This window comes from Homo sapiens, chromosome 6, assembly GCF_000001405.40.
Source record: "Homo sapiens chromosome 6, GRCh38.p14 Primary Assembly".
Lineage (NCBI taxonomy): Eukaryota > Metazoa > Chordata > Mammalia > Primates > Hominidae > Homo > Homo sapiens.
In genome coordinates, this window is record NC_000006.12 from 33241014 (window position 1) to 33477608 (window position 236595).

The window sequence follows — 236595 nt, forward strand, 5'->3', positions numbered from 1 at the left end:
CTGGCCAACGTGGTAAAACCCCGTCTCTACTAAAAACACAAAAATTAGCCTGGCGTGGTGGTGTGTGCCTGTAATGCCAGCTACCTGGGAGGCTGAGGCAGGAGAATCACTGGAACCCGGGAGGCAGAGGCTGCAGTGAGCCAAGATGGTGCCACTGCACTCCAGCCTGGGCCAAAGAGTCAGACTCCATCTCAAAAAAAAAAAAAAAAAAAAAGTTGGTTTTAGAATTATTTTTAAATTCTCCACAGACAATACACCTTCTTATTACCTGCACCTGGAACAACCATCCCCACTCCCTGCCCATGGTAAGCTGCAGCCTGTGTGTCCTATGTGGGTAAACAGTCCAGCTCTACCAGATTGTAAATGGGGTTGGGGGGTCGGGGTAGAGGGCATGGCGAGTAAGGATTATTTTTCGCATAATAACAGTTTTATGCAGCATGGTTTTGTACAAGAGAAGTGTTTTCTAAATATTTGGCAAATAAATGAATAATTGAATTTGAGTAATAATGAAGAAAATATAAGCAGGAATTTTACAAGAAGACCTTTAGTTTAAACAAGAAGAAAGCAAGCCAGGCACGGTGGCTCATGCCTGTAATCCCAGCACTTTGGGAGGCTGAGGTGGGTGGATCACCTGATGTCAGGAGTTCAAGACCAGCCTGGCCAACATGGTGAAACCCCATCTCTACTAAATATACAAAAAAATAGCTGGGCATGGTGGTGGATGCCTGCAATCCCACCTACTTGGGAGGCTGAGGCAGGAGAATCACTTGAACCCGGGAGGCAGAGGTTGCAGTGAGCCAAGATTGTGCCACTGCACTCCAGCCTGGGTGACAGGGCAAGACTCCGTCTCAAAAAAAAAAAAAAAAAAAGAAGAAGAAGAAGGCATTCCTAATTACCCTGGTTGTAAGATAATACAAAACAGGAAATGACAGCATCATTAGAGATTTAAGGTTTCTTAACTTTTTACGTCTAGGACAGGTTTTGGAAGTCTGGTGAAGTCTGTGGAGTGTCAGAATAATCTTCAACTGCATAAAGTAAAATAAATGGGATTACAAAGGAAAACAATCATATTGAAGTACAGTTGTCAAAATGAAACAAAATGTGTAAGAAGAAGATCTAGTGGTGAGTCTAACCACTACCACTAACTACAAAGTAACCGTGAGCATACATGACATTTTGAAATTTCTGCAACTACTGGAAGATGACACAAATGTGTAAATTCTATTAACAACAGTCACATGTACTACAAATACCGGTGTAGGTTTATTGCCTACATTTATCATTGGAGAAAATGCTAAATTTCAGTTAGAGATTAGTGAAAATGAAATGTAATTTTCTCCTATTTTTGTTTGCCCTTTGGGATCCTGGATGAAGAGCCCTGCATTACACTGGGCACAGTGGCTCATGCCTGCAATCCCAGCTACTAAGGAGGCTGAGGTAGGAGGATCGCTGGAGCCTAGGAAGTTGAGGCTACAGTGAGCCGTGATCGTGCCACTCACTGCACTCCAGCCTCGGCAATAGAGCGAAACCCAGAAAGAAGAAAGAAAAGAAAAGAGAGAGAGAAGGAAGGAAGGAGAAAGAAAGAGAAGAAAGAAGAAAGGAGGGAGGGAGGGAAGGAGGGAGGAAGGAAGGAAGGAAAGAAGGAAAGAAGGAAGGAAGGAAAGAAGGAAAGAAGGAAAGAAAAGAATGAAAGGCCAGGCACGGCAGCTTACTCCTGTAATCCCAGCACTTTGGGAGGCCAAGGCAGGTGGATCACCTGAGGTTGGGAGTTTGAGACGAGCCTGACCAACAAGGAGAAACCCCATCTCTACTAAAAATACAAAATTAGCTGGGCATGGTGGCACATGCCTGTAATCCCAGCTACTCGGGAGGCTGAGGCACGAGAATTGCTTGGCCCAGGGAGGTGGCAGTTGTGGTGAGCTGAGATCGTGCCGTTGCACTCTAGCCTGGGCAACAAGAGTGAAACTCCGTCTCAAAAAAAAAAAGAAAGAAAGAAAAGAAAAGAAAAGAAAGAAAGAAAGAAAGAAAGAAAGAAAGAAAGAAAGAAAGAAAGAAAGAAAGAAGAAAGAAAGAAAGAAAGAAAGAAAGAAGGAAAATAGCTCTGCATGAGAGCCAGTGATGTCTCAGAGTGGGAAGGAAGCCAGGTCAACATGTTGCCCCTACCAACAAGCCCTTAGGTTGACAGGAGGTGCCTCTCCCAGCTTTACATTCAGAGCCAACCTCCCCAGGAGGCTCTTTTCCATCCTAAGCCTTGTTTCAGGGATCAGGGAGTGGCAACTCTCCACATGCCTGCATGCTTCCATCTGAACCAATGTTGAAGGCTCTTCTACTATTCAAAGCCCCTAAGGATGTAACATTTGGAGAAAATATGCTAAAAAGACCTGGTACTCAGAGACAATTTTCTCCAAATGTTTGAATGGGAGCATCAAATGAGTCCCCAGCCTTGAAGGTTGGGTTGGTCTGGGGAGGAAAACTAATTGTCCTTTCAGCTCAGCTATATCATCAGTCCCAAGGCAGACGTTCAGAAGATTCTTTTCTAGTTCATAGGGAAAATGACACTTAATCCTATGAGAGCCCCAAAGGCAGAGGACATGGGATGTGGTATCAGGAACCTGGAAGACATGCTTTTGCAATGGGGTACACAGCACTTAAGTGAGGGAAACCACCAGGAAGTGGCACTGGCCCTGGAATTCCCTTCATGTCACACAGGGACAGAGAGGAAACTAACATTTTCTAAGGACTTATTCCATACCAGGGGCTGCACATTCTGTGTCTTATATCTATTACAAACTGTTTCTTCATAAGGCAGGTGATTTGTTTTTCTTTTCTTCTTTTCTTTCTTTTTTTTTTTTTTTTTTGAGACAGGGTCTCCCTCTGTCACCTGGGCTGGAGTCTAGTGGTGCCATCTCGGCTCACTGCAACCTCTGCCTCCCCAAGCAATCCTCCTGCCTCTCAGCCTCCGGAGTAGCTGGGATTACTGGCATGCACCACCACACCCAGCTAATTTTTGTATTTTTGGTAGAGACAGAGTTTCGCCATGTTGCTCAGGCTAGTCTCGAACTCCTGTGCTCAAGTGATCTGCCCACCTCAGCCTCCCAAAGTGCTAGGATTACAGGCGTGGACCACCATGCCCTGCCTGTTTTGTGATCTGCCCGCCTCGGCCTCCCAAAGTGCTGGGATTACAGGCATGAGCCACCACGCCTGGCTAGTGCCTGTATGTGTGTATGTGTGTGTGTATGTATGTATATATATATATATATATATATATATATATATATATATATATATATATATTTTTTTTTTTTTTTTTTTTTTTTTTTTTTGAGACAGAATCTTGCTCTTTTGCCCAGACTGGAGTGAAATGGTGTGATCTTGGCTCACTGCCAACTTCTGCCCCCTGAGTTCAAGCAATTCTCCTGCCTCAGCCTCCCAAGTAGTTGGGATTACAGGCACCTGCCACCATGCCTGGCTAATTTTTGTATTTTTAGTAGGGACAGGGTTTTGCCATGTTGGCCAGGCTGGTCTCAAATTCCTGACCTCAGGTGATCCACCTGCCTCAGCCTCCCAAGTAGTTGGGATTACAGGCGCCTGCCACCATGCCTGGCTAATTTTTTTATTTTTAGTAGAGACACGGTTTTGCCATGTTGGCCAGGCTGGTCTCAAATTCCTGACCTCAGGTGATCCACCTGCCTCAGCCTCCCAAAGTGTTAGGATTACAGGCGTGAGCCACCGCACCCAGCCTTTTCATATATATATATATATATATATACTTTTTTTTTTGAGACAGAGTTTCGCTCTTGTTGCCCAGGCTGGAGTGCAATGGCGCAATCTTGGCTCACCACAACCTCCTCTGGGTTAGGGCAATTCTCCTGCCTCAGCCTCTCGAGTAGCTGAGATTACAGGTATGTGCCACCATGCCTAGCTGATTTTTTATATTTTTAGTAGAGATGGGGTTTCTCCATGTTGGTCAGGCTGGTCTTGAACTCCAAAACCGCAGGTGATCCGCCCACCTCAGCCTCCCAAAGTGCTGGGATTACAGGCGTGAGCCACCGCGCAGGGCCTCTTTTCATATATTTTTAACTAAATTAATAAAACAGCTGGGGCAGTGGCTCATGCCTGTAATTCCAACACTTTGGGAGGCCGAGGTAGGAGATCACTTGAGCTCAGGAGTTCAAGACCAGCCTGGGCAACATGGTGAAACCTCGTTTACCAAAAAATACAAAAATTAGCCAGGTGTGGTGGCACATGACTGTAGTCCCAGCTATCCCAGAGGCTGAGGTGGGAGGATTGCTTAAATCCATGAGGTCGAGGCTGCAGTAAACTGTGATCATGCCACTGCATTCCAGCCTGGGTAACTGAGCAAGACTCTGTCTCAAAAAACTAAAAACTAGGCAGGCGTGGTGGCTCATGCCTGTAATCCCAGCACTTTGGGAGGCCGAGGCAGGCAGATCACATGAGGCCAGGAGTTTGAGACCAGCCCAGCCAACATGGCAAACATGTATTTCAGTGTCTACTGAAAATACAAAAATTAGCTGGATGTGGTGGTGCGTGCCAGTAATCCCAGCTACTCAGTAGGCTAAGCCAGGGGAATCGCTTGAACCCGGGAGGCAGAGGTTGCAGTGAGCCGAGATGGTGCCTCTGCACTCCAGCCTGGGCAACAGAGCGAGACCCTGTCTCAAAAACACAAACAAATAAAGAAAACTCCAAAAAACTGAAAAGTAAATAAATAAATAAAACAAAACAAAATGTGGAAGCAATAGCAAAGGCTTGACCTTGCTCCAAAATCACAGGTTTTTTTTAAGCTGTGTTCTTATAAACTTCCAAATGAGATGAAGATAAACTTCTGCTGAGAGGGGCATGGTCATGACTTACAGTTTGGGCAGGACAAAGTATTTTCCATCACACACACACACACACACACACACACACACACACACACACTCACCTTCACACATACGGTGTTATTTCTACTAAGTTGTACTTGATTCTTCTCCAGTGGCTCTGTCTGGAGTTTATTTAATGTTACTAGTTTGCCAATGAATAGACTAAGACAATAAGCAATTTTGCTTTTATTTCTTTATTTTAAAAAACTGCTTGTTAGTCTTATGAGAAAACAAAGTGAAGAATAAAGGTAACTACTGCATGTACCACAGTAGCGAGAGAAAAAAGAGTGTCAATTAATCTAATTGATAGTCAGAGGATTGCATGGCTATTAGTGATGGAGTCGGGATTTGGGCACGTGTACATTTGTTGGATTTTGCAGCCTGGCATCTATATCCCATTTGTCTGGTGGCAAGATCCCATTTTTGCGTTGGGGCCATTATCCTCCAACATTGGGTAGTCTATGGTACTATTCCTCAAGGGACCCTCCCCTTCCTCAGATGAGTGTGAGCACCTGACCCACCCTAAGCCTATTGGAGTTCTCTCTTTTTGATCCAAAGTAGAAGCACTGACCATTGGTGTCTGCTGCCTGGATGCTGGAACTATCCTGGCTTCTGTCCTTTCCAAAGACCGCCTGTTCAGCTTTTCCTTCAGTTCTGTAAATATTTTTTCAATAATTTACTATTACTTATTAATCTGTTGCTTCTCTACAACCGGCTGCCTCCTCAGCTCCATGACTCCCAGCCTGGAGTCATAGAACAAAAGCTGAATGTGGGCACAGAAGGTTCAGCCACTGAGTGCCTATATGGTTTTGAACTCATTATTTGAAATTCAAGCTCATTACCTGAAACAGGAAGAACACCTCCTCATAAGGCTGGTATGTGAATTCAATTAGATGAAATATGTGCTCTCCGAGATCAAGGACTTTGATTTAGTCTCTGCTGAATCCGCAGTGCCTATCACAGAACACAGAGAAGAGCTTCAATAAATGTGTTGGTTTAATGACAACTGCTTCTGAAAACACTTTGTTAACGCTAGTACGTAACATGAATAGCTGTGTCCATTATGTCCAGGGTGAAGTCAGCCAATTTCGATTCTCCTCTCCTTAAAGTTTTGTCTTGCTTTCTCTTTCTTTCCTTGAATCTTCACACTAAATCTACTTTGTTTTTTAATTTTTTAAAAAGAGATAGGGTCTCACTCTGTCACCCAGGCTGGAGTGCAGTAGTGCAATCATAGCTCACTGCAATCTCTAACTCCTGTTCTCAAGCAATCCTCCTGCCTCAGCCTCACAACTAGCTGGGACCACAGGCATGGGCCACCATGCTTGGCTTTTTGCTTTTTTTTTTTTTTTTTTTTGGTAGAGATGGGTCTCCCTATGTTGCCCAGGCTAGTCTCAAACTCCTGTGCTCAAGATCCTCTGGCCTCTGCCTTCCAAAAGGATTACAGGCATGAGTCACCACCCTGGGCCTCTGACTACTTTATTTTAAAGCCCAGCCAATTTATATCTTTTTATTATTATTATTATTATTATTTTTGAGACAGAGTCTCACTGTCACCCAGGCTGGAGTGCAGTGGCCATCTCGGCTCATTACAACCTCCGCCTCCCAGGTTCAAGCGACTCTCCTGACTCAGCCACCCTAGTAGCTGGGATTATAGGCAGGCACCACCACGCCAGGCTAATTTTTGTATTTTTAGTAGAGATGGGTTTTCGCCATATTGGCCAGGCTGGTCTAGAACTCCTGGCCTTAAGGGATCTTCCCGCCTCGGCTTCCCAAAGTTCTGGGATCCCAGGTGTCAGCCACCTCGCCAGGCTGCTTGATATCTTAAAATCAGAAAAGCCACCCATCTTAAGTGGAGGGTGGGTGGGTCCATATTTACAGGAATGGAAGAAAGGAGGATGTTCCCTCTCTTTTGTCCACGTTCAGCAGCTCTGAAATTAATGCCAAGGCGAGCAAACGCCCGCCCCCCACCCCCTGCCGCCCTCGCCTTATGCCGAGACTTTGCTGTTGAACACGAAGTAAACGTTTCCCAGAAAGCCCAGTTTAAGAAACAATTCAGGGCGAGGTGAGGGCACAAAGGTAGAGAAATAAGGGGAAATGATATTTCTTTAAAGAACAGAGATCCCTGAATAGCACCGGGGGCCGTTACAGCCCATGAGGACATCTCCGAGTCCTTCTATATGACACTAGGGACCCCCGTGCCATATACAGACACTGTTCTCAGAGATTAGGAGGGGGAAAGAGGATATTGCCACAGTTCTGTCCTTCGAAATGACTCCAGATGCTTCTGAGTCTGTGAGGCCCCTGTGTCCGTCATCAGCAAAACAAGTGAGGGAGAAGTTTGAGGAGTGATGACCCTAGCAGTTATGGGTTTAAGCCTGGGAATCTTAAGCCACAGAGCAGAGGATTTGGGGGCTGAAGAAAAAGACCCTCCGCAGCTTCAGCGCGAAGAGGGCGGCGGGGACCGGGGTGGTGGGGGTGGAACCTCGCCGCCTTCCGAAGCAGGAGTAAGCTGCAGAGGCTGCGCGGGGGTTTGAGCGGAGCGAGAACAGCTCCTTCCCTTGATCATGCTGCCCTCCGGAGGTCAGTTTAGGTATCGCCGCTCCCTTTCACGCTGTTTTGTCTCTTCACCGTCTGTTCTGGATCATCCTGTCCAGAGAGACCGTTGGGTCAGAGGGTTCCTGTGGACCCCTGGGGCGAGCTTAATGTCCCCGAAAACTGCGTGCTCCAGTATCACTTGAATGCCCACCGGGTTCCGGAATCACGAGTCTCCAGAGCTGTCCCTTCGCCCCACGGCTCACATTCCAGGTCTGCCCCTCAGTGACTTCTGCAACAACACGCGCTTCTCGATCAGCTCTGAGGATTTGGGTTCTGCGACGGACAGGGGAAGGAAAGAAGGAAGGCTGTGAAGAACCGTGGTGCCTGCCTGCACAGCCCTCCTCGCGTGCGAGCATTAGTTGGCTAAAGTCGCCTGTCTCGACAGTCTCCCCTGCGGGGTATCTGGGGACCCTTTCTTTGGGAATCCACGCTCTTTGTCAGAGTAGCCAATGCCTCTCCTGTCCAAAATCTCATACCCTTGGCCCTTCTCCCGTCCTCGCGCTGAGGCTGGAGTCAGGTCAAATGTCAGAACATCTGGATGTCCCAAGAGTGACACCTGGGAGTGGGTGGGCAAGAAACCAGTAGCGGGAAGGGAAAGTGGAGGAGCAGAGGATTCCCGGGGCCGGCGTCTGGGGTGAGCTCGCGGCCCCTCAGAGCCTGGCACATCGCCGCCTGGCATCCGGCAGGCGTGAGGGAACGCATAGCGCAGCGAGTCAGGCGGGGTAAACCCGGAGCAACGCGGAGGCGGTGATCTGGGCAAGGGCGAGGTCAGTTAAGGACGCAGTTCTGGCCCCGCCCTCAAGGCACGCCTGGCCAATCAGGAATCGCTGATTCACCAAGCCTCTCCTCCTGCGCTCGCCCTCTTCTGCACTTCGGTCTCAGGCGCAAACACGTTCAAAGTCGCTAGGCCAAAGCGCTGAGATACGGTTTCCCAAGCCAATTAGAGAGCGGCTCTCGGATATGGGGCGGAACCCTGAAAAGGCGAGAGCTGAGATGCCGCTCCGTTCTGCCTTACCACGCCGCCCCCCAGCGTCCGCCAATTAGGAGAGCCCGGAGCCGGATCCACTCTCAGCCTCAGGAAGCAGCAGCCTCCGCTCCGCGGCGGGTGTGCTCGGCAGTCACAGACCCACTCAGGACACCTCCCGTTGCCGACGGGCTAGACCTGCATCCGAAGGGCCTAAGCGGGGAGGAACCGCTTTCCACCACTCTCCAGGGACCTGGGGAGGGAATGTTTAGGCCGTAGGGGTGGAGGACACAGGAAACGTAACATTTTTCCTTAACTGCGCCTCTCTTCTTAGGCCTTAAAGGGGTCCCCGTGTCTCTCCAGTCTAGAGCCTAAGTTCAAACGAGGCGTATAGGCGAGGACAGCAGGAAGGCTCCAAGTCAAACAAACGGATGGTACGAATTTCGCCTGGTCTAGCCCTGCCCCAACGGTGTGGGTGTGGGTTGGGTGCTGCAGCCCCCGAGCAAGGGGCTGTCACAGCCACAACCAGAGGAGCTATGGAGCTGCTACGGAGGAGGGATTCCAGAGTCAGCTTGGGCTTGTCCCAAGGGAGCCCTTGGGACAGTGTCTGGGGCTGCGCGGCCTGGTTCTCATCCCTTGCAGCATCTGCTATTTTAGCCAGGGGCCACCTTCCTCCAATGGCCTGGGAGTAGCTAGAGGTTAGAGGTTACACCCACCAGAAGGGATGTAAGCCCAGGAAGTAGTCAGAAAGGAAAGGTCATTCTAGAGATGGGGCCACCTGAAAAACCTTCAGGAGGAAGGAGAAAGGAAATGGGATAAGTGTCATGTCATACTAAATATTTATTTTCTGCAGACTGACTTCGGAGTAATTCTTGAGCCAGGAGGGGAGAGGTTAGTGTTCAAATTGCTGAGATCTTAGGTCAAAAAGCTACAGAAAAGAAATCACTTTGAAAAACACAATGACTCAGAGGCAGTCACCCCTTGCCAGCAATTCCAAGAGCTGAGGAGGCTTCATGCCTCAGGACATGGTGACTAGTTGAGTGAACCAGAGATTGAGGCAGTGGTTTTTACAGGGGAAGAAACAAGCCTTGGGTGTATGGGAGCAGGAAAGGAGGGTGACAGACTGGAGAAATGATAAAGGCCATTTTGGAAGCCCACAGGGAAGTGGTCTTGGGAAACCTGAAGACACTGGGATATTCAGAAGGCCAAGGGGATCCAGCTTATCCTGTTGGGCAAGGTGCTGGGAGTGAAGGCAGGTAAGCCATGTCAAGGGCCTGGGAAGCAAGGGGAAAACTGGAAGGGGTACCCCAGGTGAAGAAGGGTATGGAATGGGGTGCAGAAGTCCATGGAGATGACCGGCAGATCTCAGGGCGGTTTCTGGCACATCAGAAGTTGGGCTTATGCTTCTTGAGCTCCACCATAAGGTGGTGAATGTTGATGAGCTCAGCCCGGGCAGGGAGGGCTCGGAGCTGCGGCTGGGACAGCACCCGGTGGAAGCGATGATAGAGCTGGATCAGCTGGGTCAGCGCTCCCTGGTCAAAGAAAGTCATTGAGGGATCAAACCGTAAAATGGTGCTAATAGTGATGATTAAGAATCAGGTTAGGCGGCCAGGCGCAGTGGCTCACACTTGTAATCCCAGCACTGTGGGAGGCCATGGCGGGCAGATCACGAGGTCAGGAATTCGAGACCAGCCTGGCCAACACAGTGAAACCCCATCTCTACTACAAATACGAAAATTAGCTGGTTGTGGTGGCAGGCACCTGTAATCCCAGCTACTTGGGAGGCTGAGGCAGGAAAATCACTTGAACCTGGGAGGCAGAGGTTGCAGTGAGCCGAGACTGTGCCACTGCACTCCAGCCTGGACAACAGAGCTAGACTCTGTCTCAAAAAAAAAACAAAACAAACAAAAAAAAAAGAATCAGGTTAGGGCTCATACAGAACTTTGGGCACAGCTAGTAACTGAAGACCAAGGGTCACTTAGATGATGCTGAGCCCAGCAAAAAGATGGGGAAAATAATTAATGATGGGGGATCTGAGTGGGGCCTGGGACTTGCAGGTCACCTGAATGATACTGGTGCCATTTCTGAAGTTGGTGAAACTCCGCATTACATCCTGACTCAGAGATTCCACTGATGATTTCCAGGAACTACCAAAGCCACGGATCAGCTGAGTTACCCGGGCTAATAGCAGGAGGAAACAGTGTCAGAGAGGGATCTGGCTGATCTTCAACTCCACTAAGTTCTCCCCAAGGTATAGCCATCCTTATCATCAAACCCTCTTTTCTGGTATTCTCTCAATCCAGTCTTTCATACTCTATTCCCCCACCATGTAATCTGCATCCTTTCATTTTTCTTTTCCACTTCCCTTACCACTGATCCCATCATTACCATATTTTCCTCATACCTTCTTCCCCTCGAAGTCGCTCAGCCTGTCCACGCTCAATCAAAGCCTCAGCCTCCTTCACAAATGCCACTAAACCCCCAAAAGGGGGAGACAGCAACTCTTCAATGAATTCCTGGAAAGACACAAACACATATACACAGGTGTCCTGGTGTCAGCAGATTTGCCCAATTCTGGCATCATGACTAATGTAGATCCATCTGAATGGCATCTTTCAGCTGCTGCAAAAGTTAAGGAAAATCCTCTATGGAGAAAAATATCCTCAATCCTAATTTTGGCCCATACAGTTCCCCTGGTTAAGATCAAACAATGAACTCAAAGATCACTAGACACAAAAGAAGGGCAGCTACCAAGAGAGTCAGCAGACACAATAAGCAATAGCTGCTGACCTTAAGAACTATCCGATACGGATAGCAGTTGTACTGTGTGCAATGTCTAAAGTTAAGGATAGGCCGGGCACAGTGGCTCACGCCTGTAATCCCAGCACTTTGGGAGGCTGAGGTGGGCAGATCACCTGAGGTCAGGAGTTCAAGACCAGCCTGGCCAACATGATGAAACCCCATCTCTACTAAAAATACAAAAATTAGCTGGGCATGATGGTGGATGCCTATAATCCCAGCTACTCGGGAGACTGAGGCAAGAGAATCACTTGAACTTGGGAGGCGGAGGTTGCAGTGAGCAGAGATCATGCCACTGCACTCCAGCCTGGATGACAGAGCAAGACTCCGTCTCAAAAAAAAAAAAAAAAAAAAAGGATGTAAAAATGACCAATTAGTAAGAACTATGAGGAATGAACAGACTTGAAAAAAGGAAATTTTTTTAGATATGAAAAGCCAGTTTTAGAAAGTCAACAGATTAACAAGAATTATACAATGAATTAGAATTTATAACTGAAGAAAGGACTCAGAATGTAGCACAGACAGAAGATGGAAAATTTTGAGATAGTAGGAGATACAGAAATCTAATTAATGTATCTAGGCACTGAAATTGATGGCTACTAACATCACAAAGAGAGCCAAGAAGACATTATGTGCTTCCTGATGGAAATACATACCACTACCTCTCAAATATCCCTGTAGAAAAAAAAAAACTAATTTAAATCTGACCAAGCCTTTCCATCTAATTACACACTTATGAGAAATACACCAGACAGAGGAAGTTTGGCCACACCATGGAATGCAGTCAGCAAAATCTAAACTGTACATCATTCTAGATGACAAATGACTCAATAACTCAGTTTCTTCCAAAAATAAATTGCAGAGGAGATGGAAGGGAAATCTATAGACTAAAAAAAGACACATATATGGACTTTATATGGATCCTGATTTGAACCATAAAAATCATTTATGAAGGCCAGGCACAGTGGCTCATGCCTGTAATCCCAGCATTTTGGGAGGCTGAGGCGGGTAGATCACCTGAGGTCAGGAGTTTGAGACCAGCCTGGCCAACATGGTGAAATCCTGTCTCTACTAAAAATACAAAAATTAGCTGGGCGTGGTGGTGGGTGTCTATAATCCCAGCTACTCAGGAGACTGAGGCAGGAGAATTGCTTGAACCCGGGAGGCAGATGTTGGAGTGTGCCAAGATCGGGCCATTGCACTCCAGCCTGGAGGCAACAAGAGTGAAACTGTGTCTCAAAAAAAAAAAAAAAAAAATCACTTATGAAATAACTGGGAAAATCTGAATAGTTATTTTAGATAAGATAATTTTTTTAAGTGTGATAATGTATTGTAGTTTTTAAAACCATCTGTTACCAGGTGTGGTGGCACACACCTGTAGTCCCAGTTACTTAGGAGGCTGAGGTGGGAGGATCACTTGAGCCCAGGAGTTCGAGGCTGCAGGGAGTTATATCATGCTACTACACTCCAGCCTGGGCACTACAGCAAGGCCCTATCTCAAAAATAATTTTCTTAATAAAAATAACATTCTGATACAGATGAAGTGATAATATTCATCTGTATATGTATAAGATTTAATTCAAAGTAACTGGGGGACACAGAAGGAGGATAAGCAATAGGTGTTGGTATAGATGAAACAAAACTGTCCGTGAACTGCTATACACCGAATATCACTGATGATGCCTGGGGGTTCACTATGCTTTTCTAATAGCATAGTGAAATTTCCCATAATAAAATGTTAATTTTTGTTTAATGTAAAAGGGAGATTCAAACAAAAAAACTCATAAAAGCAAACAACCCAGACAGAAAGATCTGGTAAGAAGAAAGTGAAATTATTATTCCATTTAAAAATAAATTATTAATACTAAAATTAGCCAGGTGTGGTGGTGCATGCCTGTAACCCCAGCTACTCAGGGAGACTGAAGCAGAAGAATCACTTGAACCGGGAGGCAGAGGTTGTAGTGAGCCAAGATCATGTCACTGCACTCCAGCCTGGGCGACAGAGCAGCAACTTGTCTCAGTAAATAAATAAATAAATAAATAAATAAAAATTGTATCTTTTCTATTCTTCCCTCAAAATATTCACTTATATCCACTGAGGGTGTCAAATAACTAATATGCTGCAAGGAAGGATCTTTCTATAATCAAGGCATCTTTGTGATGTGATTTTGGACAGAGATTAAATAACCAAATTCAACCTATTACAGTTGCCTAAATGCAGTCTCACACACACATATACAAACAATAATGTAGCAGTGTACGGTGGGGCACAGGGAGTAGACTTGCCAAAGAAAAGTTGAACTAACAGTGATGACCCCTGCTAGGCAGGAGCCATAAATTATATAATGTGTTGTAAGCATGATATATACACCTGATTTTGAAGACTTCATCTTAGAATAAATTTTAAGTATATCTTTTTTTTCTTTTTTTTTTTCGGAAACAGGGTCTTGCTCCATCACCCACGCTGGAGTGCAGTGGCACAATCACAGCTCACTACAACCTCAACTTTCCTGGCTCAGTGATTATCCCACCTCAGCCTCCTGAGTAGCTGGGACTAACAGGCATGTGCCAACATGTCCCACTCATTTTTTTTTTATTTTTTGTAGAGATGGGGTTTCACCATGTTGTCCAGGCTGGTCTCAAACTCCTGGGCTCAAGCGATCCTCCCTGCCTTGGCCTGTGCTGGGATTACAGGTGTGAGCCACCGTGCTGGCCTCAGTACTATTTTTTATTGATTATATGTTGAAATAATAATATTTTGGATGTAGTGGTTTAAAAAATTATTTCATCTGTTTCTCCTTACTTTTTAATGTAGCTTCTAGAAAATTTAAAATTATTTAAGTGGCTCACATTTGTGGCATGCATTATATTCCTATAGGAGTACTGGTCTGGACTTAGATGAACTTTAAGCTTTCTATAACGCAAAAGAGAACACCTTGATAGCAGAGGAGTGACCAGAGGAAACAGTGCACTGGGCTTTAACAATCTTTCCTACGTAGTATGAAGCAGCAGCTGACCAAAAAGGACCAGAAGCATTGATGGCAGCTGGCGAGTCTCTATACCTGGCAAATCCAGTGACAAATCCCAGCTGCTCTCAGCAGAAACAACTGGTTTAAGTGCATCTTTGTGGGTGCCTTAATCTCCTGCAATGATCCCGCCTCAGCCTCCCAAGCAGCTAGAACTACAAATGCATGCCACTACGCCTGGCTTTTTTTTTTTTTTTTTTTTTTTTTTAAAGAAATGGGGTCTTAGCCGGGCATGGTGGCTAACACCTGTAATCCCAGCACTTTGGGAGGCCAAGGCGGGCAGATGACGAGGTCAGATCAAGACCATCCTGGCTAACATGGTGAAACCCCCCGTCTCTACTAAAAATACAAAATACAAAAAAAATACCGGGCATGGTGCTGGGCACCTGTAGTCTCAGCTACTCGGGAGGCTGAGGCAGGAAGAATGGCATGAACCCGGGAGGCGGAGCTTGCAGTGAGCTGAGATTGCACCACTGCACCACTCCAGCCTGGGAGACAGAGGGAGACTCTGTCTAAAAAAAAAAAAAAAAAAAAGAAATGGAGTCTCACTATGTTGCCCAGGCAGATCCCCTCAAACTCTCAAACTCCTGGGCTCAAGAGATTCTCCCATCTCAGCATCCCAAAGTGCTGGGATTACAGGCATGAGCCACAGCACCAGCAACAATTCTTTCAAAATCAGGAATATGAAAAGGGTTCTCACTATCACCTTTCTGTTCAACTTCTAAACATCATCCTGGGAGTGTTAGCCAGTAGAATAAGAAATCAAAAACATAAGATGTTAAAGACAAAAAACTAGAAAAGATTTATTTATTCCTAGTAGAACTAAACATACGTATTATACCCACCTAAAAATATGGCAAACGACTTACAGTGTCTTTGTGCTGAAAATTTAAAAAGGTTATCAAAAGACATTAAAAGACTCTCTTAAAAATTGGAGGAGGAGGCCAGGTGGAGTGGCTCACATCTGTAATCCCAGTTTAGTGAGACACTACAAAAAATTAAATTTTTAAATTTTGTATTCTCTACAGAAAAAAAAAAGCCAAGTGTGGTGCTGTGTGCCTCTAGTCCTAGCTACTCGGGAGGCTGAGACAAGAGAAGCACTTGAACCCAGGAATTCAAGGCTGCAGTGAGCTATGATTGTGCCACTGCACTCCAACCTGAGTGACAGAGCAAAACCTGTCTCAAAAAAAAAAAAAAAAAAAAAAAAAAAAAAAAAAAAAAAAGGATAGGGAGCCCATGATCATGATCATGGATAGGAAGTTTCAATATCATAAAGTATCAATTCTTCCAAATTAGTCTATAGACAATGTAATTCTAATCAAAATCCTTAAAGACTTTTTAAAATGTGAAAACTTTTCGAGACCAGCCTAGCCAACACGGTGAAACCCCATCTCTACTAAAAATACAAAAATTAGCTGGGTGTGGTGGCACATGCCTGTAATCCTAGCTACTCAGGAGGCTGAGGCAGGAGAATCACTTGAACCCAGGAGGCAGAGGTTGCAGTGCGCTGAGATTGTGGCCCTGCACTCCAGCCTGGGTGACAAGAGTGAGACTCTGTCTAAAAAAAAAAAAAAAGAAAAGAAAAAAAAAGAAAAGAAAAAGATTTTCTATAAATGGTTCTGGGCCAACCATCCACATAAAAAAAAGAAATAGATCCCTACCTCACATCACACACAAAAATTAATTCCAAGTAAATTTGAGACTTAAAGGTAACAAAAAAATTCTCTCTATATATTTGTTTATTCTTTAATTTTATTATTATTTTTTGAGACAGGGTCTCACTCTGTTGCCCAGGCTGGAGTGCAGCAGCACAAACAGGGCTCACTGCAGCCTCGACCTCCCAGGCTCAAGTGATCCTCCCACCTCAGCTACCTGAGTAGCAGAGACTACAGGTGTGTGCCACTATGCTTGGCTAATATATTTTTTTAATTTTTTGTAGAGATGAGGTCTCACTATACTGCCTAGGCTGGTCTCAAACTCCTGGCTTCAAGCAATCTTCCTGCCTTGGCCTCCCAAAGTGCTGGGATTACAGGCTTTAGCCACTGCACCTGGCCAAAATTCTACAATATTAAGAAGAAAATGTAGCATAATATTTTTCTGGCCTTGGAGTAATAAGGAATTTCATTTTTTTTTTTTTTAAACGGAGTCTCACTCTATCACCAGTCTGGAGTGCAGTGGCACGATCTTGGCTCACTGCATCCTCCACCTCCCTGGTTCAAGTGATTCTCCTGCCTCAGCCTCATGAGTAGCTAGGACTACAGGTACGCATCACCACGCCCAGCTAATTTTTTTGTATTTTTAGTAGAGACGAGGTTTCACCATGTTGGCCAGGATGGTCTCGATCCCGTGACCTCGTAATCCACCCGCCTCAGCCTCCCAAAGTACTGGGATTACAGGCGTGAGCCACCACACCCAGCCCAGGAATTTCTTAAACAGGACAAAAATAGTCAGGCGTGGTAGATGGTGGCTGTAAGCCCAGCACTTTGGGAGGCTGATGCGGGAGGATCACTTGAGGCCAGGAGTTTGAGACCAGCCTGGGCAACATAGTGAGACTCTGTCTCTACAAAACAACAACAACAACAAAAATTAGCTGGGCATATGGCACACACCTGTAGTCCTAGTTACTTGGGAGGCTGAGGGAGGAGGGTTGCCTGAGCCCAGGAGGTTGAGGCTACAGTGAGCCATGATCACACTACTGCATTCCAGCTTGGGTGACAGAGCAAGACTGTTACTAAAAACAAAGACATAAAAATGAAGGACAGATAAATTCAATCATATTAAAATTACAAATTTCTTTAATCAAAAAGCAACATTAAAAAAACAAAGGCTGGACGCGGTGGCTCATGCCTGTAATCCCAGCATTTTGGGAGGCTGAGGCGGATGGATCACCTGAGGTCAGGCGTTCAAGACTGGCCTGGCCAACATGGCAAAACCCATCTCTACTAAATATACAAAAATTAGCCGGGCGTGGTAGCACACGCCTGTAATCCCAGCTACTCAGGAGGCTGAGAAAGGATAAGTGCTTGAACCCGGGAGGCAGAGGTGCAGTGAGCTGAGATCACACCATTGCACTCCAGCCTCGGCAACATGAGTGAAACTCCATCTCAAAAAAAAAAAAAAAAAGGTGCAAGGATTTCTTGAGCCCAGGAGCCTGGGCAACACAGAAAGACCCTCATCTCACCAAAAAAAAAAAAAAAAGTAAAAAGATACATACTAAAAGATAATCTGTAACCTACGTATAATCAACAAGATTAGTATGTAGATGATGCAAAGAACTCTTATAAATAAAAAATACTAGCAGACTTATTTTTTTCTTTATTTTTTGAGAGAGTCACGCTCTGTAACTGAGGCTGGAGTGCAGTGGCATAATCTTGGCTCACTGCAACCTCCGCCTCCCAGGTTCAGCGCCCCTGAGGAGCTGGGACTACAGGCATGCGCCACTATGCCTGGTTAATTTTTGTACTTCTAGTAGAGACAGGGTTCTGCCATGCTGGCCAGGCTGGTCTTGAATTACTGGCCTCAACTGATCCATCCGCCTCAGCCTCCCAAAGTGCTGGGATTACAGGTGTACACCCTGCCCAGCCACAAGCCGATTTTTAAAAGGTCAAATGCTATGACAGCCATTTTACAGGAAAAAAAAAAATTGTATAGTTGTGGTGACGCTCCTCACACAGAGCACCAGCTTCAGGGAGTCTGTCCCTTGCAGACCCCTGACCCGGCAACGGATGAATGAGGTACACTGACACACAGATACTCTGCTTTGCCAGTCCAGCTGAGTGTGTCCAGGCTGTTTACAGACTCCCTGAAGAGTACTGTAAACAGTTGCAATGGCGGCCCTGACCAGCTAGTGAGACTCGCATTTATTCAGTAAAGATTAATTGACAAAGACTTGAGTCAACACCACTACGGGGTAACTGACATTGTGGACTTCCTGAGTAGAAAGCAGTTAAGCACCTGCGGTACATCAAAGATTAGTCTTAAGACCATATGAGTAAACAAGCTACCTAGATAACTTCCCCACATTCCTTTGTTATTACTCTAATTTATTTAACTAAAGGTAAAGATCAGGTCGCCTTCAACCATATCTATTACTGAAGTTATGCAAACTCTTAGGCCTTCCAAGAGGGTTTGTGGCTATCATCACTAATATTTTTCCCACCAGCCTGACTGAACCCCTACATATAGTTACTAAACATTTGAAATGATGCTCAATGTTATTAGTAATCAGAAAATTACAAATAAAACCCACTGAAATACAGGTTGAGTATCCCTAATCCAATAATCTGAAATCCAAAATGCTCCAAAATCCGGAAGTTTTTGAGTATCAACATGATGCTCAAAGGTAATGCTCTTTGGAGCATTTCAGATTTCAGATTTTCAGACTACAGATGCTAACCAGTAAAAATAATGCAAGGAATCCAAAATCCGAAAAAAATCAAAATCTGAAACATTTCTGATCCCGAGCATCTTTAGCAGCATCCTTGGTCTCTAAAAAAAAAAAGAAAAAAAATGGCAAAGACCTGATAATACCACATGTTGGAGAAAATGTGGCTCAGTAGGAATTCTTACATATTGCTGGTGAGAAGGAACTACTTAGGAAAACAATTTATCATTGTCTCATAAAGACTAATACTGCATATCTTATTAGCAGCAAGACTACTGTCCTAGGTTTATACCCAAGAGAAACTTTTGATGAAGATAATCAATATCTATGTGTGCTAAAAGACATGATTATTCATAAAACAATGCTCACAGAAGCAAGAAACTGGAAACAATCCATTTATAGAATATGTTTAATCACACAAGTCATATATGGCAGTGAAAAGGAATGAGCTATAGCCATATGCAATAACATGACAATATTAGAAAAATTATGCATGAAAAAAATCCTGTGATTCTGGGGTTTTTTGTTTTGTTTTGCTGTTTGAGACAGGGTCTTGCTGTGTTGCCAAGGGTAGACTACAATGTCATGATCATGGCTCGCTGTAATCTCGAACTCCTGGATTTCAAAGTGGTCCTCTCGCCTTTGTCTCCCAAATAGCTAGAACTACAGGTGCATACCACCATGCCTGGCTTTTTTTTTTTTCTTTTTTGCCTTGCTGTTTTCTTGCCTTGTCTCATCAGTGTTTATATCATTAAAAAATAAAACAACCCAGTGCAGTGGCTGTTTTGTTTTTTAATGATATAAACACTCACAAACACACCACACAATCCAAGTAGCAGCAGCTTGGCAAAAGTCACCATCAAACTATGAAATCCTACTGAAACCATCCCTGTGCTTCTCGTGCACAGGTACTCGTTGATCTAAATGTTGCATTTATTGTGTTCTTGCTTTTTTCCCCCTTTTTTTGTGTGTGTTCTTGCTTTTAAAAGTAAAGCTATATATATGCCAAAACAAAAATTCGTTGTTTTCCAGTGTCATTAAAAACAGAATCTAGGCCGGGTGCAGTGACTCATGCCTATAATCCCAGCACTTTGGGAGGCTGAGGCGGGTGAATCACCTGAGGTCAGGAGTTTTAAGACCAGCTGGGCCAACATGGTGAAACCCCATCTCTACTAAAAATACAAAAATTAGCTGGACATGGTGGCACGTGCCTGCAGTCCCAGCTACTCAGAGGCTGAGGCAGGAGAATCACTTAACCTGGGAGGCGGACGTTGCAGTGAGCTGACATCGTATCGCTGCACTCCAGTGTGGGAGTCAGAGTGAGACTCCGTCTTTAAAAAAAAAAAAGAATCATAAGATTTTTCACTTGAGGGCAGTAATTCAAGACCAGCCCAGGCAACAGTTGTCTTTTGTAAAGACAACTGTCTTTACAAAATTAAAAAATTAGCTGGCACACACCTACAGTAAACTCATTTTTGGTAAAAGTGCCAAGAACATACACTGGGGAAAAGATAGTCTCTTGGTCAGGCACGGTAGCTCACGCCTGTAATCCCAGCACTTGGGAGGCCCAGGTGGGAGGATCACTTGAAGTCAGGAGTTCAAGACAAGCCTGGCTAACATGGTGAAATCCCGTCTCTACTAAAAACACAAAAACTAGCCCGGCGTGGTGGCAGGCATCAGTAATCCCAACTATTCAGGAGGCTGAGGCAGGAGAATCACTTGAACCAAGGAGGCAGAGGTTGCAGTGAGCCAATACTGCACCACTGCACTCCAGCCTAGGTGACAGAGCAAGACTCCGTCTGAAAAAAAAAAAAAGAGAGATAGTCTCTTCAATAATGGTGCTGGGAAAACTGGCTATCCATTACACAGAAGAATGAAACTATACCCCTATCTCTCGCCACATATGAAAACCAAATCAAATGGATTAAAGACTTAAATCTAAGACCAAATTATGAAACTACTACAAGAAAACACTGGGGAAAATCTCCAAGACACGGGTCTGGGCAAAAATTTCTTGAGCCATACCCCACAAGCACAGGCAACCAAAGCAAAAATGGCCAAATGGGATCACGTCAAGTTACAAAGCTTCTGCACAGCTGGGCACGGTGGCTCACGCCTGTAATCCCAGCACTTTGGGAGACAGAGCTGGGCAGATCACCTGAGGTCAGGAGTTTGAGACCAGCCTGACCAACATGGTGAAACCCCATCTCTACTAAAAATACAAAATTAGCCAGGCATGGTGGCACATGCCTGTAATCACAGCTACTCAGGAGGCTGAGGCAGGAAAATTGCTTGAACCTGGGAGGCGGAGGTTGCGGTGAGCTGAGATCGCACCATCGCACTCCAGCCTGGACAACAAGAACAAAACTCCATCTCAAAAAAAAAAAAAAAAAAAAAAAAAGCTTCTGCACAGCTAAAGAAACAATAAAGTGAAGAGACAAAGAATATTTGCACATCCCATCTGCCAAGGGATTAATAACCAGAATATATAAGGGGCTCAAACAACTCTACATGACAGTCTAATAATCCTATTAAAAAATGGGCAAAAGATTTGAATAGATATTTTTCAAAAGAATACAAATGGCAAACAGACATATATGAAAAGGGGCTCACCATCACTATTATCAGAGAAATACAAATCAAAACTACAATGAGATCTCATCTCACTCCAGTCAGAATGGCTTTTATCCAAAAGACAGGCAATAGCAATGCTGGCAAGGATGTGGAGAAAAGGGAACCCTTATACACTGTTGGTGGGAATGTAGATTAGTACAAACACTTTGGAGAACAGTTTGAAGGTTGCTCAAAAAACTAAAAGTAGAGCTACCATATGATTCAGCAATCCCACTGCTGGGTATATACCCAAAAGAAAGGAAATCAGTACATTGAAGAGATATTTGCACTCCCATGTTTGTTGCAGTATTGTTCACAATAGCTAAGATTTGGAAGCAACCTAAGTGTCCATCAACAGATGAATGGGTAAAGAAAATGTGGGATATATACACAATGGAGTACTACTCAGCCATAAAAAAGAATGAGACTCAGTCATTTGCAACAACATGCATAGAATTGGAAATTATTATATTAAGTGAAATAAGCCAGGCACAGAAAGACAAACGTCATGTGTTCTCACTGATTCGTGGAATCTAAAAATCAAAACAATTGAACTCATGTACTCATGTACGAAGAGAGTAGAAGGATGGCTACCAGAGGCTGGGAAGGCTAGTGGAAGGCTGGGGAGAAGGTGGGGATGATTAATGGGTACAAACAAAAATAGGAAGAATAAATAAGACCTACTATTTGACAGCACAACAGGGTGACTATAGTCAATTATAACTTAATTGTACATTTTAAAATAACTTAGTGTAATCGGATTGTTTATAACACAAAGGATAAATGCTTGAGAGGATAGATAAAGAAAAAAATAAAATTCATTCTAAAAATAAAAAATTAGCTAGGCATGGTGGCTCGCACCTGTGGTCCCAGCTACCCAGGGGGCTAAGGTAGAAGGATCACTTAAGCCCAGGCTGTTGAGGCTGCAGTGAGCCATGTTCATGCCACTGCACTCCAGCCTGGGTGACAGAGTGACACTTTGCCTCAAAAAAAAAAAAAAAAAAAAACCAAAGACAAAATAAAATAAAATAGACCAATAATGACAGTATGTTGTGAATCAAGAGTTACAGTAATTCCGCATACCTGAGATCCATTATGCCACTCCCTACACACACACACACACACACACACACACACAGAGAGAGAGAGAGAGAGAGCTGAAAACAGCACAGAAGGCTGTCTCTTCCCTTTTCCCCACACCCCTACCTGTGTCCGAGCATTGAGCAGCTGCTGGAAGCTCTCAACCTCTTTGCTGTCATCTGCAGCCCGCTCCTAAGGGAAGACAAAGGGAAATGTCTAGTTTGGGGAAAGCAGTCCTTCACTTCAGGATGTCCCCTTCATTCCACACTTATTGTACTAAGCTGGACACTGTGCCAGACTCCAAGAGTAAAACACTGAACAAGACAGGCATCATCTCTGCCCTCACAGAGCTAACAGCAGTGGGGGAAACCGAATTTTCTGGGTAGGAAGGCAAGGAGAAGGAGCACCTATTACCATCAGCACACCCAGCATCATGTCATAGTTGTTGATCAGAAACACAAGCTGCTCCTTCCTTGAGGAGAACTCAGCTGCCACTCGGAGGACAAAATTCTCCACCTCCACCTGAAAAGGCAGAGAGGAAGAGGTGACACCAGAAAGCAAGGTCATCTGGGCCCCATCTGGCTCCTCCTCAGACTCCACCCACTGGAAGCAGCCCTGCTGCTGGGAAGTGTCTCCTGTCCGACCCTCACCTGCAGCTGTCCCAGCAATTGCATGGTCCGTTCATTAGGAATTGTCTGGTTGATACTGACAAGAGCGGAGGAGAACTCTGCATAGCGGCGTGTGATCTAGGAGAGAGTGGGAAGGAAAATCACACCCACCTCCTGGCCCAACCAACACAACCTCCCAACTTCCTTAGCCAACCCACCTCCATGTGATGTGACTCTACCTTCAGTCCCTCCTACCCACAGTGCACCACTCACCATGAGTTTCACCACCCTCCCAGAACACCTGCTCATAGCGTGGCCCATGACACAACTGTGACCTTGGCCAACCCCCACAATGATGCTTAGAGCCCTGCCTTTCAAGAACCCTTTGTTACCCTTGCCCTCCCTCACATAGTGGGGCCGAGTATCCAACCCCCCTAGGCGCTGGGGGTCAGTGCTTCGGACGCTCTGAACATTCATCTCCAGGATCAGTTCAAACCGTGGCCATAGCAAGGCAAGCACCTGTTCCCAGTACCTGTGGGCTTAATCAGAATCAGAGGTCAGCCAGCAAGGAATGTTGGAGGGGGATGGGAGGGAGTGGGGCATCATTCAGTTTAATGGTCAATAGCTAGTTGTGGGGGTTGGGGGGCAGTGGTTGGAGAAAGGTGAGTCAAAAAGCAGCACTACTGCCTCCGGAGCAAATGAATGGGAATAAAGGTTGATGATACCAGGTCAGTAGGAGTCTAAGGTCAGGGCAGAGTCATGCAAGACCAAGAGAGTTCGTGGCCTGTTGGGCATCAAGGACCAGAATTCAGTGACCTGTCCAGGGCAGGAACATCCCTCTTTGCTGCAATGTTACGGAACCGGAGAACAATGTGGATACAGAGAAAAACAGCAATGGCATCGTAGCAGTCAGCTAGATAAGAATCCAGGTGTTTCTGTGTGATTGGGGAACAAACAGAGGATTAAAAGAGAATGTCAGTTTGTTGTCCTCAGTGACTATGAACAAACGCATTTGTTTCTTTGGGGATGATGCACTGGACAGGACAGAAGGGAGAGACGTAAAATGGAACTGCCCCCTGCTTTCCTGTCCAGGATCTATGTTTTTGGCTTTTTTTTTGTTTTTTGAGATAGAGTTTCACTCTTGCCACCCAAGCTGGAATGCAGTGGCACAATCTCGGCTCACTGCAACCTCCGCCTGCCTCCCAGGTTCAAGCAATTCTCCTGCCTCAGCCTCCTGAGTAGCTGGAATTATAGGCGCCTGCCACCACGCCCGACTAATTTTTGTATTTTAGTAGAGATGGGGTTTCATCATGTTGGTCAAGCTGGTCTCGAACTCCTGACCTCAGGCGATCCGCCCACCTCAGCCTCCTAAAGTGCTGGGATTACAGGTGTGAGCCACTGCACCCGGTGTTTTCGGCTTTAGAGACAGGTTGTTTTGTCACCTAGGCTGGATTGTAATGGTACAATCATAGTTCACTGCAGCCTCAAACATCTGGGCTCAAGTGATGTTCCCACCTCAGCCTGCCAAGCAACTGGGACCATGGGTGTGTACCACCATGCCTGGTTAAGTTTATTTTTAAATTTTTTGTAGAGACAAGGTCTTGCCGCATTGCCCAGGCTGGTCTCGAACTCCTGGCCTCAAGCAACCTTCCTGCCTTGGTCTCCCAAAGTACTGGGATTGCAGGCATAAGCCACTGCACCTGGCCACACCAGGATCTATGATCACAAGCCTATCACAGCAGAGTTCAGGGCTGAGCTTGGGTCAGGGGTTTGAGCACCAAGATTTGGGGGACCCTCAGTTTTCACGTGCTATTGCCTGATTGTGGGTCAGCAGTAGGGGTAGTCTCAGGGACCCTACGCACTGAGGATTTCATGGGGGAGTAACACTGTGACAAGTCTAAGTAACAAGTTTTTTTTTTGAGATGGAGTCTCGCTCTGTCACCCAGGCTGGAGTGCAATGGCGCAATCTTGGCTCACTGCAATCTCCTCCTCCCAGGTTCAAGCAATCCTCCTGCCTCAGCCTCCCGAGTAGCTGGGATTACAGGCCGCGCACACCTGGCTAATTTTTGTACTGTTAGTAGAGACAGGGTTTCATCATGTTGGTCAGGCTGGTCTCAAACTCCTGACCTTGTGATCCTCCCGCCTCAGCCTCCCAAAGTGCTGGGATTACAGGCGTAAGCCACTGCACCTGGCTATTTTTTTTTTTTTTTTTTTTTGAGACAGGTCTCACTCTGGAGTGCATGGCTCACTGCAGCCTTGACCTCCTGGGCTCAAGCAATCCTTCCACCTCAGCATCTTTAGTAGCTGTGACCACAGGCACACATCAACACACACCCGGCTAATTTTTCATTTTTTGTAGAGATGAGGTTGTTGCCCAGGCTGGTCTCAAACTCCTGAGCTCAGGCAATCCTACTGCCTTGGACTCCCAAAGTGCTGGGATTATGGGTGTGCACTACCACGCCCAGCCAAGGCTTAGACATTTTAGAATGAGGCGATCCTGATTTCAGTTCTACCAGAGTCATGACCCCACTATGCTGCTGATGAAGACTGGGGACAAAGGTGTTGAATGGTACAGGAAACAGGAGTCTTACCAGGGTCATGCTGAGTGTACGGCCCATGACAGCATGGAACAGGTCGTGTGCAGCTGGGCCAGACACAACAAAAAATTCACAGATGAAAAGGTATTCGCGGCAGGAATTGTCTAGGAGGGCGTAGTGCTGGCTGCGGAAGAGGGCCTCAAATGGATACTGGGAGAGGAGGAGTAAAGAAGAAAAACAGAAGGGATGGACCCCAACACTGACTTCCCATGGATATGGCTGGAAAATCAGTAAACCTGAGTAATAAGAGCTAGGCAGACCCTTCGCATCTATCTAGGTCCGGGCTGTCTAAGAGCAAGCTGAATGGGCACTGAAAAGGTGGGGGAACATAGGGGTACAAAAAGGGCCTACACCCACCTGCTGTTGCTACTCCTGCATCCACCTCAACACCTGCCTCTGACTGTCATTCCCCTCATCCAGTCTCTCCCCTCTGCATGCCCTTAAGTCAATGGTTCCCAGCTCTTTTCACATCACAGCAGGCTGGAGTGATTGGAGAAGGCCACTCCCAAGTCTAAGGGGATTAAGACAGGGCCTGCAGGTTGGGAAGCTCTGCCCTGAGGTCTGGCCTTCCCTCCCCACCGTGCTCAGAGCCTCTTTCGTGACTGAAGCTTGTTCCTCCTCATACCCTCTGCTCTCCGCGCTGCGCTGTGTGAGGCACCAGGATGGGGGCCTCAAGTTCAGTGGGGGAGATGACAGAGCCGCGGGTTCCTAGGGTGAAAATGGTGTTCCTGCTGCGGAGCGATGGCTTTGAGAAGAATCGTAAGATGGGTCAGAGTCAGGGAAAACAATGAGACCATAACTGGGCCCAAAGACTCACTATCTGTGGGGACCCCAGACAGGCAGACGTGGCCTAGCCAGCCCTCTTTCCCAGTACTAGGGCCCCACGTGCTGACATCTGTGAATGGGCTTCAGGGTGTCTCTCCCTCCCTTGCAATCATATGCAAAACTATGTGTCAAAATAATGTGTGCATCTTTCTGGGGAGGGAGGCTATAGCTTTCATCACATTCTAAAAGGTTTCAGTCCCATAGGAAAAGGTAAGGAGCAGTGCATTGGTGGCTGGAGTCGAAAGTCCTCCCACTCTCAAGGCCTGGCATGAGGGTTCCCCAGTACTAGGATATCTTTCTTTGCTGTATCTTCCACACCCATTAGATCATCTTTCTCAGCGACTTCCTCATACTAAGGAAAGAGAAAAGAGAACTGATAACCGTCTCTTCCCACAACACAATAAAATATTCCTTGCCCAGGGATGTCCCCTCCTCCCAGTCCATGTGCCCAGGAATACCTCTCCCTCCTGACCTTACCTGCACCTTCATGAGCCGCCCCAGGTAAGAGCGGTAGTAAGACAGGTAAATCTTGCTCAGCGTCTCCACATATTCATCCCTGATCTCCTTTGCTGTTGCTCGTTCATTGCCCAGCAGAAACTGATAGAAGAACCTAGGGGGTCAGGAACATGTCAGTCTACCTGTCTCCCAAGAAACCAGATGCCCACACTAGGCCGCTCAAAAACTCAAAGGCCATCCCATGCACTTCCTTGGGGTTGTGACCTGTACTTCAGCAGGGCCGTCTGGGGGATCTGATAGTTGGTCATGGGTTTCCTGAAGGAATAAATCTTCTGGAGGATAAACTCTCGGATCTTCGTCACTGCCTAGATGTGGGGAACCAAACACAGGGCATGAAGCTGCAACCCTTTTGCTGTATGAGAGGAACTGGGGGAAGCAACAAATGGTAAACATAGGCAGAAGGGTGGTGAATATCTCTTTGGTATTTCTCAAGATTTTCAGGGAAACCCAGAGAGACAAGAATGGGGCTGCCCAGAAAAGGCAGGGTGAAGTCCCTGGAGACAGGCTACAGTGAGCTCTGCCAAGGAAATCCATAGTGAAGATCTTGGGAAGGCTGCTTCCAGTAGCCTCCAGGGTATCCATCCCTACTTCCCACCTTGACCCGGAGCCGATCGAGCACGCCTCTGACATCTGCGCAGGCTGCTGTGCCTCTAGCTTCCTGCTCTCTGACTGCGGCTGCCTTGGCATCCAGCTCCTGTAGCTGCTCCAAGAACCTGGGCTCTGTCACTGGAGCCTCCAGAATTGCCCTGGTTAGCAGGGAGGGGTGGGATGAGTTACAAGGGAGACCCAGACATCCCTAAACCAGACCCAGACCACACTCCTTACCTCCAGCCCCTGTCATCTCTACCACCTTGCATTGTACCATATAGTCAGGACACATGTACAAAGTTTTCTATTCCTGGACCTCCCCACTATACACCTGATCTTACATCATTCTTAATCTTAATCTTTGATGCCTAATGCATACCTAAAGAAATGGTGGTTAACCTGGCTACTAATTTCTAAAAAGCACTTAACCTGGAGCCAGGAGACCCATATGGTAAATAGGGTGGGTCACCCCAGCCCATCCACCTGCTATGGACATTATAACCCTTCAAACTGGTAACTCACGTGACCAGAGCAGAAGGCACCACCAGACCATCAACAAGCTCCCCAAGTTTCCCCCGAACTGCCTGGCGATTTCGAAGTCGAATGTTCATGGCTCCTGACTGTTCCTGCAGTGTCCGGATCTCAGAGCTGATGGAGCTGAGGTCACTCTGAAAAGCTCCCAACATCTGCTCCATTCGCTGTAGGGAGGGTAGATGTTGCCGGAGTGCTATAGGGTTTGTAGGGGATAAGTGGGCCACCAAAGACTCTTTGTGAAGTCTTCAGTATTTATCAGTCCTTGAGGGTGGCAGATGATGAGACACCCCAGATTATCAGGAAATAACATTAAATATGGCAGTAATAACAAAAAAGGCTCCTGAAGTCATCTTGAAAATGACCCTAACCTGTCCCCATCTTGAGGCTGATGACCTAAAAATGGCACCAGAGTCCATGATCTGGTTCAGAGTAGCTATTAGGGGTCACAGGTCATGATTACTAACCTCCAGGACAGCATCACAGGCTGTGATCTGGTTGTGTAGAGATGCTATATTCTCACTCTCTTGAATATCTGATCCACAAAAAGTCAAGGGGCCTCATGGTGAAGATGGGAGATCCTCAGATTTGTAGTACCTCTCCAATTTCTCTTTGAAGTGATAGAAACCTCAGAGATGTTGACCCCAGCTGGGACATCTGTACCACACGCCACAAAATCCCCATGTCAATAGCACCACCCCTTCCCTCTGCTGGAGGATACAATCCCGAATGGATTTCTGTTCAATCTGCTGTAGCTCCAGCTCAACTTGCTTTGAATAGTGACGGAGATCTACACCCTGGGAGAACATAAAGATGACAGGTCAGAAGGAAGTCTCAGTAAAGGGACACTGTAACAGAATCAGTGAAGGACTAAAGGGTCAGATACCAGGCTGATACAACAAAAGCAAGAGACTGTTGTTTTTCCTTTTGGGGTAGAATAGATAGAAGGGCAGATTAGTACAGGGGAAAGCCTCACCGTTTTAAGAGCTTCCTTTACTAACTCATCCTCCAGATTTGCCTGAATGTGAACTGGAAATAGAAGTTTATCATAAGGGTCCAGCTCCACAGCTCCCTCTCCCCACATTGAGTATCTGCACACCAATCCCTACCTTATTCCTTCCAGCCCCCATGCCTCTCAGATTACAGGTACTGCACCCACCCCATGCCATCGCTTACCATCCACTTCATCCAGGATGAATTCATCAGAAGTGATATCCAACTCCCCAAGTTGCAGTGGTTCCTGGAGCCCAGGACCACCCGCCTGGAAAGGGATAAGTTAATGGGAGTAGGGTACGGTGAAAGACAGAAAGAAAAAATATAATTGGATATCCCCAGTCCTTCAAGTGAGAAGGAGCTGCTTTTACTGGGAGCCACAGGTACTGCTTTGAAAAATTCTAAGAGTCTCACGTTGTACCCACTCTCCTATTTTGTGCTGATGGGTAAGGAATACGACAAGGAGTGAGACGATCCAGTGAGACAGTGGAGGTAGCCCAGCATGGTGGTGGGCTCCTTGTAGTCCCAACTACTTAGAAGCTGAGACGGGAAGATTGTTTGAGGAGATCAGGAGTTCAAGGTCAACCTGGGTAACACAGGGAAACCCGTCTAAAGAAAACAAAAAAAGGTAAAAGACAAGACAGTGCAGTGGAGGCCGGACGCAGTGGCTCACGCCTGTAATCCCAGCACTTTGGGAGGCCGAGGTGGGAAGATCACGAGGTCAGGAGATCGAGACCATCCTGGCTAACACAGTGAAACCCCGTCTCTACTAAAAAATACAAAAAATTAGCCGGGCGCGGTGGCGGGCGCCTGTAGTCCCAGCTACTTGGGAGGTTGAGGCAGGAGAATGGCGTGAACCCGGAAGGTGGAGCTTGCAGTGAGCCAAGATCGCGCCACTGCACTCCAGCCTGGGCGACAGAGCAAGACTCCGTCTCAAAAAAAAAAAAAAAAAAAAAAAAGTGCAGTGGAGATGACCGAATGAGGAAAGCTAGGAATTGCAGAGGATAGAGCAGAACTTGCACTTAAATTTAAGACCCTCAGACTCCTGCCATCTTGGGTGTTCTATCACACCTCTGGGGAACCCCAGGCTTTCTAGAAATGTCAAAACACATAGTGTTTACCTGCATGCCAGGTGCAATCTTACACATATTCATCTAATCCTAACGACGATGTATACAATAGGTTCTATCTTCCTCACCTTAAAGGTGTGAGAAATGATGGCACAGAGAAGCTGGTTAACTTGCCCAAGGGCACACAGCGTGTAAGTGGCAGAGATAGAACTCAGGCAGTCTGGCTTCAGAGGCCATGTTCTTAACCTTTACACTATACTACTTCGTGACTCTACCCCAAAATGTGGAGTGAAGTTGAAATTTTGTGCCCCAGAACATGAGTTTCAGCCACTAGGGTCCCGCTCAGGGTCGGGTCTGATCACAGGGAAGGGTACGGGGAGCCAAACAGGTAATATCACGGGTAGCAGCCAAGTTCCCACCCTTGTGCCTAAACCCAGCTCAGGTCTTTCTGAAGCTAGGAGCACCGGAACTACGGAGGAGAAACAGCTCCGCGCTCTCACCAGCGGGCCCTCTTCCTCCTCCATATCTGAGGTCCCAGCCCGCAACACCAGTTCCCGGGCCGCAGCCGCCATGGTCGCAGCGGCGGCCATTCCCCGCAGCCTCACTTCCGGCAACTGTCAGTCCCGGCGAGTCCGTTCCCCGGAGTGGAGCTACAAGTCCCAAAGGGTCTTCCTCAGCGCGAAATCGTTCCCAGATATTTGAGTTAAGTTGTTTGACTCCAGCTGTCCCCTTTCAGCTCTAACCACTTCACCCAACTGCAAATGGAAATATGGAAGTCTGAAACACAAACTAGCCCCGGAACCTTCGCTGTTCTCTTACCTATGAACCTTACGAACTGTAAAGAAAGGCGCACCGGAAGTTGTGGTACCCAAGCCATACTCTCATAAATCCAGCCAGGTCGCGCTGAAACAGTTTCCGGAAGCACTTCTCCTAGATCGCACCGCCTCTTCCTCCTGGAAGCTATATAATGATATCGCGTCACTTCCGCTCTCTCTTCCACAGGAGGCCTACACGCCGCCGCTTGTGCTGCAGCCATGGTAAGACTGGAATCCGTGCCGTGATCCAGCGGCATCGCAGCTCGGGCAAGGAAAGCCGGCTGTCAGGGTTCTGGAAACGTCCTGCCCTGAGGGCCTGCGACTTTCTGTATGGAGCCTTGGATCGCGTCCCTGGAAAGGGACACCAAAGATTTCCAATTCCGGAGAGCGGGCCCGAGGAAGGGTCACTGCTCGGGCGCACGAAAGCTGTCTAAGGCTTGGGCGTATATGGGGAACTCTGGCTTTTGCCACGCACTTTTGGGAATGGGCAGGAGACCTGCTTCCTCTCTCCAGAGGTTGCATTTTCCCAAGCTTGAACGCTTCATGTGCCTACTCTGCAGGACTGAGGAGTTTGCTCTGTGGTGTGAAAACCTAAGGAATGGGGGGCGGGTGTCTTGCCACTTGTGTGACAGGCTTAACCTTTTTGTATGAAGTTCGTTTGCCTTATCGGCCTTACTGTTTGATAGTTTACTGTGTCTGATTTCTTCCCCCGTACTTTTTCAACTAGTCTCTAGTGATCCCTGAAAAGTTCCAGCATATTTTGCGAGTACTCAACACCAACATCGATGGGCGGCGGAAAATAGCCTTTGCCATCACTGCCATTAAGGTAAGTGAAGTAGGGTAAGGAATAGGGAATGTAAATGAGAATTGGGTTGTGAAGACATAAGCAAAAATGAAGCAAGGCTGGGGAGACTTGAGTCTCATCCAGATCACCTTGACTGCTGGATTAAGAAAAGAAAGTGGTTTAGGGAGAGACTGACCCCTTTAGCATTTACCACAGAAAATAAGTGATTAAAGCCAAGATAGTGGTCTAAGGTCAAGCCAAAACATTTCACCTGGGGAAGTGGGGAGGAGGTATGGTTGCTCACCCGAATTCGCTAAGATTTTCCTGAACCACGAGCTTGTGAGATTTCTTCTAGATTCGGTTTCTTTACCCATCCCACCATCATAACAGCAACCCTTCCTGCGAAATTTATATTCCCTGAGAATTGGAGGATTATTGGGCATCTTGAGGGATAAGTAGAAATACCAACAGATAAAAAGTGTGAAGAAGCCTGTAGATGGAGGGTGGAAGAAGTCTGAGTGGGACATTTACTCAGATGAGCCATAATTGACACTCCTTTCCTGTCGAAGTGTGAAGGAGTACATCCATCTTTCTTTGGCTTTTAAGAATCGAATCAATGAATGCAAGAATATTATTTCACTTGAGTATTTCTCTCCACAAACCTAATGAATTCTTGGCTTTCTAGATACATAACGTTCTTTTTTTTTCCCTTAAGTCAGAATGTGTAGTTAGTTGTGGAAATAGCCTACCAGTATGTGTCCATGCGTGCAGGGCTAGGCCTGTCTTCTTGGCTTCTGTTGCATGGTAGGTACTTAGGCGACGTTAGGGAATGGATAGTAGTAGGGATACTGTTGGCTCTGTTGAGGAATTTGTAGAGGGAAATTCCTTCTGTTGGGTGCTCTGTGAAACTAATAAGGCAGTGTGAAATACTGTACTTATTTCAGAGACCGGCTGTGAGGCTTAAGTAGAGGTGCAGCATTCATAAGTGTAATAGAGAATAACCTTCATGGATGTATCTAACTAAAAATTAGAAATCTTATTTCATCTATATCTCTTCCCACACCCATTTTGAAGTAAATCTTTTCACTTGTAAACATATAATTAAATTTGAGGCTTAGTGCAGTGGCTCACTCGGAGGCTGAAGTGGGCGGATCCCCTGAGGTCAGGAGTTCGAGACCAGCCTGGTCAACATGGTGAAACCTCGTCATTTAATTAATAAATTTGAAAGACCCTGCTCTCTTCTGAATCAACCTAATAATTTGACCCTTGGTCATGTTTATTTATTTATCCCGAGACAGAGTCTCACCCCGTCACCCAGGCCGGAGTGCAATGGTGCAATCTTATCTCACTGCAACCTCAGCCTCCCAAGTAGCTGAGATTACAGGCACACGCCCAGCTAATTTTTGTATTTTTAGAAGAGATGGGGTTTCACCATGTTGGTCAAACTGGTCTTAAACTTCTGACCTCAGGTGATCCACCCACCTCAGCCTCCCAAAGTGCTGGGATTATAGGCGTGAGCCACTGCACCCAGCCACATTTATTTTTTGAGACTGTCGCCCAGGCTGGAGTGGCGGAATCACTCTTCACTGCAGCCTCGACCTCCAGGGCTCAAGTCAATCCTCCTACCTCAACTTTCCAAGTAGTTGGGGCTACAGGTGTGCACCACCACATCTGGCTAATCTGGATCTTGCTGTGTTGTCCAGGCTGGTCTTGAACTCCTGGGCTCAGTGATCCTCCAGCCTCAGCCTCCTAAAGTGCTGGGATTACAGGCATATAGGCATGAGCCACGGTGAAGCCAACCCTTGATCTCTTTCTTGCAGATAGGAACTGCCATTTGTTTTAGTTTCCTGGAGCCTACTGTAACAAGTTCATATAAACTAAGCAGAAAATTACTCTTGGCGCTGGAGGCACTTAAGAATCCTACCTTGCCTCTTCCTGTCTTCTGGTGGTTGTCAGTAATCCTTAGTGTTCCTTGGCTTGTAGCTGCATTACTCCAATCTGTTGCTGTCATCTCATGGTCCTCTTCGTGTCTCTCTCATGATTTGTCATTGGATCTAGAGCCCACCCTAATCAAATATAACGTCATTTTACCTAATTATTTCCGTAACGACCTTATTTCCAAATAGGGCCACATTCTGATGTTCTAGTTGGACAAAATGAGGGGCAGGGCTCAGTATTCAGTTCCTCCTTCACTCTCCAAATCACTTTGGTTCATGAGTTCAGATGGCATGGGTGCTAGTGCTGGTGTTGATGTGATGCTACCAATGTAAGCATTAGTTTCTTTTTATAATAACTTGGGCAGTCAGTTCTGGGCACTGACAAAATTGAGTTTGTGATCTTGGAATACTTTGATTATGGGGATACAGTGATTTGCCTAAATAATTGTGACCCTTAGAGATTCTGAGGAACTGACAGCCCAATACCTTAATCAAAGCCTGTAACTCATAAGACCCTGGTTTACTGCATCAGCTTGGAGTGGCAGGCCCCTTGTTCTCCTAAATGCAAGAATCAGAAGGCACTTAGTGACAACTACATATGCTGAGCAATGGGGGAAAAAAAAGATACTGCCTGCTTTCAAAGGGTTGTCTGTAATACTAAATTCTGTGTTCATGATTCAGTCATACCCCTGAACAAAGTTACTTTTTTCTTTTTTTGAGACGGGGTCTCACTGTCGCCCAGGTTAGAGTGTGGTTGCGTGATCTTGGCTTGCTGCAACCTCCACCTCCTAGGTTCAAGCTATTCTGCTGCAGCCTCCCAAGTAGCTGGGATTACAGGCACCTGCCACCATGCTCAGCAACTTTTCTTGTATTTTTAGTAGAGACAGGGTTTCACCATGTTGGCCAGGCTGGTTTTGAACTCCTGCCCTCAATGTCATCTGCCCACTTGGGCCTCCCAAAGTGCTGGGATTACAGGCGTGAGCCACTGCGACCGGCCCAAAGTTAACCTTCTGTCGAACGGTTTATATCTGGAAAGGTGGGTGAGGAAAGGGTGACCTAGGGGATTGCAAAATAGATTATTGCAGATCCTACCTTTGTGAGCTTTTTGAATGAGGCTATAAAGGAATTTAAAAATCAGATTCAACACTAATTCCGAAACCCCTCACTTCATTCAGGGTGTGGGCCGAAGATATGCTCATGTGGTGTTGAGGAAAGCAGACATTGACCTCACCAAGAGGGCGGGAGAACTCACTGAGGATGAGGTGAGGACAAGGAAGGGGGCTGGGGGTGGGGTCAGCCTCAGAAAGGGGTCCATCTAGATCTGACCTTGGTCTGCCTGCCAGGTGGAACGTGTGATCACCATTATGCAGAATCCACGCCAGTACAAGATCCCAGACTGGTTCTTGAACAGACAGAAGGATGTAAAGGATGGAAAATACAGCCAGGTGTGTACTGAAATGAGGGCAGGATTAGAGGAAGGGTGGAGGGTCCTAACAGAATTGGGCATAGGAGGTCAGGGGATAAAACATCCCTTGCCCCCTCCTCTGAATCCAGGTCCTAGCCAATGGTCTGGACAACAAGCTCCGTGAAGACCTGGAGCGACTGAAGAAGATTCGGGCCCATAGAGGGCTGCGTCACTTCTGGGGGTGAGTGGGGGGTCTCATCTCCCTGCCTACCTCGACTCAGCATTCCTCCTACTCGCTCTTCTTTTTCCCCAACCTTTTGTTTCTGCTGTGCATGACCTGTGACTCTTCTCTTTTTACCTGCAGCCTTCGTGTCCGAGGCCAGCACACCAAGACCACTGGCCGCCGTGGCCGCACCGTGGGTGTGTCCAAGAAGAAATAAGTCTGTAGGCCTTGTCTGTTAATAAATAGTTTATATACCTATGGCTTCCTGTCCTTTCTGTCCATTCTAATAGGGAATGTTAAAGTGCTGGGTCCTTTTTCCATTTAGAGCTGCCCTACTCAGTTGCCCACACAGTGCTATTAGTTTTAGCAGTGGTGATGCTGCAGACCCCCCAGTCTCCCTATATGTAGCTAGTGATGTCCCTCTCTGTAAAGAGAAATGTGAGGGTAAAACAGTTCAGCCTTGAGGGGCTGACCCAGACCAGTTTAGAGACCAACACCCTGGGGTTGGTGTGCAGCATCATTGTGGAGTGGGTTAGCTGAGCCTAGCCAGTTGCAGTTAAGGTGAGTTTGCAGGTCTTGGTCACTCTGGGTTTTTTTGTTTTTGTTTTTGTTTTCTTTTAAGGGGTCATCTAGTCATAAGGGAAAATCCTTCGGGCTGTGACCGAAGCAACAAAGGCAAAAACGCGGACGTTGGTTATGAAGGGTGTGGTCTCCCTGGTGGAGTACGTCGGTGGGTTGGGATGGGGAGCGGCTGGACAGACCGGTCTCACTCCGTTTGGTGCCACTCCACCCGCCCGGGTTTCCGCGCCCTGCCGCGCTGCTCCGACGCCGCTTCCGGCGGGGATGGGAGCGCGCAACGCGGAAGCGGGCGGCAGACCGGCCGCCGGGGCGAGGCGGGGGAGGGGCCGTGAGTGCCGCAGTCGGCCAGCCATGGAGCGGAGCTTGCTGGCGGCGAGGCCGCGGCGACAAGGTAGCCACCCCCGCAGCATGCCTCGACCGCGGTCCGCAGCTGCACCGCCTCTCCCCGCCCCCCAGGGTGCGCTGGTCCCGGTCGCGCGCTCAGACCTCCGCATCCCGGGCGTGGTCGGTTAAGTCCCCGGCCGTGACCCAGGCCCGGGGAGCTAGTCTCCGCCCTTCGCTCTTACGGATCCCCTCGGAGTACGCCGCACCATGCAGCTCAGGCTCTTCCGGCGCCTCCTTCTCGCCGCTTTGCTGCTGGTGATCGTCTGGACCCTCTTCGGGCCTTCGGGGTTGGGGGAGGAGCTGCTGAGCCTCTCACTAGCCTCCCTGCTCCCAGCCCCCGCCTCACCGGGGCCGCCCCTGGCCCTGCCCCGCCTCTTGATCCCCAACCAGGAAGCTTGCAGTGGTCCCGGGGCCCCTCCCTTCCTGCTCATCCTGGTGTGCACGGCTCCGGAGAACCTGAACCAGAGAAACGCCATTCGGGCTTCGTGGGGCGGGCTGCGCGAGGCCCGGGGGCTCAGGGTACAGACGCTATTCTTGCTGGGAGAGCCGAACGCACAGCACCCCGTGTGGGGTTCCCAGGGGAGTGACCTGGCCTCGGAGTCAGCAGCCCAGGGGGATATCTTGCAGGCCGCCTTCCAGGACTCCTACCGCAACCTCACCCTAAAGACCCTCAGCGGGCTGAACTGGGCTGAGAAACACTGCCCCATGGCCCGATACGTCCTCAAGACGGACGATGATGTGTATGTCAACGTCCCTGAACTGGTATCAGAGCTGGTCTTGCGAGGGGGCCGTTGGGGGCAATGGGAGAGAAGCACGGAACCCCAGAGAGAGGCTGAGCAGGAAGGAGGCCAGGTTTTGCACAGCGAGGAAGTGCCTCTTCTGTACTTGGGCCGGGTGCACTGGCGCGTGAACCCCTCTCGGACACCGGGGGGCAGGCACCGCGTATCAGAGGAGCAGTGGCCTCACACCTGGGGCCCCTTTCCACCCTATGCCTCAGGCACGGGGTATGTGCTGTCAGCGTCTGCTGTGCAGCTCATTCTCAAGGTGGCCAGCCGGGCACCCCTTCTCCCATTAGAGGATGTCTTTGTGGGGGTAAGTGCCCGACGAGGAGGCCTCGCCCCAACACAGTGTGTCAAGCTGGCTGGTGCCACCCACTACCCGCTAGACCGGTGCTGCTATGGGAAATTCCTGCTGACGTCCCACAGGCTGGACCCCTGGAAGATGCAGGAAGCCTGGAAGCTGGTGGGTGGCTCTGACGGGGAAAGGACTGCGCCCTTTTGCTCCTGGTTCCAGGGAGTCCTGGGCATCCTGCGGTGTCGAGCAATAGCCTGGCTTCAGAGCTGAGAGTGCCTGGGGCCACAGGAAAGGCAGGAACAGGACCTTCTCTCTCCCAGGCCCAACGCAGGGGCCCTCACTGGCTGCAGCTGATCTGTTTCCTTATACCAGATCCTCAGTCTCACTAAAGACAGCGATATGGGAGACACCCAGGGGCCTGGCCCGCCAGCCCAAAAGATGGTCATCGGGAAGAGAAAAAGAAAAAAATGCTGCAGTTGTTCTCTCAAGCTAGGGCAGAAGAGGGGTGTCAAGCTCCTCAATAAACTTGTCTCCACTTCTTCGAGTGCAGTGTGGTCTTCACCAGGACCCCCAGAACACCACAAACCTGGAGAGCCCAGAGGCTGCCAGACCCTGCTGCATGGGAAGGACATCTCCAGGGACATGGGAGAGAGGACAGCCTCTCTGAGGAGGAAGGCCCCTAAAAGGCAAAGCTAAGGCCACAGCAGCCACAAGGTATGGGGTGGGGGTAGAGGCAGGACACTGACCCCTCCGATCCTAGAATGGCCTCATGCTTGGCAAGGGGGAGGGGAACAGGTCCACAAGATGATCCAGACACATTATCCAAAAAATCGCTTTCCTCTTTAATACCAACCCACCCCAGGAGACAGCTGTCCACCCCCAGTTGGGGAAGGGGCCACACTGCCCCCACCTCCTTGTTCCAGGGAACACTCATTTCCCTACAGGTGATCTTGGGGAGAGACTGTTCCCAGGCAACCCTGGAGTCTGGCTCAGCGCACAAATCTGTCCAGGGCAGATGGCCGGGCCCCCGTGGGCTTGGCCTTCGCCTCCTTATGATGCTGCTGCTGAAGGCTCTGCCGGACCTTGTCCTGGGGACCGGAGACGGGGAGGACACAGGCACAGAGTGAGAAGTGGCAGGCTGACAAGGGCAGAGGCACAAGCAGGAGGGTGCAGCCTGTGGAAGGCCCGGCCCATGCCAATGCTCATTTACCCTGTGTTCCTCATCCATGACCTTCCTCTTCCTCTTCACCAGGCTTGCCGTGGAGCTGCGGCCCTTCTGCTTTGGCTTTGGCTGGAAGGGAGCCTTAGCCTGCGGGTCATAGCCCTGAGGGAGGGGACAGGAGTGATATCTGTTACAGCCTCGGAGTCAGGGAACTGGCAGCACCCACCTGCTGGCCGCACTTCTGGGGACAAGCCATGGTGGGGAGAGGATGTGGGGGAGAAGACGGGCCTGGGCATTCAGGGGCCTGCTCCATACCAGCCTCTCTATCTGCTCCTTCTTTCCCTGCTCCAGGGAGATGACATCCACCTCGGCCAGGGCTCGTGGGTCCAGACAAATAAGCTCTGCAGGTACCTGGGGGTGTCACAGAGGGACAGGACTCAGCAAGGAGCCACAGGAGGGTAGCACCAAAAAGAGAAGCCAGGGAGGCTGCTGAACCCCTCTACCCAAGACCCCCAGCATGAGACATCAGGAGAGCTTTCTCTACCTCCAACCCCAAACCACACCTTCCCCAGCAGCAGGGGCCTCACTCTCTGCAGCAGGGGAACCTCACCTCCAACAGGGGCAATCTCACCCTCTCCAGCAGGGGGGAACCTGACCCTCTCCAGGAGAGGGAATTTCACCCTCTCCAGCAGAGGGAAACCTGACCCTCTCCAGCAGGGGGAATCTCACCCTCTCCAGCAGAGGGAAACCTGACCCCGTCCAGGAGAGGGGAATCTCACCCTCTCCAGGAAGAGGAAACCTTACCTTCTCCAGCAGGGGGGAACCTGACCTTCTCCAGCAGTGGGGAACCTGACCTTCTCCAGCAGGGGGGAACCTGACCTTCTCCAGGAAGGAGGAACCTCACCCTCTCCAGGACGGGGGAACCTGACCCTCTCCAGCAATGGGGGGGATCTCACCCTCTCCAGCAGGGGAGCCTCACCTTCTCTAGCAGGGCCTTCACCTCCCACTCCTGGCGCTGCTTCCGGCTTCTGTATGGATTACTCTCCAGGCCATCGAAGTTGGGCTCACCGGCCCCTGAAGGGAGGGAGGGAGAAGCATGGAGCCATAAGGAAGAACCTCAGTCCAACAGCTCCAGCCCAACTAAGCCCCCAGTTCCTGGATGTCTCTGGCCCAAACTTCCACCCAGAGTTCATTCACTTCAAGCCCCATCCCCTGGCCCACTCACCAGGGACCAGCATGCTGGTGATGCCCCCAGTGTGCCCCACCCCCAGCACATCTTCAAAGGGGCAGAACTGAAGGCCATGCACAGGGCCTGAGAGCCGGTGGGTGAGGTAGGGCTGTTCAAGGGAGGGTGGGCTGGCCTTGCCCTGCCCTGCCCAGATGTTGACAACGTCACCCATTCCCGCCACCAGCAGTCCCCTCTGGGAGAAGGCCAGGTGCCCTGCTCCATGGGGCAGGGTCCGAGTGCTCAGAGGCTGGTACGTCCCTCGCAAGTCAAAGATCTTCAGCTGGTGGTCTAGGCCAGAGGTGGCCATGTACCTGGTGAGAGAAGAGGGATCAATTAATATGTCAGTAAATGGGTTTACCAAGCAAGCTGTGGCCAAGTCCAGGCATCAAGTCTGGCTGGGGAGAAAAAGATTAATAGTAATAACCACTGCCATCACCCTGAACACTCCACAGGCATCCTCTCAGTTAAGCTGCACACAACTCATACTATTTTTATTTCCCTTTAAGAGGTGAGGAAACTGAAGCTCAGGGAAAGGAAAGCTAGGTCAGTGAATGGTCAGGCCTGTCTCTTTAGCATCTGCCTCTAACCTGCTAACACCACACAGCCCTCTCAAGACACGGGCGTCAAAAGGAACGCCCACACGACAGGCTGCACCCAAATGTGATGTCCCCCTGTACACACATGCAGCACACAGCCCAGCAAGGGGAAGGAGCATGTGCAGTGGTCAGAAAGGCTTCATGGGAAAGGTGGGATTTGAGCCATTCTAGATAATTCTCAAAAAATTACAGGAAGTAGATACACAGCAGGTTCAAATGCATTAACACCAGAGTGTTGAGACTGAGAGGGAAGCAGAGGTTTGTTAGGATTGGTGGGAAACATGGTCAGGAAAATCAGGAGCAGACAATTTGTGAGGTTTCTTTAAAGTCAGACTGAGGACCCACAGCTCATGATCCCAACATTGCTCTCTGGCAGTGACAAATCACAAAGTGAAGGCTCCAAGGACTTGAGAAGACCTACTCAGGGAAGTGGTGAAGTAATGCACTGGAGGCCCTTGCCCTGCCCCTCTGTGTGCTTTCCCTGGAAGGAAGGAGGGAAGGTTGGTGACCAAATCCTCTCCAGGAATCATGTACTGCATAAGTTGTTTACTTTCAGAAGTTGGAGTTCCTTTTCTTTTTTTGAGACAGGGTCTCTCTGTTGCCCAAGCTGGAGTGCAGTGGCATGACCCTGGCTCACTGCAGCCTCTGCCTCCCTGGTTCAAGTGATTCTCGTGCCTCAGCCTCCCAAGTAGCTGGGATTACAGGCATGCGCCACCACCGCTAATTTTTAGTAGAGCCAGGGTTTCGCCATGTTGACCACGCTGGTCTTGAACTCCTGGCCTCAAATGACCTGCCCACCTTGGCCTCCCAGAGTGCTGGGATTACAGGTGAGGTTGGAGTTTCTATGTTCAAGTTGTTCCTTAGAGAGGGAAGCTGAAGGGGGACCAGCCAGGTAGGGGATGTATGTTTGCCAAGAGGCCAAGGAGTCTCTTTTTTGCCTTGGCTGTGAACCCAGGAGAAGGGAACTGAAGAGTTCTTATGAGCAGAGACTTGCACAGTGATGGAGCCCAAGAGAGGACCAGCTGGATACTTCCGACAAGATAATCAGCGCCCTGACTTTACCAAAGAGAAAGGCCATCAGTGCAAACCAGGAATTACCGAGCGCTCGTGGAACACAGGGTCACATCCTTTGGTGAACTAACAACTCAAGGATGCATGCTGGCTCTTCTCCCCTCCACACACCCATCTATGGGACCCCTGGGTAAAGACCAGCCCAGTGCCAAATGGGAGTCTACTGTACTACTAGTAAGCAGCAGTTCGGCTTTGAGAAGTCAACGCAATCCAATCATAATACAAGCTACCAGAACACCTCTTAAGAAAGATGGTCAGCCTCATCACTGGAGCCCCCGTGGCCTGACAAGCTCCTGAGGAGGACCAGAGAAAAGCAGGGATGGGCTGAAGATCACAAGGACCAGAGCTGTTTAGCCTCAAGGTGTTGATTAAACTTCAGGCCTCAGCGAACTAGTGATTAAGCCCTAAGCACAGGAGTGGCTGACCCAGGTAGCCCACGGAGGGCAAGCTACAGCTTTGGCCCAGTGGCCCAGAGAGGGCAGAAACCCTTGGGCAGGCCTTCTGACTCTCCTAGAGCCAGGCTGGTATAAATATGGAGTAAAAAGGGCAGAACCAAATCACTCATTCACAAAGATACAATTACAAAGGCCAGACACGGTGGCTCACGCCTATAATCCCAGCACTTTGGGAGGACAGGCGGGTGGATCACAAGGTCAGGAGTTCAAGACCAGCCTGGCCAACATGGTGAAATTCCATCTGTACTACAAATACAAAAATTAGCCGGGTGTGGTGGCACACACCTGTAGTCCCAGCTTCTCAGGAGGCTGAGGCAGGAGAATCGCTTGAACCCAGGAGGTGGAGGTTGCAGTGAGCCGAGACCACACCATTGCACTCCAGCCTGGGTGACAGAGTGAGACTCCGTCTCAAAAAAAAAAGATACAATTATGCAAAAACAGGGAGCGGGTGGTGGGGGGGGTGGTCCCAGCATCCTGGAGACTTTGAATAAGCTGGTGGCCAAGCTGGATGTGGTGGCTCACAGTAATTACTCTGTAATCCCAGTACTTTGGGAGGTTGAGGTAGGAGGACCGCTTGAGCCCAGGAGTTCAAGACAGAGACCAGCCTGGGCTACATGGTGAAACCCCATCTCTACAAAAAATAGAAAAATTATCCAGGTGTGGTGGTGTGTACCTGAGTCAAATTCTGGGTGACAGGAAAATTCTGGGAGATGAGAGCAGGTCAAGAGAAACTTTAGGAGGCGGTGACCTATCCAGTGATGGACACATTGAGTCTGGGATGACAGAGGATAACTGTGTAGAAACTAATGGCATCACCTGAGCTAGGCGTGGTGGCTCATGCCTGTAATCCCAGCACTTTGGGAGGCCGAGGTGGGTGGATCACCTGAGGTCAGGAGTTTGAGACCAGCCAAGCCAACATGGCAAAACCCCATCTCTACTAAAAATACAAAAATTAGCGCATGCAGTGGCATGCACTTGTACTCCCAGCTACTTGGAGGCTGAGGCAGAACAATCACTTGAGCCTAGGAGGCGGAGGTTGTAATGAACCGAGATCGCGCCACTGCACTCCAGCCTGGGTGATAGATCAAGACTCCGTCTCGAAAAATAGTAATAAAATAAATAAATGCATCACCTGGCCAATCATTCTCAAAAACCATAGCCATGGCCGGGTGCAGTGGCTCACGCCTGTAATCCCAACACTTGCACTTTGGGAGGCCGAAGCAGGTGGATCACGATGTCAGGAGTTCAAGATCAGCCTGGCCAAGATGGTGAAACCCCATCTCTACTAAACATTAAAAAATTAACTGGGCGTGGTTCGTGGGCGCCTGTAATCCCAGCTACTCAGGAGGCTGAGGCAGGAGAATCGCTTGAACCCCGGGGGGCAGAGGTTGTGGTGAGCTGAGATTGTGCCACTGCACTCCAGCCTGGGTGACAGATCAAGACTCTGTCTCAAAAAAAAAAAAAAAATAGCCACAAGTTTTTATACCTAAAGGATAACGGGAGCACCACACCAGGGCAGGCTCAACGATTCATCCTTTTGTCTCCAGAACCTCAGCGCAGAGCCCTGCCCACAGCAGGTGCCCAGTGAATACCTGATGACAAAAGGAATCAGAGGAAAATACAAATCAGACAGAAAAGCTGTGGAAAATGCAGATACTCCCTCAGGAACAGCAGAAATCCAAAGCAGACACCACCTCCACCCCTCACATCAGCCAGACCTGGAGAGAACGATCATCTTGAATGACAATGATGAACACAGCGCTCCCTATTTTGCTAAGCGCTGTGCTAAACTATATGCCTTAACTCATCTTAATGTCTACAACAGCTTATATGAGGGCTTTAAACCAAGGCTTGGTAAACTACTGCCCATGGGCCAAACCTGGCCCATCATCTAGTTCTGTATAGCCCACAAGCCAAGAATGGTTTTTACATTTTTAAGTGGTTGAAAAAAAATCAAAAGAATATTTTGAGACTGTGAAAACCGTATGAAATTCAAATTCCAATATCCAACAAATAAAGTTTTATTGGAACGGGGCCACACTATTTACTTAATACTGTGGCTGCTTTTGCTCTACAACACACAGCCGAGTGGTCACGACAGCGACTACAGCATCCTGATTTGCACTGCTGCTTTGTACACTACAAGTCACAGTGACACAGTCGTAAGTGCTTCACAGCATTTCAAGCACCTCACATATCACCTATCATTACCTGTGTGAAAAGATGTTTTCAAAGATGAAATACTTGCAATCTCTACAGATCAGCATGAACATGAATATCTACAGTCAAATTTGACCATCTGGAACACTAACTTTGTACATCAATTAGGCAAAATGTTAACCTCAAAAAGAGAAATTCAGTTCTTCCCATTAGTAGATCTGTATTACACAAATATATTTGATTATTATTATTTTTTTTTTCTGAGACCGGGTCTCACTCTGTTGCCCATGCTAGAGTGCAGTGGCATGATCACAGCTCACTGCAGCCTTAACCTCCTGGGCTGAGGTGGGAGGATCACCTCAGCCTCCTGAGTAGCTGGGACTACAGGCATGCACCACCACACCCGGCTAATTTTTCTATCTTCTGTAGAGACAGAGTTTTGCCATGTCATGGGTGACATGGCTTGTTTCGAACTTCTGGGCTCAAGTGATCTGCCCACCTCAGCCTACCAAACTGTTAAGATTACAGGCATGAGCCACTGTGTCCAGTCTCATATTATGTTTTGTTTGTTTGTTTGTTTTTGAGACGGAGTTTTGCTCTTGTTGCCCAGGTTGGAGTGCAATGGCACAGTCTTGGCTCACTGCAACCCCTGCCTCCCAGGTTCAAGCAATTCTCCTGCCTCAGCCTCCCAAGTTGCCGGAATTACAGGCCCCCGCCACGACACCCGGCTAATTTTGTGAATTTTTAGTAGAGACAGAGTTTCGCCATGTTGGCCAGGCTGGTCTCAAACTCCTGACCTCAGGCGATCCACCCGCCTTGGCCTCCAAAGTGCTGGGATTACAGGCGTGAGCCACCGCACCTGGCCATATTACGTTTAATTTTATAACCTAAAAATGTGTGGGCCAGGCGCAGTGGCTCACGCCTGTAATCCCAACACTTTGGGAGGCCGAGGCGGGCAGATCATCTGAGGTCAGGAGTTCAAGACCAGCCTGGCCAACACAGTAAAACCCCGTCTCTACAAAAAAATACAAAATTAGCTGGGCATGATGGCAGGTGCCTGTAATCCCAGCTACTTGGGAGACTGAGGCAGGAGAATCGCTTGAATCTGGGAGGCGGAGGTTGCAGTGAGCCGAGATCACGCCACTGCACTCCAACCTGGGAGACAGAGCAAGACTACGTCTCTCTCAAAAGATTTAAAAAAAAAAAGGTCAGGCGCAGTGGCTCACGCCTATAATCCCAGCACTTTGGGAGGCTGAGGCGGGCAGATCACTTGAGGTCAGGAATTCGAGACCAGCCTGAACAACATGCTGAAACCCTGTCTCTACTAAAAATACAAAAATTAGCCAGGTGTTGTAGCAGGCGCCTGTAGTCCCAGATACTCGAGAGGCCAAGGCAGGAGAATCACTTGAACCTGAGAGGTGGAGGTTGCAGTGAGCTGAGATTGCGCCATTGCACTCCAGCCTGGGTGTCAGAGCGAGACTCCATCTCAAAAAAAAAAGTTGTGATAATTTGTTTTCTCTTGGTATTTAAATGCCTACATGGTACCCTTTGATTTTACCTCTTATCAGCAAATCATAAAATATTTACTATCTGACTCTTTACAGAAAAAGTTTGTGGACCCTTGAAATGGACACTCATATTTCCATTTTCGGGGTCAGGAAACTGTGGCACACAGAGGTTATGAAATATGCCTATACTTGCAAGGCCCATCCGTGGTAACACTGCGATTTAAACCTGGGCATCCTGGCTTTAGACTCTGTGCTCCTAAAGCACACTGCCTTCCACACCTTTCTGCCCACCTATGACTCCTAACACCTCACCCCACCAGTGACTTACGTGCCTGTAGAATCTACTGCCACAGCCCGGACCCCACCACGATGACAGAGAATCTTTGCCAGTGGCTCCTTCATAGCTGGACTCCATAAAGACACAGTACCTGGAAGAGAAGAAGAACCAAAGTTGCTAATACACACCTAAGCCTGAGGTTACTAAACATGGGAAAGATGGGAACTCAAGACCAAGAGATAACAAAAAAGGGAAATAAAAGGGTAACTTTAAGGGACTCATGAAGTACAAATATAGAAGAAAAGCAAGTCAGGATGGTCAGAGTCAAAACTAAGCCAGGTACTGACCATTGCTGTGTCCGAGATGGATGACGGCATTGTAAGGGTTCTGACTCATAACATCGAGCCGCCCAGCTCGAGCATTCAGAGCTGCCACAATCTTCCCCACTGACACATCCAGGTAGGTTAGAAACCCTGTTTCTGACTGAGAGAGAAAGACAGAGAGAATGACCCAGTCCTGATTGCCCTCTGTATTCCCTCTGCTGGGGTCCTAAAGGAGAGGTGGTCATCCCAAGGGCTTCCAACCAGTTCCTGAGCTCCATGGCCACTCACAGCTGTAGCCAGGAGGAAGTGGAAGGGCAGGAACTCAAGCCGTGTTACTCGGTCACAGCGGCGGATACAGTGGAGCTCAATGCCCTGATTGTCATAGATGTGGAGCCAGCGGTTCTGAGCAACAGCAAGCAGTGCCTCAGAATGGAGAAACCTGGGGGAGAGGAAGAGTGGTTCAATTGGGAAATGAGGTCACAGGCTATCATTCAATCAGGAATGGACTATCTCACCCCAACTGACCGCTGACAGTGAGGCCACTGACCGGATGTCCCGCACCGCCTCCATGACGTTGATCTCGCACATAAGCTTCTTTGTTACCCAATCAAGGGCAGCCACATGACCTCGGCGCCCTCCAAAAGCCAGGTGTCTGTTGGAGGTGAGGGGCAGGCAGGGTGTTAAGGCAGGGGACCACCGACTCAGACAACTTGAGGTCTGCCCCACGCCAGCCCCATCTCTCCAGGCGGGCAGACACATGTTGCTGTAGGTGCTTACCCTCACACCCAAGCAAATCGAAGGACCCTCCCCTCATCAGCAACCCAAACATACACTGGGAATGGCTGAAGTGGTTAAGGAAACACATCTTAGTTCAAGAGTCACTAGAATTCAACCTTACCTTCCAGTTCGAGAGTAGTTTAGTCTGTAGGGTCCAAACTGCCGCAGATTCAAGTCAAAGTGCTGGGAAAGAGAAGAGTGAAAAAAAAGAGTGCCCTGCAGTAACGCCTTCTTCTAGCCCCCATTCCTCTATTGTCCTGCACCACCAATCAATCCCTTGGCTCCTTTACCTCCTCAGGCTCACCTTGGCTGCACTTGCAATGTCCACAGCCTCCACAATGTCAGCCTGGCATATCTTTGCTGTGTCTTCCCCATCCTCCCCTTCCAGAAACCTGAAAGCAAGGGTTAGGATGGCAGTAAAGCTTCCCAATATGAAGCAAGTATACCAACATAAAAACGAGAAAAGACAGTCCCAAAAGGCAGGGAATGGGGGTCCAGATTAGGGCTCACTCACCCAGGTTCTTCAGCAAGCAGCAGCTCAGAACGAGCAGCTTTGATACTTGTTTCCTCTTCCTCAGCTTCAGCCACCTCAAGTCGGCTTCGAGTTTTGGCTTTAGAATGTGGTAGCTGTAACATTGTTGGTGGGGAGGAGTGGCAGAAGAACCACAGGATAAGTGGGGTCACAGGAGAGCTACCTGTCCCAGCCTCCATCCAACTCACCCAGACACTCCCTGCCTCCAGCACTTCCCAACTCTCCGGCTGGACCTCACCTTTCGGGATTTGTCAATGCGACAGAACTTCTGGACCACTTCCACAGGGACGGGGGCGGGGCCTGGGAATGGATCTTGGGTCTAGGGGAAAGGAGGACGCAATTAGCAGACAGCCTTGGATTGACCCCAACCCTCTCACTCTCAAGGAACGAGGCGGCCTGCCTCGCCACCCATCAGGTCCCACGCTCACCCCGGACAAGCCGCGCTGGGACTCCGGGTTCTTCCATTCTCGGGGTTTCTTCGGGACCTGAGGCTTCTTAGAGATCCGAGACTTCTTTAAGATGTAAGCATTTTTTGGTCTCTGAGGACGGAGCTCCCGATTCTTCTTGTTACGAGGAGGCCCTGGAGAGGCTCCGGCTGTGGTCGGAACGGTCTCTTCCTCCCAGTATCGCCGCGGTTTCTACAGGCACATCAGGAACTCCGCACTCACGCCCCGCCCCCCGACCCCACAGCTAAAAACTTCGTTTCCCACCCAGGGAGGCCTCTACCTTTCTCTTGGTCTGAAGTTTGTCTTTCTTGGGCGGGACATCCTTGCCCGGCTTGGGGGCTGTCTCCATCTCGCCCACCCGAACGGCGATCCACGTGCAAAACTCCTCTCAGCTGCCACACAGTCGGCTTGAAAACTCCCGGAAGCCCTCTGTCCTTCATCCAATCAGCAGCGTACCAGGTATGAAGCTCTCTAGGTGCCATCTTGAGTGAGGGCACGCTCTCCTTAGAGGGGCGGAACAGTTTTTGGCACCTTATCGCGAGCGGCAGCTTATGCAAGAGTGATTTAAAAAAGAAAGGCAGGTCCGGAGCCAGGGGCTAAGTAGCGGTGCGGTTTCTTTTTCTGGATTAGTTTCCCCATCTTGCCTAAAAATGTCCTAGTCTAGTCTTTTTAGCAGAACTCCACTCCCTAAACATGTCAGAACTACACTTCCCATCAAGGGTCAGAAAGAAACTTCCGGCACAGTCTTTTCCCAGCATTCCTTGTTTACTTCCGGGTTTATTACTACTGAAGGAAGAACGTGAGTAGGTTAGGATTTCGGTTGAGAGGCTTGGGGTCTTGCGTTTCGCCCACCATCTCCTGGGGACAGGGTGGAGTCGATATCCGGGACGGGGGGGAGGTTGCGGTGCCCCTCAGGGCTACCTCTCAAGAGTGCTATCATTTCCGCAGGCCAGATCAGAAAAGGGAGCTCAGGTACCTTCCAGAGAGTGAGACCCAGCGCCCTTGTCTCGCACCCAGTAGGCTTTCATCCCCGCCATGGCGGAGCTGATCCAGAAGAAGCTACAGGGAGAAGTGGAGAAATATCAACAGCTACAGAAGGGTAAGGGAACAGGGTCGGTATGGTCTCGCCCAATGCACTTACAACCCAAAGCCATTACCGAGATAAGGTTTGTTGCCCCATCTGGGCCCTCGCGTGCAGAGACTTCCCCGCCTCAGTCTCAGTACTCTTCCCTGTTCACTCACCCGCTGCCCCCATCCTTTTCTGCTTCCTCAGATCCATATCCACCTGACTAGGATTGTGGGGATAGGTGGCACATTTGATGTTTCTAAATTGCCTTTCCTCTCATCCCCAGACTTAAGTAAATCCATGTCGGGGAGGCAGAAACTTGAAGCACAACTAACAGAAAATAATATCGTGAAAGAGGTGAGGGACTGGGATTTGTGGGGCGAGGAGGGACCTGTACTAGCCATGGTTCTGATCACATATGTCCCATCCCTCCATCAGGAACTGGCCCTGCTGGATGGGTCCAACGTGGTCTTTAAACTTCTGGGTCCGGTGCTAGTCAAACAGGAGCTGGGGGAGGCTCGGGCCACAGTAGGGAAGAGGCTGGACTATATCACAGCTGAAATGTGAGTTTTTATTCCACCACCGTGTGCTGCACCCTGTGATGCAAGTGAACCATTGGAGTAGAGGTGTTGAACCATTGCAGAACAGCTCTCCATAGTGGCCCCTAGTCCTCCAGTTCCTCCAACCCTTTCCTTCCCTTTTAACCCCCCTTCTTCTCCCTCCCCTGGATCTCAAGTTTTCCACCTATCTCTTTCTTGCGTTTAGCACTCTCCATAGTGAGTCCTACTAATTTCTCCCTTTCTGCTTGTCTCCCTTGTCTCTCCTTAGTAAGCGATACGAATCCCAGCTTCGGGATCTTGAGCGGCAGTCAGAGCAACAGAGGGAGACCCTTGCTCAGCTGCAGCAGGAGTTCCAGCGGGCCCAGGCAGCAAAGGCAGGGGCTCCTGGCAAGGCCTGACCCCATGGTGGGGGGAGGGGAGGGGAGGGGAGGGAATGAGGCAGCTCTAGGATCTATACTGTAGCTAATAAAATGTAAAAACACCTGGCTCTGTTTCCTGACCAGGCACTTCTGTCATATCCCCACAGCCCCTTCCACCTTAACACACACCACCTGTATTACCCCCTCAGGTTCAAACTCTTGCACTTGGAATCTCTTTGTGGCACAGTGTTCTTTCTTGAAAGTGAAATCCTAAATGTCTTCAAACCTACTTCTTGCCTGTATATACAACCCTTAACTCTCCCTCATCTTGGTTGGCATGATTCTTTTGGAAGGGCATTTGCAACATACCATATTGCTAGGAATGTCGGTTTAATTGAAAAAGAATACACAGTTCTCTAACCTGAGGCCCCAGGATGAAATGTGGTTACCCTCCTTGCCAACAGCCCTGGCATCTCTATTAGTACTTTTCAGCCTCTGTCTTCCTAGAATTTGCTTGAATGTAGCTTTAAACTGACTTAAAATCCCAGCATGTAATGCTTTATGGTATTATAAGTCCTCCCAAGTTTATATGTTGTCCATAAAGTTGTTCTGCCATTTCCTTGTCCTAAAATTGTTTTATACACATTTGCAGCAAGGGACCAGTGGTAGAGAGGTTACTGGAGAGAAACTGTTCTGAGGAAACTTTTTTCACCAATACCTCACTTTTTGCTCTGTTCATGGGGACAGAAAACATTGTGCCCCTTCCTGTTCCATGGCATCTACCTTCAGCCAATTCCCCACCCCCACTCATAGCAGCCAGTTCATATGTACTGCAAGGACAGGGGAGTAGAATTCAGGTAGTGTTTTGGTTTATTATCTTAGTGTTGTCACAGTGATAGAAACCCCCAGAGTGGGAAGAAGAGCTCCTGCGAGGACCTACATTTTGCCATTCCCCTCTGCCCTGGGGCTCAGAGCCTTGAAGCCTTTGCTTGGCCCTTGCATGTTAGGATATGGCCAAGAATCAGAAACTGATGCGTTTTTCCAGCACTACCTGTGTGCTGCACTCATGGAAGGTGGGAAGCTATACACAGGTATCCAACTTGGTTATAAGACACCAGTTCCCACAGGGCTGGATTTCTCAGCTGTCTGGTAAACCAGTGGCACTTCACTGCCCCAGGGTGGCTGGCTCCCTTTCTGAATTTCTGTCTCAATGTGATATAATTGCCACCATTCAGGATGGCTACCCACATCTGGTATGAACACCATGACTTCTGTAAGCCAACGGGGCTTCCTCCTCAGAACAGTGCCCGTGCAATCTTCCTCCCTGTGGCCTTGATCCTGGGAAAGGAGCCCCCTCCTCCCTCACTCGGAGGAGTTCCTGAGGCAGACGGGCCACTGGTGACGCCAGGTGTAGCAGTAGAGGACCTTCGCCGCTGCCGCAGGAGGAAATCGTGTGAAGCTCCATCCATGGCGTAGAATACATTAGCCGAGGCTGGGATAGTCAGCTCTGAAGGTTCAGGGGATGGATGTAAAGCACACACACAGTTGTTCCCCCCACAGCCGCCCAGATGTGGAAGTACTCCACTCTCCTCCCGAGTCTGCCTTTCCCTCATGGCCTCTGACCTCGCTCCCCTGGTAGCAGCTGTACCAGCTCATACTCTGAAGCCACTGCAGAGTCACGATTGTTTTTCTTAAGGACACGACTGATGACACTTGGAGCCTTGTCCTGGCTTGTCACCTGGCAGAACAGGAGACCAAAAGAGCAATCAATCAGCCATGATTTCCCATCCTTCTACCCTCAGCCACTGAACCCAACCACAAAATGTTACTTGTGTCCAAGGCTTTAAAATGAACAGGAAAACCCAATATGGTGGCTTCCTATACCCCATAAGCCAGCCCACATGGTGCCCAGTGAAACAGAGCTGCTTCCCTGTGGGGAAACTGCTGTTGATTCTGAAATTTTAACACGGCGACCAAAAGTTTAAGGTGTAGCAACTAATGCAAAATAGCCATCAAAATAAAACAAATTTCAGCTTCTATTGAAGACTAGAGTTTAGAAGATAAAATTAAAAATAAAACATAACTGCCAAAACCAAAGGTCAAAATTAAAACTACATTCAATTCCATTTGGCTGCCCAAACCTCAGACAACATTTATAGTCCAACAAGACACCATCCTTCACCCCAACTCCATCCCAAGGCTCCCTCACCAAAATGCTCTTATAGACACTGCCATCTTCCCCCAACTCCATCTGGACTCGGATGATACGGCAATCAGAGGCCCCTGGCCCAGATCCCTCTCCCCCATATCCAGTCCCCCCGGAGGCCTCTTCTGCACCCCCACTCAGCGGGGAGCCACAGGAGGCTGAGCGGCGGTGACCTCGAGAAGGCCTAGGGGAGGAGGCTGGTGGGGAGAGGTGGCTGGGGTCAGCTGGACTGTGCAGGGATGGACTGCTTTCCAAGGCAGAGTCTAGTGACGAGACAGATGGCCACTTCATGTGCTAGGAACAAACAACATGGGACTGGCATGAAGGCAGGGAGGTTTAAGGAAGAAACATTTACAGAGTGAGGGTCAGCGTCAAGGTCAGAGTCAGGAGCAGAGCTCACCTGGGCCAGCCGAGTCAGCAGAGGAGCAGGAGTTGTAGGCGCCTCATCTCCCCCAGTACTGGGCCGGTCACAGGACACAAGCGGGGTAGGGACCCCAACAGAGCCCAAAACCCTGCAGTGGCAGGAGATTGGGAGGATCAGAGAAAAGTGGAAGTCCCAAGAAACCACCCCCCAGCCAGTGAATCTCTCACTCTGTCCACTGCGAGATGACCAATGTTGGCCGAAGCACCCGTGGGGCAGGAGGGTCACTGGAACCAGGTGGCTCCACCTCACAGGATACACGATGGCTGGGTTAGGGGGGCAATAGGCAGAGCTCAGGACATGACACCAATCCCCCACACCTGGCCAGAACCCTGGAGTCCCAACCTCACCCGCCAGTCACCTCTGAGCCTCTGTCAGTGGCCGGAGCCCCTGTAGCCACCTCTGGATATCATGGTCAGGTTGGAGGTTATAGCCACGACATTCATTCTGGAGCCGTCGCAACTCAGAAAGGACTGCAAACTCCTGGGAAGGAGCCCTCAAACTGCAGGAGCCAAAACTCAGGGACCCCTGACTTTTCCCCCTCCCCTTCCTGGAACATGGATAGGGAAGTCCAGCATCCAGCCCAGACACTCCGCTCACCTTCCTCCGCTTGTCAAAATTGATGTATCCATTCTGCGAGGAAAATGGGGATGGGGTGAAAGTTCCAACCCTACCTTCCGGCCACAGAGAGAGAATATCCCCTCTCTTAAACACACACAGCCACATCCAACTCACAACCACTTCCCTCCAGCCTCTCTGACTCTTCGATCCCTCCCTGCCTTCCTCCTCAATCTATCATGGCCTAAGCACTCCACTTGACCCTTTAAATTGAATTTCTCAGGTAGACAACGAGTCTGCTTTGCAGATGAGAGGACTGGATAGTATCCAATTCGACAGGATTCCTTATCCAGAGAGGATAAGGAACTTGTCCAAGGTCTCAGTATTTGTTTATTTAACAAACTCTAGCAATAGAGCAGGAGCCCATCACAAAACCTAGATGTGCTTACGTTTCAGGCACGTTCTAAGCACTTGACAAATACAAATTCATTTAACCCTTATAACAGATCAATGTAGATGCTATTTCTAGTTTCCCATTTACAGATCACTGAGGCGACTTGGCACAGAAACAGATCTGGCTCTGTCCCACACTCAGCTATTTGTGCCTTACAGCCCCTTGCAAGGGGCGGGGGGGTCTGTCCGACCCTGCAGCCCACTTGTTACATCATTGCAATGACACACACACACACCACTGACCTCCAACTCATCCTTGGAGGCTGCATCCAGCATCACAAGGTCCTTCAGGAAGGTGCCAAGGTATGGGACCACACCCTGAAGTCAGGGGTCAGGGTCAGAAGTGCCTGCCATTGACGTGAGGGCCCTCCATCCCTCCGCACTTGCCCTCCTCATTGCCTCAGAGAACAGATTTCATTCTCCTCACCCCTCTGTGCCTCCCTTACCCATCCTTCAGGCTGCTCCCCCAAAACATACTCCTCACCCCTTCATAATCACCACCCCCACGCCCACCACCCCGCTAGTCACTCACCCCACCCCGGGAGCCAGACCTCGGGGCCTTCTTGGAGTGTGGCTCCAGAGGAGACTGCAGCTTCACCTCCTGGTGGTGACAAAATAAAAGAGACATGGGGGAGCAGTAGGGAACAAGGAGAGGTGGGAATGCCACAAACCAGGCTCTCACCTGCACGAGCAGCTCCCGACTCTGGGAATAATTATCCTCCTCGGAGAAAATCTGGCAGAGGCTGGAAAAGACTCTGAGGCTGTCCCTGGGGAAGGGAGAAAAGTGGCCCTGAGGACAGGCCTGGCTCTGTCACCCCCTCTTCCCCGCCTTCTGAGGAACCCCCACCCCAGTCCAATGCCTCAGCCTCCGCACCTGGTTGCTTCCCCCCAGGCTGCCCGAAGCCTGTGGATGGGGCTGGACTGCAGGGCTGACACCACGGCATAAACTGAAGAGAAGTTTCGGAGCAGCCGGCACTCCTGTGGGGGTCAAAGAAGAGAGCTAAGGCTATGGGAGGCCTCTCCATTCCATGGCCACAAACCGTAGGGCAATCTTCTCTCTCACCTCTGCCACGCGGATCCACTTCTCCAGGAGCCGGGCCCTCTGTGGGGGACGGAGTGGCCGTATGGTCACCTCCCCAGGTCCCTCTCCAGTGGAAGTAGCCCCCAGGACAGAACTAACCACTGCCCCTGCCACCTTGTTAAACTGTGTGACAGTAGCTCGGACAGATGGGCAGAGGTGAGAATGTCCTGGCCGGTCTCTGTGACCCCACAGGCCTCCCAGGCACTGAGAGGGGATCAAATTGAGAAAAAGTTCCTGCAGGGTAGAGGTCAGAGGTTAAAGTTCATAGTCAAGTGAGGTCAGCCTTCCAATATCAGGGATCTGAGGATCTCAGGTGGCCAAGGAACCAGAGGGGCACAGGGTTTGAAGGGTAACGACCAAAGGGAAAAGGGGAGAATCAAAATGGTAGGTGGAGGAGGCTAGGAGCTGGATCAGGAAGGGGTGGAAGCAAGGAAAGGATCTGGAGTCAAGGAGAGGTTAGTAAGGGGTCAGGGGGCATAGGGGCCAGAGGTCAGGGTCTCACCGCATCTAGCAGGGTCAGCTGTTCGGCCAAGTGGTCAGCGAGGAACACCAGGACATCCGTGGGGTCAGCAGGGGGATCGCCGGGGAGGGCCAGGGGCTTAGGAAGGTCGGGGGCCTGGGGGTCCACCCGGGACCGGAGATTGCGGATGAGGTCAGCGCTGCCCCCCCCAACACCCTTCCCTGCTGCATACCCTGTCTGAAGTAAGAAGCTCTCAAGCCGGTCAAGCTGACCCTTGGCCTCAGAGCCAAAATCCTCAGGGTGAGAGGCCAGCCAGGTTGACAGTACAGAGATGGCTACCCTGGGAGAAGGGAATCAGCCAAGGGTGAGAGGTAAAGCTGCAGCCTGGGCAGAGGGGACTGTGAGATTAAGAACCAGGGGTCACTCACTCTGTTGTCCTCTCTAGTTCGTCGGTAGGATGAGATTCAAGGGCTTCCAGCCTGAGGGGGAGAAGAGGATCTATCTGTCCATTTTTCCCAAACCCTCAGTGGCTTTGACTATTTTGGTGGGATGTTGCGGCTTTAGGAAATCCGGGCAGATACTCCACTACCCTGCGTCCCTTATGACTCTGACCTGTCAGCCATAAGCCCTAGCAAGGCAGGCGTGGAGGTGAAGGCCCGGTGGGTAGCCAGGAAGGCTGACATGAAGCTCACATCAGTCCCTGATGTCCGGGTATCCAGTAGGTGTCTGACCAGGGCCTCCAGAGTGCCAGCTCGGAGCCGTCGGGAGGAACGTGGGGGAGGCATAGGGACCTGGAGAACACAGAGAGATGATCGCTAACCCTTTCTCCCACTCTGCACCTAGATTTCTGAGGACAATCCCAGACCCAGGAGATGTTCCAGACTCATTTTTCTGATATTCAGAGAGGGCAAGAGTCTTGGCCTATGTCACACAGCAGAGTCCAGGACTCCAGAACTCCAACCTAGCACTCTGGCCAGAAAGTCAGCCAGAGGAAGGAAAACTGGGAATGAAGAGTCAGAGGTGAGAAGCTAAAGTCATGATCTCACCAAGGGATCAAGAGGTCGATATTGGCGGCTTGTGACGGTAAACACGGCACCATCCTCCTCCTCATCCCAGACGGACACAGGGGCCTGGAGGAGCAAGGAAGGGGAAGTCAGACAGTTCCACACCACCCCCCATTGCCCTCAGCCTTCACCCCAGGCCCTGCTCCTCCCTCTGTACCCCTCACCTGTGGTGGCAGGGCATAGTACCAGCGAGTGCGAGGAAGGGTTGGGGGAGCTGGTGACCCCAGGTCTCCCCCACTGGGGCCCAGACAGCCCCACCCCAGCCGCCTCAGGGCCCCGGTGGAGTCGAAGGGGCTGCAGTGGAGGCGTGGATGGAGTACAGGAATTCTGATCCTGGAGACCCCCAAAGCCCCTTCTCCCCAGAGCTGAACCCACACACGACAGAGAAGCAGGGTACAAAGGGCAGGAGAGGGAAGCGAGAGGCAGCAAGCCAGAGGCAGCGACTAGGGGTAGCTGAAACCTCAGTCCAGGCACTGCCGCATGCCCCGCCCCTCCCGGCCAAGGACTATACCAGCCCAGAGAATTAGTCTTTTTCAGGACCCCTTTCACCCTGGTCCCTCGGGTAGCGCCTCCACTATCTCAGCCCTAAGGGACCCCCGAAGGTAGCAGCTCCAATCCCAGTACAGGAAGGAAAAGGGGAAGTGGGATGATAGGGGGTTGGGGGCGGTAGACTCAGAGAGTCACGTGGCCCCAGCCCCTCCCCCGACCGATCCCGAAAAACCAGCCCTGCCAGTCAACCTGCCCTCACCTAGGATCTGGACCTAGGAGTTTAGGGCCTCGGGGCCCCAAATCCAAATTCTGGCCCCTCCTGAGGCCCGAAATCCTGCTCCTGGCCACCACCATTAATCCCTAATGAAAACAGATGACCACTCTCTACCCACCCTAGGATCTTTCCTCCAGGTCCCAGAACCGTGGCTTCCCGGCCTCTACCCAGGACCGGGGCGGGGCGGGGGGGCGGGGGGAAGGGGGAGAGAGGGAAGGAGGGGTCACGAAATCTGAGGGTTCCCTCCCCAATCCCAGAGTCAGAGGAGCTGGTTACTGTGGAAACAAACCCCTCCCCGCCAAACAAAAACAAGGAGGGAGACAGGGACCAAGACACGACTGCTCAGAGAGGTAGGCACACTCAGGCAGGCAGAGGTGGAGGGCCAAAGACCCGCAGGGACAGGACAGCCAGCCAGAAGTTCCAGGCAGGAACAGGGCAGGTTCCTGCGGGCAGGTCCTGAGTCACACTGACAGAGAACCACGGAGACGCCAGGACTCCCCGCAGCAGAGAAACGGGCCGACACCCAGGGAGGCGCGAGAATAACTGAGGCAAGGAGGAGGAGATGTAGGGACCCAGAGACAAGAGAAAAGTGGAGACTTCAGAAATACATACGCCCCCTACCTCCCACCACCCGCGTCTCACCTCTTCTTCTTCCTCCTCCTCTTCCTCCTGCCCCCCGCCCACGACCAGGCCACCTGGGCCCCCACCCTCTTCGGGGTCCCGGCTTCGGAAGCTGCTCAGTACGACTCCCCCGGGGGGGCTCGTGTCCAAAAGCAGCCGCAGGGGCCGCGGGAGCATGGCCGAGTGAAGGAATCAGCGGGGTCGGGCCATGGGGGCGCCTGGGGAGAGACGGGGTGGGGTGGGGGTGGAGAGTCAGGCAGGCGCGGGGGAACCGGGCAGGGAAGGGACGTGGGTGGGTGTCAAGAAGACCGGAAGGGAGTTCTGCAGGAAGGTTGGGGGAGGGGGCAACAGAAGGGTGGAATAGGGGGGCCCTTGGTGCTGTTGGGGAAGGAGGAGGTCACGAGTACGGGGACGCGCAGGGTGCTCAGGCTCTGACCTGCTCGGGAGGGGTGGGGGCAGCGTGGGTCCTGAGCCGCTGTTGCCGTCGGTCTCCGGCCCCGGACCGAGTCCCCTCCCCGGCTTTTCCGTACCCCCTTGAACCCCCCCGCCGGGCTCCTGGGCCCTCCCGCCCTTTCCGCTCCCCCCCGCGTCCGCCCGCTCCGAGAGCAGGAGCCAAAAGGGGAAGGAAGTGAGGACAGGAGCCAGGGCCGCGGACTAGGGGAGCGCTGGACGCTCAGGGACCAGGACCCAGGCGCCCGAGTCCCCAGCTCCACTGTCCTCCGCCTCTACACTCGGGGATTCTGGAGACCACGTCGACCCGCAATGAACTGGAATAAAGATTCCAGTCTCCAGCCCCTGGGGGAAGGCAGGAGCAGAATTTGACATTCCCTTCCCCAACAATAACACGGCTAAAACTCCCGCGGGAAGCGTTTCAGGCGGAGAGAGAGCCGGTCACTCCATCCCCACGGGATTACCCTCCCTACCACAACCCACGAATGTAGCTGACCGAAATCCCGGCCGGGTTTTCCGAAGGGCCCTCGATTCCCGCCCCCTCGGCAGGGGGCGGGGCAGGAAGCAGCCACATCCGGTTCCAGATTCGGCTCTCAGAGGCTTCCGGCGCCGAGACCGAGATCCCCGTCGGCTCGGTGTATCCTCGCTGGTGGAGTACCCTCTGCTTGAGCGCATCTCATGCGCCAGTAGTGGCGCCCGCCCCGAACGGTGTCGACGGGGCGTTCTCTGAGCGGTTCAGGGTCACTGGAAGGGACCAGAGGTGATTGGAATATTCATTGAGCTTGGAAAGGGGTTGGAATGAGAGAACCGTTTGGAAGCACTGGAATACAGCTTTATTCCTACACGATTAGACCCGTTACCCCGTGGGTCTGGCCGACCGTCCTGACTCGGAGATCCCTGAGCTGCGCCGCCGCTTCCTTCGTCAACATCCAGCAGCTACTTGATGAGCGCCCTCCAGTGGGCCTTAGGTCCCTATGCCGGCGCGGGGTTACAGCAGTGGACAGACAGGCCAGTCCCTGTCCTCGAGGAGCCCATGATCCGCGGGGAGACAGGCATTTAACGACGACTCACACGATCACTTAAATACAACTGTGGTGAACCGCACAAGAGGGACGCGCGGCGGTCTGCGGGGAATGACGAGGCCGACCTCGTCTGCGACCCAGGGAGGGCAAGGGTGGACCAGGCAAAGGGAACAGAGGACTGGGACCTGGAGGTGGGCGGGAGGCGTTTGGTTCATTGGAGGAAAGGAATAGCCCTGTGTGTGATGAGCATTGAGAGGAGGTCTGGCGAGCACCATCTAGGGCTGAAGAACTAGGCAGTGGCTCCAGCGCGGGGCGGTGGGGGGGACAAGTGAGCCAGGGCAAGAAGAATGGATTTGGCCCTAGAGTACGGGTTCTCCAAATGTAACCTCGGCCCTACAGATCTCTGAGACTATGTCAGGGGGTTTGTGAGATTTTATAACAAAATTAAGATGTTAGTACAATATCGTGTTTCGCCGCCGGGCGCGGTGGCTCACGCCTGTAATCCCAGCACTTTGGGAGGCCGAGGCGGGCAGATCACAAGGTCAGGAGATCGAGACCATCCTGGCTAACACGGTGAAACCCCGTCTCTACTAAAAACACAAAAAGTTAGCCGGGCGTGGTGGCGGGCCCCTGTAGTCCCAGCTACTCGGGAAGCTGAGGCAGGAGAATGGCGTGAACCCGGGAGGCGGAGCGTGCCGTGAGCCGAGATCGTGCCACTGCACTCCAGCCTGGGCAACAGAGCGAGACTCTGTCTCAGAAAAAAAGAAAGATTATTTGCAGCCGGGCGCGGTGGCTCACGCGGGTAATCCCAATACTTTGGGAGGCCGAGGCGGGCGGATCACCAGGTTAGGAGATCGAGACCATCCTGGCTAACACGGTGAAACCCCGTCTCTACTAAAAAATACAAAATATTAGCCAGGCATGGTGGAGGACGCCTGTAGTCCGAGCTACTTGGGAGGCTGAGGCAGGAGAATGGCGTGAACCCGAGAGGCGGAGCTTGCAGTGAGCCGAGATCGCGCCACTGCACTCCAGCCTGGGCGACAGAGCGAGACTCCGTCTCAAAAAAAAAAAAAAAAAAGTTTTTTGCCTTCTTCATTCTATAAGTGTACAGTGGAGTTTTTCAGAAGCTACATGATATGTATTGACACCATGGTTCCCACGATGAATAGAATGTGTGCCTATGTATTCTCGTGTTTTAAATTTTTCTCACTTTTAAGTTCTAGTACCATAAATATTGATAGCTATAACCCACATACCCAAAAGCTTTTTGGGGTCCTTGATGATTTTTAAGAGGTCCTGAGAGAAAAAAATTTTGAGAACCACTGTCCTAGAGCTCCAAGAAGGTGAATGCCATAAGATGTGTGTTTTTTAAAAAAGCATTTCTCGGGCCTGGTGTGGTGGCTCACGCCTGTAATCCCAGCACTTTGGGAGGCTGAGGTGGGCAGATCACCTGAGGTCAGGAATTCAAGACCAGCCTGGCCAACATGGTGAAACCCCGTCTCTACTAAAAATACAAAAATTCACTGGGTGTGGTGGCATGTGCCTGTAATCCCAGCTACTCCGGAGGCTGAAGCCACAGAATTGCTTGAACCCAGGAGGCGGAGGTTGCAGTAAGCCAAGATCATGCCACTGCACTGCAGCCTGGGCGGAAGAGTGAGACTCCGTCTCAAAAAAAAAAAAAAAAGAAAAATTATCCCTTATATAAGTGAAAGAAAAAAAAAAAAGCATTCCAGCCACTCAGTGGAGAGAGATTGGAGGGATTAGGAGCAGATGATAGGGTATTATTTTAGGGAGCTACTACAGAAGCTTGGGCCAGAGATGATGGTGGCTTCCACAGGATGGCAGTGAGTGCCCTCACTCTGCTTTCTGGAAGAGAGGAAGGTGGTGAGGAATTCAGGATATTAAAAGGCAGTTGAGGTGTACATGGTCAGTTTAGAGACATATAAACTATCATGGGCACAGATGATGGGAGAAGGATGAGGCTAATATTTTCTGCCCTCCAGACACTGCTGAGTGCTGTATCTCCTGCATCTTCTTAAGGAGATACACTGTCTTCCTTAATCCTCCTAAAAGTCCTCTCAGGCTCCGCTGTCCAATATGACAGCCACCACCCACATTAGGCTATTGAGCATTTGATATGTGGCTAGTCCGAATTGAGATGTGCTGACTATTTAAAATAAACACCTGTGTTTGAATACTTAAGGTGAGAAAAGGGCTGCAATTTATTTTCTTTTCTTTCTTTTTTTTTTTTTTTTTTTGAGACAGGGTCTCACTTTGTCACCCAGGCTGGAGTACAGTGGGACAACCTTAGCTCATTGCAGCCTCACCCTCCCAGATTCAAGCGATCCTTCTGCCACAGCTCCCCAAGTAGCTGGGACTATAGCTGTGTGCCACCATGCCCAGCTAATTTGTTTTGTTTTGTTTTGTTTTGTTTTTTGAGACAGAGCCTCACTCTGTTGCCCAGGCTGGAGTGCAGTGGTGCGATCTCGGCTCACTGCAACCTCCACCTCCCAGGTTCAAGCAATTCTCCTGCCTCAGCCTCCTGAGTAGCTGAGATTACAGGTGTGCACCACCATGCCCGGCTAATTTTTCTGTATTTTTAGTAGAGACGGGGTTTCACCATGTTGGCCAGGCTGGTCTTGAACTCCTGACCTCAGGTGATCCGCCCTCCTCAGCCTCCCAAAGTGCTAGGATTACAGGCGTGAACCAACGCACCTGGCCAAGACTGTAATTTCTTTTTCTTTTTTTTTTGTTGTTGAGACGAAGTTTTCCTTTTGTCACCCAGGCTGGAGTGCAATGGTGTGATCTCAGCTCACTGCAACCTCTGCCTCCCAGGTTCAAGCGATTCTCCTGCCCCAGTCTCCCGAGTAGCTGGGATTACAGGTGCCGTCACATCTGGCTAATTTTTTGTATTTTTAGTAGAGATGGGGTTTCATCATGTTGGCTAAGCTGGTCTTGAACTCCTGACCTCAGGTGATCCTCCCGCCTCGGCCTCCCAAAGTGCAGGGATTACAGGCATGAGCCATCGCACCCGGCCTGTAATTTCTTATATTGTTTACATGTTGCAATAATATTTTGGATGTACAGGTTGAGCATCGCCGATCCAAAACTCTAAAATCTGAAATGTTCCAAAACCTGAAATTTTTTTAGTGCCAACATGATGCCACAAGTGGAAAATCCCACAGCTGCCCTCATGTGATGGGTCACATATATTATTAAAAATATTGTGGTCGGGTGCAGCGGTTCACACCTGTAATCCCAACGCTTTGGGAGGCCAAGGCAGCGGGCGGATCACCTGAGGTCGGGAGTTCGAGACCAGCCTGACCAACATGGTGAAACCCCGTCTCTACTAAAAATACAAAAATTAGCCAGGCGTGGTGGTGGGTGCCTGTAATCCCAACTACTCGGGAGGCTAAGGCAGGAGAATCGCTTGAACCTGGGAGGTGGAGGTTGCAGTGAGCCGAGATCGCACCATTGCACCCCAGCCTGGGCGACAGAGACTCTGTCTCAAAAAAAAAGAGAAGGAAAAAAATCTTCAGGCCATGTGTATAAGGTGTATAGGAAACATAAATGATTTCTGTGTTTAGATTTGGGTCTGATCCCAAAGATATTAAATATATGCAAATATTCCAAAGTCTGAAAAAATCCAACATCCAAAAACACTTCTGACCCAAGCATTTCAGATAAGGGACCAGAATTATTAGATTAAATAAGGTATATTATTAAGTTAATTTTACCTGTTTCTGCTTATTTTTTTAATGTGAGTACTAGAGTATTTAAATTTACATATGTGGCTTGCATTATCTTTCTATTGGACAGCACTGCCTAAGTAACTTTTTAAAATCCCTACACCCAAGGAAACATATAGATTAAGTAGCATGCTCAAAGAGTCCTACAGTTAGGATATAGTGCCAGGTTTTAACCCAGATCAGTGTGAATTCCAAGCCTAGGTTCTGCCTACCACACCAGCAGCCTCCCTCCATGGGTTTTGAGATAGGATGAGGAGATAAAGTGACAAGGGAAAGATACAGAGAGGTGGAGCACTGTACCTTCTTTGAATCCTTGCAGGTGGACAGGTAGACAGCTGTGGGGAAAGATTGAGAAGGGATGGGATGCTGGAGTGGTAGAGGTGGAGGGCAGAGGGATGGGTGTCAGGCTCTTGGGAGTAGGTGGGGAAAGTCCACCAACCTCAGGTCATGGTCAGGGTAGGGCTGACACTTACCAGCCCAGCCCAGTGCCTTGAAGAGCCCAAGCAGAAGAAAGGCAGACAGGAAAAGGCCTACGCTGTCCTCAAGGGAGGGCCCTGAAAGACCTGGCAGGCAGAAGGGGTGAGAGTGAGCTCCTGTCTTCCTGGGTGCTGGCTCAGATTCCGCAGAGCTCCCAGCTCTTACCTGCTACCTCCAGGGTGACCTCAGCGCTGCGCCCCGAGGCAGGCAGGCTGGGATGGTGAATTCGACAGGCATAGCGTGCCCCATGCTGCTCAGTGGTGACTGGGGGCGGCTGCAAGTGCCCAGAGAGGCTGACAGAGCCATCGGAATGGTGGCGCAGGGCCGAGAGCCACCTCTGCCCCTCGGCCTTCTGAGAGCGGCCCCCTGGGCCACCCCGGAGTTCCCACTCCACCTCCAGGCCCCCAGAAGGGTAGAAGTGGGACACAAGGCAGAGCAATTCCGGGGGTGCCTCCCCTGGGGCGGCCCGTGCAAGGGTTGCTGGCATCAGGGACACTTTGGGGGGTTCTGGGGAAAGAGGACGAAATGAGCATAGGGAAATCAGTCCATACTGTCCTCCCTAAGAGACCCTCAGTTTGCCTGCTGGCTTCCTCAGAACTAAAGAAGGTTAGGTTTCTTCTCCTGAAATAGGGAACCCACTGTCTCTCCATTGGTGCGTCACAGAAATACCCATGTCAAAGCCCCTCAAATTTCCAGGAAACTTCTAGCCTCCCATTACCCCTCTAACTCCCAGGAACCTCTTTCTATCTCTACTTACTTGCCCAGGCACCCTCTTATCCATCATCCCTCCCCCTATTACGGTCCCCACAATCCAGTGCCCACCCTCTACCCCTGGAGACCTCTGTCCCCCAACTCACTGTACACAGCAAGCTCCAGGGTGACCTGTCCTTGCAGGTATGGCAGGTGTATGGTGGCCAGATAGGTGCCCTCCTGAAAGGGTTGAACTGTAGGCAGCCAGAAGGTCCCATTTCCGGTCCATGGGCCCCATGGCTCATCATCATCCCAAGCAGCAAATGCCACGGCCCCTTCTTGGGCTGCTGGCATCTGGCCATTCAGCCCAGGAGTTGCAGCCAGGAGCAGATGTCCCTTACCCAGGTGCTGGCGTCGCCACTCTAGCCCAAAGGGAGGGGGACCCGGAGCCAGAGATGAGGCGGCCTCGGAGGTGGGGGGCATGTAGGCAAAGCTCAAGTCCAGCAGAGCATCTTGTCCCAGTCTCACTCGAGGGGCAGGGGTGTGGGTGAGGACAGTCAGTACCACTGAGGAAGACAGGGAGATGAGGGGTTGGGAGGGGCATGAGGGAGAGAAAGAAGGAGAAAAAAATAGAGAAATGCAGTTATTGGGGAGGGCTAAACTGCAGTTTACCCACCCCTCAGAGGACACCTTTTCTGATACTCACCATTTCCTAGCCCTCCCTGCAAACTCCTTTTGCTCTGCGACTGGGTGGCACCTAGTGTGGCTGAGGGTGAGCAGAGAGGTCTAGGGGTGGTGAGTAGGGGCAATGAGGGGGTATGGCCTTTGAAGCCTACTCTGAACACATAGCACACTCTAGCTCGGGGGACTGCAGAATCCGAGGCCACTTCTGACACAACCTGAACCACTCTATCTCCAAGCACCACCCTTGAGGAACCAGGCCTTTCTTGATTACAGGCGAAGACAATGATTGAGCCATGACTGTCAGTCTTGTGGTGCTGTACAGAATATTTACTGACTCTAGAAGGTTCCAGCTCTAGCCTAGACCTGAGCACAGACCTCTATGCTCTACTGAAGCAGTACAGTGCAGTGGCTAAGTGCCTGGAGCCTGGCTGACCGGGTTCAAATCCCCTCTGCAGCTTATTTATATGGCCTTGGGCCACTTCCTTTTTCCATGGCTCAGCTTCCTAATCTCTAAAATTAAAAGTTGATGATAATAATAGTACCTACTTCATGAGGTTGTTGTGATGGTTAAATCATTAATACCTCTTGCTACTCAAGTCTATTCAGTTCCCAATTTTAGATAACAGAGACACCTACCCATGAAGGGTGCTTACAACACTGTCTGGAACACAGTAAGTCTACACGTGTTTGCTATAGTTACACCTAACTTAGCATACCCCAAGTCAACAGCATCTCTGCAACATTCCCCACCCTGCTCCAATGCCCATCTTCCCTGTCTTTGATGAATGATCACCAAGCCCGCCAGACACTAAAAGCAAACCCTTGGAGTTACTCAGACTCATTTATTCATTCAGCAACTATTGAGCACTGAAGATGTTCAAGGTATCCTGGTAGAAGACAGAATGGTGAACAAGACAAGCAGTCCCTGCTCTCAAATTGCCTATAGTCCAATGACAGACAAGCAAATTGTCAAAAATAATGTGCTATGTGCTATCCCCACCAGGACCTAACAGATCTCACATCTGTTTCCAATTTAGGTTCTCATCAATGTACGTTTAGACAATTACAACAGCCCTCCTGTCTGGTCTCCCTATTCTCAGTCTCTCCTTCAACTCCTTCTTCACACTGTAGCCAAACAAAGTGACTACAAGTCTGATCCCATCACCTACCTGTTTAAAAATCCCAAATATGGGCCAGACGCAGTGGTTCATGCCTATAATCCCAGCACTTTGGGAGGACGAGGCGGGTGGATCACCTGAGTTCGGGAGTTTGAAACCAGCCTGACCAACATGGTGAAACCCCGTCTCTACTAAAAATACAAAATTAGCCTGGTGTGGTGGCACATGCCTGTAATCCCAGCTACTCGGGAGACCGAGGCAGTAGAATTGCTTGAACCCGGGAAGCAGAGGTTGCGGTGAGCCGAGATTGTGCCATTGCACTCCAGCCTGGGCAATAAGAGGGAAACCCCGTTTCAAAAAAAAAAAAAAAAATCCCAAATACGGCCAGGCGTGGTGGCTCACACCTGTAATCCCAACACTTTGGTAGCCTGAGGCGGGTGGATTACCTGAGGTCAGGAGTTCAAGACCAGCCTGGCCAACATGGCAAAACCCTGTCTCTACTAAAAATACAAAAATTAGCCAGGTGTGGGGGCAGGCACCTGTAGTCCTAGCTACTTGGGAGGCTGAGGCAGAAGAATCACTTGAACCTGGGAGGTAGAGGTTGCCGTAAGCTGAAATCATGCCACTACACTCCAGCCTGGGCAACAGAGTGAGACTCCGTCTCAAAACTAAATAAATAAATAAAATAAAAATCCCAAATACCTAGGAAGTCAGCTGATAAAGGCATAGGCTGAAGCTATATGGCCTGGGTTCAATTTCTAGCCCTGCTTCTTTTTTTTTTTTTTTTTTTTTTTTTTGAGATAGAGTTTTGCTCGTCACCTAGGCTAGAGTATAGTGGTGTGATCTTGGCTCACTGCAACCTCTGCCTCCCAGGTTCAAGTGAGTCTCCTGCCTCAGCCTCCTGAGTAGCTGGGATTACAGGCGTCCACAACCGTGCCCAGCTAATTTTTGTATTTTTGGTAGAGATGGGGTTTCACCATGTTGCCCAGGCTGGTCTTGAACTCCCGACCTCAGGTGATCCACCTGCTTTGGTCTCCCAAAGTGCTGGGATTACAGGCATGAGCCACCACGCCTGGCCTCTAGCTCTGCTTCTTACACACTGTGTGTCCTTGGGCAAATTATTTAACTGGTTTGTGTCCTATATTTATCCATATGCAATACAGGGATAATATTAAAACCTACAACCTATGGTTGTTGAGAGGAATAAGTGAGATTATGCATATAAAGTGCTTAGAACAGGGCCTGGCATATAGAAAATACTTGATAAATGTTAGCTGTTACTATTTTCATTACCTTCATCACTATCATGGACTTGCTGGTTAACTTGGAAAAATCATTTAACCTGTATTTTCCTCACTAGTCCAAAGATCTGACCTTTGCCTATCTTTTAAAAGAATCAAGTAAAATAACAGGCTTTTTCCGGGCATGGTGGCTAACACATGTAATCCCAGCACTTTGGGAGGCTGAGGCGAGTGGATTACCTGAGGTCAGGAGTTCGAGAGCAGCCTGGCCAACATGGTGAAACCCCATCTCTACTAAAAATACAAAAAAAAAAAAAAAAAAAATTAGCGGGGCGTGGTTGTGGGTGCCTGTGATCCCATCAACTTGGGAGGCTGAGGCAGGAGAATTGCTTGAACCCAGGAGGCAGAGGTTGCAGTGAGCCAAGATCACCCCATTGCACTCCAGCATGGGTGACAAGAGTGAAACTCCGTCTCAAAAAATAAATATGTACATAATAAAAACAGGCTTTTTAGAATAACACGCCCTCCAAAAGAACTTCTGATGGTTCGCTCTCACCTACAGAACAAAGCCCAGCTTTCAAGGTATTTGAACATTCAGCCCCTAACCCACCCTTCCAGGCTTCTCCTGCACCCTACAAACCAGCCACATAGAACCCCTTTCTTGTGCCTAGTAGAAGTGGTCATCATTGGTCATCTCTTTGCTTTGGTCATGAGGTCCCTTCAGTTTACATTGTCTTTCCCATTTTCTCCCAAACATCTATCAAGCTTGTCCAACCTCCAGCCCAGGGACCACATGCAGCCAAGGACGGCTTGGAATACAGCCCGACACAAATTCATAAACTTTCTTAAAACATTATGAGATTTTTTCACATTTTTTTTTTTTAGCTTATCAGCCATCGTTAGTGTTCGTATATTTTATGCATGGCCCAAGACAATTCTTCTCCCAGTGTGGCTCAGGGAAGCCAAAAGATTGGAGACCCCTGATCTAAATACTCCATGTACATGAAGGTCACTTTCACTGCTGTTTCTTCCCAGAAATGTCTAGGTCCTTCAGGTAGAAGTAATCTTTTTCTTCTTGTAATTATTTTTATGTTCTTTTTAATCCTAGCTTCTGAGGCCTATAAGGTTAAACTGTTCTCATCTTCATGGAATTGTTCAGTAGAGTAAAAACAGTATGCAATTTCACTTAGTTTGTCAAAATCCAGAAACATACTTTTGAATTGTTAAAAAAAAAAAAAAAGATCCACAGGCTGGGCACAGTGGCTCACGCCTGTAATCCCAGCACTTTGGGAGGCCGAGGCCGGTGGATCACCTGAGGTTGGGAGTTTGAGACCAGACTGGAGAAACCCCGTCTCTACTAAAAATACAGAATTATCCGGGCATGGTGGCACACGCCTGTAATCACAGCTGCTTGGGAAGCTGAGGCAGGAGAATCACTTGAACCTGGGAGGCGGAGGTTGTGGTGAGCCGAGATCATGCCATTGCCCTCCAGACTGGGCAACAAGAGCAAAACTTGATCTCAAAAAAAAAAATCCATAGAATTAATAAACAAAACCTGGCTGGGCAGGGTGGCTCAGACTTGTAATCCCAGTACCTTGGGAGGCTGAGGTGGGAGGATCACTTGAACCCAGCAGTTTGAGACCAGCCTGGGCAACATAGCAAGACCCCATCTCTATTTAAAAGAAAAAATTTAAAAAAATAATAAACAAGACCTAAAGGTTTTACAGTTTAACTCTTTTTTTTTTTTTTTTTTTTTTGGAGACAGGGTCTCACTCTGTCACCCATCAAAGGTGCAATCCTCCCAACACAGCCTCCCGAGTAGCTGGGACCATAGGTACATGCCACGACACCCAACCTTTTTTTTTTTTTTTTTTTTTTTGAGACAGTTTCACGCTTGTTGCCCAGGCTGGAGTGCAGTGGCATGATCTTGGCTCACTGCAACCTCCGCCTCCCAGGTTCAAGCAATTCTCTTGCCTCAGCCTTCCGAGTAGCTGGGATTACAGGCATGCACCACCATGCCTGGCTAATTTTGTATTTTTAGTACAGACGGGGTTTCTCCATGTTGGTCAGGCTGGTCTTGAACTTTCGACCTCAGGTGATCTGCCCACCTCGGCCTCCCAAAGTGCTGGGATTACAGGCATGAGCCACTGCGCCCAGCATTTTTTTAATTTTTAGTAGAGACAAGGTCTGGTTATGTTGCCCAGGCTGGTCTTGAACTCCTGAGTGCAAATGATCCTCCCACCTAGACCTCCCAAAGTGCTGGAAGTACAGGCGTGAGTCACCTCACCTGACTCCATAATATTTTAAAAGAATGGTGAGAATTAAACACTATACACACAAAGTATATTAAGAAAGTATAGGCCTGGCGTGGTGGCTCACGCCTGTAATCCCAGCAATTTGGGAGGCTGAGGTGGGTGGATCACCTGAGGTCAGGAGTTCAAGACCAGCCTGGCTAACATGACCAAACCCTGTCTCCACTAAAAATACAAAAATTAGCTGGGCCTGGTGGTGGGCGCCTGTAGTCTCAGCTACTTGGGAGGCTGAGACAGGAGAATTACTTGAACTCAGGAGGCAGAAGTTGAAATGAGCAGAGATCACACCATTGCACTCCAGCCTGGGCAACAGGGTGAGACTCTGTCTCAAAAAAAAAAAAAAAAAAAAAAAAGTATATTTGGGGCCAGGCAGCTCACACGTGTAATCCCAGCAGTTTCGGAGGCCAAGGTGGGCAGATCAATTGAGCCCAGGAGTCCAAGACCAGCCTGGGCAACCTGACAAAAACCCATCTCCACAAAAAAAATACAAAAATTAGCTGGGCATGGTGGCACATGCCTGTGGTCTCAGCTACTCAGGAGACTGAGGCACGAGGATCACTTGAGCCACGGAGGTGGAGGTTGCAGTGAGCTGAGATCATGCCACTGCTCTCCAGCCTGCACTGCACTCCAGCCTGGGCGACAGAGGGAGACCCTGTCTCAAATAAATAAATAAATAAGCATATTTGTCAATAAACATTTAAAAATATTTGATAAGACAAGTATAAATGTATATTAGCAAAATCATGAATGATCTTGGACCCTGGAGAGATTTCATTTCTAATTTTACATCAGTACAACAGCTTTCATTTTCTTAAATCCCTGATCAAGCAGAAATGCTTGAAAAGAAAGAGCACAGCAGGCCGGGCGTGGTGGCTCATGCCTGTAATCCCAGCACTTTGGAAGGCCAAGGTGGGTGGATCACCTTAGGTCAGGAGTTCAAGACCATCCTGGCCAACATGGTGAAACCTGTCTCCAATAAAAATACAAAAATTAGGTGGGCGTGGTGGCACAAGCCTGTAATCCCAGCTACTGGGGAGGCTAAGGCACAAGAATTGCTTGAACATGGGAGACGGAGGTTGCAGTGAGCCAAGATCATGCCACTGCAACTGCACTCTAGCCTGGGCAATAAGAGGGAGACTCCGTCTCAAAAATAAATAAATAAATAAATAGCAGGCAGGCGCAGTGGCTCACGCTTGTAATCCCAGCACTTCGGGAGGCGAGGTGGGAGGATCACCTGAAGTTGGGAGTTCGAGACCAGCCTTACCAACATGGAGAAACCTCATCTCTACTAAAAATACAAAATTAGCTGGGTGTGGTGGCAGGCACCTGTAATCCCAGCTACTCGGGAGGCTGAGGCAGGAGAATTGCTTGAACCAGGGAGGCGGAGGTTCCGGTGAGCGTGAGATCACGCCATTGCACTCCAGCCTGGGCAACAAGAGCAAAACTCTGTCTCAAAAATAAATAAATAAATAAAATAAAAATAAATAAATAGCACAGCACCTTGCTTTGACCCCAGTTGTTTGTGAAATACAGACAATCTTACCACCCGGGCACTTCCAGGGCTCCCTGTCTGCATGTCCTTCACTTTCTACTTTACATTAGGATTATCCGTGGCAAATACGCCCAGAACCTCCTGGAGAGCAGAGTCTACATCAGATCATCTTTGTGACCCTTAAGGGCACCCAGGGCCACCCCAGAGATTCTGATTTAATCGGCCAAGCTAAGCATGGGATTGAATCAGGTTTCAGTATATTTTAGAAACCTCCAACAGTGTGGACTGAGAACTGCTGAGTCCTAACTCATTCTTGGTGCTAAAAAGTATTTATTGAATCAATGGATAAATTAACACAGTGCCATCTCTTGATAGTCACAACAAGAAAAGCAGCTGGGAAATAGTATCCACATTTTACAGTTGGAAAAACAAACTCAGAAAGCAAAGACCATTCTCATCATCACCTCGGTGGAGCCAGTAGCCCTAGGAAATATTCCACCCCACCAGAGAGAGCTACTGTCTACACAAGAGCAGTGTTCCTCAGCTTCTGCCAGGGTGGGGGCTTGAGACTAAGAATGGAGGTATAGGCAGAGGTGAGGGTTTCAGCGTGGGTTTCAAGTCTGTCTCCCTGGTTCTGTGGGTAATTCTCAGGAGGGTGGAGGGAAGGGAGGGTGCAGGGATTGGTTGGGGTTGCCCTGTCCATCGGGCTGTGTCGCTGACATAAAATCCAGATAGAAAAGCTAAGAACTCTACCGGTATTCTACCCCGGAATACCCCGCCTCCGCTGCCAGGAGGGAGAGCTCCCAGATATCCAGGTCAGACTCTCCTCATTCTTGAATTATCTGCACAGTCCCTCCCACGTCCCAGCCTAGAAAAGCTTCTGACTCCTGGGCCTCAAACTGCAATGCACCTTTCAGTGCAATAGGAGCTATCCAATCTCCAGCCGCGTCCATCCGCCCACTCGAGCCCACCTGTTTGCGGACCACAGAGCGGCAGCACATCCCTACACGGGGCTGTCAGGCAAGGTCAACGCGCTAGAGTGCAAGAGCCTTTGCTTTGCGGATTGCCGCAGCGCCGGGTGTGGGCGCAGGTGGGGATAGAGTGCTGGGTTTTGAAAGAGTGACCCGCAAAGCTGAGGGTGCAGAGCAAGACACAGATCTGGGAAGAGCAGAGAAAAAACGCTCCTGCTTCTGAACCCCTCCCACCTCGCATCACCTGACAAGTCTCTCAAGGTCTGGTGTCGGGAAACCCCACCTCTTCAAAGCCCCGCCCTTCGAAACACCAGAAAGTAACCCCCCTGCCCGGCCCTGCTTTCCCCCTACCCCCTGCCAAGCTGCAGTTTTTTTTTTGTTTTTTTTTTTTAACTGGGTGAGGGCTAGAAGGAGCGGTAGAGATTGATTCATTCTAGCCAAACCACCTCTCTTAACAAAAAAAGGAAACTGAACCCCGATTGGCGAAATGTCTTGCTCAAGTCCATAAAGCGAGACCACCGGCTGATCTGGACCCTTAGAATCTACCCACCCTTCTCCACCTCCCCTCCCCAGCTACCTGTTGCCATGGTGATGAGAACAGGCTCCTGCTGAGGCTCTGGCTGTGGTCGCAAGAGGCTGGAGAGGCTGAGGACTGGGCTGGATATGCTGACCATCAGCCAAGCCCCATCCAGGGCCCGCGGGCAGTTCTGCGCGGGGGTCAGGCCGCTGGCCCATTTCGCAGAGGCGGGGAGAGGCACGAAGCGGCTCATCTCGCAGTGTGGTGCGGGGGCGCCCCGGGGATACCGCCTGAAGGCAGCCTGGAGGGCGCCCGCGGGGTCTGAGTGTAGAGAAGGAAGTTGCAGCTGTAGAGTCACCGCCGGGAAAGGGGCTGGAAGGGCAGCGTTCGGGGAACTTCAAATGCACAGACTACCCCGTAGTGAGACTCACTTTACAAAGGGGAAGCTGAGGCCTGAGGTCACTGCCGGATCTAAAGAGGAGGGGGTTTCGGTGGAGGCGACAGAGGTAGGGGGGCGGCGAGTCCCTAGAGACTCACCGTGTACACTGAGATAGAGCTCAGGGTCGAGGTCCGGCCGGGGCGGCGGTTCCCCCGGTCCCTGGCGCAACAGCAGTGCACCGGGTCTCTTGGCCAGGCCCTTTCCGCTCGCATCCTCCACGAACCAACACTCGATCACCGCGGGTCCTGCTGAGACGGCGGTCGCCAGGCCTGGCGTATAGGGACGCGAGTGAGGAGCGGTTTGTATGTCTGGTGACCTGCCCCACTCCCACCCTGGCATCGGCTCCAGTGGGGCCACCTCCCTCCGCTTCCCTCTAGTTCTTGGGCGATGAGTCGCGGGGTTCGCTCACCCAAAGCCACAGCGAGGAGCAGAGACAGGGACTTCATGGCGCTGCGACCTCCTCAGCCATGAAGCCTCCTCTTCCTCCTTTCACTTTCACTTTCCTCCAAAGGGCGGCATGAGGGGCGGTGGAAATCCCCGCTCTGGTTAGGTGAAGGTGCCTGGGGGACCGGTGTTTCCCCACTGGCCAGGCAGGGACCCGGGTAGATCCTCTCCAGTTCTCACCAGGACACCCCAGCCTTACCGCGCCCTCCTGGACTACCCAGCAGCCCCGAGTTCGAGCCCTCCCCAACCCCAGGCCCTCCCCCGCCCCCCAACTCCTGTGTGTGCTCTCCAACATCCACTTGCCCGAAAACCATTACTCCGGCTTCCCCCTATCTGTGCCGCGTCCCCAGCAAACACACGGGTTATCGGGAAGCCAAGTAAATGACCAATAAATATTTTAATCACTGTTAAAAAAAATAAAAACCTTGTACTCCTACGACTTACTCCCTCCTTGTCTCCACCCACTCCTCCATGAGAACCGAGTTGGGAATTTCCACGGGAAGTCGGGGGTGGCGGGGAGAGACAGGGTAGAAATAAAGAGCGCATCCTTGAGAGGGGGTAGGTTCTAGGACAAGGGTGGGGCTCAAAGGCCTTGTCTCCACGACAACACAAACACAGACTTCAGGCACAGACTACAACCACCTGACCCCTGACCCTGTGACTGCAGGATGTTCAACACGCCCCCTCTCCCTCCCTCCATGTGCAATCTACTCTGTGGAGCAGGGGCTTCAGTGTACCCATCAGAGGGAAAGGAAGGGTTTAGTTCTGGAAATACCTTGGGGGGGAGGGGTTGAGTAGTAGAATGGGCGGGCGATGGTGAAACTGTGGTTCCCCTTCCAGAATATATACAAGTCCACAGAGATAAAGGAAGACAGTAAGTGTGGTGGGAGATCACCCGGGGGCCACAGCGCCCTTGCATCGTGCTCCTTATTCCCTTTCCCGAAAGCTACCCCACCCCAGTAGCCTGCCCCTTCAGTTTGCTCCTCCACCTCCACCGAAGCCCATCTCCACCTTGTGGACTCTGGGTGGGGACCAGACACGTCTGCTGGACGGGGGCGTGGCCGCACTCGCTTCGTCGCCGCTGCCCCCGCCCACTCCGGGAGACTCTCTCTTGGACGGCAAGGATGGCCCCGTGGGAGTCCCAGGCCCAGGTACGGCCCCGACCCCGCCCAGGCGGTGCCGGCGCTCACAGTGTCCTCGGTGGCGCATGAAGCTGTCTCGCCACATGAACTTCTTGGCGCAGACTCCGCACTCGTAGGGCTTGAGACCTGTGTGCGTCTTCATGTGCTCAGTCAGATGGTGCTTCATCTTGAACTTTTTGTTGCACACGGGGCAGTCAAACGGCCGCAGATTGAGGTGCATGTTCACGTGCCGGTCCCGCATGCTCTTGTGGGAGAAGGCCTTCCCACAATGGCACAGAAAGATCTTATTCCCGTCCCCACTGCCAGTCCCTCCAGGGACCCCACCAACGCTACCCGGCACACCCAGGCTCCCCACCGACGTGCCCCCCACGGTCACTGCCCCGTGTTCTGCTTGGTTCCCTGGTGGTTGGCCAGGAGCCTGTGAGGATGAGGATGAAGACGACGACGGGAAGACCAGGATCTGGTTGCCCTGCATGTCCAAGGGAAGGAGCGGTCGAGGAGGGTGGGAGGGGGCATAGGAAGAGGGAGTTGGCCCCCCTGAGTCATCAAGACCTGCCACAGGACCCCCACCCTCATATGGGCCAAAGTCATTGGAGGACTCACAGAAGTTGACCTGCTCCTCCCCCTTGTCTGGGGGCTCACTCAGGGTACGGACATCACTTATGCTGAGGGTAGCCTCAGGCCCTCCCCCCACTGGAACCCTGGAGCTACCCCCTAGTTCTTCATCTTCATCATCCTCACAGGTCAACACCAGATCTTCCTCCTCCTCTTCCTCCTCCAGATCTGGGTCTTGGGGAACCAGGGGTGTTGGCGCTGGGCAATTACCACCTCGCTTCACGTATACCCAGTGTTTCTGTGGCATGATGCTAGGGGGTGTGTAGGTGGGTCTCCGGAGCCCAGCCCCAGGAACCACTGCCCCCCTCCCATCCCCACCATCATCGCACAGCTCATCTGCCTCCAGCAGCAGCTTTCCAGATGTGGCCCCTCCACTGCCAACGACAGGGGCTGGGAATACAGGGCCACCTCCTCGACGCTCCCCACTGCCCACTGCAGAAGCTGCAAATGCCTCTTGGGAGGAAGATGAGAAATCAGTGGACTCCCTGGGGCTGAAGTAGTTGCTGCTGCTGGGAGATTGATTCTCACTGGCCCGGCTGGAGGCATGGGAGCGCGCAGAGCCCATGGTAGCAGGGGCCACAGTGCCCCCACTCCCGGATGGCACCCCAGCACCAGGGACAGTGACAGAGGTGGCTGCAGCAGTAGTGATGGTGGTGGTAGCTGAGGCCCGGCCTTCTCGGAGTAGTTCAGTGCACTTGTCCACAATGTGCCACATTTGGAGCACAGACCCCACTGTAAGGAAGTTGACAATGTCAGCAGCAGCCATGCTGAGGCGGCCAGTGTAAGCGGAGGCTAGGACAGTCTCAAAGGCGCCTGGGTCCATGACACTGGGCAGCGAGATGGAGGTCATGCCTTTGAGTAGGACCTGATCATGGAAGTAAGGGGAGGAGGCAGCCAGGACAGCCCGATGAGCCCGGAACTCCCGGCCCTGCACTCTGATAGATACATCGCAGAGCTGGCCCTGCAGACGCTGCTGATTGAGGGACTCCAAGAGGGCACTGGTCACCTCAGGGAAGGACACATGTACCACTGCAGCTGCTGGCAGGGGTAGTGGGGGCGGAGCCAGCGACAGCGGCAGGGGAAGTGCTGCCCCACTGGGAGACAGAGGAGATGGCTCCATGTTGTGGAGGGAGGGGATACCCCCCCAGCCACAGGAACAAAGAAAGGAGGAGGGCGGCCGGGGGGGTCTCTGGGAAGAAAAAGAGAAAAGAATAATGATAACATCTCATAACGACACAGCCCGTTACAACTCAAAAATATGTTCACGCTCATTATCTGTGTAACTCCCCACAACAGTGAGGTAGGTATTCCTCTCAACCCCATTTGACAGATGAGGAAACTAAAGCTCAGAAAGATTAAGAGATTATCCAAGGTCACACAGCAAGTGGCAGCGCCAGCAAACACAGGTATCTGACAAATCTTGTGCCCTTTCCTTGGAGGTTAGAGAAATAAGGTGCTCTTAGGGGCTGGAGTGGCTTCCTTCGGAATTATACCCTATTTCCGACTTACCTGAGAGCCTGACATTCCAAAATCTACCTTTTTGGTGTTTTGCACCCACTTTTTGGGAGGGGGCAGGGCAGCTCTGCTACTGAAAACCAACGCTTGCTCCATCTCCCCTCAGGCTATGCCCCCCAAGCTCTCTCGCCGACCACGCCCCCTTTCGCCCCAGCTTCTCTAGCCCCGCCCCTTTCCAGGCCCACCCCCCCGTGCCCCGCCCACTATCGGGCCTTTCGACCCCGCCCCTTGTCTACCTCCGCCCACAACGGACCCCGCCCCCCCCCGCTCCGCCCCAAGCGCTACCTCGGCCTCTTCTCCCACCCGGAAGGCGCCCCCCAACCTCGCGCGTCCCCGCTTACCGGGCCGCGCGCCCCCGGGCCCCCCCCGCCCCTCACTCGGCGGCCAGAGCAGCAACCTGGGCCCCTCCCGCCGCCATCTTGCGCCGACTCCCTCCGCCCTCCGCCTCCGCTCCGCCTCCCGCCCCTCCGCCTTTAAAGGCACAGCCGGGCACCCCGCCCGTGCCGCTGGGCAATACTCGGCCGACTCGGCCACTTTGCCTTTAAAGAAACATCGCCACATTCCACCTTAAAAGATCAGGTCCCCTCCTCCGCTGGGAGCTCAGGACTTGGTTCGGCCGAAGCATTTATTCCCCTTTAAAGCTATAAGCCTGCCTTTTCCCATTGGCGATGGGTCCAGGTATCGTTCCCCAGGCTCCGCCTCTGAGCTGTGACCATTAGCTGGTTGGTGGGATCTAATCGCCCTCTTCCTAGCTCCTTACAGTCCCACTGAAGCCCCGCCCCCTTTCTCCGGGCCTGGATTGGCTAAATAACCTTGAGTCGGCCCCTCATTGGCTTTCTCACTCCTACTGCACGAAGTGAAAAAGTAAAGTGCGTTAAGGCGGCTGAAGCACTTAAAAAAAAAAAAAAGTACTGCCTGAACAACGTGGCGAAACCCCGTCTCTACAAAAAATACAAACAACAAAAACAAAAATTAGCCAGGCATGGTGGCACGCGCCTGTAGTCCCGGCTACTCGGGAGGCTGAGGCATTATCGCTTGAGACTGGGAGGTCCAGGCTGCAGTGAGCTGTGATCTCACCACTGCACCCTGGCCTGGGCGACACAGCGAGACAAAAAAAAAAAAAAAAAAAAAAAGGCCAGGCTAGAAAGGACAGAGCGGGACTACCCCGGGGATACTGGGCTAACCCTGAGCAAGGGGACAGCTAATGCCAATCTGTAACAGTAGAAGGACAAGAAAAAGACAGTGATACAGTAAGAAAAGAACTTTATTGTTTATTAATGTTTCTGTGTAAAACTTAAGCTTTTTTTTTTTTTTAAAGAAACACCACCAAAAGGGGATTAGCTTAGTCCATCCCTTCCTCAGTCATCTGCTTCCCACCTTCCTCCAAATGTTATCCCAGAACATTCTGGAGGCAGGGAGAAGGGGAGGCAGCTAATCAGAGTCTGAGAGCACGATGATCTCTTCTGGATCGCATTGTGTGGCCACACTTGTCTGCAGGGAAGTGAGAGACAAAGAGTCAAAGAGATCTGGAGTACAGGAGAAAAGAAACAGGAGGATTTAGAGGATAAAATGGGTGGGAAAAAGGAAGAGACAGGATGTGGCACGTGGAATATTCAGACAGAGCAGCTGAAACAGCCAATGAAAGAGAACAAATTGTCAGAGGAAACACGCCCTCCCCTTCTTACCTTGCAAGTACCAGGCCGAGGAGGCTGTGAATGGGGGGTTTGGGACAGCCGGGCTGGAGAAGGGATGCAGAGGGAGCTGGTCACCAGGCCATGGCTGGGAGAGTCCACCCTCGTGGAGGAATCAGCAACTGGGGCCAAGGAAGCCAAGGGGGAAGGTGGGCTGGGCAGGGTACATATCTTTTTCCCATTCTTCTCATGCACTGACCTTTGCCTTTCCACATAGCTAGAAACAGAAACATAAATATGTGGAGGGGTACGGGAAGACTGAGGCTGGAGGGGGGCAGTCCAGTCTCTCCCAGCAGACTCAGTTCCCCAGTATTGCTCTCCGAAAGTCCCCTGCAATCCCTCCTTGGCTTCCCTCTTCCTCCTCCTCTTGTTATTACCTGTTTCCTAATGGCCCTGATCCTGTTTGCTTCTTCTCCTTCCGAGATTTTTTGCAGGGGGGACCAGAATCTCCCCAGTTGTGAGGAGAGACGCCTCCATTGAAGGAAGTAGAAGAGACCATGCCTGCTCCATTCTCTAAGACAGTGGTGAAGGGCTCCTCTGATTGCTTCCTGGAAGAGGAAATGTCCGTCTCCACAGAGGAAGGGGTATCCAGGGGCAAAGCTTCAATCTCTAGCTCAAAGAGCTGAGACACAGGGCTTTCTTCCTCCAGGGTCAGCTCCTCAGGCTGTTCTCCATTGCTTTCAGCATCTATGCTGGAGGGGGCCAGGGGTTCTTCTGACAGTAACGATGGTGACACTATGCGTCCTTTGTTTTGCTGCTCCCCTGAAGATCTGCTGATCTGTTTGCCAGGTTCCAGGTTCTTTTCATTGGAGATCTGTAGTGAGGACATGGGGCTCTTGTCTCCATCTTTACCTGGAAAAGAAGAAAAGGGGAGAGGGTAGCCTGAGAATGAGGGGGAAAAAATACTGCTGAGAGGACACTAGGAGGAGGAAGGGAAAGGTTTCAAACAGGTGGCTCATGCCTAACAAAACAGAAATGACAGGTGAGGAGAATGTTCCCTTGACATACCTGCTGCTGCTTCTTCCTCTTCGTCCTCCTCTTCATCATCCTCCTGACCCTCCTGCATCTGTTCCAGATCCTCCTCCTCTTCAGAATCTGTGGCCTCCTCCTCTTCTTCTTCCTCCTCCTCCTCCTCTTCCTCATCACTCTCCTCATCGTCTTCGTCATCTGTCTCAGCTCTGGAGGCAGAAGGGCACCCCTGGGATGCCATTCCACTAGGGCCCTGGGAGACAAAGAAGTTTCTCTAAGGAATCCCTTGCCCCAGAGGGTTTGGTTCTTGCTTTCCTTCTCATGCTCCCCCATCAGTCAACCTGGACTCCCTGGTGGCCAGTGCAGGGGAAGGACAATGTCTCTCTGAAGGCTGTACCCCATCCACACCTCACCAGAATCCAAGGAGGCTTCGGGGGTGTCTGCAGAGTGGGAAGAGGTGCCTTGGAGCCGAGCTCTTCTCTTTTTTCTCTCGCCCTCCTCACTTTTGTCTTGCAACATTGCATATTTGGAGATGACCTCATCCAGCCGACTCATGGCCAAACTCCGGTTTTCCCGAAGGCGCCGGGCCAACACAGGATCTGATAGTGCAGGGTCAACGCCTACGTGGGAAGACATAAAGTCAGAGCACTCAGCCCTTGAAGGGACTAGAAGAGTAAAAACCCTAGAAAGGACTAGAGAGATGCCCCATCCGCCTCATACCTGACATATAAGGGTCACTGAGAGGCATCCCACCAACCCCCTACCTGGCCTATAGTCATCTGTGAGGTGGCAGCCAAAGTTGTAGATGAGATCGAGGTGACGTCGCTCCTGTAACCTGATGCCCACATCTCGGAAGGCATCCTGAGCCATGAGCTGGAGCTGCTGTCGGGGGAGGCCAAGGCTGTGTCGGGCAGCTGCCTTCTCTACAGCCCGAAGCACATCCCCATAGTCAGGGAAGGTATCAGGCCCTGGCTTGTTGATGAGCCGCTCAATGCGCCTGTTAACCTCTGGGTAGCGGGTGCCACGGTAGGGGATGCGCTGCTCTATGACACGGCCGGTCAGTGAAGAGCAGTCTTTCAGCTCACATAGTCGCCCAAAGAGGCGGATCAGCTTACGCTTCAACCGTGCCTCCTGCAGGTATGCGGAGTCTGGGTCATCCAATTCTGAGAGATCCAACTCCTTTTCCTGCAGCCGCCGGATCTCTGCCACATAGAGCGCCAGCAGCTGCTCCAAACGCTGGATCTGCCGCCGGGAACCACGGGTCCTTGGAGACTGAGAGGCAGTGTTTTCAGCATTTGTGGGGTCCAAGGAGAGGTGTGTGGGAGGGTTATTCCCAGAGGGCTCATTGGAGGTGGTGGCGGCAGGGGCCAAGTTCAGCTTCTTTTTGGCTGAGTGGGCCTTGAGAACAGTGCAGAGCTCATTGATGTAGACATAGAGCTTGGCTGGCCGGCTCCGGGCCCGAGACAGGACCCTAGAGAGGATGTTGCAGAACTCCGCCGAGGCCAAAAACAGAGAGTGGGCACGTTGCTGCCGGTTATAGAGGAATGGGACCACCTCAGGGTGGTCTGCTGTCTGCATCTTACAAAGTTCAAGGAACTAGAAGGTTCAGGGGAAGAAGGAAGGGGAAGAGAGACAAGGGAGGGGGTTGAGAGAAAGGGGAGGTGGGGTTAGTGGGAAAGAAAGGACAGGAGAACCAGTCAGCCATCCCCCTCCCTGGGGTACAACAATCTTCCCCGCTAAAGCTCACCTCTTCGAACAGCTTCTCATTCTCCAGCTTGTAGCATTTCTTGCCGCCCGAACTACTGCTTCCTCTGGCCCCATGAGGCTCAGAGGAGCTAGGGGCTTCTGCCCCAGGTGAGGCCGCATTGGGGAGTGGGTGGGAGGGCCCTGGCTGAGCAGCTGCTTCATCTTCGTCATCATCATCCAGCACGATGATGCTGTTAGCGGTGGCCATAGGGGATCAAATCCCCCGGAGGGAGGAAGTGGTGGGGATTTCAGAATTCCTGCTGGAAGGGGATGGGGCCTCAGAATGAGCCCCTCCAGCATAGCCCCATCCCTTCACCTCACACATTTTCTGAACTCCTTGGGTTTCAGTAACATCCAGCCCTGACCAACACTGTCTTCACCACCTGATTTCAATAACCATTAGTTCTATATGCTTTTTGGGGCCCTTCAAGTGGTGTGGGGGGGGGGCAAACCACCCCCACACCTTAAGTTGCCACCTTCTGCTCCACCCCTCACGTCGATTTCCGGTCTTTCTGTTGCATTTCCCCCCTATTTCTTAGAGTTGGCAAGTTGATTCTTCCTCCCACACTGCACCCCAAATCGTCCTGACACCCCCTTGCACAGACAACACACTCCTGTGGGCGCCACCTCATGTGTTTGCCCCCTCTGCTCTCAAACAAGTCAACCCCACACCCACCCTATCCTGAATGATCACCCCAACTCCTAGACTCTCTGAGGTGAAAGAGGTTCCCTCCCAACAGTCCGTTCTCTTTTCTCCTCCTTGAATTATCTCCATATTTCACCCTCCGATGAGTCTCCTCAAACTGGGGCTTTAGGTTGAAGATATTTTACCCAAGTCCCCTCCCTTTCACCCCACCCTAATTTTCCCCATTCTCTCGGTGACCCGTAACTGATCAAAAGTCCCCCCGCACCGCGCTACGCTCTCGCGATTCCTCTTAGATCCCAACCGTGGGTCCGGCCGGTCCGCTAGATGCGCTTCCCGCCAAATCCCCCTCCCCCAGTTCAGCCCCCGGCCGCTCCACTCCCTTTCAGGGACAGGAAGGTACCACAGCTTTCCCCTCAGACTCAGCGCCCAGCTCTCCCCAATACCTCTCCCTCTATATCCCCGCCCCCGCCTCTGATCCCCGCACCGTCCGGCCCCCACCTCAGAAACCGTCTCTCGAGGCGACCCTCGCCGCAATTCTCAGAACCTCGCATGGTTCCCTCCGCCTTCCTTCCCACTCCCACCGCAGGCCCCACTACGGACCGGAAGTCACAGAGTTTCCGCCTTCATGCAACTAAGCGCCGCCATATTGTCGTACGGAACACAGGCTTCCTGTGGCCGGAGGTGACAGTAGGCCCGCCCCGCGAACACCTCCAGTGCGGCCCACATAGTCAGCGGTCTCTTCCAGGTCGGAGTTTGTCTCCCCGAACCCAGGCGTCCCAAAGCAGCTGGGGGCCGCCATTTTGCCGTACGGCACTGGCTACGCCCGGACTCCGGTGCGCAGCCAGTGGAGCTCTTTTCACCCGGTGCTTCTACGACTCCGCCAATCAGAAACTTCCTGCCTGGGGCCCAACCGCCGGAGAGTAGCGCGTAGGGAGGACCGAGCCTCGTTTCCAAGGAGGGGCAGGGGAACCGAACAGGGTGGATTAGGAATTGGGCTTTCCAAAGCTGTGCAGAGTTTCAGGGAAGGGCAGAAGTCTCTTAAAAGGGAAGTAAAACCTTTTCTTTCAGTTGGGCTATTGGCAAGCTATCTGGCCCTGCTTTCCTGTCCCCCAGGTTCCCATTTCCACGGCTTATTCGGCTGACCCAGCCCCTTCCCCTGCAAGGGCGGCGCGCTCCTTGCCGCTGTCCAGCAGCTGTTTCTACTGCCAGGTGCTGCGTCCCGCGATCGTTATAACACATGCGTACAAATGAGCACAACGCGCCATAAAAGTGTTATTGTTATTACTATTGTTGCTGATTTGCTTTTCAAGCTTCACCACAGAACTAATGACCAGCCAGACCGTTGGGACCTGAATGGTTCTTCTCCAGAGGGGGTCCTCGAAGGGCCGTCTGTGCTGACCAGGTGGCCGTGCTTTGTCGTGGGAGGCCTAGGGTCTGCGGATGGGCGATGATGGGGTGGGGCTTGGAGGAGAGTTTGTGCAAATTGCCGCTGCGAGGGCTGCTGTGAGGCGAAATGAGGCTCATAAAATACTTTGGGTCTCCTCCTCCTCCTCTTCGGGGAGAGGGGAAAAAAGAATGAAGGATGAAGAAACAGATTTGATACCCACCTCGTTGTGTTTAGGGAGGCTGGAGGGACTCGTGGAGGCAAGGCTGGGTCCAGAGGTGAGCTTATGAGGAAACCAGAAAGATTAACAGGGTCCCAATCGCTAAGATTCCCATTTCCACAAGTGGTGGGCATCTTGCCACTTAACTAGGGTCACAGAGCTTATTAGATCCCTAACGCTGAGTCCTAGAATCGCAAACACCCGTCCGTTGAACAATCCCACATCACTTCTCTCCAGTCGTCAAAGTCTACAGCTTTCAAAATGGGGAACATAAAAACTCTCCGCGAGGACTGGGACTTGGAAGATGTAAGGGATTTAATTTCAAGAACCTCAACTTTCCCAAAATTGGTCTTCCTAAGGAAACACCTGCAGTACAGGTTCTCATTCTTCACTTCTCCTTTTACAATAGAGTCACCCTCTTAAGAAAAAAAAAAAAAAGAATAGTTCTCTTTTTTCCCCTCCCCCCTCAAAAGTATAGTTCTCAACCATGAAATCTCCTGGGGGTAATCTTACCTGTTTAAAATAAAGGGAAATGTACCCTGTTTCTTTCACCAAGGCACCATGAATACCACCTTTTCTTTTTTTTTTTTTTTTTTTTCCTTTCTTTTGTCTTTTTTTTTTTTAAATGCAGGGTCGGCCGGGCGCGATGGTTCACGCCTGTAATCCCAGCACTTTGGGGGTCCGAGGTGGGCGTATCATGGGGTCAAGAGATCGAGACCATCCTGGCCAACATGGTGAAACCCCGTCTCTACTAAAAATACAAAAAAATTAGCTGGGCGTGGTGGCAGGCGCCTGTAGCTCCAGCTACTCAGGAGGCTGAGGCAGGAGAACCGCTCGAATCCGGGAGGCGGAGGTTGCAGTAAGCCGAGATCGCGTCATTGCACTCCAGCCTGGGCGACAGAGCGAGATTATCTCAAAAAAAAAAAAAAAAAAAAAAAAAAAAAAGGAAAAAAAAAGGGTCTTGTTCTATCACCCAGGCTGGAATGCGGTGGTACGGTCATAGCTCACTGTAACCTCAAATTCCTGGGCTCAAGCCATCCTCCCACCTCAAGTAGCTAGGACTACAGGCGCACACCACCTCACCTGGCTAATTTTTTTAAAAAAAGTTTTTTGTGGAGGCTGGGCGCGGTGGCTCATGCCTGTAATCCCAGAACTTTGGGAGGCCGAGGCGGGCGGATCACCTGAGGTCGGAAGTTTGAGACCAGCCTGGCCAACATGGTGAAACCCCGTCTCTACTAAAAACACAAAAATTATCTGGGCTTGGTGGCACGCGCCTGTAGTCCCAGCTACTCGGGAGGCTGAGGCAGGAGAATCGCTTGAACCCGGGAGGCGGAGGTCGCAGTGAGCTGAGATCAGCCACTGCACTCCAGCCTGGCGACAGAGCAAGACTCTGTCTCAAAAAAAAAAAAAAAAAGGTTTTTTATAGCGACAGGGTCTTACTGTGTTGCCCAGATGGATCTTGAGCTCCTTGCCTCAAGCAATCTTCCCACCTCAGCGTCTCAAAGTGCTGGGATTATGGGCGTGAACCGCCACTCCCAGACTACTATCTTATTAAATATTTCTTTTTAACAGTTATAAAAATGTTTACGATCGGCCAGGCACGGTGGCTCACGCCTGTAATCCCAGCACTTTGGGAGGCCGAGGCAGGAGGATCACGAGGGCAGGAAATCGAGACCACCCTGGCTAACACGGTGAAACCCTGTCTCTACTAAAAATACCAAAAAAAAAAAAAAAAAAAAATTAGCTGGGCGTGGTGGTGGGCGCCTTGTAGACCCAGCTACTCCGGAGGCTGAGGCAGGAGAATGGCGTGAACCCGGGAGGCGGAGCTTGCAGTGAGCCGAGATCGCGCCACTGCCCTCCAGCCTGGGCGACAGAGCGAGACTCCGTCTTAAAAAAAAAAAAAAAAGTGTACGATCACATGTTTATAAGAACATTCTGTTCTTATAATAATTGTAACAGTAACTCCTCCAGAATAATTTTTAACAACTAGAGTCTTACAATCACAAGAAAGATATTTTTCATCTCAATTAATATACATGTATATGCAGGAAGATGTAAAAGATTGGTCAATAAAGGACTTTCAAGTATAAAAGCATAAAGTTTGTGGGGAAGTGGAGTAGTAGTAGGAGCTCAAGGAAAAAAGAGGTGATGAAAGAAAAAAGGAATGATTCCCAACTGGTAAGAACTAATTTATACTTTTTTTTTTTTTTTGAGATGGAGTCTTGCTCTGTCGCCCAGGCTGGAGTTCAATGGCACAATCTCTGCTTACTGCAACCTCCCACTCCCGGGTTTAAGCGATTCTCCTGCCTCAACCTCCTGAGCAGCTGGGATTACAGGCACACAACACCATGCCCAGCTAATTTTTTGTATTTTTTGTATTTTTTTTTTTTAGTGGATATGGGTTTTTGGCATGTTGGCCAGGCTGGTCTCAAACTCCTGACCTCGTGATCCACCCAACTCAGCCTCCCAAAGTGCTGGGATTACAGGCGTGAAGCACCGTGCCCGGCCATCACTATGATATTTCAATTCCACTGGACAATAAATGGTGATCTAATTGTTTTATTTTAAAATGTGGGGCCAGGCATGGTGACTCATGCCTGTAATCCTACCACTTTGGGAGGCCGAGGCGGGCAGATCACTTGAGGTCAGGAGTTCGAGACCAGCCTGACCAACATGAGGAAACCTCGTCTCTACTAGAGATACAAAAAATAGCCAGGCGTGGTCGTGGGCGCCTGTAATCCCAGCTATTTGGGAGCTGAGGCAGGGGAATCCCTTGAATTTGGGAGGCAAAAGTTGCAGTGAGCCAAGATCACGCCACTGCACTCCAGCCTGGGCGATAGAGCAAGACTCTGTCTCAAAAAATAAAAAAATAGGCCGGGCGTGGTGGCTCAAACCTGTAATCCCAGCACTTTGGGAGGCCGAGGCAGGCAGATCACCTGAGGTCAGGAGTTCGAGACCAGCCTGCCCAACATGATGAAACCCCGTCTCTACTAAAATTACAAAAAAATTAGCTGGGTGTAGTGGCGGGCGCCTGTAGTCCCAGCTATTTGGGAGGCTGAGGCAGGAGAATCGCTTGAACCCGGGAGGCAGAGGTTGCCGGAAGCCAAGATCGCACCACTACACTCCAGCATGGGCAACACAGAGAGACTGTGTCTCAAAAAAATAAATAAATAGGCCAGGTGCAGTGGCTCATGCTGTAATTCCAGCACTTTGGGAGGCCGAGGCAGGCAGATCACGAAGTCTAGGAGTTCGAGACCAGCCTGGCCAATATGGTGACACCCCCGTCTCTACTAAAAATACAAAAATTAGCTGGGCGTGGTGGCTCGCGCCTTTAGTCCCAGCTACTTGGGAAGCTGAGGCAGAAGAATCGCTTGAACCCAGGAGGCGGAGATTTCAGTGAGCCAAGATGGTGCCACTGCACTCCAGCCTGGGTGACAGAGCAAGACTCTGTCTCAAAAAATAAATAAATAAAATAAAATGTGGCCAGCTGTGGCTCACCGCCTATAATCCTAGCACTTTGGGAAGTTGAGGTGGGTGGATTGCTTGATCTCAGGATTACAGACCAGCCTAGGCAACATAGTGAGACCTCATCTCAATAAATCAATAAATAGGCTGGGCGCAGTGGCTCATGCCTGTAATCCCAGCACTTTGGGAGGCTGAGGTGGGCGGATCACTTGAGGTCAGGAGTTCCAGACCAGCCTTGCCAACATGATGAAACCTTGTCTCTACTAAAAATACAAAAATTAGCTGGGCACGGTGGCACACACCTGTAGTCCCAGCTATTTGGGGGCCTGAGGCAGGAGAATCGCTAGAATCTGGGAAGTGGAGGCAGGCTGCAGTGAGCAGAGATCACTGCCACTGCACTCCAGCCTGGGCAACAGGAGACTCTGTCACAAAAAAAAAAAAAAAAAAAGAGTTCAAGACCAGCGTGGCCAACATGGTGAAATCCCCATCTCTACTAAAAATATAAAAATTAGGGGTGCTGGTGCACACCTGTGGTCCCAGCTACTCAGGAGGCTGTGGCAGGAGAATTGCTTGAACCCCAGAGGCAGAGGTTGCAGTGAGCCGAGATTGCACCACTGCACTGCAGCCTGGGCGACAGAGCAAGACTCCATCTCAAAAAAAAAATAAAAATTAAAAAATAAATAAAATGTGAATATTTTCAATATGCCAGAATTACATCCTTGAAACAATTTTTATTTATTTATTTTTATTTTTATTTATTTATTTATTTATTTTTGGAAGGAGTCTCGCTCTGTCACCCAGGCCGGAGTGCAATGGTGCGATCTCGGCTCACTGCAACTGCCTCCCGGGTTCAAGCAATTCTCCTGCCTCAGCCTCTGAGTAGCTGAGGCAGAGAATCAGGTGCCCACCAACTTTCCCGGCTAATTTTTGTATTTTTAGTAGACATGGGGTTTCACCATATTTGCCAGACTGGTCTTGAACTCCTGACTTTAGGTGATCCCCCTGCCTTGGCCTCCCAAATTTCTGGGATTACAGGCATGAGCCACTGTGCCCGGCCACAATTTTAATTTATGATGAAAATTTTTAGATACCTACTTAAAGATATATGAAGGAGTATATACTTCTTCAAAATTATTTCCCTGAGTATAGGTGCAGAATTTAAGACTGCTGCCCTGGCCGGGCGCAGTGGCTCACACCTGTAATCCCAGCGCTTTGGGAGGCCAAGGCAGGCAGATACCTGAGGTCGGAGTTGGAGACCTGCCTGACTAACATGGAGAAACCTTGTCTCTACTAAAAATACAAAATTAGCAGGGGGCGGTGGCGCATGCCTGTAATCCCAGCTACTCAGGAGGCTGAGGCAGGAGAATCCCTTGAACCCTGGAGGCAGAGGTTGCAGTGAGCCAAGATTGTGCCATTGCACTCCAGCCTAGGTAACAAGAGCAAAACTCCATCTCAAAAAAAAAAAAAAAAAAAAAAAGACTGCTGCCCTAAGCTATCCAAGCATCTCCTCCATAGCCCCCAACACTCCCATTTCCCTCCTGTCTCCCCTCTCACCTCCTTGGTGGGGAAAGAAGATGTTTATAGGAAAGGTGGTCACAATTCCAGCTCCTCCTCCTTCTGAGGTGTCCCCAGGAGCCAGTCCCCTAACTTTGCCCATAGTAGTAACCACAGCAGCTTATAAGCAGCCTCCAGCATCAGCAGTGTCAGGAAGAGGGCCAGGAAGATAAAGAAAGCCTTGTCCAAGGCACGTCGCACGGGACCCCTGGGAGGGGAGGGACCCTGGGCAAATGCCAGGAACACATCCGCCTCGTCCACATCACCTTCCTCTGCCATCCTGACTCACAGTCAGACAGCTGGCTGGATCAGGGGGCTGGGATGCAAGGCCTTGCTCAGCACTGCCAGGATTAAGGAGCATGGCTGTGGCAAGTCCTGCACCTGCCAGTCCTGACCTTAATTCCCACACCTAAGAGAAAAGAGAAAGGACCCTATGAGCCTTCAGATCAATTATTTAAACATCCAGTGTGATGTGAAAGGTCTGGACTAAATGATCCATGAACTCTATTCAGCTTTTTCATAGTATAATTCTGTGATTTGGAAACTGAAGGCCCAACATGAAGGCATAAGCTAGAACTGCCTGTCACTCTGGGTCTCAAGTCTCAAAGACTCAAGGCTCAAAATCTTGGGCCCCAACTGATAGAGAGTGAGGAAATGGACCTACCATGCATCTGTGAGCCATGGTCAGTCAAGGATCTAAAGCCCCTTCTGGCTGGATGGTAGGGGGTGAGATGGTCTATCCTAACCAAGGCGGGTAGGAACAAGCAGAGGGGACTTGAGTTCTCACAGGAGTAGTTCTCCCCACTGGGTCTGCAGGCAGCTAAGTTTGAGATGGTATAACCCAGAACACTCTCTTCCTAACTTTTGGTCTCTGCAGTACCAAGGGAGGATTATCATTGACTGCATGAGCCCAAGGGGAGGCTTATAAAAAGACAAAGACCGTGATGGATCAGCAGGGCAAGGGTATGTGATTGGGACTTGGCTGTTGGGTTGGGGTTATTTTACTTTACTTTACTTATTTATTTACAGACGGAGTCTCGCTCTGTCTCCCAGGCTGGAGTGCAGTGGCACGATTTCGGCTCACTGCAACCTCTGTCTCCTGGGTTCAAGAAATTCTCCTTCCTCAACCTCCCAAGTAGCTGGGACTACAGGCATGTGCCACCATGTCCGGCTAATTTTTTTGTATTTTTAGTAGAGACGGGGTTTCACCATGTTGGTCAAGCTGGTCTGGAACTCCTGACCTCAAATGATCCACCCACCTTGGCCTCCCAAAGTGCTGAGATTACAGGTGTGAGCCACTGCACCCAGCCAGGGTAATTTTAAAGAAGAGTGAAGTTTTGCCATCGATGGTCCAGGTCTCAGAGGCTACCAGTGGAGGATGTGGTTGAGGAGGTTGTAGGAGCAAGGACTGAAGACCTTTTCTTTTCTTTCTTTTTTTTTTTTTTTTTTGACTGATTGAAGACCTTTTCTTAGGCCAGGCGTGGTGGCTCACGCCTGTAATTCCAGCACTTTGGGAGCCCGAGGCGGATGGATCAATTGAGGTCAGGAGATCAAGACCAGCCTGGCCAACATGGTGAAACACTGTTTCTACCTAAAATACAAAAATTATCCGGGAGTGGTGGCGCATGCCTGTAATCCCAGCTACTCGGGAAGCTGATGCAGGAGAATCTCTTGAAACTGGGAGGCGGAGGTTGCCATGAGCTAAGATCATGCCACTGCAACTGCACTCCAACCTGGGTGACAGAGTGAGACTCCGTCTCAAAAAAATAAAAATAAAAAAAGAAGATGTTTTATTGACCCTGTTCCCCAGGCATTGGCCTGAAGGTTGGGTAATGAAATTGAAGCCCATCTGGAAACAAGGGATTCGCCCAAGTGAGGCTGAGGGAGGGGAGGGGGAACGGTGGAGGAAGCAGTGTGTGTAGTAGTGAACCTTATACTGGGAACCTTTGGAGCCTCCTACCTAAACTATTTCATTTTCATTTTCACCTCAATAGGAAGATCTTGTTCCTTTTTTTTTTTTTTTTAACCGGATCTTTTTTTTTTTTGAGATGGAGTCTCGCCCTGTCCCCCGGGCTGGGGTGCAATGGCACGATCTCGGCTCACTGCAACCTCCGCCTCCCGGGTTCAAACCATTCTCCTGCCTCAGCCTCCCAAGTCGCTGGAATTACAGGTACGTGCCACCACGCCTGGCTAATTTTTTGTACCTTTAGTAGAGACGGGGTTTCACAGTGTAGGCCAGGCTGGTCTCGAACTCCTGACCTCGTGATCCACCCACCTCAGCCTCCCAAAGTGCTGGGATTACAGGCATAAGCCACCGCACCCGGGCTACAGGATCTTGCTCTGTCACCCAGGCTGGAGTGTAGTGGCTCAAACGTGGCCCACTGCAGCCTTGATCTCCCCAGCTCAAGCAATCCTCCCATCTTAGCCTCCTGAGTAGTTGGGACCACAGGTGTGTGTCACCACGCCTGGCTCATTTTTGAATTTTGTAGAGACAGGGTCTTTCTATGTTACCCAGGCTGGTTTTTAACTCCTGAGCTTATTAAACAATCCTTCCACCTCAGCCTCCCATCATTCTGGAATTACAAGCATAAGCCACCATGCCTAAGAATACCTTCTTTACTTGGGAAGTCAGGTCACCCCCCAAAAGAGCAGAAATGATGTTATAATGTTGTTTTGAGGGCTGGGCGCGGTGGCTCACGCCTGTAATCCCAGCACTTTGGGAGGCCGAGGTGGGCGGATCACAAGGTCAGGAGATTGAGGCCATCCTGGCAAACACGGTGAAACCCCGTCTCTACTAAAAATACAAAAAATTAGGCCAGGCGCGGTGGCTCACGCCTGTAATCCCAGCACTTTGGGAGGCCGAGGCGGACAGATCACGAGGTCAGGAGATCGAGACCATCCTGGCTAACACGGTGAAACCCCGTCTCTACTAAAAATACAAAAAATTAGCCAGGTGTGATGGCGGGTGCCTGTAGTCCCAGCCACTTGGGAGGCTGAGGCAGGAGAATCACTTGAACCCGGGAGGCAGAGTTTGCAGTGAGCCAAGATCATGCCACTGCACTCCAGATTGGGCGATACAGTGAGACTCCGTCTCAAAAAAAAAAAAAAAATACAAAAAATTAGCCGGCTGTGGTGGCGGGAGCCTGTAGTCCTAACTACTCGGGAGGCTGAGGCAGGAGAATGGCATGAACCCCAGAGGCGGAGCTTGCAGTGAGCCGAGATTGCTCCACTGCACTCCAGCCTGGGCGACAGAGCGAGACTCTGTCTCAAAAAAAAAATGTTGTTTCAAGTCATGCCGCATTGTCTTTTGCTGCAGCTGCAAAGGAGTCTCGAAAAAGTGAAAAAACCCTGGACTAGAATTTAAACTGATCACTTAGTTGTGTGAAGCTGTGGACAAGTCACATGACCTTTCTTTAGTGTTTTGTTTTGTAATAAAATCAGAAAAAGCTCTTGCCTCCCAGAATTATTCTGAGAGATAAATGAAATAAAGGTTTTTTGATGTTGTTGGTTTTTTGTAAATTATAAAGCACTATGTAAATGTAACATATTAATCTGATACCCTCACTTACATCCCAGGCAAGTGTGCAATAAGGCCACACAAACACCTTTATTGTCTCTTTACATGGTAGGTTCAGCACCAACATCTTGTGTAATAAATAAACCTAGCATCTTGTTGGAATTTTTTTAATTTTGAAATAATTTTCAGCTTACAGAAAAATTTAAGAACAGTTCCAAGAACTTTGGCATGTACCTCTTTCACTCAGATTTTCCATTTGTCAACACTTGGCTGTATTTGTTCCATCTCGCTCTCAACCCCAGTATAACCATGTGTTACAGGTTGAATTGTGTCTCCTAAAAATTCATATGTTGTGCAGCCATAAAAATGAATAAGGGCTGGGCTGGGCGCAGTGTCTCATGCCTGTAATCCCAGCACTTTGGGAGACCGAGGCGGGCAGATCACAAGTTCAAGAGATCGAGACCATCCTGGTTAACACACTGAAAGCCCATCTCTACTAAAAATACAAAAAACTAGCCGGGTGTGGTGGTGGGCGCCTGTAGTCCTAGCTACTCAGGAGGCTGAGGCAGGGGAATGGCTTGAACCCGGGAGGCGGAGGTTGTGGAGAGCTGAGATCGCACCACTGCACTCCAGTCTGGCAACAGAGTGAGTTGTTGCCAAAAAAAAAAAGAAAAAAGAACAAGATCAGGCCAGGCGCGGTGGCTTATGCCTGTAATCCCAGAACTTTGAGAGGCCAAGGTGGGCAGATCACAAGGTCAGGAGTTTGAGACTAGCCTGGCCAACATGGCAAAAACCCATATCTACTAAAAATACAAAAATTAGCTGGGCATGGTGGCAGGCCCCTATAATTCCAGCTAGTGACATGGGAGGCTGAGGCAGGAGAATCACTTGAACCCAGGGGGCCGAGGTTGCAGTAAGCTGTGATCTCACCATTGCACTCCAGCCCCACTGACAGTACGAGACTCCTCTCAAAAAAAAAAAAAAAAAAAAAAAGGTGAAGAATTCATTTGTTCGCATGTTCTCACTTACAAGTGATGATGAGAATACACGGACACACGGTGGGAAACAACACAACTGGGTCCTGTCTGGGGGAGTGGGGGAAGGAAGGGCACCAGGAAGAATAGCTAATGGATGCTGGGCTTAATACCTGGGTGATGGGATGATCTGTGCAGCAAATCACCATTGCACACGTTTACCTATGTAACAAACCTACACATCGCACACATGTACCCCTGAACTTAAAATAAAAGTCGAAGGAAAAAAATAAAATTTATATAATGAAGTCCTAACTCCCAGTTCCTCAGAATGTAACCTTATTTGGAAATAAGGTTGTTGCATATGTAATTGGTTCAATGAGGTCATACTGGAGTTGAGTGGGCCTCTCACCCCCTTTATAAGAAAGGAAGTTTGGACATAGGCTTGCGGATAGAGAGAATGACATGTGACCATGAAGGCAGAGATCAGGTTGATATGTCAAAGATTGCCAGCAGGCCAGGCACCATGGCTTATGCCTGTAATCCCAGCACTTTGGGAGGCCAACACAGGTGGATCACCTGAGGTCAGGAGTTCGAGACCAGCCTGGCCAACATAGTGAAATCCCATCTCTACTAAAAATACAAAAAATTGGCCGAGCACAATGGCTCACGCCTGTAATCCCAGCACTTTGGGAGGCTGAGGCGGGCAGATCACGAGGTCAGGAGTTCAAGACCAGCCTGGTCAACATGGTGAAACCCTGCCTCTACTAAAAATACAAAAATTGGCAGGGCATGGTCATGGGCACCTGTAATTCCAGCTATTCTGGAGGCAGGAGAATTGCTTGAACCTGGAGGCGGAGGTTGCAGTGAGCTGAGATCGTGTCACTGCACTCCAGCCTGGGCGACAGAGCGAGACTCTGTTTCAGAAAAAAAAAAAAAAAAAAATACAAAATGTTAGCCGGGCGTGGTCGTGGGTGCCTGTAATCCCAGCTACTCAATCGGGAGGCTGAGGCAGGAAAATTGCTTGAACCTGGGAGGCAGAGGTTGCACTGAGCCGAGATCTTGCCATTGCACTCCAGCCTGGGTGACAGAGCAAGATTCCGTCTCAAAACACACACACACACACACACACACACACAAAAGACTGCCAGCAAACCACCGGAAACTAGTAGAAAGGCCTGGAACAGATTCTCCCTTACACCCCTCAGAAAGAACCAACCCTGCCTACACCTTGATCTCAGACTTCCAGCCTCCAGAACTGTAAGGCAATACATTTCTGCTGTTTAAGTCTCCCAGTTTGTGATACTTTGTTATGGCAGCCCTAGCAAACTAAAACACCATTCTAATCAGGAAATCAATATCACTCTTCAATTCATAGATCCCATTCAGATTTCACCAGCTGTCCCAGTAATGACCGCCTCTTCTTTTTTAAATTATCTTTTTTTTTTTTTTTTTTTTGGAGACAGGTCTGTCACCCAGGCTGGAGTGCAGTGGTGCGATCTCGGTGCACTACAACCTCCACCTTCCGGGTTCAAACAATTCTCCTGCCTCAGCCTCCCAAGTAGCTGGGACTATAGGCACACGCCGCCACAGCCAGCTAATTTTTTGTATTTTAGCAGAGACGGGGTTTCGCCATGTTGTTCAGGCTGGTCTTGAACTCCTGAGCTCAGGCAATCCACCCGCCTAGGCCTCCCAAAGTGCAATTATCTTTTCTTTTAACAGCTGTTTTTTTCTTTTTCTTTTTTTTTTTTTTTGAGATGAGGTCTCACTCTGTTGCCCAGGCCAAAGTGCAGTGGTGCTATCAAGAGCTCACTGCAGCCTCAAACTCCTGGGCTCAAGTGATCCTCCCACCTGAGCCTTCCAAAGTGCTGGGACTACAGATGCGTGCCACCATACTTGGCCTATCTGTCCTTTCTAGTCCAGGATCACATACTGCATTTGACTGTCACATATCTATCTGTAGTCTCCTTCAATCTGGGAAGTTCTCAGTCTTTCCTTGTCTCTCATGAATTTGACAGTTTTGAAGAGGTCTTTCATTTCTTTCTTTTTTTTCTTTTCTTTTCTTTTTTTTTTTAAACAGGTTCTTGCTCTGTCGCCCAGGCTAGAGTGCAGTAGCAGGATCATAGCTCACTGCAGCCTCAAATTCCTCGGCTCAAGCAATCCTCCCACCTCAGCATTCTGAGTAGCTGCGGCTACAGGTGTGTGCCAGCACATCCGGGGAATTTAAACATTATTTGTAGGCTGGGCACAGTGGCTCATGCCTGTAATCCCAGCACTTTGGGATGCCGAGGCAGGCAGATCACAAGGTCAGGAGTTTGAGACCAGCCTGGCCAGCGTGGTGAAACCCCATCTCTACTAAAACTCCAAAAAATTAGCCAGGCATGGTGGCACATGCCTGTAATCCCAGCTAGCTACACAGGAGGCTGAGGCAGGAGAATTGCGTGAAACCGGGAGGCAGAGGTCACAGTGAGCCGAGATTGTGCCAATATGCTCCACCCTGGGAGTCAGAGCAAAACTCCATCACAAGAAAAAAAAAAAAAAAGACAGGACTTTCTACTTGCTAGCCTCTCTATTGCTGGCTTTGATGATGTAAGATGCCATATTGGAGAAACCCACATGGCAAGAAACTAGGTGTGGTCTCCAAACACTAACCAACAGGGAACTGAGACCCTCAGTCAAAAAACCCTTTAGAAACTGAATCCTGCAAACAGCTATGTGAGTGAGCTTAGAAGCAGAACCTTCCCCAGTTAAGCTTTATTTTTATTTTTATTTTTATTTTTATTTTTTTTGAGACAGAGTCTTGCTCCGTCACCCAGGCTAGAGTGCAATGTGCTATCTCGCCTCATTGCAACCTCCACCTCCCAGGTTCAATCGATTCTCCTGCCTCAGCCTCCCAAGTAGCTGGGATTACAGGTGCCCGCCACAACACCCAGCTAATTTCTGTATTTTTAGTAGAAACCGGGTTTCACCAGGTGGGCCAGGCTGGTCTGGAACTCCTGACCTCAGGTGATGCACCTGCCTCAGCCTTCCAAAGTGCTGGGATTACATGCATGAGCCACTGAGCCCGGCCCTGAGCTTTCAGATGAGATCACAGGCAACTCATAGACTGCAGTCTTATGAGAGCCTCCGAAGCAGAGGATCCAGCTAAGCTGTTCCCAGATTTCTCCCCCACAGAAGCCATCAGATAACAGTGTGTTGTTTTGAGCCACCGGGTTTTGGGGTAATTTGTTACACAGCAATAGATAACTCATACACTGTGCTAGAATTGAGCACCAGATCTTCAGTAACAGATACACCCATATATTCCTTCCAAATTTATTCTTTTAACATTTATGATATGTGGGGCCTTCTGAAATGTGGGGCTCCAGGCAGGATCTCCTCTTGCTTGGATATAAGAGCAGCACTAGAATTAGTCTATCAGTCTTCACATTTTCTTGCTTGCATGCTCCTTAAAAACATTTTGGAAAATTATGTGCCATTTTGTATATATTTTTATTTGGCATCTAATTTTTTTCCTTGTTGATTTAAATAACTGCAAAGAGTATAACAAATCGGCTTGGTGCAATGGCTCACACCTGTAATCCCAGTACTTTGGGAGGCCGAGGCAGGTGGATAACGAGGTCAGGAGTTCAAGACCAGCCTGGCTAACATAGTGAAACCCTGTCTGTACTAAAAATACAAAAATTAGCTGGGCATGGTGGCGTATGCCTGTAATCCCAGCTACTCGGGAGGCTGAAGCACAAGAATTGCTTGAACCTGGGAGGCGGTGGTTGCAGTGAGCCGATATCATACCACTGCATTCCAGCCTGGGCAACAGAGCGAGACTCCATCTCAGAAAAAAAAAAAGAGTGTAACAGATCTTGTGTCTTATATAAATATTGACATTGTAAAATAAAACTGTCAACTGGGCACGGTGGCTCACGCCTGTAATTCTAGCACTTTGGGAGGCCGAGGCAGGCGGATCACGAGGTCAAGGGATCGAGACCAGCCTGGCCAACATGGTGAAACCCCATCTCTACTAAAAATACAAAAATTAGCTGGGCGTGGTGGCACGCGCCTGTAGTCCCAGCTAATGAGGAGGCTGAGGCAGGAGAATAGCTTGAACCCAGGAGGAGGAGGTTGCAGTGAGCTAAGATCACACCACTGCACTCCAGCCTGGCTGACAGAGCCAAACTCCATCTCAAAAAAACAAAAACAGGCTGGGTGCGGTGGCTCACGCTTGTAATCACAGCACTATGGGAGGCCGAGACAGGCGGATCACGAGGTCAGGAGATCGAGACAATCCTGACTAACACGGTGAAACCCCGTCTCTACTAAAAATACAAAAAAATTAGCCGGGCATAGTGGCGGGCGCCTGTAGTCCCAGCTACTCGGGAGGCTGAGGCAGAATGGCGTGAACCTGGGAGGCGGAGCTTGCAGTGAGCCAAGATCGCGCCACTGCACTCCAGCCTGGGCAACAGAGCCAGGCTCCATCTCAAAAAAACAAACAAAACAAAAACAACAAAAAAAAACAAAAAACTGTCTGGCTGGGTGCAGTGGCTCACGCCTGTAATCCTAGCACTTTGGGAGGCTGAGGTGAGTGGATCACCTGAGGTCAGGAGTTCAGACCAATCTGGCCAACATAGTGAAACCTTGTCTCTACCAAAAATACAAAAATTAGCCAGGCATGGTGGCACATGCCTGTAATCCCAGCTACTCCCGGGTTCAAGCAATTCTTGTGCCTCAGCCTCCCAAGTAGATGGGATTACAGGTGTGCACCACCACACACCTGGCTAATATTTTTGTATTTTTAGTAGAGATGGGGTTTCACCATGTTGGCTAGGCTGGTCTGGAACTCCTGACCTCAGGTAATCTGCTCGCCTCAGCCTCCCAAAATGCTGGGATTACAGGCATGAGCCACCACACCTGGCCACAAAATAAATAAGGAAATAAATAAATATATATATGTAAAATATATATATGTAATATATGTAAAATATATATGTTATATATGTAAATATATATATATATACACACATATAGTTTGTTTGTTTTTGAGATGGAGTTTTGCTCTTGTTGCCCAGGCTGGAGTGCAATGGCACGATCTTGGCTCACTGCAACCTCCGCCTCCCGGGTTCAAGCGATTCTCCTGCCTCAGCCTCCTGAGTAGCTGGGAATACAGGCATGCACCACCACGCCTGGATAATTTTTTATTTTTAGTAGAGATTGGGTTTCTCCATATTGGTCAGGCTGGTCTCGAACTCCTGACCTCAGGTGATCCACCCACCTCGGCCTCCCAAAGTGCTGAGATTATAGGTGTGAGCCACTGCACCCAGCCCGCTCTGTCTTAAATATGAGTGCCCAGTTAAGGAACACCAGATATTTGAGGAAGACTTCAGACATGAGCAAAAACCCAAAATTAAAAGTAAAAACGACACAGCATTGTGCTCTTCGCCTTCCCTCATCGTCTGGCGCAGGGCAGCCCACTTCTGGTGTTTGGCGCTGGAATTAAACAACCACCATGTGGAGCAAAAAGGCAAGACCAAGACCACCAAAAAGCTCCCTCAGCGCACAACATCCAACGTGTTTGCCATGTTTGACCAGTCACAGATTCAGGAGTTCAAAGAGGCCTTCAACATGATTGATCAGAACAGAGATGGTTTCATCAACAAAGAAGATTTGCATGATATGCTTGTTTCCCTAGGGAAGAATCCCACCGATGCATACCTTGATGCCATAATGAATGAGGCACCAGGGCCCATCGATTTCACCATGTTCCTCACCATATTTGGTGAGAAGTTAAATGGCACAGATCCTGAAGATGTCATTGGAAATGCTTTTGCTTGCTTTGATGAAGAAGCAACAGGCATTATTCAGGAAGATTACCTGAGAGAGCTGCTGATAACCATGTGGGATCGGTTTACGGATGAGGAAGTGGATGAGCTGTACAGAGAAGCGCCTATTAACAAAAAGGGGAATTTCAATTACATCGAGTTCACATGCATCCTGAAACATGGAGCAAAAGACAAAGACGACTGAAAAGAACTTTAGCTAAAACCTTCCAACTACATTGTCTTACTCTGTTTTATTTCTCAGACACTTCCCCCATCCTCATAGAACCTGTTGCATGCAACTTAGTTTCACAGCTTTGCCTCTTTTTTTTTTTTATGTATTTATTCCAGACCTTTCTGTCACACAGCACTTGTATAATCAGACTGAAAATGGGGATGAGGGTGTAAATTGTATTGAAAAAGAGATCATGGCCGGGCGCAGTGGCTCACGCCTGTAATCCCAGCAACTTGGGAGGCCGAGGCGGGTGGATAACCTGAGGTCAGGCGTTCAAGACCACGCTGACCAACATGGTGAAACCCCGTCTCTACTAAAAATACAAAAAGTTAGTTGGGCGTGGTGGCGGGCACCTGTAATCCCAGCTACTCAGGAGGCTGAGGCAGGAGAATCGCTTGAACCCAGGAGGCAGAAGTTGCAGTGAACCAAGATCACACCGTTGCACCCCAGCCTGGGCAACAAGAGCAAAATTCAGTCAAAAAAAAAAAAAAGAAAGAAAGAAAAGAAAAGAAGGCCAGGCACGGTGGCTCACGCCTGTAATCCCAGCACTTTGGGAGGCTGAGGCGGGTGGATCACGAGGTCAGGAGATCGAGACCATCCTGGCTAACACGGTGAAACCCCGTCTCTACTAAAAATACAAAAACATTAGTCAGGCATGGTGGTGGGCTCCTGTTGTCCCAGCTACTCGGGAGGCTGAGGCAGGAGAATGGCATGAAGCCAGGAGGCAGAGCTTGCAGTGAGCCGAGATTGAGCCACTGCACTCCGGCCTGGGCGACAGAGTGAGACTCCGTCTCAAAAAAAAAAAAAAAGAAAAGAAGAAAAAGAAAAAGTGATAGCAAATAAAAATCAACAAATGTGAAAAAAAAAAAGTAAAAACAAACATGGAGGAAAGAGACAGAAGAGGAAAACTTCATATAAACTATAATAAATTTCCACACTGATGAGAGAAAATGAGTATCAGAAGAAGAAGAAGAGTTGTAAGATCAACAGGATATGAGAAATGAAAACTTGAGCCAGGTGCAGTGGCTCACACCTGTAATCCCAGCACTTTGGGAGGCTGAGGCAGCCAGATCACTTGAGGTCAGGAGTTCAAGACCAGCCTGGCCAACATGGTGAAACCCTGTCTCTACTAAAAACACGAAAATTAGTCGGGTGTGGTCATGGGTGCCTGTAATCCCAGCTATGCAGGAGGCTGAGGCAGGAGAATCGCTTGAGCCTGGGAGGCGGTGGTTGCAGTGAGCCGAGATCGCACCACTGCACTCTAGCCTGGGTGACAGAGTGAGACTCCATCTCAAAAAAAAAAAAGAAGAAAAAAGAAAAAAAAACTTGAACCCAATTATAAGATCTAGATTTTGGCCAGGTGCGGTAGCTCATGCCTGTAATCTCAACACTTAAGAGGCTGAGGTAGGAGGATTGCTTGAGCCCAGACATTTGAGACCAACCTGGGTAACATAGGGAGACTTGTCTCTACAAATAATTTAAAAATTAACAGGCAGGGCGCAGTGGCTCATGCCTGTAATCCCAGCACTTTGGGAGGCCAGGGCAGGCAGATCATGTGAGGTCAGGAGTTCGAGACCAGCATGACCAAAATGGTGAAACCCCATCTCTACTAAAAATACAAAAAAAAATTAGCGGGGCATGGTGGCTCGCACCTGTAATCCCAGCTACTTGGGAGGCTGAGACAGGGGAATTATTTGAACCCAGCAGGTGGAAGTTGCAGTGAGCCAAGATCGCACCATTGCATTCCAGCCTGTGTGACAGAAAGACTCTGTCTCAAGAGGAAAAAAAAAAACATTAGCCAGGGCCGGTCGCGGTGGTTCATGCCTGTATTCCCAGCACTTTGGGATCCCAAGGTGGGCAGATCACTTGAGGTTAGGAATTCGAGACCAGCCTGACCAACATGATGAAACCCCGTCCCTACTAAAAATACAAAAAAATTAGCTGGGTGTGGTGGTGCATGCCTGTAATCCCAGTTACTCGTGAGGCTAAGGCAGGAGAATTGCTTGAACTTCGGAGATTTTGCAGTGAGCCAAGATTGGGCCACTTGCACTCCAGCCTGGGTGACAAAGCAAGACTTCCTCTCAAAAAAAAGAAATCCATGGCCGGGCGCAGTGGCTCACGCCTGTAATCCCAGCACTTTGGGAGGCCGAGATGGGTGGATCACGAGGTCAGGAGATCTAGACCATCCCGGCTAACATGGTGAAACCCCATTTCCACTAAAAATACAAAAAATTAGCCAGGCATGGTGGCGGGCACCTCTAGTCCCAGCTACTTGGGAGGCTGAGGCAAGAGAATGGTGTGAATCCGGGAGGCGGAGCTTGCAGTGAGCCGAGATTGTGCCACTGCACTCCAGCCTGGACAACAGGGAGAGACTCTGTCAAAAAAAAAAAAAAAAAAAGAAATCTCAAAAAAGAAAGAAAAATGGCCAGGCACAGTGGCTCATGCCTGTAATCCCAGCAGTTTGGGAGGCTGAGGTGGGCACATCAACTTAGGTCAGGAGTTCGAGACTAGCATGATCAACATGGTGAACTCTGTCTCTACTAAAAATACAAAATTAGCCTGATGTAGTGGCACATGCCTCTAGTCCCAGCTACTCAGGAGGCTGAGACAGGAGAATCACTTGACAGGAGGCAGAGGTTCTGGTGAGCTGAGATCACACCATTGCACTCCAACCTGGGCAACAAGAGTGAAACCCCAGTTTAAAAAAAAAAGGAAAAAAAAAGAAAAAAAAAAAACCACGGTAGCGTGCACCTGTGTTTCCAGCTATTCAGGAGGCTGAGGCAGGAGGATCATCTGACCTGGAGGTCAAGGCTGCAGTGAGCCATGATCACACCACTGCACTCCAGCTTGGGCAACATAGTGAGACTCTGTCACGAAGCCTGCAGTGCAGTGACGAGATCTTGGCTCACTGCAATCTCTGCATCTCAGGTTCAAATGATTCTCTGCCTCAGCCTCCCAAGTAGCTGGGATTTACTGGCATTTGCCACCATGCCTGGCTAGTTTTTGAATTTTTTTAGTAGAGACAGTGTTTTGCCATGTTGGCCAGGCTGGTCTGTACCTAATTTTGTATTTATACTTTTGGTTTTTTTTTTTTTTTTGAGACGGAGTCTCGTTCTGTTGCCCTGGCTGGAGTGCAGTGGCGTGATCTCAGCTCACTGCAACCTCCGCCTCCTGGGTTCAAGCGATTCTCCTGCCTCAGCCTCCTGAGTAACTGGGATTATAGGCACTCACCACCGTGCCTGGCTAATTTTTATATTTTTTTTTAGTAAAGATGGGGTTTGGCCATGTTGGCCAAGCTGGTCTCAAACTCCTGACTTCAGGTGATCTGCCCACCTCGGCCTCCCAAAGTGCTGGGATACTTTTGGTATTCTTTCTCTTAAAACAGGTATCCAAAATTGTACACGTGTCAGCCTCCCACCAACCTACATCTGCTGCACTTGCAGAGATAGAGTCTATATATATAAGCATGTATTAATATATATAAGTGTATATGTATAAATGTATACATACATATAAATACATGATCACTACTCTTTTCCTTGCTTTTCCTCACTTAATACCTTGAAATCAAACAGAGAGGTGCTTCCTTCTTTTTTTTTTTCGGAGTCGGAGTCTTGTTCTGTTGCCCAGGCTGGAGTGCAGTGGCCCAATCTCGGCTCACTGCAACCTTCACCTCACAGGTTTAAGTTTTTCTTCTGCCTCAGCCTCCCAAGTAACTTGGACTACAGGCGCACACCACCATGCCTGGCTAATTTTTGTATTTTTAGTAGAGATGGGGTTTCACCATATTGGCCAGGCTGGTCTCGAACTCCTGACCTCATGATCCTTCTGACTTGGCCTCCCAAAGTGCTGAGATTACAGGCTTGAGCCACCACGCCCAGCCTCTTTTTTTTTTTTTTTTTTTAAATTTAATTTAATGGAGATGAGTTCTCTCAATATGTTACCCAGAGTAGTCTCAAATTCTTGGGCTCAAGTGATCCACCTACCTTGGCCTCCCAAAGTGCTGGGATTATAGGAGTGAGCCACCGCACCCGACCCCTTGTTTGTTATAGTGCTCCCTTGACTCTCAAAAATGTCCAGTGTAGGCCAGGCGTGGTGGTTCACACCTATAATCCCAGCACTTTGGGAGGCCAAGGCAGGTGGATCACTTGAGGTCAGGAGTTTAAGACTTGCCGGGCTAACATGGTAAAACCCTGTCTACAAAAAATACAAAAATTAGCTGTGCGTGGTGGTGCGCACCTGTAATCCCAGCTACTCAGGAGGCTGACTGAGGCAGGAAGACTGCTTGAACCTGGGAGGCAGAGGCGGAGGTTGTAGTGAGCTGAGATTGTGCCACCGCACTCTAGAGCAAGACTCCATCTCAAAAAAAAAATGTCTAGTGTAAATGTATGTTCTTTGAAGTAGAATTGCTAGGTCAAAGAATACGTAAATACTTGATTTGGGTAGATATTTTTAAAATGCTTTCTGTAGAAGCCGCACCAGTGTACCTTCCTTCCTGTCGGCAATGTGTGACAGTACCAGTTTCCTTTCCCCACCCCATCAGCTGAGTGTGTTATCAAACTTTTTTTTTTTTTTTTTTTTTGAGACAGAGTCTCTCTCCATCGCTCAGCCTGGAGTGCAGTGGCATGATCTCGGCTCAATGCAACCTCCACCTCCTAGGTTCAAGCCATTCTCATGCCTCAGCCAATAGCTGTGATTACAGGTGCATGCCACCACCGGCTGATTTCTGTATTTTTAGTAGAGACAGGGTTTTGCCATGTTTTTTTGTTTGTTTTGAGACAGGATCTTTCTCTGTTGCCCAGGCTAGAGTGCAGTGGCATGAACATGGATGGTTCACTGCAGCCTCGACCTCCTGGGTTCAAGTGATCCTTTTGTCTCAGCCTCCCAAGTAGCTGGGATTCCAGGTGGGAGCCACCATGCCCTCCTAAACTCTACCTTTTGGTGAGAGTGACTAGCCACCAAGGCACACTGTAAAGGCCTCAGATAACAGGAAGTGGTAGAGAACTGCAGCCAATCTAACACCTAGACAAATTCAAGGTGGGACCTATCAGGTACTATGCTTGTTACTTGGGTGATTAAATTACCTGTACACCAAAGCCCCATGACACACACTTTACCTATATAAGGAACCTACACATGTACCCCTGAACCTAAAGTAAAAGTTAAAAAATAAAATAATATAATTCAAAGTTTGGGCTACAGAGTATAAGTGAGAGATATTCAGCTACTGGGAGTTTATAAAAGACACACAAACATCGCACAAGAGCAAAAGTCAATTTGAACATCCACCACAGCCAGAGGAAACCAAAACCACTTCCAGTGTATGGCCGTCAGGTAAAGCATTTTGTCCCCCTCACCTCCTCTGCTTCTGGCTGTGAGGGAGAGGGTGGAGAGTCAGACACAGGAAGGCAAGAAAGAAATTCTTGAGGAAGCCAGCCACTCTGCCAGTTTCACACTGGCAGCTTCCCATGTCAAACCACTCAGTCGGAGCTGGCCGAGAGAAAAAACGTAATTCAGAATGATGCTTGGAGGATTTTTTTTTTTGTTCCAAGGATTGAGCAGGTATGCTCTGTGGCCTGCCTGAGTTATCTTTCATGGGCAATGGAAGAACTAGCCCCACACAACATATTTAAAGGGGTGGGGACACTTGAGTGTGGGGGGTGCACAGCAACATATTCAAGCTTATGTACATGGCATCTGAGGTCGGGGCATGGAAGAATACTGAGGCACTGTGTGTATGTTATTTGTGCGTGAGAATGAAATTCCTTGACCCTGAAAACAGGACAGGGAGTGGAGTGTGTGGTGTGATAAGGAACGCTGAAAACAGCCTCCTGAGAATGCGGTTTGAGTGCTTTTACGAGGCCGCAGGTGTCTCACGACCCGACCTCAAAAAGCCATCTAGTGGATGTTTGTGGTTTAACAAGCACTTTCAATAAATACTTGGCAGACGGATGCTGGGGCGGGTTCTCTTAGAAGAAATGCCCCCCCCATTCCCCCGGCCCCACTCAGCTGGAATTGTCTAAGAACTCATTCTTGGCGTTCACTGCAAGCTATAAACTCTGCAAGTGGTGCACCCGACGTGATCGCCTTGAAGTTATGCGTGAAAGGAGGAGAGCTCATCAATTTTAAGAAAATCCCGGTAAGGGACAGTCCTGACTACCATCAGGTGGACAGGACCCACGCGAAAAATACCAGGGGTTCGGTTATCATGGGTCAGGAAATGAACAAAGAATAATTTTTTTTTTTTTTTGAGATGGAGTCTCACTCTGTCGCCCAGGCTGGAGTGCAGTAGCGTGATCCCGGCTCACTGCAACCTCCACCTCCCTGGTTCAAGCTATTCTCCTGCCTCAGCCTCCTGAATAGCTGGGATTACAGGTGCACGTCACCCCACAACAGGACTTAATTAACCTTGCCTTCAAGGTGTACAATAATAGAGAAAAGTTACAATTACTTGCCTCTGCTGTGAGACAAAACCCAGCTGCACCTCCAGCACACGAGAACTTCAAAATGCCTAAGCCGCACATGCCTAAACCGCAGTGGTCAAGCATTCCTACAGGACCTTCTTCATCAGGATCTTGCTTCAAGTGCCAGAAATCTGGCCACTGGGCCAAGAAATGCCCACAGCCCGGGATTCCTCCTAAGCCGTGTCCCATCTGTGCAGGACCCCACTGAAAATCAGACTGTCCCACTCGCCTCGCAGTCACTCCCAGAGCTCTGGGATCTCTGGCCCAAGACTCTCTGACTGACTCCTTCCCAGATCTTCTCAGCTTAGCGGCTGAAGACTGATGCTGTCTGATCACCTTCGAAGCCTCCCGGGCCATCACGGACACTTTGGGTAACTCTTACAGTGGAGGGTAAGTCACCCTTCTTAATCAATATGGAGGCTACCAACTCCACATTACCTTCTTTTCAAAGGCCTATTTCCTTTGCCTCCATAACTGTTGTGGGTATTCATGGCCAGGCTTCTAAACCTCTTAAAACTCCCCAACTCTGGTGCCAACTTGGACAATATTCTTTTATGCACTCCTTTTTAGTTATCCCCACCTGCCCAGCTCCCTTATTAGGTCGAGACATTTTAACTAAATTATCTGCTTCCCTGACTAATCCTAGGCTACAGCCACATTTCGTTGCTGCCCTTTTCCCCAGTTCAAAGCCTCCTTCACGTCCTTCTCTTTTATCTCCTCACCTTAATCCACAGGTATGGGACACCTCTACTCCCTCCCTGGTGAACTATCCACGCCCATTACTATCCCATTAAAACCTAATCACCCTTACCCCGCTCAATGCCAGTATCCCATCCCACAGCATGCTTTAAAAGGATTAAATCCTGTTATCACTCACCTGTTACAGCATGGCCTTTTAAAGCCTATAAACTCTCCTTACAATTCCCCCATTTTACCTGTCCAAAAACCAGATAAGCCTTACAGGTTAGTTCAGGATCTGCGCCATATCGACCAAATTGTTTTGCCTATCCACCCTGTGGTGCCAAACCCATATACTCTCCTATCCTCAATACCTCCCTCCACAACCCATTATTCTGTTCTAGATAAACCTAGCTGACCCCATAGATCCTAAATCCTTTCTCCTCTCCCCTTTCCATTCCTTAAAACACAGCTCCCACACTAGCTCTCCATGACTCATCCCGACCCTTTTCATTACACACAGCCGAAGTGCAGGGCTGTACAGTCAGAATTCTTACACAAGGACCAGGACCGCACCCTGTAGCCTTTTTGTCCAAACAACTTGACTTACTGTTTTAGGCTGGCCATCATGTCTCCGTGCAGTGGCTGCCACTGCCCTAATACTTTTACAGGCCCTCAAAATCACAAACTATGCTCAACTCACTCTCTACAGTTCTCATAAATCTATTTTCTTCCTCACATCTAACACGTATACTTTCTGCTCCCCGGCTCCTTCAGCTGTACTCATTCTTTGTTGAGTCTCCCACAGTTACCATTGTTCCTGGCCAGGACTTCAATCCAGCCTCCCACATTATTCCTGATACCACACCTGACCCCCATGACTGTATCTCTCTGATCCACCTGACATTCACCCCATTTCCCCGTATTTCCTTCTTTCCTGTTCCTCACCCTGATCACACTTGGTTTATTGATGGTAGTTCTACCAGGCCTAATTGCCACACACCAGCAAAGGCAGGCTATGCTATAGTATCTTCCACATCTATCATTGAGGCTACTGCTCTGCCCCTCTCCACTACCTCTCAGCAAGCTGAACTCATTGCCTTAACTCGAGCCCTCACTTTTGCAAAGGGACTACATGTCAATATTTATACAACTCTAAATATGCCTTCCATATCCTGCACCACCATATTGTTATATGGGCAAAAAGAGGTTTCCTCACTACGCAAGGGTCCTCTGTCATTAATGCCTCTTTAATAAAAACTCTTCTCAAGGCCGCTTTACTTCCAAAGGAAGCTGGAGTCATTTACTCCAAGGGCCATCAAAAGGCGTCAGATCCCATCGCTCAGGGCAATGCTTTTGCTGATAAGGTAGCTAAAGAAGCAGCTAGCATTCCAAATTCTGTCCCTCACGGCCAATTTTTCTCATTCTCATGGGTCACTCCCACCTACTCTCCTGCTGAAACTTCTACCTATCAGTCTCTTCCCACACAAGGCAAATGGTTCTTGGACCAAGGAAAATATCTCCTAACAGCCTCACAGGCCCATTCTATTCTGCTGTCATTTCATAACCTCTTCCATGTAAGTTACAAGCTGCTAGCCCACCTCTTAGAACCTCTCATTTCCTTTCCATCGTGGAAATCTATCCTCAAGGAAATCACTTCTTAGTGTTCCATCTGCTATTCTACTACTCCTCAGGGAGTGTTCAGGCTCCCTCCCCTCCCTACACATCAAGCTCAGGGATTTGCCCCTGCCCAGGACTGGCAAATTGACTTTACTCACATGCCCCAAGTCAGGAAACTAAAATACCTCTTGGTCTGGGTAGACACTTTCACTGGATGGGTAGAGGCCTTTCCAACAGGGTCTGAGAAGGCCACTGCGGTCATTTCTTCCCTTCTGTCAGACATAATTCCTCGCTTTGGCCTTCCCACCTCTATACAGTCCAATAACAGACTGGCCTTTATTAGTCAAATCACCCAAGCAGTTTCTCAGGCTCTTGGTATTCAGTGGAACCTTCATACCCCTTACCATCCTCAATCTTCAGAAAAAGTAAAACAGACTAATAGTCTTTTAAAGACACACCTCACCAAGCTCAGCCTCCAACTTAAAAAGACTGGACAGTACTTTTACCACTTGCCCTTCTCAGAATTCGGGCCTGTCCTCGGAATGCTGCAGGATACAGCCCATTTGAGCTCCTGTATGGATGCTCCTTTTTATTAGGCCCCAGTCTTATTCCAGACACCAGCCCAACTCGGACTGCACCCCAAAAACTTGTCATCCCTTCTATCTTCTGTCTAGTCATACTCCTATTCACCATTCTCAACTACTCATAAATGCCCTGCTCTTGTTTACACTGCCGGTTTACACTGTTTCTCCAAGCCGTCACAGCTGGTATCTCCTGGTGCTATCCCCAGACCGCCACTCTTAACTCCCTCTTAAAGTAAATAAATAATATTTGCTGGCAGGGCACACTCCAATACTTTCACCCTGATGAAGTCCTATTCTTTACTTTTATACTCACTCCTATTCTTGTTCCCATTTTTATGCCACCCTCTACCTCTCCCCAGCTAGCTCCACCACACTATCAATCTCATTCACTCTCTCCTAGCCGTTTCTAATCCCTCATCAAACCATTGCTGAATTTGCATTTCCCTTTCTTCCTGCGCCTACACAGCTGTCCCCGCCTTACATACAGACTGGGCAACCTCTCCTATCTCCCTACACCTCCAAACTTCCTTTAACAGCCCTCACCTTTACCTTCCTAAAGAACTTCTTTACTTTCTAGACAGGTCCAGCAAGACTTCCCCAGACATTTCACTTCAGCAAGCTGCCGCCCTCCTCCACACTTACTTAAAAAACCTTTCTCCTTATATCAACTCTACTCCCCCCATATTTGGACCCCTCACAACACAAACTACTATTCCTGTGGCCGTTCCTTTATGTATCTCTCGGCAAAGACCCACTGGAATTCCCCTAGGTAATCTTTCACCTTCTCGATGTTCCTTTACTCTTCATCTCCGAAGCCCAACTACACACATCACTGAAACAATTGGAGCCTCCCAGCTCTGTATTACAGATAAGCCCTCTATCAATACTGGCAAACTTAAACACATTAGCAGTTATTATTGCTTAGGAAGACACTTACCCTGTATTTCACTCCATCCTTGGCTACCTTCCCCTTGCTTGTCAGACTCTCCTCCCAGGCCCTCTTCTTGTTTGCTTATACTCAGCCCCGTAAATAACAGTGAAAGGTTGCTCGTAGACACTCAAAGTTTTCTCATACACCATGAAAATCAAACCTCCCCCTCTACGTAGTTACCCCATCAGTCCCCATTACAACCTCTGACGGCTGCCGCCCTAGCTGGATCCCTAGGAGTCTGGGTACAAGACACCTCTTTCAGCACTCCTTCTCATCTTTTTACTTTGCATTTCCGGTTTTGCTCCGCACAAGGTCTCTTCTTCCTCTGTGGATCCTCTACCTACATGTGTCTACCTGCTAATTGGACAGGCACATGCACACTAGTTTTCCTTACTCCCAAAATCAATTTGCAAATGGGACTGAACATCTTCCTGTTCCCCTCATGACACCGACACAACAAAAAAGAGTTATTCCGCTAATTCCCTTGCTTGTCGGTTTAGGACTTTCTGCCTCCACTATTGCTCTCGGTACTGGAATAGTAGGCATTTCAACCTCTGTCACGACCTTCCATAGCCTCTCTAATGACTTCTCTGCTAGCATCACACACATATCACAAACTTTATCAGTCCTTCAGGCCCAAGTTGACTCTTTAGCTGCAGTTGTCCTCCAAAACCACCGAGGCCTTGACTTACTCACTGCTGAAAAAGGAGGACTCTGTATATTTTTTAATGAAGAGTGTTGTTTTTACCTAAATCAATCTGGCCTGGTGTATGACAACATAAAAGAACTCAAGGATAGAGGCCAAAAACTCGCCAACCAAGCAAGTAATTACTCTGAACCCCCTTGGGCACTCTCTAATTGGATGTCCTGGGTGCTCCCAATTCTTAGTCCTTTAATACCTGTTTTTCTCCTTCCCTTATTCGGACCTTGTATCTTCCGTTTAGTCTCTCAATTCATCCAAAACTGTATCCAGGCCATCGCCAATCATTGTATACGACAAATGCTCCTTCTGGGATTACAGGCGTGAGACACCGTGCCCAGCCATTTTTTTTTTCCTAAAGATGATAACCATTCTTTTCCAGCTGTCTTTTCTTTTTTTTTTTTTTTTTTTTGAGACAGAGTCTCACTCTGTCACCCAGGCTGGAGTGCAGTGGCGCGATCTCAGCTCATTGCAACCTCCACCTCCTGGGGTTCAAGCAATTCTCCCACCTCAGCCTCCTGAGTAGCTAGGATTACAGGCACCCGCCATCATGTCCGGCTAATTTTTGTTTTTTTTTTTTTTTGGAGAGATGGGGTTTCACCATGTCAGCTAGGCTGGTCTTGAACTCCTGACCTTAGGTGATCCGCCCGCCTCAGCCTCCCAAAGTGCTGGGATTATAGGCGTCAGCCACCACACCGGGCAACAAATGCTCCTTCTAACAACCCCACAATATCACCCCTTACCACAAAATCTTCCTTCAGCTTAATATCTCCCACTCTAGGCTCCCACACCGCCCCTAATCCCGCTCGAAGAAGCCCTGAGAAACATCACCCATTATCTCTCCATACCACCTCCAAAAATTTTCGCAGCCCCAACACTTCACCACTATTTTGTTTATTAATATAAGGAGATAGGAATGTCAGGCCTCTGAGCCCAAGTTAAGCCATCATATCCCCTGTGACCTGCAGGTATACATCCAGATGGCCTGAAGCAATTAAAGATCCACAAAAGAAGTGAAAATAGCCTCAACTGATGACATTCCACCATTGTGATTTGTTCCTGTCCCACCCTAACTGATAAATATATTCTCCCCCACCCTTACGAAGGTACTTTGTAATATTCTCCCCTGCCCTTAAGAATGTAGTTTGTATGCCTATCCCAAACCTATAAGAACTAATGATAATCCCACCACCCTTTGCTGACTCTCTTTTCGGACTCAGCCCGCCTGCACCCAGGTGAAATAAACAGCTTTATTGCTCACACAAAGCCTGTTTGGTGGTCTCTTCACACAGACGCCGGTGACACTATTTTCCTAAGCCGTCTGGCTAGTAGCCCCTAATTGTTCAGCTATTCCTCTAACAGCATCTCTAGTGTAGTTAATAAATCGCTATTGGTTGTAATAGACGTAGTTTACCCAATCTACACTTTTATTAATTGTTACCCACCAAAATGTTGACTTAAATCCTGCAGCAATTTGATTTTGGGCTTTAAATTGATCTGGTATTCCCCATGGGACTCTTAATTGTGTCTAAATAGACGTGAGAGTCGAAAGACCCATAAAGGGCTTCTCTTGCTTTATGATACTTATTTTTCCTTCCTCTCGTTGATGAAATAACAGGGTGAAAGGGATAGCCAATTGGAATAAAGCACAAGTGCCATTCCAGTTATTTGGCAGTGTCCAGTAAAGATCCACCACAATACCACCACACATCCACTCGGGGATGAACAAGGGCTGACTGATTGATAAGCTCTTGAAAATTCTTAAGCTCACTGCATCCTTCAGGTCTCCAAGGAATGCTAAGTTTCCTCCCTATTGGGAGAGACACGAAGTGAACTTAGTGTTGGGAGACAGAAGCTGGATGGCCCTCGGGGGCTGACGCGCAGGGTGCCGGACTTCAGGATATAGCAGAGAGAGAGCTTGGCGTGAGTTATTACTCCAGGCTGTAGAATCCTGGAAAAGAGCTACCATGCAGCCCACACCTGGTCGACTGGAGGACCACCTTAGTGGAAAGGGGACAATCTGGGCCTCTGGCCTGCCATGTGCACAAGCATAACAATTGCTTTTGTTTAATGTGGACGGAATATTTGATCCATTCCAACCAGGCATTTGCATCTTGGTATCCTGTGTTAATTGCCAAAATGTTTTTTAAGTCTTTAACTTCTATGATCCTCTAGTAAAATGAATATATGGTTTTAGGAAATTACAAAAACTGATTGGGGCAGTCCATACTTGCTCTTTAGTGATCCACAGAACGTTGGACCGACTACGGCATAAAAGCTCTACATTGGGGGTCAAGAATCCTGGTTGACATTGGGATCTTTATCGAAATCCCCCCGGATTCAGTGGTCCTAATTTACTAATGCCCAGTGTGAGGAGAGTCAGGAGGGACAGAGGTACTTTTCAGAAGTAGAGAGCTGTCTTTGACTTGGCAAGTTCCTACGGGATATAACAAGGCAAGCACTAAATGCAATAGTTTGAGGCGAAATTGACTTGGTTATGTTAATAACTAGATGGTCAGCAATAGAGCGAGGAAAGGAGAAAGAGTAATAGAATAGATGAAAGAGTTAAATTTTTCTTAGCTTTAATTTGGTAGGGTTTCCCCCTGGGACTATGGCCCACAACTCTGGAGGGGGTGGTGCTTTCTTGACTCGGGTGTGATGAATCCATCCCTTTTTCGCTGTACAAACTGCAGTCTCGGTGGTTGGCAGCACAAGGTAGGGTCCTTCCCAGGCTGGCTCGAGTTTTCCTTCTTTCCACCCTCTGATGACAACATGATCTTCAGGCTGGTGCTGGTTTACCAGAAATTTTAGGGGTGGTACCTGTGCTAAAATATTTTTAGTTTTGAGGGAGAGGAAAGTGGAAGATAAACCAAGCATATAATTTCTAAGAAATCGACCTTTTGTTTTAAATGTGGGGACATCAGCAGTGGACTTTATAGTCCTTGGTGCCTTCTTACTGAGAAATTTCCTTTAGCACTTATTTTTATTAGTTTTTTTAGACCAAAGAACGCCAAACACCATTTTATATTTGACAGTGCTTCCTGTATGATTTTTATACCAGATAAGCTAAATTTCACCTTTATATTAGTGTGTTATTAATTTTTTTTTTTGAAACGGAGTCTCACTCTGTTGCCCAGGCTGGAGTGCAGTGGCGCGATCTTGGCTCACTGCAACCTCTGCCTCCCGGGTTCAAGCAGTTCTCCTGCCTCAGCCTCCCAAGTAGCTGGGACTACAGGCACACGCTGCCACGCCCGGCTAATTTTTTTGTATTTTAGTAGAGACGGGGTTTCACCTTGTTGCCCAGGCTGGTCGCGAACTCCTGAGCTCAGGCAATCTGCCCGCCTTGGCCTCCCAAAGTGCTGGGATTACAAGCGTGAGCCACCGCGCCCGGCCTATTAATGTTAAACTTAGTTTTAATAACACTTTGTAGACATATTTATCCAATTTTTAATGTCTGATCATAAGGTAAGTTTTTGTTTTTTGTTTTTTTTTTTTTTTTTGAGATGGAGTCTTGCTCTGTCGCCCAGGCTGAAATGCAGTGGCACGATCTCGGCTCACTGCAAGCTCCACCTCTCGGGTTCACGCCATTCTCCTGCCTCAGCCTCCCAAGTAGCTGGGACTACAGGCGCCCACCACCACGCCTGGCTAATTTTTTGTATTTTTAGTAGAGACAGGGTTTTACTTGTTAGCCAGGGTGGTCTCTATCTCCTGACCTCATGATCCACCCACCTCGGCCTCCCATAGTGCTGGGATTATAGGCGTGAGCCACCGTGCCCGGCCCATAAGGTAAGATTTTTATAGACTGTTTTTTTTTTTCTTTTTGAGAAGGAGTTTCACTCTTGTTGCCCAGGCTGGAGTGCAATGGTGCAATCTTGGCTCACTGCAATCTCTGCCTCCCGGGTTCAAGGAATTCTCCTGTCTCAGCCTCCCAAGTAGCTGGGATTACAGGCATGCACCACCACACCCAGCTAATTTTGGATTTTTAGCAGAGATGGGGGTTTCTCCATGTTGGTCAGGCTGGTCTCGAACTCCCGACCTCAGGTGATCTGCCTGCCTCGGCCTCCCAAAGTGCTGGGATTACAGGCATGAGCCACTGAGCCTGGCCTGTTTTTAACTTTTTATAATTTTTGTTAAACAGCGGGTTAGTGCTTTAAGAAAAACCCGTTGTGTTTTTATTTTAATGCTCAGTTCACAGAAAAACTGGGTGATACCCTTTTAACCTTAGCCAATATGTTTACACACATAATTTCCATTACAATTAACATTTTAAAACTTGCTTAAACCTTCAAAACAAATTTTTTTTTTCTTTTTTGAGATGGAGTCCCACTCTGTCACCCAGGCTGGAGTGCAATGGTGCGATCTTGGCTCACTGCAACCTCCGCCTCCCACGTTCAAGTGATTCTCCTGCCTCAGCCTCCTGAGTGAGTAGCTGGGATTACAGGTGCCCACCACAACGCCCAGCTAATTTTCGTATTTTTAGTTGAGACGGGGTTTCACCAGGTTGGCCAGGCTGGTCTCAAACTCCTGATCTCAGGTGATCCACCCACCTCGGCCTCCCAAAGTGCTAGGTAGGATTACAGGTGTGAGCCACCATGCCTGGCCACAAAATTTTTTTTTAACCTTTTAATGTAGGTAAAAATCCACATTCTTATGCCTCCTTATAATCCTTTTACTAAAAGTATATTTTACTTTCCTTATACATCTTGCACATAAATTGTTTCTTCAATAGTTTTACATTCAGGGTAACACCCCTGGTGGCCTTTGGAATGTGTCCAGACTTGCTGGCTTCTTGCTTCTAGCACTCCCATTATCTCAAGTAGCCATACATTTCAAAGAAAATGCTAAACCATCACATCTGTAGTTCATTAGCTTGATACATCGCTTCCTTTCAACCCCCACATCCTCACCCCCTGTTTGTTTGATCACCAATAAATAGTGTGGGCTTCCAGAGCTCCGGGCCTTTGCAACCTCCATACTAGTATTGGCCCCCTGGTCCCACTTTCTCTCTGAACTTGTGTTTTCTCATTCCTTTGACTCTGCTGGACTTCGTAGCCCCCACGGCCTGGTGTTGGGTCTGATCACCCCAAAAGGTTGATGGCCTTTTTTTTTTTTCCTGCATTGCTGAGAGCTTGGGTTATTCCTTGCACTGGGTAGGTCTTGATTTTTCACGCCTGAGGCCGCCACAATAGGGCGGGGTTCACCTCCTCAAGAGAGAGAACCAGAGACCACCCCCAGAGGGGAATGTAATCCCAGACAAGCCCCCAAATTGTTATATATAAAGTTTCGGTGCCGCAAAAGGAATATCACTCAAATATAAAATTTTCCTTTTAATTCTCAGCAAGGCTAGGTACTTCTATATAGAAGGGTGCACCCTTACAGATGGAACAATGGTGAGCGCACACTTGGACAAGGGAGGGGAAGGGGTTCTTATCCCTAATGCACGTGGCCCCTGCTGCTGTTTCGTTCCCCTATTGGCTAGGGTTAGACAGCACAGGCTAAACTAATTCTGACTGGCTAATTTAAAGAGAATGACGGGATGAGTGCTTTGGCGGGAGTCAGGGCAGAGCAGGTGGCAGGTGATCAAAATGAGTTAGGGTGGAGCAGGAGATCAGAATGAGTCAGGGTGGAGTAGGTAATCAAAAAAGATTGCTTTACGAGGAAGTTAAGTTTAAAAGTAGAAGGTAAAGAATTGAACATAATGACAATTATTTGAAAAGAAATTTAGAACTCATATCTAATACCCTGGAATATAAGAGGAAGTTGCATGCTGCCTCCTCGGTTTTATCCCAGGTAGCTCTAGCTTTCTTGCTGCCCACAGAGGCCTGGAGCAGGAGAGATGCTAAGATGCCATGGAGTGCCCATTTGGCCACTGGCAGTCTGGGCAGGTTGCCCCTTTCTGGGTTTGTGGTGACGGAGGGGAGGCCAAAAGGCGCAGACTGAGTCCCCAGGTGGCTGCAGGCAGCTCCAGCCCAGTCCTGAGGATCCTCCTCACCATGGTCACCTGCCTTAGTAACTGTGCCCAGGAAGTGGCCTGCTGCTTGCTGTGCTGCTGCTTTTCCTACTTCTGCCCTTCCCTGCCACCCCTCACATGTCTCAGTTGACAAGCAATTCCTTGTCTCCCCTGGCCCCCTAGGGAAAGGGCTAAGAAACAGTCCATGTACACCCCGACCTTACTAGCCTAAGGTGGGCAAAGGAGTGTGGAGCAGCCTAGAGTACAGAGCCCTGGGGGAGGAGCCCGCTAATAAGGGACGCTCTCCTATAGCCATATTTAAATGCTAGCTAGGCTGAGGTGGACAAGCTCTGCCAGCTGCTGTCATCTTCAGAAGATAGACGCAGCAGTAAGGAATATTTGTTTTGCTTTTTTATAAAATGTTTAAAAGCACTGTGGCTAAGAAACTTCAGGCCGGGCGCGGTGGCTCATGCCTGTAATCCCAGCACTTTGGGAAGCCGAGGTGGGCGGATCACGAGGTCAGGAGATCGAGACCATCCTGGCTAACACGGTGAAACCCCGTCTCTAAATTAGCCCGCTGTGGTGGCGGGCGCCTGTAGTCCCAGCTACTCGGGAGGCTGAGGCAGGAGAATGCTGGGAGTGGTGGCATGCGCCTGTAGTTCCAGCTACTCTGGAGGTCAAGATGGGAGTCCAGGGCGGTTGAGGCTGCAGTGAGCCAAGATCGTGCCACTACAACCCAGCCTGGGCAACGGAGCGAGACCTTGTCTCAAAAAATTAAAATAAAATAAAAACTCCCACAAGGAAGAAAGTAGTCATCTTTATAGAGTCCTCTCCATGTAGTGTTAGCACAATCGCTCAAGAGGCACCCAATGTAGAGAAACGACGGTGAGGTTAGCAGTACCAAGGAGCAGGGTTTGAATCCCGGCTCTTGCTCTTTTTTTTTTTTTTTTTTTTTTTTTTTTAGTATTTATTGATCATTCTTGGGTGTTTCTCAGAGAGGGGGATGTGGCAGGGTCATAGGATAGTAGTGGAGAGAAGGTCAGCAGATAAACACGTGAACAAAGGTCTCTGGTTTTCCTAGGCAGAAGTCCCTGCGGCCCTCGGCAGTGTTTGTGTCCCTGGGTATTTGAGATTAGGGAGTGGTGATGACTCTTAAGCATGCTGCCTTCAAGCATCTGTTTAACAAAGCACATCTTGCACCGCCCTTAATCCATTTAACCCTGAGTTGACACAGCACATGTTTCAGAGAGCACAGGGTTGAGGGTAAGGTTATAGATTAACAGCATCCCAAGGCAGAAGAATTTTTCTTAGTATAGAACAAAATGGTGTCTCCTATGTCTACTTCTTTCTATGCAGACACAGTAACAATCTGATCTCTCTTTCTTTTCCCCACATTTCCCCCTTTTCTTTTCGACAAAACCGCCATCGTCATCATGGCCCGTTCTCGATGGTCGCTGTCTCTTCAGAGCTGTTGCGTACACTTCCCAGACAGGGCAGCCTGGCAGAGGCGCTCCTCACCTCCCAGACGGGGTGGCCGGGCAGAGGCGCCCACTTCCCAGACGGGGCGGCCGAATCCCGGCTCTTTCATGTTTTAGCTGTTGGGCTTTGGGGAAGTTATTCTACCTCTTTCAGCCTGTGCACCCTGTCTCATCATTAAAAAATGAGAATGAGGCCAAGTGCAGTGGCTCATGCCTGTAATCCCAACGCTTGGGGAAGCGGAGGCAAGAGAATTGCTTGAGGCCAGGAGTTTGAGACCAGCCTGGGCAACATAATGAGATCCCAATCTCTGCAAAAAAATTTAAAAATTATCTGGGCATGGTAGCACACGCCTGCAGTTCCAGCTACTCAGGAGGCTGAGGTGGGAGGATCACTTGAGCCCAGGAATTTGAGGCTGTAGTGATTGCTCCACTGCACTCTAGCCTGGGTGACAGAATGAGACCCTGCCTCAAAAAAAAAAAAAAAAAAGTGAAAAGTGAAAATGATAATACCTACTATGAAGGATTGCTTTAAGAAGAAATGAGATAATGTACACAAAAGTACATCACATATCGCTTAGCATGTGGCTGAGACTCAGAAAAAATCCTGGCTTTGTTTTCCTGCATTGGGAGTTTATTGTTGTCAAAGTGATGGTTCCAAGAAGTCAAAGGAGAGCCAGAGAACTGGACAGCTCAGCAGCAGTTGGTTTGGGTCACCAAATGCCTCTCTTCCCTCCCTATTGCCACTGACTTAGATCCTGGAGATGTAAGGTTTTAAAAACAGCAGCCTATTATCTTTTATTTTTGGTAATCCTTGTAACCTGGTTCCCTATCTTAATGAAAAAAACCAATGGTTCTGGCTTTATTACCTAAAGAAAGGAATGACAGTATAATACCAATTATAAATAAATGGGTCAAATTTTTGGCTTTAGAGTTTCAAAGACTTATGGCATTAAAAAAAAAAAAAAGAAAAAATGGACCGGGCGCAGTGGCTCACGCCTGTAATCCCAGCACTTTGGGAGGCTGACGCGGGTGGATCACTTGCAGTCAGGAGTTTGAGACCATCCTGGCCAACATGGTGAAACCCCGTCTCTACTAAAAATACAAAAATTAGCCGGGTGTTGTGGCACGTGCCTGGAATCCCAGCTACTTGGGAGACTGAGGCATGAGAATCCCTTGAACCCGGGAGGCAGAGGTTGCAATGAGCTCACTGCACTCCAGCCTGGGCGACAGAGCAAGACTCTGTCTCAAAAAAAAAAAAGAAAAGAAAAGAAAAAAAGAGAAAATGAAGAGTTCCTTTTCTCAACACTCTCATCAATACATGCATGCACACACACTCTTGCATGCAGCCATGAATTCTCATGTGTGCATACACACATTCAAAGGACTAGATAAAGATTCTCCAGACTTTGCAATAGGGAAGTCAGGTGGAAGCAGGGAGCTAGAATGGATAATGTATGAAGAAACTATTAATGTGTTTTTTCCTTTTATACTCTTTTGCCTTCAGCAAGTAAATGACCTCTTTCTTATTTGGTTGTGGCATCAAACTGCTTGTGAGGAGATTAAGATTGTTTCAGAAGAAATATAAAGAGAAGGAAATGGTAATATGCATCTATTGAAATTCAAAATAGGATTTTGCAGCAAGACAATGGACTTGAAAACTGGACTATGAGAAAGAAATTGTTTTCTGCATTCATTTAGCTCCCATTTAACATAATCAAGAGCCAGATCTAGAATCAAGTTTCTACCAAAGGAGGAGGTAATTTAATCTCTCATCTTTGATTTCCTATATGTCCATAATGAGGATAATAACAGCTACCTCAACAGATTGTTTCCAAAGGGAACCCTTGTCTTTTGAAGTGGCAATTAGAGCTAGGAAGCCAAAGATAAGATATGAAAAGAATAAAAGAGAAGCCTACCACTTCTCATCTTGGAGTTTCAACAAGACGAAGGCAGGGAGGTGAGAGTCAAGGAGATGCCTTGGAATTGGGGGAATGGCTTCAGAAACATCCAGAAAACAGAAGAGATCACTGAAGCTGCTACAAAATTTTGCCCATTGTAGATAAGTGGGCAAATCAGGATGCACTGGCAGGGAGACAGGGTCTGTTTTGTGTTACCAGCCCTTTTCCAGTGATGGGTATTGAATTGAGAGCCATGGGCCTGCCATGGGGCATGGGGGGTAGGAAGAGGGTGACCTGGCAGCAGAGGCATGTGGTTTGCATAACTTGGTTAGGAGCTGAATGGGAGACATGGTAGAGATTCAGGGGTCCCACTGGGCTACCGAGAGCCACAGGGAGGTTGAGTCAGCCAGAAAGCACCAGTGAGATCAGATCCAGCCAAGAGATCCACGAGAAACTCTAAATGTTGACTTTAGCCAAAGGCCCCCAGGATGAATGTGACCAAGTACATACTGACTCATAAACCGGAGGAGCTGGAGGACACTCTGAGAACCCAAGGACCCTTGCTGTCCTCCTATACCTGTCCCCAGGAGATTGCTTAAGCCACTCTATTTATTTTCATGCTCATGGGTTTGTGAGTTGTCTGTGGTTTGTCTAATCAGGCTGGGCTTGACAGGGCTTGGTAGGACTCCTTTAGTCCTGGTCCAGTGTCTATTCTGGGTCACAGCTGAAGGGGCAATGGATATCTGGAATTTGCCTTTCTCTTGTCAGATCACAGGAGTGCAAGAGGCCAAGCCAAACTACAAAAGCACATTGAAAGCATCTGCTTGCATCGTGTCCTCTGACATTCTGTTGGCACAAGCAAGTCACACAGCAAAGGGGATGGATGTACACTTAAATAATAAGGAGGAAGCAAAGGATTGGGAATAACAGTCCAAACCACCACAGGGCCCTACCTACCCCCAAGAAGTAATATCCTCAGATTGATCTGGGAAATCCAAGAGCAGATGATGTTTCCCATGTGCCAAGAATATCAGTGGAGTATCACACAGAGGGCCCCAAAAGCCAGCACGCCAAGGATGATGGAGCAGGATGAAGAGACCCTGGGTCTTAGATAATATCGTTAGGGGGCTTACTGGCTGCTGACCTCCGGACATTTTTGAAATATGAAACAATTAAATGTCTTTATTAACTGACATTATTAGCTGAGTTTTCTGTTGCTTTCATCTGAATGCATCCTCACTGTTGCAGGACTCTATTTTTATTTTTATTTATTTATTTATTTTTGAGATGGAGTTTCACTCTTGTCGCCCAGGCTGGAGTGCAATGGTGCCATCTTGGCTCACTGCAACCTCCACCTCCCGAGTTCAAGTGATTCTCCCACCTTAGCCTCCCCAGTAGCTGGGACTACAGGCATGTGCCACTATGCCAGGCTAATTTTGTATTTTTAGTGGTGACAGGTTTCACCGTGTTGGCCAGGCTAGTCCTGACCTCAGGTGATCTGCCCACCTCGACCTCCCAAAGTGCTGGGATTACAGGCTTGAGCCACCACGCCCAGCCTTGTTGCAGGACTCTTATTAACCCTATTTGTCCATGAGACCCAGAGACATAAAGGCGGGAGTTTGGGTTTTTTGTTTTGTTGTTTTTTCAGGCAGCCCTCTGAACCAAAATGGGTTCAGAGAGACTCCCTGGAGGTTGGGTTTGATCTCAGACTTTGTCTCCAGAGCACATGCTTTTACCCACCATTGTGTTATCCTACCTTCCAAGCTTGCGTGAGGCTGAAGTGTCTTATGTACTTGTAGTTTATTCAAAGGATAAAGTGGTAAAATGCCCTCATAGTGAAAAAGTGAAAGGTCTGTGCATGGCAGTAAAAAAGTGCCAATGTGACCTTGGTCTGGCCGGTAGCTGGTCAACTCAGGAAAGAGTCAGCTCCCAGAGACCCCTACTCAGTTGTAAGGCTTGTCTTGGGATTGCCCCAGCTTTACTCAGAGAGGAATGTTGTAGTGAAGGTGACTCCATCCAACAATTTAGTCAAACCTGCTTGCTTGAATCAGGCCCTCTCAAGTACCTCCTCCCTTCATTACTCTATTCTCCTTTGAGATACTGGGAAGGAAATTTAGCAAATAGCTGGTCTAAGCCATCAGCTCTCAGATCCACTCTATAGATTAAGATATCTGGATCACATGGAAATATTTGTCTAAGTTGATACCAGGGACAGACCCAACCATGGTCTGCCCCCAGGAGGTGCTCAGTCAGGATTTACTAATAAACAAACAAACCATCATCTAGTATTAAGGACTGATGATTGTCACTAGGATCCAGCGATAACTTGACTTAAAGTTCTATTTGCCAGAATATTCAGGGTTATTGACATTCAAGGGAACTGACTGACGCTAGCCAAAGTCACACGAGACTGATAGGTAAGCTAGAATACCTGGGACATTGATTTTTCCAGTGAGTAGTGAATTCTTGTTCCTCAGCCTAAGGCACTTCCTGGTACTAAGGTGCAGATGCAGACTAAACAAGATGATTACCCAACATGAGCCAGAGGGTCAGAACCTGGTGAGGGAAGTTTCTCCAGGGCCCTGCAGAAGCCACTGAGCTATCCGTGCCTTGGGTGGATTTAGGAATTTTGAAAGTGTGACTTAGGCCGGGTGTGGTGGCTGACGCCTGTAATCCCAGCACTTTGGGAGGCCGAGGCGGGTAGATCACGAGGTCAGGAAATCGAGACCATCCTGGCTAACACGCTGAAACCCCGTCTCTACTAAAAAATACAAAAAATTAGCCAGGCGTGGTGGTGGGCGCCTGTAGTCCCAGCTACTCGGGAGGCTGAGGCAGGAGAATGGCATGAACGCGGGAGGCGGAGCTTGCAGTGAGCCAAGATCGCACCACTACACTCCAGCCTGGGCGACAGAGTGAGACTCCGTCTCAAAAAAAAAAACAAAACAAAAACAAAAACAAAACAAAACAAAAAAACTGGAAAATCTAGTCCTGCCCAAGCTCCTCTCTCTGTCTTTGAGGGGAGCCAATCTCCAGAAATCGCTGCTGTCTTCCCCATTACCCTGCATGGCTGCTGGCTCCCAGGTGACCATCCCAGAATCTCCAAGTGTTCAGGGCCACCTCTGCTGCATCTGCCAGAACTCCCAAGCTTCACTGACCTCCTATGATGATGGGGCCCCTGGTGCTGACACAGCTCAGCCTCTTTATGAGAGGCTCCTGCACAGAGGGACCAGGACTGCACTGACACCTCCTTGCCTAGGGCTCTGCTTCCACAGCTGGGCTGTAGCCCTTCTTTCTTCCGGTCTTCTCCTTTGTTCTGAAGCAGGAGGACTTCCCAGGGCATTCCAGTTTGCCGTGTTTCTTTCACTCATTCCGCCAAACATATTTATTGGTGGCCAATTTTGTGACATCAATGTGCTAAGCACTGGGGTAGTGGTGAACAAAAGTTAGGTCCCTGTCCATGTAGTTTAGGGTCCAGCTGAGAATACCAACATTTAATGAGACATCACAATGAAATGTGCTGAGAGTCATGGAACAGAGACACCTAATCTAGTGGGAGAGAAAGCAAAGCCCTTTCTAACAATGTGAAGTTTATGATGAGAACTGGAGAATGAGTAGAAATTAGCCCCGTAAAAGAATGGGGGCGAAGAGGCTTACTGTTTTATACAAATTGCTTCCAATAGCAGAAAAATGCTTCATGAGATAATTACCTAGATACAGAGTTATAACCAACATTAAAAACAAAACAAGCGGCCAGGCGTGGTGGCTCACGTCTGTAATCCCAGCACTTTAGGAGGCCGATGTGGGCAGATCACGAGGTCAGGAATTCGAGACCAGCCTGGGGAAGCCAACATGGAGAAACCTTGTCTCTACTAAAAATACAAAAATTAACCGGGCGTGGTGGTGGGCGTCTGTAATCCCAGCTACTCAAGAGGCTGAGGCAGGAGAATCGCTTGGACCTGGGAGGCAGAGGTTGCAGTGAGCCGAGATTGTGCCACTGCACTCCAGCCTGGGCAACAGAGCAAGACTCCGTCTCAAAAACATAAAAAAAAACAAAGAAAAGAAAACTAAAAACAAACAAGCAAAGAAAAAAAAATGCCTTTCAAAAAGAGAGTATACTTTCAAACTATTTTATAAGACTTAATATAACCTAGTCTGGTAGCAGTGGCTCATGCCTGTAACCCCAGCATTTTGGGAAGCCAAGGCGGGTGGATCTCTTGAGGCCAGGAGTTCGAGACCAGCCTGGCCAACATGGCAAAACCCCATCTCTACTAAAAATTTAAAAACATTTTTTTAAAAAATTAGGCGACCATGGTGGCACATGCCTGTAATCCCAGCTATTCGGGATGCTGAGACACAAGAATAGCTTGAACCTTGGAGGTGGAGGTTGCAATGAGCTGAGATTGTGCCACTGCACTCCAGCTTGGGTGACAGAGCGAGACTCTTATCTCAAAAAAAAAAATTAATATAACCTCTATAACAATATTAGACAAAGACAGTGAAAGAAAGGAAAGCTATAGGCTAATCTCACTGACAAACATACCTGGAAAAATCCTAAATAAAAGTTTTGCAAATGAAACCAAGCTGTGTGTGTGAGCATGTGTGTGTATTTGTGTACAATGCTAACTTGACAATGAAAAATAAAAAATCCATAAATAATGACTTATTTCACTTAGCATAATGTTTTTGAGGTTCCTCACCGTTGTAGCATATAATGTATCACTACCACATTCCTTTTTTTTTTTCTTTCCTTGAGACAGGGTCTTACCATTGCCCAGGCTGGAGTGTAGTGGTGTGATCATGTTTCACTGTAGTCTCCGCCTCCTGGGCTCAAGTGATACTCCAACCTCTTGCCTTCCGAGTAGCTGGGACCACAGGCACGAGTCACCATGTCCGGCTAATTTTTTTTTTTTTTTGAGGAAGCAATTTCTTTAATTTTATCAGAATCCAGGACACAAGAAGAAAAACACCCAAAAACCACATGGAGACAGAAGACAAGACACAACTCCTCCCCCACTGCCTCCCTGCTCTAGAGTGGGGACAAAGTGGGGGTGAGACAGCTGGGGGGAGACCTGAACCTCAGTCCAGCCCTACAGGCTCCAGGCCTGCAGGGAAGGAGGGTAACGGGGAGGCAGGGCCCAGCCCCCCAGTGTGGGGAAACAGCTGAGGGAAGGCCCCCCTCAAAAGGCTCCACCTCCTCACCAGCACTCCTGCCCAGGGACAGGGAGCCCACAGCAGCAAGGGGACCCCCGGGGCCATGGCCACGTTCATGACTGAGAAGCAGCTGAGTGGAGGCAGGAGACACAAGATTATCTGGGCAGAATCAGTTGGGGCAGGGGCCTGGGAGGGCCCCATGGGCCAAACCCTAAGGTTACAGGAGGGGGCCCAAAGTGGGGCTAGTGAGTGAGGTCCTGAGTGAGTGGGTCAGTGGCTGGGCCTCTTTCTCCAGCTGCCTGTAGCCCCTCCAATACTGCTGCCAGGGGGGCCCGCCTCCAGGGAAATGGGATAAGAAAGCAGCCTGCCCCTACTGCAGACAGAGCCAGGTGGCTGAGGCCAGGAAGGAAGGCCCAGCCAGGCCTTGCCACCTGCCCCTAGAGGCCTGTGGGAAAAGGACAGGTCAGGAAGGGTGGGGACAGGGGCTCGACCAGCTCAGACCCAAGATGGTGCCATGCTTACTTGCTGAGTCCCCCATGAGCTGGGGTACTGCACTGGGGCCAGCGACTAGTTAGACAGGAGGCAGCAGCTTCTCAAGAAATTCCTTCACAGCTGCCATCTCCTGAGGACAGGAGCTGTGCATGACACCCAGGTATGTCTGGAACTGGACCCTGGCAGGTGTGACAACAGACCGGAGCTTCTCAGCCATCAGGGCCCCAAACCGTACGGGCACCATGGGGTCCAGCTCCCCATGGCACTGGAGGATGGCCAGGTCCTTGGCACTGCCATTAGCTGCCTGGGGGAAGGCCCGGTGCAGAGGCGGCCAGCAGCTCAAAGCCAGGATGCCAGCCAGAGGGTGGGGGCAGGTGAGGGCCATGTAGAGGGACAGGGCCCGGCCCTGTGAAAAGCCTCCCAGGATGATTTGATTGGCAGGGATCCCGTTCTTCATTTCATGCTCAATCAAGGCCTTGATGTTCTCTGCTGCCTTCTTGATGCCAGCCTCGTCCTCTGGGGCATCTGGACTCAGCCCCATCAGGTCAAACCAGGAGGGCATCACCATCTTCATGTTGAGGGTCACAGGGATCCTAGGCTCATGGGAACAGATGTACTTGACGTGAGGGAGCCGAATGGTGGAGAGGGCGTCAGCCCAGCTGTGCCCTGTGTCTCCAAGTCCATGTAAAAAAATAACCACGGCCGTTTCCCGCTCAGCTCCAGACACGGTGGCAGCATCGTTGAGCAGGGGCACAGACATGGTGTTACCACACATACACCACACGGCTCCATGGCAGGGGCCTCCACTCCCTGGGACTTCTGAGGCCGCTTGGGTGATTCTCCTCTTTCTCCCGCAGACACACACTCTTCCCCCTCGGCCGCCCCCGCCGGAACACTAATTTTTTTATTTTTTTATTTTTAGTGGACATGGGGTCTCCCTATGTTACTTACCTAGCCTGGTCTCAAACTCCTAGGCTCCAGGGATCCTCTTGCCTCAGCCTCCCAAAGTGCTGGGATTACCACGCTCAGCCCATCACTCCCTGTGTTCCTTTCATTTATTTTTTTCTTTGAGACAGAGTCTTACTCTGTCACCCAGGCTGGAGTGCAGTGGTATGGTCATGGCTCACTGCAACCTCAACCTCCCAGGCTCAAGTGATCCTCCCATCTCAACCTCCCTAGTAGCTGGCATTCCTTTTTATGGCTGAATAATACTCCATTGCCTGTACAGATCACAATTTATTTATCCATTCATCAGTTAGTGGGCATTTGGGCTGTTTTCACCTTTTGGCTATTATAAATAATGTTGCTATAAACATTTGTATACAAGTTTCTGTGTGGATATATATCTTCATTTTTCGTGGGTATATACCTGGGAGTAGAATTGCTGGATCATCTCATAGATAAACAAAGCCAGACACTAGCTAAAGTGGTAAGGACAGGACAGGCACAGAGGCTCACGCCTGTAATCCCAGCGCTTTGGGAGGCCGAGGCAGGCGGATCACTTGAGGCAAGGAATTCGAGACCAGCCTGACCAACATGGTGAAACCCCATCTCTACTAAAAAACAAAAATTAGCTGGGCATGGTGGTGCACACCTGTAATCCCAGCTACTCAGGAGGCTGAGGCAGGAGAATCGCCTGAACTCGGGAGGCAGATTTTGCAGTAAACCAAGATTGTGCCATTGCACTCCAGCCTAGGCCACATAGCAAGTCTCCGTCTCAAAATAATAAATAAATAAATAAATAAATAAATAAATAAAGTGGTAAGAACAGATTTTAATCAGTGACATATTATTGCAATAGGGAAAAGAGCCTAGCTTGAACTGAACTCAACTTTGATTTGTAGAGATAACTGGGCATTTTAAAGCAAGAATGAAAGAACAGAGAGGGTGAGTGGGGACTCAATGACGTCAGAGAAGTGACAGATTACAAAAAGTGGGAAGGGGGTTGGTCTGTGTTAAGCCCACCTGGCCTTGTTAGCTGGGGCTTATCATTAGGCTCCTACACTCTCACAGCAGCTGGGAAACAGGGGCCTTACCTTCATCTGTGGGCTGGAACAAACAGTACATTCTTTTGGCAGCCTTGAGTTCTCTCAGTCAGACACTTTAAAGGGCATTAGGGTCATCCTAGAGATGTGGCCTTGAACTGTTAGAAACTATGTTAGTGTTCATGAAAGTCTTTATCAAGTCGGACGCAGTAGCTCATGCCTATAATCCCAGCACTTTGGGAGGCCGAGGTGGGCGGGTCACTTGAGGTCAGGAGTTCGAAACCAGCCTGGCCAACATGGTGAAACCCCATCTCTACTAAAAATACAAAAAAAACTAGCTGGGCTTGGGGGCAGGCGCCTGTAATCCCAGCTACTCAGGAGGCTGAGGCAGGAGAATTGCTTGAACCCGAGAGGTGGAGGTTGCAGTGAGCTAAGAACGGGCCATTGCACTCCAGCCTGGGGGCAACAAGAGTGAAACTCTGTCTCAAAAAAAAAAAAAAATCCTGGTTTTTTTTTTTTTACCTTTTTTTTTTTTTTTGAGACGGAGTCTTGCTCTGCTGCCTAGGCTGGAGTGCAGTGGTGCGATCTCGGCTCACTGCAACCTCCGCCTCCCTGGTTCACGCCATTCTCCTTCCTCAGCCTCCCAGGTAGCTGGGACTACAGGCGCCTGCCAACACACCCCGCTAATTTTTTGTATTTTTAGTAGAGGTGGGGTTTCACTGTGTTAGCCAGGATGGTCTCGATCTCCTGACCTCGTGATCTGCCCGCCTCAGCCTCCCAAAGTGCTGGGATTACAGGTGTGAGCCACCGTGCCCAGCCCCTGGTTATCTTTTTGTACCTTTTGAAATATATGTAAATATGCTGGTTTTGCAAACATTAAATTAATAATAAAAGCCATGCCATAGCAGACTACATCATATATAGGTATATAACCAATAAAGAATTACTGTCTAGAATTTACAAAGAACTCCACAAATCGATATGAAAAAGACAACCAACCCAAGAGAAAAAAAAATTTAAATATAGGAAAGACAATCCCTCAAAGAGAAAATAGAAAATGCAAATTAATACTGACATTTTGGGCTTCAAAAAAAAGCAAATTAAAATAACGACAAGGGCTGGGTTCAGTGGCTCACGCCTGTAATCCCAGCGCTTTGGGAGGCTGAGGAGGGTGGATCATGAGGTCAGGAGTTCAAGACCAGCCTGGCCAAGATGGTGAAACCCCATCTCTACTAAAAATACAAAAATTAGCCAGGTGTGGTGGCAGGTGCCTATAATTCCCGTTACTCAGGAGGCAGAGGCAGGAGAGTTGCTTGAACCCAGGGAGGGGGTGGGGGCGCAGAGGTTGTAGTGAGCTGAGATCATACCACTGCACTCCAGCCTGGGCAACAGTGAGACTCCGTCTTAAAATAAATAAATAAATAAATAAATACATACATACATACATAAAATAAAATAACGATGAGGTGAAAAAAATAAAATTAATAAAATTAAAAATAAAATAATAAAATAACAAGGCGACATTCATTAAATTGGCAAAGACAGGTTTGGGAATATCAGATGTTGCTGAAGCTCCAGGGCAACAGGGACTTTCTTCTAGTGGATGGGAGCGTAAACCAGAAAAACCACTGTGGAGACCATTTGGCAATATCTAGTAGAGTTGATAATACAACTCTACTTATGAGCTTATACCCAGCCTCTCCCACATTTGCTCAAGAAGGCATGCAGAAGTATGTTCATTGCAGCATTTTTTAATATAACAGTATATAAAGTAATTGGAAATACTTTAAAATCCATAAACAGAAGAATGGATACATTATTTGTGATATATTTATATAATTGAATATTAAAGAGCTGCGTTATCCCACATGGTAGCAATGAGCCACATGAGGCTATTTAAACTTAAATTTAAATAATTAAAATTACGTCTATGTTTCACATTTTAAAAATTTAAATTTAGTTCCTTGGCCAGGCACGGTGGCTCACGCCTGTAATCCCACCACTTTGCCGAGGCGGGCGGATCAGGAGGTCAAGAGATCGAGACCATCCTGGCCAACAGGGTGAAACCCCATCTCTACTAAAAATACACAAATTAGCTGGGTGTGGTGGCACATGCCTATAGTCCCAGCTACTCAGGAGGCTGAGGCAAGAGAATCGCTCGAACCCTGGAGGTGGAGGTTGCAGTGAGCTGAGATCACGCCACTGCACTCCAGCCTGGCGACAGAGCAAGACTCCGTCTCAAAAATTAGTTCCTTTGTCACATTAGCCACATTTCAAGTGCTCAGTAGCCACATGTGATTAGTGAGTACCCATATTAGACAATGCTGATATAGAAAATTTCCATCATTGCAGAAAGTTCTATTGGACAGCACTGTTCTACAACATAAAATGAGCTAACTGGGTCTAAATATTTCAAAAAGAAAAAAAAACAAAAAACATCAAAATATAAGACTCAAAAATATGAAGTTCATCAGAAAAAGAAGGCAAGTTGTAGAACACATAGAATATCCTCCTATTTAAAATTTGGTACAGCATGATGACTATAGTTAATAACAATGTATTGTAGGCGCGGTGGCTCACACCTGTAATCCCAGCACTTTGCAAGGCTGAGGAGGGCAGATCACCTGAGGTCAGGAGTTCGAGACCAGCCTGGCCAATATGGTGAAACCCCATTGCTACTAAAAATACAAAAATTAGCTGGGTGTGGTGGTGCGCACCTGTAGTCCCAGCTACTTGGGAGGCTGGGGCAGGAGAATCTCATGAACCCGGAAGGCAGAGGTTGCAGTGAGACGAGATCACACCATTGTACCTCAGCCTGGGCGTCATAGCAAGACTCCCTCTCAAAACAAACAAAGCAAAACAGGCCAGGCATGGTGGCTCACGCCTGTAATCCCAGCACTTTGGGAGGCCGAGGGGGGCGGATAACGAGGTCAGGAGATTGAGACCATCCTGGCTAACACGGTGAAACCCCGTCTCTACTAAAAATACAAAAAAAAAATTAGCTGTGTGATGGCTGACGCCGGTAGTCCCAGCTACTTGGGAGGCTGAGGCAGAAGAATGGCATGAACCCAGGAGGCGGAGCTTGCAGTGAGCCGAGATCGCGCCACTGCACTTCAGCCTGGGTGACAGAGCGAAACTCCGTCTCAAGAAAAAGACAAACCAAACCAAACCAAACCAATATATTGTATTCTTGAAAAATGTTAAGAGATTGAATGTTGTGTTCTCACCACAAAAATGGTAATTATGTGAGGTAATGCATATATGTTAATTAGCTAGATTTAGTCATTCCAAGTTTATATATGCTTCAAAATAGCATGTAATACCTATGGAAACTAAGAATTAGGCTGGGCACAGAGGCTCACACCTGAAATCCCAGTGCTTTGGTAGGCCAAGGCAAGAGGATTGCGTGAACCCAAGAATTTGAAACCAGCTTGGGCAACATAGGCAGGCCATGTCTCTACAAAAAATACAAAAAATTAGCTGGGAGTGGTGGCTGGAGCCTGTAGTCCCAGCTATAGGCTGAGGTGGGAGGATCACTGGAGCCCAGGTGTTTGAGACTGCAGTGAGCCTTGACTGTGGCAGTGCACCCCAGCCTGGGAGACTTGTCTCAAGAAAATACTGAAAATAAAAATAAAAAAGCAGGCCAGGCGCGGTGGCTTACGCCTGTAATCCCAGCACTTCGGGAGGCTGATGTGGATGGATCACTTGAGGCCAGGAGCTCAGGAACAGTCTGGACAACAAGGAGAAACCCCATCTCTATCAAAAAATACAAAAATTAACTGGACATGGTGGTGCATGCTTGTAGTCCCAGCTACTCTGGAGGCTGAGGCATGAGAATCTCTTGAATCCAGGAGGTTGAATTTGCAGTGAGCCAAGAAGATCACTCTACTGCACTCCAGTCTGGGTGACAGAGCTAGAATTTGTCTCAAAAATAAATAAATAAATATTTAATAAATAAATAATCAAACCAAAACCAAACCATCATGTCCTATATGATAAATATGTAAAATTTATCTGTCAGTTTAAAAATAATAGGCTGGGCACATTGGCTCATGCCTGTAATCCCAGCACTTTGGAAGGCCAAGGCAAGTGGATCACCTGAGGTCAGGAGTTTGAGACCAGCCTGGCCAACATAGTGAAACCCTGTCTCTACTAAAAATACAAAAATTACCTGGGCGTGTAATCCCAGCACTTTGGGAGGCCGAGGCAGGTGGATCATGAGGTCAGGAGATTGAGACCAAAAAAAAAAAATTTTTTTGAGACAGAGTACTCTGTCACCCAGGCTGGACTGCAGTGGTGTGATCTTGGCTCACTGCAACCTCTGCCTCCCCAGTTCAAGGGATTCTCCTGCCTCAGCCTCCCGAGTAGCTGGGATTACAGGTGCCCACAACCATGCCTGGCTAATTTTTGTATTTTTAGTAGAGATGGGGTTTCGCCATGTTGGCCAGGCTGGTCTCGAACTCCTTACCTCAGGTGATCTGCCCATCTCGGCCTCCCAAAGTACTGAGATTACAGGCGTGAGCCACCACACCTGGCCTCTAAGAACTCTTTTTTTTTTTTCCGAGACGGAGTCTTGCTCTGTCACCCAGGCTGGAGTGCAGTGGCCCGGCCATAAAAACTCTTGAACAAGAATGGATGGGGGCTGGGCACGGTGGCTCATGCCTGTAATCCTAGCCCTTTGCTGAGGTTGGCAAATCACTTGAGGTCAGGAGTTGGAGACCAGCCTGGCCAACATAGCAAAACACTGTCTCTACTAAAAATACAAAAAGTAGCCAGGCGTGGTGGAAGGTGCCTGTAATCTCTGCTACTCAGAAGGCTGAGGCTGGATAATCCCTTGAACCCAAGAGGTGGAGGTTGCAGTGAGCCGAGATCTTGCCATTGCACTCTGGCCTAGGCAACAGAGTGCAACTGCCTCTCAAAAGAAAAAAAAAAAGAATTGATGGGTTGGCAGGGTACTGACACTTGGAGGTGCTGGGAGGGTGGTGCCCAGATGGGCCATGGAAGCGCCAAGCCTCTTCCTCCCAAAAGCTCACCCTATGCATCTTTTAAATCCAGCTATTCATCTATATCTTTAAAACGTCCTGCATAATTAAGTGATAAACGTGTTTCCCTGAGTTCTGTTAGCAATCCTAGCAAATTATGAAGCCAAGGAGGGGGTTGTAGGAACCCTGATTTATAGCAGGTTTGTCAGAAGCACAGATCACAGCCTTGGTCTTGGAATTGGCATCTAAAGTGGGAGGCAGTCTTTTGGGACTCAGCCCTCCCCCTGTGGAATCTGATACCATCTCCAGGTAGCTAGTGGCTGAATTGAATCAAATAGGCCACTCAGTATTTGCTGGATAGTTAACTGTTTGGTGTGTGGAGAAAAAGTCCCATACATCTGGTCACAAGTGTTTTGTGTTGTGTGAGCAGACAGGGAGGGTCTTCAGGGATTACAGAAATTTAATCACCCTGAGCAATTGGCTTGTTTTACAGCCTCCTGCCGTGCAGCCTCTTTTTTCCTAAACCCTGTGTTGACTGCAGTCACCTAGTTGGTTAAAACTGGCTCCTGGCAGACCCCAGAAACTTGTAGATAAACCTGAGTGAAAGTTCCTCATTACCATGCTGAAATCTCCATCCTGGGAGGAGCTGTGGCTTCATTCTCATAGCATGTGACCTGTGTGCGGGCGTGAGGATTCACTGTGTTTCCAAAACTGGGACCCCTCCTCTACATGCAATGAGGCACCCTCTCCCCTCCCCATCACCCCCTAAAATCCTCCTGTCACTTCTCTCCGGGAGACACTGCTTTGAAGAATCCTCCCAGTGCTCTCCTTACTTGTAATTAAACTCCTGTTGATTAAAACCTGCCTTGTGGAGAGTCATTTGTTATTTGCCAGGCAAACAAACCCTGTTTTTTTTCAGGTAACAAGAGTATGGTGGAAGAAAACAGTTTAGGTCAGGCACAGTGGTGCATGCCTATAATCCCAGCACTTTGGGAGGCCGAGGCAGGTGGGAGGAACACTTGAGCCCAGGTGTTGGAGACCAGCCTGGGCAACATAGTGAGACACCCCCCAACTCCACCCCCATAAAAAAAAAAAGAAAAAAAGATGTAATCCCAGCACTTTGGGAGGCTGAGGCAGGCGGATCACTTGAGGTCAAGAGTTGGAGACCAGCCTGGGCAACATGGTGAAACCCCGTTTCTATTCAAAATATAAAAAAATTAGCCAAGCATGGTGGTGGGCGCCTGTAATCCCAGCTACTCCAGAGGCTGAGGCAGGAGAATTGCTTGAACCCGGGAGGTGGAGGTTGCAGTGAGCCGAGATCCTGCCATTGCACTCCAGCCTGGGTGACAGATCGACACTTAGTCTCCAAAAAAAAAAAAAAAGAGGCCAGGCACAGTGGCTCACACCTGTAATCCTAGCACTTTGGGAGGCCGAAGCGGGTGGCTCACCTGAGGTCAGGAGTTTGAGACCAGCCTGGCCAACATGGTGAAACCCCATCTCTACTAAAAATACAAAAATTAGCCGGGTGGGGTGGCACGGGCCTGTAATCCCAGCTACTTGGGAGACTGAGGCAAGAATTGTTTGACCCGGGAGGTAGAGGTTGCTGTGAGTTGAGATCGTGCCAATGCACTCCAGCCTGGGTGACAGGGTGGGACTCTGTCTCAAAAAAAAAAAAAAAAAAAAAAGTTTGTGTTTACAGTTGTATAAGGAAGTGGTGTCTGTGAGGTTTGCTGAGGCTCAGAAATTAATACCCCAAAATATGCCAACATGCTGAACTGAAGAAGAAACTTCAAGGTTTCTCTGACCTCTCTTCTCAACCAGCTCTCCCACAGGCAGGATGAGTTATTCTCTGAAGTTCCTTTATCTGCTTCAAGTCCAGACATACCACAAAGAATAATTGTTTTCTCTTCCCCTCCCTGTAAGATCAGGAATGGAATCACACCTGAGCAGGTCCTTTCCCAAAAGAGTCTGTCTCTCAGCTCATTCACATTCCACAGGGAACTATTCAAAACTCAATCTCTATCTCTGGGCCCATTCATTCTCCCTAATAATCGCCTATGGCCCCTCAAGAGAATTCCTGTTCCCTATCCCATAACCTGTTTTGCCAGGATGGTAAATAAGCTCCTGAACCCTGTTGTGGATTGGTTAATCACTCTGTGGTTCTCTCTGTGTACACATTAATCCATTTATATGCCTCTTCTCCAATGCACCTTTTTTTTTTTTGTTTTGTTTTGTTTTGTTTTTTGGACAGACTCTTGCTCTGTCGACAGGGCTGGAATGCAATGGCACAATCTCAGCTCACTGCAACCTCCACCTCCTGGGCTCAAGTGATTCTCCTGTCTCAGCTTCCCGAGTAGCTGGGATTACAAGCACACGCCACTGTGCCCAGCTAATTTTTATATTTTCACCATGTTTCCAGGCTGGTTTTGAACTCCTGACCTCAGGTGATCCACCCGACTCAGCCCCCCAAAGTGCTGGGATTACAGATGTGAACCACCGTGCCCAGCCTGCATCTATCTTTCGTGAGTTAATTTTCCAGCCAACCTTCAGAGGGCGAAAGGGAAGTTTTCCTTTGGCCCATACAGGTTCATTATAGCTATTCTATGTAGTTTTCTACTTAAGTATGTCATAATTTCAAAAGAGAAAAAGAGAAGGGAGAAAATTGTTCTAAGCTTTCAATGTGAAGGCCTGGCACTTTTAAAGAATAACAGCTTCTGTGGCCAGACTTTTAGTATCAGTATGGACTTTCCCTGGAGAAGTCCAGCCAGATGGGCAGACTGGGCAGATGCTTATACTGATTAGCTAGATTTAGCTAATGGGCAGAGCCGTCACAATGCACTGGTTGAAATGGTGCAAAAAAATAATGTAAGGCTTTTTTTTTTTTGGTACAGGATCTGGCTCTGTTGCCTATGCTGGAGTACAGTTGCTCAATCTTGGCTCACTGTAACCTCCGTTTCCTGGACTCATGCCATCCTCTCGCTTCAGCCTTCTGAGAAGCTGGGACTACAGGAATGCACCATCACACCCGGCTAATTTTTGTATTTTTTGTAGAGATGGGGTTTCACCGTGTTAACTAGGCTGGTCTCATAACCGCCCAATGTGTTTACCTTGCCCGCTGCCTAGACAGAGCCGATTTCTCAAGACAGAGGAATTGCAATATAGAAAGAGTAATTCACGCAGAGCCTGCTGTGTGGGAGACAGGAGTTTTATTATTACTCAAATCAGTCTGCCCAAGAATTCGAGGAGCAGAGTTTGTTTTTGTTGTTGTTGTTTTGTTCTGTTTTTTGAGATGGAGTCTCTCTCTGTCACCCAGGCTGGAGTGCAATGGCAAAATCTTGGCTCACTGCAACCTCCACCTCCCAGGTTCAAGTGATTCTCCTGCCTCAGCCTCAGTAGCTGGGATTACAGGCCTGTGCCACCATACCCAGCTGATTTTTGTATTTTTAGAGACAGGATTTCACCAAGTTGGCCAGGCTGGTCTTAAACTCCTGACCTCAGGTGATCCACCTGCCTCAGCCTCCCAAAGTGCTGGGATTAGAGGCACGAGCCACCTCGCCCAGCCTGGGGAGCAGAGTTTTTAAGGACAACTTGGTGGGTCAGGGGAAGCCAGTGAGCCAGGAGTGCTGATTGGTCAGAGATGAAATCATAGGGAGTCTAAGCTGTCTTCTTGCGCTGAGTCAGTTCCTGGGTGGGGGCCATAAGATCAGATGAGCCAGTTAATCAATCTGGGTGGTACCGGCTGATCCATCAAGTGCAGGGTCGACAAAATGTCTCAAGCACTGATCTTAGGAGATGTTTAGGGAGGGTCAGAATCTTGTAGCCTTCACCTGCATGACTCCTAAACCGTAATTTCTTTCTTTCTGTTTTGTTTTCTTTTTTTTCTTGAGACAGAGTTTCGCTCTTGTTGTCCAGGCTGGAGTGCAATGGCGCAATCTCGGCTCACTGCAATTTCTGCCTCTGGGGTTCAACCCATTCTCCTGTCTCAGCCTCCTGAGTAGCTGGGATTACAGGCACATGCCACCACGCCCAGCTACTTTTTGTATTTTTAGTAGAGATAGGGGTTCATGATATTGGTCAGGCTGGTCTCGAACTCCTGACCTCAGGTGATCCGCCCGCCTCTGCCTCCCAAAGTGCTGGGATTACAGGCATGAGCCACTGCACCCAGCCTAAACCATAATTTCTAATCTGTGTTAGTCCTACAAAGGCAATCTAGTCCCCAGGCAAGAAGGAGGTCTGTTATTGTCTTTGTTTTAAAGGGCTATTAAAACAAAGGGAAAGGGCTATTATTGTCTTTGTTTTAAATTATAAACCAAGTTTCTCCCAAAGTTAGTTCAGCTTAGGCCCAGGAATGAATGACAGCTTGGAGGTTAGAAGCAAAATGGAGTCGGTTAAGTTAGATTTCTTTCACTGTCTCAGTCATAATTTTGCAAAGGCAGTTTCAGTCTCTAACTCCTGCGCTCAAGCAATTCACCCACCTCGGCCTCCCAAAGTGTTGGGATTACAGGCATGAGCAACCATGCCCAACCTGTAAGGCCTTTTTAAAAAAATATAAAATCAGATATGAAGTTTTCTTTGGACTGGGCGTGGTGGCTCACGCCTGTAGTCCCAGCACTTTGGGAGGCTGAAGCACGTGGATCACCTGAGGTCAGGAGTTCGAGACCAGCCTGGCCAACATGGTGAAATCTCATCTTTACTAAAAATAAAAATAAAAACTATCCAGCCGTGGTGATGGGCGCCTGTAATCCCAGCTACTCAGGAGGCTGAGGCAGGAGAATCATTTGAACCTGGGAGGTGGAGGCTGCAGTGAGCCGAGATCTCGCCATCGCAAATCAGCCTGGGCAACAAGAGGGAAACACACAACTCTGTCTCAAAAAAAAAAAAAGGTTTCTTTGAAGAATTGTTGCCAGAAAGTGGTCATGATCCAAACCCCAAGAGAGAGTTCTTGGATCTCATGCAACAAAGAATTCAAGGCAAATCCATAAAGTGAAAGCAAGTTTATTAGAGAAGTTAAGAAACGAAAGAAGGTTACTCCAAAGGCAGTGCAGCCCTGAGGGCTGCTGTTTGCCCATTGTTAAGTTATTTCTTGATTATATGCTAAACAAGAGGCAAATTATTCATGCCTCCCCTTTTTAGATCATATAGGGTAACTTCCTGATGTTTCCATGGCATTTGTAAACTGTCAGGTTGCTGGTGGGAGTGTAGCAGTGAGGACAACCAGAGGTCATTCTCATCGCCATCTTTGTTTCGGTGGGTTTCAGCCGGCTTCTTTACTGCAACCTCTTTTATCAGCAAGGTCTTTGTGACCTATGTCTTGTGCCGATCTCCTATCTCATCCTATGACCTAGAATGCCTCAAGTGTCTGGGAATGCAGCCCAGTACGTTTCAGCCTCATTTTATCCAACCCCTATTCAAGATGGAGTTGCTCTGGTTCAAATGTCTCTGACAGAATGGAAGTCCCCTTTCTATTTGTTTGTTTTAAAAAATAAAGTCAGGCCGGGCGCGGTGGCTCATGCCTGTAATCCCAGCACTTTGGAAGGCCGAGGCAGGCGGCTCATGAGCCGGGCGTGGCGAGCGCCTGTAGTCCCAGCTACTCGGGAGGCTGAGGCCGGAGAATGGTGTGAACCCGGGAGGCGGAGCTTGCAGTTAGCCAAGATCGCACCACTGCACTCCATCCAGCCTGGGCGACAGAGCGAGACTCCGTCTCAAAATAAATAAATAAATAAATAAATAAATAAATAAATAAATAAATAAATAATTAAAAAAATAAAAAATAAAGTCAGAGTTTCTGCTATATTGCCCAGGCTGGAGTTCAGTGACTATTCACTGACGAGATCACTGTGCACTATAACCTGGAAATCCTACAGTCTTGAACTCCTGGACTCAAGGGATCCTCCTGCTTCAGCCTCCAGCGTAGCTGGGACTACAGGCACGCACCACCACATCAGGCTCAGAAGATCACTTTTAATTAGCAAACGGCTCACTAGCAAGATTTGAAAAACTTCAAAAAGCTAAGTATAACTCTCAAATCGAATGCATTTTTACTTTGCACATACTGTTCTCAAGATTCTGGCATCCAAGAAAAAAAAAATAATACTTCTCCTAGGGCTAATAAATTTGTAAAGACTTGCTATTACATGACTTGTTTCAAATGTTTGCAGCATATTGTTTATATAAATTATAATGGTTTCCGTGAAATTTAATAATGGTTCAAAATTTGTATCATTTGAGATAAGTGAGGCATCAGTGAATTTACTATGCTTTTCCCACGTTGTGTTATATTCAAAGACAAAAATCTATGGCTAGGTATGGTGGCATACGCCTGTAGTCCCAACTACTCCTCAGACTGAGGCGAGAGAATCGCTTGAACCTGGGAGGCAGAGGTTGCAGTGAGCTGAGATCGTGCCACTGCACTCCAGCCTGGGTGACAGAGCAAGACTTTATCTCAAAAATTTAAAAATAGGCCGGGAGCAGTGGCTCACACGTGTAATCCCAGCACTTTGGGAGGCCGAGGCAGGCGGATCACGAGGTCAAGAGATTGAGATCATCCTGCCCAACCTGGTGAAACCCCGTCTTTACTAAAAATACAAAAATTAGCAGGGCATTGTGGTTCGCACCCGTGGTCCCAGCTACTCAGAAGGCTGAGGCAGGAGAATCGCCAAGATCACGCCACTGCACTCTGGCCTAGGCGACAGAGCAAGACTCCATCTCAAAAAAAAAAAAAAAAAAAAATAGAAACACAGTGGCTCACACCAGTCAGTAATCCCAGCACTTTGGGAGGCCAAGGCAGGTGGATCACGAGATCAAGAGTTCGAGACCAGCCTGACCAACTTGGCAAAACCCCATCACAAAAAACAAACAAACAAAAAAACTCTCGGCAAAACAGAGCAAGGCTCCATCTCAAAAAAAAAAAAAAAAAAAAAAATTAGCCAGGCGCGATGGCGGTTGCCTGTAATACCAGCTACTCAAGAGGCTGAGGCAGGAGAATCACTTGAACCCGGGAGCTGGAGGTTGCACTGAGCTGACATCGCACCATTGCACTCCAGCCTGGGTGACAGAGCGCGACTCTGTCTCAAAAAAAAAAAAAAGAAAGTGATCACATTTTGGGAATGCATTGACTATACCCTAAAAAGCTCAGGAGAATATACAGTTGAGGCTGGGTGTGATGGCTAACGCCTGTAATCCCAGCACTTTGGGAGGGCGAGGCAGGTGGATCACCTGAGGACAGGAGTTTAAGACCAGCCTGGCCAACATGGTGAAACCCCATCTCTACAAAAATACAAAAATTAGCCGGGCATGATAGTGGGTGCCTGTAATCCCAGCTATTTGGGAGGCTGAGGCAGGAAAATCGCTTGAACCCGGGAGGCGGAGGCTGCAATGAGCCGAGATGGCGCCATGGCACTCCAGGCTGGGTGACAGAGCGAGACTCCGTCTTGAAAAAAATGACATCACTATACTTCACATGGGCTCATTTATTGTCATTATTATTATTATTTTTTGAGACAGAGTCTCACTCTGTCGCCCAGGCTGGAGTGCAGAGGTGTGATCTCGGCTCACTGCAACCTCCACCTCCCGGGTTCAAGTGATTCTCCTGCCTCAGCCTCCTGAGTAGCTGAGACTACAGGTGCCCGCCACCACGCCCAGCTAATTTTTTGTATTTTTAGTAGAGACCGGGTTTCACCATATTGGCCAGGATGGTCTTGATCTCTTGACCTCGTCATCCGCCCGCTTCGGCCTCCCAAAGTGCTGGGATTACAGGTGTGGCGCTCATGTATTTTGTAATATATTTTCTTTTCTTCTTTCTTTTTTTTTTTTTGTGTGTGTCTGTGTGTGTGTGTGTAGAGGCATGGTCTAAATATGTTGCCTGGGCTAGTCTCAAACTCCTGGGCTTAAGTAATCCACCCACTTTAGCCTCCTAAAGTGTTGGGATTACAGGCATGAGCCATTGTGCCCAGCCTGTTATAGACTTTAAAATAAATTTGTTTATGTATTTGCTTATACCCTGCACACCCTAAGTGCAGTGTAGCCTCAACATGTCCAAGCAGAGCCCTTGACCTTCTCCACAAAACTCCTCCTCTTTTGGTGCCTGTCTCCCTGTGACTGACTTTGCCAGCCACCCAGTTGCTCAAGCCAAAAATCTGACATTCTCCCTCCAACTACCTTCTCTGCTCGCCCCACCCATTTCATGTCTTATCCATCTCCAGGTCCTGCTGGTTCTGCCTGTTAAGAACCTTCCACATCTCTGACCTCTCTGCATCTTCACAACTACACTTTTGTTCAGGTCCTCTTGCCTCTTGCCTGGATGACTACAGTGGTGTCCTAACTATCTTTCCTCATCCTCACCCAATTACTGCCAATCTATTCTCCATTTTGTAGCTAGCGTGTTCTTTCAAAAATGCAAATACCTTCACATCACTGCCTAAATTAAAGAGCACCCCCTCTCATTGCTGAAGTGTAAAGTCCCATGATCTGATATGTTCCCTTATCAACTAACAAGGGCCCTACAGTTAAGAAAACCAAAGTTACTTCTGGCTGGGAGTGGTGGCTCATGCCTGTAATCCCAGCACTTTGGGAGGCTGAGGCGGGTGGATCATGAGGTCAGGAGTTCAAGATCAGCCTGACCAACATGGTGAAACCCTGTCTCTACTAAAAGTACAAAAAATTAGCTACGCATGGTGGCGGGCGTCTGTAATCCCAGCTACTCAGGAGGCTGAGGCAGAGAATTGCTTAAACCTGGGAGGCGGAGGTTGCAGTGAGCCGAGATCGCACCACTGCACTCCAGCCTGGGCGACAGAGGGAGACTCCATCTCAAAAAAAAAAAAAAAGAAAAGAAAAAAAGAAAACTAAAGTTACCTACAGGTAGAGGGTTCAGAGTCTGGCTGGCATGGCAAATTTCTAAATTCCTATGGCTATAAGAAAAGCCATAGTCTTACTATAAACTCTCTAACAATAGGGAGTTAGGAGCTATCAGACCCCTCTTAACTATGATTTACAACCCAGATCACTACAACTCCGAGTAGACGAAGGACAGGCCTTCCAAACATTCTGTTTTTATTTTATTTTATTTTATTTTATTTTTTTGAGACGGAGTCTCACTCTGTCGCCAGGCTGGAGTGCAGTGGTGCGATCTTGGCTCACTGCAACCTCTGCCTCCCGGGTTCAAGTGATTCTCCTGCCTCAGCCTCCTGAATAGCTGGGACTACAGGTGTGCCACCATGCCCGGCCAATTTTTTTTGTATTTTCAGTAGAGATGGGGTTTCACCATGTTGGTCAGGCTGTTCTTGAACTCCTGACCTCAGGTGATCCACCAGCCTTGGGCTCCCAAAGTGCTGGGACTACAGGCGTTAGCCACCATGCCTGGCTGAATGTGATCGCCTTCAATGATGGCAGCACCCCTACATTTTACACAGGACCACCAGTAGGGTGGATAGGTGAGCGGCCTGTAGGTGGAATGAGAAGGGCAGTCCCTTTCTTTTCCTTCTTTTTTTAGTAGAGAAGTGGTCTCACTATGTTGCCCAGGCTGATGCTGAATTCCTGGTCTCAAGCAATCCTCCCACCTTGGCCTTCCAAAGTGCTGGGATTATAAGGGTAAGCCACTGCACCAGGCCAAGCAGTCACTTTGACATAAAGAAAGTCCATCCCTTGACCAGCACAGCTAACCTGGGAGAGCAGAAGGTCAGCACATCAATTGAAGAGAAGAGAGGACATTAATGGGAAGAGCCTGTTGGGTTGTGGAACAACCTTCCTGAAAGCTTTGAGAGGAGATAGGCAGAGCTATTCCCAGAGGACAATCTGGCATGTAGCACAGAGGCTGTGGAGTGGATGGGATGACTTTCCTGGGTGCCAGTGAAGCATGTGGCGCGACACCATCAGTGAGGGACACACAGGACGAAGGACTCCTTTGACTACCTGCCACTCTAAGGTAACAGAGATACCACCACAGTTGGAACACAAAGAATGGGGGCGGGGGAGCCATCACTAGGACCCACACATACAGCTCAAGCTTAAGGGTCAAAGTGGACCAGCCGGTAGCCCAATCATGTGCGATCCATAAAAGAAATACCTCTCTGCTAGCAGAATTGATCCTACAAGGCTACAGAACCCCATGAGCGCCCAATGGGAGCGAGTTCTCTGCTGGCACAGGCTGGCCCTTGGCTCTGTAGAGTGACTTAGGAAATTTCAAGGAAGATACTCCAAAGTGCAGAGTCCCTTCAAACACAGGGTCCGAGGCAGGGCCCAGGCCACTCAGGCTACTCCACGGTACTCTGTGGAGGCATAGCAACAATGTCTAGGCTGGGTGCAGTGGCTCATGCCTGTAATCCCAGCACTTTGGGAGGCCATGGAAGGCAGATGGCTTGAGTCCAGGAGTTTGAGAAATAACAGTGGCTTAAACAAGAGACAAGTGAATTTTTCCTGTAAGCAAATTCTGAGATAACCAGTCCAGGACTGGTGCAGAACTTCCAAGATTACCAGGAAGGCAAGACATTTCTAATTTGTGGTTCTTTTTTCTTTTTTTTTTTTTTTTTTTGAGATGGAGTCTCACTCTGTCGCCTAGGCTGGAGTGCAGTGGCACAATCTTGGCTCACTGCAAACTTCCCCTCCCGGGTTCAAGCGATTCTCCTGCCTCAGCCTCCCAACTCCCAAGTAGCTGGGATTACAGGCACATGCCACCACGCCCAGCTAATTTTTGTATTTTTAGTAGAGACGGGGTTTCACCGTGTTGGCCAGGCTGGTCTCAAACTCCTGACCTCAGGCGATCTGCCCTCCTTGGCCTCCCAAAGTGCTGAGATTAGAGGTGTGAGCCACCACGCCCGGTGAAGCTTGTGGTTCTTCTATTCTCAACAAATGGCATGGTTTGACGGGGAAGGGCATACTCCTTCCTTTAGGGCTCTCCCTGAAATGTGGATATATTACTTCCATTTGTGCTCTATTGGCCAGAGCACTGTCCATTGCCATACCTAGTCTCAAGAGAGGCTGGGAGTTGAGATCTTTTTTGGTGGCCATGTGTCTTGCAAAAAAAAAAATCTAGGGTTTATTAACACGAAAAGATTGGAGAAACAATACTGGGGGGAAACTAACAGCCTCTATCAAAGGCTCAGTGTCAGTATCAGTATTATGCTCAGCTGTGAGAGGCTGGACCAAGGTTGAGAGCCTGAGCCACAGCACCCTGTGTGGGCAGGACACCCCTGGGCAGGCCTGTAGCACTCGAGGTGGCCGGGCAGAAAACCTTGCCCTGTGGGGATCTCTATAGCAGATGGTGGCAAACTGCATGATGCAGAAGAAAAGGAGTGTTTACTCTTTTTCCCCATGTTGCCCAGGCTGGTCTTGAATTCCTGGGCTCACTCCAGCACAGACTTTGCCCCTGTAAACCTTCACCCTTCCCCATCCTGGAAGTAGGGAATCCCGACCAACTGACAGATTTGTAGGAGACTCCTGCTCCTATCCCCAGGGTAAAGCCTTCATGGTCTGCCCCCTCCTACCCATCCCGCCAGCCTCAGCTCCCCAGACTGTTCCGTGCTGCAGCCCTTCTCAGTTCTGCACACTTGATGAGCCCGGCTCTGGCCTGTCGTGCCCTGCTGCTGCTGCTCAGGGATACGTACAATTGTACAGACTGTGCTAAGAACTTCACATGCATGATCTCTTTTAGTTTTTGTCGCTGCCTCTCTGCTCATCTGTACTCCTCACTGGGCAGGAACTTTGAGAAATGGAGGCCCACATCTGTTGTGTTCACTGCTGTAATCCCAGCAAGCAGCATGGTGCGGCACCTTCACAGGGCCTCTGGCTCCAGATCGTTGGCACACAGTAAGTGTTTCTTTTTTTAAAATTATTATTATTATTTTTATCGAGAAGGAGTCTCGCTGTGTTAGCCCAGGCTGGAGTTCAGTGGTGCGATCTTGGCTCACTGCAACCTCCGCCTCCTGGGTTCAAGCAATTCTCCTGCCTCAGCCTCCTGAATAGCTGGGATTAGAGGCCCGCCACCACGCCCAACTAATTTTTATATTTTTAGTAGAAACGCGGTTTCACCATGTTGGTCAGGCTGGTCTCGAACTCCTGACCTCATGATCCGCCTGCCTCACCCTCCCAAAGTGCTGGGATTACAGGCGTGAGCCACTGCACCCAGCCATAAGTGTTTCTTATGTTGAATTTGCAGCTTGTATAAAAATGAACCAAGACATTATGAAATACAGTCACTTTTTTTTTTTCCTTTTGTGACTAATTTTTCTTAAGGAGCAGTGATCAGGGAAAGGAAGATGTTTCCCTAGAACTCCTCTAGAGGGCATATCTTCCCTGGATCTTTGACATTGATTTTCGGAGCGGTAATGGATCTTACACAAGGAGTGGCCATCCCCTAGGAGGCCTGTCCACGCAGATGGAGGGTGTGGTGGTGCTGAGTGATGTCTCCCTGGCAGCTTGGACTGGAGACCCTAGAGGGAGGTCTTCATGTCCAAAGGCAGGGATCTGGAAGAAGGGGAATGTGTGTGCACAGACTGCCCCCTGCCCTTTTTTTTTTTTCTTTGAAGACAGGATCTCACTCTGTCACCCAGGCTGAAGTACAGTGGTGTGATCATTACTCACTGCAGCCTCGACCTCCCAGGCTCAGGTGATCCTCCCACTTCAGCCTCCCGAGTAGCTGGGACTACACCTATGTGCCACCATGCCTGGCTAATTTTTTGTAGAGACAGGGTTTCCCCATGTTTCCCAGGCTAGTCTTGAACTCCTGGGCTCAAGCAATCCACCCACTTTGGCCTCCCAAAGTCCTGGGACTACGGGCATGAGCTACTGTGCCTGGTCTAGACTCCCCCTTTTTTTTTTTTTTAATGAGATGGAGTTTCACTCTTGTTGCCCAGGCTGGAGTCCAATGGCGCAATCTTGGCTCACCACAACCTCTGCCTCCCGGGTTCTAGAAATTCTCCTGCCTGAACCTCCTGAGTAGCTGGGATTACAGGCATGCACCACCACGTCTGGGTAGTTTTGTATTTTTAGTAGAGATAGGGTTTCTCCATGCTGGTCAGGCTGGTCTCAACTCCCCACCTCAGGTGATCTGCCAGCCTCAGTCTCCCAAAGTGCTGGGATTACAGATTACAGGCATGAGCCACCGTGCCCGGCTTTTTTTTTTAGGCGGAGTTTTGCTCTTGTCGCCCAGGCTGGAGTGGAATGGTGCGATCTTGGCTCACTGCAACCTCCGCCTCCTGGGTTCAAGCAATTCTCCTGCCTCAGCCTCCCAAGTAGCTGGGATTACAGGCACCCACCACCACGCCCAGCCAATTTTTGTATTTTTAGTAGAGATGGTGTTTCACCATATTGGCCAGGCTGGTCTTGAACTCCTGACTTCAGGTGATCCACCTGACTCAGCCTCTCAAAGTGCTGGGATTACAGGCGTGAGCCACCACACCGGGCCTAGACTCCCATTTTTATTTAACGTCTTCCATTTCTTATCAGAGAAATGATAATAAAATATAGAAAAGCACAATTCTTTATTTTAACCCCACCTCTCGCTCACTTAAATGACCAGTTATTTCCAAGTCTGGATCTGAAAATTTCTATTATGAGAGACTCTCCAGGACCTTCATTCAGTTCCACGTGTAGTTGTGACATTGTGTGATATTGGCACACGGTTGGAAATAACACTTGTGTAGCAGTTTGAGATGAAATATAGGCAATGCCTGGCTTCTGAAAGTGCCTTCAGGCCTGATGTTACACAAGCATTCTCAGCCCAACTTGCCTCCCCTCCTATTTCTATCTCTACCTTTAGCTGGGTATTTGGATAGTTCAGGGGAAAAAGGGGTAAAGATGAGATGACAAAAGACACCCCAGCCGCTGGGCCCAGCACTTTGGGAGGCTGAGGTGGGTGGATTACTGAGGTCAGGAGTTCGAGACCAGCCTGGCCAACATGGCAAAACCCTGTCTCTACAAAAAATACAAAATTTAGCTGGGCATGGGGTGCAGGCTTGCAGTCCCAGCTATTTGCGGGGGGAGGGGAGCTGAAGCAGGAGAATAGCTTGAACTTGCAAGGTGGAGTCTGCAGTGAGCCGAGATTGTGCCACTGCACTCCAGCCTGGGTGACAAAGTAAGACCCTGGCTAAAAACAAACACACACAAAAATATATCATTATGCATTTCTGAAAGCAAATGTGCTATAATACTGCTTTGATCTGAATGTCCCCCAAAATTCATATGTTGACATTTAATCTCAACTTTGGTGGTATTAAGAGGTGAGGTTGTTTGGGAAGTAATTAAGTCATGAGGACTCCACTCCCATGAATGAATTGAGGGAAAGGGCTGGAGGGAAGGGCTGGAGGGAACTAGCTTCGGCCCTTTTTTGTCCTTCTACCATGTGAGGACACAGCATTCATCTCCTCCGGAGGATGCAACAACAAGGCTCTATGTGAAGAAGGAACCAGGTCCCTCACCAGACACTGTACCTGCCGGCACCTTGATCTTTCACTTCCCAGCCCTCCAGATCTGTGAGAAACACATTTCTGTTGTTTATAAATTACTCTGTCTCAGGTATTTTGTTATAGTAGCACAAACAGACTTAGACAAATAACGTTTTATGTTTACAACCCATAGGAGGAAAATTCTGGATTTGGAATCTATCTTGGCAAGATAATACATAGATATGATTATAAGAAAATCAGTGAGGTCATAAACAGTGGCTTACCAACATAGGTTGGTATACAAATATAACTTCACATAACAAATATAGTTGACTTGAAGTAAACAAACACAATCTACTATAGCATTCTGACAAATGTAGTTTCCTATAACAAATAATCAAAGCCTTAAGTTTCAGGTTACAGTTTTCAGAGTTAGTAGTAGCCAATTACTGCCAGGCATAGTGGCTCAAACCTGTAATCCCAGCACTTTGGGAGGCCAAGGTGGGAGGACTGCATGAGCCCAGGAGTTTGAGACCAGCCTGAGCAACATGGTGAGACCCTGTCTCTATTTTATTTCATTAAAAATTTTAAAATATTGGCCAGGAGCAGTGGCTCATGCCTGTAATCTCAGCACTTTGGGAAGCTGAGGCAGGCGGATCACTTGAGATCAGGAGTTCCAGACCAGCCTAGCCAACATGGTGAAACCCCCTCTCTACTAAAAATACAAAAATTAGCCTGGCATGGTGGTGCACACCTGTAATCCCAGCCACTTGGGAGACTGAGTCAGAGTCGTTTGAACCTGGGAGGCAGAGGATGCAGTGAGTCCAGATCGCACCACTGCACTCCAGCCTGAGTGATAGAGTAAGACTCTGTCTTAAAATAAATAAAAAAAAATTATTTAAAAAAAGAAGTAGCCTATCTCAGAGGCTACGCGACTTTATTACAGTTTTAAAAATGGAATGGTAGGCCAGGTGCGGTGGCTCACACCTATAATCCCAGCACTTTGGGAGGCTAAGGCGGGCAGATCACGAGGTCAGGAGTTCGAGACCAGCCTGGCCAATATGGTGAAACCCCGTTTCTACTAAAAATGCCAAAATTAGCTGGGCATGGTGGCGGATGTCTGTAATCCCAGCTACTCAGGAGGCTGAGGCAGGAGAATCGCTTGAACCCGTGAGGCAGAGGTTGCAGTGAGCCGAGAACACGCCACTGCACTCCAGCCTGGGGGACAGTGCAAGACTCCGTCTCCTTGGCCAGGCACAGTGGCTCATGCCTGTCATCCCAGCACTTTGGGAGGCTGAGGCGGGTGGATCAGGAGGTCAGGAGATCGAGACCATCCTGGCTAACATGGTGAAGCCCCATCTCTATTAAAAATATAAAAAATTAGCTGGGCGTAGTGGCGGGCGCCTGTAGTCCCAGCTACTTGGGAGGCTGAGGCAGGAGAATGGCATGAACCCCGGAGGCAGAGCTTGCAGCAAGCCGAGATTGCGCCAGAGCCAGACTCTGTCTCAAAAAAAAAAAAAAAAAAAAAAAGACTCCATCTCCAAAAAATAAAAAATTTTAAAAATGGAATGGTAGTTACCTTTGCTAGAGACTGAGCATGCATAAAAGTAATCTTAAATAACTTTTTCGCCTTTGGCCAAATGTTGGTTCATTGTGATTTGGAGTCTACCATTACTATAACTGTATCTGTACCTATACCAATATCTGTACCTGTACCTATACCTACATATGTACTTATACCTATACCATCTGTCCTCCCCTGAAAGACCTCATCAAAGTTCTCATCTTGCAATGTTTCCTGTTAAATATCATCATGACTACTTTTAACCTATTTGAATCAAGGCTGAGTTACAGCCTTTTAAATTTTTGAATAATTTTTTTTTTTTTTTGAGATGGAGTATTGCCCTCGTTGCCCAGGCTGGAGTGTGGTGGCACAATCTCGGCTCACCAAAACATCCACCTCACGGGTTCAAGCAATTCTCCTGCCTCAGCCTCCTGAGTAGCTGGAATTACAGGCACATGCCACAATGCCCGGCTAATTTTTTTTGTATTTTTAGTAGAGATGGGATCTCACCATGTTGGCCAGGCTGGTCTGGAACTCCTGACCTCAAGTGGTCCTTCTGCCTTGGCCTTCCAAAGTGCTGGGATTATAGGCATGATCCACCATGCCTGGCAATTTTTTTTTAAGAGCACAAATCCACGTTTATTTATTGACTTTTCTTTTTTCTTTCTTCTCTTTTTTTCTCTTTTTCTTTTTTTCTTTTTTTTGAGACGGAGTCTCGCTCTGTTGCCCAGGCTAGAGTGCAGTGGCACGATCTCGACTCACTGCAACCTCCACCTTCCAGGTTCAAGCAGTTCTCTGCCTCAGCCTCCCAAGTAGCTGGGATTACAGGTGCCCGCCACCACACCCGGCTTTTTTGTATTTTTAGTAGAGACGGGGTTTCACCATCTTGGCCAGGCTGGTCTTGAACTCCTGACCTCGTGATTCACCCGCCTCAGCCTCCCAAAGTGCTGGGATGACAGGCGTGAGCCACCGCACCCGGCCTATTGACTTTTCATTAGTTTAAATCCTTGAAGGGTACAGCATCACTCGGATTCTGTGTCCAATAGCCTTAGTGGGAAGATTGCTTCAGAATTTGGCACGAATCATGTCACTGTTTCCGTGGGCCTGCCTCAGCCTCCCGAGTAGCTGGGATTACAGGCGGCCGCCACCACGCCTGGCTAACTTTTTTGGTTTTTTTTTTTTTTTTTTTTTTTTGAGATGGAGTCTCGCTCTGTCTTCCAGGCTGTAGTGCAGTGGCGCGATCTCCGCTCACTGCAAGCTCCGCCTGCCGGGTTCACGCCATTCTCCTGCCTCAGCCTCCTGAGTAGCTGGGACTACAGGCGCCCGCCACCACGCCCGGCTAATTTTTTTTGTATTTTTAGTACAGAGAGTTTTTCACCATGTTAGCCAGGATGGTCTCGATCTCCTGACCTCGTGATCCGCCCGCCTCGGCCTCCCAAAGTGCTAGGATTACAGGTATGAGCCAACGCGCCCGGCCACCAAATAGTGTAATTTTTACAGTTACACTTTGTAACTAGTGTTGCTGAAGACGGAAATGCAATTGATTTTGAAAATTGATTTTTTCCTCTTACTGATTTTTTATCCATCAACCTTGCTAAACTTATTTATCAATTCTATCTGAATTTTATTTTAGGGATGCTGCACATGCAATAATTTCATCTGCGAATATTAACATTAATGTTTCTTGTAGTCCTTATATATTTGTTGCTTATTGGACTGGCTACAACTTCCATTGTTTTATTGATGAGGATTATTGAGAGCAGGCATCCTTGCCTTGTTCCCCATCTTGAAAGGAACGCTTTCAACATTTCCCCATTATGGTGATGTGTTTTGCGAAATTTTTGAAGATGTCCTTTATCAGCTTCTGGAGTTTTAAAAAAAATATCAACGGGTGTTGAATATTTTGAGTGACTTTGCTGCATCAATTGAGATGAATACATTTTCCCCCTTTAATCTGCTAATGGGTCTATATTTCTCCATTCCATTTAAATTTTTTTTTAATTTGATAAATATCTTTTGCTATATGTTTCTTCTCAGGTCTCCCTTCTCAGTTATCCCCCTTTACCTTCCATTGTTGGTTTTCTCTAGTTTCTTCCTTTTCTTTTTACTGTGTTCTCTTCAAGCTCTTGCTTTTTGGAGTTTTCCCAGGATATCAAAGGTTGGGGGGATGGCAACATGGTTTTCAGACAGTGTGTCTCCCCACAATCTGCTTCTCTCTACAAGCTTGTTTGAAGCCAAGTTAAAGCAATGGATAGAAGACGGCAGCGCGGGTGTCAGACCTGCCAATTTCCAACTGCACACCAAATCCCCGAACATATGCTTGAGGCCCCTGCCTTTCGGTTTCATAAATAAAACCCTGTCCTGACTACCTCCAGGATTGGATGGAAACTCGGATGAGTAAATATGGTAGAACGACTTTGCAAACTAGCACCCTATTCACACGTAAGGGGTTGCTCTTGTCACCGAGACTGTTAGAGGCAACGTGAGTTAACAGAAATAGCTTGGATTTTGAAGCTAATGGAATCTAGATCCATTCCTAACCAGCAGTGTGACCTTATTGTGTAATCTTTCTGAACCTGTCTCCATCCATCTCTACAAAGAATGTGGCACAATGTAGGAACTCAGTGAATTTTCGTGATTAAAAGACGAGATAATACAGGTGCACAATCTGCAAAACATAAAATACTCCATAAATGGAAGCAGTAAATCTTCCCCGAGCTCGAGACTCCAAAGGCCCTGAGCCCAGTACCAGTAACAGCACCCAGGTAAGTAGGCTGGCTGAGAGAAGAGGGCTATAAAGAAAAGTTCTTTCCTGAGCTTTGAATCCCCACTGTCAGGCTTCAATGGAGCGCAAAAATTCCTAAATTTGGTGAGAAATGGCAACATTACCAGGGAATGAACAGACCAGGCCACTCACATCCACGTGAGGGCTCCAGGAGCCACTTCCGGGCCCAGTCAACCACGACCAGGAGAGGCAGCGCTGGAGCCTCAATCACGTCGACGGAAAACAAGTGCGCTCCCTACTGCAGTCACCAGGAGGCGCTAGTCCCGCCTGTCTCCCGGCACGGGTCCTCGTTTGCGCACGCGTCATTTCTTTCCTCCAGCGTCCCCGCCCCTTCTCCTCCGGCCGCCACCAGTTTCGCTTGGCCAGTTGCGTTCGTGCGGCGACGTCCACGCATTTTCTGACGTAGCGAGCGACGGCGGGGAGCCGAGCGGAAGTCCAGCACTATTGCCGCTAGAGGAGGGGAGGGGTGAGAAGCATAAGTGGCACCGGAAGTGGAATTAATCCGCCTACCTCTCCTGCGCCTGCGAAACAGAAAAGACAAGGCGCCTGTCGGGCGGGGTGTGGCTTCGGGTGGCGGAGAACGCTGCGATTGGCCCTCGGCTGTGGCGACAGCGACGATTGGTCCCTGCGTGCAGAGCGCGGTGAGAGTGGGTGGTGGCCGTTGGAATTCAAAAGTGGCGGGTGTGGCGCGGGGCTGGTAGCGGCCGGAGCCGTGCGAGTTCTCTACCCTGCTTCGCGAGCGGGCGAGAGAACGCGAGTCCCAGGATCCCCGGCACCCAGTTCTCTTCCACTGCATTCCCCCGGCGCGTGTGGGACCGAGGTGGACATGGATCCGCAGGTGAGTAGGGGCGGCGCAGGTGTCCTGCCCTGGGGATGGGGACGAAGGCTGACCGCTCCGATGCTGTCGCGCCCCCGGCTCCCGGTCGGCCTTTGTCATGTCTACCGGGAGAGCGAAGGTCCGTGCGCCCCCGCACAAGTGGAAAGGGGCGGAGGCAGGAGTGGAGACGGCTTAGAGCACCCGGGGAGGTCGGAAGGCACGTCTGTCTGCCCTCCCCTAGCTTCAAGTTTCTGGAGCCCCTCCCTTAACTTTCATGTCTCCGAGATTTCTCATTTCGAATTCTCAGGCTCGTCTGACACATTTCCACTTCTTTATTCCTACTCAGGGTGTGATTGCAGTGTGTAAGAAGGGAGAGTTCTGATATGACTTCTTCCTTTTGGGGACATGGTGTCTGAGGCCACATCCTTGCTGAGGTCCTTTTGTGTTAATCGCCTCTCCTTATCACTGCTGCTTCGGAGTGTAGGAAAGGGAGAAGGAGAGTAGGGTAATCTGGGCCAAAAGACTTCTCATTCTCTCTCTCCTTTCCCAAATTGTGCAGATTCCTGCCCAATGAAACTGATTGATTTAGTTCTTTCTCTTAAATGGTGCCCTGCTGCACCCCACAACCATATGCAGCTTCCTGTCTCCAGTGAAGAGAGATGAATGTGTGTGACAGCTGGAGTGTACTTATCTCTGGTGCCAGGAAAGGTCTGCCTGAATCCTTTGTTTACTAGTATTTCACGTTCAGGTTTCCCTGAAGTTAGGATTCAGCCTTAAGAGAGATTCTTTCTCTCGTGACAACCAGAGAGCAGAGTAGTATTATGTGACAGTAAGAAGTAGTAAAAGCCTTCTCAGATCTATTAATCAAGTATTTATTGAGCACCTACTACATGCTAGGCGTGGTTGTAGGTACTTAGGATGCAGCAGTGAACAAGGGACAAATCGTTGCCATCGTGGAGCTGCCATTCTATGGGGATACAGACAATAAATGTAATAAATGAATTATATAACTGCCAGAAGGCCGTAAGTGCTGTGGAGAAAAGGAGAAATTCAAGGTTGAGGACATAGGGGAGGCCAACTGGCGGGTTAGAGTATTAAATAGGGTGGTCTCAGTAACCCCCATGGAAAAGATGAGTTGAATAAAGACTTGAAGGAAGTGAGGGAGACAGACAAGCAGATAGTGAGGGAAGAACATTTCAGGCAGAGGGAATCTGCTAGAGCAGAGTCCCTAAAGAGTTGTAAGGAGGGAAGTGTGGCTGGAATGAAGTGAGCAAGGGGAAAAGTTGTGGGAAAGGAAGTCAGGTAATGGGTAGTGGGGTTGCTGATCACAGTTTGTCCTTGTGGGGGTCGTTGTGAGGACTTTTACTCTGAGTGAGATGGGGAATCATTGGATGATTTTAAGCAGAGAGATAAGATTTGTTGGGTCCACCAGATTTTCGTAACCATAGCACCATTGCCTTTTTTTTTTTTTTTTTTTTTTTGAGACAGGTTCTCTTTCTCTGTTCCCAGGCTGGAGTGCAGTGGCATGATCATGGCTCACTGGAGCCTTAACTTCCTGGGCTCAAGTGATCCTCCCACCTCAGCCTCCTGAGTAGCTGGGACTACAGGCAGCTGCCACCATGCCTGGCTGATTTTTTGTATTTTTAATAGAGACAGGGTTTTGCCATGTTGCCCAGGCTGGTCTGGAACTAACTCCTGGGCTCAAGCAATTCGCCTGCCTCGGCCTCCGAGAGTGCTGGGATTACAGGCATGAGCCACCGTGCCCTGCAACATTTTTTTTTTTTTTTTTGAGAAGTAGTCACGCTCTGTCGCCAGCCTGGAGTGCAGTGGCGCGGTCTCGGCTCACTGCAACCTCCGCCTCCCGGGTTCAGGCGATTCTCCTGCCTCAGCCTCCCGAGTAGCTGGGACTACAGGCGCCTGCCACCACGCCCGGCTAATTTTTTGTATTTTTAGTATAGACAGGGTTTCACCGCGTTAGCCCGGATGGTCTCAATTTCCTGACCTCATGATCCTCCCACCTCGGCCTCCCAAAGTGCTCGGATTACAGGCATGAGCCACTGCACCTGGCCAACATTTTTTATTGTCGTGACTAGGTGGGGGGTTGCTACTGGCATCTAGTGGGTAGAGGGCAGGGATGCTGCTAGGCATCTGACAGTGTACAGGACTGCATTGGACATTGTCAAATGTCACCTTGGGGATAAAATCACCCCCAGTTGAGAACCACTGGTTTATGATAATCTAGGTGCCAGATGATGGTGTCTTAGGTCAGGGTGATAGCAGTGGAAGAAACAGTAAAAAGTGATTGGATTCTGGATATATTTTGAAGGTACAATCAGCCATGCTTTGCTGACAGATTAGATGTGGTATGTAGGAGAAAGAGAGGACTCTGGGTTTTTGGCTTGAGCAACTGAAAGATGGAGTTATATCAATTGAGATGGAGAAAGCTGCAAAAGGAGCAAGTTCAAAGCAGGGTTGGACATCAAGAGGTCAGTTATTAGACTTCCAAATGGAGATTTTTTTTGATACGGAGTCTCTCACTCTGTTGCCCAGGCTGGAGTGCAGTGGTGTGATCTCAGCTCACTGCAACTTCTACCTCCCAGCTTCAAGCAATCCTCCCACCTCAATCTCCCGAGTAGCTGGGATTACAGGCACGTGCCAGCACACCTGGCTAATTTTTGTATTTTTAGTAGAGACAGGGTTTTGCCATGTTGGCCAGGCTGGTCTCGAACTCCTGAACTCAAGTGATCCGCCCGCCTCGGCCTCCCAAAGTGCTGGGATTACAGGCATGAGGCACCACTCCCAGCCTTAAATAGCGATGTTGACGATGCAGTTCAGTATAGGTGCAGGATCGAGGTCTGAGCTGGACATATAAATTTGGAAACTGTCAGCATATCAATGATATTTAAAGGCATGGGAGTGGATAGTGAGTATAGATAGAGAATGCTGTTAAAATCTGGAGAGATGAGGAGGACCTGCCAGTGAGGTAAGAAAGAGTGGTCTCCTGGAAGCTAACTGAAGAAAGCCTATTAAGGAAAAGGGAGTAATCAGTTGTATCAGATGCTGTTTGATGGGTCAAGAAAATGAAGATAAAGAATTGACTTAGCAACATGAAGTTACTTGTGATCTTGAGGATAGCAATTTCGATGGAATGGTGGGAATGAAAGCCTGATTGCAATGGGCTTAGGAGAGAAATTGGCCACGATGAATACACTAGAGGTAATACTTTAGAGTTTTGCTGCGAAAGGCGGCAAGGAAAAAGGATAGTACCTGTTAGGGAAAGCAGAGTTCAGATTCTTTTAGTTTCGAAGAAATAATAGAGTTTGTGGTATGCCAATTGGAGTGATGCCATAGAGTACAAAGCTGATGGTGCAGAGGTGAGAAGGGAGGATTGCTGGAGGAATGTTCCTGAAACTGGGAGGATTTGGCGAGTCCAGGATTTGGTGAGGAGGGATGGGAATGTGATGCATATATGAAAGGGTTGCCTTAGGAGCAGGGCCATCCACCTCTGATCTTGTGGTGAGGTGGATGTAGGCAGGGTTGCATGAATATCTGTTCTTATAGAAGGTTAAGTGCTTATGCTTCTCACTGTGGAAAGTTGGAGGGCATCATTCTAGCTTTATATTAATAGATGGGAAAAATATATATACTGTGGTCTTTGGAGTTGTCCTGAATAAACAAACCTTTAAACACATTTTCTGAACCGGCATAAATTCCAAGGAGGTAGGTCTGTAGCAGATCCACTACGGTAGTGTAGAGAGGAGGAAGGGCACAGGTTATTTTTAAAAATTAGTGTTTGACTTTGGAATACTTAAAGAAAAATTTGGTTTCCATACTATATTTGATTACACTAAATTAAAATAAGCTTTCTTTGTGCACACTTCTGTAGGTGGCAGGAAAAATGCTACCTCTTTTTTTCCCTTTTTATTTTTATAGAAGCCAATGGTATGGATATATCACAGTTTAAGTATTGCCCCACTGATGAACATTCAATTTCATTCCTTCAAAAACTGTAGAGTCCTACCATGTAGCAGACATTGTACTAGGCCCTCTGGTTATATAGTTATGAACAAAACAGATGAATTCTTATGGTGCTCACAGTCTTATGTAGGGGTTATGATAATAAAAACAAAAGAAAACAGTGTATCAGGTTGTTTCATGATTTTTAAAAATAATGATGCTCTGTGAACTTCCTTGAGTAAATCTCACTGTATCACGGGTAGCTCAAACTCACTTTCCCAAAATTGAACTTAGCATCCATGAAACCAATCCTGCTGGGTCCAGTGGCATGTGCTTGTTGTCCTAGGCACTTAAGAGGCTAAGGCAGGAGGAGCACTTGAACTCAAAGTTCAAAGCCAGCTTGGGCAACCCTGTCTCAAAAACAAATAAACAAAAAACAACTCTTCAGGTACTCAGATCTCTGTGTTATTTCTTTTCTTTTTCTTTTTCTTTCTTTTCTTTTCTTTTTTTTTTTTTTTTTTTGAGACAGGATCTCAATATGTCGCCCAGGCTGGAGTGCTGGAGTGCAGTGGCATGATCACGGCTCACTGCAGCCTTGATCTGGGCCCAAGCCATCCTCCCACCTCAGCCTCCCTTGTAGCTGGGACCACAGGCAAATGTCATCTGGTTCGCTAAGGTGGATGTCTGCCTAGCTTAGCCCTCAAGCTTCTAGAATAGCCCCTTTCAACTAGGTTCCATGAGAATTAATTTCTTTTTTTTTTTTTTGAGACCGGAGTCTCGCTCTGTCACCCAGGCTGGAGTGCAGTGGCACAATCTTGGCTCACTGCAAGCTCCGCCTCCCGGGTTCACGCCATTCTCCTGCCTCAGCCTCCCCAGGAGCTGGGACTACAGGCGCCTGCCACCACGCCCGGCTAATTTTTTGTATTTTTTAGTAGAGACGGGATTTCACCGTGTTAGCTAGGATGGTCTTGATCTCCTGACCTTGTGATCTGCCCGCCTCGGCCTCCCAAAGTGCTGGGATTATAGGCATAAGCCACCGCGCCTGGCCAAGTTCTTTTTTTTTTTTTTTTTTTTGAGACGTAGTCTCGCTCTGTCACCCAGGCTGGAGTGCAGTGTTGTGATCTCGGCTCACCGCAACCTCCACCAATCGTTCAAGCGATTCTCCTCCTTGGCCTCCCAAGTAGCTGGATTACAGGCACATGCCACCATGCCTGGGTAATTTTTGTAGAAACAGGGTTTCACCATGTTGGTCAGGCTGGTCTTGAACTCCTGACCTCAAGTAATCTGCCCGCCTCAGCCTCCCAAAATGCTGGAATTACAGGCATAAGCCACCGTGCTCGCCCAGAATTAAGTTCTAATGCCCTTTTTTTTTTTTTTTTTTTGAGACGGAGTCTTACTCTATTGCCCAGGTTGGAGTGCAGTGGCGTGATCTCGGCTCACCGCAACCTCTGCCTCCCAGGTTCAGGCGATTCTCCTGACTCAGCCTCCCGAGTAGCTGGGATTGCAGGCATGTGCCACCACACCCAGCTAATTTTTGTATTTTTAGTAGAGACGGGATTTCACCATGTTGGTCAGGCTAGTCTCAAACTCCTGACCTTGTGATCTGCCCACCTCTGCCTCCCAAAGTGCTGGGATTACAGGCATAAGCCACTGCACCCGGTCCAGGTGAAACATTTCAAACATGGCTCAGTAAATATTGCCTGATTCTCCCAAGCAGTCTTCAACACTCACATATCTTCCACTCTCTCCCTTGTTTATGATTCTCAGCTCCAGCCAAAAGGGCCAGTTGGTTTCTTAGCCATGCTATGTACATATTTGAATTTTTGCCTTCCAGGAAGAGCATCCATTCCTCTCTGCTTGTTTGAGTCCCACCCTTAAAGTTAGTCAAGTCCAGCTTTTCCCCTAGAGGTTATTCCCACTTTTAGGTTATGTCCTCACTTCTGTTCATGCTGTCTGGCACATAATTCAGCTTTTGGCACAAGTGGTGCTCAGTGCTTGGTGGTGGTGTTGACAATTGAGGCTGGGGGCCAAGACAGGAAGTTCTTGGGACATTTGGGCTCCTGGGTATTGTCTTAAGGGTCTCTTTTCCCAACAGAGGTCCCCCCTATTGGAAGTAAAGGGGAACATAGAACTGAAGAGACCTCTGATTAAGGCCCCTTCCCAGCTGCCTCTCTCAGGAAGCAGACTCAAGAGGAGGCCTGACCAGATGGAAGATGGCCTGGAGCCTGAGAAGGTGAGCTGGGCATGGAGAGCTGTGCATGTGTGTGGGGGGTGTGTGTGTGTGAAAGAAAGGAGAGAGAGAGTATAAACCATTAGGGAGGGTGACTATGGACCTTGTCTTTATCTTTCCCCAGAAACGGACAAGAGGCCTGGGTGCAACGACCAAAATTACCACATCCCACCCAAGAGTTCCATCCCTCACTACAGTGCCACAGACACAAGGCCAGACCACAGGTGGGCTCTCAGGATGGATAGACTCCAAGGACATGGAAGTCCAGTGCTCTTCAACTCACTTGTTTCTTTTCTTTCAATTTTATTTTATTTTTTTTGAGACAGAGTCTCGCTCTATCGCCCAGGCTGGAGTGCAGTGGCTCAATCTCACTCACTGCAACCTCCTCCTCCCAGGTTCAAACGATTCTCCTACCTCAGCCTCCCGAGTAGCTGGGATTACAGGTGCCCACACCATGCCCAGCTAATTTTTGTATTTTTTTCAGTAGAGATGGGGTTTCGCCATGTTGGCCAGGCTGGTCTTGAACTCCTGACCTCAGGTGATCCACCCGCCTCTGCCTTCCAAAGTGCTGGGATTATAGGTGTGAGGCACCGCACCCAGCCTATTTTGAATAGGTAATAACATTTCATTTGGTTCAAAATTCCAAAGGCACAAAGGTTGTTGTATAGTGAAGTTTGCTTCCTATTTCTGTCCTCCAGCCACCCAATTCTGCTACCCAGGGCAACTGTGTGTTCTTCCAGGGAAATTCTATTGGTATTCAAGCAAGTAAGACTATACTCCCCCACCTTTTTTACATAAATGGTGGCATACTTTAGACATGGTCCTGCTTTTACTTATCTTAATCCAAATTGCTTTTTGGCATATGGAGTACAGTTGGCCCTCTGTATCCGTGGGTTCTGCTTCTGCAGATTCAACCAACCATCGGTTGAAAATATTCAAGGAGAGTGGGCACAGTGGCTCATGCCTGTAATCCCAGCACTTTGGGGGGCCAAGGTGTGTAGATTACCTGAGGTCCGGAGTTCCAGACCAGCCTGGCCAATATGGTTGAAACCCTGTCTCTACTAAAAATATAAAATTAGCCAGACGTGATGGCCCGTGCCTGTAATCCCAGCTACTCTGGAGGCTGAGGCAGGAGAATTGCTTAGAACCCAGGAGGTGGAGGTTGCAGTGAGCCGAGATTGTGCCAGCCTGGCGACAGAGCGAGACTCGGTCTCAAAAAAAAAAATGAGAAAATATTCATGGAAAATAAAAAATAAAACCAAAAAATACAGTATAACAGTTATGGTCATGTGTCACTTGGCAATGCAGATACATTATCAGAAATGCATTATTGTGGAAACATCATAGAATGTACTTACTGAAACCTAGATGATCTAGCCTGCTACACACCTAGGCTATCTGCGATAGCCTATTGTTCTTGGGCAACAAGCCTGTGTGGCGTGTTACTATACTGAAGCATGGTAGGTAACATAACACAGTGGTAACCATTTGTGTATATAAACATACCTAAACATAGAAAAGGTACAGTTAAAATATAATATAAATGATAAAAAATGGCACACCTGTACAGGGTACTAACCATTAAATGGAGCATGTTTGAATGGAAGTTGCTCTGGGTGAGTTAGTGAGTGAGTGGTGAGTGAATGTGAAGGCCTAGGGCCTTACTGTACACTGCTGTAGACTTTAGAAACATGGTACAGTTAGGCTACATCAAATTTATAAAAAATAGTTCTTTTATAATAAATTAACCTTAGTTTACTATAACTATTTTACTTTATAAACTTAACATTTTTTTTCCCACTTGCCAAGGCTGATGTAACATTTTAATCTTTTTTTAACTTTTTTTTTTCGACCAGTTGTCAAATGATCCTTTATTGAAATATTTTCCTTTGTGCTTAACTAGCTGGGCATTCCACAGCACCACTGTTGATGTCATCTATGATGTCATGAGGGTGGTGGCCATCAACATTACAGCCCATAGACTGGGCAGTCCCCGGAATCTCTTTAATGGTTCCAGAGAGTTCTCTGGCTAAGGATCGGTGCCGCATCTGTCGAGCAATGTTGACGATCTCATCAAAAGTGATATTCCCATTGTGTTTAATGTTTTTCTGTTTCTTTCTGTCTCTTGGTGGTTTCTTGAGGGCTTTGATGATCGGGGCAGAGGCAGAAGGCACCACCTCAATCTGGGCCTGTCTGTTCTCAATGGTCAGTTTCACTGTAATCCTCAGGCCCTTCCAGTCACCCGTTGCCTTGGCAATGTCATCACCAACCTTTTTTGGAGACAGACCCAGGGGGCCGATCTTGGGGGCCAGGGCAGAAGTGGCACCGACTTCACCTCTGGTGCACCTCAGGTATACGACCTTGATCTCGTTGGGGTCGAACTTCGGTGGCATGGTGGAGGCAGCTGGTGTCGGATGAACCCAGATTCAGGATGACCGAAGAAAGTTGCACCTTGGCCTCCTCCGAGCCGAAAGCCGAGAGCTTCTCTCTCTTTTTTTTTTGAGATGGAGTCTCGCTCTGTCGCCCAGGCTGGAGTGCAGTGGCACAATCTCGGCTCACTGCAAGCTCCGCCTCCCGGGTTCCCGCCATTTTCCTGCCTCAGCCTTCCGCGTAGCTGGGACTACAGGCGCCCTCCACCACACTTGGCTAATTTTGTTTTTTTGTATTTTTAATAGAGACAGGGTTTCACCATGTTAGCCAGGATGGTCTCGATCTCCTGACCTCGTGATCTGCCTGCCTCAGCTTCCCAAAGTGTTGGGATTACAGGCGTGAGCCACTGCGCCCGGCTAACTTTTTGACTCTTGTAATAACAACTGAAAACACAAACATTGTATAGCTTTACAGAAATATTTTATTCCTTTATATCCTTATTCCTCATGCTTTTTTTCTATCTAAATTTTGTTTTGGGCGGGGAGCATATATTCAGGGCAATATGAATCTCTGTCTCCTGGCTTGAAAATAAAATTTTTGTTTTTTGTTTTTTGTTTTTGAGACAGAGTCTCGCTCTTTCGCCCAGGCTGGAGTGCAATGGCGTGATCTCGGCTCAGTGTAACCTCCGCCTCCTGGGTTCAAGTGATTCTCCTGCCTCAGCCTCCCGAGTAGCTGGGACTATAGGTGTGTGCCATCATACCCAGCTAATTTTTTGTATTTTTAGTAGAGATGGGGTTTCACCGTATTAGTCAGGATGGTCTCGATCTCCTGACCTCGTGATCCGCCCGCCTCAGCCTCCCAAAGTGCTGGGATTACAGACATGAGTTACTGCGCCCCGCCTGAAATTCTTTTTTTAATTTAAAATTTTATTTATTTGTATTTTTTCCAAGAAATAAGCTTAAATTTGAAAAATTTTAAATATTATTTTGCTTTTCAAACTTTTTGTTAAAAACGAAGAAATATACACATTAGCCTAGGCCTACATAGGGTCAGGATCATCAACATCACTGGCTTTCACCTCCACATCTTGTCTCACTGGAAGATCTTCAGGGGCAGTAACACACATGGAGATGTGACTTCCTGTGATAACAATGCTTTCTTCTGGATTGCCTTTTTTTTTTTTTTTGAGACGGAGTCTCGCACTGTCGCCCAGGCTAGAGTGCAGTGGCATGATCTCGGCTCACTGCAAGCTCCGTCTCCTGGGTTCACACCATTCTCCTGCCTCAGCCTCCGGAGTAGCTGGGACTACAGGTGCCCGCCACCACGCCTGGTTAATTTTGTTTTTGTATTTTTAGGAGAGACGGGGTTTCACCGTGTTAGCCAGGATGGTCTCAATCTCCTGACCCCTTGATCTGCCCACCTCGGCCTCCCAAAGTGCTGGGATTACAGGCGTGAGCCACAGTGCCTGGCCTGGAATGCCTTTTGAATGACATGCCTGAGGCTGTTTTATAGTTAACTGTTTTTGCAAATAGAAGGAGTATACCCTAAAATAACAATAAAAAGTACAGTACGGTAAATATATAAACTAGTAACATAGTCATTATCATTATTAGGTATTATGTACTATATGTAATTATATGTGTTATACTTTTATACAACTGGCAGTGCATTAGGTTCGTTTATATCAGAATCACCACAAACAGGTGAGGAATGCTATGACATTACCATGGCTATAATGTCACTAGGCAATAGGAATTTTTAGCTCCATTATAATGTTACGGGGCTACTGTTGTATATGCAGTCTGTCATTGACCGAAATGTCATTATGGGCACATGACTGTATTAACATAGCATTTACATTGTGTTAGATATTATAAGTAATCTAAAGATGATTTAAAGTATATGCGGCTGGATGTGGTGGCTCACGCCTGTAATCCCAGCACTTTGGGAGGCTGAGGCAGGCAGATCACCTGAGGTCAGGAGTTTGAGACCAGCCTGGCCAACATGCTGAAAACCTGTCTCTACTAAAAATACAAAAAAAAAAAAATTAGCCAGGCGTGGTGGCGCTTGCCTGTAATCCCAGCTACTCAGGAGGCTGAGGCAGAAGAATTGCTTGAACCCTGGAGGTGGAGGTTGTAGTGAGCTGAGATCGCGCCATTGCATTCCAGCCTGGGTGAGAAGAGTGCAACTCCATCTCAAAAAAAAAACAAAATGGAGGCCAAGGCAGGCAGATCACCAGAGGTCAGGAGTTTGAGGCCAGCCTAATCAACATGGTGAAACCCCGTCTTTACTAAAAATACAAAATTAGTTGGGCGTGGTGGCGCATACCTATAATCCCAGCTACTCGGGAGGCTGAGGCGGGAGAATCGCTTGAACCCTGGAGGTAGAGTTTGCTGTGAGCTGAGATCATGCCATTGCACTTCAGCCTGGACAACAAGTGAAACTCTGTCTCAGTCAATCAATAAATAAAGTATATGGGAGCGTGTGCATAGACTATATTTAATACTATATACCTATTTATGTAAGGGACTTGGGCATCCTTGGATTTTGGTATTCTTGGGGGGTGCTGGAATCAACCCCTTTTGGATACTGAGGGATGACTGTAATTTCTGGTTCTAGGGGAGGTATCATTAGGAGCTGGCCAGACTTAGGGATAAGGGAAGGAAGTTATCCTATTTCTAATTCTGAGAAAAGCACTTCTTCTGCCCCTGTCCTAGCAAGTGTACATGCCATCTTAAGAATGATCATTCTACCTTTGCTCTCTCCCATCTCCTGGGCAGCTCAAAAAGTTTCCAAGAAGACAGGACCCCGGTGTTCCACAGCTATTGCCACAGGTAACTGTGCTCAAGAGCTGGGTCTGAGAAGGGATTTGGGGTATGTGTAAAGGGAGAATGATGGAGGTGGAGGGACACTGGTCCTGTAATTCCTAAGTCACCTCCTCAATTCTGTAGGGTTGAAGAACCAGAAGCCAGTTCCTGCTGTTCCTGTCCAGAAGTCTGGCAGTAAGTGACAAACATAACCACTGGGTGAGAGGCTGGGATAGGGAAGAGAAGATGGTGAGTGACCAGAAAAATCCATTTGGTCTCTAAGGGGAAGGAGATGTAGCATCAGGTGTGGATCCCATAAAGGCTAGAAGGGAGGAGGGATAGAGAGCCTAGACTTCACTGACCTTTGTCCTTTCTGTGTTCATCTTAGCATCAGGTGTTCCTCCCATGGCAGGAGGGAAGAAACCCAGCAAACGTCCAGCCTGGGACTTAAAGGGTCAGTTATGTGACCTAAATGCAGAACTAAAACGGTGCCGTGAGAGGACTCAAACGTTGGACCAAGAGAACCAGCAGCTTCAGGACCAGCTCAGAGATGCCCAGCAGCAGGTCAAGGCCCTGGGGACAGAGCGCACAACACTGGAGGGGCATTTAGCCAAGGTACAGGCCCAGGCTGAGCAGGGCCAACAGGAGCTGAAGAACTTGCGTGCTTGTGTCCTGGAGCTGGAAGAGCGGCTGAGCACGCAGGAGGGCTTGGTGCAAGAGCTTCAGAAAAAACAGGTGGAATTGCAGGAAGAACGGAGGGGACTGATGTCCCAACTAGAGGAGAAGGAGGTAAGGGCCAGATTTTCACCAGATGTCAGCCCCGCTTTCCTGGCAGAGGTCATGCCTCCCCTCCCTTCCAGGTACCCCTCAAGTCTGGGCTGAGAACTCCTGAGCACCTATCTTTAGCAGTATAGGTGCTGCTGAAGATACCTCTCTCTTGACCTGTCTGCACCCCAGCCCACTCCTGACTGTCTTGCTTTCTGCCACGCTTCTTCCTACCCTTGACTGTTTGCAAAGCTCTCATTTAGATCTGTGTCTTTCTTAGTCCTCCATCCCTCTTTCTTTGGGTTCCCATCCTGATCACAAATTCCTGTGGTACTCTCTTTCCCTCCTCCCATGTCCACTTGACTCCTTCCTGGTGAGCACCAACTAGATTAAGTTATTTGCAGTCTCTTAAATGACTCAACTTTCACTTCTGGGCATTCTGCATATGTGCTTCCCTCTTTCTGGAATGTTCTTTGTATACTACATCCTTCCTTGGTTCACTCCTGTACTTCTGGGTGTCACCCTAGATATCATCTTCCTTGTGCTCCTCTTTGTGCTTGGACATACCCATAGCACTCCCTGTCTTAGTACCATGATTCCTTATTTTCTCATCTTTCTTTGTTTACCAGACTTTGAGGTCCTTTTGAGCAGGGACCTCACTTCCACCCACTCCATACGCCCCACAGTTTGTTCTTCTTCTTGGTTGCATCTTACCCTCTGTGTATGTTGTGTTCTCTTCTGGGCAGAGGAGGCTGCAGACATCAGAAGCAGCCCTGTCAAGCAGCCAAGCAGAGGTGGCATCTCTGCGGCAGGAGACTGTGGCCCAGGCAGCCTTACTGACTGAGCGGGAAGAACGTCTTCATGGGCTAGAAATGGAGCGCCGGCGACTGCACAACCAGCTGCAGGAACTCAAGGGCAACATCCGTGTATTCTGCCGGGTCCGCCCTGTCCTGCCGGGGGAGCCCACTCCACCCCCTGGCCTCCTCCTGTTTCCCTCTGGCCCTGGTGGGCCCTCTGATCCTCCAACCCGCCTTAGCCTCTCCCGGTCTGACGAGCGGCGTGGGACCCTGAGTGGGGCACCAGCTCCCCCAACTCGCCATGATTTTTCCTTTGACCGGGTATTCCCACCAGGAAGTGGACAGGATGAAGTGTTTGAAGAGATTGCCATGCTTGTCCAGTCAGCCCTGGATGGCTATCCAGTATGCATCTTTGCCTATGGCCAGACAGGCAGTGGCAAGACCTTCACAATGGAGGGTGGGCCTGGGGGAGACCCCCAGTTGGAGGGGCTGATCCCTCGGGCCCTGCGGCACCTCTTCTCTGTGGCTCAGGAGCTGAGTGGTCAGGGCTGGACCTACAGCTTTGTAGCAAGCTACGTAGAGATCTACAATGAGACTGTCCGGGACCTGCTGGCCACTGGAACCCGGAAGGGTCAAGGGGGCGAGTGTGAGATTCGCCGTGCAGGGCCAGGGAGTGAGGAGCTCACTGTCACCAATGCTCGATATGTCCCTGTCTCCTGTGAGAAAGAAGTGAGGACCCATGGGCACTGGAACTGGGAAATGGGGAGGAGTGGGCAGGGTGCCACGAGATGGAGGTAGAGGGAGAAAGGAGCAAGAGAGAATTGAAGGATGAAGTGCAAGTTATCAGGCTGGGTTACCACATCCGGTTTTGGCCTGTGGGCTGTCGGTAGATCTGCCTTAACCTGGGAGTGGCGAGGGAGTGATGCATCTGCCAAAACGAGGAGGGTCACTACATCTCATGTCTCATCTTCTTGCTCAGCTCATCCTAGCCATGCTGGCCTCCTGGCTGTTCCTCAACCAGCTAGTCGTGCTCCCCATCTCAGGGCCTTTGCCTGGATGCTCTTTCCTGGAGATCTTGGCTATCCTGTCAAAACTTGTGTTCCCCACCCCGCCTTTATACACTCCCTATTCTATGTATTCCTTACCATTTTCAGACATACTGTGCATCTTATTTTGTTTCTTGACAGGCTAGAAAGCTTCAAGAGGGTGGGGGTGGGCTCTTATTCATTTCCATACATATTACTATGTACTGACTTCTGCCTGCCTTTTTGCCCCTTCTGCTCCCATCCCCAGGTGGACGCCCTGCTTCATCTGGCCCGCCAGAATCGGGCTGTGGCCCGCACAGCCCAGAATGAACGGTCATCACGCAGCCACAGTGTATTCCAGCTACAGATTTCTGGGGAGCACTCCAGCCGAGGCCTGCAGTGTGGGGCCCCCCTCAGTCTTGTGGACCTGGCCGGGAGTGAGCGACTTGACCCCGGCTTAGCCCTCGGCCCCGGGGAGCGGGAACGCCTTCGGGAAACACAGGCCATTAACAGCAGCCTGTCCACGCTGGGGCTGGTTATCATGGCCCTGAGCAACAAGGTGGGAATGGGAGTGGGGTGAGATACGGGACCTGGGGGACAGTTGGGGTTGGCTGTGCAGAACCCTGCCTATTCCTAAACATCTGTCCCCACCTCAATCATCTAGGAGTCCCACGTGCCTTACCGGAACAGCAAACTGACCTACCTGCTGCAGAACTCTCTGGGTGGTAGTGCTAAGATGTGAGTGAAAGGGACAGATGGAAGGGGTCAGGTAGGAACTGTGTTGGGGTGAGGGGTAGAAAGGGGAACAGTGGAGACCTGTCCAGGCTCTGCTGGCCCCTAATGCTGGGGTTGGGCACATTGTCTTTTCATAGGCTCATGTTTGTGAACATTTCTCCACTGGAAGAGAACGTCTCCGAGTCCCTCAACTCTCTACGCTTTGCCTCCAAGGTGCGATTACCACCCGTCAGCCTTGTCAGGACCCGTGGGTGGTTGTAGGCTTCTCCATTCCAATCCCTTTTGTCTTCTAGGGCAGGGAGCACATTTGTGCAGAAAGGTTTTGCAGGTATCTGAGGCACTGCTCACCTGGTTCCATTTTTAATTATTAGCTTTTGAGTTAAGTTTTTTAAAAAACGGGTGATTAATTTAACCTGAGAAAGCTGATTAAAAAAAAAAGAAAAGGTGACTAAAAGGTCTAAACTGGTTGGGCGTAGTAGCTCATGCCTATAATCCGAACACTTCGGGAGGCCAAGGCAGGAGGATTGCTTGAGCCCAGGAGTTTAAAATCAGTCTGGGCAACATAGTGAGACCCTGTCTCTACAAAAAATAGGAAAATTAGCTGGGTGTAATGGCTCACACCTGTAGTTCCAGCTACTCAGGAGGCTGAGGTGGGAGGATCACCTGAACCTGGGAGGTGGAGGCTGCAGTGAGCCGTGATCCTACCACTGCACTTCAGCCTGGGTGACAGAGTAAGACCTTGTCTCAAAAAACCAACACACAAAAAATCCCTAAGATTCCTCCCTATCAGCATACAGAGATCATTATTTTTAGGTCTGCCTAGACTCCACTATGTAGCTGCACCAAAATTTATCCACCAGTTCCCTCTACTGGACACTTGGATTGTTTCCACACTTTTTTAGTCACAAACAAGGCCACGTTGACTAACTTTGTACATACATCATTTTGTATTTTTCAGTTACATCTAACTAGGGAAATAGTCCTTGAAATGGGATTACTGGATCAAAGACTTAGAGGTTTTTCAGACTATTCCAAATAGTGTGAATTCAGACTCCAAACCTCATGAGGGTCAGCCAGTGGCTATATGAATTCTCACTAATGAGAATTCCTTCCACTAGAATCTCCTTCCACTAGTGTTAAGCAAGTCAGAAAGTTTCCTTACTGTCTGCCTCCACAGTAATTTTTTTCTCTGGTACACCCTCCTCCTGCGCGTATAGCCCTTTGATGGGCTCTGGCTTTATTTGAGGTCTGATCAGGTCTGTCCTGCTGTGCGCTTGGGCCTCCTCCCAGTCAGCACTGATTGTTGCTGTGGAGTAGCCAGCACCTGCACCCTGATCTGGTATTCTACTTTGATGAGGGTTTCCCTCACTATCTTGCAAGTTCAATTTTAGAGGGTGGTGATGTTTTTTCTAACTTTTTATTAATGTTATACCAATGTAACATCCAACAACATGAACTTTAATATCCTCTAATACCCAGTTTATGTTAAATTTCACCCAACTGTCTCAGAAGTGTCTTTTATACATAATAGGTTTGTTCAAATCAGGATCCAGGCAAGGGCCACCCACTTGGTTGAAATGTCTCAAGTTCCACAACCCTATCCCACACTGCCACTATTATGTCGTTTGTTGAAGGTCATTTGTCCTATAGAATATACTATTCTGGATTTTGGCTGGTTGCTTCCTCTTTCCCCCATACTTTCACTTATTTATCATATTTGGGTGTTGTCAACCTGACCCATCCATTTACAAGCTCCTTATTGACTTTTTCACCTAGTGATTTTATCCAGCAGTGACCATACCTGGATCTTTATTTCATTAAGGGGTTTCTAAATGGGGATTTTTCTAATCTTAGTTGTTCTGCATTGGTTAGTCACGATTCTTTTATGAAGACATTTGCCTTGCCATCTACTTGGTTTCTCTGAAATTCAATTCATACAGGAAAAACAAGATAAATGCTGAATTATTTATTGATTTTCAGTATTGAGTTGATATCCTAGCAGCTTCCAAAGGTGACCAATGAATGTTTATCTGAGGGTTATTTTTATTTTTATTTTTTTTGAGACAGGGACTTGCTCTGTTGCCCAGACTGGAATTCAGTGGCTCAATCATAGCTCATTGTAGCCACCAAAAGTGTTGGGATTATAGGCGTGAGCCACCCAGCCCGGCCACAGTCGTTCTTCTTTCTGATGCTCAAATTGCCCCATCTTTAGCCAATAGGAACCTCCTGGCCGGGCGCGGTGGCTCATGCCTGTAACCCCAGCACTTTGGGAGGCTGAGGTGGGTGGATCACGAGGTCAGGAGATCGAGACCATCCTAACACGGTGAAACCCCGTCTCTACTAAAAATACAAAAAATTCACCGGGCGTGGTGGCGGGCGCCTGTAGTCTCAGCTACTTTGGGAGTCTGAGGCAGAATGGCTTGAACCCGGGAGGTGGAGCTTGCAGTGAGCCGAGATCGCGCCACTGCACTCCAGCCTGGGCGACAGAGCAAGACTCCGTCTCAACAACAACAACAAAAAAAAGAGCCTCCTTCAGATTGGTGCCAGTGTCCTTTAGACAGAACTCTAGTAGTCTTTTCAGATTCAACTTGTACATTTCCTTCCCCAGACTTCAACTGATCCATTTTCTAAGGAGTCCTAGTTCCTAAATGGGTGTTATTACTATTTTATCTCGGTTTAAGTGTTTTACAGTGGGAGAGGTTGGAGGTCTCTAGTACAGGGTATTGCTGGAAATGAAAGCCTCCTTTCTCTGCTCCTGTATTTTCTTCTGGGGCTTCCATCTCTTCTCAAGCCTTTTCACCTCCTCCAAACCTAGTGTGCAGAGGAGAACAAACCATAACTGGCACCAGCCTGAACCAGCCTTTGGAGGCCTTATTTCGGTATTTCTGAGGGCAGCCCTAGCATTGGAGGATGGGAGATCTTGGGAAAAATGTTGTATTGGTTACGCTGCAAACTTTTATCCTGTCTAACCCCCTGCCCCCAGGTGAACCAGTGTGTTATTGGTACTGCTCAGGCCAACAGGAAGTGAAGACGGATCCAGATCTGTGTGTGTGTGTGTGTGTGTGTGTGTGTGTGTGTGTGTGTGTGTGTGTCCCTATGTCTATGTATCGGGTGAGGGGTGGGAGGGTTGCTGGAGGGTGCTTTATTGGGTGGAGGGCACCATGTCCCAGGGCTATCAAATAAAGAATAGTTTGGTTTTTTTTTTAAATAAAGGTTTTATTAGCATTTGCCCAAGAAGGCAGATACTTTCATATCTGTAAAAGTGGGAGCTGTGATCTGTACCCTCTGCCAAACGTTTACGTGGGAGGCGGGAGCGGGGGCTGAGGGCTTCGTCTTTTCTCCCCTCTGCTATCACCGGTTCTGGACCTTGGCCTGGATCATCTTCCCCTCTGCTAATACCCCCTACCCCGTCCGTCACATCAGGGAGGTGTGCCCTCTAGCTATCCACGCCCCCTCCTTGGTCACTAGTTATAGGTAACTTTCACCCTTCCGCCGGCCACCCCAGCCCCAGGGAAGAACGTTCCTTTGGTGGGTGTCGGCAAATGGGGACCGGACCCCAGAGTCCAGAGGCGGGGCTAGCGCGCGCTCCCAAACTGTTGGCTCTTTCCTCCCGTCCCGCCCTTTCCCTGCCTTTCCGTTCGAACGGCTGGGGCTCTGCCCGCTCGCTGCCCATTGGCTGGCTCTCGGTGGCGTCACCGCCTTGGGTCCTCGCGCCCTTCGTCTGCGCCAGCCCTGGAAGCACGGGGCGGGACGTCCACGGGAAGCGGCGCGCACGCCCGCCGACTCCCTCGCGCCAACCGCCGACGGCCGCCGCCCGGTGAAGGAGGGGCTCAGTCCTCCCAGGTGCCGCGCGCAGGAGGGGACACGCGTGCGCAAAAGGGCGGTGGGTGGGGCGCGACTCGTCACGGGGAGGGCGGGGCGCGCGAGGGAGGAGGGCGTGGTGGGGGCATCGAGAAGGGTGAATGGAGGGCGGGGCTGTGAACTGGGGCCGGGGGGCGGGACTTGGAGTGACCATGGGGGGTGGGGCAGCTAACGGATGTGGCATGGGGCGGGGGACCAGGCCGGAGGCGGGCTGCCGGGAGGGGGGATTCCCTCGTGCCCCAAGGGCGAATCTCAGGTCGGAGGAAGGGGCTGAGGGGATTCCCTCTCCCACCGGGTCCGACTCTTCGCTCCCCAAGCCGCGGAGGGCCAGCCTCTTCTTCGGCGCCCTCCAGGCCTGTTGGAGGTGAGGGAGGTGGGGTGAGGTGGTGCCCGCCCCCCCCTCCGGCTCCTCCTTTCCCCCAGTCCTCCCCTCCCACCACCCTCCCCCCCAACCGGTCCGTCCCTCCCCTCCCTCCCTCCCCCCCGCCGCCTCCTCCTCCTGCCGCTGCCGCTGCTTTGGCTGCTGCGTCATACGCCCCAGAGCCGCCGGGACGGAGGGGCTGGGCCTGGGGACCCCCCGGCCTCCGCCTGCACGCCCCCCCACGCCCGGACGTGCCCTCTCCGCGCGGGGGACTCGCCTAGGTCTCCTACGTCTGCCCCTGCCCGGCTCCCGGCGGCCCCAGCTGTCACCGGTAAGGAGGCGGCAGGAGGCGCTGGTGGGGGGCAGGGAGCCGGGGGTCGGCGCGGGGCGCGGGCGGGAGAGCCTCGCCGCCTTGGCCTCGGGTCCGGGCTGGGCCGACACAAGTCCCTTCTCGGACTTGCCGTCCTGGGGAGTAGAGACCGGGACTGGGACACGCCCCCCTCCCGGGGCACTCAGAGAAGTTGTCTAACCCGGGGGCAGGGAGCCCCGAATTTGAGGGTGACCTGACATAACCTGGCACCAGGATGATTGTTCTTAATGAGACGCGCAGGCCTGGGGAGACAGCCGTTTCTGCTCTGGAAAACATCTCCAGAAAAGGTCCCAAAACACGTCTCTGGGCAACAGGACACCCTAATTATGATACCTCTAAACTGAGTAGCCTTTGCTTCTACAACCATAATTTCTCCTAAAATTTCAAGGCCAGTATATAATATCCCAGGAGAGCTCTGGAAGCTGGGAAACTAGCAACTAGGTTTGGGGTCGGGGGGAGGGCTGTTAGTTACCGAGAGGAGAGCCAGTCACTAGAGTTGGAAGAGGACTCAAAAAGCTGGTGATGGGTGCCCAGTGGTTTCCTATCAAGGTGTCTCAGGGATTTGGAGATGGGGGCACAGATACTTCATTCTTGATGGCAAAATAGGCAAAGAAAATGGGGAGGCTGGCCGGGCCCGGTGGCTCACGCCTGTAATCCCAGCACTTTGGGAAGCTGAGGTGGGTGGATCATGAGGTCAGGAGTTCGAGACCAGTTTGGCCAACATGGCCAACACCTCATCTCTACTAAAAATACAAAAATTAGCCAGGCATGGTGGCATGCGCCTGTAATCCCACCTACTTGGGAGACTGAGGCAGGAGAATTGCCTGAACCCGGGAGGTGGAGGTTGCAGTGAGCCAAGATTGTGCCACTGCACTCTGGCCTGGGCGACAGAGCAAAACTCCATCTCAGGAAAAAAAAAAAAAAAAGAAAAAGAAAATGGGGAAGGTTTCTCAGCATTCATAACCTTCTCCTCCCCATTTCTTTTCTGGCTAGGCCCCCCCAGGATGCAATGGCGCAGCCCCCCCGGCTGAGCCGCTCTGGTGCCTCCTCACTTTGGGACCCAGCTTCTCCTGCTCCCACCTCTGGCCCCAGGCCTCGGCTTTGGGAGGGTCAAGATGTGCTGGCCAGATGGACTGATGGGCTGCTATACTTGGGTACCATCAAAAAGGTAAGACCTTCTACCTCTGACCTTCTTCCTAGTTCCCTTATCTAATTCTGGTTCCCATTTCATCCTGTTTGCTCACCCATTCCAGGTGGACAGTGCTAGGGAGGTGTGTCTGGTCCAGTTTGAGGATGATTCGCAGTTTCTGGTTCTATGGAAAGACATTAGCCCTGGTAAGACTCTAGAGACCTGAGATTGCACATCCCATGGAAAACAAACCTGGCCTAGAGGGGCAGAAAGAGACTTAAAGGCAGGCCCTGTGACACTGTGTTCTCTCACAGCTGCCCTCCCTGGAGAGGAACTCCTCTGTTGTGTCTGTCGCTCTGAGACTGTGGTCCCTGGGAACCGGCTGGTCAGCTGTGAGAAGTGTCGCCATGGTGAGAGGGCAGGTCACCTGAATGGTCCAGCTTGCTCTTCCCTCCAGGATGGTCTCTATATCACCTGTCCTGGCCTTAGTCCCCAAGCCACTGCTCTGGCCAGGCTGCTTAGCCTTATCTTAGTCCTCATCCGCTTTCAGCCCAGGGAGAAGCAGCCATGGAAAGGGGTGGTATAACCTTTGCAGGCAGAAGATGGTTTAAATGCATCCTTTTCTAACCATATGACCTCGGACAAGTCCCTTAACCTCTAGGAGCCTCAGTTCCCTGACTTGTAAAATAAGGATAATGCACCCCCTCATCAAGACCATGGTCAGGGATTAAATGAGATGGGTAAAGACTATTCCTGTCCCAATACCAAGCACACACAGGTATGCAATAAGTGGTCTACTATTATCACTGCAGCTTATCACCAGGACTGCCATGTTCCCAGGGCTCCAGCCCCTGGAGAGGGAGAGGGCACATCCTGGGTATGCCGCCAGTGTGTCTTTGCGATCGCCACCAAGGTAAAGGCACTTCCCTGTTACCCTTCCTGTGGGAGCCTCCCATCCACAGCCTCTCCCAAGCCTTTTCCTCTCCCCACCCCTCTGAAGCCACCCACCTGTCCTGTCTCTGCAGAGGGGAGGTGCCCTGAAGAAGGGCCCCTATGCCCGGGCCATGCTGGGTATGAAGCTTTCTCTGCCATATGGACTGAAGGGGCTGGACTGGGATGCTGGACATCTGAGCAACCGACAGCAGAGTTACTGTTACTGTGGTGGCCCTGGGGAGTGAGTAATGAGAGGGGAGCAGACTGTGGAATGAATGATGTGGTGGTGGATCCCAGGAAATGAAGGAAAAAGAACAGGATGAGGGTAGCACTCAGGGGGATAGGAGGTAAGTTTAGGGTTTGGGACAGTTATGGGGAAGGGGGTTTCTGGAGGCCAGAAGTCCTGTGTTCCCCCTCAGGTGGAACCTGAAAATGCTGCAGTGCCGGAGCTGCCTGCAGTGGTTCCATGAGGCCTGCACCCAGTGTCTGAGCAAGCCCCTCCTCTATGGGGACAGGTGAGACCAAGGCAGACTCTCTAGGAGCCAAGGATGCCCTCTTTCTTCGTGTTCCACCCTCAGTTCTCCCACGCCCTTCTCCACTCCAGTCTCTTCCCAACCTCTGCAGCGTTACCTCACCTGTTTGCCCCGTCCTTGCTTGTGAGTCTTCCAGGGGATGGCACAGTTTTCCTGTGTAAGTGTGTTTGCTCCCTCTTGCCCATGTCCAGGTTCTATGAATTTGAATGCTGTGTGTGTCGCGGGGGCCCTGAGAAAGTCCGGAGACTACAGCTTCGCTGGTGAGCTGGATTGGGCATGACCTCAGTGTAACTCCACACCACAGTATTTCACTCTATATGCCCCAACCTCCCACCTCAGGACTCCCCTGGCTCTTAAAATGCCTCTGTGGTCTTGAAAACTTTGTTTTTCCAGGGTGGATGTGGCCCATCTTGTCCTGTATCACCTCAGTGTTTGCTGTAAGAAGAAATACTTTGATTTTGATCGTGAGATCCTCCCCTTCACTTCTGAGAATTGGGACAGTTTGCTCCTGGGGGAGGTAAGGGGTAGTGCAGTTTTGGGGGTTGGGATGGGACAGGGAGATGTAGCGGAAAGGGGAAGAGAAGAAATCACTGCTCCCCTGGCCCCATTTTTCTTCATTTCTCCCAGCTTTCAGACACCCCCAAAGGAGAACGTTCTTCCAGGCTCCTCTCTGCTCTTAACAGCCACAAGGACCGGTGAGTTGGAGGGAAGAGGAGGCAAGGATGAGGCTCGGAAAGAGATGGAGAGTGGAAGCCTGGAAGGGGAGGGGCTTGCAACCCACCTGGAAGACTGTGACTGAAAAGGATTGAGGAATGGCGTAAGGAGGAACCGTTTTTTACAGCACTGACCCTATATCATTTCTCTTCTTGCCCCAGTTTCATTTCAGGGAGAGAGATTAAGAAGAGGAAATGTTTGTTTGGTCTCCATGCTCGGATGCCTCCCCCTGTGGAGCCCCCTACTGGAGATGGAGCACTCACCAGGTCACTGGTCCAGGGGGGATGGGGGAAATTCTCAGGGTGTTAGTCCTGGGGGGTATATGTATAGAGATGGGGAGGTCTTGGGGGTGTCCGGGAGGGGGCTGGGGGGATAAGGAGGCCTCTTACAGCTTCCCTTCAGGGCAGGGCCCTGGGGGAGGGGTCTCACGTCCCCTGGGGAAGCGCCGGAGGCCGGAGCCAGAGCCCCTGAGGAGGAGGCAGAAGGGGAAAGTGGAGGAGCTGGGGCCACCCTCAGCAGTGCGCAATCAGCCCGAGCCCCAGGAGCAGAGGGAGCGGGCTCATCTGCAGAGGGCACTGCAGGTACTGGAGCAGGGGGAACCCGATGGAGCAAATGGTGGGGTGTGGGAAGGAGTCAAGGATTATCTCTCAGTCCTTTGCCCCCTCTTCTAGGCCTCAGTGTCTCCACCATCCCCCAGCCCTAACCAGAGTTACCAGGGCAGCAGCGGCTACAACTTCCGGCCCACAGATGCCCGCTGCCTGCCCAGGTCAGTGCTCCTCTGCCCCTCCCCCACAAAATATGCTCCCAATTATTCACATCTTCTGGACTTTATCACCCAGAATTCTTTTCCCTCTCCCCCTTGGCTACCCACTTCTTGGCCTAGACCGACTTCTAGAACTAGTGTCTGGTAGCCAGTATTCTGGGGAAGGGAGTCCCTTGGGGGTAGTGTTTGAGCTCTGCACTTCCCAGGGGGAGAAGGTCCTGTTCCCCTGCTTCAGGTCCTGACTTTCCCCACTCCAACCCCAGCAGCCCCATCCGGATGTTTGCTTCCTTCCACCCTTCTGCCAGCACCGCAGGGACCTCTGGGGACAGTGGACCCCCAGACAGGTGAGATTCTGTCTTCTATTACCAGTGATGCTCTTCTTCCCCTCTATGTGCTCAAGGCTCTTAGTCTCTAACACTGTTTCTCTGATTCACATGTGCTCTCCATTTCTGCCCATTTCTTACAATTGCCTTCTCTCCCTAGGTCACCCCTGGAACTTCACATTGGTTTCCCCACAGACATCCCTAAAAGTGCCCCCCACTCGATGACTGCCTCATCTTCCTCAGTTTCATCCCCATCCCCAGGTCTTCCTAGACGCTCAGCACCCCCTTCTCCCCTGTGCCGTAGTTTGTCTCCTGGGACTGGGGGAGGAGTCCGAGGTGGGGTTGGTTACCTGTCCCGAGGGGACCCTGTCCGGGTCCTTGCTCGGAGAGTACGGCCTGATGGCTCTGTGCAGTACCTGGTTGAGTGGGGAGGAGGGGGCATCTTCTGAACAGCCTGCCTCTGCCCAGCTCCCCATTCACACACACCGGCACTTTCATACCCTGACCTCTGACCTCACCTACAGCTGGGATGTACCTGGAGAGATAGGGGGTAGTTCTCCCTACTGCCCAGGCTGGAATCCAAGAGTGGGGAGTGGGGAAGAGGCCCTCTTCTCTACCCTCCTTCATGATTCCTGACCCCTCCCATCCTTCCCATTTCCTTTGATGTTATTTTGTTACAGCTTTTTAAATATTTTTTAAAATTATTTAACCCCTGGGGGCAGAGACTGAGGAGGGAGGATGATAAGGGATCCCGGACTCTGTATGATTGAAATAAAGAGAAATAAACAAATCTAGCAGCTCTGAGTCATTCTGAAAGATGTAGAGAATACAGGGACTAGAAGCACTTATATTCTCCCAACAAATTTGCATACATGACAAAAAACAGGCAAAAGGCAGAGAGACCCAAAGACGGGATTTATTGGGGGCCCAGTCATCACCTGGAAGTCAGAAGGCGTTGAAGTATCGCGGGGATCTTCATGATGAGCAGGAACAGGGCTCATCATGGCAGGACTGTGATAGAGTCAGAAACTGACTCTGTGACCTGGCGCACCCACTGCAGGTACGGAAAGTTCCCCTGTTCCACAGGCAATGCAATTACCTCGGCCACTTCGTAAGGGTGCACAGAACTACAAAATAGGTGGGTGGGGGAAGGGGATCACTCAAAGATTTACCCAAAAGAACCCACTCCCTTACACGCAAGCCCTAGACTGCCCAGCAAGTCACACCCACACAGTACACACCCTCACCCCATCCATCTCAAAGTTCTCACCGAACAAAATCTGTCAAAGCTGGGACCAAGGAACTTTGGGTTTTAATCATCTAAGGGACAAAGATAAACATGGTTGAATCAAGGAGTGGGATTGAGTTCAGTTTCTCAGAAGAGGGGTAAGGGCTAAAGGGGTCAGGGATTGGGGATATTTTGTTGGGTGGGGGAAATGTTTCTCACCATCAGCACCTCACTGTCTTCCTCGATCTTCCCTTTCCACTCATAGCTGAAAGGTCAGAGGGGGAGAGTTGTGGGGAGCAAAGAATTTCCCCCAGGAAAGAGGTTCCCAGTCAGCTCCTACAGTTAGGTTAACCCCCCAACTCCTATGACTCACATGGATGTAATCTGAGGGATGAGGTTGACGCAGGCTGCTAGGCGCTTCTCCACCACGGCCCTGGAGTGAAGAGACAGTCCCATTCAGAGTACCCCATAACCCCAGTTTTTGTACTGGCAGCCCAGAGACAGGCTTCCAGAGCTGGAGAAAGGAGAAAGCAGCACTCTTCTGCCCCACCCCCAACTGTCCCTTCATGATCATCCTTTCTCGCTGCACATCGAGGTCCCTACCTGGCGATCTCCTTGGCGACCTTCTCGTTGGGGCAAGTAACAAAGGCTGCAGAGACCGAGCCCGGAACGTAGCCAGAGCCGGAATCCGAGGCCGGCGAGGGCTGGGTCGGAGGGCTTCCAGAGGCCATGGTCAGCAAGACTCGGGGTAGCAACAAAAGGCGGGAGGCCACAGGCAGCAGCGCCGGCATCCAAACAAAAGACAGGAGCAGAGAGGCCTGAGAGCAGGAGGCGAATTCGATCTCTCCTCACAAACAGCCCAGGAAATTACACCCGGGGAAGCCTTCGCTTAGATCCTCAGGCTCTGCCCTCCCTCTGATGCACCCCCGAAGAATGCCCCTGAAGGTGAGAGAGAAACTTGGAAAATAAAGCAAAAGCTCATTTCACTCACACCTCAGGGGGCCAACCTCTGGGATTTAGGGTGCGGGTAGCGGTCGAGGCTTCGAGGACCGGAAGGGGCGGGGCGGGGCCGGTCACTCACCACTCCGCCGAGCAGGACCGCGGGAGCCCGCCCCCCACTCATGCGGCCTACGCTGGTACAGGAGAGTTGATCTCAAAGGCCACACGTCACACGGAGAAACAACCCCAGGAAGAGCGGCCTCTTCTTACCTGGGTGGCAGCCACGTGATTAGAAAACAGCGCGCACCATGTGACAGTAGAAGAAGGACCACCTGCGCCTCCAGAGCCAGCCAATCCCGACCCTATCATGGCGCGGTTTGCCCACCTCCTGATGAAGGAGGAGCCATGGGAGACTTGACCAATCGACTACCGCATCTGCAGACGTGCGCGGAAATGGCACGCCCGTTTCCGTGTGAACCCGAAACTGCCACTTGCTGGCTGAGGAGAGCCGCTGCGGCGTTCCACTGTCACGTGAGGGGGCCGGTCCTCTTCGGCGGCGGCACTCAGTGAGTGACGCCAAGTGGCCAATCACAGGCCAGCCTCGCAGGCCACGTGAGGCGAGAGCTGGTTCCAGGAAAGGGGGGCCAGAGACCCCGCAGAGTCGATGCGTCAGGCTGTGGAGTGGGGAATCATCCTTAAACCCCACAATGTGCCTAGTGACCTCCCCTGCACTGTTTCCGAGGTCTTAAGGAGTGGGAGGGTCTGAGAAGGACCCTTCACCCCAAACTCAGGGGTTAAGAGAGCGCCCCCTGCCCTTTTAGTTGGGCAGAGATATGCCTGGGTTTGGGAATGAACAACGGTGATCTAGAAGCCCGCTGTCCCTGGGTAGCAGGGAGTGATTAGGCAGGCACGGGCATGGCAAGACAATAGCTAGCTGAGGAAAGAAGCATTTTAAAACAGAGCGAGACCCTGTGGTAGAGGATGGTGAAAATGGGGCCTAGCCATCTTAATTGAAAACCCAAAGCTTGAGACAGACTACTGAATCAGAGGGAAGGAGAACGAGGGCTGCAGGATGGGGACAGTGGTGATGGTCCTTCTGTCCCCTCTTCCCTGCCTATTCCACTCCCCAGGATTGGTCCACCTCTCAGCCTCGGGTCTCCTTTCCCTAACCCATCCCCCAAGGAGCCAGGACCTGCCCTACATAACTTCCCTGGGGCCCAAGCACATCCTGTGACCCAAAAATGGAGAGAGGGGCCAATGAGAGGCAGAGAGGTGGGAGGAGGTGCAGAGAAAAAAGCTCTTGCCACTGCCCCCACCCAATATTTCCCCTCCCTTCAAGGTCTGAGGTCATTGGTCTGGTGGTGGGGATGCCTCGGAGTTTCCCAGGCTGACGTCAGGGTTATACCTCTCGGAGGTTCTAGGGCAGGGAAGTGGGGAGGGGAGGTTCCCTGAGATCTCTGTCTTTGAGTTTGGAGTTTGTCTCTGAGACAGATTTCGGAGGGGTCTTTCAGTATTTGTGTGGAGATCTTTCTTAGGATTGAGTTTCCTTTTATGCTTCTGGTTTGGGGGGTTTCTATGTTTCAGGGTCTGTGGTCGCACTCTGAGGTCTTTCGAAGTCTTCTTCATGAATTTTGGGTCTCTGAGTTGTCCATCTCCGGACCAGCTGAAGTCTCTATCTCCCCTTAAGTCAGGAGTGTCTCTGTCTCTAAGTTATCAGTCTCTGAGATCTGAGTCTGGGGTCTCTTTCTAGGTCTGAGTTCTCTAAGCTCTAATTCTACATCTGGCTCTTTCTGAATCTGGGCCTCATCTTTTTCTGAGTCTAGGTCTCAGGTCCTGGTCCCTGAAATCATCATCTCAGGGTCTGGAGTCTAAGATATCTGTAGGTATGGAGAACCCTTTTTAGACTGGATTTTCAGATTTTGATATTGAGCTTCTCTCTCTGGGGGATCTGGGGTCGTTTTTTCCTCAAATCAGGAGTCTCTTTTCCTCTAGATTTTGGCCCTGTGTCTCAAATTACCCCACAGTGGGGGGTGGTGAAGTATCTTTCTCTGTGGGTCTAGGGTCTCTCTGTCTCAGGGTCTGGGGTCTGCATCTTTAGGACCTCTGTCTCTCTCTGGTGTGTTTTTGAGTCAGGGGTCTCTCTCTCTCTCACAATCTGGGCCTCCCGGAGTAGGGGTGGGGGCTGCAGAGTCTCTCCCTCCTCCTCCTCCTCCTGCTCTCTTCGCTCTCGCTCGCTCCCCCGCCCCCCCTCTCTCTCGGCTGCCGCTGCTGCCGTTGGCTCTTATTCTCCTCCTCCTCCTCCTCTCTCCTCCTCTCTGCTTCTCTCTGCTCCTCTCTCCTCCTCTCTCCTCCTCCTCCTCCTCCACCTCCTCCTCCTTCTCCCCCTCTTTCTCCCCCTCTTTCTCTCTTCTTTCTCCCCCGTCCCCCCGCCCCCTCCCCCCAGGCCTGATGAGCAGGTCTCGAGCCTCCATCCATCGGGGGAGCATCCCCGCGATGTCCTATGCCCCCTTCAGAGGTACGTGGTGGGGGGAGGGGGAGGGCCATATGGGGGGCAACAGGGGGAGGGGCAGGGGGCGGGGGAGAGTCGGGGCCGAGGGAAGGGAGCGGCTGAAATGGAGGGAGAGGGGAGGACCGGGAAGGCAGGGGTGGGAGCAACCGGGAAGGAGGGATTGGAGGCCAGAGGGATAGGGGTAGATAAGGGATGGAGGGGCCAGGAAATGGGCCTTGAAAGGGGGCTGAAGGGAAAATGATGAAGGGGAAAGAAAGCGCCAGAAAGGGGTGGGAAGGTAGAAGGATTGGGTTGGGGAAAAAGCTGCAGAAATAATTTGGGGGTGGGAGCTGAGTGATGAGGAAAACATCAAGGAAATAGAGGGACAGAGTCTTGGGAGAGGGGCTAGGAAGGAGAAATGAAAACATAGGGGTGAAAAGAGAAGCCAAGAAGATGTGGGGGGATAATTTGGTGGGGGACTCAGAGTATGGTAAGGGGCGGAAAAAGAGAGGAGGATGGAGGGAGAGAAGGGGCCAGATGGAGAGAGAGGGAGGCAGTGGGGGGTGGGGGGATGGAGGGTCCAGATGGAGGGAAGAGAGAAGAGAGAGGGAACGGTGGGGGAGGGGAGACCAGGGCAGGGGGAGGGCCAAATTATGTGTGCTTGGGGGGGTGGCAGTACAAGTAAGATGAAATGATGGGAGTAGGGGACAGGTTAGGATCCTGCCCCAGACTCTGACCCTCTTAAAGGCTCTTGACCAGTAAAATGTAACCTCTGGGGTCTTAATGCTGTCTTCACTTCATCACTTTTACCCCCTTCCCCCACCCCTCCAATCCTTATTTCCATTCCCCCTCCCTCCTCTGCTGTCCATCACCTATATCTTTCCCCCCATATGGTGTCCGTTCCTTATATGAGTCCCCCTTCTGTCCTTCCCCTATATCAGTCCCCTCTCTGGTGTTCATTGCCTCTCTCTTATCTCTTTTCTATGTGGTCGCTCCCTTATATCTCTATCACTTCTTTACTAGTCCGTCTTGACCCCTTCTCATAGCCTCCGCATTAGGTCTGCCTCCTTTGCTCTGACACATGTCCAGTCGAGCCCTTCAGGTGTATTCCCTTGCCCCTGGGCATTTACCATCATTTCTGCCTCCTTTTCTATCTACTCCTATTATTTGTCTCCCAGACCATTCCTTGTCACCACAAGTCTGTGCCTACCCACTTTCCCTTAATACCTCAACTCTTATTATCATTTCTCTTTTCTTGTCTCCTCTACTTATTGGGGTGTTGGAGATTTGGGGTACAAAGACACAGGTTTTGATGATTAGAACAAGGGATCCCCATCTCAGCCCTTGAGGGATTTCTCATCCTAGTAAAAATTTCCCGTTTCTCAGCCATGTTGCTCTGCCTCTTGCATCTGCCTCCCAGAATCATTCTTCACCAAGTCCAGACAGTATGTGTGTGTGTGTTTCTAGAGTTGTTCCTAAGTTCCCTGCTGCCAGGAGAAAGATGCCCTCTGAAGTCTAACCCGCCTCCCTTGGCTGCAGCCTGAACCAGCCCTTTCCCCAAATGCTTATGTGTATCAACAGATTTCTCCTCTGGGTATACCAAGTGTCTAAGTGCGGTGGGCATGTTGCCTGCAATGTCTGTAGTTTCAGAGGCTAGGTATTGGTGATCTCTGTATCTAGAGAACATTAGTTAGTCTCTGAGATGGGTTGAGATAGAGTTTCAAAGTATGTGGTTTCTAAATGGTGGACATTCTGAGGGTTCATCGCTCACTGTGATCTGGAGGTTGGGTAAATTTGAGAGACATATTTATAGACAGAAAAGGGCTGAATTTGCAAAACTCTGCTACTCAGTGCATTCTGTTGGAATGAAGCTCAAAGACCAGTTCTCCTGCAGTATACTCATGGTTATCCCATAAAGGTGACAGAGTTTGATCTTTTTTCCATCTAAAATCTGATACCTTAAGCCTAATTTCTAGCTCTTTGCTGTCGCCAATGTGACATCTCTCTTACTTCAATAGGGCCTGTGTGGCATTGGGGTTTAAAGGAGAGGCAGTTTGCAGGGAGAGCGGCATGGCAAGAACAACAGAGCTGGGGAAGGAGGACCCTGGTCTCATCTCAGCCATAGGCGACACTTGGTCTACTGTTCTCTCTTCTCAAAGTTTTGTTCCCATCTCCAGCTCTTGTCTTTGGAGGCCCCTCTGTGTCACCAGGCCTGGATATTCCATTCTTTCCCCCTGACATCTTTCTTCCTCAAGCTCCTCACTGTGCCTTGAGAAGGCTCCTGACCTATGGAGTGGCTTCCATCCTGTCCACTGAGACTAGGTGGGGTGAGGTGGTGGGGGCAGTGTTGAATCTCTGGGCACTGAATGGGAGAAGAGATAAATTTGGTCTCTACTTGTCCAAACAAGGGCATATTTCCCACCTTCTGCCCTGGGGCCTCCACAGCCAGATGCCGACAAAAGCCATCTTCTCCTTACCACCAGAAGAACCAGAACTTTCCCTAAAGGATGAGCAGGGTTGAACTAGGGGAGGAGGGCACAGAGGAGGGAAGAGTTGGGAGGGGAGGCCCTCTCATGTCTCTGACTGTGAACAGGTAAGCTCCCCGACTTCTTCTTTTCTAGATATTTAGCCCTCAGAATCTCATGATCCCAATGTTCCTACACACACACCCCATCCTTCTTTCCCACAGCCATGTAGCTTTCCTCATACTCTTTTATAGAGGGGTGGTGCCACCTTCCAAGTCCTTGTCTTCTGCAGCTATTTGGATGCCTTCCTCTACCCAGATATCTGACACCAACTTCTCTGTTTTTCTCCTGCCAATTTTGCGGCACCTCTACCTTATTTTCCTGAAGTAGATGGAGAGCTCCTTCATCTTTCTCTGCCCCCAAACGTGTACCTTCTCTGTCATATAATTCCCATCCCTGAACCTCTGCATTTCTTCCCCCAAGTCTCCAGAGCCTTCTGTGATGTGATCCTCTCCTCTTTTCCCCTTTGTATAAATGCTTGTCTTGTGTTCCTTTAGAGTTGCCAGGTGTCTCACTTTCAACTGTGATCTCCTGAAGGCCGGTAGGGTCCCCTTCTCACTTTGTGGACTCTCTTCTTGCCATTTTAGGCCTCTGCTTCCAAATGCATAGAGCCTCCCTTACTGTTTCTGTGTGTCTCTGTCCTCCAGATGTACGGGGACCCTCTATGCACCGAACCCAATACGTTCATTCCCCGTATGATCGTCCTGGTTGGAACCCTCGGTTCTGCATCATCTCGGGGAACCAGCTGCTCATGCTGGATGAGGATGAGGTGAGTGTGGTGAGAAGGCTGGGAAAACGCATGTGGGAGAATGGGGAGAGTCCTCATTAGTGAAGGGGAGAGAGACACAAAGAAGGCAGACAAAGAAGAAACATTTGCAAATGGCAGGAGGGTGGCCATTGAGACTTGGGTTGGAGTGTGACAAGAGGGGTAGTCATTCTCTCATCTTGGGCAGGGAGTCTTTGAGGGTTATGAGCTGTGTTGGGGAGGAGATGTGGTTCTGAAGATTTCGGGGGTGGGGAGGCTCCTGTTTTCACACTGTCCATATTGTAGGATAGGTTAGAATGGGGAAGGGGAACTGAAGGGTTTGGAGAAGGGGTGAAGACATGGAAGGCCCTCCCAACCAAAGCAATCCTCAGGACCCCTCTCTGCTTTGCCCACTGAGCAAGACTCCCAGTCCTTTCTCCATCAGGGGGCAGAGTGCAAGAAGAGAAATTGCAGGACGCAGAGAAAAGGCAGGGGATAGAGGAGGTTTTAGGTAGCTGGAGGATACTGGGAAAGAAGACTGAGGTCAGTGGATCTTGGCATGATGGGGTGAAGACTGGGAGAGTGATTGAGATCAAGGTTTAGAGAGACACTGAGAGGGCTTCTGCAAGGGAGTGGTTGGACATCAGGAAGGAATATAAGGGAGGGGAACTGGGAGTATGTGGAGTTATCTAAAGGAGTACAAGTGGAGTAGGGGCAGGGACTAGCCAGAGTAAAGGAGATGAAACGGACAGAGGCCTCTTATGGGAGGTGGTGGCCAGGTATGGAGATCTGAGAGCCAGGGAAGTGTGGGTTCTGATTTGGGAGCTGGGTCAGCAGGAGTGTCCATTGGAGGAAATAGAGGATAAAAACTGGAATGGTGCCCCACAAGTGTGAGTCAGGGAATGGGGGTGATTTGGGGGACAAGCTTTAAAAAATGGTAGGGTAGCCTGGAAAACCAAACGTGGTGAGAGATGGACCCTGAAAGTTATTGGGAATGGTGTGATGAGGAAGGGTTAGAATTTGAGTCAGGGCTAACTAGAGTGTCAAGGGACCTATGGGGGCAGGTGAGAGTGTGGAGAGATGGCTGGGTAGACAGCTTCCAGGCCACAGAGTAAAGTAGAGGTGTTAAGGAGAGGATATGGTGACTTTGAAAGGAGAGGTGGCTTGGGGAGTCTAAGTTTTGGACACCATTGGGAGACATTTGAGTGACTGTGGTCAAACCCCTAGATCAAGGTTTGGAGTCTGTAGGAGAAATGGGGGAAACTGGAACCCAGAGTGGGGACTGTTATAGGGATGAAGAGGGAAGACAATGGATTGGGGTAATGAAGGAATGACAGAGATAGGGACAGACTGAAGGGACCAGTGGCCAGCAAGTTGAGGGGCAATAGGAATGGCCGGTCTGGAGCAGGAAGGGCGTGTGTGTGGGAGGAGGAGTAGATAGAATTGGGAAAATGAGCAGCCTGAACAGACGCAGGGAGTTGGAATTGGATGGGTGGTGGAACTGGGGCTGGGGGATAGTGAGGGGTCTGTTCCTGTGGCTCTTTGTAGAGGTGGAGGAGACTGCAGGGGTGGAGGTGTATGGAGGTAGGGATGGAGGTGGACAGGGGGAGCTGGGTGTGAAGCTTAGGGAAAGGTGATGGCTGAGGGGAAGAAGGGAACTGAGAGATGCTGGGTCGGGTGATGGAAGGAGATGAAAGGTGGGGGAAGGTGACCAGGCCCTCTGGCGGGAGGGGAGGTTGGGTCCCAGTCTGGCCGCAAGCCGGGCCGTGGGAGGGAGACAAGCTGTGGATCCTGATTATAAATGCAGCTTCTGCTACCCCCGTGACAGGCTCGGAGGGAGAGAAGGGGGTAAGGGAGGTGGGAGGTTGGGAGGAAAGCAGGGAGAATGGAGGAACTGAAGGTCAAGGGAAAACTGGATTCAGGAAGTAGCTAACTTCTGAGGAGTTGCAGAAGAGCTGAGTAGGGTTTGGGAGAATTCTCCGGAAGGTGTTTCAAGACAAATGGAGGGAGAAAAGAGGGTGGGACGGCAAAGAATGAGAGAGAGAGACTGGGGGAGAGAAGGGAGAGATCCAGTCACCAAGTGTGGAGGGGCCGGGGCAGAAAAAGTGGGCAGGCTTAGGGGGAAAAGGAGGCCCGCCCTTCCTGGGAGGAGGCGGAGGGGGGAAGAGGGAGGGGAGGGGCGGCGTGGGCCAGGGAGGTCTGACACACCCCCACCTCCCCTAGATACACCCCCTACTGATCCGGGACCGGAGGAGCGAGTCCAGTCGCAACAAACTGCTGAGACGCACAGTCTCCGTGCCGGTGGAGGGGCGGCCCCACGGCGAGCATGGTACGGCGGCCGAGCAGGCTCTCATGACCCGGACAGGCGCGGGGAGAGGGCTGAAGATGGACCGGGCTGGCGGGGCGGGGGCGTCGGGGAGCGGCGGGAGCTGGCCGGGGGCGGGAGAAGGCGGAGACAAAGTCTTGCTTCCCGAGGGGAGATGGCGCCCTCCTCTGGAAGGTGGAGCGGGACAGGGGCTGTGGGTGAGAGGCCCCTGTGGGTCCTCGCTCGGCTTCGCTCCCTTTCTCCTCTCCAGCAGTGAAGTTTGACTATTTTCCTGGTGCTTGTAAAAATAGTCTCCTTAGATCTTTAGCTTCCAGTCCGTGTGTTCCTGCCCCTGCCCCTCCCAGCCCCTGGTCTGGGATCTTGGAAAGAATGACCTAGTTCCTGCCCTCCCCCCAGACCTCTTCCCCACCCCTATGCTCCTGATTCTTCTTCCGGACCTTCAGTCCTTGAGGTCTCCTTTTATTACCCCCTGTTTTCTCCTCTCATCAGCTGCTTCTATTTTCTGCAATTGTATCACCCTTTCTCTTTCCTCCCTGATTTCTCTTATTTTCTGTACCCCTCTTGATTACCCCGTCCCTCCCCTCTGCTCCCGGCGAAAGTCCATCAGACTCCCATCTCATCTCCTTTCTGTCTGTAGAGCTATCTGCGCGGTCTGTCTCTCCAACTCTCTCCCTCTCTCCATCTGTCTCTTCCCCTCCCTCCCCCTTTCTGCCCCCCCAACCCCCTCTTTAGTCATTTAAAAAAAGATTTTTGTCTTCCTGAGAAGTTCGCTTAAAAGGTTTCCATGGGAACAGTGAGGGGAGATGAAGGCAGAGAACAGAGATCTGCAGCCAAGGTGCAGAGAGACGCCCTCAGCCCCCGGAAACCCCCTCGTCACTGCCCCCTTCCACTTCATTTCCCTTCCCGGACCTAGCGATCCAGGTTCCCCATTCCTCCAACCCCCAGGTGACCCCTTTTTCCCACCAGCTCCCCCTCCCTTCAGGAATTCAAGCTACCAGTTTCTCTCCCTTAGAGAGCCAGTGACCTGTCCCCATCCTTTGGCTCCTTCCAGCCTTCTGATAGGTCCAGGCCCTACTAGCCTTGTGGGCCGGTTTGGGGACCTTGGGTGGGTGGGTGGGTGGTCAGGGATGTGTGTCATTGTCATGGAAACCCCATACCATCGGGGTGTGTGGGTAGCACATCTCTGTGAGGCAAAGTCAGGTGGTGGTGGAGTGTATACAGAGAATGTGTGTGATGTCTGTCACATCTGTGTGTATATGTATATGTGTGTATGTCATGTTCATGTCTGGGGAAGATGTGTGTGTTTGTGTGCATGTGTGTACACCTGCGTTTCCAGGCCAGAATGGTCACATGCTCACAGAGCATGTTTATCATGTGTCCTGTGGTTGGCAGATCTGCCCACTTATTCCCCATCTTTCTCCTTATCCTGAGTCCTCAGGGTCTAGGGGTCTCTGGCGGGGGTCTCCCGTGTGTTTTGGGTGGGGACACCGTGTGTGTTTGGAGTTGAGGTGGCATGTGGAGGTTGCTGTATTGGGGTTCAGTAGGGGCTGGGAGGGGTTCCAGGGGCATATGTATTTGGGGGGAGGGCTTAGTGAAAGTTGATGGGGGTGAACGTTTAGGGTCTTCAGGCAGACATGGAATGTGTAAAGGGCATGGAGGATGTGCAGTGGACATAGGGGTCGTTGGGACCTTGGGGACTTGGCAATGCCAAGGTGTTTGCTGAGGCTGTGGACTCTCCAGCCCGGGAGAGGTCGCCGGACCTTTGAGGGGCATTGGAATCCTGGGCTCCTCCTCTGCTGGGTGGAGCCGCGAACCCTCGTTCTCTCCGCGGTTTTGTGTGTGTGGGGGGGTCCTGCTCAGGAGGGGATGGTGGGTGGCCTGGTTTGTTTTGGGGGTCCCCTTGCCCCCCTCCCCCGTCTCTCTCGCGCTGTCTCCGGGCGACAGGGCTCGTGACAGAGGCGGCCACGGCAGCAGCGGTCGCCTAGCAACGGCGGCGGGGCCCGGGCAACGGCGGCAGCGGCGGGAGCGGCGGCGGAGGGAGCCGTTCCCGCGGCCGTCACCGCGCGGCCGTCCCGGCCGTCCCGGGCCCCGCCGCCGCCCCCACCGCGCCGGGCGGCGCGAGCCGGGCCGTACCGCCCCCTCTCCCTCCGCACCCCGCCCTTCCCCCGCGCAGGGGCGGGGCCCCTCCCCCACCGGGGACACCCCTGGCCCCCCCGGGGGGCGGTGCGAGGTAAGGGCGGGGCCGGGCGGACTAGGAGCGCGCGTAGAGGGGGGGGCGCCGCGCGCGTGGGGCGGGGGCGCGCGTGTGCGTGGGCGCGGGGAGGGGGGTGGGGAAGCCGCGGTGGCGGCGGCGGCGGCGGCAGCTGCTCCCTCCGCATGTTCTCGCTGCATCTTCCGAGTGGGGGGAGTTATGGTAACCGGAGGGGGACAGCGGAGGACGGGAGGGTCGGGGACCGGCCTCGTGCGGACAGGGTCTTGAGCACGCGGGGGCGGCCGGTGTGTGTGGGATCTTGGAGCCCCTGGTGGAAGGGGCAGCCCGTGTGTCCGCGTGTGTGTTCGTGCCCATGCTCGTGTCTCCTGTGTGTCGGTGCCATGTGCACACGGGGGCCCAGTTCCTCGTGCACACATGTGCAGCCATCCTTGTGCAAGTGTGTCCTGTCTTATCTTGCCTCTGCCTGTTTCCTGCCTAGGGGGCTGTTGGGCCAGCCACGGGCTTGTGGGGCAGTCCGCGGCCTTGCTGGTCCATGTCACCTCTGACCCTGAGCATGCATATCCCTGGCTGGGGCTCACCTCCTGTCAGGCTTCTGTGTGTGGGAATGTGTGGCCCTATGAGCAGGATTTTCTGTGTCCCTGGTGGCAGGTGTGTGTCTTTGCATGTGTGTTCCAGCACTGGCCTGAGTATCTGTGTCAATCCCAGCATGGGTGTCCAGGGCGTGTCTGGATGTGGGTGGTGTGGCTGGGGGGAGTAAGTGTGTGAATGTGTTCCTTGGAATTCTACTGTGTATGAAACACCTTTGGGCTGGGCAGGTGTAAGCCCTGCTTGGTCAGTAAGTGGGGACAGAAAAGCTTAAAAAGGGAAGAAATGGGGTAAAGAGGAAAAGTGGGGAGGGGATAGGAGAGAAGGAATGAGAGAGGCTTGAAGAAGAGAGCAGAGAGCAGCAGGCCAGGGAGAAAGAATAGCTGGAGAATGGGAATGTGGGAGAAAGCCAAGCCAGACTTAGAAGAGAGAACAGGGGATAAGAGCTTAAGATGGGGAACTGGATAGAGATGGTGGGAGAAGAAGGGGTCTGGGAGCTGGGGAGGCAGTGGGGAGGAGAGAGTCAGGCCTTCTGGTAAAGTGATCTCTGAAAGAAGAAAGGGAAGAAGATGGGAGAAGGCACTGGATTCTTGTAGGCCTTGCAGGATCAGGCTTGGTTTTGGATCAGGGAAGGCCACTCAGGCATACGGGCTGGCTCACAGTGAGGCCTGTCATAGCAGGGACTGTCATTAGAGGTTCATATCCCCAGCACAGAGCTCTGTCTCCCATTTCTCTGCTCTGTGTCCAACCCTGTTCTTCGCCCTTCTCTGGCAACCTCCCTCCTCTGGCTCCCCTTGAGAGCTGCCAGCTGGGTGTGGAGAGGAAGAAAGGCCAAAGGGAAGGTTAGGGATTTGGAGGGCAGGGGGAGATTCTGTGGGTGATGGCAAGATTAGAGATGTTGGAGGGGCAGGAGTCCAAGCCCTTGCTGTGTGTGTGTGAGTGCCATTGTGTGTGTACACAGGGTGTGTACATGTGTGGGTGTGTGCACAATGCCTGTGTTACGGGTTTGTGTAGGTGGCTGTTATGTGTGTGCATGCGTGTATACATCGTGCAGGCATGGGACATGGAGACCCAGGATCACAGTTTGTGCTTTTCAGGTTTGCTGTGTGTGTGTGTACACGGGTGTGTGTTGTTTTCTCTGTACATGTCACTGCATGCAGCATTAATAACAGGATGTTCTGTGTTTCTGTCACTCTGCCCCCCCTTTCCTCTGTGTTTCTGCTATTCTTTTCCTGCGGCAACAAAAGTGTTTAATAAGCATATGTGTATGTGGCCTCTGTGTACCTGTGACTTATGAGTGAGTTCATGGATCTTAGTTCTTGGTAATATGTGTAAGGTTATATTACTTCCAAGAACCAAGCAAGCCAATTAGCAAATTTGTTCTTCTGTTAATGCTTTAGTTCCAAAGCGGAATTTTAATGCATTTAAAGTTAGACTTTATGCCTTTATTAGATGAGCTTGCACATGAAAATAATGGCTGAGCTCGGTTCCCTGAAATGAGAGTGAGGCAGCCATACCTGAGAAATGCAGAAAAAATGTTACTAGGGAAGAGATATCCTGAACCATTGGATGCATTGCTTAGTGTGTACCAGAAGGATAATTAACACATTTGCTCCTGGTTTTTCTTTACTCTGGTGGCAATCTCGGATGCCTGTGTTAGAGTGAGAGAAGGGCTGGGGGAGGAAAGGGGGTTGTCCTGAGACAGAGTGGATGTGGTTGTACTTTTCACGTGAATGAAAGGATGTTTGTGCTTCTGAGATATGGGGATACCTTTCTGTGGTCAGGATCATGGTGTACTCAAGCATGTATTTCAGGGGTTAAACTGGAATTCCCCTGCATGGGGATATGTGTGTCTTAGGGTTATAGGTCCATTTCTGTAGTGTGCTGTCCACATGATTGCCCAAGAGACTTGGGCCACAAAGTCCACACCAGCAGCTCTCATGTGGGTCACTGGGTTCAAGTATGTACTCCCTTGTTGCAGAGCTCACATATGTCAAAGCATGTATCCTGTGGGGTGTGTGGGCCTCAGGGTCTCAGAATGTGGATCCGTGCTATGCCCGTGCTCACAGTTGTCTGTATGTCTCAAAAGCACATAGATCCCCAGTTATTTTTCTGTATTGTGGTTCTCATATACACGTACCTCCATAGCTCAGTATATGTTTCTGTACTATACACCTGTTCCTGAGGGAGTGATAGGGTTCTCGTGTCATGGGGTCCACATTTTTGTATGCAAACCTCCTAACACCTGGGTTTTACAGGTAAAGGGAAGCTGAGGACTGATTCTAGGGCAGTTTGCAGGCAATTTGCAATTCTGGAAGCAGACAGTGAAAATATAATTGTGGTCCTCCCTTGTTCTGTTCTGGAACCTAGAGGGTTAACAGGCAGCTCTTCCGGTCCACCCCCCTCCTTCCAGCCTGTAGCTTCTTGTTGCCGTGGAGATGGTGGCCCCGCCCCGATGCAGCACCTGCCCCCCCATTGGCTGCAGTGGTGACTGTGGGGCTGAGGGGGGAGCCCAGGCCTGGGCAGCCATTCTGGAGCTGGAGCCGGAGCTTGGCATCCCCCCACTTACATTCTCTTCCAGCCCCTCGGCCCCTCTAAATTCCCTTGCAGCCGAGCCTCAGCTTCCTTTTTCAGCGCTTGCCATCCCTCTAGGCTCTTGGCAGACTGAGCTGCATCCGCATTCACCTCCCCTCCTCCTCCTTTCCCTATCCTTACTTGGGAGTCCCGAGAACCCCCACTGTCCATCCTTCCTGCTCCCTGCCCATTCCCCTGCATTCTTTGCTTTTCCCCTCCCCCCACCAACCTTCTGAGCCCCTGCCACTGCAGTGCACGTGGAACCGGCTCCTTCTCCCTTCCCCCCACCTGCCCCTTCCTTGGATTTTCTGTCCCCAGCTTCTCCCCCTGCTACTCTTCACAGGTCTCTTCCAAGACCTCCCCCTCCAGTCCAGGGAGGGGGTCATGGGAGGCAGCCCTGGCCCTCCAGACAGACAGGGGTTCCAGGAGGTGGGGGGCAGGTGGAAGATGTGCCCACCAGGGGGAAGAGGAAAGCCTGCCTATGGGCAATGACCTTTAACCCATCTTTCCCCCCAGCTAGCCCCTTCTGGGGTGGGTGGGCACCAGGGACCTAGCCTCCCTGGATCTTTGGTGTCCTTCATTACTGGGGTTTTACTGACCCTCTCAGCCATGCTCCCCTGCTGACTGCCAGCCCCAGTCATGGGCCTAAGGCCTCCCACCCCATCCCCCTCAGGGGGCTCCTGCTCAGGTTCCTTGCCCCCTCCTTCCCGCTGCCAGCCTCTCCGCCGTCGCTGCTCTTCCTGCTGCTTTCCGGGGGGTAGGTGAGGCCGGAGCTGAGGGGCAGAGGGAGGTGGGGGCATGCACTGGGGTCAGGGGTGGGAACCTGGGTTAACAGCTTCCCTTCTGGCCCCCTCCCCAACTTCCCTTCTGGCCATTTCCTCCCCTCCAGAATACCACTTGGGTCGCTCGAGGAGGAAGAGTGTCCCAGGGGGGAAGCAGTACAGCATGGAGGGTGCCCCTGCTGCGCCCTTCCGGCCCTCGGTGAGTGGTGCCTACCAGATGTGGCTCAGTTGGGCCCCCTCCCCTCCAGCCCCAACTGGGGCCCTAGGAGTCTGAGAAAGAGGGCAGGAGGGGGAGAGAGGGAGTGAGAGTGAGAAAAAGAGTGTGTGTCTGTGTGTGTCTCCCCACCTCTTTGGTTTCCCCCTTCTTGGCTCTGCCCCCCTGCTTCTGAGACCAGCCCTCCCACCTTCTCCAAGCTGTGTGTGTGTGTATATGTGTGTGTGTGTGTGCTTGCACTGTACCCGTGGGAGCAAGGAAGACAAACTGGTATTAGGGTTCCTATCCCCCTTTCCTCGCCTCTGGAGACTTCCCTTTTCCCCATCCCACTTTCATCCAGGGGCTCTCTACCAGCTGAGGGATGAGTAGGTAGAACTGACCCTGCCCCAACCCACCCCATCCCCATTTCCCCCCCAGCAAGGCTTCCTGAGCCGACGGCTAAAAAGCTCCATCAAACGAACGAAGTCACAACCCAAACTTGACCGGACCAGCAGCTTTCGCCAGATCCTGCCTCGCTTCCGAAGTGCTGACCATGACCGGTACAGGGGCTGGAGCATGTGGGATGAGATTGATGTAATGTAGGGTCTCCTGTGTGAGATGCAGAGGGAGGGGGTTATCTGTGTGCAAAGGTTGAAGGATTCAACTCAAGTTGGTTGGGGGATGTCATGGCACAGGGGACAGAACAGAAAAGAACTAGAATAGGGATCTGTGAGCAGCAGGAGAGGGGTAGGGTGGCAGAGAGAAGACAGACAGACAGGCTGGAAAGGGAATGAAGGTGAAGCCAAGGAGGGACTCCTCAGGGACTCCTCAGGCCAAGAAGGATGGGCTCTAGCCCAGGATCAAAGGAGCTGTACAGGAGGAGAGTGACCCTGGAGGAATGTTTAAGGAATGCAGGGAAGGGGTTGGTAGGTGAGTGAGCAATAGGCTGTAGGTGGAAGGGTGTCAGGGAAGGTCAGGAAATACAGGGGCAGCAGGTTGGAGTGGGGCTGGGGGTGGCTGAATGAATGGATGATGGCTAGGGCTCAAGGACCTCATCAGTGAGGGAAGAGACAGTATAGAGCATGGCAGAGAAGGGGAGGCTGGGACAGGTGTGCAGGGTGACAGAATGGGAAGCAACCCATGGACTGAGGCATGAAGAAGCAGCCAGCGGAGAAGTCCAGAAGGCACTGTCCCTGAGACCAGGCTGAAGGAGACCTCCACTGTTTGCCTTTGTTGCCTGCCATTTGGGGTTCCTCTCTGGGTTTCCCCCTCACCCAGTCACTCCCCAGGGAGAACCATGCCCTCCCTTTCCCCCATGTCTGGCCACCCCCAGGATTGGGCAGGTAGGGAGGTTGGGATAAAGTGAGTCACACCTTTCCCTGCCCCCCTCCCATGTTGCCAGAGCTGGATTTGGGGCCGGCAGGGGGTGAGGGCATGGTATTCCTGGCCGCGGGGGCGGGGGGGGGGGTCCGGGGGCCGGGGGAGCGTCGCGCTGACGGCAGCCAGAGCCTGCGATGACGGGGCTGCTATAAATAACTTCTTGGAGGCTCCCACACCCAAGCTCCCCTCCCGCTTTCCCACTGCTCTCTACTCTTCATCCCCTGCCCATCTCCATACCGCTTTTGTATTGCTATCCTACCCCTCATTATTCCATGCCCCTAGCCCCCTTTATCTTCTGCCCTCCTGCAGTGATTTTTTTGCATTCCATCCCCTCTTAGCCCTCACCTCGGTTCTCCCGGCCATCTCTCCAGTTGGCCTTCCTCCTCTTCTCCTGTCCTCTGTCTTGCTGCACATACCTTTGTCTCCCCCTTTCTTCTTCTTGCCCTACCTCCTCTTCTTCCCTAGTCCGTGTATTCTGTCTTTTATCCTCTTTGAGCTCTTTTCTGCCCACAGCTTTCTCCTATTTCTTATGCTTTTCCCTCACTCTTTCCCCTGCTTCTGCTAAAACTTGTCCTCTTATGCTGTGTTCATTCATTCTTTGAATCATTAAATGTTTATCAGGCACTAGCCGTGTGCCAGGCCCAGGCTAGACATATCTCTTCTCTGTGCCTTCACTTCTTTACTTCCACTTTTTCCTTTATACTGAGGCTCTGGTTTCTGGGGTTACCTGGAGGTACTACCTAGAAGTGCCCCAGGCCCACTTTGTTCTCTCCTTTTTTTTTTTTCTTTTCTGCCATGGTCCATTTCTGGGTTGAGATATTTCTAGATGTCCCCAGTCCTCGCAATCCCTTAGGTGTGAGATGGTGGGAGTTTCTTTTTTTTCCTTTTTTTTTTTTTAAATAGAAATAGGGTCTCACTGTGTTGCCCAGACTGGTCTTGAACTCCTGGGCTCAAGTGACCCTCCCACCTCGGCCTTTGAAATGTTGGGATTACAGGTGTGAGCCACCAGGCCCAGGTGGAGCAGGGGAGTTCCTTAAAGGATTCTGATTTTTCTCACATCCCTCACGTCCTTCCTGATAGGCAGGGTTTCTTTCTGTGTCTGTTTGGGAAGGGTGTTCAGGGGGCCTTCTCTCCAAGTCTCCATCCTGGAACAGACTGATGATGCAGGGTACCTATGTGTCTAAGAAGAGTAGGGGGGCCGGGCGCGGTGGCTCATGCCTGTAATCCCAGCACTTTGGGAGGCTGAATCACTTGAGGTCAGGAGTTTGAGACCAGCCTGACCAACAGGGTGAAACCCCGTCTCAGCTAAAAATACAAAAAAAAAAAAGAAAAAAAAATTAGCTGGGTGTGCTGAGGCAGGAGAGACGCTTGAGCCCAGGAGGCAGAAGTTGCAGCAAGCCGAGATCACACCACTGTACTCCAGCCTGGGCGACAGAGCAAGACTGTCTCAAAAAAAAAAAAAAAAAAAAAAAAGGAAGAGTGGGAAGCCCTGATCCCTTCCTCTCCTGAACCTCCTGCCTGCCAGGGCCCGGCTGATGCAAAGCTTTAAGGAGTCACACTCTCATGAGTCCTTGCTGAGTCCTAGCAGTGCAGCTGAGGCATTGGAGCTCAACTTGGATGAAGATTCCATTATCAAGCCAGTGCACAGCTCCATCCTGGGCCAGGAGTTCTGTTTTGAGGTACTGGGTCTGGTGGGCTGGGGAGGGCCAAAGGACAGGGGTGATGGAAGGTGGGGGGCAGAGAGGTCTAGAGAAAGTGGCACAGGTGGGGACATCAAGGAAACAGAAACTTCTGGGACTGGAGGAAAGGGTAGGCCAGGGAGGAAGAGAAGGTAGCAGAGTCTCCTCCCCTCTGTAGCCCTTTCCCTCAACTCCACACTCCTTTCTAGGTAACAACTTCATCAGGAACAAAATGCTTTGCCTGTCGGTCTGCGGCCGAAAGAGACAAATGGATTGAGAATCTGCAGCGGGCAGTAAAGCCCAACAAGGTATTGGGGAATAAAGGGGACACAACCTGTGCAGGGCAAAGGTTGCACCAACACGGGAAGCTGGGGGCCTAGGGAGGAAAGTGAGTTAAAGGAGGAGAGGCTTGGGGAAGGAGAGGATTGAGGTACAGTGTATCTGGACAAGCAGGGGGAGACCCCCATTATTCTGAGTCCCCCATTTCTTTTCGCTTTCTGTACTGCTACCCTGCCTTACGATCTCTTTCCCTGCCATAGAAGTCATAGACTTACAGAGTTGATGGGGCTCTGGAAATTCTTTAGTCTAGCTTCCCTGCAGGCAGGAATGCTTCACTAATACCCCGCAGGACACATCAAATACACTTAGCCAAGTTTCTGTACCTTGGTTTCCTCTCTAAGACAGAGGGAACTGGTGGCAATGGGTTGGATTAAATGATCTCTAAGGTCCCTTTGGCACATAAATTCTATGAGTCTGTTCTTCCCAAAACTTCATGCTTCCAGTTCTGTCAGCTATTCTCTGTATCCCAGTTTCTAGCAAGCTTACAGTCCTAGTCACACTCCTCTGGGGGGAACTCTTGTGTCTTGATGTCCTTAAAGAACTCAACCCAAGATGCTGACATGATCTGACCTATGCAGAGTACAAACACCATGTTCCCTTTCAACACACTGCAATATCACCTGAGCCTTACCATTAGCTTGTGCTCAATTGTATCCCCCCAGGCCCTTACTGATTCTTTTTTTTTTTTTTTTGAGACAGAGTCTCACTCTGTCACCCAGGCTGGAGTGCAGTGGCGTGATCTTGGCTCACTGCAACCTCCGCCTCCTGGGTTTAAGCAATTCCTGTGCCTCAGCCTCCCCAGTAGCTGGGATTACAGGCATGCACCACCACACCCGACTAATTTTTGTATTTTTAGTAGAGACGAGGTTTCACCATGTTGGCCAGGCTAGTCTCAAACTCCTGACCTCAGGTTGTCTGCCTGCCTCAGCCTCCCAAAGTGCTAGGATTACAGGCATGAGCCACCACATCTGGCCAAGCTTTACCCATTCTATATGCAATTCTTTTTTCACAATTTCTGATAGTCTCTGCAGGACTTTCCAGTTCCCTTCAAATTCTACATTAATATTTTTGGCTTGTTATTCCAGCTTTTGAAATCTTTCCAATACTGTTTGTGTTGTCTAGTGTATGTCTACGCTTCTACAGTAGCTTCCTGGGGCTGCTATAACAAACTGCTACAAACTGGGTCACGTAAAACAACAGAAATTTATTCTCTCACAGTTCAGGAGGCTGGAAGTCCAAAAGCAAGGTATCAGCAGGGCCACGCTCTCTTTGATGCTGTAGCAGGGAATCCTTCCTTGCCTCTTCCTAGCTTCCGGAGGTTGCCAGCAGTCCTTGGCATTCCTGGGCTTATAACTGCATCCGTCTAATTTCTGCCTCCATCTTCATGTAGCTGGCTTCCTTCTGTGTGTCTCTGTATCCTGTATCTCTGTGTCTCCAAATCTCCCTCTCCATATAAAGACACCAGTTTTTATAAGGTGGGTTAAGGGTCCACTCTAATTCAGTATGGCCTCTTTTTTTTGAGATGGAATATCGCTCTTGTTTCCCAGGCTTGGAGTGCAATGGCATGAGCTCAGCTCACTGCAACCTCCGCCTTCCAGGTTCAAGTGATTCTCCTGCCTCAGCCTCCTGAGTAGCTGGGATTACAGGCACGTGCCACTATGCCCAGCTAATTTGTTTTTGTATTTTTATTAGAGACGGGGTTTCACTATGTTGGCCAGGCTGGCTCGAACTCCTGACCTCAGGCAATCCACCCACCTCGGCCTCCCAAAGTGCTGGGATTACAGGAATGAGATACCATGGCTGGCCTCTTCTTAGTTTGATTACATTTGCAGGGATCCTGTTTCCAAATAAGATCACATTCACAGGTTCAGGGTAGACATGAGTTTTGGTGGGATACTATTCAACCCAGTACACCGTCTCACCTTATGATTGCTGTCTGTATCCCACTTTCTTACTGTCTCTCCTCTTTTGGTGTCTCTCTGTCCCTTCCCCCTTTAACATCATGCCCACCCCACCATGCCAGGACAACAGCCGCCGGGTAGACAATGTGCTAAAGCTGTGGATCATAGAGGCCCGGGAGCTGCCCCCCAAGAAGCGGTACTACTGTGAGCTCTGCCTGGATGACATGCTGTATGCACGCACCACCTCCAAGCCCCGCTCTGCCTCTGGGGACACCGTCTTCTGGGGCGAGCACTTCGAGTTTAACAACCTGCCGGCTGTCCGTGCCCTGCGGCTGCATCTGTACCGTGACTCAGACAAAAAGCGCAAGAAGGACAAGGCAGGCTATGTCGGCCTGGTGACTGTGCCAGTGGCCACCCTGGCTGGGCGCCACTTCACAGAGCAGTGGTACCCTGTAACCCTGCCAACAGGCAGTGGGGGATCTGGGGGCATGGGTTCGGGAGGGGGAGGGGGCTCGGGGGGTGGCTCAGGGGGCAAGGGCAAAGGAGGTTGCCCGGCTGTGCGGCTGAAAGCACGTTACCAGACAATGAGCATCTTGCCCATGGAGCTATATAAAGAGTTTGCAGAGTATGTCACCAACCATTATCGGATGCTGTGTGCAGTCTTGGAGCCCGCCCTGAATGTCAAAGGCAAGGAGGAGGTTGCCAGTGCACTAGTTCACATCCTGCAGAGTACAGGCAAGGCCAAGGTGAGTGTTGTGCCCTCAGGGAAAGGTGACTTGGGAATGGGCACTTGCTTGGGGGTTAGTGAGGACAGGGCAAATTCACGAGATTGGGTTGTGCAGAGGCTGACACTTGGATTTTCCTGGGCCTCAGGACTTCCTTTCAGACATGGCCATGTCTGAGGTAGACCGGTTCATGGAACGGGAGCACCTCATATTCCGCGAGAACACGCTTGCCACTAAAGCCATAGAAGAGTATATGAGACTGATTGGTCAGAAATACCTCAAGGATGCCATTGGTATGGCCCACACTCAGGCCCTCTTCTTCCCAAACCTGCCAGATGTCCACCCCAGACCCCAAGTCCACCCTTCCACAGCTTGATACTTCCTAACCCAGAGTCCTAGGACTCCAGCCTCCAACACCTGATTCTGAAATTTCCCCAACCCTGGCCACCCCCTTCCCTGCCCTTGGAAAGTGTGACCACACCCTCTTGTGCCCCCACCCCCCAGGAGAATTCATCCGTGCTCTGTATGAATCTGAGGAAAACTGCGAGGTAGACCCTATCAAGTGCACAGCATCCAGTTTGGCAGAGCACCAGGCCAACCTGCGAATGTGCTGTGAGTTGGCCCTGTGCAAGGTGGTCAACTCCCACTGGTGAGACTGGGAACGCTGGGCTGGGGGGCCAGGGTCGGGGGAATTATGTGTTCATCTGTTCATCTATCTGTCCATCCTCAAAGAGGACTGAGCACCATTTATGGGCAAAGCATTGTTCTAGGCGCTATAGAGCAAACAGGTGAAAGAGGCCTGGTCCCTGCCCTCAGAGGGCCTCCACCAGAATGGGGACAAATTAGAAGAAAAAAAAAAAAAGCCACAGAGCCATAATGGTGTGTAAGTGCTGAGTAAGGGTCCCCCCAACCTCTGTGTGACATAAGGTCAGAGAGAAGGCAGAGCTTTGAGATAAGTGGGGAAGAGGTGCCCCCTTGGGTAGGCTTTGAAGACTGGTTTAGGTTCTGATATATGGACATAGTTGGCAAGAAAGACATTTCAGAAGAAGGCTGTGAGAAAGGCACATGTGTGATGGTGAAAAGGCCCAGGAGTTTTCAGGGGACATTAAAGTAGGTTAGTAGCAATTACATCAGGTTTAGTGGAGCATGTGCCTCATAATGGGGAGTGGCGGGAGAGATGTCTGGGCAGGAAGATTAGCTTTAGAAACTGGAAGGCCTCAAGGAGTCTGAGGTCATTGGTAGGCCTTGGGATGCCATTAAAGGTGTCAGAAATATTGTGATTTAGAAGATTAATCCATAGGCTGGGCACGGTGGCTCACACCTGTAATACCAGCACTTTGGGAGGCTGAGGCGGGCAGACCACCTGAGGTCAGGAGTTTGAGACCAGGCTGACCAACATGGAGAAACCCTGTCTCTACTAAAAATACAAAATTAGCCAGATGTGGTGGCACATGCCTGTAATCCCAGCTATTCGGGAGGCTAAGGCAGGAGAATCACTTGAATCTGGGAGGTGGAGGTTGTAGTGAGCCGAGATCACACGATTGCACTCTAGCCTGGGCAACAAGAGTGAAACTCCATCTCAAAAAAAAAAAATTAATCCATAAGTAGAGTGTATGTAGTAGAGTAGAGGGATGTATGTTGGGGGATGACTGGAATAGAGCCAGCTGGGGGCTCGGAGGCATGAAAGTCAGATCCTGAATCAGAACAGTGACAGAAGTTAGGAAGGAGCTACTGGAAGGACCCTCTCGGGAAAGGATCAGTAGGAATTGTCAGCTTATTGGAAAGGAGGGAGCATGTCTGTGGGGAGTCACGGATGACTCAAGAGGCCATGAGGCTGGTGGTTGGGAGACCGGTGGCCTCATTGACAACCAGGAAAGTCAGGAGGAGGAGCCAGTTGGAGGTGTGGGGGCGATGGTGAGCTCTGCTTTACACCAGCCGAGTTTAAGGTGTCAGTGGGACATTGAAGTGGAACTGGGAGGTGCGGGGAGTGAGCTCTGAGCCATTCCAGGGACTGGGGATCATGCCTGGGGCACCTCCATCCCCATTTCCCTGGAATCCAGAAGAGTTGGGGGGTCCGAGCTCCCTGTACCTCAAGTGACCCTCCATCTCTCTCCCATCTCTGTCTCTCCCTGGTGTCTGTTTTTCTTCTCCTCCTCTCCTTGTCTCTCTCCCACACCCCTCCATCTCTCTCCCACGTGTCTCTCCCCTCACCTTCTCTCCCCCTCCATTTCTCTCTCCCTAATCTGTCTGTTCCCTCTGCCATGGCCCCCTTCTTCAAGCAGCCTCCCATCTTGCTCCTGCGGTCCCTCCTTCCCTGTCTCTCTCACCCCTGTTTCCACACCCTCACCTCCTACCACCCCCCTCAGCATGTTCCCTGGAAGCTGAGGGTCTCTGGGGCTCAGTCCCGGTCTCTCTCTTTCTCTCTCTCTCTCTCTGTCTCCCCGACCCTTCCCCCCAGCGTGTTCCCGAGGGAGCTGAAGGAGGTGTTTGCTTCGTGGCGGCTGCGCTGCGCAGAGCGAGGCCGGGAGGACATCGCAGACAGGCTTATCAGCGCCTCACTCTTCCTGCGCTTCCTCTGCCCAGCGATTATGTCGCCCAGTCTCTTTGGGCTTATGCAGGAGTACCCAGATGAGCAGACCTCACGAACCCTCACCCTCATTGCCAAGGTCATCCAGAACCTGGCCAACTTTTCCAAGTGAGGGAAGCTTCAGGAGTGGGCAGGGCAGGGAGTGGCAGGGCAGGGAGTGGCAGGGCTGGGGGTCGGCAAGAAGGGTCTCCTGAGTCCCCAGAGATCCTGAGATGGGGAGGCTATGATACCTTGTGTGTGTGTGTATGTGTGTGTATGTGTGTGTGTGTGTGTGTGTGTGTGTATGTGACCTTTATCTTCTGCATTCTTGGCTAGGTTTACCTCAAAGGAGGACTTTCTGGGCTTCATGAATGAGTTTCTGGAGCTGGAATGGGGTTCCATGCAGCAGTTTTTGTATGAGATCTCCAATCTGGACACGCTAACCAACAGCAGTAGCTTTGAGGGTTACATCGACTTGGGCCGAGAGCTCTCCACACTGCATGCCCTACTCTGGGAGGTGCTGCCCCAGCTCAGCAAGGTCAGCAGATCCCCTCTTTGCCCTATCCCCAGATGGCTCCAGAGGTTCCTGGAGCCTGAGAAACTACCCTTTGAAGATTTTTTTTCTCCCCTTGTTTCTCGAGGTGTCACCACTACTATCCCAACTCAGGCCCCCTCCACCTGCACCCTCAGAGGCCCTCTTAGAGCTGGGCACTGAGCCCCCAGGTAACAGCCTCACCCTTCCAGGAAGCCCTCCTGAAGCTGGGTCCACTGCCCCGGCTCCTCAACGACATCAGCACAGCTCTGAGGAACCCCAACATCCAAAGGCAGCCAAGCCGCCAGAGTGAGCGGCCCCGGCCTCAGCCTGTGGTACTGCGGGGGCCATCGGCTGAGATGCAGGGCTACATGATGCGGGACCTCAACAGGTGAGCACCCTGGGACAGCCAGGCCTGTGCCCTAGGAGCCCTTCTCCTATTCTAGATACTCCTCACTGGGCCCCACATGCATCTCTCTAGGGCTTGAAAGAAGGGAGGAAAAAGCACCAAGTTCTCAGGGGAGACGATAAGGAGACAGGTACAGTCAGTGGTAGGCTGAGAGCCCTTTACAGCCTGAGGGAGTGAGAGATTTGGAGCTCTAGGAATAGGGCTGAGGCTCCACCAACTCACGGCTTAGTTGTAAGCCTAGAGCATCCCTGCTGCAAGCTCTGATTTGCTGTCCCTCTGCCTGCCCATGCTAGTCCCCAGGCTGAGGTTCAGCCAGCATGTCATGTCAGCCATGTGTCAAAATGTTCAAACATCTCAGTAATAGCTAGTGAATAAGCACTTCCCCCAGCCCCCGACCACAACCCCACAGACCTCCCCATGATCCAGCACTTAGAGCAGTGACAGCAGAAGCCTAGCAGGGCCTGCAGCCTGCTCCAGAGTCCCAGCCTCCATTCTGATAGGTGGTGCCCGTGCTTCATTTGCTGCTCATTATTTTGATGATGGCCCTGCTTTTTCCTCTGCCCGTGTCTTCCTCCATGACACCATACCCATCCCACCATTCCCGCCTCTCCTTTCATTTGTCCACATCTCTCTCCTTCTCTGTCTGTGCTCGCCCCTCTTTCCATCTCTCTCCAGCTCCATCGACCTTCAGTCCTTCATGGCTCGAGGCCTCAACAGGTGAGGGGCTCTCCCCTCCCCCGCCCTCCTCTCCTCTCCTGTCTGTTCCCTCTCCCACTCCACTGGCCTTCGCCCTACTCCTCTCCTCTCCTCCTCCATGGACCTCATCTCCTCCATATGTGCCCAGCCCTGCCCCCATCCCTTCTCTTGCTGCCCCCATCTCCCCTCCTCTAGGCCTCACCCCCTTCCCGGAGGGGCCCTGTCCTTTCCCTTTACTCACCTGTCCCCTCCCATCCTCCCTGCCTGCCCTCTTCAGGGCTGCCACCGCTAGCTCTCAGCCCTTCCCTCTGGGTCCCACTTTTCACCCCAAGGCCTGTGCCAGACCACAGCAAGGTTCAATTGCTAGGAGCCCTGACCTTACCTTCTGCTTGTGTGCCCCCTTCCCTTCTGACAGCTCTATGGACATGGCTCGCCTCCCCTCCCCAACCAAGGAAAAGCCACCCCCACCACCGCCTGGTGGTGGTAAAGACCTGTTCTATGTAAGCCGTCCACCCCTGGCCCGTTCCTCACCAGCATACTGCACGAGCAGCTCGGACATCACAGAGCCAGAGCAGAAGATGCTGAGTGTCAACAAGAGTGTGTCCATGCTGGACTTACAGGGTGATGGGCCTGGTGGCCGCCTCAACAGCAGCAGTGTTTCGAACCTGGCGGCCGTAGGGGACCTGCTGCACTCAAGCCAGGCCTCGCTGACAGCAGCCTTGGGGCTACGGCCTGCGCCTGCCGGACGCCTCTCCCAGGGGAGTGGCTCATCCATCACGGCGGCTGGCATGCGCCTCAGCCAGATGGGTGTCACCACAGACGGTGTCCCTGCCCAGCAACTGCGAATCCCCCTCTCCTTCCAGAACCCTCTCTTCCACATGGCTGCTGATGGGCCAGGTCCCCCAGGCGGCCATGGAGGGGGCGGTGGCCATGGCCCACCTTCCTCCCATCACCACCACCACCACCATCACCACCACCGAGGTGGAGAGCCCCCTGGGGACACCTTTGCCCCATTCCATGGCTATAGCAAGAGTGAGGACCTCTCTTCCGGGGTCCCCAAGCCCCCTGCTGCCTCCATCCTTCATAGCCACAGCTACAGTGATGAGTTTGGACCCTCTGGCACTGACTTCACCCGTCGGCAGCTTTCACTCCAGGACAACCTGCAGCACATGCTGTCCCCTCCCCAGATCACCATTGGTCCCCAGAGGCCAGCCCCCTCAGGGCCTGGAGGTGGGAGCGGTGGGGGCAGCGGTGGGGGTGGCGGGGGCCAGCCGCCTCCATTGCAGAGGGGCAAGTCTCAGCAGTTGACAGTCAGCGCAGCCCAGAAACCCCGGCCATCCAGCGGGAATCTATTGCAGTCCCCAGAGCCAAGTTATGGCCCCGCCCGTCCACGGCAACAGAGCCTCAGCAAGGAGGGCAGCATTGGGGGCAGCGGGGGCAGCGGTGGCGGAGGGGGTGGGGGGCTGAAGCCCTCCATCACCAAGCAGGTAGGTGAAGGCAGGAGGAAGGCGGGCTGGGTCACAACAGGGAGGGAAGAAGGAGATGGGGGGTGGGGTTGAAACAGAGTCTGTGGCCTGAAGTTACAATCTTCTTGCCTCCTTTTGGCCATTAAACAAATGTGTATAGAGGGCCTGCTATGTGCCATGTGCTATGCCAGGCACTAAGGATACGGCACTGAACCCTCTTAGCACTCTCATTCCAGAGGGGATTAATCCATAAGTAGAATGGGGGTGACTGGAATAGGGCCAGCTGGGGGCTTGGAGGCATGAAGATCAGATCCTGAATCAGAACAACAGGAGAAATTCTCTGGCATTCAACTCACATCTCTGGCATTCAGAGGTGATAAAGGCTACAGCAGGGCAATAGGACTGGGACTGTCGTCTCCTTTGGCTGTGCTGTTGCCCTCTAAATGTACCCTGCTTTTTCCCACCTTTTCTTTCTCTGTTCGCCCTCACTGTGCCTTGTCCCAGCATTCTCAGACACCATCCACATTGAACCCCACAATGCCAGCCTCTGAGCGGACAGTGGCCTGGGTCTCCAACATGCCTCACCTGTCGGCTGACATCGAGAGTGCCCACATCGAGCGGGAAGAGTACAAGCTCAAGGAGTACTCAAAATCGATGGATGAGAGCCGGCTGGATAGGGTACGATGGGCTCTACCAGCTCCAAGCCCCAGTGTTTCCTTTTACCCACAGGGGAGATCTCTAGTCACTTCCAAGGGAAACCTCCAGGGTCAGTTATGGTGGTAAGAAAAGGCAAAGACCTGATCACCTCTTGAGAAGCCTTCCGTCCATCTGGGGAGACCAGATACACACAGTTGTTAAAAGTCACTTTCAACTCTATTTTGTAGGTTATATATATCATAGACTATCTGGGGATCATCTATTTTAGGCTTACCTCCATGTTCTTCCCCAGGAGGAACATAAGCCCTGGCTCCTGTGACTGCTTAGGAAAGGAAATGTTACTTTACTGGCAGTAGGAGCTAATAAATTGGATGGGGATGGAGGGGGTTGCAGCTATATTACAAGTGATGTCTGGCCTACCCAGTCACTGTCCCATGGGCATAAGTGACAGTCAGTGGGCAGGGAATGCATGTGGTAAAGTAGTATGTATCAGTCATGTGTGAAAAGACCATCCAGACCCTCACTTGGTGGAGGCTGAGGGCAAAGGGCACCAAGAGCTCTGGGGCTAACACAGATAACTTAGCAGAAAGTTACTTGAGGAAGCTGTTGTTCCTAGGGCCTGAGGAAGAGGGCGGCTGCAGGATTAGGTCATATATAAAGAACATATGATCCTAACACGGGGAAGTGGTCTTTGAGCATAGGAAATGTTGGGACTGACTCAGATGGGCTTGACCAGCAAATTTAATGAGAATTAAACCCTAATATTAGCCCCAAGGCAGCCACCGTAGGAAGTTAATTCACATCTCTCCTCTGCATGTAGAAGGGTTGGTGATATATGTATGTATCCTCTTCAGAGAATGAGGAAATAGTCTTTTGAATCATTTTTTTTTCTGTGCTTCAGATGAGGAAACCTTGTTGAGAAAGGCTGTAGACTAGCACTATCCAATATAACTTTCTGCAGTGATGAAATGTTCTGTAATCTGTAGTGTTCACATGTGTCTAGTTGTGATTCAGGAACTGAATTTTTAGATCTATTTAATTTTAATTTTGTAATTTTTTTGAGACAGGGTCTTGCTCTGTCACCCAGGCTGGAGTGCAGTGGTGCAAACATGGCTCGAGGCAACCTCCGCCTCCTGGGCTCAAGACATCCTCCCACCTCAGCCCCCTGAGTAGCTAGGACTACAGGGTCGTGCTACCATGCCTGGCTAGTTTTTTTTCTTTTCTTTTTTTTTTTTTTTTTTTTTTGTAGAGACGGGGTTTTGCCATGTTGCCCAGGCTGGTCTAGAACTTGTGAGCTCAAGTGATCTACCTGCCTCAGCCTTCCAAAGTGCTGGGATTACAGGTGTTGAGCCACTGTGCCTGGCCTAAATTTTAAATAGCTACATGTGGGCTGGTGGCTACCATATTAGACAGCACAGCTGTAGACTCTAGAGCCAATAGGGCAGATAAAATGACTCTTCTGAGCTCTTCCAGCTCTGGAATTCCTAGATTCTCAGCCTAGAATTCACTTGTAGACCTCCTATCCTTGGCACCTTGACAGAGCCAAGGAGAGGGTCACATGGAGGACAGCACCTGCCTTTCCCCCGTCAATTGCCTTTTCTTCCTATGTCTCCAGCATGTGTTCTGGGGCCTGGCTTAGGGCTGAAGAGTCACCCTATTTTTAATTTCTGAGCACAGTTACTCAAGGTGTGTTTGTGAGTGTAGGTTTCTGTGTGGGTCTTCATGAGGGGCCATACATAGACCTCAGGGTGTGGGAGTCTGTGACCTTGCTCCATTTTGAGGGAACCTCAGCACCATGGCAGGGTCTTCTCAAAAGCAGGTGTGTGGATATGATCCACAGGCAGGGAAGGGGTTGGGGAAGGCAGCTGGATGTCCCTCAACATGCAGTGGCTGTGCTTGGCAGACAGGGATGGAGGCTGGGTGGTGGGCTTGGGGTGGGGCGCCCCTCATAGTGCGGGGTCGTGTGCCCGGCGGGCAGGTGAAGGAGTACGAGGAGGAGATTCACTCACTGAAAGAGCGGCTGCACATGTCCAACCGGAAGCTGGAAGAGTATGAGCGGAGGCTGCTGTCCCAGGAAGAACAAACCAGCAAAATCCTGATGCAGTATCAGGCCCGACTGGAGCAGAGTGAGAAGAGGCTAAGGCAGCAGCAGGCAGAGAAGGATTCCCAGATCAAGAGCATCATTGGCAGGTGAGGGGCGGCCTGGGGAGGGGGTTGTGAGGGAGAGCCTGAGGCTGGAGAGAGCAAGTGGGTGAGCTACTCCGCTGACTCCCATCCCCAAACTCAGGAGCCCACCAGGAGAGCCCACCACTCTCCTCCCCAGGAAGCCACCCACTCACTCATCACCAGATGGAGAGAAACCCCAACCTGCTTAGTGCATTAAATATCTCTTTACCAAACCCTGACCTCTCTTCTGATAGAGTAGCTTCGGAAGCCCTTGGAAAATGTACCTGTTCCTGTCCAACCATCACTGCATTTGCATTTACCCTAGGCCAGAGCTCCCCACTAGTTATTCTCAACTTAACCTGTGATGTTCACTCCAAACCTAAGCAGGGCTCCCTAGCCAGAGTAGGCCCTGCCCTTCCTGGGTGGACCCTCCCTCTCTAGCCTTGGAAAGGTGTTCTGTTAGAAAGGGTCTTTTAGCCTGTGTATGTTTTCAGCTGCTCCAGCAAGTCCTGGGCTCCAAAGAGGGTATCCTCAGCAAAGAGGTCAATTATCTTCAGAGTGGTGGGGTCGGGGTGGGGGGGACCCTGGGCGCACTCCAACCAGAGCCACCTCCATTTTGATCCATTCTAAATGTATTTTATGTAAGATTTAATTAGAAGAAAAGGGCTTCTTGAAATATTTTTTGAAAACCACTGCTCTAATTGATATCCTTTATGATAAATCACCTCGAGGATCTTCACAGTGAGGTGACATGGGGGATGCAGAAGCCAGGTCCTCAGCCATGGAAGGTCTGGGGAAGGGGCACTGCTGTCCTGATTGGGACGATGGAGGCCTGGAGGTGTCTGGATGGTAGAAGTCTTTGAGGCACAGAAAGCTGCCTTAGCAGGGAGGTGTAAGGGTTCCTGGGAGGAAGGTGGAGAGCATGATCCTGAGGAACAGGGAGTCTTGCATCACGGCAATGGAGGGACTCTGATTCTAAGGGATAAGGATGCCTGAGGTTTTTCCAGAGAGCTATGGGGTTCCATGGGCAGGCTCTGAGCCTGTGCCCGCCACTAACCCCACTGAAGCCCGTCCCTTCAGGCTGATGCTGGTGGAGGAGGAGCTGCGCCGGGACCACCCCGCCATGGCTGAGCCGCTGCCAGAACCCAAGAAGAGGCTGCTCGACGCTCAGGTGGAAATTACAATGTCATTTATCTTCTCCGTGTCCCATCCCCATCCATCCCACTGTCTTTCGTGCACTCACTACACCAGCCACCTAGCCCCATCACCATCTGTCTCTCATAGTCTGCTGTTTGTCCACTGGCTGCTCCTGGCAGCCCCCTAGTGACCCCATCTTCATCCCATCGTCTGTGCCTTTGTCACTCCTGGCAGCGTCAGCCCAACTCCTGTGCCTTCCCATCCAGTCTTCCCACTCCTCTCTGCATCTCAGGACCTTCTCTACCAGAACCTTGGTCTTTCTGCCCCTAGACCCCACCTAGTTCCAAGAACCCCTGCCCCTTCTTTGCTCACTCCTATTCAAGCCACGTTGTTCAGCTTCCTCTGCGCTCTTGGGCCAGAGGGCTAGAAGCTGCCGTTTTCTGGAATAGAGCACAGGGCAGTATGATCTGTAGTTTCTCCAGGCCCTGGCCGGTACCCTGAAAACTTGGGGACCCATCACCTCTGTTCTCTTGGCTCCCTAATTTTCCTGTCTCCTTGGCAGCTCCTGCATAGCTTCCTCTTCCTGACTCTTCAGATCTTGAAGGCCTTCCATCCTGTAACCTCCCTTTGCCCTCAGTATTTAAGTCCAGCCTCCCTCTGGCCTCCCTCCCACTCTGGCCCTCAGACCTTCCCAGCTGCCTGCTGCCCAGCCTCTCTTCTCACAAGCCAGCTTCTAGGACCTCCCTTCTGCACCCTTACCCCTTGCTTTCCCAAAATTCTGCTCATTTTCCTACCCATACTCCTCTTTGCTCTGACTGCTAGGCTCCCCCCGCCTGCCATCCCCCCACCAAGGCTCCTGACCCCATGACCCCACTCTCTCCCACTGCAGCTCCTCATCAGGTAATTCTCCTGGTTCCGCTTTGGCCACGGGCGGAGGACACAGGGGGAGGTGACTCCGGACCACTGCAGGTTGGTCGTGAAGCCCACTCCCTCCAACACCTCCGGAGCCTCTCCCCTCTCACTGCTGCCCTCCACACCCAGAGAACCTCCACAGACTCCAGCCCTCCGACACCTGCACAGATCCATCTCCCAAGACACCACCCAAAGAGAGCATTTGCTGCTGCTTCCCAGAACTGTCCAACAATACCTTAGCAACACCAAGAGTTGGGCCCTAGATGGGCCCAGCACATTCACAGGTCACACCCACTTCCCTGCAAAACCCACCCCCTCCCAGCCTCCTCCTGACTCTAAGCCCTCCTCTTCCTCTACCTCTCCAGTGTATGTCTGTCACCCCCCATTTCACCAGAGCGTCCTTAGGGGCTGGGGGTGGGTTTGTTAATGGGGTGGAGGCAATGATGGGTTGGAGGATCTTGGCTATAGGGGCTGTGCTGACTGCAGCAGGTAGGTTGGGTTTCCCTCTTCCTTCCCTAATCTTGGTTCTCTACCCTCCTTTCCACTCCTCACCTGATTCTCTCTCTTCCTCCTCCTTATATCTGTGAGGCAGAAGGCATCTGAAGCTCATATTAGCCCCCATTGGGTGGGAATTAGGAGTGGGTAGTTAACTCAGGGAGACTTGAGATACCCTGGAAAAAATGCTATTGAGATGTCCTGACATTAGGCAGGGTGGATGGAACAAGAAGGAGCAAGAAAGGAACCTCAGGCAGATGTTAGGACATGGACTTGATCATGTGGCCTGGGAGTTTAGAAATGGGGAGAGACATCCTCCTAGATCAGATCGTGGGCTCAGTAGGCATGTTGATTCCCAGGGAGAGGTGCCAGGAACAGCATGGTAAAGAATGTACTCTTCACAGCTCACATCCCCAGGTTGCTGATGCCACTCACTCCCCCTCTCCTGCCATCGAGTGGCCTTGCCGGACACATCACCCTACCTAAAAAGCCAGTAAATGAGAACCTGTCAGCTATAGCCATCATTTCTGAGATGCGATTTTCTTTGGGATTGAGCTGCAGTGGGCAGTGGCTCCTTACACTGTAATTTTAATTCTCTGCCTGCCCAGCCTCTCTGTCAAAGTAGCTGGTGATCTATAAAGATGCTAAAAGGCACCAGGGGACTTTGCCATTTAAAGGACTCCTGCAGTGAATTCTTTTGTAAAATGAATAATGGCACCCTAATTTATCCACTTTCTAAATTTGGGTCCATGGGGGTGTCCAGGGCATGCTTATGTGCTGTCACCAGCAGACAAACAGAGGGAATGGAATCTGGGGGTTCCTTCCCTGCTCTCCCGCCATACTCAGGATACCCTACCATAAGTGATTTCCTCTCACTGACTTGCAGAAAATGTGTGAGATACCCAGCAAGCTAAGAAGGCAGTTTTGCTGGGTATCTCATACCCAAGGCTGGGGTTTGGGTGATCTGAGAGGTTAGCTCCTTGATCCTAGGATGGAAGGGAGAGCTTATATAGAAGCTTTTACTTGGAAGGTTTTGTATCCTAAGGTCAGACATAGCTATATTACCAAGCCTAAATGCCATGTGGCCCAGGAAATAATTTGGACATTTGTTCTAAACCACTTGTGGTAGGTATTGGTCTCTCTGCAACTCAGCCATTAATTAGAAATTAGTTTTGAGCCTGAATTTTAAAAAGCCAAGTGTTGCCCCCAGCCCACACACACACACACGGACATGTACAGTACAAACCCCAGATAATTACAACAGCCAAAGAGAGAAGGAAGTGAATTTCCCAACCAGAAGCGTAGGGAAATTCAGATGGCTTTCTTTTCTCCCAGCAGAGGAACAGAAGGCGGAGCTAAGGGCAGGAACCAGGAGTTGGTCAAGGAGCTATAGGAGGTGATGAGAGTAGAACCAGGGGTAGGAGCTGGTCTGGTACCCCTCACCCTCTAATTGGGAGCCCAGGGAGAAGGACTGAAAAGAAGATGGGAGTGGAAAAGAATAAAGCCAGTTTCTGCTTCCCAGGGATGCAGAGATTGGGGCATGCTGTGTCTGCAGAAGCTCCTAGTCATTTCCGCCATAATTGTGAGAGAGAGGGGCAGCCCTCCCACAAGATTTTTCCCTTCCCATATCACTTCCCTGAATCCCCTTCCTTTCCCCCCAGTACAGTTAAACCTCTCTCTAATTTGGAATGTTATATTTGAGAAGATGGCCACTGTGAATAAGTGACAAACGGAATGACAGTGTCTATTTAATGAAATGCATGTCTTCAAAATATATACAGAACTCGATGAACAAGGCTTTTTCCACTCCTCAGGGAGCATGCATTAATGAATAGATAGGATTCAAAAGTCTGTTTTCTGGTATGGGTTAAATATCCCCTCCTACAGACATATTTCCACCACTAATTTGCTTAGTACACCTTTTCTTCACAGATAAAGGAAAATGCAAGCTCAGTTTTTCTTCAGATTATGAAGAAATTCCAAATCCACAGGGGTTTGGATTAATGAGGTTTTGCTGTACTGCCTCCCCTTATTCCTCAACATGAAGTTCCCACCTCGGATTGGGGATGGGTGGGAGGGGGTTTCAAGAGGAGGAGGGTGGGATGGGCAAGGAATATACACAGGTGAAGCCAGAGAAGGGTTAGGTTGGGGGTGCGGTGGGAACTTGCTGTTTTGATCTGGTTTCCTGGTGTGACACTCTGGGTTAAAGGCTTGAAGGCCCCTGTTAGGAGTCTAGGGGTGAGATTCTCTTCTCTCTGATCCCAGAGGACGTTAACTTCTACTGCAGGTGAGAAACAAAATAGGAGGATGGTGGGGACTGTCCTGGGAGGAGGGGGTGGTCCATGGCTTGTGGTGTGGGCTGGCTATAGGGGAGGCCACTGCTAGGGGACTGGCATCCAGGCCCCCTTGAAGCGTCTCAATAAGTCCGCGCTCTCCTTTTTGGTGTCTTGCAGGAGAGGCAGCTTCCCCCCTTGGGTCCAACAAACCCGCGTGTGACGCTGGCCCCACCGTGGAATGGCCTGGCCCCCCCAGCCCCACCACCCCCACCCCGGCTGCAGATTACGGAGAACGGCGAGTTCCGAAACACCGCAGACCACTAGCCCACCCAGCATCAGAGACCTTCTCTTCCTTTCCTGTGCACCCCACCCTGTAACAGCACCAACCACCAGGATTGGACATCACCGAGGAACAGCGGGATTGCCTCCCCGAATGCCTCCCTGGGAGGCACACTGATTGCCCACCCCCACCACTGCACCATTTCCAGGAGGGAGAGTGGGGACCCTCAGCCGCCCCCTTTTCCTTCCCATTGGGGTGCTGCCCTCTCTTTGACCCCCAGGGACCCTTGCCCCAGGACACCGCCTACCCCGTACAGACCCCTTCACTCCGGGGTGCTATCCCCATCCTCTGCCTCATCGTTCCCCTGAGCACTGGGGGACAGACCCTCACCCCCACCCTGGGGGTGTGGCACCTCCAAACTTTCAACTTCAGGGTGATTTTTTTAGCAGTAACCAGAGCTGACAATCTAACTCCCCTCCACCGCCCCATTTTGGCCTCCCCTGCCCCCCTTGTTATGGGGAGGGGACCCCGGGTGAGGGGGCCCTATTACCCCTTGATTTCTCAGGAGCGTCTGGGGGGGCTCAGCACGCACAAACTCCTTCTCCTTCTACCACTCTTAAATTTACTCCCTCCCCACCCAGAACCCAGATGGGGTGGAGGGGGCCACCGGGGCAGGGAGGGGGCGGCAAGGGGGGAATGGGAGTTGTCTCCCCTTCTCCCCACACCTGATCTGCTCTCGGCTGGTCCCAGAGCGGGGTGAGGGGGCTTATGCCCCCCCCTCCCCCAGTGTGTTGGGTGGGGTGGAATTGAGGTTAGGGTGAGGGGTCAGGGTTTAGGAGGGTGTGTATGTTGGGAGGACAGGCTAGTTGATCTGTCCTACTCTGACACACAGTCCCCTCTGCCCCTTCCTTCTCTCTTCTTGGTCTCTACTCCCAGGGGGAGGGGGGAACTTACTCTAGGAAAAGCCATGTCTCTCTCCCCCAGGGTGGGGGGACCTGTGTTGGAGGAGGGGTGTTGGGGGGCCCCCTTCCATGACTCTGTCCCCTGGGGGAGGTAGGACAGGGCTGGGCTTCCCTCTCATCCTCCCCCTCCCAATCTCCTTCCACCTCCCTCCCTCCCGCCAGCTCCACGATTTTTCGGTGTTTCTCTGTACATAGTTTTCTGGCGGGATAGGGGAGGTAGGATGGATGGGGTTTGGGGTGGGTAGGCCATGGGAGGGGAGAAGCCCCTCCTTGGCACCCCCTCTTCCCTGACTGCTGTCCCCTACCCAGCCTTGCCCCCTTCATCCTTTTGCGTTTGGTATTGAGACTCTCCTAGACTCTACTCCTCTTTCTTTTGTATGGACAGTTCCCCTTCAGTCCCATCCCCCTACACATACACCCAGCCGGGGCCAAATTTATACTTATATAAAAGTTGTAAATATGTGAAATTTTATCCCTGTGCCCTTTCCCCACCTCAGGCCCTACCCCTGGACCCTCCCCAACCTTCCTTCTCTCTTCTTTGGCTGTTGTAATTATCTGGGGTTTGTACTGTACATATCCGGGGTGTGTGTGTGTGGGCTGGGGGCAACCCTTCTGTACAGAGCTTCCTGGCCCCCTCCCCCCCCGCCCCTCTGCTTCCCTCCCCACCCACCACCTCAAGGGTAGGGAGTTGCTCTTCCTACCTGTTTTATTTTGTTTTCTCGTTCTCCCTCCCCACCCCACTCCCAGCCTTATCTATCCCCCCTCACTGTCCCCTTTTCTCCACTCCCAGCCCCATTTCCTTTTTTTCTGGAGTGTGTGGTGAAACAGAAAAAAACATGTTTAATAAACGGAGATTGTTCTTTTATCGCTGTGCCGACTTTCTTAGGCAGGGCTCTCCAGACCTGTACGGTGGTAAGATCTGCTTTCTGAAAGGAAGCTGACAGCCTGAGAGGAAAACCGTATATCCCCACCTGATGCCACACTCTCCTCATAGAATGTCACTCTCCCCTCCCAATGAGATTTTTTATATTTTAGAGCAGGAGTTTTGCACCGGCCAAACTTCTCCAATCTAACTCTCCCCTCACCACTGTGTCACTTAGTCCGAGGCCAGGAACAGCGGCGTTATCTGATAAAAGAGTTCATGTATATATCCACATTTATCTCTTTTAAAAATTACCTAGAAATAAGGTTTCTTTAATTGCTGGTTAAAATGCTCCCGTGCAGAAAACAGGAAAGAACCTGCCTGGTTCCTTAGCAAATCTGAGTTCCAGTCCCAGGTCCACTACTATTAGCTGAGTGACGCTTCCAGCCCGTTTCCCCCGCCTGGAAACTGAGGACGGCAACCCCCACCCTCGCAGGGCCGGTGGGAAGACACAAAGTGATGTGGGCAAGTGCCAGGCCCACATGGTAAGTACCCAACTAATCTCGCCCCTCTCAGGACCTACCGGGGGCGGGTGCTACACTTAATCACCGGGAAACGCAGCTTTCCGGGGCGGCTGACGGCCCACCCCCTCCGACCGGGCTGTTCTCTCCCGGGCCCTGCCTCTCGGTCCTCTGCAGCGGGGAGGACTTCAGCAGCTCCCCGGGACGCCCGTTGCGAGGACACCCTGGGCCTGTGCCCTCCTACTAGCACCGCCCTCCTCGTCTGCAGTAGCCAATCAACACGAGGCTTGTAGGCTGCCGTTCCTCGATTGGCTACGGCTCTAGCTCCGCCCGCCGCACTTGGCGACGGTGTCCGGCGGGGAGGCGGCGGCTTCCGGTCTGGGACGGAGCTGTAGCGGCACTGTAACTGCGAGGGCAGCGCCGCGTGTGTAACGGCGGGGGCGTGTCGGCGGGAAGGACAATCGGGCCGGGACTCGCGGTGTCCGGGTGACCGCGGCTTCCCGGGAGCAGACCTCTGTGGGCACTGTGAGGCGGAACGGAGCGGCGGGGCAGGAGCTGTTCTGGGCAGGTGAAGGCAGGCTGGTGGCTGAAGGACCTCCTTCTTATCTTCCACAGGGGCTGGAAGTTAAAACCCCTGTTGGTGTTTAGTGGTGGTGGTTGTTGTTGTTGTTTGTTTTTGCTTTCTTGGTGTGCGGGACTGATTTGCAGAAACCGCCACTGACTTAAAAGTTTCCAGTTATTGCTCGTGGGGAGGGGGTTGTTTGAGAAGATGTGGCTCCCTTTATCCAGGGCTTCTGTGACCTCCATCTTTTTCCTCTGCAGCCTTCATCCCGCGTGGAGTCTACCCCCAAGCCCTTCTCCTCTTCCCAATTCTTGTCACCTTCGAGGAGGCCATGGAAACCCCAACACCTTTGCCGCCTGTACCCGCCTCCCCGACCTGCAACCCAGCCCCACGGACAATCCAGATCGAGTTCCCACAGCATAGCTCGTCTCTGCTGGAATCTCTGAACCGCCACAGGCTAGAGGGAAAGTTCTGTGATGTGTCCCTCCTGGTGCAGGGCCGGGAACTTAGGGCTCATAAAGCAGTGTTAGCTGCTGCCTCTCCTTACTTCCATGACAAGCTGCTTCTGGGGGATGCGCCTCGTCTCACTCTACCGAGTGTCATTGAAGCCGATGCCTTCGAGGGGCTGCTCCAGCTCATTTATTCAGGGCGTCTCCGCCTGCCACTGGATGCTCTTCCTGCTCATCTCCTTGTGGCCAGTGGCCTTCAAATGTGGCAGGTAGTAGATCAGTGCTCAGAAATTCTTAGAGAATTAGAAACTTCAGGTGGTGGAATTTCAGCCCGTGGAGGAAACTCCTACCATGCCCTTCTTTCCACTACATCCTCTACAGGAGGCTGGTGCATTCGCTCTTCGCCTTTCCAGACCCCAGTACAGTCCTCTGCTTCTACTGAAAGCCCTGCTTCCACTGAGAGCCCTGTGGGAGGGGAGGGAAGTGAACTGGGAGAAGTGCTGCAAATTCAGGTGGAAGAAGAAGAGGAGGAGGAGGAAGATGATGATGATGAGGACCAGGGGTCAGCCACACTCTCTCAGACTCCTCAGCCCCAGAGAGTATCAGGGGTTTTTCCCCGTCCTCATGGACCCCACCCACTGCCCATGACTGCTACTCCCCGAAAGCTTCCAGAGGGTGAGAGTGCACCACTTGAGCTTCCTGCCCCTCCTGCACTGCCCCCCAAAATCTTCTACATTAAGCAGGAACCCTTCGAGCCTAAGGAGGAGATATCAGGAAGCGGAACTCAGCCTGGAGGAGCAAAGGAGGAAACCAAAGTGTTTTCTGGAGGGGACACTGAAGGGAATGGGGAGCTAGGGTTCTTGTTGCCTTCAGGGCCAGGGCCAACATCTGGGGGAGGGGGTCCATCCTGGAAACCAGTGGATCTTCATGGGAATGAAATCCTGTCAGGGGGTGGAGGACCTGGGGGAGCAGGCCAGGCCGTGCATGGGCCTGTGAAGCTAGGGGGGACACCCCCTGCAGATGGAAAACGCTTTGGTTGCCTGTGTGGGAAGCGGTTTGCAGTGAAGCCAAAGCGTGACCGGCACATCATGCTGACCTTCAGCCTTCGGCCTTTTGGCTGTGGCATCTGCAACAAGCGCTTCAAGCTGAAGCACCATCTGACAGAGCACATGAAGACCCATGCTGGAGCCCTGCATGCCTGTCCCCACTGTGGCCGTCGGTTCCGAGTCCATGCCTGTTTTCTCCGCCACCGGGACCTATGCAAGGGCCAGGGCTGGGCCACTGCCCACTGGACTTACAAGTGACTGCTGAGGCTATACACTAGCTTCTAGAACAAGATAACCACTGCTGCTGATGGATACTTTTCCCTCACTGCCATGGCACACCAGTCATGGATCTTGTAATCATGCCAAGAGAATAGATACATTATGGACCTCTTGTTCTTAGATATGGGCCTCTCAGCCTGGCAGATGTGGAAACTCAAATTTCTCGTCCCACTCCAGGTTTTGGCTAGCCAACCCTGCAGGAAAGTGGTTTATAGGCCATTCATACTTAAGTTGATCACTTGCCCATGGTGGACATTTTTGTGGTGGTGATGTCCATTAAGGAAACCAGATTTTCAATTATTTAGTGAGAGAAGAGTTAGAGCAAAAGACAGTGGTAAATGTTTTATTCCGTCTCCATGAGGAATTGAAGGAGTTGGTCTCCACCTAGAGATACATTTGATTTACAGCTTAAGTAATTCAGAGGCTAAGCTCTAAGCTTTTTTCTCTCATTGCTGGAATGATTTAAGCAGAAGTCCTTTTGTGTACTTTTAAAATTGTATCTTTCCAGGAGCCCCTCAGATTGTACCTTGCTTTCTCACCAATAGACACCTTCCCGACACTTTTTTAATGTTGTAGCTGAGCACTTTAACAAGTTGAGCATTCCATGTTTCATTCTTAGAACCTTCTTTAATAGAGGGTCTTCCCTCAACAGCCTGTGCCTCTGGTCTACCTTTGACCACCACTGATAACTAATATATTGGTCACAATGACTGGAATGTGACTAGTGATCTCAGGAGATGGCACTGTCCTAAAGTGCTGTCAGGGTGGCACCACTGCTCTCTGAACAACTTACCTTGGTCAGAGGGACTCAGGTTTGGGACAGCACAAGCTGAAGGCTGGAGAGTAACTTGCATAGTAGGACCATACCTCTTCCTTTCCCATCCCACCCACATATGATAGACAGCCCCTCTGTTGAGATATGGAGGGGACAGATACTGGAATCGGGGGTGGGACTTGCAGTTACTTAAAATTTTTTAATAAACTGTGCCCTGAAACCTAAACTGACAGTGGACTGGATTGAGTAATTTGTGTGGGAGAGAATGTGAGAATGGAGCTGCAGAGCCTTGGGTGTGTTCCTTAGGTGGCTAGGTTATGTTGATGGGGAAGGAATGGGATGGTATCACACCCATTCCTTGGATGGTGCCAAGAACACTCTTCTGGACTTAGGCCCTGACCTGCTACTTAATAACCTTCAGTAGGTTGCCTTACTGTTTTGTTTTGTTTTGTTTTTTTGAGATAGAGTGTCACTCTGTTGCCCAGGCTGGAGTGCAGTGGCACAATCGCATGCTCACTGCAACCTCTGCCTCCCGGGTCCAAGTGATTCTCCTGCCTCAGCCTCCTGAGTAGCTGGGGTTATCAGGCATCCGCCACCATGCCTGGCTAAGTTTTTTGTATTTTTAGTAGAGACGGGGTTTCACCGTGTTAGCCAGGATGGTCTGGATCTCCTGACCTCATGATCCGCCTGCCTCAGCCTTCCAAAGTGCTGGGATTACAGGCATGAGCCACTGCACCTGGCCTGCCTTACGTTTTAAAATCTGAACTAGTACTTTTTTTGGTAGAGTGGTGTGGAACACCTAACTGGTTCTGTTTTCCTTTTTAAAAGAGGTTGGTTCACTTATCTTTTTATTATTATTTATTTATTTTTTGAGACGGAGTCTTGCTCTGTCGCCTAGGCTGGTGTACAGTGACGTGATCTTGGCTCACTGCAACCTTCACCTCCTGGGTTCAAGCGATTCTCCTGCCTAAGCCTCCCAAGTAGCTGGGACTACAGGTGTGTGCCACCACGCCTGGCTAATTTTGTATTTTTAGGAGAGATGGGGTTTTAGCATGTTGGCCAGTCTGGTCTTGAACTCCTGACCTCAGGTGATCCACCCACCTGGGCCTCCCAAAGTGCTGGGATTACAGGCCTGAGCCACTGCACCCAGTCTATTATTATTTTAGAGACAAGGTCTCACTATGTTGCCCAGGCTGGTCTCGAACTCCCAAGCTCAAGTGATACTTCTGCCTCAGCCGCCCAAAGTGCTGGGATTCCAGGCATGAGCCACCGCACCTGGCTGGTTCACATGATCTTTATAATATTCCCCAACTTCCTGTGTTCTCTGTGTTTGGTTGGTTGTTCTACAAACATTCAGTGCAAAGCACTATGCTAGACCCTGATTAATACACTGCCCTTAAAGGGTTCACAGGTATTACCAAAGATAGACAAGCCATTACAACGTGATAGGATAAGTTGATGATAGTGGGCAGTACAAACCACTTGAATGGCACAAAGAAAGCTAAGTAAAGACCTTCTCTAGGTCAGCAGAGGTTTCACAAACACAGCTTCCATGTGCCACAGTGTGGTCATGGGTGTGGGTGGCTGAACTGACACGGAGATGGTAAACAGAGGAGTCGAACTGAGAAGTATAGGGCCAGGGGTGATAGCCTTCCCCAAAGTTTGTTTCTGAAAGTTATGAGGTATGGCACTCAGAAGGGTCTGAAAAATGTGACTGTGGCTAAGAAGGTAAATTCTAGCTGGGATTTGACAGTGTCTCAAAAGAGCCATGCCATGATCCCATCCCCATGATAAGGACTGTGAACTTATTGGGAAAGGGGATGAAGAGGGGTCAACCTGTCTTGGATCTGCTATAATCCCATCCATCAGCTATTCTTGACACATATTCTATGGGTGGCTATATCCATTGGCCAAGATCCTTTGGCTTCAAGCACTGGAAGCTGGCTCTGGCTAACCTCACCAGACAAGGAATTTATGGCAGGATGTGGGGTGGCTCTTGGAATTCAAAGAAGGGCCAAAGGACCAGCCATCAGAAGGATAAGACCTGGGTCAGCGTTGGGGGTCCATGGCGCAGGAACTCCAAGGCATACAGTTTGGGATGATGACTCATTCTTGTTTCTTGTGTCACTCATCTCAAGATAAAATTTCCCAGGGAAAGAACTCTAAGCCTCATGACCACCCTCTGGTCAGAGCACCTTGATCATATAGTCCATCAAGATGGCAACAAAGTGGGCATGGAATCCTCAAAAGCAATTGAAGTCCTAGGACAGAAGAGAATGGGTTCTGGCCAGCCCACAGCAACAGAGACACACACCGGACGATCTCCATATGTTACACATTTTGGGATCCCAAAGCCTCAGGTATACTTGCTACTTAGTGGGTGTTCAAGATACGCTGAAGCTGCCCAACTTCCACCTCTGCCCGCTGGACTTAAGGCAGAATTGTTTCTTCCCTCTCCTTAATCCCCATGACACTTTGTCCTTACTTGTATCAAAGCAATTAAAATAGCTTGTTAGAGTTTTTCTTCTTTTGTTTTTAGGTATTATACAGAAAACAAGTGCTGAAATTAAAGATTTTGGTTTAAACAAATAAACTTGTTACCTCTCTGCCTCTGTCCTTCAGAAGATGCAGTGGAGGAGATGTCCAATCTAGTGTCAAAGGATAGCCCCATTCCCAGAGCCTTTGCTCTTTTAATTATCACTTCTCTCCTTTATCTTTCCCCTCTCTGTCTCTGTAGTTCATTACATTTAACCATGCTCACAGGGTAGTGAGAATTAATTAATACATGTAAAATACTTAGAACCATGCCTTGCATGCAGTAGTCACTCAATAAGTGTTAGCTGTTATCATGAGTGAGACCAGTAGTCATCGGTTCCCCACCCCTTTACTGCGATCAGTTCTCCCAGAGAGAGATCACACTCATAATAAAGGAAATTGCCCCATCAAAAAGTGGGCAAAGGACATGAACAGACACTTCTCAAAAGAAGACATTTATGCAGCCAAAAAACACATGAAAAAATGCTCACCATCACTGGCCATCAGAGAAATGCAAATCAAAACCACAATGAGATACCATCTCACACCAGTTAGAATGGCAATCATTAAAAAGTCAGGAAACAACAGGTGCTGGAGAGGATGTGGAGAAATAGGAACACTTTTACACTGTTGGTGGGACTGTAAACTAGTTCAACCATTGTGGAAGTCAGTGTGGCGATTCCTCAGGGATCTAGAACTAGAAATACCATTTGACCCAGCCATCCCATTACTGGGTATATACCCAAAGGACTATTAAGTCATGCTGCTATAAAGACACATGCACACGTATGTTTATTGCGGCACTATTCACGATAGCAAAGACTTGGAACCAATCCAAATGTCCAACAACTGTAGATTGGATTAAGAAAATGTGGCACATATACACCATGGAACACTATGCAGTCATAAAAAATGATGAGTTCATGTCCTTTGTAGGGACATGGATGAAATTGGAAATCATCATTCTCAGTAAACTATTGCAAGAACAAAAAACCATACACCACATATTCTCACTCATAGGTGGGAATTGAACAATGAGAACACATGGACACAGGAAGGGGAAAATCACACTCTGGGGACTGTTGTGGGGTGGGGGGACGGGGGAGGGATAGCATTAGGAGATATATCTAATGCTAAATGACGAGTTAATGGGTGCAGCACACCAGCATGGCACATGTATACATATGTAACTAACCTGCACATTGTGCACATGTACCCTAAAACTTAAAGTATAATAATAATAAAATTTTTAAAAAAAAGGAAATTGCAAGATAGGGGGAAATAAGAGCTATCAGAGCACATAGCAGAGGTCTTAGCCTGGCCTAATAATTGGGAGATTTCTAGATGAAATGGAAAAATTTCTAGTGAAGGGGCAAAATATTTTCAACAAAATTGGAAATGAGGCACATAGTACTTAGTAAGGATTACATGTTGTCATTATCATTACCCATCTCATACATGCTACAGTTCTTCAGGGCCCTTTATGCCCTCTTCCAAATTTACACACTCCGGGGTGATTTTTTTTCCCCACGCAGAACTCATGTTAAAATTCCTGGGTGACTTTATCCACTCTTCTGAGTTGAACCATTTAAATAGTGATGACCTTTAATTTAATGTATTTCTTTAAATTTTATTATTATTATTTTTTTTTGAGATGGAGTCTTGCTCTGTCGCCCAGGCTGGAGTGCAATGGCGCGATCTCACCTCACTGTAACTTCCACCTCCTGGATTCAAGTGATTCTCCTGCCTCAGCCTCCCGAATAGCTGGGATTATAGGCACTTGCCACCATGCCCAGCTAATTTTTGTATTTTTAGTAGAGACAGAGTTTCACCATGTTGGCCAGGCTGGTCTCGAACTCCTGACCTCAGGTGATCCACCTGCCTCGTCCTCCCAAAGTGCTGGGATTACAGGCATGAGCCACTACACCCAGCCAACCTTTAATTTTATACCTCTAGTTTTACTGGGCCCCAAACCCACTTGGATTTTTTCCTTCTTTCCTTTCTTTTTCAACAAGTGCCTGCTGTATACCAGACACTGAAGAAAAAAGCAGAAGGCATCATAGGGGCTTGGACTCTGGATGATCTCTTTAAGAGACGAGACGTTTAAACCAGCCATATGCTGTAGACATCTCAAGCTCAACATGTCTAAAATACTCCACCCCACCTCTAGCCAGCTCTCCTCTGTTGTTTCCAGGTTTGGTAATGGTTCCATCATCAACCCAAATGCCCAAGGTTGAAACCTGGGAGGGTTCCTTGCCAGCAGCTCTCTCACCTCCCATACCTGTCCTACCAAAGCTATCTCCTAAATATTTCACATTGATACACTCCTTACCCACTTCTGCCACTGCTACCTCCTAACTGGTTCTTTGTCTCCTGTCTTGCTTCCCTCCATATTTCACCCTATGCACTATGACCAGAGTAATCTTTCTAAAGCAAAAATTAATGTTTCACCACTCTCCAGCTTAAACCTTTCATTGGCTTCCTCTTGCTCTTTCATGAGGTCCAAGTGATCTGGTCCCAGTTACTGGTCCCAGGCCTTTGCTTTTGCTGCTTCTCATGCTCATCTCTACCTAGTATAGTTTCCCGTCAGTGGAATAATTTCTGCTCTTCAGATATTAGTTTAAACATTACTTCATCTAGAAATCTTGACCATGGGGCCAGGGTAGGACCTCTGCTATGTGCTCTGATAGCTCTTAATTCCCCATATTTTTCAATTTCCTTTATTCAATAAGTACTTGCATTTGGAAGGGGGCGTGAGTCGAAAGCCTATCTATTGGGTACTCCACTGACTATCTGAGTGCCATATACCCATGTAACAAACATGCACATGTACCCCCTCTATCTAAAATAAAAGTTGAGGCTGTTCTGCCTATGGGATAGCCCTGCTCTGTCTATGGAGCAGCCATTAAAGTAAAAAATAAAAGTTGAGAAAAAAACATACTTGCCAACTACCTACTGTTACTCATGTGTGGGCACTGCTCTAGGCACAATGATCAGTCCCTGTTCTTCTTATTAATTTATTATTATTATTATTATTATTTGAGACAGAGTCTCGCTTTTTTATACAGGCTGGAGTGCAATGGCGCCATCTCGGCTCACTGCAACCTCCGCCTCCCAGGTTCAAGTGATTCTTCTGCCTCAGCCTCCTGAGTAGCTGGGATTACAGGCATGTGCCACCATGCCCAGCTAATTTTCGTATTTTTAGTAGAGACAGGGTTTCACCATTTTGGCCAGGCTGGACTCGAACTCCTGACCTCAAGTGATCCACCTGCCTCAGCCTTCCAAAGTGCTGGGATTACAGGCATGAGCTACCACACTCAGCCATATTTATTATTTTTTAATTGAAACGGGGTCCTGCCATGCTCCCCAGGCTGTTCTCGAACTCCTGGGCTCCTCAGGCAATCTGCCTGCTTTGGCATCCCAAAGTGCTGGGATTATAAACGTGAGCCACTATGCCTGGGCAGTGCCTATTCTCATAAGCTTACACTCCAGTGCTGTAAATGAAATAAACTAGGTAAGGAGGAGAGTAACAGAAAAGGAGGGCATACTGTATACATTAATCTAATATTCAAGGGGGAAATAAAGGCCCAGACATGCAAAGAAAAAGGAGAAGATGGTTTACTGAAGTGTTTAACAGATGCCCAAGCCAAGAAAGAGAAAAAGAATGGTTTGCTTAACAAGGAGACCAGTGGACCTAGAGCTACAGGGAAAGAGAGAAAAGATGTGGTTGAAGAGGTAGGATGCAGCTGGGTCATATAGAGCCTTTGACATCATGATAAAGAATTTAGATTTGGAAGTGCAATGGGAAGGCAATAAAAAGTTTTAAGTAGGGAATTAATAATCTTTTAACATTTTAGAGAGATTCCTTCTAGCTAGAGTGAATATTGGCTCATTAGGGGGCAAGAGTGGAAGTGGGGAGACCAATCAGACCATTTTAGTAGTGCAGACAAGAGATGGGTAAAGGCAGCAGATAGGCAGAGGACTAGATGAATTAAAGCTACTGTATTTGGGGGCAGAACTGACAGGATATTCTGTTGGATTAATACAGAGACTGTGGGAAAGTAAAAAAAAAATCAAAAAAGATCTGTAAAGTTTTGGCTTGAGGAATTGAATTAGAGGTCATTTAATGAGTGGAAGACAGGAATAAAAGAACTTGGGAATGGATCAAGAGTTTTGTATAGGCTAGGCACAGTGGCTCATGCCTGTAATCCCAGCACTTTGGGAGGCCAAAGTGGTAGACAACTTGAGGTCAGGAGTTCAAGACCAGCCTGTCCAACATGGTGAAACCTTGTCTCTACTAAAAATACAAAAATTAGCTGGGTGTGGTGGTGGGTGCCTGTAATCCCAGCTACTCGGGAGGCTGAGGCAGGAGAATCACTTGAACCCAGGAGGTGGGGGTTGCAGTGAGCCACGCACCACTGCACTCCAGCCTGGGTGACAGAGTGTCTCAAAAAAAAAAAAAAAAAAAGTTTTGTAGAAATCATTATAAGCTATCCAAGATGTATTTATCAGGTGTTCTTCTAGATTGGGGGTTGGCAAACTCATTCTATGAAGGATCAAATAGTAAAGTTTAGGCTTTGCATGCCAAGAAACAAAATTAAGGATATTATATAAGTACTTTAAAAATAAAACAAATTTGCATAAATTGTCATTGACAAATTTGTTTTATAAAGAAACAAAATTTATTTCTTACATTTCTGGAGGCTGGAAGTCCAAGGTCAAGAGGGTGCATCTAGTGAGAGCATTCTTGCTGATGGGGACTCTGCAGAGTCCCAAGGTGATGCAGGGCATCACATGGTGAGAAGGGTGAGTATGCTTTGGCAAAATAAAAAATAATAATAATTGAATGCAATTTTTTTGTAATACAGATTTGCTGATTAATTGGGGTTCAAATTTAGTGTTCCCCATCATCAAAGTCAATTGCAAATGTTCGTCTGTTTTTTTTTTTTTTTTTGGAGACAGAGTTTCCGTCTGTCACCCAGGCTGGAGTGCAGTGGCATGATCTCGGCTCACTGCAACCTCTGCCTCCCAGGTTCAAGAGATTCTCCTGTCTCAGCCTCCTGAGTAGCTGGGACTACAGGCGCATGCCACCACGCCTGGCTAATTTTTGTATTTATATTAGAGATGGGGTTTTGCCATTTTGGCCAGGCTGGTCTTGAACTCCTGACCTCAAGAGATCCACACACCTGGGCCTCCCAAAGTGCTGGGATTTCAGGCATGAGCCACTGCGTCCGGCCCTAAATATTCATCTGTTAATGCTGATCTACAATGAGATTTTACATATTTTGTCTTTGAAAATGTCTTTACAAAGGCAGGTATTGCCAAATACTGATATCAATCCAAGACCATCTGGTTTTGATTGGGTATATTCATTACTTGGAAGGCTTTATATAATTTTATTATATGCTTATATGGTTTGGCTGTGTCCCCATTCAAATCTCAACTTGAATTGTATCTCCCAGAATTCCCCTGTATTGTGGTAGGGATCTAGGGGGTGGTAATTGAATCATGGTGGCCAGTCTTTCCCGTGCTATTCTCATGATAGTGAATAAGTCTCACAAGATCTGATGGGTTTATCAGGGGTTTCTGCTTTTGCTTATTCCTCATTTTCTCTTGCCACCACCATGTAAGAAGTGCCTTTCACCTCCTGCCGTGATTCTGAGGCCTTCCCAGCCATGTGGAACTGTAAGTCCAATTAAACCTTTTTTTCTTCTCAGTCTTGGATATGTTTTTATCAGCAGCATGAAAACAGACTAATATAGTAAATCGGTAACAGTAGAGTGAGATGCTGCTGAAAAGATACCCGAAAATGTGGAAGTGACTTTGGAACTGGATAACAGGCAGAGGTTGGAACAGTTTGGAGGGCTCAGAAGAAGACAGGAAAATGTGGGAAAGTTTGCAACTTCCTAGAGACTTGTTGAATGGCTTTGCCCAAAATGCTGATAGCAATATGGGCAATAAGATCCAGGCTGAGGTGGTCTCAGATGGAGATGAGGAACTTGTTGGGAACTGGAGCAAAGGTTATTCTTGTTATGTTTTAGCAAAGAGACTGGTGGCATTTTGCCCCTGCCCCAGAGATTTGTGGAACTTTAAACTTGAGAGAGATGATTTAGGGTGTCTGGCGGAAGAAATTTCTAAGCAGCAAAGCATGCAAGAGGTGACTTGGGTACTGATAAAGGCATTCAGTTCTATAAGGGAAGCAGAGCATAAAAGTTTGGAAAACCTTCAGCCTGACAATGTGATAGAAAAGAAAAACCCATTTTCTCAAGAGAAATTCAAGCCTGCTGCAGAAATTTGCATAAGTAGCAAGGAGCCTAATGTTAATCCCAAGACTGTGGGGAAACTATCTCCAGGCCATGTCAGACACCTTCACAGCAGCCCCTCCCATCACAGTCCTGGAGGCCCAGAAGGAAAAAGTGGTTCATGGGCTGGGCTCAGGATCCCCATGCTGTGTGCAGCCTAGGGGCCTGGTGTCCTGTGTCCCAGCAACTCCAGCCATGACTGAAAGGGGCCAATGTACAGCTTGGGCTGTGGCTTCAGAGGGTGGAAGCCCCAAGCCTTGGTAGCTTCCATGTGGTGTTGAGCCTGCAGATACACAGAAGTCAAAAACTGAGGTTTGCGAACCTCGACCTAAATTTCAGAAGGTGTGTGGAAATGCCTGGATGTCCAGGCATAAGTTTTCTGCAGGGTCAGGGCCCTCATGGAGAACCTCTGCTAGGGTAATGCGGAAGGGAAATGTGGGGTCAGAGCCCCCACACAAAGTCCCTAGTGGGGCATTGCCTAGTGGAGCTGTGAGAAGAGGGCACTGTCCTCCAAACTCCAGAATGGTAGATTCACTGACAGCCTGCACTGTGTGCCCGGAGAAGCCACAGACACTCAACTCCAGCCTCTGAAAGCAGCAGGAGGGAAGCTGTACCATGCAAAGGCACAGGGCCAGAGCTGCCCAAGACCATGGGAACCCACCTCATGCATCAGCGTGACCTGGATGTGAGACCTGGAGTCAAAGGAGATCATTTTGGAGCTTTAAAATTTCACTGTCCTGCTGGATTTCTGACTTGCATGGGCCCTGTAACCGCTTTGTTTTGGCCAATTTCTTCCATCTGGAATGGCTGTATTTACCTAATAGCTGTACCCCAATTGTATCTAGGAAGTAACTAGCTTGCTTTTGATTTTACAGGCTCATAGGCGGAAGGGACTTGCCTTGTCTCAGATGAGACTTTGGACTGTGGACTTATGGGTTAATGCTAAAATGAGTTAAGACTGGGGGACTGTTGGGAAGGCATAATTGGTTTTGAAATACGAGGACATGAGATTTGGAGGGACCAAGGGTAGAATGGTATGGTTTGGCCGTGTCCCCATTCAAATCTCAATTTGAATTATATTTCCCAGAATTTCCACATGTTGTGGGAGGGACTTAGGAAGAGGTAATCGAATCATGGGGGCTGGTCTTTCCTGTCCTATTCTTGTGATAGTGAATAAGTCTCACAAGATCTGATGGGTTTATCAGGGGTTTCCGCTTTTGCATCTTCCTCATTTTCTCTTGCCACCGCCATGTAAGAAGTGCGTTTCGCTTCCCACCATGATTCTGAGGCCTCCTCAACCATGTGGAAATGTAAGTCCAATTAAACTTTTTTTCTTAGTCTCAGGTATGAAACTTAGTCTTATCAGCAGCATGAAAACAGACTAATACACATACTTTTCTTGATCTTTGCCTTTTAGCATGTCATTACATTGTAGGTTAATCACCTCCAATTGAAGGTTAGGTAGAAGTTCCTCAATTGCACAGTTAAATGAAATATAGAATTTTTCTTTTTTTGAAACAGGGTCTCACTTTGTCATCCAGGCTGGAGTGCAGTGGTTTGATCTCGGCTGACTGCAGCCTCGACCACCTGAGTTCAAGGAATCCTCTTGCCTCAGCCTCCCAAGTAGCTGGGACTGTAGGTATGTGCCACCACCCACAGCTAAGTTTTGTATTTTTTGTAGAGACAGGGTTTCTACAAAAACCCTGGCCAGGCTGGTCTCAAACTCCTGGGCTCAAGTGATCTGCTCGCCTGGGCCTCCCAAAGTCCTAGGATTATAGGCATGAGCCCCCAAGCACTGCCTGAAATATAGAAATTTCCTTGCACTTGCACTGAGGACCAAAAAACCTGCTAGAACTGTAGTTTGAGCTCAGAAAATATAACTGCTGCAAATTTTGTATGGGAATGGAGATTTTGGTTCTTGTTTTAGCTTTTGATGACAGGAAATATGTAAAGTAGCTTAACCTTACCTGTGATTCAAACAACTTTAATAAATTTACTGTAGTAAAAGTTTCACAATAAGCACCTTTTTACCTTGTAATTTTAGATTAAATTCATCAAGGCCAGGGGCAGCAGCTCACTCCTGTAATCCTAGGATTTTGGGAGGCCAAGGCAGGCAGATTGTCTGAGCTCAGGAGTTTGAGACCAGCCTGGGTAACACAGTGAAACCCCTTCTCTACTAAAGTGCAAAAATTTAGCCAGGAGTGGTTGTGCATGCCTGTTGTCCCAGCTACTTGGGAGGCTGAGGCATGAGAATTTCATGAACCTGGGAGGTGGAGGTTGTAGTGAGCTGAGATTGCACCACTGTACTCCAGCGTGGGCAACAGAGAGAGACACCGTCTGCCAAAAAAAAAAAAAAAAGATCCATGCAGCAACATGGATGGATTTGGAGGCTATTATCCTAAGCAAGCTAATGCAGGAACAGAAAACCAAATACCACATGTTCTCACTTGTAAGTGGGAGCTAAACAATGAGAACACATATACCAAGAGGGGAACAACAGACACTGAGGCCTACTTGAATGTGGAGGGTGGGAGGAAGGAGAGGATCAGAAAAAATACCTAGCAGGTACTACGCTTATTGCCTGGGTGAGTAAATAATCTGTACACCAAACCCCTGGTGACACACAGTTTACCTATATAACAAATCTGCCCATGTACCCCTAAACCTAAAATAAAAGTTTTTAAAAAAGATTTATTTTAAGGAATTGGCTCACACAACTGTGGGGGCTGACAAGTCTGAAATTTGTAGGGCAGGTCAGCAGGATGGAAACTCAGGCAGAATTTCAATGTTACAGTTTTGAGGCAGAGTACTTTCTTTTCCAGGAAACCTCAGTCTTTGCTCTTAAGGCTTTTGACTAATTGGATGAGTCCTACCCATATAATCAAGGATAATCTACTTTACTTAGAGTCAGTTGATTATAAGTGTTAATTATATCTACAAGATACCCTTACAGCAATGTCTAGACTAGTGTTTGAACAAAGAACCGGACACCATAGCCTATCCAAGATGACACAGAAAGTTTAACCATTACATGTGTTTGAAGGCATGTTCAGAAAATTTTCTACCTCAGCCCTGAGCTCGAGAAAATCTCAACACCTCTTTGCCACCACTATGTCAATGAACTGCTGTATGGTAGGACAAGTCAGGATATTCAACTTCTATTTGTAACAAAAACTGTTTTAGTTCAGTCAGCTACAACAAATTAACACAGACTGGTAGGTTAAACAACAAACACGTATTTTTCACAGTTCTGGAGACTGGAAAGCCCAAGATGTAGATGGCTATCTTCTCATATTTTCACATGGCAGAGAGCAGAGAGAAGCAAGCTTTCTTGTGTCTCTTCTTATAATGATACTAATCTCATTCGCAAAGCTCCACCCTCATGACCTAATTACTTCCCAAAGGCCACACCACCAAATACCATCATATTGGGATTAGGGGTTAGCATATGAATTTTGGGGGTACACAAACATTCAGTTCAAAGCATTGACAATGTTAAGACCATGAGATGCAAATGAAGTTCACTGTTGACACACTGGTTCAATAACACATGATAAATTCAAATATTCTTCACAGTGTACCTACTGATGGTTAATACAGTGAATAACCACAGGCTTTAAACACCTTACATTTTCATATGCTTTGTGAATATGCCTCACTACACCGTTTCCTTTACCACCATCAGTTGTAGTACATCTTAGTAGGTTCTACTTCAGGCTGTACGGAAGTAGTGTTTTCTCAACCTTTTTGAAAATATTATCCTATGTAATTGTTCCAAACATACTATTGATAGCGGCTTATTCTGCATTCACTCCAAACTTCACATCAACTCCTTGAATAAATAACAGCTAAGCAGTGTCAGTAGCATCTGTCCCCTCATCAAGAGCCAAGGGAAAATCACATTTAATCATTGGCCTTGTTTTTTAGTTGATTATTGATGTTTATCCCAGTGTCCTCAACTCTTCAAGCAGCTGTTCTTGATGAATAAGAGTCTTAAACAAATTTATTTTCTCTGGACACATTTCTTTGGCTTCTGCATCACATGATTTAATTAACTCATTATTGATAAATGGCTTTCCTTGCTTGGCTACAAATGAACTATGTGGAAACTTACTCTCTGATTGTAGCTTTATTTTAATTTTGTGTGTGTGAAGAATTTCTGCTGTGATTAACTTTTTTTTAAAAAACTTTCTAATTTTTCTGACTGTTGCTTTCTTGTGAATTGGGAATATTGCAATGACTACTCAGTCTGTAATGTCAATGTATATATTCTATTTTTTTTTGAGACGGAGTCTCGCTCTGTCGCCTAGGCTGGAGTACAGTGATGCTATCTCAGCTCACTGCAAGCTCTGCCTCCTGGGTTCACGCCATTCTCCTGCTTCAGCCTCTGGTGTAGCTGGGACTATAGGCGCCCGCCACCACGCCCGGCTAATTTTTTTGTATTTTTAGTAGAGACGGGGTTTCACCGTGTTAGCCAGGATGGTCTCGATCTCCTGACCTCATGATCTGCCTAAGTCAGCCTCCCAAAGTGCTGGGATTACAGGTGTGAGCCACCGCGCCCAGCCATGTCAATGTATATATTCTTATTCTTTTAGCACAACTATAGTTTCATCTCTCTTTTTTTTTTTTTGGAGACAGTCTCGCTCTATCCTCCAGGCCTGCATGCTGGAGTGCAGTGGTGTGATCTTGCCTCACTGCAACATCCGCCTCCCGGGTTCAAGTGATTCTCCTGCCTCAGCCTCCCAAGTAGCTGGGATTACAGGCACATGCCACCGCACCTGGCTAATTTTTGTATTTTTAGTAGAGACAAGGTTTCACCATGTTGGCCAGGCTGGTCTCAAACTCCTGACCTCAGGTGATTTGCCCGCCTCGGCCTCCCAAAGTGCTGGGATTACAGGCATGAGCAACCAAGCCTGTCCAAGTCTCATTTCTTAATAAACAAAATATAGGTTGGGTGCAGTGGCTCATGCCTGTAATTCCAGCACTTTGGGAGACCGAGGTAGGAAGATAGCTTGAGCCCAGTAGTTCGAGACCAGGCTGGGCAACATGGCAGAAACCCATCTCTATAAAAAATACAAAAATTAGCCATGCATGCTGATGCACAACTATAGTCCCAGCTACTTGGGAGGCTGAAGTGAAAGGATTACCTGAGCCCAGGAGGTGGAGGCTGCAGTGAGTTGTGATCAGGCCACTGCACTGCAGCCTGGGCAGAGAGAGAATCCGTCTCAAAAAACAAAAACAAACCAATAAAAAAACCACTAAAGAAACCAATAAAAAAACCACTAAAGAACTTACTCATGTAACCAAATACCACCTGTTCCCCAAAAACCTATGGAAATAAATAAATAAATTTATTTCTGTAGAAATTTAAAAAAAAGATCTAATTATCAATTTACAGAAAATGACGCAGAGGGCAGGGAAACACATTAAATCACACCAAAGTGGTACAATCAACAAAATCGAGACTGTAAGAAACTCTAAAGGACAAACAACCATTTCTTCACACACACACAAAAAATTGCAAGGGAAAAAAGAGATGGATTGGAACCTATAGTTTAAAAGAGTTTAAAAGAGGCCTGGCATCGCTTCTTGGCCTTTTGGCTAAGATCAAGTGTAAAAGAGGCCTGGCACAGTGGCTCACTCTTGTAATCCCAACACTTTAGGAGGATAAGCAAGAGGATGACTTGAGCCCAGGAGTTCGAGGCTACAGTGAGTTATGATAGCACCACTGCACTCTGCCTGGGTGACAGAGCAAGACCTTGTCTCTAAGAAAAATGAAAGACACATTAACCAATCATAATATGTGGACCTTACTTGGATCATAGTGTTAAAAAAAAATGGTCTCGATCTCTTTTTAACATGACATTTATGAGACAACTGTAGACTCAACCACTGACTGAACATTTGATGATATTAGGGAGTTCTTATTTTTATTTTTTATTTTTTTGAGATGGAGTTTCGCTCTTGCTGCCCAGGCTGGAGTGCAATGGCACGATCTCGGCTCACTGCAACCTCCGCCTCCTGGGTTCAAGTGATTCTCCTGCCTCAGCTTCCCGAGTAGCTGGGATTATAGGCATGCACCACCATGCCCGGCCAATTTTTATATTTTTAGTAGAGATGGGGTTTCTGCATGTTGGTCAGGCTGGTTTCGAACTCCCGACCTCAGGTGATCCGACCTCAGGTGATCCGCCCGCCTCGCCTGGGCCTCCCAAAGTGTTAGGATTACAGGGTGAGCCACCGCGCCCAGCCAGGGAGTTACTCTTAAAAATTTCAGTTGTTGGCCGGGTGCGGTGGCTCACGCCTGTAATCCCAGCACTTTGGGAGGCTGAGGCGGGCGGATCACAAGGTCAGGAGATCGAGACCATCCTGGCTAACACAGTGAAACCCCGTCTCTACTAAAAATACAAAAATTAGCCGGACGTGGTGGCGGGTGCCTCTAGTCCCAGCTGCTGGGGAGGCTGAGGCAGGAGAATGGCATGAACCTGGGAGGCGGAGCTTGCAGTGAGCCGAGATCCCACCACTGCACTCCAGTCTGGGTGACAGAGCGAGACTCCGTCTCAAAAAAAAAAAAAAAAATTTCAGTTGTGGGCTGGGCGCGGCAGCTCACGCCTGTAATCCCAGCACTTTGGGAGGCTGAGGCGGGAGGATCACGAGGTCAAGAGATGGAGACCATCCTGGCTAACACGGTGAAACCCTGTCTTTACTAAAAGTACAAAAAAAAAAATTAGCCGGGTGTAGTAGCGGGCACCTGTAGTCCCAGCTACTCGGGAGGCCGAGGCAGGAGAATGACGTGAACCCGGGAGGCGGAGCTTGCAGTGAGCTGAGATCCCGCCACTGCACTCCAGCCTGGGTGACAGAAGAAGACTCCGTCTCAAAAAAAAAAGGCCTATACCTGGGCATGGTAAGGCATATCTGTAAATCCCAGCTACTTGGGAGGCTGAAGTGGGATGATCCCTGCAGCCTAGGATTTCAAAGCCAGACTGGGCAACATAGTGAGACTCCATCACTAAAAAAAAAGGCGGGGGGTGGGCTTGTCTTTTGACGGCATTGGCTATTTATAGATAATAAAAAATTCATGGTTATGGGTTGAATAAAATGTTAAATGCATACATATACATGCTCTAGATAAGTGTATAAATTAAAATTTGTGTATATAGTCAATGTAAAGAAAGATTGGGAAATAAATTTGGAAATAGCTATTTATACACTTTAAGAATGTCTGATCAAAAATTTTATATTATAAGCACATAGTTCTGGTCCAAGTTAATAAATAAAACTATTCTTATTTGCTTAACCTTAAAATAATCAGAGGCTCCACATATTGATGTAAAGGATCTCCAGTATATATTGTTGAGTGAAAAAAGTAAAGTGCAGAACAGGATATATAGCATGCTATGTTTTATATGAGAAAGGGTGGAAGTGGCAAAGAAATAAGAAAGGTCTAATATTATATTTGTAAAAACAAGCACTGCTGGAATAAACAAGAAACAATAAAAACGGGAGAGGAGTTGAGGAGGTAAAAACAGAAGCAAGACTCCATGTGCTTTGAGACTGCTCCTTGTATACTTTGAGTCAGGTAATGCCATTACCTAACCCCAAAATAAAAGAGGCCAGGAGTTCGAGACCAGCCTGGACAAGATAGTGAGACTGCAGTCTCTACCAAAAACAACCAACCAACCAAACAACCTCCCACCCCCCACCACCCCCCACACACATCTAGCTGGTTCTGGTGGTGCGCCCCTGTGGCCCCAGCTACTCAGGAGGTGAGAGGATCACTTGAGTCCAGGAGGTGAAAGCTGCAGTGAGCCATGATTGTGCCACTGCACTCCACCCTGGGCAACAGAGCAAGACCCTGTCTCAAAAAAAAAGAGAGAGAGAGACAGAGAGAGAGAGACTTTACGTCATTAATAGGATGCTTTTTTTTTTTTTTTTTTGAGACGGAGTCTTACTCTGTCGCCAGGCTGGAGTGCAGTGGCGCAATCTCGGCTCACTATAACCTCTGCCTCCCATGTTCAAGCAATTCTCCTGCCTCAGCCTCCTGAGTAGCTGGGACTACAGGCATGTGCCACCACACCTAGCTAATACTTGTATTTTTAGTAGAGACAGCGTTTCACCATGTTAGCCAGGATGGTCTCAATCTCTTGACCTCATGATCCACCCGCCTCGGCCTCTCAAAGTGCTGGGATTACAGGCATGAGCCACCTCTCCCAGCCAATAGGATGCATTTTAAGGATAAAAAAGCTGAAACTAAAATTTTAAACTTTAGACCCTTACATATTAAACTCTCCTAAATTTTAAACTCTCTCAGAAGTAATATTGTTTGTAGTATTATCAGTACTGGAATTTTGAAAATATATAATTTTCTCATAAGAGACATAAATAGTTATAATAATGTAAGGAACCAGGTTTTTTGTTTGTTTGTTTTTTGTTTTTGTTTTGTTTTGTTTTTTGAGACGGAGTCTCCTTGTCACCCAGGCTGGAGTGCAGTGGTGCGATCTTGGCTCACTGCAAACTCCGCCTTCTGGGTTCAAGCAATTCTCCTGCCTCAGCTTCCTGAGTAGCTGGAATTACAGGCACCCGCCACCATGCCTGACTAATTTTTATATTTTTAGTAGAGACAGGGTTTCGCCATGTTGGCCAGGCTGGTCTTGAACTCCTGACCTCAGGTGATCCACCTGCCTCAGCCTCCCAAAATGCTGGGATTTCAGGCATGAGCCACTGCAGCCGGCCAGGAACCAGTATTTTTAGTACAAGAGAAATGATACAATTATATAATCAAAGAAACTAAGTGAAAACACAATAATGCTAAAATTGAATTGAAAAATCAATATTAACTCATTGTTTTTAAAAATATATTTTCTGGGCCAGGCATGGTGGCTCACGTCTGTAATCCCAGCATTTTGGGAGGCCGAGGTGGGCAGATCATGAGGTCAGGAAATCAAGACCATCCTGGCTAACATGGTGAAACCCTATCTCTACTAAAAATACAAAAACAAAATTAGCCGGGTGTGGTGGCGGGTGCCTGTAGTCCCAGCTACTCGTGAGGCTGAGGTGGGAGAATGGTGTGAACCCGGGAGGAGGAGCTTGCAGTGAGCCAAGATGACGCCACTGCACTCCAGCCTGGGCCACAGAGCGAGACTCTGTCTCAAAAACACAGCAACAACAACAACAAAATATATATATATATTTTTTCTGGCCAGGAGCTGTGGCTCACGCCTATAATTCCAGCACTTTGGGAGGCTAAGCGAGGCAGATCGCTTGAGCCCAGGAGTTTGAGACCAGCCTGGACAACATGGCGAAACCCTGCCTTTACAAAAAAATACAAAATTAAATTAGCCAGGCATGGTGGTGCATGCCCGTAGTCCTAGCCACCTGGGAGGCTGAGGTAGGAGGCGTGAACCCAGGAAGTTGAGGCTGCAGTGAACCAAGATCACACTACCACACTCCAGCCTAGGAGACAGAGTGAGACCTTGTCTCAAAAAATATATAAAAATTATATATCTCTATTTTTAAAATATACATAATATACACACACACACACACACACACACATATATGTATAATTTTTTTTCTGGTCCTGTCCACTGAAATGGACCAGAAGAAATGAGCATTCCTAATGTCCATGCTGTGCTCTCTAATACCATTCCACATTAAAACAAGATGTGGCTCATTGGGAAACTGTTGATTTCAGGTCTAGTGCAGGCACTTTTCAAGGTGAGCCTGGGACTCCTTTTCATGTTAACACGCATGAAAGCAGGGCTGGGCACGGTGGCTCACGCCTGTAATCCTAGCACTTTGGGAGGCCAAGGCGGGCGGGTCACATGAGATCAGGAGTTTGAGACCAGCCTGGCCAACATGGTGAAACCCCATCTCTACTAAAAATTCAAAAAACCTAGCCAGGTGTGGTGGTGCGCACCTGTAGTCCCCAGCTACTCGGAAGGCTGAGGCAGGAGAATCGCTTGGACCCGGGAGGCGGAGGTTAGTTGAGATTGCATGCTTCACTCCAGCCTGGGTGACAGAGAAAGACTCTGTCTCAAAAAAAAAAAAAAAGAAAAGAAAAGAAAAAAAAAAGAAGAATGAAAGCTTTAGAAGATAATGTCACGTCAAAACGACTCAGGAGCATATGTGAAGGTGTCCCCACTGAACAATGTTGTGACAATTGGACAACTAAAAGTATAATGATAATTTTGGATTGAATATACTGAATCAATGAAAATTCATTAGTTCATAAAGATACAATAAGAAGTCAAGAAGTCGCATTCATTACCATTTGAGACAACTATTAAAACAACTCCTTACTTTGAAAATTGGTAATTAAAAAAAAATTAAAATTTTAGGCCGGGTGCAGTGACTCATGCCTGTAATCGCAGCACTTTGCGAGCCCTAGACAGGCAGATTGCTTGAGCTCAGGAGTTCGAGACCAGACTGGGCAACATGGCTAAACCCCATGTGTACACACACAAAAAAAAATACAAAAATTAAACAGGCATGTTGGTGCATACCTGTGGTCCCAGTTACTCAGGAGGCTGAGGTAGGAGGATTGCTTGAGCCGAGGAGGTTGAGGCTGCAGTGAGCCGAGATCGCCCCATTGCATTCCAGCCTGGGTGACAGAGCCAGAACCTGTCTCAACAAGAAAAAAAAAAAGCATTTATTTTGCTCTTTCAGTAAAAATTTATTTTAGGATAACCAAATAGCCCTAGTTGATGAATAAAGCCTTCACAGAATTCTAGTTAATATCTTTTGTTTTAAATGTTATTAACTTTTTTTTTTTTGAGACAGAGCTCTGTCACCCAGGTTGCAGTGCAGTGGCATGATCTCAGCTCACTGCAACCTCCGCCTCCCAGGCTCAAGTGATTCTTGTGCCTCAACTTCCTGAGTAGCTGGGATTACAGAAGTGCGCCACCACACCTGGCCAATCTGTTTTGTATTTTTAGTAGAGACAGGGTTTTGCCACGTTGGCCAGGCTGGTCTTGAACTCCTGGCCTCAAGTGATCTGCCCGCCTTGGCCTCCCAAACTGCTGGGATTACAGGGGTGAGCCACCACTCCCAGTCTTTTTTACTTTTTTAAACTTAAGTGGATGTGTACACATCTAGTTAATACATGTGAATGAAATAAAAGAAATATAATTTTACAAACTCCAATAAATTCGTGATTCAGGTAAGGATTATCATTTGGCATTGAAAACAATAGATGATTGATTGTTGTAGACATTCATATAGGACCAAAGTAACACCACACAGATTACTTCTAGTCCCAAAAGGAAAACATTAACTATAAATGGAGTGATCAGAATGTCACCACCCTAATCTAGGTAGGGGTCAACTTTAGCATAACTAATGGTCGATCATATTTGCCTTCTAATGGAATATAACCTAAAATACACATCAATATGGTGACTGTATGACTTCATCCTTTCTAATATCTCGAATCCTAGTTCAGACATCCCTCAGAA

General features: G+C 49.5%; 15 protein-coding genes, 4 long non-coding RNA genes, 3 other non-coding genes and 4 pseudogenes across 98 annotated transcripts, besides 26 other annotated features; 12 read left to right on the top strand and 14 right to left on the bottom strand.

Annotated features, from left to right (window-relative positions):
* Nucleotides 1–5061: 5061 nt before the first annotated feature.
* LOC105375022 (uncharacterized) lies at nt 5062–5860 on the bottom strand. Its single transcript, NR_187834.1, has 2 exons — nt 5726–5860; nt 5062–5537 (listed from the first exon to the last, which is right to left on the bottom strand). It is a non-coding gene; the product is annotated as an uncharacterized LOC105375022 (long non-coding RNA).
* Nucleotides 5861–8522: 2662 nt separating this feature from the next.
* Nucleotides 8523–13877, top strand: HCG25 (HLA complex group 25). Its single transcript, NR_044997.1, has 5 exons — nt 8523–8642; nt 8777–8876; nt 9603–9698; nt 10500–10693; nt 13685–13877. It is a non-coding gene; the product is annotated as an HLA complex group 25 (long non-coding RNA).
* On the bottom strand, nt 9259–30952 carry VPS52 (VPS52 subunit of GARP complex). Of its 8 annotated transcripts, none has more exons than NM_001289175.1 (20): nt 30892–30952; nt 29186–29270; nt 28986–29038; nt 28731–28806; nt 28477–28544; nt 28001–28176; nt 27486–27636; nt 27095–27195; nt 26852–26984; nt 26669–26726; nt 26175–26308; nt 25544–25699; nt 23769–23887; nt 23361–23484; nt 22995–23090; nt 22759–22866; nt 22471–22536; nt 10847–10958; nt 10505–10623; nt 9259–9974 (listed from the first exon to the last, which is right to left on the bottom strand). In NM_001289175.1, the coding sequence occupies exons 6-20, from the start codon at nt 28171–28173 to the stop codon at nt 9828–9830; spliced, it is 1797 nt and encodes a 598-aa protein (NP_001276104.1). In that variant the 5' UTR covers nt 28174–28176; nt 28477–28544; nt 28731–28806; nt 28986–29038; nt 29186–29270; nt 30892–30952; the 3' UTR covers nt 9259–9827. The 8 variants fall into 8 exon arrangements, with proteins under 8 accessions (NP_001276104.1, XP_011513101.1, XP_011513100.1 ...); NM_022553.6 differs by lacking the exon at nt 30892–30952 and adding an exon at nt 30573–30863 and having other exon boundaries at nt 9265–9974; XM_011514799.2 differs by lacking the exon at nt 28986–29038.
* Nucleotides 30953–31061: 109 nt separating this feature from the next.
* On the top strand, nt 31062–35498 carry RPS18 (ribosomal protein S18). The gene is made up of 6 exons (NM_022551.3): nt 31062–31109; nt 31615–31713; nt 34784–34870; nt 34952–35053; nt 35163–35254; nt 35378–35498. Exons 1-6 carry the CDS (start codon nt 31107–31109, stop codon nt 35451–35453), a joined length of 459 nt encoding a protein of 152 aa, NP_072045.1. The 5' UTR covers nt 31062–31106; the 3' UTR covers nt 35454–35498.
* Nucleotides 35508–36240: an enhancer, noted in NCBI's record as "H3K27ac-H3K4me1 hESC enhancer chr6:33244298-33245030 (GRCh37/hg19 assembly coordinates)". NCBI's record gives its function as "activates a minimal SCP1, AML or CMV promoter by ChIP-STARR-seq in naive H9 embryonic stem cells {active_cell/tissue: H9 hESC(naive)}" and the evidence as "EXISTENCE:reporter gene assay evidence [ECO:0000049][PMID:30033119]".
* On the top strand, nt 36110–37812 carry B3GALT4 (beta-1,3-galactosyltransferase 4). The gene has a single exon (NM_003782.4). The coding sequence runs from the start codon at nt 36407–36409 to the stop codon at nt 37541–37543; it is 1137 nt and encodes a 378-aa protein (NP_003773.1). The 5' UTR covers nt 36110–36406; the 3' UTR covers nt 37544–37812.
* Nucleotides 36975–37706: an enhancer, noted in NCBI's record as "H3K4me1 hESC enhancer chr6:33245765-33246496 (GRCh37/hg19 assembly coordinates)". NCBI's record gives its function as "activates a minimal SCP1, AML or CMV promoter by ChIP-STARR-seq in primed H9 embryonic stem cells {active_cell/tissue: H9 hESC(primed)}" and the evidence as "EXISTENCE:reporter gene assay evidence [ECO:0000049][PMID:30033119]".
* Nucleotides 37813–38094: 282 nt separating the features above from the next.
* Nucleotides 38095–48226, bottom strand: WDR46 (WD repeat domain 46). Of its 4 annotated transcripts, none has more exons than NM_001164267.2 (15): nt 48089–48226; nt 47791–47838; nt 47601–47681; nt 47345–47457; nt 47135–47222; nt 46952–47013; nt 46601–46705; nt 46342–46492; nt 46078–46213; nt 45782–45881; nt 39661–39974; nt 39415–39509; nt 38751–38846; nt 38484–38597; nt 38095–38361 (listed from the first exon to the last, which is right to left on the bottom strand). In NM_001164267.2, the coding sequence occupies exons 1-15, from the start codon at nt 48155–48157 to the stop codon at nt 38263–38265; spliced, it is 1671 nt and encodes a 556-aa protein (NP_001157739.1). In that variant the 5' UTR covers nt 48158–48226; the 3' UTR covers nt 38095–38262. The 4 variants fall into 4 exon arrangements, with proteins under 4 accessions (NP_001157739.1, NP_005443.3, XP_047275479.1 ...); NM_005452.6 differs by having other exon boundaries at nt 47791–48000; XM_047419523.1 differs by lacking the exon at nt 39661–39974 and having other exon boundaries at nt 45786–45881; nt 47791–48000.
* On the bottom strand, nt 46214–46276 carry MIR6873 (microRNA 6873). The gene has a single exon (NR_106933.1). It is a non-coding gene; the product is annotated as a microRNA 6873 (primary transcript).
* Nucleotides 46219–46752: an enhancer, noted in NCBI's record as "H3K4me1 hESC enhancer chr6:33255009-33255542 (GRCh37/hg19 assembly coordinates)". NCBI's record gives its function as "activates a minimal SCP1, AML or CMV promoter by ChIP-STARR-seq in naive H9 embryonic stem cells {active_cell/tissue: H9 hESC(naive)}" and the evidence as "EXISTENCE:reporter gene assay evidence [ECO:0000049][PMID:30033119]".
* Nucleotides 46753–47286: an enhancer, noted in NCBI's record as "H3K4me1 hESC enhancer chr6:33255543-33256076 (GRCh37/hg19 assembly coordinates)". NCBI's record gives its function as "activates a minimal SCP1, AML or CMV promoter by ChIP-STARR-seq in naive H9 embryonic stem cells {active_cell/tissue: H9 hESC(naive)}" and the evidence as "EXISTENCE:reporter gene assay evidence [ECO:0000049][PMID:30033119]".
* Nucleotides 47821–48354: an enhancer, noted in NCBI's record as "H3K27ac-H3K4me1 hESC enhancer chr6:33256611-33257144 (GRCh37/hg19 assembly coordinates)". NCBI's record gives its function as "activates a minimal SCP1, AML or CMV promoter by ChIP-STARR-seq in naive H9 embryonic stem cells {active_cell/tissue: H9 hESC(naive)}" and the evidence as "EXISTENCE:reporter gene assay evidence [ECO:0000049][PMID:30033119]".
* On the top strand, nt 48184–49921 carry PFDN6 (prefoldin subunit 6). 5 transcript variants are annotated; one of them, XM_047418077.1, is made up of 5 exons: nt 48184–48267; nt 48757–48907; nt 49161–49231; nt 49313–49437; nt 49703–49921. In XM_047418077.1, the coding sequence occupies exons 2-5, from the start codon at nt 48844–48846 to the stop codon at nt 49830–49832; spliced, it is 390 nt and encodes a 129-aa protein (XP_047274033.1). In that variant the 5' UTR covers nt 48184–48267; nt 48757–48843; the 3' UTR covers nt 49833–49921. The 5 variants fall into 5 exon arrangements, with proteins under 5 accessions (XP_047274033.1, NP_001252525.1, NP_055075.1 ...); NM_001265596.1 differs by lacking the exon at nt 48184–48267 and adding an exon at nt 48584–48607; NM_014260.4 differs by lacking the exon at nt 48184–48267 and adding an exon at nt 48588–48615 and having other exon boundaries at nt 49703–49920.
* Nucleotides 49232–49312, top strand: MIR6834 (microRNA 6834). Its single transcript, NR_106892.1, has one exon. It is a non-coding gene; the product is annotated as a microRNA 6834 (primary transcript).
* Nucleotides 49922–50640: 719 nt separating the features above from the next.
* RGL2 (ral guanine nucleotide dissociation stimulator like 2) lies at nt 50641–60599 on the bottom strand. 12 transcript variants are annotated; one of them, NM_004761.5, is made up of 18 exons: nt 57857–57929; nt 57442–57638; nt 56019–56102; nt 55585–55763; nt 55401–55451; nt 55015–55312; nt 54495–54746; nt 54306–54409; nt 54114–54198; nt 53964–54032; nt 53675–53749; nt 53021–53053; nt 52782–52903; nt 52591–52686; nt 52400–52511; nt 52003–52293; nt 51417–51531; nt 50641–51300 (listed from the first exon to the last, which is right to left on the bottom strand). In NM_004761.5, exons 2-18 carry the CDS (start codon nt 57595–57597, stop codon nt 51089–51091), a joined length of 2334 nt encoding a protein of 777 aa, NP_004752.1. In that variant the 5' UTR covers nt 57598–57638; nt 57857–57929; the 3' UTR covers nt 50641–51088. The 12 variants fall into 12 exon arrangements, 10 of the variants coding, with proteins under 10 accessions (NP_004752.1, XP_047275155.1, XP_047275158.1 ...); XM_047419199.1 differs by lacking the exons at nt 57442–57638; nt 57857–57929 and adding exons at nt 56201–56330; nt 56785–56984; XM_047419202.1 differs by lacking the exons at nt 57442–57638; nt 57857–57929 and adding an exon at nt 58367–60599.
* Nucleotides 56280–56807: an enhancer, noted in NCBI's record as "H3K27ac-H3K4me1 hESC enhancer chr6:33265070-33265597 (GRCh37/hg19 assembly coordinates)". NCBI's record gives its function as "activates a minimal SCP1, AML or CMV promoter by ChIP-STARR-seq in primed H9 embryonic stem cells {active_cell/tissue: H9 hESC(primed)}" and the evidence as "EXISTENCE:reporter gene assay evidence [ECO:0000049][PMID:30033119]".
* Nucleotides 56894–57394: an enhancer, noted in NCBI's record as "H3K4me1 hESC enhancer chr6:33265684-33266184 (GRCh37/hg19 assembly coordinates)". NCBI's record gives its function as "activates a minimal SCP1, AML or CMV promoter by ChIP-STARR-seq in naive H9 embryonic stem cells {active_cell/tissue: H9 hESC(naive)}" and the evidence as "EXISTENCE:reporter gene assay evidence [ECO:0000049][PMID:30033119]".
* Nucleotides 58162–58340: a silencer, noted in NCBI's record as "fragment chr6:33266952-33267130 (GRCh37/hg19 assembly coordinates)". NCBI's record gives its function as "represses an EF-1alpha promoter that drives an FKBP-Casp9 reporter gene in an ReSE screen in HepG2 liver carcinoma cells {active_cell/tissue: HepG2}" and the evidence as "EXISTENCE:reporter gene assay evidence [ECO:0000049][PMID:32094911]".
* On the bottom strand, nt 58681–73065 carry TAPBP (TAP binding protein). 7 transcript variants are annotated; one of them, NM_003190.5, is made up of 8 exons: nt 72992–73065; nt 72681–72851; nt 72204–72464; nt 63976–64374; nt 63284–63625; nt 63115–63204; nt 62942–62976; nt 58681–60758 (listed from the first exon to the last, which is right to left on the bottom strand). In NM_003190.5, the coding sequence occupies exons 1-8, from the start codon at nt 73026–73028 to the stop codon at nt 60747–60749; spliced, it is 1347 nt and encodes a 448-aa protein (NP_003181.3). In that variant the 5' UTR covers nt 73029–73065; the 3' UTR covers nt 58681–60746. The 7 variants fall into 7 exon arrangements, with proteins under 7 accessions (NP_003181.3, NP_757346.2, NP_001397804.1 ...); NM_172209.3 differs by lacking the exon at nt 72204–72464; NM_001410875.1 differs by lacking the exon at nt 62942–62976.
* Nucleotides 59097–59604: an enhancer, noted in NCBI's record as "H3K27ac-H3K4me1 hESC enhancer chr6:33267887-33268394 (GRCh37/hg19 assembly coordinates)". NCBI's record gives its function as "activates a minimal SCP1, AML or CMV promoter by ChIP-STARR-seq in naive H9 embryonic stem cells {active_cell/tissue: H9 hESC(naive)}" and the evidence as "EXISTENCE:reporter gene assay evidence [ECO:0000049][PMID:30033119]".
* Nucleotides 59605–60110: an enhancer, noted in NCBI's record as "H3K4me1 hESC enhancer chr6:33268395-33268900 (GRCh37/hg19 assembly coordinates)". NCBI's record gives its function as "activates a minimal SCP1, AML or CMV promoter by ChIP-STARR-seq in naive H9 embryonic stem cells {active_cell/tissue: H9 hESC(naive)}" and the evidence as "EXISTENCE:reporter gene assay evidence [ECO:0000049][PMID:30033119]".
* Nucleotides 73405–76929, bottom strand: ZBTB22 (zinc finger and BTB domain containing 22). Of its 2 annotated transcripts, none has more exons than NM_001145338.2 (2): nt 76865–76929; nt 73405–75972 (listed from the first exon to the last, which is right to left on the bottom strand). In NM_001145338.2, the coding sequence occupies exon 2, from the start codon at nt 75901–75903 to the stop codon at nt 73999–74001; it is 1905 nt and encodes a 634-aa protein (NP_001138810.1). In that variant the 5' UTR covers nt 75904–75972; nt 76865–76929; the 3' UTR covers nt 73405–73998. The 2 variants fall into 2 exon arrangements, with proteins under 2 accessions (NP_001138810.1, NP_005444.4); NM_005453.5 differs by lacking the exon at nt 76865–76929 and adding an exon at nt 76640–76731.
* Nucleotides 73619–74278: an enhancer, noted in NCBI's record as "H3K27ac-H3K4me1 hESC enhancer chr6:33282409-33283068 (GRCh37/hg19 assembly coordinates)". NCBI's record gives its function as "activates a minimal SCP1, AML or CMV promoter by ChIP-STARR-seq in primed H9 embryonic stem cells {active_cell/tissue: H9 hESC(primed)}" and the evidence as "EXISTENCE:reporter gene assay evidence [ECO:0000049][PMID:30033119]".
* Nucleotides 74279–74936: an enhancer, noted in NCBI's record as "H3K27ac-H3K4me1 hESC enhancer chr6:33283069-33283726 (GRCh37/hg19 assembly coordinates)". NCBI's record gives its function as "activates a minimal SCP1, AML or CMV promoter by ChIP-STARR-seq in primed H9 embryonic stem cells {active_cell/tissue: H9 hESC(primed)}" and the evidence as "EXISTENCE:reporter gene assay evidence [ECO:0000049][PMID:30033119]".
* Nucleotides 74359–74653: a silencer, noted in NCBI's record as "tiled region #3790; K562 Repressive non-DNase unmatched - State 2:TssF". NCBI's record gives its function as "represses a minimal TATA promoter and a strong SV40 promoter by Sharpr-MPRA in K562 cells {active_cell/tissue: K562}" and the evidence as "EXISTENCE:reporter gene assay evidence [ECO:0000049][PMID:27701403]".
* Nucleotides 77545–81946, bottom strand: DAXX (death domain associated protein). Of its 5 annotated transcripts, none has more exons than NM_001141970.2 (8): nt 81849–81946; nt 80706–80895; nt 79723–80554; nt 79367–79578; nt 78998–79211; nt 78367–78841; nt 77984–78206; nt 77545–77789 (listed from the first exon to the last, which is right to left on the bottom strand). In NM_001141970.2, the coding sequence occupies exons 1-8, from the start codon at nt 81899–81901 to the stop codon at nt 77730–77732; spliced, it is 2259 nt and encodes a 752-aa protein (NP_001135442.1). In that variant the 5' UTR covers nt 81902–81946; the 3' UTR covers nt 77545–77729. The 5 variants fall into 5 exon arrangements, with proteins under 5 accessions (NP_001135442.1, NP_001341.1, NP_001135441.1 ...); NM_001350.5 differs by having other exon boundaries at nt 80706–80961; NM_001141969.2 differs by having other exon boundaries at nt 80706–80964.
* On the top strand, nt 81661–82634 carry LOC124901303 (uncharacterized). The gene is made up of 2 exons (XR_007059547.1): nt 81661–81746; nt 81937–82634. It is a non-coding gene; the product is annotated as an uncharacterized LOC124901303 (long non-coding RNA).
* SMIM40 (small integral membrane protein 40) lies at nt 82615–88266 on the bottom strand. Its single transcript, NM_001369203.1, has 3 exons — nt 87974–88266; nt 82958–83017; nt 82615–82851 (listed from the first exon to the last, which is right to left on the bottom strand). The coding sequence occupies exon 1, from the start codon at nt 88250–88252 to the stop codon at nt 88013–88015; it is 240 nt and encodes a 79-aa protein (NP_001356132.1). The 5' UTR covers nt 88253–88266; the 3' UTR covers nt 82615–82851; nt 82958–83017; nt 87974–88012.
* Nucleotides 97950–98698, top strand: MYL12BP3 (MYL12B pseudogene 3; annotated as a pseudogene).
* Nucleotides 106066–106266: a silencer, noted in NCBI's record as "peak5757 fragment used in MPRA reporter construct". NCBI's record gives its function as "represses an SCP1 promoter by STARR-seq MPRAs in K562 erythroleukemia cells {active_cell/tissue: K562}" and the evidence as "EXISTENCE:reporter gene assay evidence [ECO:0000049][PMID:32103011]".
* Nucleotides 107809–108310: an enhancer, noted in NCBI's record as "H3K27ac hESC enhancer chr6:33316599-33317100 (GRCh37/hg19 assembly coordinates)". NCBI's record gives its function as "activates a minimal SCP1, AML or CMV promoter by ChIP-STARR-seq in naive H9 embryonic stem cells {active_cell/tissue: H9 hESC(naive)}" and the evidence as "EXISTENCE:reporter gene assay evidence [ECO:0000049][PMID:30033119]".
* Nucleotides 108311–108810: an enhancer, noted in NCBI's record as "H3K27ac hESC enhancer chr6:33317101-33317600 (GRCh37/hg19 assembly coordinates)". NCBI's record gives its function as "activates a minimal SCP1, AML or CMV promoter by ChIP-STARR-seq in naive H9 embryonic stem cells {active_cell/tissue: H9 hESC(naive)}" and the evidence as "EXISTENCE:reporter gene assay evidence [ECO:0000049][PMID:30033119]".
* Nucleotides 114008–114604: an enhancer, noted in NCBI's record as "OCT4-NANOG-H3K27ac hESC enhancer chr6:33322798-33323394 (GRCh37/hg19 assembly coordinates)". NCBI's record gives its function as "activates a minimal SCP1, AML or CMV promoter by ChIP-STARR-seq in naive H9 embryonic stem cells {active_cell/tissue: H9 hESC(naive)}" and the evidence as "EXISTENCE:reporter gene assay evidence [ECO:0000049][PMID:30033119]".
* Nucleotides 116394–116990: an enhancer, noted in NCBI's record as "H3K27ac-H3K4me1 hESC enhancer chr6:33325184-33325780 (GRCh37/hg19 assembly coordinates)". NCBI's record gives its function as "activates a minimal SCP1, AML or CMV promoter by ChIP-STARR-seq in naive H9 embryonic stem cells {active_cell/tissue: H9 hESC(naive)}" and the evidence as "EXISTENCE:reporter gene assay evidence [ECO:0000049][PMID:30033119]".
* Nucleotides 121360–121544: a silencer, noted in NCBI's record as "fragment chr6:33330150-33330334 (GRCh37/hg19 assembly coordinates)". NCBI's record gives its function as "represses an EF-1alpha promoter that drives an FKBP-Casp9 reporter gene in an ReSE screen in K562 erythroleukemia cells {active_cell/tissue: K562}" and the evidence as "EXISTENCE:reporter gene assay evidence [ECO:0000049][PMID:32094911]".
* Nucleotides 122863–123362: an enhancer, noted in NCBI's record as "H3K27ac hESC enhancer chr6:33331653-33332152 (GRCh37/hg19 assembly coordinates)". NCBI's record gives its function as "activates a minimal SCP1, AML or CMV promoter by ChIP-STARR-seq in naive H9 embryonic stem cells {active_cell/tissue: H9 hESC(naive)}" and the evidence as "EXISTENCE:reporter gene assay evidence [ECO:0000049][PMID:30033119]".
* Nucleotides 123426–124126: an enhancer, noted in NCBI's record as "H3K27ac-H3K4me1 hESC enhancer chr6:33332216-33332916 (GRCh37/hg19 assembly coordinates)". NCBI's record gives its function as "activates a minimal SCP1, AML or CMV promoter by ChIP-STARR-seq in naive H9 embryonic stem cells {active_cell/tissue: H9 hESC(naive)}" and the evidence as "EXISTENCE:reporter gene assay evidence [ECO:0000049][PMID:30033119]".
* LYPLA2P1 (LYPLA2 pseudogene 1) lies at nt 123724–125349 on the bottom strand (annotated as a pseudogene).
* Nucleotides 124127–124825: an enhancer, noted in NCBI's record as "H3K27ac-H3K4me1 hESC enhancer chr6:33332917-33333615 (GRCh37/hg19 assembly coordinates)". NCBI's record gives its function as "activates a minimal SCP1, AML or CMV promoter by ChIP-STARR-seq in naive and primed H9 embryonic stem cells {active_cell/tissue: H9 hESC(naive and primed)}" and the evidence as "EXISTENCE:reporter gene assay evidence [ECO:0000049][PMID:30033119]".
* Nucleotides 134326–134826: an enhancer, noted in NCBI's record as "H3K4me1 hESC enhancer chr6:33343116-33343616 (GRCh37/hg19 assembly coordinates)". NCBI's record gives its function as "activates a minimal SCP1, AML or CMV promoter by ChIP-STARR-seq in primed H9 embryonic stem cells {active_cell/tissue: H9 hESC(primed)}" and the evidence as "EXISTENCE:reporter gene assay evidence [ECO:0000049][PMID:30033119]".
* On the bottom strand, nt 148343–148465 carry RPL35AP4 (ribosomal protein L35a pseudogene 4; annotated as a pseudogene).
* On the top strand, nt 150448–168883 carry KIFC1 (kinesin family member C1). Of its 4 annotated transcripts, XM_011514585.2 has the most exons (12): nt 150810–150984; nt 157016–157153; nt 157275–157374; nt 162301–162354; nt 162472–162522; nt 162716–163116; nt 163839–164618; nt 165183–165473; nt 165579–165652; nt 165787–165862; nt 168465–168528; nt 168633–168883. In XM_011514585.2, exons 1-11 carry the CDS (start codon nt 150973–150975, stop codon nt 168486–168488), a joined length of 2001 nt encoding a protein of 666 aa, XP_011512887.1. In that variant the 5' UTR covers nt 150810–150972; the 3' UTR covers nt 168489–168528; nt 168633–168883. The 4 variants fall into 4 exon arrangements, with proteins under 4 accessions (XP_016866326.2, XP_011512887.1, NP_002254.2 ...); XM_017010837.2 differs by lacking the exons at nt 150810–150984; nt 168465–168528 and adding an exon at nt 150448–150787; NM_002263.4 differs by lacking the exon at nt 168465–168528.
* On the bottom strand, nt 158999–159631 carry RPL12P1 (ribosomal protein L12 pseudogene 1; annotated as a pseudogene).
* A 515-nt stretch (nt 168884–169398) lies between the features above and the next one.
* On the top strand, nt 169399–175426 carry PHF1 (PHD finger protein 1). 14 transcript variants are annotated; one of them, XM_047418879.1, is made up of 15 exons: nt 169399–169492; nt 171235–171409; nt 171495–171576; nt 171685–171780; nt 172183–172283; nt 172396–172544; nt 172723–172818; nt 173028–173096; nt 173230–173353; nt 173464–173531; nt 173712–173816; nt 173942–174131; nt 174222–174316; nt 174577–174657; nt 174797–175426. In XM_047418879.1, the coding sequence occupies exons 2-15, from the start codon at nt 171251–171253 to the stop codon at nt 175083–175085; spliced, it is 1704 nt and encodes a 567-aa protein (XP_047274835.1). In that variant the 5' UTR covers nt 169399–169492; nt 171235–171250; the 3' UTR covers nt 175086–175426. The 14 variants fall into 14 exon arrangements, 11 of the variants coding, with proteins under 11 accessions (XP_047274835.1, XP_011512967.2, XP_011512968.2 ...); XM_011514665.2 differs by lacking the exon at nt 169399–169492 and adding an exon at nt 169677–169874 and having other exon boundaries at nt 174202–174316; XM_011514666.2 differs by lacking the exon at nt 169399–169492 and adding an exon at nt 169677–169874 and having other exon boundaries at nt 174202–174316; nt 174580–174657.
* On the bottom strand, nt 175429–177094 carry CUTA (cutA divalent cation tolerance homolog). Of its 5 annotated transcripts, none has more exons than NM_001014433.3 (6): nt 177074–177094; nt 176468–176682; nt 176238–176297; nt 176084–176129; nt 175907–175956; nt 175429–175763 (listed from the first exon to the last, which is right to left on the bottom strand). In NM_001014433.3, exons 2-6 carry the CDS (start codon nt 176653–176655, stop codon nt 175637–175639), a joined length of 471 nt encoding a protein of 156 aa, NP_001014433.2. In that variant the 5' UTR covers nt 176656–176682; nt 177074–177094; the 3' UTR covers nt 175429–175636. The 5 variants fall into 5 exon arrangements, with proteins under 5 accessions (NP_001014433.2, NP_001014840.1, NP_001014837.1 ...); NM_001014840.2 differs by having other exon boundaries at nt 176946–177094; NM_001014837.2 differs by having other exon boundaries at nt 176468–176803; nt 176946–177094.
* Nucleotides 177154–212676, top strand: SYNGAP1 (synaptic Ras GTPase activating protein 1). 20 transcript variants are annotated; one of them, XR_007059351.1, is made up of 20 exons: nt 179052–179318; nt 182464–182585; nt 184785–184890; nt 191148–191239; nt 191672–191793; nt 194139–194292; nt 194502–194600; nt 196655–197278; nt 197406–197550; nt 197762–197906; nt 199716–199952; nt 200160–200361; nt 200568–200746; nt 201440–201481; nt 201876–202947; nt 203431–203604; nt 205562–205773; nt 206830–206920; nt 207776–207855; nt 210747–212676. XR_007059351.1 is itself a non-coding variant. In XM_047419457.1 (20 exons), the coding sequence occupies exons 1-20, from the start codon at nt 179252–179254 to the stop codon at nt 210891–210893; spliced, it is 3915 nt and encodes a 1304-aa protein (XP_047275413.1). In that variant the 5' UTR covers nt 179052–179251; the 3' UTR covers nt 210894–212676. The 20 variants fall into 20 exon arrangements, 19 of the variants coding, with proteins under 19 accessions (XP_047275411.1, XP_047275413.1, XP_047275420.1 ...); XM_047419457.1 differs by lacking the exon at nt 207776–207855 and having other exon boundaries at nt 201876–201960; nt 202081–202947; nt 206830–206923; XM_047419455.1 differs by lacking the exons at nt 179052–179318; nt 207776–207855 and adding an exon at nt 177154–177369 and having other exon boundaries at nt 206830–206923.
* Nucleotides 184367–184909: an enhancer, noted in NCBI's record as "H3K27ac-H3K4me1 hESC enhancer chr6:33393157-33393699 (GRCh37/hg19 assembly coordinates)". NCBI's record gives its function as "activates a minimal SCP1, AML or CMV promoter by ChIP-STARR-seq in primed H9 embryonic stem cells {active_cell/tissue: H9 hESC(primed)}" and the evidence as "EXISTENCE:reporter gene assay evidence [ECO:0000049][PMID:30033119]".
* Nucleotides 188059–188680: an enhancer, noted in NCBI's record as "H3K4me1 hESC enhancer chr6:33396849-33397470 (GRCh37/hg19 assembly coordinates)". NCBI's record gives its function as "activates a minimal SCP1, AML or CMV promoter by ChIP-STARR-seq in naive H9 embryonic stem cells {active_cell/tissue: H9 hESC(naive)}" and the evidence as "EXISTENCE:reporter gene assay evidence [ECO:0000049][PMID:30033119]".
* SYNGAP1-AS1 (SYNGAP1 antisense RNA 1) lies at nt 196350–213392 on the bottom strand. The gene is made up of 3 exons (NR_174954.1): nt 213257–213392; nt 205593–205785; nt 196350–196468 (listed from the first exon to the last, which is right to left on the bottom strand). It is a non-coding gene; the product is annotated as an SYNGAP1 antisense RNA 1 (long non-coding RNA).
* Nucleotides 196840–197017: a silencer, noted in NCBI's record as "fragment chr6:33405630-33405807 (GRCh37/hg19 assembly coordinates)". NCBI's record gives its function as "represses an EF-1alpha promoter that drives an FKBP-Casp9 reporter gene in an ReSE screen in HepG2 liver carcinoma cells {active_cell/tissue: HepG2}" and the evidence as "EXISTENCE:reporter gene assay evidence [ECO:0000049][PMID:32094911]".
* Nucleotides 197318–197424, top strand: MIR5004 (microRNA 5004). Its single transcript, NR_049800.1, has one exon. It is a non-coding gene; the product is annotated as a microRNA 5004 (primary transcript).
* Nucleotides 212070–216531, top strand: ZBTB9 (zinc finger and BTB domain containing 9). Of its 2 annotated transcripts, none has more exons than XM_047418350.1 (2): nt 212070–213218; nt 214017–216531. In XM_047418350.1, the coding sequence occupies exon 2, from the start codon at nt 214088–214090 to the stop codon at nt 215507–215509; it is 1422 nt and encodes a 473-aa protein (XP_047274306.1). In that variant the 5' UTR covers nt 212070–213218; nt 214017–214087; the 3' UTR covers nt 215510–216531. The 2 variants fall into 2 exon arrangements, with proteins under 2 accessions (XP_047274306.1, NP_689948.1); NM_152735.4 differs by lacking the exon at nt 212070–213218 and adding an exon at nt 213563–213762.

Coding starts and splice junctions, on each gene's coding strand:
- SMIM40 (NM_001369203.1), bottom strand. CDS start 88,252: ATGGCAGAGGAAGGTGATGTGGACGAGGCGGATGTGTTCCTGGCATTT.
- ZBTB22 (NM_001145338.2), bottom strand. CDS start 75,903: ATGGAGCCATCTCCTCTGTCTCCCAGTGGGGCAGCACTTCCCCTGCCG.
- B3GALT4 (NM_003782.4), top strand. CDS start 36,407: ATGCAGCTCAGGCTCTTCCGGCGCCTCCTTCTCGCCGCTTTGCTGCTG.
- PHF1 (XM_011514662.2), top strand. CDS start 169,693: ATGGGGCGGGGGACCAGGCCGGAGGCGGGCTGCCGGGAGGGGGGATTC. Junction 172,545..172,722: donor TACTGTGGTGGCCCTGGGGA/GTGAGTAATGAG, acceptor GTTCCCCCTCAG/GTGGAACCTGAAAATGCTGC. Junction 173,354..173,463: donor ACAGTTTGCTCCTGGGGGAG/GTAAGGGGTAGT, acceptor CATTTCTCCCAG/CTTTCAGACACCCCCAAAGG.
- RPS18 (NM_022551.3), top strand. Junction 34,871..34,951: donor GAGAACTCACTGAGGATGAG/GTGAGGACAAGG, acceptor TCTGCCTGCCAG/GTGGAACGTGTGATCACCAT. Junction 35,054..35,162: donor AGGATGGAAAATACAGCCAG/GTGTGTACTGAA, acceptor CTCTGAATCCAG/GTCCTAGCCAATGGTCTGGA.
- CUTA (NM_001014840.2), bottom strand. CDS start 176,987: ATGAGTGGGGGGCGGGCTCCCGCGGTCCTGCTCGGCGGAGTG. Junction 176,683..176,945: donor CGGTCCTGCTCGGCGGAGTG/GTGAGTGACCGG, acceptor TCCTGCTCTCAG/GCCTCTCTGCTCCTGTCTTT. Junction 175,764..175,906: donor GCTTTGACAGATTTTGTTCG/GTGAGAACTTTG, acceptor CCTATTTTGTAG/TTCTGTGCACCCTTACGAAG.
- WDR46 (NM_005452.6), bottom strand. CDS start 48,157: ATGGAGACAGCCCCCAAGCCGGGCAAGGATGTCCCGCCCAAGAAAGAC. Junction 45,882..46,077: donor CCATCTCGGACACAGCAATG/GTCAGTACCTGG, acceptor CTTCTCTTCCAG/GTACTGTGTCTTTATGGAGT. Junction 39,510..39,660: donor CACCAGCATGCTGGTCCCTG/GTGAGTGGGCCA, acceptor CCCTCCCTTCAG/GGGCCGGTGAGCCCAACTTC.
- DAXX (NM_001141970.2), bottom strand. CDS start 81,901: ATGCGAGGTTCTGAGAATTGCGGCGAGGGTCGCCTCGAGAGACGGTTT. Junction 79,579..79,722: donor CACAGATGACTATAGGCCAG/GTAGGGGGTTGG, acceptor CTTCCCACGTAG/GCGTTGACCCTGCACTATCA. Junction 77,790..77,983: donor CTCGGCCTGGTACTTGCAAG/GTAAGAAGGGGA, acceptor ACTTCCCTGCAG/ACAAGTGTGGCCACACAATG.
- ZBTB9 (XM_047418350.1), top strand. CDS start 214,088: ATGGAAACCCCAACACCTTTGCCGCCTGTACCCGCCTCCCCGACCTGC.
- SYNGAP1 (XM_047419450.1), top strand. CDS start 179,252: ATGAGCAGGTCTCGAGCCTCCATCCATCGGGGGAGCATCCCCGCGATG. Junction 191,794..194,138: donor CGAAGTGCTGACCATGACCG/GTACAGGGGCTG, acceptor CCTGCCTGCCAG/GGCCCGGCTGATGCAAAGCT. Junction 205,774..206,829: donor ATCAAGAGCATCATTGGCAG/GTGAGGGGCGGC, acceptor CCGTCCCTTCAG/GCTGATGCTGGTGGAGGAGG.
- KIFC1 (NM_002263.4), top strand. Junction 162,355..162,471: donor TTCCACAGCTATTGCCACAG/GTAACTGTGCTC, acceptor TCAATTCTGTAG/GGTTGAAGAACCAGAAGCCA. Junction 165,863..168,632: donor CTCTACGCTTTGCCTCCAAG/GTGCGATTACCA, acceptor CCCTGCCCCCAG/GTGAACCAGTGTGTTATTGG.
- PFDN6 (XM_047418077.1), top strand. CDS start 48,844: ATGGCGGAGCTGATCCAGAAGAAGCTACAGGGAGAAGTGGAGAAATAT. Junction 49,232..49,312: donor AAAATAATATCGTGAAAGAG/GTGAGGGACTGG, acceptor TCCCTCCATCAG/GAACTGGCCCTGCTGGATGG. Junction 49,438..49,702: donor GACTATATCACAGCTGAAAT/GTGAGTTTTTAT, acceptor GTCTCTCCTTAG/TAAGCGATACGAATCCCAGC.
- RGL2 (XM_047419199.1), bottom strand. CDS start 56,879: ATGGTGGTGGCCAGGAGCAGGATTTCGGGCCTCAGGAGGGGCCAGAAT. Junction 56,331..56,784: donor CTCCTAGGTCCAGATCCTAG/GTGAGGGCAGGT, acceptor CCTCCACTGCAG/CCCCTTCGACTCCACCGGGG. Junction 55,452..55,584: donor CTAGGGCTTATGGCTGACAG/GTCAGAGTCATA, acceptor TCTCCCCCTCAG/GCTGGAAGCCCTTGAATCTC.
- TAPBP (NM_172208.3), bottom strand. CDS start 73,028: ATGAAGTCCCTGTCTCTGCTCCTCGCTGTGGCTTTGG. Junction 63,626..63,975: donor CCTGGAGCTTGCTGTGTACA/GTGAGTTGGGGG, acceptor CTCTTTCCCCAG/AACCCCCCAAAGTGTCCCTG. Junction 62,977..63,114: donor CAAGGCACTGGGCTGGGCTG/GTAAGTGTCAGC, acceptor CTTTCCCCACAG/CTGTCTACCTGTCCACCTGC.
- VPS52 (NM_022553.6), bottom strand. CDS start 30,662: ATGGCCGCCGCTGCGACCATGGCGGCTGCGGCCCGGGAACTGGTGTTG. Junction 23,888..25,543: donor GTACACTCAGCATGACCCTG/GTAAGACTCCTG, acceptor CCAATCACACAG/AAACACCTGGATTCTTATCT. Junction 22,867..22,994: donor AATTGCTGGGACAGCTGCAG/GTGAGGGTCGGA, acceptor CTGCCTTTTCAG/GTGGAGGTGGAGAATTTTGT.